Source organism: Pelobates fuscus, chromosome 12, assembly GCF_036172605.1.
Source record: "Pelobates fuscus isolate aPelFus1 chromosome 12, aPelFus1.pri, whole genome shotgun sequence".
Taxonomy (NCBI): domain Eukaryota; kingdom Metazoa; phylum Chordata; class Amphibia; order Anura; family Pelobatidae; genus Pelobates; species Pelobates fuscus.
The window spans coordinates 122325299-122613656 of record NC_086328.1 but is presented as its reverse complement, the minus strand read 5'-3'; the positions used below and the strand labels follow the sequence as shown (position 1 = coordinate 122613656).

Here is a 288358-nt window from a genome sequence, read left to right as displayed (position 1 = left end):
TTGCCATGCTAATCAATTTACCACGGATCACCGTTTTGTATGCAGCCTATAAGGTCATAGGGTAGCTCGTCGAGGGAGTGTTTATGTGGAAATAATCCAAGGTTTCTTTGGCTATGGCTTCTGTCACCTCGGGATCATGAAGTAGTAAAGGGTTTAGTCTCCATGACCAGGGTCGGATTATGTTGTGGGCCTTTAATGTTAAGGAGATGTTGGCATGCTCCGACCAAAAGATCGGGCCTATGTCAGTAGCGGCTACTTGGGAAAGCACATTAGGGGTGATTAGGAAGTGGTCAGTTTGGCAGTATGTTTTGTGAGGGTGCGAGTAGTACATGTAGTCTCTTGTAGAGGGGTGTTGTGCTCTCCATATGTGTAACTTGTGCGCCCGTGAGCTTTTCTCTTCTTGGCCAGCTTTGGCATAGGACCACAAATTTTGGCCACTCAACATTACTTAGACTAGCGGTTTACACATTAGTGTAATTAGTGTAGTGGAGGCACACAATGACGTTTCTTGGCTAATTTGCATGTGTAGAGGGTGCCCTGTCTGCAGTCACTGTTTCTGGCAGGCCTCGGATCCTGATATTGTTCCTCTTAGACCTGTTGTTTAAATCTTCCTTGGCGTCTTCCAGACCATGCAGTTGGTCTTGGAGGTCTCGGATGGCGACATCCTGATTGGAGGAAGTTGTGGTAAGATCCTCCATTTTGTCCTCTATTGAGGCCATGCACCTGGTGAGGTCTTCAAGGCCTGCTTTATGGGGGCTAAGTGTTTCGCCAGTCCAGTGGCCATGTTGGCATTAATGTCACTTAGTAGATCTTTCTTGTTTACTGGTGCAGTGTCTCTGCCATGACTCAGATCACTCATTTCTGAGTCGGAGTCTGATTCCGGCAGCTTGTCTGCACGTGAAGGGCCCCTCTCCGTGCAGCTGTGGAATATCGGGCTCCTGCCGAGTCCTGCTATGACTTCTTCTCTCCACTCATGGTTAGCTCTTGTAGGGGGTCTCCGGCAGCAGGTAAGGTAGGTACCGGGATTTTGCAGCGGCAATTGATGCTGAAAATATCTGTTAGAGTTACCTGACGGTGCAGAGCTCTAGTCATACACTTCCATCTGCACTCTTGTTAAAAGGTAACTATCACGAAAAATCACCATGCACAATATGAACATCTGTATTTCTTAGATGACTGAGATTTGTTCATGACATCAGGATTTGTTAACACGCATAGTAGCTATCTGCGTGGCCTTTGGTTGGATGAGCAGGGCTTCCGACCAAAGTGGACTTTATGATGGACACTCCCATGGATCAAGGGAAAGCCAAGATATGAACGTAAAAAAGGGATTCATGTCTTTTAAAGGAGGGTCAATAATGCTTGCTTATGGACGTGTTTTTAGTGATGTAATCAAGAGATGATTGCGAAGGGTATGAAAACCTTTTTATATTTTAGCTATTTTTAGGCTATGGCCCTTAAAGCTTTTTCAAAGTAACATAGGTAATTATATGCTACAATGCAGCAAAAGTATTTTTTTTCACGATTGATTCCCCTCTTAAATTCTCTAATCCAAAGTAGACTAATCCGCTGGTGGGTTATTTATCATTCGTACAATTGAATTTTTAATCATGGTTTAAGAAAACACACAAACTACAGCACAAGATCTATCAATTAAAATTGTAACAACAGTTACTGTGCTAAATAAATCTATATATTTGTATAAAAAAAAGTGCAGGGTGTTTGAACACATTGATAACACAACTGGCTGGCCAATGTCGTTGACCTACAATGAGTAACAACACAGGGGATAGGCCTATGCTGTCACTGCCATTAATATTAGGATAGTTTGGCATTTCAGTAGAAGGGCTCAGCATATGAGCAATGCTTTAACAATTTAATTGGGAAAGAATCAGGAAGTGTTTCCTATTAATCATTGGAAATAAGTGGACAATCTATAAAGCTAAATGAAATACCAAGTACCACTTGGAGCATGACTCGTGTGTCATGGAGTTTGAATTAAACTTTGTCATTTGTGACATTTTTCTTCAAGGGAACACTCAGGGAAGATATGAAAAATAAACAGTTTTGCTTATAAGCTAAAAAGGGGAACCATCACATTAAAAAAACACCATAACGTGTTTTTGTTAAAGATTCAGCAAATTACATCATAATCCAATTCAGTCTAGGCACATTAAGGTAACACATCACAAATGTGGACAAGCATTAGAAATATTATTTAATTTCTCCTCTTCTCCGTATGCTTTATCTATGCTGACTGACAGGTGCAAAGGAGCTAAGTCAGGGGGCATAAACAGTTTTTAATGAGAATAAATGTTTTTTGTGTGGAATTATCTTTATATATTGCCATTGTAGATTTGTTCTGGTGAACTTTTCGAGGAAATTACCGTTAAAATATGTTAATGCGGGGCGGGGCCTGACTAGCATGGCGACTGGATGTGAATTCTATGAGCTCCTGGTGAAACACGCAACAAAACCCTATCTACGCTAAGCTGTTCCACACAAACTCGCACTGAGTTCAATATAAAATTTGACCGATCTACTGAATGACCGTCTTGGGAGCGCACCCCGGGGTCACTTACCTCCTTCCAAACGCCGGTACCGAGTGAGGCCTAGTAGGCGCTGAGACGGGTTGAGGCGGACGCTCTCCCAGACCCGCGCAGGCAGGGCTCCAAGCATGATCCTGATGCCCCGCTACCCCCCCCTTTGGACCGGCGGGGGTGATCCCGGTCCCCATCCTGGTAACTCCCCAGATCCTATGAAGAGCTGTGGCAGGGTCGCAAACTGCAGCAAGGACACCGGAGGTACACTAAAGATGGCGGCTGCCACGAGTACTCCAGTGCCGGGAAGAGAAGCGAACACTATCCACCAACGATTAGATGCTCTCTTCGATGCGTTCTGGAGAAAGCTGGAGAGCAGGCTGATCTTACCTAAAGCAGAGGCTGTCCCTTCCACACGGTACCCGAACCGCATCCCGGCATGTAAGGCAGTTCCCGCCAGAGGCTCAAGGCGCATAAGACGGCGGAGGGTGCACTGTCGCAAAAAGAGTAAGGCAATTCACCGGCAGGCACTGAAGCTGCGTCCCTCCATGCCCACGAGGACAGAGAAGTGGAAAATAAGAGAGGAGGAAGGGAAGCAACTGCAGCCACAGAACCCATCAATTCCACCTTCAGCAGCGAGCCTGCAAAATCAAGCTATGTGGGACTGTGAAATACCTGTTAACGGGATAGGCTGATGGCAGTATATTTTAGTGCAGGAGGTGTATGCTGTTGACCCAGCTCCCCTTAGCTACCAATCTCTGTTTCTTTTGCTGAACTTAATAAGCCACCAGTGTTCCTCTCCTTAATAATCAACTGCCTACTAGATACAGCCTATTAATACTTAGTGTACCCGTGTTCCTTTTATTATCCGTGTGTAGCTTGTTATGCCAAGGATAGAATGAGCCAATACTCACAATGTCTATACTCCTTATCAGTCAGACTATTCTGCATTTGCCCATCTTTTAGACAGGATTGCTCACCCTGCTTACTATGTCACGGTTTTCTTTTTAATGTCTACTGCAAAGCATTGCTTAGGGTGCTGTCTACATTTAATCGTCTACTAATATAGAGCCTTTTATTTCAGACAGTGGAGCATACTATTGTCAAGCATATTTTTTCTTCTTATAGTTACTCATGTTATCGGGAGCCACATCACCATAGCTGTTTAAAGATAGTTACCTAGAGCAAGCCTTTTAACTCATGCCGTTGTCTTACATACCTTTTAAAAATTTGTGCAGATTATGTCGCACATTTGTTTTGTTTGTACACAACTGTGCTTATTGTTGCTGTTGTGGCACTATGAGCGTATATGTATTTGGATGCACAACAAAAATAAAGAATTAAAAAAATATATATATATATGTTAATGCTTTTAAGGCTATATTCCTACACTTAATATATAATGTTACCAAAAATATTTATTTGGGGAAAAAATGAACACATTTCAAGGCTGCCTTCGTTAAAATCCAGGATGAATAAGGCATTGCAAGTTTAGTAGATATGTAATATTTTGGATGGCCGTAAAATGTGGGGTAAAATGATTCCCAATGTTTTTGTTTTTTTTTGTTTTTTTTATAATTCTTTATTTTTGAGTGCAGAGTTGAGTATACATTTCGGAAATATTACATGGCGTTACAGAGAGATTGACAATGTTTTGTTTAGCATAGTCATGGTGTGCTGCACTTTTTTTTTTTTCATAACAAGAGTAATATTGAAAGATATACAACAGGCTTGTCAACATTTTTGTACGTTTGATAACAAGGGATAGATTTTTGTGAGTGCTTCCGAGAGGAGTTTTGAGTGTGTGGTGTCTCTAGGAGATGGGCTCTCAGGTGTGCCCTTGTGATGTGAGTGAGTGTCAGTTGAGGTTCTGCGTGGAGGGTTGCAGTGGCATCTCTTGTGTATGCCTGTGATGTTCTGTAGGAAATCCCCGGTGTATGGGGTGTCGTTTGCCCAGTGGCTGAGATGTTGGAGTGTGTGGCTGGGTGTCATTTGGTGCTCTGCCAGGACGTCTGGGGGGAGATTTGTGCCCTCCTTGTGATGTGTTGTGTTGCCCCTAACCAGCGGGGGAGCGGGGGGGGGGGGTTGATATGTCGGTGTGTCTCAGGATTCTCGTCTCTGTGGGTTATGGCGCTCTAATGGAGCGGTGGTCTGGAGTGTGTGTAAAAGAGAGCGAGAGAAAGAGAAATCAGGAAATAAACAAATATACATTTGCAACTTAAATAAAAACAGGTATAACGACTCGTTTTAGCCCATATGTGTTTGTTCAGGTGCCATGTCCATGGGTGTTGGCCCAGTCCCCATTAGTTGTCAGTTATCAGTTGCTTGTGAGCCTCCGGCTCTCGGGACGAAGGTGGCGATGCGGGCAGGGTCCCATGTGCTCCTGGGGGTGGTCGGCTGTGGGTCCTGATGACTGTCTGTTAGTCCCAGTGCTTGGAGGAAGGGCAGTGCCCCCTCTATTGACGTAAGTGTGTGAGTGGCTCCATTGCGGGTTACCACAAGGGTCCCTGGGGTTCCCTAGCGGTAGGGTATGGCTGCAGATCTTAGTTGAGAGGTAACTGTGTTCAGTGATTTCCGCCAGAGTAGGGTATTTTTGGTGAGTTCTTGATAAAATGTTAACGTGGAGCCTTCGAAGGTCAGAGGTGTTTTATTCCTCAGTGCCATCATGATCTGGTTCCTATCTTGTGAGGTTACGCAGCGGAGAATGACGTCTCGTGCCACTCCAGTTGGTGTTTTAGGTGTGCCCGTCACACGAAACACTCCGTCCACTACCATCTTTTTGGCTGATGTGTGGGGCAGTATGGATGCAATTAGTCTGCGTGCATAATGAGGGAGTTCCTCTGAGATTTGGTATGTCAATGTGACTTGGGTGTTTTGCAAGTGTTGTAATGTCTCTTTAAGGGCTGAGATGTCAATTTTGGCAGCTAATATGTCCTTTTCAGAGGTTTGCACTCTGTCATTTATGGCCTGTATGTCAGTTCTCAGTGCCCTAAGGTCGGCTGTCCAGACTTGCTGGATGTCATTAAGCAGGAGTTTTAAATCCTGCTTTGTTGTGGGAGCAGTCCCATCTGGGTTGTCAATTGGGTGCATGAGACTTGCCTGGGTGGGTGTTGTAGCTCCCAGTCCGTCTTGCGCCCGGTTTTCCTCATTCCGGTCCGCAGCAGGAGTCAACTTAGTCTGTGCTGGCTGTCTCAGCATGTTCCCTATGTCTCTGCTGTCAGCCACAGCATTAGGTTTTTGGGAGCGTCGCCCCATTGCGTTCCGGTGTTCCGGTTGCGGCAGGGGGGTTATTGGCTCCGGTCCCAGCGGGGGGAGTACGGTGCTGCCGCGGAGGAGTGCTTCCAGACCCAGGCTTAGGAGTGTGCTGTAGGCCGCAGTTTTTCGCCGCGGCTTGGAGTACTTCGGGTGTAGAAAAAAAGGCATCTATCTGGGGACCCAGTTATGTTAGTGAGGGGTTCGGATGGGTTATGGTTGAATGGATATTTGGGTAGATTCGATCTGGTGTGTGGGAGCTCATGGAAATGGCGTCCGCTCGTCAGGCTTGCAGGCTCCGCCCCCGATTCCCAATGTTTTTAAGTACAAAGAGAATGTGTTAAAAATAAAAAAATAAAATTGTAGAAACAAAAAATAAAAAGGCCTTCAAATTCCTCACTATGCATTATTTAGAGGGAAACAGCAAGAGCCTCTTATCCCATTAACCCTTACACATCATGGTTTGTAGCATAAGTGATTCATCACATAAGATTATGTGTATCAGCTCTGTAAAATGTTAACAGCCACACTATGGCTGGAATCAGTCTACCCATGGCACAGTCCACTTGTTAGTCAACTGGGCCATGTGCTGCGGTTGGTCCACAGCTCAGATCTCATACCTTGGTGTAGACTGAGCTTAGATAAAAAGTTATGTATGCAGCATGCAGATGTTGATCATAAAACTCACATTCAAATTTAACGCTGGTAACATGGAACTTTCTCTTTTTATCTGTTTAGATATATTTACAAATTGTTGCATTTCTAAGCCACATTACTATGACAGTCCATTGTGTTTATGATGCAGAGAGTCTGTGGACAACATCACACCACTTTCTTGTTATTTGCCAAAACTCAGGGTTACCTGTGACTTAAAGCTTGGCAGTTTGGCTAATGTGGAAGCCACATGGCTAGCAAATATGTGAATACTGATTTAACTGGTAGTTGGTAAGAAAGCTTGATGGGTAGTGCTCCAAACACATGATGCTGATTTGTTTGTTTTTATTGAACATGCATGTTTGATTCTAGGCAGATGGACACAAATGAGAACAATTCAAACATCCAAAAACATAACGATCCCACAATTTCTATATGCTAAATGCAAAGATCCAGGCACAGCTTGGTGAAATCATTTTCAGGCTCCCATGACCCCTTTAATAAAGATTAGTCAAGCACCTGCATCTGATGGGTTTCGTCCAAAACATAGGGACTTAATCATAGATACCATAATATACTGGGGAACTATCAAAACGTAATGCCCTCTACTTACCTAAGCTTTGCCAGTCCACTGTATAATGACAATTAGTTATGGAATTCTTCACACAGTGTGTTCCTGCGGACCCACACATACATTGTCAACGTGATTTCAGAAGCTATCACAATGTAAGTATACCATTGAACTAATATTTTTCTGATTTTCAGATCACTGCATTGATTACATTAAGTAAGCTCATTGAGCAGAGCCCTCAACCCCTTTGTTCCTGGGTGTCCAACTCGTCTGGTTACAATTACGTATTTGTTAGTCCACCCATTGTACAGCTCTACGGAATTTGTTGGCACTATAGAAATAATTACAGTTGATGTGGTTTTGTGTTATTTGAACTGTTTGCATATCTCGGCATGATAATATTGAATTGGTATATGAAAGGTGCTTTGGATTAAGACCTGTTGAAACTAGCTGAAAGTACCTACCGTGCATATTGTAGGAGCTCAAGACATTATGTCTCCGGCTGACCATGACAAAATCAATCTCATAGTAACAATAAAAAGCCACAGGATTGCCCTTCTGTTTGATAATGTTAGCTCTTTGAATAAACATTGTCTTTATGGTTTAACAGCCCACAATAAATAATACTATTAATTAACTCCGTCCAAGTTTGATCAAGAAGATCCACAATTATTCTTTGGGACATGTTGTACTTAAAGTTATTTAAGTTCACTTTGATATTTGGATATAAATATAAATGCCATGTTTTGCCCATGGCACCAAGTGTGTTCACCCATTTTTTGGGGGGGGGGTTGTAATTATCCAAATGGTACCCTTAAGACACTGCCCTTTTAATTTTTCCATCTGTGCGGCAGATGTCTTCTTAAAAATTGCTTTGTGGTTAATCTACGGATTTAGTGACTGATTGTTTATATCTATGAAGCATACTACTACTTTTTTTTCTTTACCTTTTCATCCTTGCAGCCTCACAACATGATTCTGTTTCCAATGTCATTTACTACAACATTCCCAAATGGAACTTTCTCAGACTCTCATTTTTTTCCATTGCCTCCCATTGCTAACTGTTACTTTTTCATCTCCTTATACAGGCTGCCCCAAACTCTGTTAGCCTATCTATTTCATTCATAGAATCATGGGAGTTGTAGTTCAGTAACATCTGGAGGGCCGGAATTTGGAGAAGCCTGTCCTTAGAGGTATCACTGTTGCCTTACCTTACCTTAAAATTACTTACTTACCTTAAAATTCTGAAACCAAGTAAAATAACTTCACCAGTCTACTTCCTTTGGCACTGTTACAGTCATTCTCTCACTAGCGATACAATTAATATGGCCGACAAACCTCAATGTCATTATTTACTTTTTCATTTACTGTTCTTCTCTTTTGTCCATCATATTCAGTATATTAGATCCTTCCCGCTCAAAGTGTAGTGCATGAACACATCTGTACTGCATGCAGGAAAAAAATATCTAATCTATATTCTTCAAGCCAATAGCTCTCACTGAGGACATTTTGTGTATAGGTTTTTAGGGTAAGTGTTTATTTTTATTCTGAATTTAGAAAAATATATACTGAAAGGTGAAGAGTGTCTGTGTGTCAGGCCCCATCGCCTGCCTTGTTCTCGCTTGGGACATCTCTCCCACTCCTTTGCGGGATGCCGCGCCAGCCCTATTAAGAGGTGTGGACAAAGATCTTCTCTGTGAATCTTCCTCAGCTACCTTGTGTGGCAGTCTTCCAAATGCCAGGAGCGAACACGCGGTGTGTATACAGACATCGCGGCTCTCAAACCAGCTGGAATGCAGCAGCCCTGTGACCTCCAATTCTCCTTGCGGTCTGTCATCCTGGGGGGCACGTACGCTGGAAATCCGTGTTTTTTAAGAGTGATGTGTTGGGGGAGTGGTGGTGGTGGTGACGTTGGATGGTGTGCCAGCTTTTCTCCCTATATAATTGCTAGTTGCCCAGTCCTCCCAGTTGTACTGTGCTCTGCTAAGTGCTTACCTGTGTTACTGCTAGTTCTCTTTGTTACCTGACCTGTGGCCTGAATTCTCGTTTATGAACCTGTGCTGCCTGGACCGAACTTTCTTCTATTCTGATCTTGTCTTTGCTTTGCCCTTATTGGTACTTTGTTTTGATTTAGCTAGTGATTGCCTCTTACTGCATTCTGAGCTCCTGCCGTTTCATATCGTGTAGACATGAAATTATTTAGATTGTAAGCTCACTTGCTATCTAACTAAGCACTTTGTATAAAAGAGCTTCAATGGCTAGATCTCAGCTCACAGGCAGAGCTCTTTTTACCTATTGCATTGATCTGTGTATATTGTACATTCTTCCCCAATTGTACAGCACTGCGGAATATGTTTAATAAATGTCAGTAATAAATACATAAATTACAGGGTTATTCCATGCACCTGGAATAGTATTTCTCAATGTAACTGCACATGCAGAGTTTAACCTGTCAGCTTCTGGAGAAACAAAAATTCTGGGCCAATTAATGTGAATTCTTGGCAAATTTGGCATCGAATACTAGCACGCACAGCATGATGACGCCAGACAACCAATGTGGCAAGCCTACTTCCATGCTGTTCATTTCCTCCCACCTGCCCACAATCCCTGACTTCCTTTTACTTCCGGTGAGGAGGAGTGATGTCATCTGAGGAGCAGTGCAATGGAGGTAAGTTTTAGCTGTGTATTTTTGGGGGGCACTAGGGTTACTGTGACCAAAAACAGTGTTAACTTAAAACACTGTTAATTTTTATTTGGTTGGAGTGACCTTTTAATGGCATAAGTGTGCTGTCATTTGTATGAATATATTTTTTTGTTTTTAGTCTGATATAACAATTTCGACAAATGTTTATTTGCATGGAATTTTTATTTTTGGTTGGTCTAGCTTTTATACAGACTGTATGAATCGAATAACTGTGAGTTCCACATATGTTTGAAGTTTTGCAGTAAATTATGGGGGAAAAAAGGATGAAAAAATCTATGTACAAACGTTACTTGAAACGGATACTAAATAGCTATGTATGCATTAAAATCACGCTTAAAATATATTGGTTTTTTTTTTATTATCCTTTTTTATTTCTTTAACAATATTGCCTGATGTTGTGTTGGCATTGTGTGTAATACCCAGACAAAATGCAGAAATCGAAATCAGACTGTCAAGAGAAAATTGTTATACTTGTTATATTTTAAAATGGAATTCACGTGTCTTGTCTGACATCTGGTGGAAAAGACAAGTATTTCACCGGTGATAGATGAGTCCAACCTCAAAAGGAAAGTATAATTAAAAAGTACCTCCTATTTCTTAACGCATTATATATTGTAATGCATTCTAAATAAGCTGAAAAAAACAAAAAACGCACTTCACAATCTGACCTAAGGATTCTGATTCAGGAATGGTTTATTGACAGTTTATCACTAAGCCACAGTTTATTTCTGTGTAGATTTGTGGGACTGCACTATAAACTGACAATGGTCTAACTGCTAAAATATTTTCATATTCTCAGATTATTCTATTTTCCTTTTGGCTAGGCTAATATATAATGGTGCACATTACTCTTCCAAATATTAAGTATTAAGTATAAATATTCACTATTTGATATATTCGATAACTTATACAGGAATTGCAGACTGACCAATGGACAAACTGGGCAAATTAACTTGCAGTATAAAAACACTTGTATGGAGATATTTCCCTAAGACCACACCATGCCCTACGCGTTTCGTCTACAGAGCTTCCTCAGTTGCTTCCAAATAGATAAAATCCAGGAACATAAAAAGCTATACACACGACCCAGTTTCCGACATCTTTAAGTCCCCCTCTCCCTCTTGTGAATGCAAACTGATGTGCATTGTTAGTGCAATATAAACACACTTCCCACTTATTTACCATAGTAGCATGTAACAGGCAGTGGATGCAGGATATACAAGCTGCTATCCCAGCGGGCCCCTAAACTGAAACATACCACAGGCAGTAGGTAGGAGACTGTGGGAGCAATACCAGACAGATTTGTTCAGCAGTGGGGTTTAGGGCAACAGTTTTAATATATTTTTTACATGGTTTTCATATTGCCTTTGCTAAAACTGATCTGTTGCATCAGAAAACTGACCTACAAAAAAAAAGAACTATGTTGGGGTTCCAGCAGCGGTTCCCAAACTGTGTGCACACACACGGGTGCCGCAGTAACATTACTGCTGAACAGGGGCCCGGTCATGTGCCACGGTCCTTTAAGACCACTACCGGACCCCTGTAATGTCGACCGGCTGGGAGGAAATGACAGTCTGTCACTTCCTCCCAGAATCCTGCAGGGAGACAGTGCGGGAGGAGGCAGCCACAGCGTGAGGGGAGAGGAGCACGAAGAGCTCCAGAAGCCTCACTCCCTCCAGCAGCAGGACTCCAAGCCACCCTCCTGGCACATAAGGTAAGCTGACAGGAGGGTGGCTGGAGATATTAAAAATAAATCACTTGTATGTGTGTCAGTGTGTGTATGAGTATGAGTGTGAGTATGAGTTTGTGTGTGTGTGTGTGTGTGTGTGTGTATGAGTTTGTGTGTGTATTAGTGTGTGAGTGAGTATGAGTGTGAGTATGAGTTTGTGTGTGTGTGTGTGTATGAGTTTGTGTGTGTGTATTAGTGTGTGAGTGAGTATGAGTGTGTGTGTGTGTGTCAGGGTGTTTGTGAGTGTGTGTGTGTATATATATATATATGTGTGTGTGCGTGTGTATATATATGTATATGTGTCAGTGGGCTTCTGCATCTGCGCACACATCTGTGTATGTGCGCCTGTGTGTCAGGGTGTGTGTTTTTATGTCAGTGTGTATCTTTGTCATGGTGTAGGCATGTATCAATGTTTGTGTGTGTCAGGGTGCATGTGTGTATACGTCGGTGTGTATCTACGTGTGTGTGTGTGTGTCTGTGTGTATCTATATGTGTCTGTGTCTATATGAATTTGTGTGTATGTGTCGGTGTATTTAAATGCATCTGTGTGTTAATGTGCATGAATATCTGTGTAAGTATCTATGTAAGAATGTATGTATGTGGTAGTGTATGTGCATACATCCAAGCAGTCAAACACTAGCATAACATACAAGCACACTCCTGCAATGTAACTCAAATATTACATACACACACTCCTGCATTCAAAAAAAAATACAAACACAACACTTCACTCAAACACAAATACTTCACACAAATGTACATCCACATTTAAAAGTGAACATTACATTCAGTCACACCCCTGCAATCAAACGCAAACATTACATGCAAACACACCACTGTATTAAAACACAATGACTATGGGGCGGAGCCTGCTACCAGACCCGAACGGACGCCATTTCGTTTAGCTCTCAACTTCCACAGCCTAATCCTGACAATATCACTTTTTCCAGCGCCCATCGAGCCTTGCCACTTACCGCACGGGCACAAGCACAGTTCGCTGCACCACCCGATGCCTTTTTTCCAGCCGCAACGGCTACAGAAAAGGAGACGCAAAAACGGGGCCTACCAAACGGCTGACTCGGGGACTCCGACTATCCGTGGGAACTACCCTCCATACTTGCGCACACACCAGCCATGGGGCGCCGTTCCCAAAAACCACAAGGTACGCCTGGGGACAGGGATATAGGGGCCATGTTACAACGGCCTACTACCTCTAAGCCAGCTGCCATACCAGACAGGCCGGACCTCGCCCGGGCACCCAATACAGCCCACCAGAGACCCAATCCATCAGGCTTGTCACAGAATAGACAGCCGGACAAGGCACCCAGCATGAGACAGCCTGATCCTGCCTCCCCTGAGCTCCTCCAGGCACCACCACCTGCAAGGCCGCAAATCCCGGAAAGCCTGGGCTCTGATTCTCAGGAACACCCCCAGTCCCTGCAGCAGATAAGTGCACACAGTATAATATTGCACAGACCTGATTCCCCAGGGCCTTCACAAGAGCCACAAGCACGTCCACTGGAGTCCACAGATGACTCAGCTCCAACCACCAAACGAGACCTCAAAATTCTCCTAGCAGAGATCCACAAACTCCTGGCAGCTGACTCAGCCATCCTCAAGACTGAATTACACACAGTCGCAGAAAGGGTGAGAGCCACAGAGGAAGAAGTAGTGACAGTTCGCACTCACATGAATCAAATGGAAGACACCATCAGACAAATCCAGCAACAACACACCTACCTGGCAATTAAAATGTCGACCTTGGAAGACCGACAACGCCGTTCCCATATTAAAATCAGGGGCATACCCATGGCGATTTCTGCCGACGAGCTGCCGCACTATGTCAGGCGCCTCTTGAATCATAATCGACGGAGTATACCGCTTACCTAGGGCCCCACACATAAAAACTCCACCGGCCAGAGATGTCATCCTCAAATGTGTCTCTGTACAAGACAAACTACACATAATGGCGGGGCTGAAAGGCAAGACACCACTGCTATTTGAGAATTCCTCATTGACATTCTTCCAGGACCTGTCAAAAGCTACCCTCTTGTGGCGCAAATCCTATGGACCGCTCACCACACAGCTACGTTCAGCGAATATAACCTACAGGTGGGGCGCTAACGGAACTTTGGAGATAACACATAATAGAACCACTCATGTTCTGACCTCAGTGGAAGGAGCAACACCCCTCCTGGATACCCTGGGACTGTCTAGCTCCACGAACGCTACACGGCACAGACCTCAGACGACGGCCGGGGACCCGGAGAACACCGTCCCGTTTGAGCCGGGACACAGCGGATCACAACACCCCGTCCCGTGACCGGTGTGAATTGACACTACCAGCCTTTCCAACTGAACAGTGGCATACCTTCCCTGTTCGGACATTAATGTTCATTTCGTTTGATATTGTTTTTTGTTTTTTATATTACACTTCCTACTAACGCTTTACGCTATATTTAGGCTTCACCACCACAGGTCCAAGGCTCACTAACCTTATACCAGAGGGCTACAAAACAGTTAGCACCACAAGATTCAGCACAACCTGTGCCCACACACTTGGCGTCCACACACCCAAACCTTCCCTCCCCCCGCTGCCCCCTTGGTTAGGGGTACTCAATCGATGCTAAAGCACCACCTGCGACTGACTCCCTCACTCAGCTCCACATAAAGAGCTAGACTTACAAACACGGTTTAAGCGCATACAGGCACACCATAACTACACTAACTCACCACCGCCCACACGGAGCGCCAACACCAACAGACCCACAATCCGCACGTGCTGTCACCAAACATTCAGCTTCACCCTACTCACAAGGGTATACAAAACATACGGACACACCTAGATAGCGCCTCATATACAGTTTCATATGTTGATGTTATTTCTGACTACGTTATTGCTTGACCCAAAATTTGGTGCAAAACTTAAACAATATTCTTTCAAAATATTTTTGGAGCACTCACGTGCACACCTGTCTGTGAAACTCAAATATCTTGCACCCAAAACGAAAAATAAAGAATTGGAAAAAAAAAAAACACAATAACTATATACAGCACCCCTTCAAACACCAACACTGTACATTACACTATAGCGCCAGTAAATGCCGCAGCGCTGTACAGATATACAGCCTAGAAATTTTGACGTGGGGTGCCTTGGAAAAATACTGAAATATTAATGGCACCTTGAACCTAAAAGGTTTGGGAACCGCTGGGTTACAGTGAGAAATACTTTATCCCCACTAGGTGGCACTATTAGCCTTTCAAGAGAAACAACTATGTACAGTTATTTTATTCCTTATTTAAGACATTCTTTAAAAACTAAAATTACTAAAACAATAAACTATTGGCATAAGTTAATAGGTGTAATGGATACATACATGAAATTAAAAAAAAACATACAGCTTTGATATGTACACTAATTATGGAGTACATAAGCATGACTGATGTGTGTGCATAAATTATTAATATTAATTGTGTTTCCTTTGTACTTCATATGCTACTGTACAAACTAATTGTAGGACATATGAATCTATTTGAATGTTAGACCTATGGAATTGTACTTCTCTGTTGGAGTTCATAGCATTATCAGCAGATGGCGCTTTATCACTGTGTTTATCCATATGCTAGCTATATATACACTTGGCAGGCTTACTTTGCTCCACATCATATTGCTGCTTAAACTTCATCCGTAGGACTGTTGGGTTCAGACAAATTATGTCTATGCAATTAATTATGGAAAACAATTGAGACAAACCAAAAAGGGCATGGGAATTATCCAATCAGTGTACTTCAAGGCATGTGTTCAAGCCATTTAGTGCACAGGTCAAGTGAGTAAAAGTAACCAATCAAAGAAAAAAGAGGAGGAGCAGTTAGAAAATGAAAAAATATATAATATATGAATAGACTTTTTTACAGTGTATGCAGTTGTAATTAAAATTATTCAACCCTCATTGAATATCAGGTTTATTGCCAACATTTACAAACTTTCAGCTGTTTGCAATAAACAAACCAAACAAAAGCAATTGAAAAAGCTCAACACAATGAACGCTTCAAGTGGTTTCCCCAAATTCAACTGAAAATGGAAACTTCTAATAACTTCCAATATCAAAATTTTTCAACCGCTTCATGGCAAGCATCTTTAGTACTTAGTAGAGCACCCTTTTGTTGTTATGACCTGCTGCAAATGAGATGCATAGCCAGACACCAGCTTTTAGCAACGTTCCTGAGGAATCTTGAGGAATGGCCTCCGGTTCAGTAATATTCTTGGCTTTGTGTGCTGCAAGCGCCTTCTTCAAATCCCAAAAGAGATTTTCTATGGAGTTCAAGTCAGGTGGCTGTGATGGCCACAGTAAAAGTTTCCATGACTTCAATCTGCAGCCAAGCGTTGGTATAATTTGAGGTATGCTTGGAATCATTGTCTTGTTGACAGTGTAATGATTAACCCAACACGCAGTGTGAAAACCCACTAGTAGAAACAGAGACAGAGAGAAAATCCCTAAACTGGTCCTTAAATGGCCGGAATATAGAGAAAACGATAATAAACATCAAAAACAGAGGGAAGCCAGAAATACACAATCACGAGGAACGAAGCCGAGTCAGGCAAACTACAGTAGTCGATTACAAACCAGGTCAAATACCAAAAATACCAAAAGGACAGAAGAATGCGCTATTGGGACACTAGAGACACTAGGAAGCACAACAGACCACTGTGCCTTGGGCCAACTGAGTTTTTATATGTTTGGGGGCATGGTTAGCATAACCATGCGCCCAAAAGGTGCGAGTGTGCTGAGCTCTATTGATTAGAGCTCCTGTGAAGGAATGATACCGGCCCGCGTGCGCCGCGTCATAAAAAAGGGGTGTGCACACAGCGTACGAGAGGCTGACTGGAGCCTCTGACAGCATGGGAGTGGCGGCAGATCGGCGGAATGCCAGGAGGAGTACCGAAGATCTTACAGAAAGGTCCAATGATGTCCAAGTTTCAGCTTTCTCACATACGGTATGACATTTTCTCCTAGGATTTCCTGATACTTCAGTGAATCCATTTTGCCTTCCACACGCTGCAGGTTTCCAGTGCCAGAGAATGCAAAGCAACCCATGAGGCATCACTGAGCCACCACCATGCTTAACTGTAGAGAGAGTGTTCTTTTCAGTGTATGCTTCATTCTTCTTCCTCCAGACATACCGCTGATCCATTGGGCCAAAAAGTTCCAGTTTTGTTTTATTGCTCCACAGAACAGAATCCCAAAACTCCTGTGGCATATTTATATTGTTTTGAGCATATTCGAGCTGACTTTTCTTGTGTTTTTTGGTCAGTAGTGGTGTACATCTTGCAGGCCTGGCATGGAAACCTTCTACGTGTACTACACGCCTTACTGTGCTCACTGAAACCTCAGTGCCTGCTGCCAAGGCTTGTTGCATGTCTTTTGCCATCATTTAAGGGTTTTTCACAACCTGCCTTCTCACACATCTGCTTGCAGCCATTGATAGCTTCCTTTTTCTGCTTAGTCCAGGTAGTGTAAAACACTGTTCTTTCAACTTTGAACATGCAAACTATGCTTTCAACGGTGCCCTAGGAACATTCAGTGCCTTTGCTATCTTTTTGCATCCTGTTCCTTGTTTGTGAAGGGCGATGATCTCTTCTCCAGTCTTTGTGGACAAATCTTTTGGCTATGTTGCCATGTTTCGCACATGCAGTCAAATGTGACACTCAACAAACCCCTAGCCAGTTCAGGTATTTCAAGTGTTCCAGCTCAAGCATGAAGCCCTTGATTAATTGCACAGTGTGCTTGATGCAACACCTGATTTGCATATTTGTGCTGTTGTGACAAATTCTATTCAGGGGGTTGAAAATTTTGAGACTGAAGAATTCATTATAAGTTGCATTTTCAGTTGAATTTGGGGAAACCGCTTGAAGCATTCGTTAAGCTATTTTAATTGCTTTTGTTTGATCTGCTCTTTGCAAACAACTGAAAGTCTGTAAATTTTGACAATAATCCTGATTTTCCATGGGGGTTGAATAACTTTGATTACAACTGTATATATTTATTTTACTGCCCCTCCTTTTTTCCATCTATTGGTCACTTCTCACCTGATATGTGAATAAAATCAACATTTAGTGATTGTCAACCAACCATCAATCGTCTTTTTTCCCATCAATCATCTCATTTTTTTGGGTATTACAGACAGAACTCCAAATCACAAACTAAATGAATGTACTTTGTCTGGTACATTTGTTTCTGATACGTCCAAATGGCACCTCGAAGCTACACAATTCATATGCCCTGCCCATCTCTCAAAATTCAGACAAATCCTAGTTTGTGTGAAATTGAATGCACAAGTCTACTGCTTAGACAACCATTGTGAATTAGCTGGACTTATTTAAATTATTGATATATTTTTATATACAACGTATGCAGCAAATGTTTTTAAGAAACATAATGTGACAATGACAAATGTAATCAAACAGTGACAAGATTTAAATGGATAGTGTAGGCACCAAAACAACTTTAGCTTAATAAAGTAGTCTTTGTGTATAGATCGTGCCCCTGAGTCTCACTGCTCAATGCTCTGCCATTTAGGAGTTAAATAATTTTTGTTTCTGTTTATGCAGCCCTAGCAACACCTCCCCCCTCTGTGACTGACACAGTCTGCATGAAAAAAAAGGTTTAATTTTCAGATGCTAACTTACTTTACAAGCTTTTATCTCCTGCTCTGTGAATTGGACTTTAATCACACACAATAGGGTCCTGCAGGGTCTAGTATGCTATTAACAGAGCAAGAGATAAGAAATTCTAAATTAAACAAACTGTGCAATAAAGGAGGATTAAACATTAGATCTCTCTTTACAGGAAGTGTTTAGGAAGACTGTGTGAGTTGTTTGGTGCCTATAGTATCCCTTTAAGGAATTTCCTGTCCAGAGGATGGGGGGTTTATTCACTAAACTCCATATTGTTTCAAATAAAAGTTGCAATATTTAGTCTAAAGTAGCAAAGCCATAGCTGAGATGGATTAGTTTTTTTCTAAATGAGATATTTTAACCTAAATTTTACAGTTTGGATTTCAGTTCACAAGAATACAAAGTTCCAGGCTGGCCAATAACAATTCTGTGCATAAAGGATGTCTGACGTCAGCATGCCCGCAACAGGTATCCAGTGGTACCGGGATTGATGTCTCCCTTCTGACAGTCCTCTCTCAAGATTCCTATTCCTCCCCCGACAGCTAGGAGAGTAATGTTAGCAGACGAAGATTGGGGTGAGAGAAAAATTTGGACGTGTCACTGGAGCAGAAAATTTTATTTTATTTTTAAGTTGTGGAACCAAGGTTAGGAAAGGTTACTTAATCATATAGAGATCCGGGGAATTTGGAGGCCAAAGCAACACCTTGAACTCTTTGTCATGTTCCTCAAACCTTTCCTGAACAATGTTTGCACTGTGCCAGGGAGCATTATCTTGCTGAAAAATGCCACTGCTGGCACAGAACCCCATTGCCATGAATGGGTGTACTTGGTCTGGAACAATCTCTAGGTAGGTGGTACGTGTCAAGGCAACATCCACATGCCAGAGCCCAAGGTTGCCTAGGAGAACATTGCTTAACACTACCTCAGCTGACATCCCTTTTCATCCCACAGTGCATCCCACTGCCATCTCTTCCCCAGGTAAACGATCACATACACTCAGCCATCCACTTGATCTAAAAGAAAGAGTGATACATCAGACCAGGCAACCTTTTTGCATTGTTCCATAGTACAGTTCTGATGCTCACATCCACATTGAATGTGCTTTCAGTGGTTCTCAGGGGTCATCGTTGGCACTGTGACCAGTCTGCGACGATGCAGCCCCATAAGCAGCAAAATGTGATGCACTGCATGTTCTGACACCTTTCTATCATTTGTGTGATCGAACCAGACAGGCTAGCCTTCGCTCCCTCTTAACAGTATTAAAGTCAAGAAGTTGACTTTAATTCTGAGAAATTATATATGGACCACCCTGCAAGAAATATCAGGTTACTGGAGATAATATACAGATAATATTCAATTTTGCTAGTGTTGCTTGATACTTGTAAGAACTCCTCACTAGGAATTATTATTTATTAATACCTGGAGGTTTTACCTACAGCTATTGTCACGCTGGTTGCACCTGCTTCCTGAATAAGCAAACTTTAAGCCTGCTTGACAAAGCACGAAATGCATAGCTGTCATGGTGGCCTTTGTGCTTAGAAATGGTTATTTCTGCTTGTGTTCCCAGCTAACTGTGTTTTCTCTCTCTAGTAGCGTTATCTGCTCTATTATTCTCACCGGTTTACATTTTTTTTATTGCTGCTGCTGTGACACTTGTTGATATCGCTGGGCTCTTTCTGCTTTGACGTTTGAAGTCTTCACTTGTAAAGTCCATTGAAGCTGCACTTAACACTAAGTGTAAGTCGTGCCTGTTGAGGGACCCTCATATAAAAAGGCTGAAGGAGAACGACCTGTACTGGGTGTCCACACTACTAGACCCCCGGTATAAGCAGAAAGTGCCTGAAATGTTACCGAATTGCCGCAAGTCGGAAAGGATGCAGCAGTTCCAAAATAAATTAAAAAGTATGCTTTACACAGCGTATAAGGGTGATGTCACAGCACAACAGGAATCTAACAGGGGAAGAGGTGAAAGTAATCCTCCTCCTCCCACGACCACGCCGGCAAGGACAGGACGCTTTACAGACGTGTTGTTGATGGAGGACATGCAGAGCTTTTTAAGTCCTACGCATCGCCACACCCCTCGGGGTCCACCCTCAGAGAACGACTTGACCGACAGGTAGCAGACTACCTCGCCTTAACTGCAGATATCGACACTCTGAGGAGCGATGAACCCCTTGACTACTGGGTGTGCAGGCTTGACCTGTGGCCTGAGCTATCCCAATTTGCGATAGAACTTCTGGCCTGCCCCGCTTCAAGTGTCCTGTCAGAAAGGACCTTCAGTGCAGCAGGAGGTATTGTCACTGAGAAGAGAAGTCGCCTAGGTCAAAAAAGTCTAGATTACCTCACCTTTATTAAGATGAATGAGGGATGGATCCCGAAGGGACTGACAGTGGGCGATACATTCGACTAAAAAAGGCCTGATGAGGGGGACGTAACAGGGATTAAACTGATAAGAATAGTACTACTTAACACACCACTCCTTTCTGGTGGCACATTAGATTGCACGCGCAGTGCCCCAAATTTGAAGTAGGAGGATCGACCAAGCATCTTTTTCCATCTCCCGGTTCCTAAAATCGATGCCATATACATGTCCCCTGATAGGGGACGTAATAGGGATTAAACTGATAAGAATAGTACTACTTAACACACCACTCCTATCTGGTGGCACATTAGATTGCACAAGCAGTGTCCCAAATTTGAAGTAGGAGGACCGACCAAGCATCTTTTTCCATCTCCCGGTTCCTAAAATCGATGCCATATACACGTCCCCTGATAGGGGACGTAACAGGGATTAAACTGATAGGAATAGTACTACTTAACACACCTTATAATAATGCAGAGAGAGGAGTCTGAAGAAGAGGAGTCAGAGGAGGAAGGTGGCTTTGAGGAGGTGGAAGACCAAATACAGCAGGCGTCCCAGGGGGCTTGTTGTCACCTTTCGGGGACCCTTGGTGTTGTACGTGGCTGGGTGGAGGAAGAGACCTTCAATGACATCAGTGAGGATAAGGAACGGGACATGGCTAGCTTGGTATCCAACCTTGTGCAAATGGGGAGTTTGCGGTTGTGCAAATGGACTGTTTGCGGTTGTTTGCGGTGCGTTAAACGGGGAGTTTGGTCTGTCACTGTGAAGCGGGCGTAACCCTTACACTACCTGATCGATACAACATCATACCTGGTGTTTTAAAGCACGTTAGTCCAAACAATTTAGGAATGTTAGTTGATTTATGCCCTTTATGGATTAAAACCAGACTCTGCATCAACTATGTAATTTTCCATGGGAGTTTTGCCATGGATCCCCCTCCGGCATGCCACAGTCCAGGTGTTAGTCCCCTTGAAACAACTTTTCCATCACTATTGTGGCCAGAAAGAGTCCCTGTGGGTTTTAAAATCCGCCTGCCTATTGAAGTCTATGGCGGTTCGCCCGTTCGCGAACATTTGTGGAAATTCACGTTCGCCATTCACGAACGGAAAATTTTATGTTCGCGACATCTCTACAGCTAAACACAAACACCACAAAAGTGTTAAAACAGCCCTGGTCCTTAACGTAAATCATGGCCAAAACAGCCCGGTCCTTAAGGGGTTAAAAATTATCTAAAATATATAGATGTAAATTTGCTGCAGACATCTCTATAATATGATAACAAACCCCTAGGCATACCATAAGGTGTGCACTATACCAGTAAAGTTGTGCTATGTCAAAACCGACAAAAGTGTGTGAGGGAGAAGTGGGTGTAGTTCCAATTCGGAGGCGGTTAGATAAAGGCCAGCAAAACCCTGCTTACAACTCCAGGCATGTATGTATATATATTATAATATATAACCCTGAGACATTGATGAAAACAAATGTGAGTGAAAAACAGTAAAAAGTATATTGGTATAATCAGTGAAAGTGCAGTTTCTGTGCAAATTTAAAAAAAAAATATATATATAAACACTAACTTTGCCAAATGTTTGAGACTAAGTGGCCACTAAAAATGCCAGGGCATCCCTGGGCTGTCTACTTATGCCATGATAGTGGTAATTTTCATTTCTGGGCTGCCATACAGCCTCAAAGGCAACACAGGCCCAGCAAACTCATCTGGCAAATTTCAATGTGAATAAACTGAAAAGGGGAAAGCCCTTTATTTAACTGTCCAAAACACCATAACACCTCTATATGGGGGTACTGTTGTACTCATGAGACATCACTGCAAAAAATGTGTATTTTATTGCTATAAAAGCTAACAGTATTATGACATTCACAGTTAAAATGCACGCAGAACTTACATTCTGATAAAAATTTTTTACTGTTACACACTTATTTTTAGACTTTATTCATTTTAAAATATGTTTCGTGTATACATTTTGAAACAAAATGATATATAACAAGTTTGGATATTCTTAATATGAAAGCGGTCAATTATGGTTAAACAGACATGTAGCTCAAATTCCAGGTTTTGTTTTGATCCAGAATTTGTACAATTTCTTCCGCCGTTAAGGGGTTAAAGGCATAAAACATATAGTAGAAGCTTAAACTGCAGTCCTAAAGAATAGGAGTTAGCAATGAACTTGAGATGTAGCTTATCATGCAGTTCTAAAAGTCAAAAGAACATCCAATTTAGTAGAGGTGTCACAGAGCTACTAAAAGTAACAATAATTAATTGTGAACTTAATCCCAACATGCTAAACCTTTTGAAACTGAAATACGTTCAACTATGAAGTCAAATAATAAACCAAATATGTTAGTCTGAGACATAAAATAGATGCAGTGTTGGAGCTGTAGATAGCGTAATGGTTAATATCTGTCAACTTAGTAACCTTAGATCATGGGTCGTCAACCTGGTCCCTACCGCCCACTAGTGGGCGTTTCAGGATTCCAGGTGGGCGGTAGGGATTTTCAATTTTTTTTTTATAAATTGGGCAGGCGGGCGGGCGCGAGCCGGCGGTACCACTGTGACTGGGTACCGCCATCACCACTTGCGGCCCCGGCGGCAAACCGCCGGGGCCGCATATGGAGGGGTCCATCGGGTGGCCCATGCTGTCAGGGCCACCCGATGGATGTGGATTGTGAGGGGGCCCGGTCAGCGCTGGGCGCTTTAACAGCGCGACCGGGCCCCCTGTGATGACATCAAATCTGCTGGGAGGAAGTGATTCCCCGGTCACTCCTCCCAGCATACAGAGAGCCGCGCGGGAGGAAGGAGGAGGAGGGAGTCAGAGTGGGAACTCTGACTCCCATGCACCTGAGCCACCACTGGACCCCAGGGAAAGTCACCCTCCTGCACCTTAAAGGTAGGAAACAGGAGGGTGACTTAAATATAATGTGTTTTTTTGTGTATGTGTCTTTGTATGTATGTCTTGTGTGTGTCTGTATGTATGTCTTGTGTGTGTCTTATGTAAGTGTCTTGTGTGTGTATGTCTGTATACATGTGTCTTGTCTTTGTATGTATGTCTTGTGTGTGTCTTATGTGTGTGTGTGTATGTCTGTATACATGTGTCTTGTGTTTGTATGTATGTCTTGTGTGTGTGTGTCTGTATGTGTGTCTTATGTATGTGTCTTGTGTGTATGTCTGTATACATGTGTCTTGTGTTTGTATGTATGTCTTGTGTGTGTGTCTGTATGTGTGTCTTATGTATGTGTCGTGTGTGTGTATGTCTGTATACATGTGTCTTGTCTTTGTATGTATGTCTTGTTTTTGTCTGTGTGTATGTCTGTATATATGTGTGTCTTGTCTTTGTATGTATGTCGTGTGGGTGTCTTTGTATGCATGTTTTGTGTGTGTGTGTTTGTATGTATGTTTTGTGTGTGTGTGTGTGTCTTTGTATGTATGTCTTGTGTGTGTGTGTCTTTGTATGTATGTCGTGTGTGTGTGTGTCTTTGTATGTATGTCTTGTGTGTGTGTGTGTGTCTTTGTATGTATGTCTTTGTATGTGTCGTGTGTGTGTGTCTGTCTGTATATCTATATATATGTGTGTGTATGTATGTCTTGTCTTTGTATGTATATGTTTCTTGTGTCTGTATATATGTGTGTATGTATGTGTGTCTTGTCTTTGTATGTATATGTTTCTTGTGTCTGTCTGTATGTGTGTGTGTCTTTGTATGTGTGCCTGTGTGTGTGTGTCTGTATGTATGTGTGCCTGTCTGTATGTTTGTTTGTGTGTCTGCATGTGTGCCTGTCTGTATGTGTGTCTTGTGTGTCTGTATGTATGTGTGCCAGCAGGGCCGCCATCAGCTCAAGGTCTGGGCCCCCCTTCAAGCCCGCCCACAGGGCAAGCCTCCAAATCCTGCCCACAGGAATACACACACACACACTAACAGATACAAATACTAAAACAGACATACACACATGCATACACACAATGGCATACACACAATGGCATACACACAATGGCATACACACAATGGCATACACACAATGGCATACACACAATGGCATACACACAATGGCATACACACACAGGCATACACACACAGGCATACATACGTAGGCATACACAAGCACACACATACACTGACATACACATACACACACATACACATACACACACATACACTGACATACACACATACACCTCATTTTCAGCCACCCTCCTCTCTTCCTTACCATTTCGTTGCAGGAGGGTGGCTGGGGATGATGTAAGTCGGCTGCCTCTCCTCGCGGCCTCTCTCTCCTCCTTCCCGCGCGGAGTAAACTGGGAGGAAGTGACGAGCTGCATTTTTTTTTTTTTAAGGGGCCCAGTCGCGCTATTACAGCGCTGACCGGGCCCCTGAAGATAATAGGGCCCATTGGGTGGCCCTAAATGCTTGGGCCACCTGATGGGCCCCATAAGCGTGTGGGCCCTGGTGCAGATGCACCGGTGGCAGTTCCGCTGATACACGTGGGGCCAGGGCCCCCCAGGGCCGCCGGGCCCGTGACAATTGTCACGGTTGTCATGTCCTGATGGCGGCCCTGTGTGCCAGTCTGTTATAGTGGGATACCTAGCTCAGCCTTCCTACTGGGCATTGCTATAAGGAAGGTTAAAAAAAAGGGAAAAAAAAAAAAGGTGGGGAGGGGAATTGAGGAGGGAGAAGAGGGGAGATGACGCACAGATGAGAAATCCTATTATGCGCAAACAGAGAAGTCGTCTGAATATCACCGAAAGAGGAGACCTTCGTTTGTTCCTTACGAAAATCGAACCAGATATCAAATATTTAGTCTTGCAGCATCAACCTCAAGGATCTCATTAATCACTAGTAAAGGTAATTTCAATTTACTTTGTTTTCGCATTAAACTTTATAAAGTTAAAAACATTATAAACATGCATTAATTGGAAATAAAAAGATAAATGAACGTACATTTATATTTTTTTAAAACACCCTCCTTTCGAAAAAAATATTCCGCACTTGCGCGAAAACTGGTGGGCGGTAAGGAAAATTTTTCAACCAAAAAGATGCATTAGTGGGCGGTAGTTAGAAAAAGGTTGACTACCACTGCCTTAGATGAAAGGTGCGTAGCAGATGATACATTATTTGGATATCATCAAATACTATTAGATGAGAGAGTTTTATGTTGATGTATCATGTAGTAAACCAAATTTGTAAATACAACCTCAGACAATGAACAGTAGGTAGATTCAGAAAAGCACAAGTAGGACATTTAGTATAAATTACACCTAGGGAAAAAAAAGGATAAAACTACCAGGAAACTAACCAATGATATAACAAGTAATATAGAAATGCCTAATGACAGGTAGTGTGGCCGACTGAGGCTTGAAATTATGTAATTGAAGGGTGGCCAAAAGGAGGCTGAATGTACTGAACCAAGGGAAAATTTAGTGTAGCCAAACGTAGGTTGGATGTACTGATCCAAATGTAAAATGTTTTGTGGCTAAACTTAGCCTGCATGTACAAGACCAAAGTGTATATGTAGCATGAACATAGGCCAAATGTACTGATTCAAAATGAAATGTAGCACAGTTGACTGTAGGCCTTGTGTAGTAAATCAAAATAAAAATGTTGGCTGGCCAAACGTAGGCCAAATGTAGTGAGCCAAATTGAAAATGTTGCGTTGACTTACGTAGGCTGAATGTACTGAACCAAAACGAAAATGTATGGCGTCCAAAAGCAGGCAGAATGTACTAAATCAGAGTTACTATGTAGCATGGCCAAATGTACTGAACCACACTGACTATGTTGCCGAATGTAGACCGAGTGCACTGAACCAATTTTAAAATGAAGCGCAGCCAAATGTAATGAACCCTGGTGAACGTAGGCCAAATATACAATGTGAAGGAAAATTTAATTGAGGGAGGTTGACTGTGTGTCAGGCTCCCTACTCACGAACGAATTCTCCTCCACCAATGCCAGACTGCTATCCTAAGATGGGAAAACAGCGAACCAGTCGTTGCGTGTGGTAACCTAGCAACCTGTATCCAAACGTCGGCAGAACGTCAGGAGGAACTGGGAGGGGATAGACATAGGCCATCAAAACCTCTCCCACAACTCCAGGCATACTGCCTTTACAGATATATATTCAGACAGCCTTTGCGGATGATTACATTTTGGATAAGCAAACGATACATCAAATTAAAGTTCAGTTTGATTTTCATGGCTTAATGGGACTGTAATTCAGTGTTGTGCTTTTAAGTTGCATCTTTGCAAGATACGTGTTTTCAATTTCCTTTTCAACTTTGAAAAATTCCGATACCCAGTTGGTTTCGATACACAAGTGTAACCTGTTCTCTGCTAATGCCAGAGCAACTAATCCCTGTGTATTTGGCAGAAAAGCATGGGAAATGTTTTAAACAAGGATATGACAGAGGTTCTGCAGGCAAACAATATGATTAAAATGGATCGGAAGACAAGAAGCAGGTATAATCCAGACCTGGGATAGTTCCTTTATTAATCATTTCCTAAATGAAGTTCGTGAAATGGTACTCCTTTCAGTTGACAAGAACTCATTTCCCCTGCTCAAATAAACACTAGTGGTTCCAGACTCTGCCGTGTCATGACAAATGACTTCCCATGTGTCAACTAAACGGAAGTTGTTCTTCATAACTAGTTAAATCTGCATCATATGACATATCCTGTAAATGCTTCTGCTGAACTGCTCTTCCCAGCCTTTAATTCACAAATTCTCATCGTGTCCTGTGGGACCAGGCTTTCTATTTGCATCACTGTTTTCTCAGAACACACAAGGTCACATATTGGAGTTGTTGATTTGGGACAATACATCCTGCTTGAATCCAGGCACAATACACATTCCATGGGTTGCAGCGGCCCCTCAGATGTTTTTTTTTTCGCTATAGATCGTGATGTCTCTTGTCTGTCTTGTGGGAAATGACATTACAAGTTCAGGATTAAATTAGAAAAAAAATTGTGAACATGGTGTAAAATTCACATCAACACGCCGACTTGATGGGGCTTTCTGTTTGTTTTTCATGTCCAGTTTTATGCTGTTTTGCAGTTGTAAGTCAATGTTTATCATGTAACAGATCCACTTAAAATGGTGGATTGTTGATAACTATTAGAGAATGGCACTTGTCTTGTCAGAGGTATTTAGAATTTACATCAGGGGTTTTATAATAGGAACTGGTAGAAATGTTTAAAAGTCCAAGATGCGACCACTTTGCTTTACTTGGCATCCAGCTCTATGAAGCTATTTGCTTCATAAGTTAAGGAATATATTTCATTTTAGGACAATGCTCACCTCCGCACGACGGTGAAATCAGTTTTCAGCTTTTATTAAAGACTGTGCATACTGCTTTGATCTTCACAGGAGATATTATAGAAAATTTTCTCCATACTTACCGTAATTTTCTTTTCCTGGCTATAATTCATGGCAGCATCACTAATGGGTTAGCTCCGCCCCTTACAGGAACAGGACAGGAAACAATCAATCAATTAATCAACCAGACTATAGGTATAAAAGGTCCCTCCTCCTTCCAACCCACAGTCTAGTATAAAGCTTTAAAAAAAAAAAAAAAATTAAAGGGAGGGTTGCTGATGCTGCCATGAATTATAGCCAGGAAAAGAAAATTACGGTAAGTATGGAGAAAATTTTCTATATTCCTGGCCATTCATGGCAGCATCACTAATGGGTAATACCCAAGCTCCGTAATCAAGGGAGGGTGAATAAAAACGAGACTCCAATATCATGCTGCAAAGGAGAATTTATTCACGAGAGATTCACTGAGGACAAAACCCCTCTACTGAAGGATGATGAAGAAGAGACCACGTCCAGTTTGTAATGTTTGATGAAGGTTATAGGTGACGACCAGGTGGCTGCCCTGCATATGTCATCAGAAGGAACCTCTGCCCAATTAGCCCAGGAGGTGTCCAATGCTCTCGTAGAGTGCGTCTTTATCTTTTCCGGAGGAGATATTTTCTTTAGTTTATATGCCATATTGATGGTATTAGAAACCCAACGCCTTAAAGTAGCCGTAGATGCCGCCTCCCCTTGTCTGTATCCTGACGGGATAATAAACAATTGCTCCGACTTTCTAAACTTGTTTGAGACCTCAATATATTTCATGACACACTCCCTCACATCCAACTGATGGAGCTTAACTTCTTCCGCAGAAGAGGGGTTCTGGTAAAAGGAAGGTAGAACCACTTGTTTTTTTGTCAATCTTTCTTTTATTAAGGCATGTGCAATAGGGTACAGAATAAAAAGAGGGGAAATGCAATAGTAATATACAGATAAGGGTTAATACAGCGTTAATTACATTTCCTGCTGAACAATGCCTAATTTTTCATTTTTGTGTTGGTTAACGAGAGTAGGTTCACGTTTGGTTTTAAATGCGGTTGAACAAACATGTTTAAAACAGAATTATAACATTACTCTAGCCCAATTACGTCGTGGCATAGGTGTTGGAGCAGGTAGCCCCAGCCTTGACTTGTCGTCTGATTGTCAGCCGGTCAGTGATGGCCTATGGGCTATACCGATGTACATGTTCATTAGAAGTCTAGGTTTGAACACCTTTAAACTTAAATGCAGGATGACAGCAAAAAACGTTACTACGGGTAACGAGGCATGCATTAAGCATTATGGCTGGCGGCACTTCTCTGACATGGATATGTCCATGACTATGCAAAAATGTAGACAGCCTAACGAAGCCTATGCAGTTGAGTTAGCAGTAACTAAATAGAATACATATAGAAGTTAAACCAAAAAGCTGTAGTAAGGAGCTCCAAACGGCAGTTATCAATGCTAGATGCAGCCTATGATGTGTAGTCATGTGCTATACTCTCTAAGCAGAGAGATGCCCTGCATAAAATCTAGGGTGGGACGCTTAGAGAAACTCGAATGGGTCATTAGGTATAACTTTTGAGAGCGGTCAGTAGAGTCCACACATTGTCAAATACAGTGCTTATATGCATGAGGGTACAATTGCATTGGGTAAATAACCGCTATGTGTTCTGTGGCTAACGAGCTAGTCGCCTGCGGTAAGTATATTGTATGGTTTGCTGCACTGCTGCTACATGGAACGAATAGTCTCTGCTGCGCAGAAACACTCATGAGTTCTGTAAGTTAGTTAGACAACAATCTGGATACTCATCAGTAAGACGAACAATTTGCAAGGAGACAACTATGTGAGACAAGCAAACCGTGGAGGCTGTACTCAAGTCTAACTATATATGGCTGTGTGAATTCACTAGGAGCCTACATGTACAATTCACTGAGCATACGAGAGGTGCATATATAGAGATTAAAATACAACATTTACGTAAAGTTATACCAGTGGGCATCACGGTGAGTATAGTTAAAAGCAAAAATGACAGGCTGTTCGCGGTGGTCAGGGTCTCACGCTGTAAGCCTGATTCAGGTATGCCCCGGTGTGCCCTGCTTGTGCTTTAACCACTGTCTCCTGGGTCCTAACTTGTATGGTTGTCCCTGGTACTCTTACTGTCGTTGTTGTCCCCATGAGGCAGCCGCCTGCACGGAATAAGTTCCGGAAAAGAAAAACATGAAATGCATAACACAATATAAACATCCAAACTAGTGGCTTTGCCTGAGTCTCTAAGTCGTGATCGCAGCGTATGTCTCCGGCGTGGAACTCAGGGGGATGAATGGGACACTCTTGTCCGGGTCCCATACATGGGTGCGGTTGGGAGAGCTGCGACTGTCCGTTGTAGCTGGGTCTGCCGAGGTCATCAACTCTTGCGGCAAGTCCAGGAGCTGGAGGAACGCCGGGGTGTCTTTGGCGTCCTGTATAGTGTGATATTCCGTTCCTCGTGCAACAGATAGTGTCCTGTGGGGTCGCCAGCGGTACTCCACCTTGTGGGCACGCAGTACCGTGGTAAGTGGCCTCATCGTTCTTCGCCAAGCTAGAGTGCTGTTCGAGAGATCCGGGTAGAGCGATATGTCCATATTCTCAAATCGGAAGGGGGATTTGGTTCGAAAAGCGGACAGAATCGCCGTCCTGTGCCCACTGCTGCGGAGGCTCAGAATAATATCCCGTGTGGCTGTAGCCGGTGCTGTCGTTGGCTTAGGGATTCTGAAAACCCTTTCTGGGGTGATCTTTGCCCGATTCCCTTGCGGAAAAATTGCGAGCAGCAGCCGATCAATTAAAGGAGGTAGATCTGCCTCGGCAATGTTCTCACTTACTCCCCTTACTTTTATGTTGGACGCCCGTTTAGCGTCCTCAAGCGCCGCGAGGCGCTGGTCGAGTTGCCGGTTCAGTGTATCCAGGCCTTGTAATGCGTGTTGTACCGTTGTTATGTCTTGAGTATGGGTCATGGACGAGCCCTCCAGTTTAGAGATGCGGCCTGTCAGGCCCTGCAGGTCTGCTCGGAGCGTCTTAATCTCTTCATGGAAGCTGACTTTTAAATCCGCCATGAGCGCTTTCATGACCGAAACCGTGACCGGCCCTTCATCCTCCGCGGTGCCCCTTTGTCGTGCCTTCTGAGGCGGGTCTGGGGTCATCAGATATCCCCCTTCGTTGTCGGAGATGTCGTCGGAAAAATCCGAACACCCGCCATGTTGGGCCGCCATGTTGGCCTCGGTTGCGCCTCGTGCCTGCAGCCACATCTCTCCGATTGTGAGACTCGGTGGGGGTTTGTGTGGCACCGATTTCTTCCCCTTTCTCCCCATGTTGTCTCGGGGTGTCTGCTGGCAGGTAAGGGTAGAAATGGGGTAAATTTGGGGAAGTTTGTCCCGCTTTTTCGCCGTTTTGAGAGCGGAGCTCCCTGTGTATGCGACTAGCCTCTTCAGCGTCCAGGCTCCGCCCCCCCAGAACCACTTGTTGAGCCAAATGAAAACTAGAAACCACCTTTGGTAGGAATTCCATTCTAGGTCTTAGGATAATTCTATCATGAAAGACCTGAACGTGGTCAGGATCACTGGAGAAGGCTTTAATCTCCGACATTCTTTAATGGGAGTCCCCGGAACTGGTAGTGACTTCCAAAAACACAAAACCTGAGGAACTTCCGATGCCCCATGTTGATTGGGATCTGGTGGTACGCATCTTTTAGGTCGATTGATGTCATCCAATCCCCCGCATTGATGTTTGGAATAATCGTTGAAATAGATTCCATCTTGAATGATTTTCTTTTTAGTGTTAAATTCAACTTCTTCAAGTCCAGGATAAGCCTCCACTTCTTTTGAGGTTTTGGGGCTAGAAAAACAGTGGACCCTTCTTCTTTTCTCTTTTTGGAACGCATTCTATTACTTGATCTTTCAGGAGTTTTGAGATGCAATCTTTCATGGCTTTCTCCTTTTCTCCTTTTGCTACCCGAGACTGGGTAAACACATTTTTTGTTGGCATGGTCTCGAACTCTAACCTGTATCCTTCTTCCAATATTGAAAGGACCCAGGCGTCCGTCACACTTCTGACCCAGACAGGATAGAAAAGATGTAGTCTCTCCCCTGTAATACCTGGCTGGGCCGGCACACGTTCAGAAATTTTTACCTTGTCTAAAATTTCCTCTGGAAGATTTTTGCTGGGTGTTTCTCCAGTTTGGTCTGGAATATTCTTTCCCCGGTTTATATGCTCTACTTTCTCGAAAGGCCCGGTCTTTATATCGCCTATCTTTCCATGTTGTAGAGCCGTATTTTCTGACTTGAGGAAGAAACGCTTTCTTCCCATCTGCAGCCTTATGTATCGCTTCATCCAACACCTTCCCAAACAGGAGATCCCCTTGAAAAGGAAGTGCGCACAGGGATGCTTTTGAAGCGTAGTCTGCCCCCCAAGAGTGTAGCCATAAAGCTCTTCTTGCTGCTATAGAGAGGCCCATGCTCTTCGCCACCATTCTGGTAACATCCAGAGATACTTCAGAGCAAAATTCAGTTGCCAGCTTCAGATCTCTCATTCCTTCCAGTAGATGTTCTCTGCGAACTCCTTTAGTGATATCTTCTTCTAAGTTGTCTAGCCATACCTTAAAAGCTCTTGTTAATGTTGTTAATGCTACTGCTGGATGTAGTGCTGATCCTAAAGCCAGGTACGACTTTATCAGGCTGGCATCTAGCCTTTTTTCCATAGGTTCTTTCAAATAAGCCATGGAGTCAATGGGAAGGGCTGTCTTTTTTGCCATATGAATGACTGCGGCATCAATCTTGGGAACAGAATTCCAGGTTTTGCAGTCTTCCTTAGCGTAAGGATACAATCTGAACACCTTACTTTTCAGTGTCGCTTTTCTTTCTGGTTTTTGCCATTCTTGAGAAATTATCTCTTTTATGGTAGCGTGTACTGGGAAAGTAGGCCTATTGGCTCTCAAATCCTCAAAATATCTATCAGATTCCTTCATTTCAGATTCTTCCTCTGGGAATCTCAGGGTCTCTCTGATTATGTTGATCAATTTGTCAACTGCTCTAGAATCCAGACTTTTTGAAACATTTTCAGCTTCACCCTCTTCGTCTGACATATCCTCCATCTCCATATTATCACTAGACTCCGAGGAGATTTCTTCTCTTCTCAGGCATTTAGATGAGGACATCTTGCTTGTGGTTTTGAACCCTTCTGCGATCGCCTCTGCAATCCATTTTTTTCAATTCTGTCTGTGGAGACTTTCTTCTCTCCCTTCCTTCAGCGGCTTCTGTCAGACAATCCAGACATAAGTTACGTCCACTAGGTGCAATTTGATTGCAGTTCACACACCTATTCGTTTTCTCTTTATGTTTTCTAGGTGAATCCTCTTGTGGATTGCTCGGGCTGTAAAAACAAGAGCCATATTTATAATCGTATATTTTTGGCCCATAGTGGCACTCTTTTAACCCCCTCCCATACGGGATAACTTATATATATGAGGCTCACCTATTTTTTCTAGACACAGATCTTGAGGCAGAGTGAGAAGCCATCTATTTAAACAAAAAAAATATTTTTTGTTATCCTAATACACTTGACAACTAAGCCACCAATGAAAAAACTTTTACATTTATCAAGAAGAATAATCTTTACCTTACTTCAGCAGAATTCAGTCTAGGGCAGCCTTAAACACACCATAACAGTTCCCAAACATCAGCCAGGGCATTGGGAACATTAAAAAAAAAAAACGCTTATTTATGGTTTCCCGGTTTTTTGAATTTTGGCGCGATATTGCTTTAAGAGCCCCGGCGGTTCGCGCATGCGCAATATTGATTTCCTGACGCAGGTGCTACTGCGCATGCGCCGCCTTCCGAACCCGGAAGTGGCTTCAGATGAGCGAACAGCCATAGAAGCGAACTCTCTACTCCAGGGGAACACGAGCCAACACCAGATTTTAATCCCAGACACCAGCCTGAGACAGGAGATGAAGTTAACAGACACAAAACACTACACTGAAAATCCCCAGTATTTAGGGTAAGATTAATTCAGTCACTTACCCAGCTTCTCTTCTGCCACAAATCTAAGGGGGGGGTTATTGATGCTTAAAGGGGAATTTTTAAGGATACACCGACCCCACATCATTTAATCTTTTATACAGCCCTTCCATTTAAAGAGGTACATATACTAAAATGTACCCTAACTCAGTTAGTCCTGCTCTTGCAGGCTGATTACTGAGTTCTTCAGATAAAGAGAGGCTGAACTTTATCTGGAAGGAACCCATGGTAAACATGGGAAGGTGGCCTCAAAAATAAAATTTAAAGGTATAATTCCTGTTTGTCCTGCTAAGGACAGAAAAAAAGACTGTGGGTTGGAAGGAGGAGGGACCTTTTATACCTATAGTATGGTTGATTGATTGATTGATTGTTTCCTGTCCTGTTCATGTTAGGGGCGGAGCTAACCCATTAGTAATGCTGCCATGAATGGCCAGGAAAAAATAATATGAAATACAAAAGTATATGTCAGTTTACAGGAGGAATAGTACAGTCACTTCGCATTAGTGTTACCACACTCACTTATGCTTTGAAAAATATATACTTCAGGGCTTTAAATAGTTACAAATATACAGTCGGCTATCATTGTACCCGCATTTTTCAATTTTAAAGCACAGTTTTTTTCAGCGATACTTTGTAAACCATTTAGTTTAGCAAATACGGTGTACAAGGCTTTTACAAATGTTGTTGAAGTCTAACATATACCTCATTAAATCGCTCTAGAGAGGGCAAATTTTAAAAACATTTGTGTTACAAGATAAGACTGTAGAGTTTCACAAATATGGATATACTGTTTTTAAAAGAGTCTATTAACAGGCAGTGCGGCTCCAATGGGTATAGCCTCCCCTGAAGTGACCCAGATTTTGTAATTTTTGATAAGAAAGACAGAAATCATTCAACAAGTAACAGATATCACATCACATCACACTTGTACATCCCCATCCAACATTATGCTGGTATGAAGGTAACAATACTTTCAGAATATGTATAAGAAGCCAAAAGATTAGGGAAGCTTACTTTTTATGCACTTTTACTCAACCCTCTGCGATCTCTACTGTAATGCAGAATTGCTTAAATGGCCAACTTTGCATGGGGTTGACACAGTTCTAATCTCTAAATCAACAGACAAATGCCAGATAGCATATTATCCCAATGATTAGAACTTTTTTTCCCATTAACAGTGCAGAAAAGTTCAAATCCCCCACACCCATACTGCAATTAATAGATTGCTCCAACCGGAAACCAATGGTTTCATAAAACTCTGGTTTTAGTCAGGGTTAGCCTCTCTGAAGTGGTTCACCGCCCCCTCCCAACTTAAATACGTAAACAAATAAATAAAATAAAAGCTAAAACAAACCTCTGTTCCATTGCTGAGTCCAAGTTATCCCATCAGCCTGACCTTCCTTGGTGGGGGAGGTCGGTCAAGGAGGTCACATTGAGGGGAGGACTAGGGGCTATCTGGCACCTGCAGTCAGTTGCCAATTCTGCACAGAACTGACATTAGCCAACCTTGAACTTTATTCTTGGCTGGCTAATGACTTTGCCAGGGGTGTAAGGGGTTAACCTCTGTATGTGCAGTGTTTTTAGAGTGAAACACTGCACATACAGACTCCAGGCACCATTACCACTTCAAATCACTGGAGTGGTCATGGTGCTTGGAGTCACCCTTTAACACTGCTTTTGTTGCCCCTTTAGTCTGAAGCTGTCATGCCATAAATGATGGATTTTTAGAATGATCTTTCTGGTTAAGTATATATATTATTTTATTTATTATCTGGCTGAGATTTGTACTATGAGTACCGAAGGAGTAGGAGTACCTATTTCGTAGCCACCCAGAGTACATCCAGCTAATTCATACTTCATTAATACTTTATGATCATAGCTGAGTCTTTCCAATAAACACTTTGCAAAATAGCAAATTACCCACAAGAAACTCAGTATGGTATGCTCATGTATGGTGTAATTCATTGCCATACAGATCTAGATCAGGGGTATCAGTGGTTTGAGTTTGGATTCCAATATTGTTGAATGGGTAAGGCAGTGGCTGAGTGACAGGCAACAGAGGGTTGTAGTCAATGGAGTATATTCGAAGCTTGGGCTTGTCACCAGTGGGGTACCTCAGGGATCTGTACTTGGACCCATTTTCTTTAATATTTTTATTAGTGATATTGCAGAAGGTCTTGATGGTAAGGTGTGTCTTTTTGCGGATGATACTAAGATATGTAACAGGGTTGATGTTCCAGGAGGGATAAGCCAAATGGAAAATGATTTAGGTAAACTAGAAAAATGGTCAGAGTTGTGGCAACTGACATTTAATGTGGATAAGTGCAAGATAATGCATCTTGGACGTAAAAACCCAAGGGCAGAGTACAGAATATTTGATAGAGTCCTAACCTCAACATCTGAGGAAAGGGATTTAGGGGTGATTATTTCTGATGACTTAAAGGTAGGCAGACAATGTAATAGAGCAGCAGGAAATGCTAGCAGAATGCTTGGTTGTATAGGGAGAGGTATTAGCAGTAGAAAGAGGGAAGTGCTCATGCCATTGTACAGAACACTGGTGAGACCTCACTTGGAGTACTGTACACAGTACTGGAGACCCTATCTTCAGAAGGATATTGATACCTTAGAGAGAGTTCAAAGAAGGGCTACTAAACTGGTTCATGGATTGCAGGATAAAACTTACCAGGAAAGGTTAAAGGATCTTAACATGTATAGCATGGAGGAAAGACGAGACAGGGGGGATATGATAGAAACATTTAAATACATAAAGGGAATCAACACAGTAAAGGAGGAGACTATATTTAAAAGAAGAAAAACTACCACAACAAGAGGACATAGTCTTAAATTAGAGGGACAAAGGTTTAAAAATAATATCAGGAAGTATTACTTTACTGAGAGGGTAGTGGATGCATGGAATAGCCTTCCAGCTGAAGTGGTAGAGGTTAACACAGTAAAGGAGTTTAAGCATGCGTGGGATAGGCATAAGGCTATCCTAACTATAAGATAAGGCCAGGGACTAATGAAAGTATTTAGAAAACTGGGCAGACTAGATGGGCCGAATGGTTCTTATCTGCCGTCACATTCTATGTTTCTATGTATCCAGCTTGGTTCTCCAGAAGTTACTAGAGCATATCTACCTCTCTCTGGAAACCACTAACTGGCAAGTTATCTCTATCTCACAGAATTCTCTGCCAGCTGGCAGTGCATCCTGGGAGGTGCAGTACAACAACAGGTGGAAGGTCAAAGTTGTGGTCCCCTGATATAGATCATCTTCCAGTGGCCTAATTGTACTGCCAAACCAGTGGGTCCCTTTACCCCACTGACTAATTGAAAAGCTCACTGTCTACTGTCTGGTAGTTTTGCAACATTTATGGGGGGTTCTGCAGACCCAAGGGATTGTTCCCAGGCTGAGCCAAAAAAAAACAAAAACCAACATCAATAAAAATAAACAAACATCTAAATATCGTGTTACCAATGAGTCACCTTGAAGTTCTGCTCTCTATTTTAAGTGACTGGTTGATTATAGAAAGCACAATACGACAAGGGAAAAGACAAAAATAGTAGTTATGACCCTTTAAATATATCCGATTGTGCTAAATCTGTTTAGTTCCCAGAACTAATAATAAATGTATATACGTATACAAAAATAAATAAATTAATGAAACAAGAAAGAACATCTGTCTCCTGTCTTTTACAATCTTTTCTTGAGGAGTTTAGACTGATCAAGCAGTTTTTCTAAACTGCAGACTAGTGTTCAAAAGAAAGGAAAACATGTATAGAAATGTGTGTGTATAGATCAGTAGATAAAAAAAATTTGGAAGGACTAAACTTCTCCTGCATGTTTATCAGGTTAACTTGTGATACCCATCGTCTTTCTCAGTGCTGTCATAGAAATATTTTTCAGTTTGAATAGTTACATTGTTAAACACAGAAATACTAATGATGGGAAGAGCCTGACAACATCTAGATCGCCCTTATAAGATCAACATTCTAGAGCTGTCATTTATAATCCTCTTGTTTGTAAATCTTTAAACAAGACTACAAAAATGTCAGTTGCACTAGCAGAACTTATCTGACTGTTTCACAGATTCCATTACTTTTACTCCACTACTTTGCTTCTGTGACCTGCTTGAGACATGCATATTTTTTAATGTATACTTCAACAATTTAATTAATAAAACATTCTCTTTAATGGACATTGTAAACATGAAAACCACTACAGCTCATTGCAGTTGTCTTGGTGCCTAGATGATATCCCGGCTGTCTGATAAACATCAGCATTGCCTTTTCAGGAAAACAGCTATGTTTACATTTGTCAGTCATTATGCCTCTAGTTCAGTGCATTATATTTGGTTTCATGACTGCAGAATGCTGTTAAATATCCTGGAGAACCATTATGTTTTTTATGACTAAAATTGTCACAGAGTGGCAATGCTGCGCATGTGTAGTAAGCAGGGCTGCAATCACATATTTATGGGCTCCTTACACAGCTCAAGGCCTGTGCCCATCCCAGAGTCTGTCCACGGGGATGGATTGTATGTGTGTGTGCGAGATGTAGTGTCCGTGTGTGTGTGTGTGCTGCAGCATGTGTGTGTAGTGGATGCAGTGTGTGTGTTTCAATGGTAGGTGTGTTGCGATGCCATGCAATCCGTTCTAATAATAACCTTCTGCATCCAAACTAAGTGATCTGACTTGTGTGGTATTCCTTTGTTAATTGCATTTGCCATCCAGTGTGTTTAGTTATAAGTTATGAACCAAGGAGGGAAAAGTTACAGTTGTTTAAATTATATAAAAAGGTTGCCTTAGAGGGGAAATATCACTATATAGTTATATACAGGAATCTGTTCATTAACAGAACTGCATGAAGGCCATCCATTCAGACTTGAAGAGAAGAAATTTTACCTACACTAATGGTATGTACAGTAAAAAGTAAAAAAAAAAGTGGTATGTACAGTAAAAAACAATTTAGAATTCATAGATTTTGGCAGTTGTGTTTGAAACTCAATACATGCCTTTAAATGGTTAAATACATTTTATCAAAGCAAAATAGCAAGTTAATAAATTTAAATATTACAAGCTTGTTAATAAATGCAGAAATAAAATCGGCATATTGTAATCAGCAAATATTCTTTTCAACAACATTTAATATCTCCAGTGTGTTTTTTTTATTCCTTTTCAGATAAAAGTAGCAAAATGTATGAAAGATTCAACTTAATAAATTTTAAAAACCCAATACATGAAAATGAACTGACTGCTCCGGTGTATATTGGTAAGTAGATTTTTAGTGCTATTTAATAAAAATACCATCACAACAATAATTAAACTATAGTGAAGACACTGTTTTGTTGTTTTTTTCCCTCTCAGTTTTTGGTATACCACGTGTCCAGTTTGAGGTATCTGGTAACCAGTATCTGCATTAACAGTCTTGATTAGTGGGCAGCAAAGGCAGACAAAGAAGCAGATACAAAGAATTCTCTATGTGGTTGACTGTAAATCCGGTTTAAAACCTTGTTCGAGGTGTGCAGCTAGAGTACGGATGTTGAGTCTGTTCCAAGATATACAGAGCAGCATCCCAACTCAGTTAAACCGAGCAGTGCTATATAGCTTATAATCTTCTTCTGTTTGTAAAAGAGGTGGAGAGACGATGAGATGAAATGAGCGTTTGGGGTGAATTGTCTGAACTAACCTTCATCCTAATTTGCCTGGATAAGAAGAGAAACTATACGTGGCATAAACAACACGGTTATACATCTTATGTTACCCAGTAATACAGGGTTGTGCCATCGGATCAGACGTAATCCCTACTGCAAATATCAAACATGAGCAAGGCTATTGTAATAGATATCTCAATCCATAAATACAGATAATAGGTTTTAACTTGGGCTGGCCTGCTCACAGCATACTCTGAATCTAGTCACCTGTGATTTATTAGCCGTGCTATCTATCTCCAACAGGGTTATTTACTACAGCAAGAACCCAACGAGAATTCAAGGTGAATTTCAAACTTCAGGCCACGTTAGTCAAACTAAAAGCATAGCTGGCTTAGCGATCTCCTTCCAGTTTGGCTATTTTGACTTTAAAAATGAAGTCCACTTTGAATTTTCACTTTATTGAATAACCCTGTAAATGTTCTTTTGATGGTGGCTATGTCGGCTCTGACGCACTATCTATCCCATTATGATGCATCAACCACTAGAAAGTCTGTTTAATTATGAATTGTTAAGAACTCGCAGGGGGACTGGAACATTTTACACCAAAATAGCTTAACTAGAAAAAAAATTCTATGTGTATAGCACATTCACACTGAGATTCCCATTCCCCAGCAAATTACCAACCATGCTTCATTGATTGAATTGTGCATGGCCAATTGGATCATATAGAAAAGGTATCGTACAGTATGTTTCTTGGAGGCAACAACAGTATTCTAAACTAACGTGTTTTCCTGGTTATTGTTCTACTTGTGTAATCTGACAGTTTTTGTCAATAAAGACGTTATTTATTTAAAGGAAACAAAAAATAAAAAGCAAACAAAAAATGAAAACCAATTTTTACAAAATAAATAAAAAAGATACTCACCTTTGAAGGATTTGATGCACATACTCAGGGTTGGCAATTTCTGAAAAAACAAACAAACCAAATATACTCAATATTTTCAATAAGACCTAAGCATATTGCAGACCCCTGCCCAGCAGAGGTTCGCATGGCATGTAGTAAAGCACTTGGCAGAAACTCAATACATCAGATACGTGGAAGGAGACTGTTGATTGCAGCAGTTATGTGACAGCAACCACTGCTGGCTTCTGTCAGCTCCAATCACATTTGTTGTCATAGGAGTTTTCATCGAGGCCCGTGTGTATTTGTTGCTCAACTTAGAGTTACTGTGTCTTTTCTTGTTTGTTAGTGTCTAACTGTATGTGTTTGTCTCTGGCTGTCAGTTTGACAGTGTATAAGTATCTATTGTGTGTGTGTGTGTGTGTTTGTGTGTGCGTATGTTTGGCTGTGTGTCTGTTTGACAATGGGTTTGTGTATCTATTGTGTGTGAGTGTGTATATCTGGCTGTGGGTCTGTCTGACAGTGTGTGCTCCTAACTATATGTGTGGGTGTGCATGTCTGTCTGGCAGGTGTCCATGAGTCTCTGGCTGTATGGATGCATCTGACAGTGTCTGGCTGTGCGTTTATTTGACAGCGTGGATATCAAACTATGTGTGTATGAGTTTGTATATCTGGATGGCTGTCTGTCAGTGTGTGCTTCTAACTATGTGTGTGAGTGAGCATGTCTGTTTGGCAAGTGTAATTGAGTAAGTGTATATGCGTGTGGAGGGAGATGCTTGCAGTCTGTTGTGTGTATGGGGAGGGAGCTGCTTGAGGACTTGCTGTGTGCGTTATGATTATAGTGGGATTGTGTTGGGCAGGGGATGATGTGACTCGGTGACTGTATATGTGTGTGGGGGGGTAGGGTTGATGTGACATGGTGACTGTGTGTCTTGGGAGGGGGTGATTTGACAGGATGAGTGTAGGTGTATTTGGGGGAGGGTTGATGTTACAGGGTGAGTGTGGGGGGCTGTAGAATGTATTGTAGTGAGGCTGTATATTCAGCTGTATATTCCTGTTCAGCCTCCTTACACAGGTCTGCTCATTTTTGTTTTTTTTTATTATCATTTCTTTTAAGGTTTGCCCCCCTACCTGCATACCTTTGTGCTCTGAATCTTACTCCTTGGTAAACCATGGAATAAGGTGGGGGGGGGGGAGGGAGGTATGCACAACAGGTGCTTGAAAGGTACACAGTCATTAAAAATGAAATGTGTTTGCAGTTAATGAATTTTATTTGCAATGGTTTCATTTGTGTATACACAATAGAGGGGTATGGGTGCAGACTCTAGCAATCGAGTGCCGCATTGAAGGGGTTAAGCACAAATAAAACTAGTACATGCAATTATTTTCATTAAACCCTGTTTATATTGATAAATATATCTGGAGTGGGTGCAGAATACTTAACCTTGTTTTATAAGAGTAGAACTGGAATGTCTTGGACGATTCCCACGAGAAAGTAGACCATTTCTTAAGATCGTTAGGATGGTGAGATGGACATTTCAATTTTTCTTTAACATTTTTGCTGTATTTAATGGTTCTTTTTAATTGTAAAAGGTGAAAAATATGTGCTCTATTCATATCTAAATGACCTACATATGGAATTATCCAGTAAACCTGAAATTGTAGAGAATGACAAAAGACATGCATATTTTAGGACTGTATCACAGAGGTGGAAAATAGTTGAAGTGTCTTTCCAGTTTGGCTTTTTTTGGGCCTAAACTTTGCAATATTTTGCCAATCGTCTACAATCTCTAATTTTTCCCGAATAACCCCATATAGTGATCTGTTATAATTTTGTCAAAACAACACTGTTAAACATCCTTCTCAACGACTCCACATATGGTGCTGTTATTTTAAGCTCTTACTGTTTAGACTAACATTGAGGTCTGGTTACTAAACAGGGAGTTTGGTAAGTTGACAACCAATTAGGAAAATTAAGGCCAATGTAGGTAGAAACTATCTCCAACTTGATAAAGACATTCTCAATCTCTGCAATTTTGCCTTAAATTGTACAAGTCTTATGTCAACTCACCATAACTTACATTATCTCAATATTAATGCCCTGCCCTTTTCTGAGTATTTATTATTTATTTTGCAAACCTCAGTGATCCCTTTGTATATATGGATTTTAAATGAATGAACACAGACAAATTCTAATATTTATGTAGAAGTTATATTTAAATATTTGTAATGCACATTGTGAGATTGTGGAGCTGTAGCACCGTCATTGATGCCAATGGTATAAGTCCCTGTATAAATGGCTGCAATGGAGTCTCCTATCTCCTATTATACATAGGTAAACCCTAACTTAACCCCCTGGAGCATCCTCACAATAAAAACAAAAGTGGTGATCAAGCTTAGTGCATAGTGAGTAAAGTGCTAAGTGAAAAAGTAATTAAATGTAGAAAGCAATACCTTTTTCTCCTGAAAATGGGCGCCCCTATCTTGACTTCCTGTCAATATTTGTTATATAGAGAAGGAATATTAGGGAAGATGATCAACCACCAACCTTAAGAGTGGAGCGTAAAGTTGTATATGAAAAAACACCTACCCTTGATATTATCAAGTGTAGAAACTAAAAGATTGGGAGAAAAAAAAGGAAAAAGAGTTATATAGTGTAAAACCACTTAACACTGAGGTGTGTAATGGGTGTTACTGGTTAAATGCTCGGAGGACAGGTTCAAGTCATATGCACAGTAGTGTACTCTGCTGACACAATCCACCTTGTGAATATTCTTCCAATGGTGTGAAAAAGGGAGAAAAAGGAGACACAAAATCCTAGTGTAATACTTCCAATGTGTACACTTCAATTATGATGACAGTGCATATGACTTGAGCCCGAGGCTCATGTCCATGTGAGTTTAACCAGTACCACCCATTATATACCTTAGTGTTAAGTGGTCTTATACTATATTGCTTATTTTCCCTTCTATTCTATTAGCTTCTACACCTGATAAAATCAATGGTAGGTGTTTTTTTTTTTTTCATATACACCATTACGTCCACTCTTTAGATTAGTGGTTGTCCATCTTCCTTAATATTCCTTTGTACATGTTTTGAGGTGGGGTGAGAGAGATACCCACCAGAGTGTAGTAGTGATATCTTATTACCTTTATTAAATTCACATTTATGTGTGTACTTAAACGCACAGAGCACTTTTTTCACATATAGAGAAGACAATTAATGAAAAATTGTCCTTGTCTATACTGGATTAAGATGTAATTTGTTAAACCATTCTTAAATTCTTAAATTTAAAGGAAAACAGAAAAACAGACATCGACACAAGTCATGGGTGACTTTCAATGTTTTTATTAAATTGTGTAGATTCCAGAAAAATGATTTTTCCCCTTTAGGTAATTTAGGTCTATGCCTAAATTTTAGTGATGTCTCTCTAAACACTTTCTGCAGGAGGAAGTGATTTTTTTTCCTCCTTTGCTCATTTCACCCCAATAAGCACTTTAATGGCACTTACTGGGAAAGGGAACAAGGATCTGTCAATTCCCGAGAAGTGACAATTCTGCTTTAAGCATAACGTTGACGTTTATATTTAGGCACCATTGAAGAATTGTGGGAATAGTTTTATGTAAGTGAAATGTTTGTTAAATTATTTGTAAATTAAAAGCTTCCTTTTTGGTAAATCCATGTTGACTATAGTACTATGTATTATAAACTACACTAGATGACACTACAATACATTCAATAAATTAATATACGAGGTATTTCAGAAATCTGTGCAATACAAAACATTATTTCTAATATGTAGAGAATATAAGACAATTATAAAAACAAAACGCAAGTGTATGCATGTTAGCAGGAAATTGTAGGGATTAACCACCTGAGAATATAGTATTAATACAGCATAGTTCCTATTCTCTATAAATGGGGAAATCAGTAACATCTAAAAGTGGCTATTATATGTACCTATAAAATGTAAAAAGCATGCAAGCAAATATATCTGAATATTAAAAGAGCACTCCAAGAACTATAACCACTTCAAACTATTCTCAGCAGCCAAACTCCACTCTTTCAGCTTGAGAAGTCATGATGGTTCTCTTTATCCATCCATATGGTTGTCCAGGGTAAGGGGCTGTACATACAGTGCACTGAAACAGTAATGCTCTGCGTAACCGATACTTCACCGTTACGCATCCCTAATCTCACATTAGTTATTTCTTAACCTGCCTGAAATTAGTGAGAGTTGCAGTCACTGGCAGGAATTTCTCCAGATCCCCTTGATGGCTCTAAGGAACACTATAGTGTTAGGAATGCAAACACATATTTTCCTAACACAATAGTTTTTAACTATCTGTTTTTGTGCCCCCCCCCCCCCCCCCACCCCTCCTGATGTGAGAGGGTTTGAAAAGTGTTTTATTCACCTTTCAGCCCTCTCCGAGCCATTCTCAGTCCTGCCACTCCTCCTCTTTGGCTGAGATAATCAGTGTGTAGCTTATCTCAGCCAATCCAATGTTTCCCCATAGTGAAAGATTAGGAGGCTAGTGTACATACGCAGCAAAACTCTGCACTGTGCCAAACAAAAGGTCTGATTGAATAGCTGAGTTAAACTATTGGGGCGGAAGCGTCTTTAGTGACCGTGGCCACATAGAAATAGAGGAAGGGTTACTGCAGTACCCAACTAATAGAGGTGTTGTAACCCTGTAAACATTATTTTTAGGCAATCCAATGTTTGCAGGTGCAGGGTTAAAACTACAGGCCCATGGCATCCAGGCACCTCTTGAGATAGTTTAGCTGCCTATAGAGTTCCTTTAACTTTGAAATAACATGCGATTCACTGTAAAATGTTCCTCTCTTACTCTCTCTGTAAACATGGGCACACCATTCATGGAAATTACAGTAAGAAGATAAAACAATATATATGATAAACTAGTTTGATTTGGATCTTTCGGAATTTTGATCACGGGATCTCCTATAGACCTAAATGCTGTAGTAGTGTCAGCTTCTGGCGCTAAATTCCCAGTACTTGGAGTATTAGCGCAAGAAAGATGGCGGTGAGTGCAATGCTGTGGTTTAGGTAAGTTCTCACCGTGAACACCGCACCAACAGCGGCAATGTCACCGTCGGAGGACATTGCGAATTCGGGAAAGTCCCCAGACGTGACACTGCCGCTTTAAAAGAGACGTGGGAACATTCTTGCTAAAAAAATTACACACCTCTATGATTTTCTTTGAATTAAAATGTATTATTTAAATACATATTATAGCACATCCAATCACAATGAATATACATTGTGAAATTTCACTCGAAAATGTTGTAATATTAATAAGGACATCTTAAAGGGTAATTGCTAAAGTATACTGAAAACTCCCTAAACAAACTTTATTTGTGTATAGTCTTCAAATATTGTATTAATAGGTGGCAATACATAAAACCAGTTTTGGTAATAAAACGGGGAGAGTAATAAAACAAAGGTGGGATCCGTGTGAATGGAGGCCTGTCACAACCGTTTCCCATACGTAACGGGACCCGCCAGGGATGTCCCCTGTCCCCCCTCCTGTTTGCCCTCTCCCTGGAGCCATTCCTGGAGGCGGTCAGACGGGATGGGGGCATAACGGGGGTTCGCATAGGTAAGGTGGAACACAGAGTGGCGGCATACGCTGATGATATGCTGTTCTTCCTTGAACAACCCTTGATCTCCGTTCCCAACCTTCTACAGGCATTCCGCAGGTTTGGACAGGTGTCCAATCTGAAGCTCAACCTGGATAAGTCGGAAGCGATGCCAATAATGCGGAATGAAGAAGACGTCCGCAGACTTAGTGCCCAATTCTCCTTCTCCTGGTGCGCGGTGAAACTGCGCTACCTAGGTACCTGGCTACCAAAAAACCTATCGCAGGTCTACCAGCTGAACTTCCTTCCCCTCCTAAAGTGCATAAAGCAGGACCTTCAGCGATGGACGACAAGCTACATCACTTGGTTTGGCCGTATTAACGCGGTCAAAATGAATGTGATGCCACGGCTGCTATACCTCTTCGCCACCCTGCCGATATCTATACCACATGCGTTCTTCAAGGAAGCGGACTCGACCATTCGCGGGTTTGTATGGAATCACAGAGCCTCACGCATCCGTAGGACAGTCATGGAACGTCCTAAGTTGGCTGGCGGCCTGGGACTACCGTCGGTTCAGTCTTATTACCAAGCCACACATCTACACAGAATAGTGGACTGGCATGTCAGTGACAGCCCAAAGCAATGGGTGGCCATGGAACTCCAGCAAACACAAGGCCAGTTTCCTTCTAAACTGTGGTTGGGACGAGCCACCTTCCCGGAGCTACGCACAGACAACCCCATGATTGACGCGACCCTTAAGACCTGGTGCAAAACCCGCCACACTCAGCAACTAACTACCTCACCGAACCCCCTGACCCCTATCACCCACAACCCGGAGTTGGCGGGAGGTTTACCCCCAGCAGCCTTCCAGGGCTTCCAGCAACCCGATTGGATTTACGTGGGTCGGTGGTGCACAGGGAGAACACTCAGACCACTACCCGACTTACTGGGAGATACACGACCCACACAGCTGGACGAATTCCGCTACCACCAGGTGCGGACATATGTTACTAGAATTGCAGGTCAGAACCACCTCCACAGACAACTCACTAGCTTCGAGCGGTTATGCACGAACCAAGCTCACATAGACCACGGGGTATCACTCCTATACAGGACTCTTCGAGGGACCATAGACAATAGCCCCATGGGCTACAGAGGCAAATGGGAACGGGAAACCAGTACGCAACTCACAGAACAAGAATGGGACAAGATTGTACTACTCACCCATAAATGCTCCATTAGTTCGAAGGTCCAGGAGACCGGCTATAAATTGTTATCCCATTGGTACCGCACGCCCGATATCCTGAGACACTTCGCCAACAACAACGCTGGTTCATGCTGGAGATGCAACTCGGCTATGGGAACGACCTTGCACATATGGTGGTCATGCCCCCGACTAGCGCCATACTGGCTGCAGATTAACTCGAAAATTAAGGAAATCACTGGAAGCGATCTTCCCCTACTACCCATGACGATGCTCCTACACCACACTTCAGTCCCCACCAGGGAATATAAGCACTCACTGACCATCCATATGCTGAACGCTGCGAAAGCGCTGATCCCCTTGCATTGGAATAGGGCATCGGTACCCACCTTCAGCCAATGGGTTGACAAAGTAGAATCAATTTATGAGATGGAAATACTGACTGCTTCCCTGCAGGGACGCTCGGACAAGTGCGCCCTACAATGGTACCCGTGGAGGCATTACATTTCTACGGGAAGAGCGTAAGGGCACAGGGGCATGCCGGGCTCCGGGAGCTGGACCCAGTACGAATAGACGTGTGGCCGCGACCGTACGCTGTCCGAACATGAGACCAGTGCACGCCCAGGGGGACCTCACCCGGGCGATACAACCACCTCACCCCGATACAACCACCTCCTACTGGACACCCCCCCCCCCCCCCCGACATACCAGACGAGAGACGGAACAACCCGACAGGTTGGATACCGCCCAGGGAGATGGACACGACCACAGCAAGGAACGCCTAGGCTACCACCTCCCACCGACAGGACTGACCCTGACATTTAATGTACCGTTAGGTTCGAAAGGCCACATGGGGGAGGGAGGTCGAGATATGGTCCTGATAGAGGTCAGGCTAACCCTCATAGACACCGGACACAGATAAGCCAAGAGACAGAATACCCAGACCGATATAGGAACTCGGGATAACTATCTCAGGCGGTTGTCCACATGTATGTACTAACCATAACCAGAGCTAAACCGAAAGCTGCCCTAGGAGAATCCTACCTTAAAGTTATGCCACAAGCACTCACTAGAACATCAGCATAGGACAGCATATACCTTTACGGTTTCTAATCTTTGAGCCCACACACAAAATCTGACGCATAGGGAGATGGGTTGAAACCAGGCCTGGAGGGTTGCTCTTCAAAATACCGTGTACTTGCTTGCCAGGGCTCGACCTACCTTCAGAAACGATTTACTAAGTGAACCTGTACGTCATTAAACCTACCCCACTAATGTGTACAGATTGTCAGCTTCAAGTTTAACTGTTTACCAATGTCACCACTGTACAGAACAAAAATTGTACCTACTGTGCCTCTCATTGTTACCTTTGAAAACTGAATAAAAACTGATTGACATAAAAAAACAAAAAAACAAAAACAAAGGTGCAGTGGAAATAAAGGTAAAGTGTAAATTCAGAAAGTTTTATAGGTTTTTTTCACTTAAGTGAGATGTGAATTCAGAGAGAGTTTCAAATTTAAGGTCGAAGTAGTCAAACTGGAAACATTCTCTCAGTCAGCTATGCTCTCAGTTTGGCTACTCTGGCCTTGAATTAAGCAGTCACTTTGAATTCTCATTTTAGTAAATGAAATTGTTAGCAGTGGCGTACCTACCACGGGGGCCCGTCACTCCAGGGGGCCCGGCTGCAGCTGCGATCTGTGCGACCATGGGCCAGTCGTATAGCCACTTCACTTGTAAAGGGCCCCATGAGCCCGAGCCCCTTACAAGCACACAGACCCGGTCAGGGAGGTCTTTTGATCTCCCTCGCGGGGCTTTGCAGAGTTTTGCGCAAAAGGAAGGGGAGAAGGGGATGACACACATGGGGGGCCTGGGGCAGAGGGTATGACACACATGGGGGGCCTGGGGCAGAGGGTATAACACACATGGGGGGGGGGGTCCGGGACTGAGGCAATAACACACATGGGGAAATGAGATGCATGGAGGGGCTGGGGGTGGATAAGACGCTTAGGAGTGGGGGGGGGGGGCAGGGCAATTTTTGCATTGGGGCCCAGTCATTTCTAGTTACGCCTGTGCTTGTTAGTGTCCTGTTTCACCATTGAAACACTTGTGCATACTGTGTAGACTTATAATAGGAGATATTAGTGTTTCATTCACTAACCTGTTAATTGAGGTAAATTGAAAATAAATATATTTTTGGATAAAAAAAAAAAAACGTTTTGTTGAAACTGGTTGGTAATTCGGTCTAAATTTAGAAATTCAATCTTTAATTCACCACAATTCCGTACATCGCCCTTAATCTGTTTGATTTCCTGGCATTTATCCATCTAAATGTCTAATAACTAAATACTGTCATTTTCATTCACCACAGTTCTCTTAAATTCATCTGTTAGAACGCCAGTTTGCTTCACTTTGTTTCAGCTGATCTGAAACTACACCGAGCCACTGTACTAACTATTTTAAATAAGACCCCACGGTAGCAGTGAGCTTGTTGCAAAATAGACCCATCAAACAACAGTAAATTGCTAAAAAATTAAATAAAACAGGAAAGAAAACTGATGCAGCTAAGATAAAAGAAGGATTGGGTTAGTTAAAGATGGGGTATTCATATTATTATTATTATTATTATTATTGCCATTTATATAGCGCCAACAGATTCCGTAGCGCTTTACAATATTATGAGAGGGGATTTAACTATGAATAGGACAATTACAAATAAACTTACAGGAACAATAGGTTGAAGAGGACCCTGCTCAATCAAGCTTACATTCTATAGGAGGTGGGGTGTAAAACACATTAGGACAGGAATTTGCAATCAAATAAGGTGGGCTGCCCTTTAGGCGAGGGCAAGAGACAGGTATGTGAGGTAGAGGTTAGTCTTGGAGGCCATAAGCTTTCCTAAAGAGATGGGTTTTAAGGCACTTCTTAAAAGATGCAAGACTAGGGGAGAGTCTGATGGCGGTAGGCAGGCTATTCCATAGGAAGGGAGCCGCCCGCGAGAAGTCCTGAAAGCGCGAGTTGGCCGTACGGGTGCAGACAACGGACAGGAGGTGGTCACGGGCAGAGCGGAGAGACCGAGAAGGGACATACCTATGGATCTGTGATGAGATATAAGAGGGGCTAGAGTTGTTCAGTGCTTTATAGGTGTGAGTTAGTACCTTGAATTGACTCCTATATCATACAGGAAGCCAATGGACTGGCAGAGGTGTGAGGTGTGAGAGAAACGACTAGAGAGGAAAATCAGTCTAGCAGCAGCGTTCATTACGGACTGTAGGGGTGCAGTACGGCTTTTGGGAAGACCACTTAGGAGAGGGTTACAATAATCCATGCGGGAAATTACTAGAGCATGGACAAGCTCCTTGGTAGTATCTGGTGCAAGAAAGGGGCGGATGCGGGCTATGTTTTTAAGATGGAATCTACAGGATTTGGCAACATGCTGGATGTGAGGCTCAAAGGTGAGACCAGAGTCAAGTATGACGCCAAGACAGCGCGCTTGCAAGGGTGGACTGATGTTAGTACCAGAAACTTGATGGGAGAGCAAAAGAGGAGGATCAGTATTAGGAGGAGGAAAGACAAGGAGCTCAGTTTTTGAGAGATTGAGTTTCAGAAAGCGGGAGGACATCCAGTCAGAGATGGAAGAAAGGCAAGCAGTGACACGTTGTAGGACGGCAGGGGAGAGGTCCGGGGAGGAGAGATATAGCTGGGTGTCATCAGCGTACAGGTGGTAGTGGAATCCAAAAGAGGTAATAAGTTTGCCAAGAGAGGCAGTATAAAGAGAAAATAGAAGGGGACCAAGGACAGAGCCTTGGGGGACTCCAACCGAGAGAGGACGAGGGGAGGAGGTATCATTAGAAAAAGAGACACTGAATGAGCGTTGGGAGAGATAAGAGGAAAACCACGAGAGGACAGAGTAACAGAGACCAAGCGATTGAAGAGTTTGAAGAAGGAGAGCATGATCAACGGTGTCAAAGGCCGCTTAGAGGTCAAGAAGAATTAGTATGGAGTAGTGGCCTTTGGATTTAGCTGCGATTAGGTCGTTAGTAACTTTGATAAGGGCAGTCTCTGTAGAGTGGAGAGGGCGGAAGCCAGGTTGAAGGGGGTCAAGGAGAGAGTTGGAATTGAGGAAATGAGACACACGGGTAAAGACAAGTCTTTCCAGAAGCTTTGAGGAAAAAAGGGAGCAGGGATATGGGACGGTAGTTAGAGGGGGTGGACCGATCGAGGGATGTTTTTTTTAGTATAGGTACTACAGTGGCATGTTTAAGGTCAGCAGGGACGATGCCAGAAGAGAGCGAGCAGTTGAAGATGTGTGTTAAAGAAGGCACGAGACAAGTGGAGAGAGATCTGATAAGGTGAGATGGGACAGGATCGAGTGGGCAAGTGGTGGGGCGAGAGGAGCAAAGAATAGCAGCCACCTCTTGGTCAGTAGCTGGGGAGAATGTCTGAAGGGTAGGAAAGGCATGATCTATGTGTGGTTGAGAAACAGAAAGGCAAGGAGGGGAGAATTCTTTCCTTAGCTGTTCAATCTTGTCAGTGAAGTAACATGCAAAGTTATCAGCAGTAAGGTCAGTTTGGGGGGTGGCCACAGCAGGGCGAAGAAGAGAATTAAAGGTGTGAAAGAGACGCCTGGGGTTGCGGGAACATGAACTAATGAGAGAGTAAAAATAGGACTGTTTGGCAAGGGCAAGGGCTGCACTGTATGAACACAATATGAATCTATAATGTTTCAGCTCTTATACAGTAAGGGTGACCGGTGGTTACATGGACGTAGGGTTTGGTATAAACAAATTACAGGAATTTGGTTGCAGCGCTGGCTGTTTGTGAATAAATTCGTTAATATTGTAAAATGCTGCGGAATTAGTTGGCGCTATATAAATACCAATAGTAATAATAATAATAATAATAATAACAAAAACACAAAGAGATTTGGTTGATTTTAGCATTTACCAAAATGGCAGACAAACAGTATTAATACGGCTGGAATAATTGGATTTGCATTTTTATGAATAGCCGAATAGCTTTCACATAGTTAACATTTGGGAAAACCAGTCAATGATTTTTTAGGATAATATTTCTAACTCATTTTATAAGTTTCTCTCCAAAGGATGTTTTTTTGGGGTGGTGGGGCTGGGGGGGATATTTGAGTTACAGTATATACAGAAAATGTATGTTTTATCCAAAATGTCCATATTTACTATTAATGCCTGGTTTCATCGCAGTATCAGATATACATTACTTGAATTTGTATTTTTCATTGAAGACATTGCTGTGAAAAGAAAGGAGTTATCGGGACCTATAACGTCTCTATAAAAACAAACATATCACAGATAGCCATTTAGCTGCTCTATTTTTATCATAAGAGGATTCTTTATCGAAAGCTGGGTTTGTGTTGCATGTAAGCATATTGCCCCTATATAATAAATACTGATGCCTCGCTGAGACATTAGAGCACTTCTCACATTTGCAAAAAATCCATGATGACCCCCCAAGCCTTTTGGGATAGAGTTCTATGGACAAATTATAAAAAAAAAAATTTTTTTTTTTTAAAGGAGCTGGACCTGTTATATTGACTTTAAAGCAAATGCGGAATTTCACATCACACTAAGAACAAAGATTTGTGGTGGTGTGTTCTCTATAAGAAAATTCTGTATCCTCACCATTTATATTTTGCACCTGTCCCCTACCATATGCATATATAATACATGTATAATAGCTTGTACTTTATATATCAGCTTATTGCAATTCCTGTCTTATTATAGAGCAGTGATGGCAAATATTATTGAATCTGACTGCCCAACGTCATGCTGAGTCACAGCTCAGAGCGTTCCCAGATACCCAATTTAATTAATTCCAGGCTGTTTACCATTTTTTATTGATCACTCTATTCATAACCCCCATAAAAAGCTCTCTTCACCCCTTACTCCTTCACATCGTTCCACCCTAGCTGTTTTAGCTCAATCCTCTGTCTCTCAGGTTTGGTTCCCCTTCTTTTGCTTCTCCAATCACCTTTACATCTTCCCATCTACATATATAATACTAGCTGTCCCTTAAATTTATTCATTCCCTCTACTCGGTTTCTACCACCTGTATTCTTGTTTTTCTATTCTACCTTTTACATAAGTACCCTTTTCCTACCAACCATCGTCTCCCATCCCATCTCTCATATAATTTCCCCAGACAGACATTGAGTATCACTACAGGCGTCTCGAACTGTCACTGGTTTGCCATCATTGTTATATAGAATAGCAGATATTGGTATCCACAAAGGGTTTAAAAAGCAGGAAACGGGATGCTTTTCCAAATCTTGAAGTATCACCAACCTAGACAGTTATAGGCCATACACGCTCTGAACAATTCTTCTGCTATGCTGGAGGTCACTGACACAAATGTGTTCAAATATATCAGCCACAATAAAAGACTCAAAAAATGTACCCATCACAGCTCAGAACATTTCACCCAGAGGGTCTGCTACATTTCCCACAAAAATGGCAGCTGAAACAAACAGACTAAACTGAATTTTATAAGACAGCCTATCCCTTTGAATTTTTTTTTTTTTGTTCTTTTCTTGGTAAGAAACATATTGTAAAATCACTTCCATTAACTTGTGTAGACAGCCAGGACTGCCTTTGTTCTTTGTCACACAAACATTATGTTCTGTGACAAGGTTCCATTAGGAGTTCTTCCAAACCAAGGTTATGAACTGTACCTCAAGCAAAACTTTTCAACTATTTGGCTGTACAAATCCATAGCACCCCAGCTCACTGCCAGGCTTTGTATGATTATGTAATAAATATATTAGTATAAAAGATTACAGAAGGATGAAAGCTGCAGATAGTTTGGGGAAATTGTATTTCGCCAAAAAAGGCAATTGAGCATTTAAGGTATTACATTGTTTATAATTGGAACAAGATTTATGGTGTTTCACATTGCAAAGGAAAACACATTTCAAAGCGTTATATTCAATTGCAAATTCTGCTGACTTTGAACGCTTTAATCATTCTTAAACAAATGTGTTAACATGATTTTATTTTACACTTTTTAGGATCATTTTCAAAAGTGGTGTTTATTTTACAATTGATCTACATAGGAAGGGGATGCTGGACAAGGAAGACAAGAAGAGAAATGTACTCCTAACAGGACGTTGTAGATGAAAAAACGTATAATCCCCAGCGTACGATCATCAAATCCTATTTACATCATCGAGCATTAGTGTGTTGATTAGGCATGACACACAGACGGTGTCCTCATGAATATGTCAGTGTGCCTTGTATCTTCTGAAGAGGATAGGTTTGCAATAATGTGAATATGTTATTAATTGATAATGCAGTTCTTCTATTAGTTTGAATAGTACCCTGGTACTCAAAGATGCACACAAGTTCAGCAAGGTACACGGTGGTATGAAAGACCGCTGCTTCTAAATAGACAACCCAAAGTAGAAAATCCACAGGTTCAACAGGATGGAAACGTCCAAATGGATTTTCTAGAAACAGAAATTAACAATTATAAATTGTTTCAGTGTCAAGTCTTGATACATGATTAATGATGCTGAAATGTTGTGTTCCTGTTTCTAATTAATCCAGTTTGAAGTTTCCATCCTGCTGAATCTGTGGATTTTCTACTTTGTCTTATTTTAAGTTGCATATTTGACATGGCCAAAATTAATGTTCTAACTGCATTGCGGTGAGCAGAATACCTTGAATCAGGGGTGCCTAAAAGGTAGATACCCCAGATTTTGTAGAACTACAACTTCCATGATGCTTTGCTTTAGACATTTGCAATTAGTTTCGGTCCAAATTAAAATGCAGACAAATTTCGGCAATTCGGACATTTGGATGCTTACGAATGTCCGAATTTCCGAAGTGCAAAATTTTGGAAGTGCAGAACCAAACCGAAGTACTGAATTTCGGAAGTGCCGAAGTGCTTCGGATATCTGAAAAGTGGCAAAACAAGAGAGGGAGGGAATGATGACAGGAATCTAACCCTAACCCCAACCCTAACCCTAGTAGGGTTGGGGTTAGGTCTAGGGTTAGGTTTGAGGTGATATTGAGTTGATCTTTTGGATCAACAGCAAAAACATATGTGAGGAAGGCTTAAATTGATGGACGCAAGTCTCTTTTCAGCTATGTAACAGATTTCGCAGCTGCTACCTGTTATACACAGCCTGGTTCTCTGTTTAGCTAACAGGACTGTGTTAAAGCTATAGGAAAAGCTGTGTAATGTGTATGCATAGTCCAGAGCTTGTCTCTTTCTCTCCCTGGGGTTAAGGGAAAAGGCCTTCTCTATTGTAAGTAAAAACTGCATGCACAATAAGAACATTTACACCGGGAGCCTGGAACTATGAACTCTGCTGCCTGATTGACAGCCATGCAATGAAGTGGCCCAGCACTAATCTAGAGTCTAGTTCTCCTTTATTAAGTTGTTTCACATAAGAATGACAATGTTTTGGCCATACAAGGCCTTTGCCTGGTTAGGCTGCCTTATAGTTTTTACAAATTGGTGCTACTATAATCCACTCTCAGGAATGAAAGTGGCCTCAGGGTGCTCTGAAAGTTCACCAAACCTCAAATTGTAGTGAATTGAAAACAGCAAACTTTTGTCAGAATTCCAACTCGGCTACAGTCACAGCTTGTATGTATTTTAGCCAAAATCTGTTTTTTTTTTTTACCTCAGTTTCATGTTTAGTGAATAAATCCCGCAGTGGTTAAATTTGAAACCCAGCCAATGACAGTGAGCAGATACCAATGTGACCTCTTACTTCATTTTATACACATGTTCTTGAAGTTGAAGGATGCCCTTGATCTCCAAGTTTAATTGCTCCATGAATTGAATGCTTTCCATTGGAATTGCAAGATTCACCGGCTGAAACAGGATACGTTGTATTGCTTAAGTGGAAAATAAAAGGGCACACAAAAGTATATTAATACCATGCCTGTGTATGAGAGTGAATTACTTGATTAAGCTCTCATGATATTTACTTGTATTTTGAAAGGTATACTTAATATTGAGTGAAGAGGTGCACAGAGTCATTTAAAAAGGTAATTATTTACTTTGAGGTACTCTACAGTGTTAGGAATGCAAACATGTATTCATAACACTATAGTTCTGGAATAAGTGTTTAGGTACCCACCCCCCAATTTCCTCTGAGTTAAAAGGTATTTTACAAAATGCCGCGCTGTGCCAATGAGAATTAAATCTGCACATCTCTATGGGGAGCACTGCACTAGGAAGCGTCTATAGTGGTCATCTGAGTGACTGCCACTAGAGGAATTACTAGGCAGCAATATGAACACTGCCTTTTCTTAGAAAAGGCAACGTTGGGGGCGGAGCCAGCGCCTGAACGAGCAAGTCGCAGGAAACTAGCTCCGATACCAAGACCCGCTAAAACCCATAATCCAGCGGTTACAGCAAACTCCGGGACCGAACCATCGAGCCCCCGGACCCACTACACCATGGGGAAAAAGGCTAAGAAAAGCCGAGCTGATCCTCATCCCGGATCCCAAGATATTGGTAATTTTCTGCGCCCGGCACAGCGGCAAGAACCCGCCAAGATGGCGCCGAGCGAGGCCTATGCCACGCACTCGTCTGATGAAGACAGCCCATCTGAATCCGTCTATACTCCCGACAGGGCACAACTGAAAGCCCCACGGCTGCAAGCGCTAGGGGACGCGGCACCCGCAACAAAGGCCGACATAAAGGCTCTGCTGCTGGACATTAAGTCGATGTTTGATGCAGACATGGCACAAGTACGGCGCGAGGTCTCCACGCTCTCCGGCCGCGTGGCCTCAGCCGAAGACTCCCTCAAGAGCACCAAGGTGGCGCAAACAGCCACGGATGCAATATTGGGATCCCTACAAAAGCAATGTGCAACACTGACAGCCCAATTAGCCGGCATGGAGGACAAGGCAAAGGCCAGAAACTTACGAATCAGGGGTGTGCCTGAATCGGTTACAGCCATGGAACTGCCACATTACTGCAGGAGGCTTATAGCGACGCTGTTGGTCCCAAAGCTAGCCAAGCAAGTAGGAATGGACTCCTGCTTCCGTCTTCCTAAAGCAACTAAGGCACCTCAGGAAGCATCACGGGACGTTTTGATCAAGTTTATTCGGGACTCAGATAGAGGGGCCCTGATGGGCGCTGCTAAGGGTTCACCCACGGTAGCCTTTGAGGGGGATACCCTAACGCTGTACAGAGATCTCTCCAGGCAGACCCTCATGTGGCGCAGATCCCTCCGCCAGGTTACCCTACAGCTCCGGGACAATTCCATCCCCTATAAATGGGGTCTTAACCGCCTTATGACGGAAAGAGCGGGTAAGCCACTGTACTTGTCCCATGTATCCGAGGCTACCACCTTCCTCCAGTCGCTGGGACTCTCGATGCCGACTGCACCTGCAGACACCCGCCCGTTGTGGAATGTGGAAGACATAACCCCGTTCGCACCCAGTATGCAGACACAGAAGGCGACTAGATCCCTGACCTGAGCTCGGCGCCCAGCGGACTTGTCACCCACAAGTGACCTGAAAGGGTCGTATGTACGGGACTTAAGCACTTGATATGCAACTGTTGTTTCTTAGCAGTTTTTATTTTGTCATTAGTTTAACTGTTACAAGTTTTAGTTTTTCTCTATTTAAAACTGTGATATCTGGCTCCGAGAGCAGACAGCATGGGTTTTGATCTAAGACGACTCCCCCTCCCCCCCCCCCCCCCCCCCACTCGGCTGTTTAAATGGCCTCTGGCCCTGTATTAAGGTTTTCCCAAACCCTACTTTGAGGGCCCTCGCAAGCCACCAGCACAAACATCCATAGCTAGGGACTACCCAGCTGACTACCGGCACCTTCACAACGCGCAGCATTGCTTATATGTGCTAGGCAAGAGGAGCAAAAGCTAAAACCTCCCTATTCATAAAAAAGGGTGAACTAGCATATGTGTGATAAAAAAACGATATGAGATGTATATCCCAATTGTACTATATTATATGAAGAATGTCGCACTCAATGTCAAGCAACCTTGTATTATGCATACCCACAAAAATAAAGAATAAAAAAAAAAAAAAAAAGAAAAGGCAACGTTTACTTTGAAAATCCTGCAGGGACTGACTATAGACACCAGAACCACTTCATTAAGCTGTAGTGGTTCTGTGTCCCTTTAAAGGGACACTCTTAAAAATAAATATATTTAGTTTTAATGTTTTAGTTTAAATTATTGCCTCACTATTTTTTTGTTTTATTTTATATTTTAAAAATAGACATAAATCTCAACTTTTTTTTCCCAGCACCAGATCATTCTTCAAGGAAGAGTAATGATGCCTTCCGTCCAATTCAATGATTCCCATGCTGGGCGTGATGGTGCTGAATGTGAATACCTTTACCTGACAGCCACTACAGGTGTGAGACAAATGTAAACATAACCATTTCTCCAAAACAGCAATTTAATGCTTTAGTTTTATTGTGTAAAAAAGGTACAGGGTCTCTGAACAAAACCACTTAATTAAGATAAAGTCGTTTTGATGCTTAGAATGTCCCCAGAACATAGTTAAACATAACAGGCAATTCTAATTTATGTATGAAGTAATGGCTTCTTAAAGGGACTCTCCAGTGCCAGGAAAACAATCCATTTTCCTGGCACTGCAGGTCCCCTCCCACCTCCCAATCCCCGGTTGCTGAAGGGGTGAAAACCCCTTCAGTCACTTACCTGAGACCCCCACCGATGTCCCTCAGCGGTGGTTTTGGGTCGCCGCCGCTCCTCCTCTTCATTACGTCAGCTGGTGGGCGAGACTGATCCTGCCCGCCGGCCGCGGAGACCTAATGCGCATGCATGGCAATGCCGCGCATGCGCATTAGAGCTCTCCATAGGAAAACATTAAAAATGCTTTTCAATGCTTTCCTATGGGGAATTGAGTGACGCTGGAGGTCCTCACACAGCGTGAGGACGTCCAGCGACGCTCTAGCACAGGTTTTCTGTGCTATGGACCAGGAAGTGCCCTCTAGTTTTTTATAAAAAACTGCAATAATTACACTTGCAGGGTTAAGGATAGTGTGAGTTGGCACACAGAGCACTCCAATGGGCAGAAGTGGTCTGGGTGCCTGGAGTGTCCCTTTAAGTCAAGGACTCAATAGCAAACAGATGGACACAGTCATGGGAGACTCCACACTAAAGTCTTGGTGCCTGGGTATTCCTTAGATAGAACATGGCATTTTGCACAAATCTAAGTAAAAGAATCCTGCATTTTGAGGTTCCAGCTTCATATATGGAACATTTAGAATATTTTGTGAACCCACAAGCGATGTACCTGACAAGTAACAAACTAACAGCAAAGTGACCATATGGGGATGTGGCTGCAAACATAATTTTTTGGGGATTGATGTAGCCTTCTGCCAAAAGCATGTGGCACTTAAAGCTGATAATCTCCATTCTGGATAGATACACCTCACCCTTTTCTCCATAGAGACACCTGGTGATAGAACAGAAACTGACGTTCTATAAATTTATATTCAATTTGTTTTAATTTATATTAAAAAAGACATTGTACATCATACACTGGGAAAAATAGTACAGTGGACATAAACATAACAAAATATATATATATAAAGAAAACCACAGTCTAAACAAGGAAAATGTTCCATAAAGCCATTCAGTAAAATCACGTAGATAAATAAAGCAACTCTTATATAACGAATGTCCGGTCATGAGTATGTTTAGCGTATGGTGATCATGTAAGCTGCTGTATTTTCATTTTATTCTATGAAGCAAGTGTCACCAGAGTGCCCTCTTGCCTGCACCCCAACATTGCCCGCACCTGTTATCCAGGTCCTCTATTTGGTAAGCCATTCGTCTAAGTTGGTCTGTATGACTTTGAATGGCATCCGTGTTCGCAGTCTGCCTCTAATTGAGAGACCCTGTGGTACACACCTTGAATGTCTTCCCTTAGGGCGTGCAGTTCCGTGCATTCGCCTCCATGAGGTCTGATTTGGTCGGCAGGTTGCAGAGTAAGGCCACCCAATTTGGGTGAGAGCCTGCTGGAGCGCCTGTACGGGAGTCCGCGCTGCTTTTTCCCCCCCGCCTGCGAGGGTGATGGTGGACGACTTGTGGCCTCAGAGTCTTGTGAGGCCTGGGTGGCAAGATCCGCCGGGGTTATCAGGAACTTCCGCAGGGACGAGGCAGGAGTACCTCTCTGAGCATCGGCGGTCTTGAGGGTCTGAGAAGCCCTATGTGTCTTGCCCATGTCGGAGCCTGACACTCTGTTTTTTGAGGAAATGTGCAGAGCTCACTCACTATGCAGCCATCTTGCTCGACCACCAAGCCATGCCCCCATCAGATTCTATCATATTATTGATATGATGAACAAATTGATATGCAAAATTAGATTCTCTATGGGATGTATTGTTGTGCAAGTCAAGCGCAACACCATCTGTGATGTTGACAGTAGATGACATACTTGTAAGTATTTATAAAAGTTGTGTTGAGACAAGTTATATCTAGTACATAGTTGTTCGAATGAGAGCAGAGATTGCACTTCATATAAATGTATTTCATGGGTTATGCCCGCTTTCTCCCACAGCATTAGGGGTAAATTTGGAGTCACTACAGTATTGCTTGGGCTAGCTTGTAACAAGTATTGCAAATTTGGATCACCAGTGTTTCATTTTCAAAGTTACTCTGGGTTTTCTATGTGCGTGATTAAATGTGTTCATTAGAGCCTGAATGTTCTTTAGATATGTGACTGGAATTTGCAGTGGGATGGTGTGAAACAGATAAAAAAAAATTTTTTAGGTAACAACAGCAGCACACCTAATCGACTATGACAATTCATACTACTTCTATCTATAAATGTATTTTTTCATTTGCATCCATAAATGGTCTTCATTTTAACGGGGTAGGTTTTTAAGGACTGTATACAGTTGTATTTGGAGATAATGAATTATCTTTTCATCATAAGCATAGGTGTTTTGCCTGTCCCAATCCCCGTTGACTAATTTATCGAATTGGGTCAGTATTGAATTTATTGTTGGCAAAGTGGATATCAGGTCTAAAATCAACTGTAACACATCATCAGGAAACACTTTTTTTTTTTTTGCTGTGACATGCCTGGTAAATATATATACTGTGACTCCTCTATGCTGCCGGAGTCTACATGCCAAAGGTTCCACCGATGAAACATAGAGGAGAGGCGACAGTGGACACCCCTGCATCGTTCTATTTGCCATGGTAAACCTCTCAGATAGGCAGCCTGCAGGGGATGAGTATAGTGCCATTATTGTTGTTATGAATCCTGTTGGGAAGTTATATTTTTGAAGCGTCTTTTCTTATAATAAGCGTTGGTATAGCCATCTCGGCCAGGAGATTTCCCCTGTGGCAGCGACATAATCACTATGCAGAAGGTTTGTCTGCTTGTTCTTGAGTAACTTGAGGCAATGAAGTATTCACCAGAATGTTTAAAATGATATAATGAACTATTTAAATGTGGGCATCAGTTTACCATAACTTGTGAATCATAGATTTTGTGCCCAATGTTATTATCAAATAAGGAATCATTGAGGCCACCGTTTGCTTCCATAATTTACTAGCCAACATGCGACTTACCTTGTCCCCCCTTGTTAAAATTGACACCTAAGTTTTCATAAAATGTATTTAGTTCATTCCAATTGAATTTAATTAATTTATTGTTTAGCTTGTTTAAATTATTTAAATGTATCCTTCTTTGGATTGCATGTGTGGAGTTGTTTCCATTTCTCTCACTTGATCTTTAAGTAAATTCATTTATTTTTCCTACTTTTGCATAAGGTGGTTGTGTAGTATGTTAAGTGTGCAATTCACAAGGTTTCTGACCTTATTGTTTCTTCAAAATACCTTTGCAGTTGAGAAGTCTGAAAGTTGTCTGCTTCAGCCGATTGTAAAAGAGAATTAGTCATACGCCATCTAACAAACCCTGGGGATGAGGAGACGAGTTCTACACTTAAAAATAGTGGTCCATGGTCTGACTAAGTGATTGACTTTTACTGTAGGGAGTTAATAAGAGGAAGCATGGCATATTTTCATATTTTGTGAGAAAGTAGTAGTAGAAATTCTACTGTATTTTTTATAAACATGGAAATAAAACAAATAATCTCTGACAGTTTGGCGCGTTCTATAATTTTAACACATTTTCTACTGCAAATTAAGCATAACCAATAAACATACATACACGTTTTATTAAAGCAATGTTCAGGAGTTGTCTGGTGTGTTCTGGGATCAATAACTTGCTGAAGGATGATGGATTGCCCAAATAGCTACAAACATGATAGAATGGCATTTGGAATTATACTAAAACAAATGTGGGATTCAGGCTTTTGTTCTTTGACAGAATGGCTTGCCTATGGACTGGCATATAATAACGTAATCATCTACCCTATCACCAGCCAAACAACACCAGAATGTGGCCAAGCATGTGTAATCAAACCATTTACTGGCGCAATATATGTTTATGTGTGTCTGTCTTGCTGTTTGTAGAAAGTCAGGAATCACTTGTGCCAAAGCGATGCCTTGCAATGGCTGGTCTCTTTTTTGCTGTTAATTTGTACATATTCAGCTTATCAGCTCAGATAAAGTAGCTGAAAATAGAATAAATAAAATTTCTGGAATTATTTTCTTTACTATGTCTGGAATGTCGTCGGATAAATATATTTTAGTGATGTCTAATTTTGGGGGAAGCACATAGTGTTTTTTTCTGGCACCAGACTTGTGCCACCACACTCTTTTGTAAACTGCTATATGGCTATGTTTGTTAATTTAAGAAAGAACGTTTGGAATCTAGTTTCTGCACGCGAGTTCAGGCAGAGTAGGTCTTTTTGGGGGAGATTTTTAATACTATGGACTTAGGTACAGGAACCTCAAGTAATACTATTAAACACTAAAATTAGAGCAAAATATGTGCTTGCAGAATATTTTAAACATTGTTCTCAAATGTTTTTATGAAGAATAAAATTAAAGGAAAACTCTTTAAAAAAAAATAAATATTGAAAATACAAGATTATTTGTATTATTGCCTCTGTGTATATTATTTGGTAATTCATACATATAAATAATAAGGAAAATTGTTTCATATTTACTGTAATTTTCTTTTCCTGGTCATTATTCATTATTCATTACTGGGGTGTAGCACGGTCTCTTGGACTCCACTAATTTAAATGTTCTTCCTTCTGCCCCTTTCATCCAGTACATTAATTTTGCTGGTCATTTTGGGCAGCGTTGATTGTAGTTGTTGAACAGTTTAGCTTAAAGCGTGAAGGCCTTGTTTCAGGTCTACGAGGTCTTCTTCTGTTACCTGAGTACGTGCGATCACGGCCTGTTCCTCAGTAGTCAGTACCGCTAGGTAAGCATCCCACATGTGTTTCAGGTTTTGTTGTAAGCCTGCTGGCATATTTTGTATGTCCCTTTTAGAGGCAGGGGTATGGTGTTCTGCACTCTGTGTGGTCTCTGGCGGTTGAGTAGTCGGAGGGAGGTTTTACCGAGGGTCCCCTTCGATTAAACCTCATAGAGGGTCTTGACCTGTGTCATAGTGGGTGCATGCAGCATTTGGCTTATATCCCTTTGCAGTTTTGGGTTTGTGGAGGTGGTTTTTGAGACCTGGGCCCTGTACAAGCCGGGTTGTTGGACCTCCGTTTCCGGGTAATTCCACGGTCCAATTCCTTGCAGCAGTCCATCCATGCGGTAGGCCTTAAAGCATCAGTTGTGCCTGGAGTCAGAAAGAATGGCATTTGCAGGTTCAGCAAGATGTTCTGTAGCGGAGGGTTTCCCGTGGTGCTGTCTATGTTGCGGGATATTTTAGGCAGATTGTGCAGAAAGTTCTTGGAGCTCTGAGAAATGGCATCTGCTCTGCTGCCGTGTTAAGCTTTGCCCCCTAAGAAAAGAACATTTGTGATTAACTTTTTTTTTTCATTTTTTGATACTTACTAGTATTAGATCGGCGGATTGCCTTATGTCGATGTTACTCTCCTAATTTTAAGCACAAATAATAAATGTTACGTTTTAAACTTTATAATTTATCCATCTCCATGTTCATTTTTGTTTCAATTCTTAAGGGCTCAATCTCCCCTGGTCTGGTGGTAGACATTTGGTTGAACACACAGTGTTATACAAGATCAATAGGCTCAGTGGGGCTAAACTCAAGAGGCAGCTATAGGTTTGAGAACCTGCCTTGCAAAGACTTCTCATTGAGCTGCATTGGGAACTCTGTCATTGGACAGCCACAGAAAGTCTGAATGGGAGGAAAATGGGAGGGCTTACAAAGACTGCAGAAAAGAGATCTGCAGCTCTTACACGCTGTTTTTAGATAAAACCCAATGAAAAAAATGCTTAATTAAATTCATGCATGTTTTAAATTGGATATATCTACTAAATAACGATTTATTATTTGCATTTAGGCTGTTGTTGAGTGGCCCTTCAACACCTAAGTCTACTATGCCAAAACAGCTCAATAAACACAAACAAGTCCCTATTATAAAGGAACTAAAAATATAACAAAACAAATGTTATTTACATAGTTTTAGAACAAGACTTACAAATATATAAATAGATTTAAAAAGCTTAAAAAACATCTTATCACAGGTGGTGGGATGGTATTTCCTGTGACAAGCTGTTTCTGAAGCTTTTTGTTAAAGTTATTTTTTATCAGTTCCTTTATATTAGGGACTTGTTTGTGTCTATTGTGCCATTTTGTCATAATAGACTTAGGTGTTAAGCATTTGAATTGCTGGGCTATTCCAATTTACAAGTATCTTAGCACTAACTATTTGTCCCTCTAGTGGAGACTTTTTATTTGGAATTTGAGAGTCCCTTTAACCTAACATTCTCTTTTAAACTTAAATTATATACATGCAGTACATATGCCCGCATGTTGTAGTATTTTAAGAATATAATAGTAAATGGAGCACAATATAAGCACTGCTTGATCAACCTGCAGACAAAATGTAACCAGATAACAGGATTCAATCTGTAATTGCACTAACCATAAACTGAAATTTAAGATGCTAAAAAATATTGTGTAAAATAACTGGTTGTGGACAACCGCTGTCATCAGAGAATCTTTCTGAAAAACGTTTCTACATTGTGCTGTCTTGACAACATATTCATATATTGATACAGACATTTAAACGATATATAGAATAGTCGTACATTAGTAATTGTGGGAGATTACTCTTCCTTTAAAGGTTTATTTAATTTTAAATGTGACCCCCTCCCCCCCCCCACCAAATATTATTGCATTCTTTACGAAAGGAAAGAGATGGAACAAACATGGTTTTCAGTGTGGGAGGCAGGTGGACTGTGACTTTCTGATTTTACGCTTTCAGTCTTCTAGTGACTTTTAGCTACGTCAAAAAGAGAGCAGAAACTATCCCTGCCAAACTCCCAGATTTAGAACTAAAACACAAACAGACCCAGTCTAAAATATTACAGATTGTAGATTGGTAGATAAAGTTGTGAAAGCTTGGAGAGACAGTCTCTGACTAGGAGACAGGTCTGACAGGATAACGGTCAATAAACTGTATAAGGTCAAGGGAAGAGCAGTTTCTCTGAACTCTTGCAGTTTATGATGCCCTTAATATGATTCTAAGCTCATTCCAAAAAAAAGATGTCTCTAGCTTTTCTTACCCGGACCACCCAACACTGTTCACAAAGTTTTCTCCATCATAAAAAAAAAATTTTTGAACCAATATCTGGATAATTCCTCTCTGTGAACTCAAAACAGTGATCACCTGCTACATTTGTTCTAGATATTGGCAAATTTTATATTTTAAGATTATTTAATTTTTAAAAGTTCCGCTAGCTTTCGCTAGTCATCAACTATACCTTGGGGTTTAGATTAGGGCTGTCTAAAAACAGCTATTGTAGATCTAGATGTACGTTTTGCTGTGCTAGCCTTAATTATCATTCCCCTTAGCAATGACAGGTTGGTATTCTCCTCAATGAAGATCATTCAAATGGCTGGGGGAAAACTATGTTTTTGTGTTAACTGTCAGGTCCTCAATCTCTACCATGTCTTTTTATCTCCAACACATGGAGGTATGTACATGACAACATATCTTTAAGACATAGAACAATAAATAGCAATGTACTATTACTTTTTAATTCTACTACTTCCGCCTCCGACAATCAGACCTATTTTGGACTTAACTCTTGCAGTTTCCTGTGATTGAGGACCTATGAGTCTGAAAAGCATTGTAGGCTTGTGTCTCCCCCATGCTGTGATAATTTCTAACTCGCAATGCCAAGAAGCATCATACTTCTGGAATACATTTAACTTGTAGGATATCTCAGTCAAGGCTGAACTCAGTGACTCTAAGCACATGGAGGGAAAAAAAATATGATTTGAGGGTTCTCTCTTCCTGGCATACTACCACATTTCTGTGTCCTTGGCCACTAACACAGCTTACCCCAAGAGCGTCCTAGAGGCTTAAAGTCTCCATGGAATCTAGTCTTAGGTTGGCCTGTTCCAGGCATGCTGTTAAAGTGCTCCTTACCATCTTCCTCAGCCACACACCAGATTACAGCTGGACTCCATACACAGTGCTATAGTTCTTATACAAAAATAATAAAATCCTGTTGTAATACATCAACTCATTAATGGTAAATTGCTTCACAACTATCACAATTACTAATTTGACAGGAAAGTTACCCTGTAATATATCTGGTGCACTCACCTCGCCCATTGCATCTTCTCTCAATAAACATCTTGACCTCTTGTCGTCTTATCTGTACCCAATTTCAGCACCGTTGTCCCTTGGCACTGGTTCGGTGAATACGTTGCTTCAGAAAGTGCTTTGTTTCCAGGACTCACAATGAAGGTTTGGGATCAGTCCCTTTTTTCAACAGGTTGAGGGACACAATACCGTCCAGAAACACCCTTTTCCACTCTAGTGACTGTCTCCCGTGCTTGTCCCTGTGCTGGTGGATGGATGAGGGTATTGCCAAGTTAAAACAACTACTCTTCCAGAAGGTAATCAGATTTTCCCAGCTATAGGAACACTATACATTTCCTCCGAGTTATATTTATCCATATTTTCAAATTAAAAGCATAGTGAGTACCACTTCGTACACTGGCACTGAAAAGGCTATTTCCCGCAAACCATGTTTTAGACTATTATTAGACAGATGCGAGAATCATCCTCAGAAACCCAAAACATTATCAGTGAGTTACAAAGCTATACAAGAGAATACCCTGACTAGGGTATCTGCCTTTATAGAAAGGTAAAACTCAGAATGTGGGCTGCGCCTATCTGACAGGGACTGGGTACAGGCCTTAAGTGCCCTATAAGGAGTGATAAAATGACACCACCATGTAGAGAAACACTGAAAGTTACTGTACGAATGGTATCTGACCCCCAGTTGATTTCACAAAATACACCTATCTGCTTCTCCCTACTGTTGGAGATGCGGTATGCAAATAGGAACCATGCTAAACATTTGGTTGGGGTGTCCAAGGATAAGCCCTTTTTGGAAAGAGGTAGCAGATCTCTTTCAGGCACTTAATATCACCTTAGTGCTCTTTAATCCATCCACTTACCTCCATCTGTTACTGCCAGACTCCCTGCCAGTCACACTGCTCCAAGTCTTGGTCTCTGTTAGGAAATTAATATTAATGATTTTTAGTATACCCTTAGGTATAAATAAACCATGATATTATAATGTGTAAAAGACACAAAACCTTGCATGTCTTCTAAGCAGCTTGTCACCTTATAGATTTGCAATATAAATAGCCCCCAGCCCTTCTTATGTTAGCTTGTTTACAGTTCTTAAACCCGGGACAAGGTTCAGTAGGAGATTGGAAGACTGGGCCGCCATCTTTATTAAATGCTGATAATAATTGGTAGAAACTAGCACAAGCAATTTAACACCTCGTATTATACTGGGAATTCACAAAGCTGGGATTAGGGTTTGCCGCAATATTAGATCTGTGTCACATGTGCCATTACATCTCATTATCTCGTTATTTTTCTTCGTATTATTTTCAATATTTATTCTTTTTGTGCTCTATGTCATCCTTTTGTGAGCTGCATTGCATGCTAACCCTGCAAGGATTATATCTCTTTTTTGACAATCTTTATTTGCTTTTATTTTTCCATTTTACTTTCAAGACAGAAATAGAGAAGGTCAAAGAAAAGGCCGTATCAAAGCCAATGGTACAAAAGGATTATATTTCTGTTTTGACATTCATAATAAAAACTCAATAAACGTACATATACAAAAAAGTTCCATGTTACCACTCAACTATCTTCACTGGGCTTAGTTATTCTGTGCACTTGACCTTTCTCAATTCACAATTGTTTACCAAAAAAAAAAAAAAATACAAAAAAACATTGCTACCCGTATCTTCTACCCATTGCCTCCATCTGCTTGTTTACAATTTTTTTCACTCCAACAGTAGCGTTTCTTGGACTTGTAGAAGTTGTATCCGTTTTAGCTTGTCTTCGTTTGCAACTGAACGAGGAAGACAAAGGTAGGTGTTATGGTGCAAGTGGATCTTATATATTTTGAAATGCAAAATATGCATCTAGCATCATCCAAAGATTAAGGGTTGGTTTTAGAGCAATCCTTTATCAGATACATTCTTGCACCTTAGGGGAATAAAACCGTATTTATACGTAATCTGTAAGGTAATTTGAACAATGCCTTCATTACATCCTGTTCACATCTACCTTAGTTATGTCTTAATTTATTTATTTATTATGTTTTATCGTCTGCTGTACAGCACTGTGGAATAGATTGAAACCTTATAAATAAACACAACTGGATAAATTGATCAGAAAGGTTGGTTGTTTCTAACAGGCAACAGAGATAAGTTCTAGAGTTCTAAATTCTGTCCTAAGTTCAAACACAAAAATGATAAAAAAGAGAAAACAGCCGTTTATGCAAACAGCCACTTTACAGAATACATCTAAATGTGAATAGGGTTATTTGAAATAGTTTAAAATAGATTCCCTTTAACCCATAATAAACAGCAACAGGAAGGGAGACGGAATGCAAGATTGATTGATATTGTTTTATATATATTTTCCTCTTTTTTTTTTTGTTCTCATGGGAGATGCAAGAAACTACAGCTGTCAAAGGAAAACAGCAATAGAAAACTAATGCTAGTTTATTATTTTAATATAAATAAATATTAACTGTAACATTTTGTCAACTGTGCAGGTCCTTTCCTAGTTATTTTTGTTGTCAGGGTTTTTATAAAGTTTCCATATTTTGTTCTGCCCTTCCACCCGCCGCTACTACCACAACCTTAAATGGATCTAATGTCAGGACTGACTTAGCCCTAGCTCACAAACCTAGGTAGAGACACGGCAGGAGTGTGTACCAGACTTTACAGTGACCAGACTAGCACAGAGTAACAGAACGTCTGCAAATTGTTAAGAGAATCGAAAGGCAAGCCAAGGTCAGGAAAACAGAGAACAAGAATAGTCAAACATGCCGAGGTCAATAAACAGGAATTCCAATACCCAGTAAAGACTTATTCTAGGCTAGCAAAAACACAACAGAGCAAAGAAACAGGTATAGTCAGGAAGTATACCTGGATACAGGGTAATACAATGTCATAAGTGTGTGCACACGTATATAAAAAGTTCAATATAGCTGTACTATAAAAAAAAGAAACAGGTGAAGCATTCCACATCACGAATGGCATCAGAACAACACACCACAACATCAGGATATGTGGGGAACATTACAAGTGCGACCAAAAAAGGAGCGATCACCTCAGGGATTGTGAATACAACTACAACTATGCCCAACTATGGTGTATGAAGCATCAAAGGGCATAGTTCAATTACTGATGAATATCCTCACCAATTAAAGACCAGAGAAGAACAACCCATCAAATGGCAACATCATGCAGAAAAGCCGATTCAAACATGAAATATTATTAGAGATCCAGTTCCCCGTTACACAATACAAGTGTTACTTTTAAAACTGAAAAGTGCCCTTTATATCTCTGTTTATATGTCTTCTATTTTGACCTGGAAACTGTGTATTTTATCTAACAGACAAAATATTAATTCCATTGTTCCTTTAATGTCACGTTCTCGTGCTACCCAATTTTAAGAGAAAACAGAGTTACTTATTTTCTGGCTGTAGATAGATACTGTATGAAAGAGGATGCAGGGAAGCAAAGTCTTCAGAGTGTCCTCAAATCCGTGTTGTGGTGAAACAAATATGGAAGATAAGAGGACAAAAATGGAATACAGTGTAGTACCTTAGAAAACTGGTGGATTAACAGGGAGGAATGACACCGCCTGTGGATATGATGATGGTCTCAGTCCTTTATAGGGAAATGTTCCAGACCAATAAGTCACCTTTAGTGCCAAGTGTTGTGGAGTGTTTTCTTTTAATGTGCAGTGTTATGGCAGTAGCAATTCACCAGTATACAGAATGAAAATAAAACAGAATATAGGGCTCTCTGTGTGGCTGAGATAAAAGTGATAAAAAGGAGGTATACTCACATAAGAAGAGCAAAAGAAGGTTTTGCTCAATCCCACACAGCGTAGGTGGTATCTTCCCCACCAAGGAAATAAAAATGTGAATCCTCCGGATACAATCTTCAGGGATAAAATCAGGTCCAAGGTCCAAGTGTTTAGTAAAAAAACAACTAGTTTTATTTAAGATAAAAATAATAAAACCAATATATAGCATAAAAAAACACAACGCATTTCGCCAGAATGGGCTTTCCCAATGTATTTTGAGGACACTCTGAAGGTGCTGCTTCCCTGCATCCTCTTTCATACATCACTCTTTTTGTCCAGGCAAGTCATGTTCTGCTCCAAATAATTGTATACTACATGCAAAACTGAGAACTGAAATAGTCACTGAGTACTGTATATGTCATTATTTCTTTTACATACAAAGAGTTTACACTTGTTATACTTGTTGAAAGCAAAGGTGCGGGGCATATTATGGAACCTGCATGAAGCACTTTATATATATATATATATATTTCTCTAACATATTGTATAATATTACAGTCACAACACAAGACACAAATGTGCAGAGTATATTATGATTCAATAAATACTAATTGCTACTGTACCGTCTGATATTTATGATTATTTTGTATTTGCAGTGCTGCCAGTTGAGTTACATTTTAAAAGTCTTTAATATATTGCAAGATCCTTTGTAATAATTGGCAATGTTTATATAGACACAGCACTGTGATTTTATTCATCTGATCTTTAAAGAAACATTCAGGTTATTACCGAGAATGTCTCTGAGTCACCGGAAGCCATAAACTCGGATTATTAAAGTCTCTTTTTGTATTTGAATCAGACTGGGGTTTAATTTTCTACCAGATGTGTCTGCCATTATGAAATAAATGCTTCACTTATTATCACCTTGTTCCCCAGTTTGTTACGAAGTCTCATTACCTTCAGTTATTTTTCCATAGTTTGCTGTAAATTCATGATCAAACCAGTTTGCTATCTTAAGGTTACACTCTGAAAGAAAATTTCAGTATAGCTTGGTAAACTAGCTAAAACCATAAAAATCAAAACTAAGTGTGACGGAACGCTGGCACTCCGACTGAGTACCTCCGCCAATCGATGCTCCTAGTGCTCGCTGAGCACTCCAAGCACTCCAACCGACACCATCAAACTCCAGACCCCACTTCCAGCGATGCAGCTCGTCCAGGGTCTCGTCCCACAACTCCTTACGAGTGGCCTCTCTCCAGTCCAGTATGCACTCCTCTGATACAGGCCCAACCTGCTGGGCCCAGTGTTGTTGCAATCTCCAGAGAAACTCCTCTTCAAATGGGGACGCGGCACGGTCGCTAGGTCGCTCCATTCTCTCGAGTTCCTCTATAGACAGGGGCACTGCACAAGTGCTAGCGTTGCCCTCAATTAAAAATCCATAACGCTACACGTTACCAGTGTCTCCGAGCTGCTGGTCCTCGCACTAGGATGCCATCCCGCCGCTGCCACCAAATGTGACGGAACGCTGGCACTCCGACGAAGTACCTCCGACAATCGATGCTCCTAGTGCTCGCTGAGGTCTCCAAGCACTCCAAACTACACCTTTAAACTCCAGACCCCACTTCCAGCGATGCAGCTGCGCCGGGGTCTCGCCTGACCCAAGGCCAGGATCCAGCTTCCAATGGGTGAACCTCTCTTTCCCCAGAGAGCAGGAACAAGCTCTTAGCAGAGCTTAGTGATCATACCCTGGGGAGTATAGTGATTATAGCAATCCCCAGAGTGTAGGTATCCCTTCTCCCAAACATGAGCCAAGGCTTCAAGAAAGATGATCTGATTTTAATGACCACACACTGGCTTTTATGCAAGTCCCCATGCAAGGGGACATCCCACAGGGTGGGACACAGTACAACCAATCACAGACAATACAAACAAAACACTCCCACAGTGACATCACAGTCCCTCCTCTCTATCCTGGAGATAATTGGGAAGTAATCAAATTATCTCCCAGGACAGAGGCAAGACTCCATTAACCACATGGTTACAAAAAGACATAAAATTACACAATGTTACAATTACTACATAAAACATATACATGCAACATATCCCCAGATAGCTTAGATCTGAGTGCACATTATTATTGAATGGCGCTCAGATCACATACATACAATTCAATTGCCATGGAGCCAAAGTCTTTTCCATAGTCTTTTGTTACACGAATAGGCTCCATGGCATAGCTATCTGGGGTAGCACTACTCACATACTGAAAGTCAGAAATATGCAGAAATACACAAATAAACCTTTCTGCAGGGGAAAATACAGCTATCAGCATAGGGGCCATAGTCGGAAGGCAGGAGGCTAGCCAGTAGTCCCCTCCAGGCACAAGTGGCGAAGGGCACTTCGTCACACTAAGATATACCTAAAATATAAAATTTGAGAAACAAATCATAGGATAATACAGTAATAACACTTAAAATCTCAAAATTTCAAGCTTTCACTCACAAAAATCGAACAATTTAGACTCATCAATGGGTATATGCTCCAGGAGTTCAGTGTTGTAAAATATTCGGAACACCCAAATAGAAAGAAAAATCGAGACAAATATAGTGCAACACTGTGATAAAAAATATCAAACACGCTTTATTATGTTACACTTAGTAGACAAAAGTGAATAAAAGGCCCATCAAATAAATTCCTATGGTCTCCAGTCCTGGTCCTTGCAGTCAGATAAGGTGGAAATATAGGGGTACTATCAGGTACCATATAAGAATGGGGCAAATAATATTTAAATAATAAAAAACAATAAGGAGAATATAAAAGTATAATAAGCCCTACGCGTTTCGTCTGATAACTCAGACTTCCTCAGGAACAATGAAGATGTATATATCCGATTTCCCCAATAATATAATTTGAATGCGTCCAAATGTCAATTTTATAAGTCTCTGTTCCGGGTAACGCTGACAACACTGAACTCTTGGCTCATATACCACACTGATTAGCCTAAATTGTCCGATTTTTGTATGTGCAACCTAGAAATTTTGAGTTTTTTTAGTGTTTTTACTGTATTATCCTATGCTTTGTTTCTCAATCTTTATATTTTAGGTATATCTTGGTTTTGTTTTTACTGTTTGAGGATTAAGAGGAATTCTTTGTTATACCTAACTTGAAAGGGTAAATACCATTTTATTTTTCTGATTGTGACTATACTGTACCTTGGTGGTTCTTAACTTTGTTTATAGCTAAACCTATAGTTCTTTGTTAGCAAAAATGTATTATTACTAGTGAATGCTGTGTAATCAATAACCAATCATATTGTTAGAATAGCACAACTTGCCCAATACGGAATATATAATTATATTTAGTCCTCACTAACGTTCCCATGTTATGAATATGTAAGTTTATACTGCTGTTAAGTATTTTGAGGTATATAATAACACTTTGTGTTCTAAAATAAATTAGAGTTAATTCTAACCTCACCTCTGTGTGCCTGAGTCTGAATCAGCTCTCAGAGCTTGTATGTGTGGTTGATGGATCAGAGGTCCTGGATATGGAAGCTGTAACCGTATATTGCATCACAGTTTTGGGGTCTCATCCAGGATCCACAATGAGGTAAGTAGGTTCTGTGACTACACCCTGCTACCCTTCTTAGGATTTAGTTCCCATAGTTGTGGCTAATTGTGGGAGGTCAGGCTTAGGTTTAGATGGGCGGTAACGTCCAGTTAGTAAGCCAGCTTAGATGGTTGTTCCCGTCTGGGGTGGGTGGTCCCGTCCAGGTTTAAGGTCATCACCCACAGCGGTAACATCTAAATAAGTTATTTCCTAGGACATTCTAACATCTCTACTTTGCATTCCTAAAACGTTTGCTTTCCTGCAGGTGTTTGCATTCACTTGAATTGTAGAATCTTTTATTTCATATAAATGCAGTGCGTAATTGAGACAATGAATGTGCGATCTGTGTTCTAGGTACTCGTTGTTTAAGCAAAATGAATGTAGATATGTCTGGGATTTATGTGAGTAAACATAGAGTGACTCCCGTTAATGTAATCTACGGATTTAGAAATAAATATTCACTTAAAAGTTCACTGTGTCAAGGAATTTTGAAACCCGGGTCTGTATAGTAAGCATTTGTCAAGTTTCGAATTTAGTTTTCATTGCTCTTGATTAATTGTACAGAAAAAAAACATGTAACATGTGAAGAGCAAAGGTGAAAGTGTTTGAGGTGTAAAGAATGGATTTTGTAAAGTTTTAAAGTTGCTAGAAGACAAACTATACGGATTGTTTGTGAAGGGGTAAAGAATGTGTTTAGATTATCTATGTGAAGAGATCTTATTGAGGTCTGTTTTGATAGCCCGAGAGAATCTGCATTGTTATTTTGTAAGGAGAATGTTTTAAAATGTTAGTTGTATGGAACTAGAATAATCAGAAGAACAGCAACCTTAAAGTTTGATACAAATTAAAAATGTTCTAATTAAAGGAACACTATAGGCACCCAGACCACTTCAGCTCATTGAAGTGGTCTGGGTGCAGCGTCCCTTTTGCCCTTAGTGCTGCAATGTTAAACATTGCAGTTCCAGAGAAACTGCAAAGTTTACATTGCAGCACTAGGTCTACCTCCAGTGACTGTCTACCAGACGTTTGGTCCGGTATCTGATGCTGGACAACCTCACGCTCTGCATGAGGACATCCAGCGTCAGATTTTTTTCCCCAGAGGAAAGCATTGATTCAGTGCTTTCTTATGGGGAGGTCTAATGCGTAATGTTTGGTTATAAATTAATATTAAAATATTTTGTTTATGCTTCCATATGAAGCTGGCTTGAATAGGTTAGAGATCTGTATCCCTGTGAATTATATTAATTTGTAGCCAAATCATAATTTCCAATGACAAATGATAATTGTCTTTTGCCTAAGATAGACAGCGGGTTTTGGGTCCAAAATAGGGGCTGTCCTTCCTAATAGGGACATTTTGGAGTTATGAGAGTGTAAGGTTTATTTAGATATCCTGTTTGTGCCTATAAAATAGAAAAATATTTCTATGGTGATTTTAGTGTTATGGTATTTCGGATTAAGTAATAGCACTTAATGTGGTCTAGCTGAAATTGTTAGCACTTAATGTGGTCTAGCTGAAGTTGTTAAATGATAATATATTAAGGTTTTGTGGTTTGTTTACATATAAGTAGATTTTTTTTTATTGCCTCTCCTATATATCCATCCAGTGCAACTACTACTTCTTTAATCTTATCTCCAGTAGGATAAAAGTATGAGTCATGTGAGAATGGAATATTCTATTATGCTGATTATTACGATTGATGAATACAATACACTTGAGATCCAAATGAATTGAATGGTGTGTTGCGTATTTCTGTGATTAAATTGTGTGCTATGTGATAATAAGAGAGTGTGCAATTCTTCTTCATGTGCATGTTTTCTAGATAATTGCCATTGTGCCCTGGTGTATAAATTTGCAATAATTCCTAACAAAAATGATGATTTTATTTTTTGGTGAAGAAGAAGATGATATGTATGCTTCTAATGAAAACCCTTTAGTTTTTTTCTGAACATAGGTCAAAAACATTGTACAGTCAAACATAGAAACATAGAATGTGACGGCAGATAAGAACCATTCGGCCCATGTAGTCTGCCCGATTTTCTAAATACTTTCATTAGTCCCTGGCCTTATCTTATAGTTAGGATAGCCTTATGCCTCTCTCACGCATGCTTAAACTCCTTTACTGTGTTAACCTCTACCACTTCAGCTTGACAACAAGCCTAGTACACGTCATCAATCCATTAATAAAGTGCTTGAGTAGCGCTGGAACCTTAATACAGCTATAAAAGTTACAGAACAAACATCATGGATCCACATGTGTAGCTTTGCAAATTGGTAGGCCAAACATATTTACTCTGTTTCTTTGAAAATAAGACATCCCCTAAAAATAAGCCCTAGTTTATTTTCGGGGGCTGCTCGTAATATAAGCCCTATCCCGTAAATAAGCCCTAGTCACTAGTTCTCTAATCTATGTTCAGGGAATTTTCTCCGAACATAGATTTGCTGAATTCCATGCGCGAGTAAGCTAATGTTCGGGTAAGTTGCCCCGAACATAGATTTGCTGGATTGCATTCACAAGTGAACTAATCTATGCTCGGGAAAGTTTCCCCGAAATAGATAAGCAGGATTCCATTCGCGAATAAGCTACTCTATGTTCGGGGATGTTTCCCTGATCATAGATTTGCAAGATTCCATTCGTGAGTGTCACGATTCCGGGAACCAAACACGATAACACACACACAGAAAAGGTGCAGTACCGGACCTTAGAGTGGCCGGGCTAAGCACACAAAGAATAGTCAGGAGACAAGCCGAGTAAGGGGAACCAGAAGACAGAAAAACGAGAAACAAGCCGAGGTCAAAGGGTAGGAGAAAGTCACAAAGTCAGATAAACAAGCCAGAGAGTACGTAACCAGAAACACAAGTTCAGTAGCAATACTAGTAAGCAAAGACCACAACAGGGCAGAGAGGAACAAGAAAGGTAAGTATTTAAATCCATAGGTTAATTCTGATTGGATAATTTCCAATCAGAATTAACAATCACACGTGGGAGATATCTAGACCTCCCACTGTGATTGAGGCACTGTGCCTTTAATGCCGGGTCAGGTGGCTGACCCCGGCGTTTGTGAAAATGGGCGGTCTCCCAGCGTGCAGCGTCATGCATGCTGCCGCTGGGGGACGTAGAGGAAGACGCGGGCGGCATCTGTGGCTGGGAGGATGCCGCCTGCCGAGCGCACACCAGGAAGGGGACCGCGGACGGCTGGAGGGTGAGTGCCGCGAGCGGACTGCAGCCTCCCCTCGCAGCCGCCCGCGGGATCCTGACAGTGAGTAAGCTAATCTAAGTTTGGGAAAGTTTCCCCGAACATAGATTTGCGGAATTCCATGCTCTAGTGAACTGGACTATGTTAGAAGGAATTCCCCCGAACGTAGACCTGCTTTCTACCACATGCTTGCTTGCATTTTTCCCCCAAATAAGCCCTAGTATGTATTTATATAAGACCCTGTCTTACTTTTGGGGAAAGACAGTACTACCAAGTGAGTGTTTCTTTATACAAACAGGAGCCTTTATCCCCTTTAAAGATATTAACTAGTAAAACCTGGAACCTTTAACCCCTTAAGGACCAAACTTCTGGAATAAAAGGGAATCATGACATGTCACACATGTCATGTGTCCTTCAGGGGTTCAATAAAGCCTGGAAATTAGCCTCAAGAATATTTTGCTAATGATTCAGTAAACAAGATTTTATGGGAAACCTTTTCTGCCGTACAAAACAATTTTTTTTATTTATTTAATTTTTATTATGGTTGCCTAAATGAGAATGTGTTTAGGTAACAAATAGCATAGAAAGGATTCCATTTGTTTGCTTGTGCCAGACAAGTAGCCTAGCTGGCTTTGACAATATCGGTAAGCCAGCACATTCATAGTTTCCTTAACATTTTGAAAATGGCCTATTTCTCAAAAATAATATTTTTTCTTAATGTTTGTTAAGACGACCTAACAAAAAGTCACACACGTTCAGGAAAAATAAAGTAAAAACATGGTGTTTGCATTATTAGTTAGCACAGCTGCTAAAAAATACTAGAATAGAAGAAAAGGTTATTATTGCATTGTTATTATAGCATACATTATACTACTATTCCTCCAAGCATCACAAGGTTTTGATTGGACCTTTGGCCTTACAGAATAGCTGTGAATGGATTATTGTCAGGTGGTACGCTTGCATTTTCCTCAGTGTTTTCTAGTGTTCTGTCTCAATTCGTTACTAAAGAAGCGGTGTGCTGAAGTGGACCCTGGTAGTATTCATGGGCGTCCGCAGGAATTTTTCCGGGGGGGGGGGGCATAATTGTAATCACATCCATGCTTGGCCCCTTTTTGACAGTGTCATGAAGGGGAGGAGCCTAGTCATTATCACATAAAGCCAGGGTGAATACCGTTTTAACAAATCTGGTGTCAGGAATACATGTTTTTATTCCTGACACTATAGTGTTCCTTTACGCAAATTAAAGGAACATTCTGGTCACCATAACAACTTCATCTAAATGAAAATGCTATGATGCCAGGAGGCCCCTGGGCACTCTCTTTCCTTTAAGGGGTTAAACTACTCTTAAATGATTTAACCCCAAAGGCTTCCTCCAGCTCCAGGTCGCTGAGTGGTATTCGGCTTCTGAAACAGAGTGTCAGGAAGTGCAGATTGACGTCAGGCATGGGTGCCGCTGATTGGCTAGAGTGGTCAGCTGACGCCCTAAGCCAATCGCTAGTTCCCGATTCATATATGTTTTAAAGTTTTTATGGATGGGGAGCTACTGATTGGCTTAGAGTGCCAGCTGACCGTTGTAGCCAATCAGCGGCACCCCTACCTAGAGGCCCGCTGTGATTCCTGACACTCAGTAAATAAAAGTGAACACATTAACATTGATATTTTTTTTACCTAGGGAGATGAGAAGGTCCAAAGTTTCCTGCCAGGCCCAGGTACCAAAGCCTTATGATGTGGTGTCCAGAATGAAGTGGAGGGATCACTTCACTTGTCCTTCCTGCTCCAATCTCCATTTCTTCTCCTTCATTTGACACAGTCTTCTTTTTCTTCTGACACTGTCTTCTCTCCTCCTTGGCTCCTTCTGCTCCTTTACTTTTCTGCTACTTTCTGCTTATTTTGCGCCCTTCTGCTCCTTTCTCTTTCTGATCCCTCCTGTCCCTTGCAGACCCTACTCTTTGTTGACCCCTCCTGCTCCTTGTTGACCCCTCCCGTTGACCCCTCCTGCTCCTTGTTGACCCCTCCTGCTCCTTGCTGACCCCTCCTGCTCCTTGCTGCCCCCTTTCTGCTCCTTGCTGACCCCTCCTGCTCCTTGTTGACCCCTCCTGCTCCTTGCTGATCCCTCCTGCTCCTTGCTGCCCCCTTTCTGCTCCTTGCTGACCCCTCCTGCTCCTTGCTGCCCCCTTTCTGCTCCTTGCAGACCCTTCCTACTCCTTGCTGACCCCTCCTGCTCCTTGCTGCCCCTTCCTACTCCTTGCTGACCCTCCTGCTCCTTGCTGACCCTTCCTGCTCCTTGCTGACCCCTCCTGCTCCTTGCTGCTCCTTCTTGCTTCTTGCTAACCCTTCCTGCTCCTTTCTGACCCCTCCTGCTCCTTGCTGACCCTTCCCGCTCATTTCTGCTCCTTCTACTTCACCCTCCTGCTCCTTGCAAACTCTTCCTAATCCTTGCTGATTCCCCCTGCCCCTTGCAGAACTTTTCTGCTCATTTCTACTCCTTCTACTTTACCTTCCTGTAGGCTGTCTCACCCCCATCCCTCACTTACCTGATCTGTAGGTTAGGGGATACCCTCAAACCCTAAAAATAGACAGCATAAAATACAAGAAAACAGGTTGCACCAAAAGGTGAAAATAATAAAATAATATAATAAAAAATATATATATTCACAGTCCAAATATCGCAATCCCAGCTGTTTCTGGATTCTTGGGGAATGTTGGTTCTTGGTTAAGGTGCTTGCAAATATATGTAGGGAGACACAAAGTGACAAATAATAGTGCATACTGCTTTGGCAGGAAAATAGGACACACAACAGTGGTATATGAGGTAGCACTCACGTTATGGAGCTTAAACTAGCTCTAAGTAAGTAAGCTCACTGTAAACATAAATATGTGATGCTGTACAAAAATATATTATACTCACATTTGATTGAGCGTTAAGTCACTCAAATATAATGCTTAAAAGAAATAAAACATAAATGTTACAATATTACACAGCCTGACCCCAACACACACACAAACTGACCCCCCTCCACCCATAAACACACAGACTGACCCATACACACAAACTGACCCCAACACACACACAGACTGACCCTCCCCCACACTTATACACACACAGCCTGATTCCCACACACACAGACTGCCCCTCTACACCCATACACACACAGACTGAGCCCCACACACACAGACTGCCCCCCCACATCCATACACACACACAGACTTATCCCCACACACACAGACTGACCCACACACACACAGAATGACCCCCCACACCGATACACACACAGACTGATCTCCACCCACACTGACTGAACCCCCCATACACACACAGACTGAGCACCCCAAACCCCACACACACAGACTGATCAACCCCACGCAGACTGACCCATACACACACAAATTGACCCACACACACACAGACTGATCCCCACACACACAGACTGACCCATACACACACAGACTGATCCACCCCACGCAGACTGACCAATACACACACAGACTGACCAATACACACACAGACTGAGCCCCCCACACGCAGACTGACACCCCCCACGCCCATACACAGGCTGACCCATACACGGACAGCCCTCCCTACACCCATACATGTACAGACGGATCCCCCCACACACACAGACGGACCCATACACAGACTGACCCCTCTCCCCCCACACACACAGAGAGAGACTGAATCATGCACACTGACACACTTACCAGCAGCATGTTTTTGTATAGAGTATGTGTGCGCATGTTGGGGGCTACTGTTACCACTGTAATGCATGTGTGCTTTTGTGTGTAGTGTTGGTGTTTGTATGTAATTGTAGTGGTTTAATACAGGGTGTGTGTGTGTTTGTATGTAATGTTTGCATTTGCATGCAGGGCTGTGTCTGAATATAGTGTTGTCTTTTAAATGTGGATGTACATTTGTGTGTAGTATTGGTATTTGAGTGAAGGGGTGTGTTTGTATTTCATGTGGGAGTTTGAATTCAGGGGTGTGTTTGTATGTGATGTTTGCATTTGCAGTGGTGTGTTTGCATGTTGTGTTTGATTGCTGGAATGCATGCACATGCATACTTACACATTTATACATACACATTAACACACCTATAAACACACTGACACATGTACACACCTTGATTAATACACACACCTTGACACACAGATACACACATGGGCACATCCACACACACATCCACACACACAGATACACACTATGACACACAGATACACACACTGGCACATCCACACACACTGACACACAGAGACACAAACTGGGACATACAAACACACATTACAAACTTTGTAATTTGTATATTTGCAGCCACCTTCATGTTAGCATAACTTTTGTCTGTAGGAGGGTGATTTGTCTGGGATGCTGCTGGCTGAGGCTGATGTGTGGGGCTCTGCAGCAGCTCACTACCTGCTGCTGCTTGTGCCTCCTTCTTCCTGCCGCATGGCTCTCCATTTAAACTGACCAACCAATACTACAGGGAATAATACTGATATGCGATACCCATCGGGAGGCCTTAAATGCATGGCCATCAGATGGGCCCCTTCAGTGCGCAGTGCACAGTCGGTAGTTCCGCTGCCTGCTGTAGTTGTTTTGGTTCCAAGTGTCCCTTTAAAAGTGACTGCTTCTACTTCAACAAAGGTAAATAAGAGAGGCACTGAAAAAAGTTTTTTACGTATATATATGCACATTACAATATAATACTAATAAATGTATTTTTTTCTGTAATAAAAACAGACAGTTGTTTTTAAAAAGCTTTCTTTAGTTAATTCTACAGTAATTAGGGGCACTCACGTTTTCCAGAGCTTAAAAAGCTCTAAAAACGTGAGTGCCCCTTTGGAATATTTTTTTATCACCATATTATTCATAACATACTGCACTATCATTGTACTTTTATTTCCTTTTTTTTTTAAGAGTAAGACACATAATTGCGAAATCTGCTGCTACCTGTGTATGTATGATTTTATTATAATAATTCTTAGCGCTGTCCACCTAATTACTAGCTTGTTTTGTTCTATTGTTCACAAGGTAAAAGGAACTCCTTGTTGGTGAATAGCTGCTTTATTGGATAGAGAGCACTTATCACTTTTTTTCACTACAGTAATTAGGCAAGTTCCAATCTGGAATGAATGCTTCTGATTACCCAGATTTGTGACCAATGTCTATACTCATGTATTTTATCCAATAACATTCAACACTTAAATTCAGTCTTCTGGGGATCTTTACTTTCTGCAGATAATTGAATTGCAATTTTAAGTCAAATCTGAGGATTTTCCCCAAATCGTGCTACTTGGAGTCATATTTGTACCTTAGTGAAAAAACCACAACATCACATAACTGATAGCCCAGCCTTGCCATGAAAAAAGCAACATAGTATTCAACCAGAAAAGGATATCTACAGGGAGTGCAGAATTATTAGGCAAATGAGTATTTTGACCACATCATCCTCTTTATGCATGTTGTCTTACTCCAAGCTGTATAGGCTCGAAAGCCTACTACCAATTAAGCATATTAGGTGATGTGCATCTCTGTAATGAGAAGGGGTGTGGTCTAATGACATCAACACCCTATATCAGGTGTGCATAATTATTAGGCAACTTCCTTTCCTTTGGCAAAATGGGTCAAAAGAAGGACTTGACAGGCTCAGAAAAGTCAAAAATAGTGAGATATCTTGCAGAGGGATGCAGCACTCTTAAAATTGCAAAGCTTCTGAAGCGTGATCATCGAACAATCAAGCGTTTCATTCAAAATAGTCAACAGGGTCGCAAGAAGCGTTTGGAGAAACCAAGGCGCAAAATAACTGCCCATGAACTGAGAAAAGTCAAGCGTGCAGCTGCCAAGATGCCACTTGCCACCAGTTTGGCCATATTTCAGAGCTGCAACATCACTGGAGTGCCCAAAAGCACAAGGTGTGCAATACTCAGAGACATGGCCAAGGGAAGAAAGGCTGAAAGACGACCACCACTGAACAAGACACACAAGCTGAAACGTCAAGACTGGGCCAAGAAATATCTCAAGACTGATTTTTCTAAGGTTTTATGGACTGATGAAATGAGAGTGAGTCTTGATGGGCCAGATGGATGGATTGGTAAAGGGCAGAGAGCTCCAGTCCAACTCAGACGCCAGCAAGGTGGAGGTGGAGTACTGGTTTGGGCTGGTATCATCAAAGATGAGCTTTTGGGGCCTTTTCGGGTTGAGGATGGAGTCAAGCTCAACTCCCAGTCCTACTGCCAGTTTCTGGAAGACACCTTCTTCAAGCAGTGGTACAGGAAGAAGTCTGCATCCTTCAAGAAAAACATGATTTTCATGCAGGACAATGCTCCATCACACGCGTCCAAGTACTCCACAGCGTGGCTGGCATGAAAGGGTATAAAAGAAGAAAATCTAATGACATGGCCTCCTTGTTCACCTGATCTGAACCCCATTGAGAACCTGTGGTCCATCATCAAATGTGAGATTTACAAGGAGGGAAAACAGTACACCTCTCTGAACAGTGTCTGGGAGGCTGTGGTTGCTGCTGCACGCAATGTTGATGGTGAACAGATCAAAACACTGACAGAATCCATGGATGGCAGGCTTTTGAGTGTCCTTGCAAAGAAAGGTGGCTATATTGGTCACTGATTTGTTTTTGTTATGTTTTTGAATGTCAGAAATGTATATTTGTGAATGTTGAGATGTTATATTGGTTTCACTGGTAAAAATAAATAATTGAAATGGGTATATATTTGTTTTTTGTTAAGTTGCCTAATAATTATGCACAGTAATAGTCACCTGCACACACAGATATCCCCCTAAAATAGCTATAACTAAAAACAAACTAAAAACTACTTCCAAAAATATTCAGCTTTGATATTAATGAGTTTTTTGGGTTCATTGAGAACATGGTTGTTGTTCAATAATAAAAATTAATCCTCAAAAATACAACTTGCCTAATAATTCTGCACTCCCTGTATAAAAGTATTCAAAATAATAATAATAATAATAATAATAACAAAAAAGTATTTAACCAGGAAAGGTACATTCAGATTACTCTGGTTTTCAAGTACCTCTCGGGGATAATAATAATAATACTAATAATAATATACTTAGCATATAAGTTTACAAATCAGTTACTGTGAAACAAGCTGCATATTGTTATTTTTTTTTAAATATTGTGCTAAAAACAAATTTGAGTCACTTTGATAGCAATTTGTCACAATGTTTTATTTAGTTCACAGCAGAAAGTAAGTTTGCATATATCCACTGTGATTTTACTAAGATCCATATATATATATATATATATATATATGAATATATAAGGCAGATGTCAATGAAGCAGAATATTTACCTTGACAAATATTTGGTGTGGAATTAGTAATAAATCATTGAGTACACAGAGATGGATTATAGACCGAACTCAAACCGGAAAGCCAATGCTTTGCCTTTTCAAGGGATGAGCTGATTTTCCCTAATGCTTTTCTAACTGAACCTGTTATGACACAACAGCATAGAAGAAGACATAAAGGTCCTATTTGTAGTGTAAAATGTCATGTTAGCGTCTGTATTGTGTCCTGAAGAGGGGGATCATATCCTAGAAACCTTTATTCATTAAATATATTTGTTTTTCCATTGAAGTGAGACGTCCATTAAAAAAACAAAACTAATTAGCACTGAGAGATGAATAAAAATTAGGTATCTGACTGTAAGTTACAAAACCATCCTACCTAAGTGATTAGGTACCGATAAACGTAAACTCTATCAGACCCCAGCTCATGTATGTCACCAACTCCTTTATATCTGTTCTAAAGCATGGATTTTATTTAGCATTATGTTCCTTTATCTGATAAATATTCTACTTACCATACAACATTTTTGTAACTCACATCAAACATAATAGGGTTCATGCATGGTTTATTCATTAAACAGTGAATTCAGTGAACTGGAATTCTAATGGTATATTGCAGGTAAAAGTAGCTGATAGGAAAACATTAATCATCTCAGCTGTAGTTACCAGAATCACAGTTTTAACTTTTACTAATACAATACTTTGGTGTCACTTAGCTTGTAAAGAGCCGTGGTGGACGGTTAATAGCAGATTCCCCAGGAGACATTCCTAGTAAGTCCCCTTTAGTACCAGAAACAACTAACATAAAAAGTAGGATAGGTGCAAGAAAAATCAACAAAGAATATAATCAACAAAGTGCTACGGAATCTGTTAACGCAATAGAAATGGCGATAATAATAATAATAACAACACAAGAACAGGCTGCAGACACTGATGAGGTGGTATGATTCCCACCAAGGATATAATGTAGAGTAAATTCTACAGAGGACGATCCTCACCAATGGTTTGCTGTAGAGTTGAGTGTATTCTTCAGAGGTAATAGGGTGCTCGGAACAGTAAATAGTTAAAAAAAATAACTAAAAAATAACTATATATATATATATATATATATATATATATATATATAAAAGCATATAATGTGTAATAAATTGTCTGACACTAAAATGCTAAAAACAGATATATAAAATAACACAACGCGTTTCACTAAATAAAAGGCCTTTTCAAGTGTAAATAGCATGGCAAGGGGTATATATAGGGGATTTAACAATTCAAAATTGACCAAACTGGTGATGTTTTGGTGACATTGTGATCAATTTTGAATTGTTAAACCCCCTATATGTCTTACACCCAGCACTAGAAAATCTGCCCTATTATCGGTTATTCCCTGTTTAATTGCGTTTACCAACTAATGCTATTATCTAAAGTCTGGACGGCTACCGGACAGGAACTTACCAAGAATTTGTGTGACTTTTTAGACGCAGTATTTGGTGCAACCTGTATTGTGTTTTCTATTATAAAGTGCCAAAAAACATAATAGAGATAGAGCTAGGGAATGATCTAGAATAAAATATACAAGCAATAGTGTGATATTGTAAAGCCAAAGATAAAATCAAAGACTGAATGCACTCACACTTTGCAGGTTAAAAACAAGCGCTCTGGGGTACTTCCGCAATGTTGTGGGGGCAGAGGGACCCACCCAGCCATTGGTCCACTTAACCAATTGTGTCCACAGTTATCAGGAACCTTCAGGATGATTTAAATGTGGTTTATTAGTATATAGATGTAACAACAAAAATACAAATGAACATTTTTTTTGGTCCAATGCATTTTTTTCAATATTGACATCTTCAGGGGCCATAGTGTAACATAAAAAAAGTACAATCATATAAAAACCATACTCCCTCATCCCCGCCTCTTATAACCTTAATGTTTGTTTTTTTAAAACTCCAACTTCCCTCCCTCCCTACATCCCCTTACATGCACTTTGATCCGGTCAAATGGTCTAATAAGATTCTTCTCTACAAGAAGCATTTGATTGGACCACAGAGAGGTAGTCAGTGGCACAGTGTGATGTTGGGACAGGGCGTTTGTTTGTTTTTTAAAGAAATAAAATTGCACACAAAAAAAAGCTGGAGTGACACTTTTAAGATGTTAAATCTTTTTCAGTTGGTTTAACACCAAACTTGCTCTCACAGTGATTTCATATTAAGGCTTGACCACCATACTGAGCACACAGGGGGGCAGTGAGAAACATTGGGCACCAGTGAGTGTCGTTACGGGAACAGAAAAACATGAACTTAAAAATGCCCATACAACAAATCTATTTTGACATTTTAAAAAAAAAAGTTTATCTGCAACACACTATTAATTGTGCAGACCTGTGTGAAAGGACTTTGGAAATTGCTGTCAGGCATTTGAACACTAACGTCATGCAATAGTTGGTAACAATTAAATCAGAAAAATATTGCAAATAGAATTGTTATAATTCTGAATAACTATATAAAAAGGTTTGTAATTTTACATATATGTATCGACTGCAGAAGATGTTTAACTTCCTCCTCTGAGATCAGCCACTAAAGAGGCAGGTTTATAGCTGCAGTGATTTTTTTTTTTTTATTATTATTAATTTTTTTATAAACTCAAATTGTAAACAGCTATGCACAGGGAGAGACAAGAACAGGAAACCTTTAGAAATACATTTTGTAAAAACATTGAGCTGAAATACCTACAGTTCTAAACATATGAAGTGCTGACATAGTATCTCTCTCTTTCTCTGTAGTCTTATATTCCAAATGATGCCAAATACTTAGTAAATTAATGATGGTTTTCCTAACGTTTGATGGACCCAACAAAGGCATAGTTTCCACTTAGTTCAGTAAAAGTTAACTAGAAAATGTGCACGTTTTAATAAAACTATGTGACCCCCAAATGTTATGTGGAAACAGTGCAGCACAGCACAAGTTAAAAGTAGTCACTAGTTACTTTGTGACTGTGATAAAAAAGAACGGTGTTCACATTCATGCATTTCTCTTTTAACCGTATCAGTGCTAGAATGATTCATTTTAAATGCCTGTAGAAATCAGGGCACATTGTACGGCTCTATGGAATGTGATGGCGCTATATAAATAATAAAACAATAGTAATAATAATATACGTTCCATGTATGTGCAAGAACTGAGCGGTTGTGCATTAGATAGAATGATAAACACGATATAGTGACCTTTAAATCTCAGATCTGGCTTTCAGCTCCTACTTCACAGCTGCCACTGTCCCTCACAGGTCACCACACCCCCCAAGGTCATCTCTTGGGAAAACATTTTAGTTAAAGGTAGAACCAAAGTCGGATAAGTGATGTTTATCTTTATTGCACGGCAGAGCCACTGATTGTATTGAATGGTATACACACAGGCGCCTCGTACTGTGCATTTATAAACTAGACAGGCTGCATGCTCTCCAAACAGCAGAAATAGATAGTTTTTGCCTGATTGACGTATATGAGAGATGGCGATACAACAATTACCCCCCACAATTTCTCTTCAACGGCTCCACTGTACAGAACGAATTACGCACAATTCCGCTAAACTGATACTTTAATGTGTTTACTCCTATTGTGGTATTCACGTAATCAGAGGTAACAAGATTATCACATTTCACATTGTACCTTTTGTTTTGCATTTGTTTTGTTTTGTTTGTTTTTTTGTGTTTTTTTTTTTTTTTGTGGTATCTACCTGCTTGTCAAAGAAAATCCTCATTATGTTTATGTATAATCAAAACATATTGAACCGATCATATTATTTGTTTGTGTTTGTTATGTATAGATCTTCAACTTCTAACGTCAGACGTACAGGAAAAAGGGGGTGACGAGCAATCAGCTCAGATGACCTTACAAACTGGAGGGGTCACTTATTGCCCAGATGTCCTGTTATTATAATGAAAAGGTAATGAGGGACAAGAGAACAGTGTATGCATTGGGAGGCCAGAGGTAGACCTACAGCTATTGGAGAACTGCAACTCCTATGATGCTTTGCTCGCTTGAGGATTTGGCCATCACTTATGTAGATAGTTCCAGCATCCAAATTAATTTGTGTCAAATGTTAAAATTAATAGATGATGAAAAAAAAAATTATACAACTATTAGGTATCGCTGCATATACTACACTGTAAACACAGCGCAAACCGATACTTAAATAGCAAGCGGAATAATTTTAAAAAAAATTTCAAAATATAGTTTGAGTTATTACTAGCACCCTTGTTATCCCCCAAGAGAATAAACACTCTCTGCCACCAGACAGCACGGCAGTGTTAGGGCAGACCTATGATCTTCTTTCCTTGCATAAAAGGCCAATGTTTAGAAAAGCTCCCCTCGCTGGGGACCTGTCTAAATATGTATGGTAGCAGTAGCAGTAAAGGCAGTCTGTCTCATTGCCACCAGCAAGCAAACGGAGTCTCCCGTCACCCCTCCCACTCACAGAGATACTTGCTGAGTATTTCAAAAAGTGGAGAGAAAAAAAAGTGTGTGAGTGAAAGCAGAGGGGAGAGAGAGGGATAATCTGACGTATAGTACTGGCTGGAAAGAATGGGAACGTGTTGCAAATAACAGCTTAAAGAAAGAACAGGAATTGGGAAAAGGCAACTGAAAAAATATTGGAAAAAATTAACTTGAACAAAAAAGGAAGATGGGGGAAATGTTCCTAAGAAATGAAGACAGGGAATAGGACAAATTACAGTGATTGACTCCGCTCATCTGATGTAGGATGAATCTGCTCCCCTGACTTTCTGGATGAGGTTGCACTCAGTAAATTCTTTTAGTCACAGCCCGGAGAGACAGCTGTCCACTTGACCAAGGTATTGTCACTTTGCTGTCATTAGGGGACACTGCTTTGTCAGTTCAAAGTGTCCCTTGCTGGAGGCTGCGCTGTCACTGATGCAAGTTGCTGCTTCACTACATGAGTGACTCCCTGTGTGGATACTAATCACACACACTCGCCCTAGTCTTGTCTCCCCCTCGCCGCCTTGCTGCCTGTGATTTGCTGAGGGAGGGTGGGGATTGTTCTTGGGATGAGACCACGTGAAAGGGTGACATTTGTTTACTTTTGACAAAAGCCCTAAAATAGAAAACTCGCTGATCCCTAGTGGTGAGTCAATCTTTTGTGAGGATGAGGATGGATGTGAAGTCTGCTGATCAGGAGGTCCCCCTCACTGCGGACATGAACTCTGCTGCAGGTCAGTGCCATGAGCCCTGTGTCATAGCTAGGATGGACAGGGACAGCAGACGGAGATAGAGGTGTCAGAAGTGAATTGTGAGTCACTGGAAATGTCTAACGAACAGCTGGAAAGGGAGTTTAGGTGATGAGTCAATGAATGATAGAGACAGAAACTTGCTGCAAATGATTCATTCGGAAACGTAAAGTGACAACAATGCTGTCTTTCATTAAAAGAGACATTGCTGCACTGCCAGAACTGGCCTTCTGCTAATATTATTATTTTTATTATTATAACCATTTATATAGCACCAACAGATTCCGTAGCGCTTTACAATATTATGAGAGGGGGGATGTAACTATAAATAGGACAATTACAAGAAAACTTACAGGAAGGGACCAATACAGTCTATAGGTGTAGTAACTTACCTGCAGCTCTCGGGCAGATGTTGAGGACTTCTGGAATTTGGTCAAAATTGTGTGATCTTATCAGAGTGAGATCAAACTGGATTTCAAGCATAACCCACCAAATATCCAAATAGGGAAAAATGCTCTCAGTTTGGCTATGTTGGCCTTAAATTTAAAACCCACTTGAATTTTCACCTTAGTAAATAACCCTATATGCATATCGTTTTGATGCAAGCGCGCGGGAGTGGAATAATGACAGACACAATATAAATATGTGCAAATTAATAAATTAAAGCTAACAGCAGAAAGTGCTGGGGAATGCGGAGCTATGATAACACTGCAGGGGCAGACAAGTGTTTGAAAAAAATCAGGAGCTAATTTGAATATTTTAGGAGCCAGAGAAGAGACACATTATTATTTATACAATAATACAATATAAATAAAACAATAATACAAATGTTAAAATGATCAGTCAATATACAACTCGGCAGTAACATTATTAGAAGCTCTGCAGTTTGTCATGCTGTATAATACCATTACCTCTGATAAATGATAAACCTATTAAAGTGGTATATTGTCATTTATTAATTAAAATGGGAAATGTGGAGAAATGACAAGGGGCTTCAATATTTTAGGCTGAAATTTCAAAATCGACTAAATTTGCAGCTCGGCTGTTTTAGCCTAAGATTTGCAATTCCCGTTTGTATACATTGCCAATTGCCAACAGTCCAGAGTGAGTTTTAAAAGTCATCAAAATACGTCTTTACAAAGGAACACGTAGACACAGTTTTTGGGGAAGCTGTTTGGGTTGGAAGCATTTTCACTGGTTTAACCCCTTAAGGACACTTGATATGTGTGACATGTCATGATTCCCTTTTATTCCAGAAGTTTGGTCCTTAAGGGGTTAAGGGGTTAAAGAACATTTATAAAAGATTAAGACTCACATTTAGTTCATATGAAGGCATTCGTTAGTTTCCTTTCTAAAGCATCAGAATTCTACAAACTGCAGGTCACCCTTTTTAATGTAATGGCCGGCAGCGTTCTATAACTGATATGTATCCAGAAAACATGGTTGATATGGCTACCTTAGTGACAGTCATGATATCACTGTGTCCCCTTAAGGGGTTAAAATGGCTTCTACCTTTCATCTGCAATAATGCTGAGATATTGTCACTGCTCTATGTGATCATGTCTAGGAAAGCCGGTGAATCGCAGGGCATATGTGATATCTAGTGGCAATCCCACATGCTTTGCATCTGAATTCTCAGTAGCTGAGCAAACACTGCTTTAATTATCACAGCTCAAATAAATCGACCCAGCTGGTCAGCTTCTCCCTAACCTCAGGAAATTGGAAACCTTCAAGATATGTACAGATTTTATGGACCTCACAAGCCTGGCTTGACATATATATACCTGTTTGCGTAGATCATTGAATCCTCACTTCAAAGAGTCATTTAATCCATTTAAAAAGTGGGAAGTTAAAGGTTACTTGTGAAAATGTGGACATTAACTGGTTATTGGAGAGACTGCGGGTTTTACTAGCACCACTGAGTGGTTAAAGAAGGTGATTTTTAGGTATCTATGAAACTGGTATTACTTATAAATGATTCACCCAATTAGATTTCAATTTGCAGGCTTCCCATTATGTGTACATAGTAACAGAACAATAATTATGCAGTTAATATGCTACCGTCAAGGACCAAGGAACTTGCTTTATTCACTTAATCTGTACTGATATCTTTCCAAATTCAGCTCAGCAAGAATTGGATGCTGCAGTTGGTAAATGGAAACATGTAAATATGTAGTGCTGTTACAGGTAGGGCTTGGACTGGTTGCTAATGCTTGTGCTGAGACGATGGATATGCTGGTGCGAAGGAGGACTTTATCAGATTTGACCACAACAAAGAATTAGCAGCTACTTAGCAAAACCAAGTCCTCTTTTCCCCAACAATTACAACCTTTCATGGCATTGCGTTAACATGCAAGGCATCATCACTGCATTAAAATATTTTTTTTCCTCGTTGTGACATCTCCAACATATTGGGTGAAATTACGGTGGACTTTGCAATGGTTAAACAAAAACTTGTTGGGCTTCACCCATAACCTTGTTCTACCATAATCACTACAAAAAGCTAAAGAGGTTATGGTGATCAAAACATCTGCTTAACGATTTACTGCTATTACCCCCAAAATAAACCACTGTGATTGTTTTTTATTTTTTTTTCATTTAACACTTTTATCAATGAATTATATACAGTGCAGGGCAGCACTTTTAAGTCTTTCTGATTGAATGCAAATTCAAAAACCTCCACCAAAACAATAGCAGTCTCTTTACTTTCATATGGACACATCATATGCTAGTTACTGTATCAGTGTACATAGTTACATAGCTGAAAAGAAACTTTTGTTTATCAAGTTCAATCTTCCTCACATATGTTTTTGCTGTTGATCCAAAAGAAGGCATATAACCCAGCCTGTGAAAGTACAGATACACCCACTGGTGGATAAGACACACTCTTAGTGGGTAATAGTTAGAAATCTAAACAATTACCCATGAACTATATGTATTGCAGATAAGGACTCCTCCAGGTCCTTAAAACGATATGAAAAAAGATAAATCTACAATACAATAATAACAGAAAAAAACATAGCGTAATACTGTTAAATTAAAAAAGGGGAGTGGAAATGTAGATAGTTATTCACACTCACAAACCAAAATTGATTGTAGGCATATCTTATAAAGTGATGGATATCTCAGGATAGGTGTAACATCATGGTATACATAGAAGAGAACAAAAAGGCACAATAGTGCAGAGTATCTTGATAAAAAAAACACTTTAATAATGAGGCACACTTACAATGTTGTAGTGGCAAGCAGGCATGTAAAATCAACCGGTCTCAGGATCGCAGAGTTAGTCACAGGATCAACAGAACCAGAAAATAAAAACCTTATTAACAAATAATAAAAAAAACTCTACACACTATATGTCAGCCCTACGCGTTTCGTTCAAACGTCCTTGAACTTCCTCAGGGGCATAAAAGTCCTTCTATGTGCAGGCATGACCGTCCATATAATTCCAGTGTCTTTTAAATCGGTTCGGTTTTGGCGCGCAGAAGCTGTCCTCCAATTAGCAGCTCACTTCCGGGTTCGCCCATCCGTAATGTTTTCCGGGTGCGTCCCTATGACGCGACCTGAAATGCGGCTCAAGCCTCTCTTTCAAATCAACATCTTTGCGTTCCACCTAGTATGCGTTTCACCGCTCGTTTACAAAGCGGAAAACGTCCATAAATATAAGAAAATTTAGACAACATATATATACAGTATCAGTTATGTTTATAATCATAATCTTAAACATAATAATATTATCTACAGGAATAAATCATTAATAAGTCTTCTCAAAAAACCCTAATCAATATATATACAGAGTGTGACATAAAATGTCACATTCCCAGAAATACTAATCACATATAATTAATTAAACAGCATTGTCAGAACAATTCCCACAAATGTTTATCATTAATGAAGCTATATCCAGAAACAAGTACAAAAAATGCATAAAGGAAAGTGTCAATCAAAGAAAACAAACTAAATCAAAATCAACGTTAAGACCCCTTGGTTGCATTGTTTGTAAAGTGTGTATCCAATAGCCTTCTCTTTTTCTCAGTAGTAGCATCAGATCTCCACCTCTTTCAACTAAGGCTACTTGGTCAATGATGGTACATTGGAGGGTATTAAAGCTAAAAGCTGGACATGTGTTACAATGCACTGGCACTGAATGTGTCAACATATGGTTTTTAATATTTTTCCTATGCTCCTGGAACCTAAGGCTCCTGGAAGAAAAGCAAAAGTTAGGTTCCAGGACCATAGGAATAATATTAAAAACCATATGTTGACACATTCAGTATATTTTAGTATACCCCACGTGCATTTTCTTTTTTGAGTATATTTTAAAAATTACCTTATCGTGATCACTATTTCCCAAATGCTCCCCTACTTGAATGTTGGTCAAAAGATCAACATTGTTTGTTATAACGAGATCCAGACAAGCATCCTTTCTAGTTGGTGCTTGTACCAGTTATGACATGAAGGTGTAATTTAACACATTCAAAAACCTGATTCCCCTTGCTGAAGTACTAGTCACTCTATCCCAATTTATATCCGGGTAATTACAATCTCCAATAATTAACGTGTTACCCCGATTTGCAGCTTTCCCAGCTGTTCTTCCTCAATAATTTTTACATTAGGTGGTTTATAACTTATCCCAACCAATAATTTATTTCCCTTCTATTGCCCCAAGCAGATATCGACCCATAAAGCTTCCACATTTTCCTTGTCACACTCCACATGCCTAAGATTTGACTATAACTCATGGTTGACATACAAACATACCCACCACCCTTCTTGCTTTCCCTATCCTTCCTAAATAACGTGTACCCATTTAACCCCTTAAGGACACACGACGTGTGTGACACGTCATGATTCCCTTTTATTCCAGAAGTTTGGTCCTTAAGGGGTTAAGTTAACTGCCCAGTCATGTGTCTCATCCCACCATGTTTCTGTTACACCTATTACGTCATATTGTTTAGTGTATGCTATTGCCTCTAGTCTCCCCATTTTGTTATATAGGCTCCTTGCATTAGTAAGCATACATTTAATATTATCATGAGTCATTTGTACTTTTTTGTGAATTTTTATCAATATTACATACCTCCTCTGTTCTGAGCTTGCCGCTCCCCCCATCTCCAGCCCCTTGTACTGAGCTAAAGCCCAAAAATCTGTTCCCAATAAAGTGGAACACATCTAGTTTATTATAATCTAATCTTGTTCCCAATAAAGAAGAACATATCTAATCTATTATAAAAACATATCTAATCTATTATAAAATCTATCCTTGTATAATGCAGTTCACGTATTTTCTGAGAAAACCTCTTCTCTTGACTCTACCTTTAATGGTTGAATGGAAGTATAATTTACTATTCTGAACTGACGACAGACCTGTGTAAAAAGGATTAAACAGTAAAATCTATTTTTCTTCTTATCATTAATGTGTCACAGTTAATACTTTTGCTATTGGATACTTGATTAGGCTCCAGTACAAAATATCAGTTAAAGTGAATTATCGGATTATTTAATCATTATGGACAGATAGTTATTTGAGACAGCAACCACATGCATACAAAAGCTGTCAGCAAGCAATTAGGGTCAATGATTCCTGTAATGTAATTTGTATATCCCAACAATCCCTATGTTCTAGTGACAGCTCCTTTCTGAGACACATATCCATTTGTCCCTCTCTCCCAGATCTTGGAATATTGATGGGACAGTTGTTTAGTGGTCTCCACTTCCTTTGGGGCACTGGTAAAGTTAGTCCTTCTGCAAAAAGGAGTTGAACTGGCTCAGTATGGACAGTCCAGTAACAGAATAAAAAAAAAAGAGCTAAACAATAAAGTGCAAGAGTTAAAATAAAAACAATCCAAAAAAATGTTAACACCTTGCCACAAAATCACTTGTGGGTACAGGCACTCTACAACCCATCAACGGAATAAACACAAAATAATAATTTAAAAAAGTCAGACAAAATTAAGCTGTTGTAGCATAATGAATCTAAAAGAGAGCATACAAATACAAAATCATAGCATAGTATGTTTGTGTATAAATATATAGAAGTGACAATACACAGTTATCAACTCTCATTCTTCTGAGTCAAAATATTGGGTTCGAATTGACGACAGTATTTTGTACAGCCTCATACTGGAGTATACACTGATCAGAAACAACATTAAAACCACTGATAGGTGAAGTGAATATCATTGGTTATATTGTAACAATTATACCTGTCAATGGGTGGGATAAATGTGGCAGCAAGTGCACAGTCAGTTCTTGAATTCCATGTGTAGGAAGCAGGAAAAATGGGTAGTACCTACCCAAAGTGGTGCAAGGAAGGACAACTGGTGAACTTAAGTAAGCTTCATGCGTTCCCAAGACTCATTGATGCATGTGGGGAGTGAGAATTAGCCCGTCTGGTCCGATCACACAGAAGAGCTACTGTAGCTCAAATTGCTGACAAATTTAACGCTGGCCATGATTGATCAGTGTCAGAACACACAGCACGTCAGAGTTTGGCGTGTATGGTACAGCGCAGACCGGTCAGAGTGCCCATGATGACCCCTGTTCACTGCCAAAAATGCCTTTAATAGGGATATGAGTGTCAGAACTGAACCATGAAGCAATGGTAGAAGGTTGCCTGGTGTGATAAATCACATTTTATTTTAGATCAAGTGTATGGACGGGTGGGTATGTGTTGTCAACCTGGAGTAGAGATGGCGGCAGGATGCACTATGGAAAGAAGGAAGGCTGGCAGTTTTATGCTCTGGGCAGTGTTCTGCTGGGAAACCTTGGGTCCTGGCATTCATGTGGATGTTACTTTGATACGTACCACCTACCTAGAGATTGTTGCAAACCATGTGCACCCCTTCATGGCAATGGTGCTCCCTGATGGCAGTAGCGTCTTTCAGCAGGATAATGCACCCTACCACACAAAAATTGTTCAAGGATGGTTTGAGGGACATGGCATAGAGTTCAAGGTGTTGCCTTGGCCTCTGAGTTCCCCAAGTCTCAATCAGATTGATCATCTGTGAGATGTGCTGGAAAAACAAATCCAATACATGGAGGCCCCAACTCGCAACTTGCAGGACTTAAAGGATTTGATACTAATGTCTTGGTGCCAGATATCACAGGGCACGCATCAGAGCTGTTTTGGCAGCACGAGGGGGACCTACACATTATTAGGCACGTGATTTTAATGTTGCGACTGATCAGTGTACCTTCCGTGCTGTTAATGTGAGCGTAATATTGTGGCTCAGAAGAATGTGAGTTGATTACCATGTGTGCTCACTTTTATATATTTATATACAGACATACTATGCTATTTTCGATGCTCTCTTATCGATCCATTGTGCTACAGGAGGGTAATGCTGTTTTAATTGTGCACTCTTTCATTTTGTGCTATTACTTTAGGTCAGTAAACGGTAAAGTAGCCCTGTCCGGGAGGCAGTAAGGGCTAGTAGCGCTGGGTGCACAGTATGTCACACCCAGAACCTCTCGGTTTCCAGGTATATACCTAATGTTTGACATGTATGTATTTTACAGAGCTCTGCTGCCATAAAACACCTTGGCTTTCTGTTGTAAAGTAATAGTGTAACACCCAAGCACACGGCATATTACCCCAGTGTTTTATAATACACTGAAATTCATAACAATTAATGTGGAGTTCTAGAACACACTCATGCACACTGCCATTACCATGACGTGTTATATTACAGTCACACACATTGCATATTACACCCCTCTACTAATATATCCAAACCAATCACCAAACACTCACAAGCATAAACAGACACTGCACTCACACACAAAGGCATGCACTTCAGGATTTGCAATATTACAAACATATTGTCACACGAAGACAGACACATTCACAGTCATATAGACATACAGTTATTATTTGGATTTATATAGTGCAAATCTATTCCGCAGTGCTTTACAATATTATAAAAGAGGGAAATTTGACAATAAATGAGACAATTAAAAAATGTTACAGAAACAATACGTTGATGAGAACCTTACTGAAACAAGTGTACAATCTAGAGACATACATACATATGTGGAATTTAGAACACAAACTCAAGTTGTATATCACCAGTGCCATTTGGGTTGCTGTTTCACTGCTGCTTTGTATCCCATCTCCCCATTGTTTTTTCAAATCAAGGCTCCTAAAATTGACCCCATCATGTTACATTTAAAAGGTACACTCCACATACCTGAAGTATTTATTTATTTAATTCTTTATTTTGGTGGTGCGTGGCAGGATCATGGTGTTACATCACAGTTTAGCCAGACATTGGCTGCAAGATTGTACAATTGTAAAGCAGTAACAATGCACCTTTTTTGTTTTTATAGATTAGTTAACAAGATAGGACAGTAGTTTTAGATGAAGAGTAGAGGGTTATAACAGGTAGTAGAGGCATGTATACAACATGAGCTATGATCACACTGAAGCTTGCTAAAGTAAGCAGTTAACTCTTACCAGGCTATATATTCATGTCTGAGTACTGAACAAGGCAGATGTAAGTAGGTAGGAAGAGATTAAGTATACATGGTGTTAGTGAAACGATGGCTAATATTAAGTTTTATACCCAGGTAGAGACCACTGAAATGCAACACATAGGTAAGCTAACCCTCATAAATTTAAATCATAAAGGTCAAAGCCGAGTATAACAGGGGAGAGTCTGCGAGATCTGCATGGGCTTAGTGATAAGGCAGCAGTTCATCACTTGATGTGGCAACGAAAGTCAACCGACACCCATAGTCGGTAAGGTCAGGGCACTTACAGGAGAGTCACGGAGGAAAGGTGCATCTCCGACCACAGGCCCCTCCGGAGCAGTTATCGCCCAGTCTTGGACTCGGGAGCGCTTTGGATCCAGGTCCCACTTCAACGGGGAACAGCGGGGGATTTTGACGGACCGTTGCTGCTTCCGAGTTGCTGACTTCTGCTTGCGTCGGGTTAAGCCCCGGGTGGCCTTCGGCCCAGGCGGGCCTCTGATGAGGGTGACATGTGGTGCTTTAGATGCCCTATTCGGTGAGGGCCCCTCTTGTTTTTCGCTCTTCTGAGTCTCACCCTGGTGTGTATTGGTGCTCGTGTGGGCACCCGGGGGACATCGCTTCGGTCCCCGCCATGCTGAGTTCCGGCGTTGCCCCCGGGACCCCTTGTTGGAGGTTAGTGGTGAGCCTCTGCCCATCTGCCTTCTGATTGCCGGTCTAATCCAGGCCACCGCTTCTCTCCTCGCTAGCTGGAAGGACTGTTCTTGGTTGCGGAGCTTCGTCCAGAGATAAGTACAGAGTTTATTAAAGAACTCTATTGTGTGCTTGGGAGGCTTATACCGTGTGTGATTTGTTGGTGGCCGTGTTTGTGCCGCCATCTTGTTTGAGCCTCGTGGGTCCCGTTTTGCTGTAGACTTTGTCGTTTCATCGGGCAGCGTTGCTGGGGTGGATGTCCCCAGCGTGGACCGGGATATCCCCCGCCGGTCCAGAGGGGGGGGTAGCAGGGTCTTGATTTTCTCATGCTTGAGAACAGGTACCGAGACGGGAGGTCGGCCGCCACTCCCTGGCTTCAGGTCCCGTTCCCATTCAGGCCGCATGGCCGGTACAGGCATATTCGTGGCGCTTCGGCTCCGAACCAGCATCATTGTGCTCTGTATACGGTGCCCTTTCATTTTCCGCACCTCGCGTGCTATAGGCTTTGCTGGATCGCCCAAAATTAGCGTTTCTGCATTATTTGGTGCCGGAGCTCTCAGAGCACACGTCTGGCCATCTTGGCTGTCAGGCCCCGCCCCCCCTACCTGAAGTATTTAACTTGCTGTGGCCAGGACTTTATGAGTAAAGAGTGTGTCATATTTTTTATTTTTACAAAAAAATGCAGATTTCAATAGAATTTGGCACATTTATAAATGACACGTGTTACCCTTCCCTGGCTGTCAATTATACAACTGGTCCTGTTACTTCCTGGTTCGGTTAGATTATTTGCACTCAACTCAAGAGGCAGCAATTACCCAGAGTACCTAGCTTGCAAAGACTTGTCATTGAGTTACACAGGTAAGTCTGTGATTGGACAGCCACAGAAAATCTGGGCGGGATTAAAAGAGTAGGGCTTGCAAAGGCAGCAGACAAGACATCTGCAGCTTTTGCAAGTGTTTTTTAGATATATTCTCAATGTAACACATGTATTATTAAATGCATGCATGTTTTCAAGGGGGATATATATTCTAAAATGTAAAAAAAAAAATATTGTAAAATAAATTTATGTTTGGAGCGTCTCTTTAGTTCGTTCAGTTTAGTGTGGATGCTGGGTGCCAAAAGGACTACGGAAGTGTTAGGGCGGTATCAAAATAATATAAATATATATATATATAAAGTAAAAATGTTTTCATTATTTTCCCGCCAGCATTTACCTGGTGCCAAATGTTGCCCTTGAATCCTTCCGAGATTATGTGGATGACATGTTCAAATTCCGGTATGCGTAGATACATTTATGCCAGAAAATGTATACATTTAAAGATATAAATACCATACCTGAAGATGGGTCCATCCATTACTAACGTGGTTCTCCGGACAGAATTTAGCGACTGCAGAAGCCTCCTTGCCTTGTTTCCTAGCATGCAGATGCATGCTGTGATTTGTTTGCAACCATGTCATTTAGAGGCTGGTGTCTGCTCTAGCAGCCACTGATGTAGTCTTTATTACTATGCTGACCGCATACCAGCAGAGCCCAGGTAGATCACATTACATTAAATACTAAGTAACGTTTATATACATTTGGTAGTATTTTGAGTAGGACAACGTATATATATATATAACATTTTATGCTCTATAAAGTAACACCAAGTACTGTTTAGCACTATATATGTACTTAAAACATAGTTTGTCGACATTGTTGTCCTACTCACATTGGAAGGAGAAATCTGTTTGAACATCCTTGGTTCTTTAGTATGTCTAGGGACCCCTACCCTCTTTTAGGGTTGGAGAGCACCACTTTGGGTCCTTCCTATTAACTATGAATTTCTGGATACTCCATGCACACTTTTTTAATGAAAGATAGGACCAATCTCAAGTTCCCTGACCATGTGCAGACGTTTTCATCAGTATGCAGTACTGTGTCATTCTCTATTTAATTTGTTTGTTGTAAGGTTACCTGTTACTGTTTGCAACGTTCACCAATCCATGCGTCATTCTGGCGCAGGATACTGTACTCCTTTTATCACATGATCACAAGATGTTAAAGCATCATTTTATGGATGCTGCTCTTCATTGCCCTGGTATGGTTTCTCTGTAGCAAGTGTATTTATTGTTTGATATTCTGGGTTTGGGGTCAATTCGTCCTTTCATTCCTGCTTTCTGTTATCCCTGACTTGACCTGGCTAATCATATCTGTGTATCTCTGTATTTATTTGAACTCAGATTGTTATCTGACTGCTCTCCCGGCCACTCTAAGAACCGATAATTTGATCATTTATCTTGTCTATTTCGGTACCCTAATTTCATGTTCTGCTTATTGGGTATATCCTACATTTTGATATTATTTAGCCAGGGCTAGATAGTTCACATATGTTTTTAAGCTTATTAAATTGTGTTTTTAGCATCCATTAGACTTGTTAAATAGTTATTATGGACAGCGATATTATTTTAAACATTATTTTGTATCTTAATTAACTTAATTGAGAAATGTAGTTTCTAAATTCAATGTAATGTTAAATAGAATTTGTCATAGCATTTTTAGGTATCATCAAGTATCATAATATGAAATCAACATATTTTTCAGGAAATACGATTTCCCATGAGATAACAGAAACAGGTGGGAGAATTACTGGGGGTTCTGTTGTAACGTGCATTGTAAGTCTGACTTTGTCTTGTGTACATGTCATACTATGGTAACAAGTGGCAAAAGATTATACATTAATGAGTTTTCCCTTGGAAGAGATATAGAGGATCCAAAAATAATGTGGCCGCTGGTAGCGTCATCTGCCAGGTTGTAAAGAGAGAAGGTGATACCACCAAGGAGGGAGTGTTTCGTGTAAAAATACCTTATCTGCCCTCTTCCTCCTCTGGGGCTACAATGCACCTGATGTGTGAACTGAAAATGTGAGTAAAATGCAAAGACCTTAGAAGTGACTGTGTCCCATTAGTAGAACTGGTGAAAACTTTGCAATGACTACATGGCTTTAGATCTAACACAACATGATTCGAGAACGATGAATTTTAAAATTAGTCTGTGATATAGAAGAAATATTTAAGAGGATGGGCATGGGCGTCCGCAGGACATAATTGTAATGACATCCATGCTTGGTCCCTTTTTGACAGTGTCATGAAGGAGAGGAGCATAGTCATTATCACATAAAGGCAGGGTGATTAGCATTTTCACAACTATGGTGTCATGAATACATGTTTGTATTCCTGACACTATAGTGTTCCTTTAAGCAATTTAAAGAAACATTCTGGTCACCAAAACAACTTCATTTAAATGAAAATACTATGATGCCAGAAAGCCCCTGAAGCCCCCACTCTCAAATGGTTTAACCTTAAAGGCTTCCTCCAGCTCCAGATTTCCAGGTCGCTCAGTGGTATTCGGCTTCTGAAACAGAGTGTCAGGAAGTGCAGATTGAGGTCAGGCATGGGTGCTACAGATTGGCTAGAGTGGTCAGTTGATGCTCTAAGCCAATCGCTAGTTCCCGGTTCATAAAAATGTTTTACTTTTTTATGAATGGGGAGCTACTGATTGGCTTAGAGTGCCAGCTGACCGCTCTAGCCAATTAGCGACACCCCTACCCAGCGGCCCTCTGTGCTTCCTGACACTCAGTAAATAAAAGTAAACACATTAACACTGATATTTTTTTACCTGGGGAGATGAGAAGGTCCAAAGTTTCCCTGCTAGGCCCAGGTACCAAAGCCTTATGATGTGGTGTCCAGAATAAAGTGGAGGGTTCACTTCACTTGTCCTTCCTGCTCCAATCTCCTTTTCTTCTCCTTCATTTGACAAAGTCTTATTTTTCTTCTGCTCCTTTACCTTTCTGCTACTTCCTGCTTATTGTGCTCCCCCTTCTGCTCCTGTCTCTCTCTGATCTTTCTGCTCCTTGCAGACCCTTTCTGCTCCATCTCCTACTTTACCTTTGTGCTCCTTGCTGTCCCTTTCTGCTCCTTGCTACCCTTTTCTGCTCCTTCTCCTACTTTACCTTTGTGCTCCTTCTGATTATTTTTGCTCCTTTACCTTTGTGCTCCTTCTGTCCCTTTCTGCTCTTTGCAGACCCTTCCTTCTCCTTGCAGACCCTTCCTACTGCTTGCTGCCCCTTGCAGACCCTTCCTGCTCATTTATGTTCCTTCACCTACTTCACCTTTCTGCTCCTTCTGTCCCTTCCTGCTCCTTGCATCTATTTTCAGCTCCTTGCTGACCCTTTCTGCTCCTTCTACTTTACCTTTGTGCTGCTTTACCTTCCATCTCCTTGCTTACCCTTCCTGCTCCTTGCAGACCCTTCCTTCTCCTTGCTGACCCTTCCTGCTCCTTGCAGACCCTTGTTGCCCCTTGCTGCTCATTTGTGTTCCTTTGTGCTCCTTCTCCTCCTTTACCTGTTTTGGCCTTGTCTGTCCCTTCCAGATCCTTGCTGCCCCTTTCTCCTCATTTCTATTCCTTCTCCTTTCTGCTCCTTCTCTTACTTTACCTCCCCTATCCCTCACTTACCTGATCTGTAGGCTCTCTCTGTCCCCCATATGCCTCACTTACCTGATCTGTAGGCTCTCTCTGCCCCCCATATGCCTCACTTACCTGATCTGTAGGCTCTCTCTGCCCCCCATATGCCTCACTTACCTGATCTGTAGGCTCTCTCTGCCCCCCATATGCCTCACTTACCTGATCTGTAGGCTCCCACTGCCCCCCATATGCCTCACTTACCTGATCTGTAGGCTCCCACTGCCCCCATATGCCTCACTTCACTGATCTCTAGGCTATCTCTGCCCCCCCCATATGCCTCACCTCACTGATCTGTAGGCTATCTCTGCCCTCCTCCCCCATATGCCTCACTTCACTGATCTGTAGGCTATCTCTGCCCCCCATATGCCTCACTTCACTGATCACTAGGCTATCTCTGCCCCCCCATATGCCTCACTACACTGATCTGTAGGCTCTCTGCCCCCCCCCATATGCCTCACTTCACTGATCTGTAGGCTGTCTCTGCCCCCCCATGTGCCTCACTTCACTGATCTCTAGGCTATCTCTGCCCCCCCCCATATGCCTCACTTCACTGATCTGTAGGCTATCTCTGCCTCCCCCCCCCATATGCCCCACTTCACTGATCTGTAGGCTATCTCTGCCTCCCCCCCATATGCCTCACTTCACTGATCTCTAGGCTATCTCTGCCCCCCCCCCCATATGCCTCACGTTACTGATCTCTAGGCTCTCTCTGCCCCCCCCCCATATGCCTCACTTCACTGATCTCTAGGCTATCTCTGCCCCCCCCCCCATATGGCTCACTTCACTGATCTCTAGGCTATCTCTGCCCCCCCCCATATGCCTCACTTCACTGATCTGTAGGCTATCTCTGCCTCCCCCCCCCATATGCCTCACTTCACTGATCTGTAGGCTATCTCTGCCCCCCCCCCATATGCCTCACTTCACTGATCTCTAGGCTATCTCTGCCCCCCATATGCCTCACTTCACTGATCTCTAGGCTATCTCTGCCCCCCCCATATGCCTCACTTCACTGATCTGTAGGCTATCTCCCCCCATCCCTCACTTGCCTGATCTGTAGGCTCTCTCTGGCTATCTCTGCCCCCTATACCTCACTTCCCTGATCTTTATGCTATCTCTGCTGGTTGCATGTGTTGCTCCCCTGAGGATTCAGTCAGAGAGAAGCAGGGATAGATGCAGCTTCCTGTCCCTGTCTCTCTCCATACACAGCCGGTATTGCAGTGTATTTTCAATTTCACACGAAAATCAGCAGAACAAGCTGAAAATTGCAGGGGGGGGGGGGGGGGGGGGGGGCACTGCCCCCCCCCCCTTGCCCCCTCCTGTGGACGCCCATGAGGATGGGGTTAGGGCACAAGGCAAGGGAACCACAAAACCAACCTAAATATTAAGATTTTTTGTTATCTCATCCTTGACAACTATCATCGCTGACAAACCTATGGGTTTAATTGACCCAACAGTAAATTGTGATGAATGAGAAAGTCAAATTAAGAAAGTTTTGGCCAAACTGGGAATATAAACTTCCTAGAAAATATCCCTTGCTTTTGGATTTAGTTTTTAAACTTTTTTAATTTTCTTAAATTCTCTGTTTAATGAATCGACCACTATGTATGTTGCTCCAGCGAACTTCCTGTGTACAGCGTTACTGGGAAAAAGATCACTGTTGGTCAGATACTGAAAAATCTTTTTTTATCTCCCATAAATAGCAGCTCATGAAGAGTATTGTGCTTTCTCTTGCGTGTTTATCTCCACTTTTCGTGGAAATAGTCAAGAAACCATTGTAAACTGTTGCTGTTATATCTGACACGTAGACACTTCCATTAAAAATGTAAAAATACTCTAGAGGATGAAATACTACAAGCAACTTCCAGTAACCATTTGTTTTTTGTTTTTCTCGATAAGTATCTATCCAGAAACCATAAGTAACATCTAAGCGAGCATGTATTTCTGGCAATTGTATCTGTTTTATATCCCATTCTCACCTTTCTGGGGGCAGCAATTTTGACCTGATTTGCATGTCTACCCCCTTTCCAATTGTATTTCCGTCCGTTTTGATAGAAGCTCTAGAAGATGATGTGACCAGGACTAGCCAAAGCAATACTACGCGGGATTTCTCAGAATCCATATACTGAAAAGATGAAATACCAGACATAGATCTTAAAAAAGTATTGCAAAACAGTTTATGTTCTTGCATGAATGTTTGATAAAAAAAATCTATCTTTCTCCAGATGTACAGCTTTATAACTTATTCTATTTTTGCTAAATGCTTTGTCAATTCCAAGCTCTGTAGGAGGTTGGACACCCAGTAACTCAGTGCGCCATGAAACATTGTGCCAAGGTGATTCTTGAAATGTTTTAGTAATATTGCCAGCTCTAACTGGGTGCTGTTATTGGACCAGTTATCCATTTCGCTCAGATAAAGTATGGACAGCTTGCGGCTCCATCCCATGAATCACATACAAGCTTTATAAATAGAAGAAATCTGTGTGTCATTCCCATGTTTTCCGGTTAAAAGCTGCTACTAAGAATAGACACGGGGAGCCCTTGAGTTGCTAATTTGCCATATAATTCCCACGGAGGCTGCAATGCCGAAGATCGGTTGTTTAAACAGCCACGCTATTATATTGGATTCCTGCCTGCTTCCAGAGCATTACAAAATACTCCGCAAAGCAGCCAGCATGTCTCATGGAGAGAAAAATATAACCTCTTAAGACTTCACCCAGACATAAAGCAGCTGGGCTTCGAATTAAAATATTGCTCCTTTACTGTGTATTTCTAGCACATAACACATCCATAATGTATAAACAGACCCAAAATAATATTAGCTGCACTGGACAAGACCCCTTAGGGCAAATTCCATATGGAGATAAATATCTTCAGGAGGAAGAAGTGCGAGCATTAAACCAACTGCCAGATCGGACAAGTGCGGAGATACTATCGGTTCTGCCCAGACCAATAAGCTGAGTAGGCAACTAAATATTTACATAGCATGTGTAACATGATGGAACATGGAACTTTTTGCATTCTGCACTCACAAAGAAAAGATACACAAAGGATGACAATGGAAAGCCAACAGAAGGTTGTATAGGAAAAGGTATAGGACTGGAGAGAAGTGTCAACACTACTGTACAATTCACTGATATCCCCTTACATAGGGGCAGATGAACTCAGAATGTATAATTTCAGAAAGCGGAAGGATAGAATTGGGATCTGACATCAAGAAGGGTAATGTTAGGAAGTACTTTTGTACTGAAAAGTTGGGAATGCATAAAATGGTGATCCGTCAGTTGTAATCAAAGCTATTACAGTCTATATACAGCTGGTCTAAGCCTTTTCTAATTTTAGACATGGATTTGTTTAATTTTGCAGATATGGAGCTAGGAGTATGGCATTTTGATAGGAAAAAGATTTAAAAATGCACACCAAAAATGAACCAAAAACACTGTAGTTGGTCCATGGGTGGTGCACATTCCATTGAGTTTTGGTCCACTTGTACCATTGCAGACGGAACCCACAGGAACCAGACTAATGTGCTAATAGTATTGGTTATTTTGGTATTGGTACAAGTGAGCTGTAATTTGCTGAAGACCTAGAATGAGAGTCGTATCTGTCATTGGTCACTGATGGGGTACATGTGAGGGTCAATTGACCTTTTGTGGAGAGCCTGCATGTAATAATGGGTCTGGTCTACCAATTTGGGTGGGACCAGTCCACTAAAAGTACCGGTCATCTGTCTAGTGGCACACATGAGCTTAACATGTTTTGATTTTGATCAGCATAGTAAATAGGAATACCAGATGTACCAGCTGTTTTTCCTCCCATTGAAATATGTGTTTCTGTAATGATTTATGATAACAGAACTTAAAACCACACAAGTATCATTTGTATGATAAGGTCAAATCATAGCTTGACATTCTGCAGTTCTGTGGAATACAGATGTAGAAATACTAGTATTGGGATACAGGTCTGTCGGCTTCTGTGAAATTATCAGAATAATACTATGGAAAACAGTCACCTCTTTTTTCTTGAAATCCCAAAATAAACTAAAAATCATTACAAGAAATCATTGCAATAATTACAATTTATCCTGACTATAATTTGCTAATACAATCAAGATGTTGCTTATTTTATTCATTAATGTTACATAATGGCAGAGGCTAAATTTATACAGAATTTGACATTTTTTTATCATATCATAGTTAATTAGCTGTGCCATTCTAAAAAGTCACATTAAGTTACAGAAATTAATACGTTATTAACGAGAGAAATTAAATTCTAGTGATATGCTAAACCCTTTTAGGGTTATTCACTAAAATGAGAATTCCAAGTAAATTTCAACTTTAAGAAACATTATAGATGGTACCTGAAGCGGTGCCCTAGTCCTAGCAGGGACTATCCTCCGCTGGTCTAATGTTCTGAAGTAAGTGGGCATGTAGCATCGTAGCCGAATACAATCCAAATGTACTAAACCAAGGGGACTATCAGTGTGTGAATGTCAACCGAATGTACTTGAATCAAGGTGACCGTTTATAGACCATATGTACTGAAACACAGTGCATATGTAATGTGGCCGAACAAAGTTTAACCCCTTAAGGACACATGATATGTGTGACATGTCATGATTCCCTTTTATTCCAGAAGTTTGGTCCTTAAGGGGTTAAAGGTATTGAAACGGACTGAATATGTAGCATTAGCGCCATCCTAAGCTAGGAAGTTGAGTGCAATAACCCAGCAAACAGGTTCCAAAACATCGACAGAACGGCAGGAAAAAACTGAAGGATGGGATATATAGGCCGGCAATAAACCCCTTCCACAACTCCAAAAATACTGCCTTTACATATATAGGTTGTTAAACAAGGCTATTTCTACAGTTTAATATTGAAAATGGTTGTTAAATTAATATTGATATTGGCCGTTAGATTCGGCTGTTGTTACAGTTTAACATTGGTATTGGTTGTTAAATTAATATTGATATTGATTGTTAAAGGGACATTATAGTCACCATAACAACTACAGCTTAATGTAATTGTTCTGGTGTGTATGGTATGCCCCTGCAGGCTTTTTAATGTAAACACTGCCTTTTTAGAGAAAAGGGCAATGTTTACATTACTGCCTAGGTTCACCTCTATCGGCAGTCACTCAGAAGGCCACTAGAGGTTCTTCCCGGTCAGTTCTGCATGACGTTCAGCTCTGCTCCACGCACTGCATGGAGGCACTGAACGTTCTTCATAGAGATGCTGATTGGTGCCACGCATGCGCAATAGCCTCTCAATGCTTTCTTATGGGAAAGCATTATATTGACTGAGATCATAAAGTTTGATTATCTCAGCCAAGAGGGTGGAGCATGGGCAGAGCCAGTCTCGACAGACCAGTGCAATGCTGGAAAAAAAGTGAGGGGACCGGTGACCTAAACTGTTTTTTTAGAACTATAGTGTTAGGAATACATGTTTGTATTCCTGCACTATAGTGTTCCTTTAAATTAGGCTGTTACAGTTTAGTCATAAACATTCCAAACATAAGTATTTCTGGTAGACAGCCACTAGATGTGGAGTTAACCTACAAAGGTAACTATTGCAGTTAATTAAAAACTGTAATAATTACTTTTGCAGATTTAAGTCACCTGGGACACTGCACCCAGACCACTTCAATGTGCTGAAGTTGTCTGGTTGCCTATAGTCTCCCTTTAATGTGATTCAGTCTCCCGTTTCTGGTTTATAATTTCCTTTTCAAAGAGACACAACATTCATTATTGATGTATACTTTTTTTTGTTAAAGAGTCTACTGAGTAACAAGGTTTACTGCGCCTTGAGGCCAAGAAATCCTTCAACGATCTCTTTTACTGGAATGACGTGATGACAGACAGATGTAAGAATTGTTGTCACAGTTTCCCACTTACAATAGGTCTTATCTCTGTTCTTCATGTCATGAATGGATGTAGACATTATTACAGACAGTAGATGTCACCTGTGCAGTAGAAACTGGTGTAGGTAGAGCTCTTTTTGCTCACAACTGTATTTTATACACCCGCAGGAATACTACTTCTGCTCCCACTTATGTCAAGTGACGAAATAAGTGGCACTCCAACCTATCTGAGTGTCCCTGTGACAAGGTAGACTGGGTTATCCCACAACACAAATAAGCCAGGATGCAATGTCTCCACTGAGAATTTGGAAGTGGTTTGGTTAATCACAATATTTTTTTCAGTCATATTTTTTCTTCAGATAATCTTCTGGTGCCTTTTATTCATTCAGACTGTAAATATTTTTTAAGAATCTAAACGAGTAAAACGAAGCTTTAAATAAACTAGAGGCTGCTGCTATACTCGGATTTATTGTCAAGCAAATATTTGGCACATTCTTGATATGAAAAGGGGTAAACGCAGCTTTTCATCTGGAATGGCTCCTTTGTGATTCTAACAATACCAAGTTCTGTACATATGGTACTAGATGTACCATGTCCCATATGCTATCTGTGTTATGGAGCTATAACTCGGTGTAGGTCAGTGGATCAAGCTTGCTAACTTCAGTATTTGTTGAGTTAATTGTAATTTTCACTTTTAGCTCAGTCTTATCATCTTTAACCTTAAAGCCTTGTCTTATTTTAAGTTTAACCTTGCAGTAATCCAGAAGCTAATTATTGGATAGGTAGGAGTTCTGTTGAATATGGTGGTTCCCATTGTCTCGCCCTCCAATAAGCTGGTCATAACCTAAACTTTGAGGGACTTTAGTTTAAGAGTCCAAGAGAAATTGGCTACTTTTGTTAATTTGCCTTAGATTTTTCTAATTAATCTGTAGAATTTTTTTTTATATATTTCTGTTCATCTTTAAAAATCTTAGCCAGCTTTCCCCATTTGGTTGATTCAGTTTCACTTGTCAGTGTCTTGTTTGTTTCTCACTGGTGTTCTGAACATTGTTTGAGTTAGGGGTATTCTTTTATTAACATGACCTAAGAAAGATGCAAGGTCAGTTTAGTTAAAGGGATTTTCCAGTGCCAGCAAAACATATTAGTTTTCCTGGCACTGCATGACTCTGTAGTGCCCCTCTCCTTCCTTCCCTCCCCCCCCCCCCCCCCTCTCCCCCCATCCCAAGTTACTGAAGGGGTTAAAACCCCCCCTGGACTTACCGGAGTACAGCGCCGATGTCCCTCCTCTTTGCCTACTCTCTCCTCCCTTGCCGACGTCAGCCGGCAGGGGAGACGTAATGCGATGGACGCGCACGCGCATTAGGCCTCCCCATAGGAAAGCATTATTCAATGTTTTCCTATTGGGATTTCGGCAACGCTGGAGGTCCTCATGCATAGCGTGAGGACGTCCAGCGTTGCTTAACCCCTTAAGGACCAAACTTCTGGAATAAAATGGAATAATGACGTGTCACACACGTCATGTGTCCTTAAGGGGTTAAAACACTTTTCGTGTTCTATGAACACGGAAGTCCCTCTAATGGCTGTCTGTTAGCATAGTAATCTCTGAATTTATCAGTTTGTTCACATTAAAATTGTTACGTCTAAATTCCTAATATCAGTTACTTTGGAGGTATAGACATATATTACTAGTTCTATAAAACTTAACTATTAGTTGTGCTATGTGCTCTTTTAATTGACTTACATTCAAATGCAATTGTTCTGGCATAGCTTGGCATCCTATGCAAATGTTGAATGACCCAGTTAATGCCATATGCAGAATATTTCAGGAGGCATTCCATTTGTTTGTTGTTATACTGTGAAAAATTATGCCCAAATGTACACACAGTAAATGAAAGAAAAATGGTGGCGCTGTTCTCTCAAAATTACTTAGAAGTAAGTATGTTTCTAGGTACCTCTGTTCCTCAGTTTACTCCAGTAAACAATTCACTAGTATTTGCCGAAGGACTGGCGAGGTTACAGTTCCTCTTTAAATTGCTTGTGTTTATAGTTCTTGAACTCTTTTCACCCAGCCAAGAAAACCTGTTCTATTTTATGCACCTGTGATACTGCCAAAAACAAAAAGCCTTGGTTTAGCAAGACACAACTCTATGATCATACAGTACGCTGGGATCCTATATGGGAAGCCTCTCCTGACCATTGACCTCTGTGGGAAAATTGCAAAGACTCTGCCATAAGATGATATCAAATTGTTTTCTGACTAAAGTAACAGACAAAGGTCACATGATTAGCAAGCGAGAGAGAGAGATAGAAAAAACAGTAATATAACGTAAACTAAAAACCTATCAAAAGTACTTCCTTAGATTAATAAACTGTTCTGTGTTACGCTAAATGTAAAAGGGTAAATAAAAAAAAAACGATGTGAAATTGTGCACAACAATCTTTATGCCATGTTATTACTTGTTGTTAAATGGTCTCTTGCAGCTATTGTGGCGTAACAGACCAAATGTTCTTTTATCGTACACAAACAAAAATAAAGAATTTAAAAAAACAAACAAAAAAAAACCGATGTGTTCCTTTTATAGTATAAAGACAATTTCTGATATAGCATTAGTTGGTTTGTTAAGTACTTTAAATGAAATTACGCAGGCACAGTGTTGGTTCCAGTACTGCATCATTAACCATGTACACGATTAAGCAGTCGTTTGTTCCTGCATTACTGGACAAAACAAAGGGGGCTTATTTACTAAGCAGTGCATTGTAGTGAAAAAAAAAAAAAAAAAAACTGAATTTAAAACAGTTCTTTTGTAAAAATTTGCCATCTCAGCTATAGTCACAGTTTGGATATTTTAGGCTAAATTTTACAATTCAGTTTTCATTTCACTACAATTTGTTGTTTGTTGAACAAGCCCCTTTGTATCCTGCATTGATTTCATATGGCAGGAACGAAATTGGAATTAACCAATAGCATGCCGTTTGAGAAGACTGCCTAATTCTGCTTGGCTGTTGTAGTCTGAATTGTGCAATTTGCAATTCACCACAATAAGCTGTTTAGCGAATAAAAACCAGCACTCTACTAGTGAGATTATATAAGAGAGCACTCCAATAATTAGCTCTTAGTTCCTCTGTTATCCTGGGTACACAGTTCTCTAGATAACTCCACACCATGACACTCTGCTTATGTAGTTCTGTATAAAACTAAACATCCTGACACTTTAACAATATTGTTCTTTATATACTCTCTCGTTATGTGGTTTTCTATATTATAACACCACATCCAGACACTCTCTTTATATCGTTCTTTATATTATAACACCATATCCAGACACTCTAATTTTGTGGTTCTTTGTATTATAACACCATATTCAGACACTCTAGTTATATGGTTTTCTAAAAAATACAGTGTTCCCTGTGTTTCTATGTATGTGGTTCTTTATACATACAGTAGTACTTTGTATAACTACATCAGCTTTCACTGTTTATGCAATTGTCTCTATTCTCTCACTGCAAGCTTGTAGGTCTCTCTATAACCCCACTGCATGCTCCTGGTTCTCTCTATAACCCCACTGCAGTCTCCTGGTTCTCTCTATAACACCACTGCATGCTCCTGGTTCTCTCTATAACCCCACTGCATGCTCCCGGTTCTCTCTATAACCCCACTGCATGCTCCTGGTTCTCTCTATAACACCACTGCATGCTCCTGGTTCTCTCTATAACCCCACTGCATGCTCCTGGTTCTCTCTATAACCCCCCTGCATGCTCCTGGTTCTCTCTATAACACCACTGCATGCTCCTGGTTCTCTCTATAACACCACTGCATGCTCCTGGTTCTCTCTATAACACCACTGCATGCTCCTGGTTCTCTCACGTAGCTCTCCATGTAGCTCAATTATTATTGTACCAATCCAATACTCTATAGATTTGTGTTAAACCTGCAGTATTTAATCAATAAACAGTGAATTGTAATCTACTGAAACCCAAACTGCAGCGTTTTTTTAATAAAACACCTGTCTTACTAACAGCCAGACCTTGCCTGTTTTATCCTGAATGTTGGCAGTCAGTTTTTCGTTCATCGCAATTCATTGCTTAGTGAATTGTTATTGCTTAATTGTATTGTTCATTATGTAGTGTTGGCGACAGAAATCTGTATTATGCCAGCAGTTAGAAGCCAACTGGCACATCTGCTTTGCCCAGTTCTGGTTTTCCAAGTTCTTATCGGAAAATGGATGCTTTATTCTTGAAATTGTTTCCTGCTCGGAACAGCAGTGTCCCTGTAACTAACGTTATCCTTCACACGTCTCTCTATTCTCTTCACTTTATTCTTCTGTACTACTTCTAGCGCTGCCATCAGAAAGTTTGGGGACCCTTACACAGCTCAAAGCCTAAGTCCCAGCCGGGGCCCACCAATAGTATATATATATATTTTGGTAAACACCTAGTCAACGCAAAACAACAATGGGGGTTTAATTACAGTAGATGATTTTATATATATATATTACATATACTACTTACAGGTGTACTGCAGGGCTTACCACCTCTGCTGGAAATCTGTTCTATGCTTTAACAACTTGCGTATCTTCTTATTCACTTCATCCTTTCCTTCATGTTAGGGCAGGGATAGGCAACCTTCGGCTCTCCAGATGTTGTGGACTACATCCCCCATAATGCTCTTACGCACATAATGCTGGCAAAGCATCATGGGAGGTGTAGTCCAAAACATCTGCAGAGCCGAAGGTTGCCTATCCCTGTGTTAGGGCTTTCAAACCATTACCATATGTATAGTCGCTATGCAAACTTTGAACCATTATAGTTACCCTCTGTTGAATTGATTTCTAGTGTATTTATGTATTTTTGAAGATAAGATCTTCAGAGTAAACATAATATTCTATATGAGGTTGTATATCTGATTTGTAAAGTGGCACCAGAACCTCCCTTCTCTTTTGCTAATCCCTCTTCCCATAAACACAGGGATCATGTTGGCTTTTCCCACTGTATTGTCACATTGTTTGCTTACTTCTAAATTAAGATTCCGACTCGCAAGTTCAATTCTTCTGTTGGCGTATGTAAAGTTCCATTTATAGTTTATATTCTTTGGGGTTTTTCCTCTGTAAATGCACTATTTTGCATTTCTTGATTGTAACATTTAAACTCCACATACGTCTCGGCTTTCTCGAATGTAAAACCATCTGCATTAAATTGAAAGGGTGAAAGATGCTCATAAGACCATATTGTACCATCTTCTATTGCACCAGGTTCGACATCTTTGTGCATTGCAGTTGTATCCATGCATTTTTCAAATGGCAGTTCTTCCATAAATCTCCACTTGTAAATATCTATATATACTTTTTTAGATGAGACTGGGTAACAGAGATGCTCTGAAAATTCTATATTAATTATGGACGATTAATATTTTCAGACCTGCCAAGTTTGTCCAATCTGTGATCAGTTAGGGGAGTTGGGGAAGGGGGTTCCAGTTTACATGTGACAAAATTAATATAGCTGGCAATGTACCTGCCCATAAAGGGGCTTATCTTCCTGGTAAGCATGCACTCCACGATTATATGCTAACTAGTAGGGCAGCCTATTAGGGTTGCCATACGGTGAGCACTGCTGAAGTGTTCAAGTTTGGGCCAAAACCCTGTTTCCAATTCCAAGTGTAGCAAACTAGACCAAACACTGCACTTTGAACCCTTTGCCTCCTGATATGGTGTGACAGAGTCACTTAGTAAGGTGATCAGGAGGGCTATCTGAAATTTGTGCATCACTCAGGAGGGCTATCTGAAATTTGTGCATCACTCAGGAGGGCTATCTGAAATTTGTGCATCACTCAGGAGGGCTATCTGAAATTTGTGCATCACTCAGGAGGGCTATCTGAAATTTGTGCATTACACGACAAAGTCTGTGAGCTTTGACTTGCCATAACAGAACCCTCTGTGCCAGCTCAGCTTGCCGATGTGCTGATATTTTTCAGGTCAATCTTTCTATATTAAGTCATTTTCAAGATTGTGTGCACGTAATTCAGATGCTGACTATTTCGCCTTATTTAAATTATCTTAGTTGTTTTAATTTGCCTTGAAAATCTGGCCAGGTCAGATCTGGATTGAGAAGGTAACTAATGGAATTGTAGCTCCAAGTTTATCAACTGAAATTATACTGTCTCTCGGAAAGACCAGTTTTGTCTTTATTTTCTTTTTGTATTACAGTTGTAACAATGTATCATTGATGATAACAATTTATCATTGATGACAAGCTGCTAATTGGTCAACTTAAAGGCAAACTATAGTCACCAAAACAACTTTAGCTTAATGTAGTAGTTTTAAGTATAGATCATGCGCCTGCAGTCTCACTGGTCAATTCACTGCGATACATCATTGTATTGTATTATTTTTTATTTATTTTTTACTTTACTCGATTTACTGATTACATAATACACTGTTCCTTATTGAATTTGCATATGGTTTGCCAATCACCTCCCCCCCATCATATTTGTATGTTTGAGTATTTTATAAAACGGGATATTGCCTTTATCTCTTTAGGTTTTGTGACACCATAGATAGATGTGTGATTGTTATCTAGTACTTCCCATTTTGTCCTTTTGGTAAATGTGTGGTTATTACGGTCTCCTGCTGCAGTTCCTTGTGAGCTCGCTGCAGCTATATCTGTTTGTATTACTGTACTGGACTTTATAAATTAATTAACAGACAACTTAAAAAAAAAAAAAAGCAACTGGTAGATTGTAAATTATAAGAAAAGCCAATGACGTTTAAACTTTACTGTCAAGCACCCACACAGCTCAGTCCATGGAAAACCTCCGTAGTCTCCAGAAACAGAAAATCCCTGGTCACCGCACAGCACATAATCCAGGCCTTAAAGGGTTCAATTGGGGAAACTGGACACATCGAAGCCACATTCTACAGAAATGTGATAAGCACAGACAAGCGACAATCACTTTCAACCTCTGGTCAGTGAAAGGGATTAGAGATTTTAGGCCAGGTCAGATCTGTATTGAGAAAGTAACTACGGTAATGGAATTGTAGCTCCACGTTTATCAACTGAAATTATACTGTCTCTCGGGAAGACCAGTTTTGTCTTTATTTTCTTTTTATAACAAGTTTCAGTTGTAACAATGTATCATTGATGATAATACGGTATTTTGTTCTTTATATTTTAAGGGAAATGGTCACTTAGCAGGATTTTTGATATTATGGTTAATTGTTCAACATTTTTAACAAATGTGTTTGTGAGGTCAGAAAATAAAATGAAATGCGGAATTCAACAAAGCTCTTTCGTAGAGCTACGCTTCTCGATCTTGACTCCCTGTCAGTCATTGTGCATCCTGTGCACCTGTCATTCAGCACAGAGATTGAAGTCAAAGTAGAACAATGATTCTCTTCTCATCCAAAGAAACATGTGCCCTGGCTGTGCCAGGAATGAATTGAATTGTAATGTAATTTTCCAAATGTTACATAAAAAATAGTAACACAAGTTATTAGTAATTTTTAATTGTTTATGCAATTGTCTAAATTCCTGAAATAATTATAGTTCTTCATTATGGCACATGTAATTTATAATCTAATAATGAGCATCTAACTGAGGTTGATGATGAACACTACATTGTGGCTGCAGAGAAGCCACAATTACTTTTAATACAATGATTAGATACCGGTTCAATGGGAAATGTCACAATTACATCAAAATGGACAATTAAAATATTTTATATTCTTTATTTTGTCGTGCATAGATAAAACATATTACATTTACACCAGCGAATGCCACAACAGCTTTCCGCCAGAGTTTACATGTTCAGACAGTTGTTTGGCATGGATAAACAGTGCACTTTTTTTTTATTTAAGGAGAAGCAAGCTTATAAAACAGGAGTAGGGGATCTGTCTAGGGCCGTGTTAGGTACTGTGGTGATGCATATCATATATAACGTTCAGGTTGTAAGAAAACACAGGCTAGGTGGATACGGGCGCTAGACATTGCTTATGGTAGGGAGGCCACCCGGTCTTTTAGTAGCTAGGTGCCAAGTACTAGTGGGGTCAGGTGGCTTAGGAGGCTTTGCGGTATAGGCAGAAAACAGATTATTAAATCACATGCTGTAACTATATATCCGTGTTGTGTGTGTGAGAGGGAACTGCAGGGTTTTTCTCTGACATGTTCAGTACCCCCTTGTACATGTCCCACTCAGCCTATGCCCTTAGCGGGCAAACAAGGTCCAGACCTATTTGCAGGGTAGCATTTTTGCACCAGCCTGCCTCCACGGCTCCTTGCGTCAGTGGGGACTGGCACCCAGCATCCGCTGGTTGTCCTCTCTGTGCGAGCTTGAGCATCGTAGGGCCGGTTCTGTGGGGTCCACTAGGACTGGAGCTGGTGTGGGTTGCGTGTGGTGCTCCGCTGGGTTCGTGTTTGAGGCGCGGTTGTCAGCCGCCGTCTGCACCCGAGTGTGGTCTCCTGCCACCGCGGGTGTCGGCGATGCCTTCTCTCACGGCCCTTCATTTTCTTGTGCCGAGGTTGCTTGTGCGGTTTGGTCTGCCGCCATGTTTAGGCCTGTCTGGTAGCCTTGACTTGCGTGATGTTCAAGATTGGAGGCAACTGCTTGACTTGTTGGCTGCTTGTCTTCTGCGTGGTTAGCGATTGTGCTCTGCCCTCCAGCTTACGCCAGAAATTGGCGAACAGTGCATCTAGTTTCTGCAGGATGTCGGGCTCAGGGTCAGTGCTGTCGGGGAGACACGTGGCGTCCGCCATGACGGCTGGTGCGCCCGGTAGCTGGCAGTGTGGTGATGCTGCACCCTGCATTCCCTTTAGTTTTGGATGGCCTCCTTGGGTTGGACCGCGATCACCCCCGACGGTCCAGGGGGGGGGGGGGGAGTATCGGGGTTGTTACTCTGCTGGAGTCTGCTTCCCACAGTGCCGGGCCTGGAGATCGGCCGCCTCTCCCGTCCGACACTTGCTAGGCCTTGTATTGCGGTGCTTGTCGCCTGTGTGCATCGGGGGCCTTATATGCCGGCGTGTTGCTTCCCAGCCCCTTCGTGGGTCATATAAGTTGAGTGCTGTCGCTTTGTTCAGGGCTATTTGGCTTGGTGGTGCCATTAATCGCTCTGCTTGTGTAGGAGCTCTGCTCAGGCACGTCTGTCCTCCATGCGAGACAGGCCCCGCCCCCCGACAATTAAAATATTGATTCACTTGAACCCTGACCACTTTCAAAAGAACACTATAATGTCTTAGAGTTGAGCGGACACCTGGATGTTCGGGTCCAGCGGTTTCAGCCGAACTTTGAAAAAAGTCCGGGTTCGGGCGCGAACTTGACCCCAAACCCGAACCCCATTGAAGTCAATGGGGACCCGAACTTTTGGGCACAAAAATGGCTCTAAAAAACTCCTGGAAAGGGCTAGAGGGCTGCAAAAGGAAGTAAAATGGGGGTAAGAGTAGGACAAGTGCCCTGCAAACAAATGTGATAGGGAAATCACTTAAAAGAACATAAAATAAGCAGCCGCTTAGTAGATAACTCCCTAATTCCCACGGTATTAGGGAGCTATCTACCAAAAGGCTGAAAGCCCTAAATTCGTCTTTCAGCCAAATTTACTAATACTAAGTTAAGATTACTTAGTATTAGTAAATTCAGCCCCTACTCGCTATACCGCGAGGGGGGAGGACAGTAGGTCCCCCCCTAGTACGTATTTATGGCCCCCACCCACCGCTCAGTGGTGGGGGCTGAGATGTAGGACATTAGGCCCCCCCCCCAATTTTTATTTATGGCCCCCACCCACTGCTCAGGAGTGGGGGCCGGGGGAAGACATTAGGTCGCCCCCCCGCAATTTTTATTTATGGCCCCCACCCACCGCTCATGGGTGGGGGCTGGGGGGAGGACATTAGGTCCCGTCCCCCCCGCAATTTTTATTTATGGCTCCCACCCACCACTCAGGGATGGGGGCCAGGGGGAGGACAGTAGTTTCCCCCCCCTTATTGTTATTTAGGGCCCCCTCCCACTGCGCAGGGGTGGGGGCCGGGGGGGAGGACAGTAGGTTCCCCCCCCTTATTGGTATTTAGGGCCCCCACCCACCACTCAGGGGTGGGGGCCGGGGGGGCAATAGGTCCCCCTCTAGTTTAAAACCCCCCACTTGCGTGTCGCGGGTGGGGGCGCAGGAGGGGAGGCTGCTCACTGTTTAATAGACATGCCCCTACTAGCTGGGTCAATCACAGCCATGCCATTAGTAGGCATGGCTGTGATGGCTTCTAAGGGCACACAAGTCAAACGCTTGTTGATTGGCTGCCCTGCAGCCTTTCAAAACGCGTCATTAAATTGCCGAACGCCGAACTCCAACCCGAACATACAGTGATATGTCCGTGTTCGTGTCCGGGGTCCAAAAAACGTAATGTTCGGTACGAACCAGAACTTTTCAGTTCGTGATCTCTCAACTCTACTACTAAGTAAAATAAAGTGTGTGCTGTTATTAAGTCATTACCAATGGCGGTCCTCAGTACACTTCAAGGCTCATTATTATAACCAGTGATGTAAATGGACTTTGTTGGGACAAGAGCCCCAGCCTGCCTCCATTAAAGAGACACTATAGTCACTTAGATCACTTCATCTCACTGAAGTGGTCTGTGAGCAGTGGCTCTGTCCTTTTAACCCTTCAATGTAAGATCCTTCAGGTTTTTAGAAACTGCAGCGTTTACTTTGCAGGGTTAAGTCCACCTCTAGTGGCTGTAAAACTCAGTCAGATGACGCAGAAGCTCATAGGAAGGCATTGAGTACAATACTTTCCTGTATGGAAGCTTGAATGTGCATGTGGCACCCTTCTATAAAGGGGGTTAGCAGCACCGAAGGACCCTCAGCACTGGAAATAGATAAGTAAAACTTTTATGGCAAATGTGGGGAGAGGGGCTAAATAGATCTAGTGACAGAGACACTATAGTATTCATCAAACGTCTAATTAATAATATGAGTATTTATCCTATTATATACCCCAGCCATTTTAGTGCAACAGGTGTCTAAACCCATACTGGGGATAGACAGGAATGTAGCAATGCAAAACGTGTATCTCGTATTGGGAATAGCCAGAGAAGTGTTAAAATGCTTCTTTCACAAGCCTTGTTTAAAACCATTCTTCTTCATTTTCTCGTATAAACAACAAGAAAAGATGCTATGTTTAGATTTTTTATTTTTATTTTTAAGTTTTTATTGAAGTATTGCAAGTGGTACGGAATAATTTTGCAAGATAATAGGTCCACGTGACCACAGTGATAAACGTTTGAACATGTACAGTTGTGTGTTGCATTCTGAACATTACACGAGTTAGCTAATATAACAGTGGAACCTTTCGTTTGAGTGTTTAAATATGGTTACTCGGAGGAGGTCTATTTGGTATTCTAGTCCGGTCTACGTAGACTTTCCCTTTAATCGGTTGTGTTGTTAATTTCCATTTATGGTTGTGTGACCTGTCTGGTGGTCTGTTATACCTTTGTATCCTCATATGGACTGTCTGTTGTGCTGATTTTTGGAGTATCCCTTTGTTTGGAGAAGATGGAGGGGTGGTGGGGTAGAGGGAGGATACGTTTTCGTTTAAGTGGGCTGGTTCTGCATATATTGGAGCCTGGGGTCCCATATGGATGTGTATTGATGATAGTGGTGTGTTAGAGAGTAGCATGTCTCTTCAAGGCTTATGGTTTCCACTTTTTGTATCCACTCTCTCATTGTGGGTGCGAGTGGTTGTTTCCAGAGGGCTGGGATGAGTTGATTTGCTGATCTATGTTTAGATTTGATTTTATCATTTCATTCCATTGTTTACGCTTATGATGCTATGCTTTTAGCTATTATTATTATTATTATTATTATTGCAATTTATATAGCGCCAACAGATTCCGTAACGCTTTACAATATTAAGAAGGGGATTTAACTATAAATAGGACAATTACAAATAAACTTACAGGAACAATAGGTTGAAGAGGACCCTGCTCGATCGAGCTTACATTCTATAAGAGGTGGGGTGTAAAACACATTAGGACAGAAATTTGCAATCAAATAAGGTGGACTGCCCTTTAGGAGAGGGCAAGAGACAGGTATGTGAGGTATTGGTTAGTCTTGGAGGCCATAAGCTTTCCTAAAGAGATGGGTTTTAAGGCACTTCTTAAAAGATGCAAGACAAGGGGAGAGTCTGATGGCGGTAGGCAGGCTATTCCATAGGAAGGGAGCCGCCCGCGAGAAGTCCTGCAAGCGCGAGTTGGCCGTACGAGTGCGGACAACGGACAGGAGGTGGTCACGGGCAGAGCGGAGAGACCGAGAAGGGACATACCTATGGATCTGTGAGGAGATATAAGAGGGGCTAGAGTTGTTCAGTGCTTTATAGGTGTGAGTAAGTACCTTGAATTGACTCCTATAGCATACAGGAAGCCAATGTAAGGACTGGCAGAGGGGTGAGGTGTGAGAGAAACGACTAGAGAGGAAAATCAGTCTAGCAGCAGCGTTCATTACGGACTGTAGGGGTGCAGTACGGCTTTTGGGAAGACCAATCAGGAGAGGGTTACAGTAATCCATGCGGGAACTTACTAGAGCATGGACAAGCTCCTTGGTAGTATCTGGTGCAAGAAAGGGGTGGATGCGGGCTATGTTTTTAAGATGAAATCTACAGGATTTGGCAACATGCTGGATGTGAGGCTCAAAGGTGAGACCAGGGTCAAGTATGACGCCAAGACAGCGCGCTTGCAAGGATGGACTGATGTTGGTACCACAAACTTGAAGGGAGAGCGAAAGAGGAGGATCAGTATTAGGAGGAGGAAAGACAAGGAGCTCAGTTTTTGAGAGATTGAGTTTCAGAAAGCGGGAGGACATCCAGTCAGAGATGGAAGAAAGGCAAGCAGTGACACGTTGCAGGACGGCAGGGGAGAGGTCCGGGGAGGAGAGATATAGCTGGGTGTACAGGTGGTAGTACAGGTGGTACAGGTCAGCGTACAGGTGGTAGTGGAATCCAAAAGAGGTAATAAGTTTGCCAAGAGAGGCAGTATAAAGAGAAAATAGAAGGGGACCAAGGACGGAGCCTTGGGGGACACCAACCGAGACAGGGCGGGGGGAGGAGGTATCATTAGAGAAGGAGACACTGAATGAGCGTTGGGAGAGATAAGAGGAAAACCACGAGAGGACAGAGTCACAGAGACCAAGCGATTGAAGAGTTTGAAGAAGGAGAGCATGATCAACGGTGTCAAAGGCCGCTGAGAGGTCAAGAAGAATTAGTATGGAGTAGTGGCCTTTGGATTTAGCTGTGATTAGGTCGTTAGTGACTTTGATAAGGGCAGTCTCTGTAGAGTGGAGAGGGCGGAAGCCAGATTGAAGGGGGTCAAGGAGAGAGTTGGAATTGAGGAAATGAGACACACGGGTAAAGACAAGTCTTTCCAGAAGCTTTGAGGAAAAAGGGAGCAGGGATATGGGACGGTAGTTAGAGAGGGTGGATGGGTCGAGGGATGGTTTTTTTAGTATAGGCACTACAGTGGCATGTTTAAGGTCAGCAGGGACAATGCCAGAAGAGAGCGAGCAGTTGAAGATGTGTGTTAGAGAAGGCACGAGACAAGTGGAGAGAGATCTGATAAGGTGAGATGGGACAGGATCGAGTGGGCAAGTGGTGGGGCGAGTGGAGCAAAGAAGAGCAGCCACCTCTTGGTCAGTAGCTGGGGAGAATGTCTGAAGGGTAGGAAAGGCATGATCTATGTGTGATTGAGAAACAGAAAGGCAAGGAGGGGAGAATTATTTCCTTAGCTGTTCAATCTTGTCAGTGAAGTAACATGCAAAGTTATCAGAAGTAAGGTTAGTTTTGGGGGTGGCCACAGCAGGGCGAAGAAGAGAATTAAAGGTGTCAAAGAGACGCCTGGGGTTGCGGGAACATGAACTAATGAGAGAGGAAAAATAGGACTGTTTGGCAAGGGCAAGGGCTGCACTGTATGAACACAACATGAATCTATAATGGAGAAAGTCTGATTGGGTACGAGACTTCCTCCAGGAGCGTTCAGCACAACGGGAGCATCTTTGCAGGTAGCGCGTTAATTTAGTATGCCATGGTGGGGGGCGGGTCCTCCTCGAGGTGCTTGTTTGTAGTGGCGCTGCAGTGTTCAAGGCAGATGTAAGAGTAGAGTTATATATGGAGATGGCCAGTGAAGGACAGGAGAGGGAAGGGATGGACAGCAGTTGTGAATCAATGTCAGCTGACAACTGTTGGAGATCAAGAGAATTAAGGTCCCTCCTGAGTTGAGGGGGGTTAGGCTGAGGTTGTTGGATGAGGGGGTACGCAAGAGCAAATGATAAGAGGTGGTGATCAGAGAGTGGATATGGAGTGTTGCAGATATTAGTTACTGTACATGCATAAGTGAAGATTAGGTCAAGGGTATTGCCAGCTACATGGGTGGGAGAATTTGCCCACTGCGATAGCCCGAGGGAGGAAGTCATTGAAAGTAGTTTAGTGGCTGCAGAGGTCAAAGGTGGGTTTATAGGAATATTGAAGTCCCCGAGAATTAGGGATGGAATGTTAGAAGAGAGGAAATAGGGTAGCCAGGCAGCAAAGTGGTCAAGGAAGAGAAGAGGGGAACCAGGGGGACGGTAAATAACAGCAATGTTAGCAGAGAAGGGTTTGAAAAGGCGAATTGAATGTATTTCAAATGACGGGAAAGAGAGGGAAGGGGGGGTGGGAAGAGGTTTAAAAGAGCAGTGAGGGGAGAGGAGAAACCCAACACCACCACCTTTACATTCAGAGTTTCTTGGGTTGTGGGTAAGTTGGAGACCACCGAAGGACAAAGATGCAGGGGTGGCAGTGTCAGAGGGGGAGAGCCAGGTTTCTGTTAAGGCTAGTAAATCTATTGAACGAGAGATAAAGAAGTCATGGACAGCAGTGGATTTAGTTATATTGCAAACAGAGCGTGCGTTCCAGAGGGCCGTATTGAAGGAGGATCTAGAGGAACATGAGATGGGTATGAGATTAGTGTGGGTCCTTGGGTTAGTATGTGCTGTGTTTGTTGAGAGGGGACCGGGGTTTGGAGAAACATCACCAGCTGCTAGGAGCAGAAGGATAGAAAGAAAGTGAAGGTGGGAGTAGGATTTGAAAGTTTTGTAGGAGGGTATGTATGTAGAGGGTTTGGGAGGAGTTGGTGGAGATAGGCTGGAAAGGTATGTGTAGAGTGCATGGGATGAATAGAGAGGGGAGGGGAGTAAGGTGGAAGTAATGATGATTGTGTTGCCAGGGACAGGTGAGTGAAAGGATAGGGATATTTTAGTGATCAGAGAAGTTAGTGTTAAAGTGAAAAATAGAAGGGAGAACATTAGAGAAAATGTGTATTATATAGATAGGTAGATCATATATACAAACACACACAAATATCAATGAGTGTTTAAACCAATGTAAGGATGCAGTGGGTTAAATGAATTCAGGTGAGGAGAGGTTTAGTGACTTGATTGGTGTGTTAAGGAAACCAGCTGATGTGCACTATCTATAAGTAAGCTGTTGACCGTGGGGTGGGGTGGCAATCTTCCAGAGATGATACCTCTGCTCAGAAGATTCTGCAGGACTTGGTTGCTTGGGAGTGCTGGGTGTTAATGCTGTTTTAAGGGGCCCAGTCTGAAATATAAGGTCTGAGGTTAGAGAGAAAAAAAAAGAAATAAAACACTATTATGGGTGGGGAGACATGGGGCTATTGAGGTAATTAATTAGAGATGAAAATCTAAAGGAGAGAACATTTGGGATAAATAGATAGGAAGGATCAGATAGGTGAAAGTCATAAACCATGAACATAAATTTACTAGATTATCAGTGAGAGTAGTAACACTAGCTAAACAAACAATTAACAAAGTCTTAGAGAATGAACATAAAATAACATGATCATACCAGCTTTAAGAAAAACAAAAACAGAAAATCAGGATGGGAGATATAGTTATCAATTAAGTAGTGATAGTATAGAAAGGGAGATGGAATAGAACACAATTTTAAAATAAGAGTTTAAAGGAAACAGTAGTACAGGTATTCTTGAGTAGATCTTCCAGAGATGATACCTCTGCTCAGAAGATTCTGCAGGACTTGGTTGCTTGGGAGTGCTGGGTGTTAATGCTGTTTTAAGGGGCCCAGTCTCTGCTCAGAAGATTCTGCAGGACTTGGTTGCTTGGGAGTGCTGGGTGTTAATGCTGTTTTAAGGGGCCCAGTCTCTGCTCAGAAGATTCTGCAGGACTTGGTTGATTATGTTGGCTGGAAAAGTCTGAAATATAATAGAATAAATAAATTGAAATTAAAAAAATCATGCTTTTGGCAGGCATGTTTCACTAGACTGGCTGCGTGTAATTGCTGTTTGTAATGTTTCCTTAATGCTAACGTTTTGGCTTTTCAATAAGATAAATAGTATGTTTAACCAGCGTCAACACCCATATCCTGTATCAGCTAAGCAATTAGAAATGTACTAAGTATTGTAGTATTGATTTGAATGTGTGCTGAACAAACATGTGCATGTGATGGACATTCTTATAATTTAATCCAAACAGAGAATTTACCTACCAGCCAACACAAAGGCCCACTCCTGCTCCCATTACATAAACCCTGAGAGGGACCAGACCTCAGCAGGATCTATGAGCTGCGCCACAGGTTTTTACCCAGGCAGGGCCACCCTTTCAATGTGCAGGGCTTTGAATGAGATCATTTGGCAGTATTAGAGCACATACACACATGCTAACTAGACATTCAAATATATCCATACCATGCAACACACATCAGTCGAATACCCAAGATGAAACTGCTTCCGTTTGCAGTTCAGTGAATAAAGAACTAACGTGTAGAAACTAAACTTTCTCAAGTTCCAAGTGTACTTGTGTTACCTGCGTATGTGATACGCAAACCTAATATAGAGATATTTTAAACCCTTAAGGACCGCTGCGAGCGGCGGGAGCGATCAAAGACGGTTCAGGACCGTCATTGGAAACATACCCTTGAGGACCAGTGACAGTCCTGAACCGTCATAACGGAAAATGAGCAGCCGCCGATATCCCACGGTTACTATATGCCAGGCAGATAGTAACAGCCAATTACGCCGTGTGAGCGACACGCTATCGCTCACAATTGGCTGCTGTCAAAGTGGGTGTTACAAACACTCACTTTGACAGTGATCTCTGCCCCTCTCTCCTCTGTAGCGTTTTGTGAGGGAGAGAGACAGAGATCGTGATAGTTTGTTGTCCACAGTGTTGCCAGAAGTGTTCCAGAGACTTTAAAAAGTATCAAAACTTAATTAAAAATTCCCTTTTAACCCCTTTCCTGCCAAATCTGTTACAGCAGTGCGTTTGTACTGTCTGTATATTTTATTTTATTTTTGCAGGAGTTAGTTTAGGGATTGCTGATTTTGTCTGTTTTAATCTGTTTTTTTATCTATTTTAGTAAAGAAAAAAATATGTAAAAAACAATTGTGTGTTAGTGATGTGTTAGTCTGTTGGTCAAACATGTACAGCTTGTCGGAGAAATATGCCTTCTTGGCGTCAGACTCTGACGCCACTGACACTGCGCCCAATTTTGACCCAGGTCAGTTTTTTGACACGTCTAGTGACATGTCATCTGTGTGTGAGCCGGCTGCAAAAAGAAGCTGTGCTTTCCCAATGTGGAGGAGGACTGGGTACCTCCACAGTTAGCTGAGCCCAACATCCCCCCTTTTAGTGCCAATGCAGGCATTAATGTCAATGTGGATAACTTCTCCCCTATGCAATATATGGAGCTATTTTTAGGGGATAGCATCTGTGAGTAGACTGCTTCACAGACCAATTTATATGATACCCAATGTATTGATACCAATCCAGGGAGCATGCTTGGCATCCCACATATGTTGCTGAACTTAAAAAAATCTGGGCTCTTATAATGCTTGTGGGGATTATAAAGAAGTCATGAATATGCTCTTACTGGAGCACAAACCCCATCTGTTCTAGTCAAATGTACTCCCAAACCATGTCTAGAGCAAGATATGAGTTGTTGCTGAGATATTTAGATTTTAATGACAATACCCTCTGTCACCCCAGAGATCACCCCCAATATGATTGGCTTCATAAAATACGCTTACTGGTAGACCATCTTCAGCACAAATCTTCTGAAGTTTATACCCAATACAATGTATCCATTGAGGAATCCTTAATGAAATATAAAGGGATATTAGGGTTCAAACAATATATCCCCTCAAAGTGCTCTAGGTATGGTGTAAAATTCTAGAAACTGTGTGAGAGCGAAATTGGCTATATGTTTGCCTTTCGCGTATATGAGGGGAAAGATGATCAACTGGACCCTCCTGGCTGTCCTGACTCTCTGAAGACAAGTGCGAAAATAGTTTGGCACCTACTGATCCCCTTGTTCAATAAAGGTTACCACCTTTATGTGGACAATTTTTATAGCAGTGTCCGTTTGTTTCAAACTCTTTATGGTTTGCAGACACTGGCCTTCGGCACTGTGAGAAAAAATGCCAAAGATTTTCCCAGACCTCTCATAGAGGCCAAATTTAAAAAAGGTGAATGTAAAGCTCTGCGCAAAGCTGAAGTGCTTGCAATAAAATTTAAGGACAGGAAGGATGTTAATATACTAACCACCGACTGGATCCTGGAACCGCTGGATAGGGAACCCAGACCCCAGAGGCCACCCCGGCAACCGCGGAGGGATTCCAGGGAGAACCGCCCAGGCGGTCTGCCCGCCCACCCGACTAATCCAGAAGAATAAATATCTGCGACCGGGCAGAAGCCCACCTGTGACCTGCCGGCTCAGTAGGCCTACACAACATGGAATTCCAGTGAAAGGTTGCCCATAAGCTTCGCCTTAGCCGTGGCTGGCTGGCCGACCGGCGCGGGTGGGCACCTGGCCCGCCACCTGAAAATGGTTTTCTCCTTCTTTTATTGTTTATTCTCTTTTGTCTCTTTGGGTGGGGGATGGGAATAGGTCTCCAGCTATTGCCGCCATGGACCGGACGGAGGGTCCCCTCATCCCACTGCGGAGGCCGGGTTACGAGCCTAACACCGCCATATGCCTCCCCTAATGCAACTTAGCCTTCAATTGCCCCCATGTTGTTTTTTTTGTTCCTTTTCTTCTCCCTCCTGGAACTGGCCGGGCTGTTTTGGGAGGGGAAACTGGGTCGGGCATCACTGACTTGGAGGGGTCCTGCCATCCGCAGTGGTTGGCTGAATCCGACACAAGACCTGGGACGTCTACCTTTAGCGCTACACCCGAGCCCCCCAAGCTATCGGATACACCTGGCCTGCTCGCATCTGGTTGAAAGCTGGAATGCAGGACGCTCCGCTACAGGTCTCTGTGGGTGTGGGGGGAGTGGGGGGAGGGGGCATTGTGAGACTTGACATGCAAGGGAGTGGGGGAGGGGGAAGACATACAGGAATTACTATGCTCTAATATAGTTTTGCAGGGGAGGGGAGGGGGGTGAGAGGGGAAGGAAGGGGGGAAGGAAAGGAATGATAAAAAGAGGGGGGGAAGGGGGGGAGAAAAAGAGAAAAAGCAAAAAAAAATAAAATAAACGAAAGGGGGGAGGGGGGAACAAGGGAAATGTCTCAATTCTAGGATTACATGCTACGGGGGGATTTATTGTGTTTTATGCATTTAACCATGTTCATGTATATCGGCATTTCTATACCCGGCTGTCTCATGTTTAGGCATCAATGTGATAAATGATATGTCTTATCTGTTATACCTTTTTCCCATGTGATACACCTGGGCCTCCCCCATCCCGAGTACGCAGCTGATGTTAGTCCAGCCAGCTCCCCAGACCACTAACACCCCTTGTCACACAGGTGACGCTACACGAGCCACAGCTGTTGGTGGTGACTTAGCCTCCTCCCGGCGCCCCCCAAGCTACACTGGACCTTATGTTGGGCGTGCTCAACTTGACCGGCCGACACCCCTGTTCCTGGACATTAGTCCCCCAGCCCGCAATTATGCTGTACTTTCACCCCATCCCACGCCCCAGCGATACCCGACGACCTACTCTGACTTGCCCCCGCCAGGACCCCGCTGTACTTCCCAAGAAGGCGATTTAAGACCCTCTTCACCCAGGTTCCCTTGTGCCACTGACACAACTTGCTAACTAAACTATCCCATGTAAGTGACTGACATATGACTAATGACGAGGAGGAATCTTGACTGCCATGGGGAAAGGCAAAAAGGGGAACAATTAACAGATAACAGGGGTGTGGGGGGGGGGTTGGCGGGAGTGGGGGGACAACCCTGGTAACTATGCAATACCTGGAGGCTATTATTTAACCTATTGTCTCAACTCTCGGCCTGCATGCTGCGGGGGGGGGGGGGGGGGGGAGGGGGGGAATGTATTGTGTTTTCTGCATTTAACCATGTACATGTATATCTGCATTTCAATACCCGGACGTCCCATGTTTAGGCATCAATGTGAAAAATGACATGTCTCATCTGCTATGCCTTTTTCCCACGTGATACACTTGCGCCTTCCCCATCCCGGGTGCGCATCTGATGTTAGTTCAGCCAGTCTTCTAGTCCACTAACACCCCCTGTCACACAGGTGACGCTGCACGAGCTACCGCTGGTAGTGGTGGCCTGGCCCCTTCCCGACACCCCCCAGGCTATGCTGGACCTACTGATGGACGTTGAGCAAGCTCAACTAGACCGGCCGATACCCCTGTTCCTGGACATTAGCCCCCCAGCCCGCAAACATGCTGTACTCCCACCCCATCCCACACCCCAGCGATACCCGACGATCTACTCTGACTCCTACCGCCCTCACAGAAGACGGTGATATAGGTGAGGCTCGCCCCCTGCCTGGTCCCCACTTTACTCCCCCACCCCAAACAAAAAACGACGTAAGACCCCCTTCACCCAGGCCCCCTGGGACCGCTGACACAACTTGCTAACTGCACTATTCCATATAAGTGACATATGACTACTGACGAGGTGGCGGAGCGCCCGTAGGCTGCCCACGACCCTAATCTACCTCTTCATACGAGAGAGGTATCACCCCAGGTGGTGATGCTTGCCGGACACACCCACTAACCCCGAACATATTCGTGTGAACAAACCCTTCCCGCGGGGAATCGGTAGTTGGACGCTGCTGGACTTGCTCTGGCAGACCCGACTGTCGCTTGCCGCCGTGGTCACACGAAAACACCCTCCTAAGAGGGTTCCTCTGCACCTACATCTAGGTGTAGTTGCCGTCTCTCATCTGAGGCGTACACTCTAACCCCCGTTTACTACTCTCAACTCTAACTGAGGTAACGTCACCTGGGAGGGGAAAGGGAGCTAAGGTGTGACTGACGCCCCCACCATTCTCTCACGCTCTTCCCTACCTCCTTCTTATCATTTCCCCCCCCCCCATAAGTTTATTCATTTATTTTTCTCTTCTCCCCACCCCTTACCCTCTCCCCGCTCCCCCCCCCTGCCCGTGCGGACCACGATGCCGCGGGGAACGGCCGCGGCCTCTCGCCCCCTTGCGACCTACGAGCCCGACCCATACCGAGTTTTATCTTTGAACTGCCACGGTCTCAACATCCCGGAACGTCGGACGCAGCTCCTACGGGACCTCTACGCTAGGCGTATATCTGTAGCCTTCTTACAGGAGACGCACTTCAAGGAGGGTGCAGCCCCAATGCTAAAAAGCAAGCACTACCCCAACGCCGCCTGTAGTAACCACCCCACGGCCCGCAGGGCTGGGGTGGCTGTCCTCCTGGAGGCGAAGCTTCAATTCCGCGAAGCAGACCGTCTATCGGATGCAAATGGCAGATACCTCTTCCTTAAGGGAGATATTCACGATAGACGATACACTTTCGCTACAATCTACGTCCCGAACAACAATCAAGCTCAATACATACGCAAAACCCTCCTTAAGCTCTCTTCCTTCACGGAAGGAACCCTGATTCTAGGCGGCGACTTCAACGTACCGCTATACCCCCTTGCTGACTCGTCTACAGGACACAGCTGCATCACCCAAGGTGCCCTGCGCAACATACTGAAATCCTTACGGAACCTTCGGCTTGTGGATTGCTGGCGTGCACTGCATCCCGATGACAGGGAATACACACACTATTCTACGATCCACAAACGCTACTCGAGAATAGACTATATATTCATGCAACAAGAACGATTGTCGACAATTCAAACGGCGGAGATAGGGGCTGCACAGTGGTCAGACCATGGCCCCGTCACTATGACGATAGATTCCCCAAGGATGCGCCCGACCTCATGGACATGGAGGCTCCAAGATTCGCTACTACTAGACCCGACAATCAGGGAACAGGTGTCCGAGGAACTCAATACATATTTTACGCTCAACACAACGGAGGACCAACTCGCGACCACGATCTGGGAGGCGCATAAAAGCGTTATCCGAGGCACACTAATGCACATCGCTTCCAAAAAGAGGAGGGAATCACAGCGACACATGACCGACCTTCTGGACCGCATATCCACACTCGAGGCACAACATAAGAGATCACAACTCGAGTCGACATACGCGGAATTACTAGAAGCCCGGAGACAACTACAGACGCACATGACGACCTGTCATTATCGTTCATTGCAACGCTCGAAGGCCTTCTTTTACCAGCATGCTAACAAAGGAGGGAGGCTACTGGCCAGGATGCTTAAAGGTCCACAGGGACTAGCCCAGGTCAACAGAATACGGCAAGCTGATGGTACTACTACACAATTCCCGGATAAGATCGCCTCGGAATTTCGGACGTTCTACTCCTCACTGTATAACATTCCGCAACCGACGCAGCCACAGGAGATAGCGGATAGAAACGAAAAAATGCGGAACTATATCGAGACCTATGTGGGGCCGAGATTGCAACGAGGGGAATCGGAGGACTTGGAGATACCGATCACAGAGGCGGAGGTAGCAGGAGCGATCAAAGCAGCCAAAACAGGGCGCGCTCCAGGTCCGGACGGCTTCACCTTAGACTATTATAAGAAATTCCAGCACATCTTAATCCCAAAACTCGCTAATGCATTCAACGCTCTCATCGGAGACGCTCGATTCCACCAGGAATCACTGGCTGCTACCATCACGGTTCTCCCGAAGCCGGGGAAGGATCCCGAACTCTGCAGCAGCTATAGACCTATCTCCCTACTCAATGTAGATATAAAACTGCTGACCAAGATACTGTCCATCAGGATCGGAGGCCTTCTGCCGACATTGGTCCACCCAGACCAGACAGGCTTCATACCCGGGCGTGAGGCCAGAGATAGCACTCTCAGAGTCCAATCCATCCAACATCTGGCGAGACGGTCAAATGATAACCTTCTATTGCTCTCCACGGATGCTGAGAAAGCATTCGACCGGGTAAACTGGTCATTCCTTACGGCTACGCTGCGGGAGATGGGCTTTGGGGAGAACATAATGAAGTGGATAGGTGCGCTGTATCATTGCCCAAGCGCCAAAGTAAAAGTAAACGGTGCACTCACCGAACCCTTTCAGATCCGGAACGGAACGCGGCAGGGATGCCCGCTCTCCCCCATGCTCTTCGCCCTCACCCTTGAACCGTTCCTGGAAGCTGTGCGCAGATCGGATGAGATCCTCGGATTTCCCAACAAGGACGTCACCCACAAAGTGGCGGCGTATGCGGACGATCTTTTATTCATCATCAATAAGCCCGAGACCACCCTGCCTCACTTGATGTCGGCATTTGAGTCCTACGGGGAGATATCGGGATTTAAACTGAATATACCTAAATGTGAGGTGCTTAACATTTCGGCCTCTCCGGCGCAGGTCGACGCATTGAAGCGCCAATTCCCGTTCAGATGGTGCCCGAACCACATGCAATACCTGGGCATCGCCCTTAATAGGGATCTAGGAGACATGTACCGGACAAACTTCCTACCCTTGCTGCAAAGAATAAGCCGGGATTTACAGGCGTGGTCGTACCCATATATTTCATGGTTCGGCCGCATAGCCATCCTGAAAATGAATATATTGCCCCGGATCCTATACCTCTTCCAAACGATACCTCTAGCCCTACCGACGGCGTACTTTCAATCGCTCCGGACCGCTATGATACGATTTGTGTGGAGCGGAAGACAGGCGAGACTCAGACAGGAGATCCTATGCCTGCCACGAGCGTGGGGTGGAACTGCACTCCCGGACCTTCGCAAATACCATCATGCTACAGTGCTACAACGGATCTTGGAATGGCATACTCATCCAGCACACAAACAATGGATTGAACTAGATAAGAGCCACATGGGGTCGTCTCTTCTCACTACGGTATGGAACTCGAAGAGACCTCCGATGTCGCCCCATGACTGCCCCTCCACAGTGGCACAAACACTAAAAACATGGGACACCATCAGAAAACTACCGCAACTGTCTCCAACGCCGAGCCCGCTGATACAGCTGTCACATAACCCACACATAGGAGGTGGACTACCACCAGCATCCTGGAGTATCCTAGGAGGGGAAGAATCCCTCTCCATCCATAGATTGCTGAATAACACAGGCGTAATACCATTACGGGAATTGATAGACAACGACCAACCGTCCGCAATGCAAATCTTCCGCTACACACAAATTACACATTTTTACCAAACCCTACCACACAGAGAATCTCTACATAGAGACCTGACGTGGTTTGAGACACTCTGTGACCGACGGACCAACCTAGCCAAACCCACGTCCCTCATTTACCAGCATCTCCTTACAGGCCATCTGGAGAACGCGGACACCTTTCGCCGACGCTGGGAACGCATCCTGGGTATATCATTCACCGCGACTCAATGGGAAAAAATCCTGGTCCTGCACCACAAATGCTCCTCTAGCTCCGGCTATCAGGAAACTAATTATAAGCTCCTGTCGTTCTGGTACAGAACGCCCGACAGCCTACACAGGATCTTTCCGGCGGTACCTGACACTTGCTGGAGATGTGGGGAGGGACGTGGAACGATCCTGCATATCTGGTGGGAATGCCCACGCATCACGCCATTCTGGGACGAGATCAAACGGCGAACGGAGGAAATACTGGGGTCGGACGGTGGATTCGATAGAGAGGTGGCTCTACTACACTCTACACCAGACACCATCGGGGTGTATAGAAGATCTATACTCCGACACCTGTTGAACGCCGCCAAGGCTCTGATCCCATTACACTGGAAGCAAGATGTAACCCCGACGATAGGTCTCTGGATGGAAAGGGTGGAGGAGATATATAGGGCAGAATCGATCCACGCTTCATTGATAGGTATGGAGGAGAAGCATACCGAGAGGTGGCGGCCGTGGCTGTCTTACGTGGCGGGGCGGGGTGGGGGGGATGGGCGGGGGCGTGGCCCGTGAAGGGTGCCCCTTTATGCCCCCCCCCCTCATCCACCTGCGCCCCTGGACGAGTGGCACCTCATTACGCGGAACACCTCGGTCCCACATCCCCTCCCCCCACTCCCACCCCCCCTCCCCCTTTTTTTTTTTTTTTTTCTTTTTCCTCTTCCTCTCCTTATTCTCTCTCTCTCTTCCCTCCTCTCTCTCTTCCATATCACCTTCTGTTACTGTGCTCTCTTTTCTACACCACTGGCTCTCTTTCCCTGACCCCACGCAATAATTTGTCCCCATTGCCCGTGCACACTAGTTTCACCAACAGTCTACTAGTAGGGTAAGATGGGCTGGGGCCTCAGGTGCCATGCGGATGCTCCGCTAAATCATTGCTGCCCTCCACTATAGACTGAACCTACAGATTTCACCGCCCGCACGACAAAATAGGGCCCGCGCGAGGCAATGGGACCCAATAGCAACCCATCATCCCTCAATTTATAGGACGACGAGTCTCCTCTCTGACTTATCTCTTCAGGTCAACCTTACCACAGATGTTATAATAGCCCCTATCCGCTTCAAAGATACTCCTCGGCTGTACACGGCCATTATGATGACTGGCGTATCTTGTCCATACACTACACAGTCACTATCTGGCTCACACAGAATTGATAAACCTACCCTTTTGCAACCGATTATAGGATACAGATGTTTGCATATTTACTACATGTACTGTAACGAAGCTAACAATGTTGCTACTGTACTACCTTTTACTTGCTAATATTGTTTTGGTGTTCATCACTTTATATTTATATGGCTGCTCCCACTGTTGCGAGACCTGCGTGTCTCCTATTTTACTATCTTATCGCATTGTTATACGTATCCGATGACACGAAAATAAAAGCTAAAATGTCTTAATATGTAAATAATAAAATTTCTGCTCCAGAAATATACTAACCACCATCCATGACGAAAGCATGTCCGAGGCAGAGCACAGACCAAACCTGTTTGCATCAGGGCTTATAACAGGCACATGGGGAGTGTTGACTTGGCTGATCAGCTGATGCAGCCATATCTTATCTTAAAGACAAAACCCTGATACAAAAAGGTGGCTATCTACCTGATGCAAGTAGCAACCCACAGTTCATTTTTACTTTTTTTTTTAAAATGAATGCTGGACAAACCACCTTTCTCCAATTTCAGCTCAGGCTGATTTCCACAATAATTTATGGAGGTGGTCAAGTTCCAACAACGGTGCCAGACATTTTATTTTTAAGATACCGCCAACTGCAAAAAAAACAAATCCCCTAAACGTTACCGAGTCTGTTATAAAAAAAGGGAAAAGGACAGACACCCCTTTTCACCGTCCCGATTGCCCTTCAAAACCTGGACTGTGTATTGGAACATGTTATAAGCTCTACCACAGCGTATTTTTGTAATACTTGTTCCTGAATTTTTTTTTTGTTTCTTTTGAAAGCGGCAAATTCTAGTTAGTCAGTTTCCTTCCCCCAAATCTCCAGTTAGAGTCTTTTTGCAGGAGTTAGTTTAGAGATTGCTGCTAAAGGTGCATATGATAACTGCACATTTGGTTAAAAAGGTTTTCTTGCAGTAACATATAACCGGCTGGCCAAAACCAGATGACGTGTGTGCATAAAAAACAGAATTAAAAAATTACTACCACACACTTTCTCTGAATTTTTTGGGCAAAATGGTTGGGAGAAAGAAGTCAAAACACTCCATCTTCTATAACCTTGGATGTCTACTTTATACAAATATATAATTTCAAACCATAAATTCAACTCGGGGTATGTAAAAATGCACCACACTCAACATGTGCCTAGCAAAGCAAGCTAAATAAAAAAGCAGAATTCAATAATTACCACCAAGCACATTCTCTAAAAATTATTTTAGCACAAGGGTTTGGGGAAGGATGTTAAAACACCCCGTATACAATACCCTGGCATATCTACTTTATAAAAAATAGGCCAAACATACCTATATATCAAGTTGAAAAATTGACATTCGCAAGTCTCGATCGTGGCCTTTTAGCCCCCTAACAATCTGACAAGCCTATGCATGGGTAGTATCACTGTACTCAGGAGATGTTGCTGAACACATATTTGGGGTGTTGTTTGGCAGTGACACATAACAGGATCTGTTAATTCAAGAAATACCCTGGGTTGTCTACTTTTAAAAATATATGGTTTGATGGGGGTAAAATACATTGGCCGACTTCAAAAATGTCCCAAATAGGACATGAGCGCGGGTTGACTAATTGTGAAAATTCCAAGTTGGAAACGGATATGCTCACCTGCCAAATGTGGCCTTTTAACCTCCTAAACAACCCGACAAGCCTATGCATGGGTGGTATCACTGTATTCAGGAGATGTTGCTGAACACATATTGGGGTGTTGTTTGGCTGTGACACATAACAGGATTTGTTATTCATGCCTAAGATACAATGTGTGTGAAAACAAACACAAAAACAATTACTACCCAAAGGTTTGACAAAGGCTGGTGGCAAATTCAGTGCGTGAAAAGTGTTAAAATACCACCATTTCAAATACCCTGGGTTATTTACTTTTCAAAAATATATGGTTTGATGGAGGTAAAAAATACATTGGCCGACTTCAAAAATTTCCCAAATAGGACATGGGTGCAAGTTGACTCCATGTCAAAATTCCAAGTTGGAATACAGATATGCGCACCTGCCAAATGTGGCCTTTTAGCCCCTAACAACCCAACAAGCCTATGCATGGATGGTATCACTGTACTCAGGAGATGTTGCTGAAGACATATTAGTGTGTTTTTTTGGTAGCAACACATAACAGAATCTGTGAAATTATACCTGAATTGCAATGTATGTGGAAAAAGAAACTACCTATGCAAAGTTTGGTGGTAAAATGGCTGCATAGAAAGTGTCAAAATATCCTTAGATGAATACCCTTGATTGTCTACTTTAAACAAAATATGTTCATGTGGGGTGTTTTTCAGAGATTTATGACAGTTAACAGTGTTACAATGTCACTATTGATAAATCTTAAAAATTTATATTTTGAAACAGTAATGTCCTACTTGTACTTATAGCCCTATAACTTGCAAAAAAAAAAGCATGTAAACACTGGCTGTTTTTAAACTCGGGACAAAATTTTGAATCTATGTAGCAGTTTTTTCATTAGTTTTTGTAGATGAGTAAAATATTTTTCAAGTAAAAGTAAAAAAAAAAGTTTTTAAAAAAAAATTATTTCACCATATTTTAATTTATTTTTTCATTAAATTCTATGACATGATACAAATAATTATATGTAAAGAAAGTCCTTTTTGTCCTGAAAAAAACTATATAATTTGTGTGGGGACAGTAAATGAGAGAGAGGAAAATTACAGCTAAACACAAACACAACAAAAGTGTTAAAACAGCTCTGGTCCTTAATGTACAACATGGCCAAAACAGCCCAGTCCTGAAGGGGTTAAAGTTAATGCTTGTTTTTCAGTATGACAATTGCTCTGTGGGGGTCTGCTCTTCCGGGAAATGAATTTCACAGCAGTACTGAGCACAAAACGTTGTGTTTGCTGAATTTCTGTAGGGATTTTTTTACTAAAGATGAATCAGAAAAATTATTGTTGAAAATGCCATTGCCGTATTTCGGAATTTTTTCATTCAAACATAATCATAGTTTGCCTATTTTCACCTATATGTTGCAATTTAGTTTAAAGGTTAACATCATCTGTCTAGTGAATAGACACCCTTTGTCTTTGCATATTGCATTGACATCACGTGGAAGGAACATAAGTAGGCTTAATTCACAGTGCGCCAGCTAATTCTGTCTCTACTTTTTATCAAGTACATGTCAATAATTTTCCAACTTGTTATTCAACTCAATTTAGAGAATAAAGCACTGGGATACATTTTTGAAGGTCAAAACCTACAAATCAGTTATCTGTTTCCTTAAACTCTAAGGCAGGCTTCCCCAAACTCCGGCCCTCCGTGTGTTGCTGAACTACAACTCCCATGATTCTCAACCTATCTATTTCATTCATAGAATCATGGGAGTTGTAGTTCAGCAACTTCTGGAAGGCCAGAGTTTGGGGAACCCTGCTCTAAGGGTTAACAGAGCTCACATGGAGTTGGAAATGTACATCCATCCATAATGGACTGATTGGATTACATTTGGTTTTTGTAAATGCTATATTTATATTCCAGGCTTAGTGCGCAAAGATAACCAAACGGCAGAGAGAAAAAAAAAAACATCTAAGAGAATAGACAGATTTAGAAATGCTGGATTTTATAAATAAAGTTCTGCGTGTGTTGCCAGAGATACGTTTTGTTTTTAGAGTTTGACGCCTGCAGACGGAAATAGCACTTTTGTTATTCTTATGTATAATTCACTGTTATCAATAGTTGTCAGAACACGATAGTCAGACTATTTTGTTTTATAGCCCTTAAAATATTTTTTTTATAAATAAATAATTATTTAATACATATAACCGGATGTCAAAAATTACCTTACACCGTATCACCTGTATATCTCAAGCTGAATAGTTGGAAAGTCCACAAACGGGGCAGTAATTCCAAGATTGATGTTTACTGCAGTTTTTGAAGATTCCCCAGCTTGCCATATAAATAAACACAGACAGGCAATGTGTGTCGGGCTCTGTCCTCTATTTCTGCAGGCACACTTGGTAACGGGACAATGTTTTAAACACAGATTTTGAAACCAAACCTTGGATTTTGATACAAAATGATCAAATACCGTTTTTACTCTTTGGTAAGGGATGCTCACTGCTATTTAAACTCGAATGTAATGTGAACGTCAGTTTCTTACAAAGTAAAACGGGTCTGGCCAACAAAATACATTTTACTATAACATAGCTAAGCATTTTAAAATATCTCCAAAGACAAAGTACACTCCTGTTACAAATGAATGTACATCTTTTTGCAGCTCTCTATGACAACCAAAGGTAAAGACAGGATCTTCTGGGATTTTTCAGTAGCCTTTTTAGACTATTAGCGTGAAGTGCCTGAAAGATAGGCTGGAACAGGTGTTGGAGCTGGGTAAATAGGTGTGAAGTTGTTATGTTCATATCCCTTGGGAAAATTAATCATTAAATGATTAAATGCAGAATCTAGCCCCCCCCCCCCTCCCCTGGAAACGTCAATCTAGAACAAGAGTGAATCTTCAGCTAGTACAAGGAGGATACATGAGGGAGTCCATAGACAGGGCTGGTTAACAGATAGGCGTATGCGCAGGGCTCAATAAGGGAGCAAGGGAGCGAGGCAAATACAAAAAAAAAAAAAAAAAAAAAAAAATGAAAAGCTAGGCCTTGTGAAGTTATAAAAAAGTGTAACTATGTACCCTTGCATGTTGTAACGTATTATGTAAAACTGGAAGACATGTAAACCAAGATCTGAGATGTTTCCTCCCCCCCCCCCTTTTCTTCCTTCTGTATCCCAAGTTTGCTTTGAAAGTGAAAAATAAAAATTGTCAAATTGAAAAAAAAAAAAATGCAGAATCTAGTGTCTTAATTACGGCCGTGTTGTTGTAAGAATACCTTCTAAAGGTAATCGGCATTAACTCTTTTAGTAAAGGAGGTTGAACACTTTGCAGGAAATGGTATCGAGTGATTTAGTTACAAAGTTGTACATTGCTTTAGATAAATAACATTGTGCCAAAGAAGGATGGAGGGATTAGAGTTAAAGATTATTTGGACTGCTCCTAGTGTTAACACATTTTTACTAAGATCTCAATTTACTGAAGTCTGAATGGCCTCATACTGAATGGGGCAAAACCATGGCTCTGTATGGGACCATTCAGACTGCAAAATTCAGACATCATCATCCACAGTGTTTGACAATGTACAGTATTTGCAGAGCAGGCTCTGAAAGAGGCTAAAGTTAGTCCAGATTTCAAATGGATGAAATCTGGTCCAGGGTGGTTAAAATCCCGGCCTTGATGCTTAAAATCAGAGTTTGAATTTTAAAAATTCTAACTATTTGGCTGCTCACTACAACGATTAAAAAAAATCTTGATGGGCCTATAGGTGTCAATATAGTCTCATATTAGTATAAGGGAGATTTTAAACGTTCCATTTGCCCCCACCACTATGCTGTGGATGTGGACATGTCTACTAAGCTTTGGCTAGCGGCTGCTCACTGTAACTAAAAACTGGCAACTGGGCAGCTAATGCCCCATTTCATAGCAACAAGGCCTGCAAAAAAACTGAAGGTCCCTCCTATGCCCCAACTAAGACAGGTCACCTCCTACCACCAATTATCCATATCTCCCTCACCCTAATAATAGTGATCTAATACCTGTAAAACAAAATTCACACTTACATTAAGAAGTCTTTTTTCTTTGTAAGTCTTATTTTCCTCAGCCCCAAACAAGGCCAGAATGTGTGTTTTTTTTTTTTTTATCCCGACTCTACTTTGAATACAAAAAATACCTAAATTGCAAAAAGAAAAAAAAGAAAAACTATGCTGATAAGAAAATCCAAGTGAGTCCTGCAGGGGCTCTGCAGGGGCTCTGCAGGGGCTCTGCGCACACAGCTTTCAAACCTTTCCATGCTTTAAAATTTTGTTTATTTAATCAAACCTACCAGAGTACTTTGATAATGCAAGTCTTACCTTGACACTTGGCTAGGGATATTCACACAGATACTGTCAAGAGGGGGTTACTCAACAACAGAGAATAGGAAAACAGTTAGTAACTAGGATGTAAAAGAAAGAGAAGAATTACGTATACCGAACCTTACAGTGGCCAGGCATAACGTCCGCCAAAGATAGGCGAAAATATCAGAATGTAAGCCAAGGTCAAGGATTCCATAAGTACTTATAAGCAATATAACAAGCTGGGGTCAGGGATACCAGAAAAGCAGAATAGTCAAAACAAAGCCAAGTCAACAACAAGAACCCTCACGGGTCAGAACACACTCTTGGGTTATAGAAACCACGACAGAGCAATTACTCCAAGGAAGAGGGAAGTATATAGGGGTATGATCTAAGAAGGGAGCCTGATGGTTTCCACAATTATGACCTACAACAAATTATCTATAAAAAGACACAGCATTGCAGGGTCCTGTAACTTTAAGGCCTCCGAGATGGAAGGAGTAGAGTGCACCTTGTACAACTGGACAAGAGCGGCACGGGATCCCGAATTTCGAGGCTGCAACTCTGCTCCCACTGGAGGTATGTGACGGGTCCCGTCACCCCATGTCGTATCCTATATACTCTGGGAGAGAAAGTCAGCAGTTTCTCTCTGTTAATGTAGTTCACTTATTTATATTTGTTTTGTCACCCTCATCTCATTTAATGTAATAAATTCATACGTTTATTAATCATTCCGGTTAGCTAGAAGCTTCTTCATGGGCATTGATGCTTTGGATCTGGCTAAGTCTTATTGCCTTGTCTGTGTATGCAATCATAGAAATCATTGGAACAGTGAGTCAGTGGCATCATTGAAGGAAAGGATACCATAACATTCTGAATGCATTTCCTTACATCATTTCCGGCTGTAAACTCCCTTCTTTAAGTGCCCTGGTTAAAAAGCCAAATTAGACAGTTGTTTTAAAACAAATGGAAAAGGAGGAGCCAATTCAAGTTCCTTTCAAGTTAACTGTGGATAATATTTTGCAAGTGCACTTTGTAACTCTTAGTAATGGATTTGGAGATTGCATCCTTCTATGTTCAACTACTTGTAATATCTCCCGGTGAACTTTGGCAGGATTCCCCAGTGTTGAGGGTCCAGCTCAACTGTCACATCGAATGCAACAGCATCCTTCAGTCTTCTCTTACAGTGATACTAAAAATATCAATGACCCTGCTCATGTCACTAGACAAAATTTCCCTGGGGGTTTTTTCTGGGTAATATCTTCTTGTTTCACCCAAGAGCCAGGGCCAACTGTCACATTTGTTTAACCAAGGCTGGTAAGAGCAGTGGTAATTTCACTGTCTAGGACAGGCAACGGCAACCTTCGGCACTCCAGAAAGCCAACCTTCGGCACTCCCATGATGCTTTGGGGGATGTAGTCCACAACATCTGGAGTTCCGAAGGTTGCCTATCCCTGGTCTAGGAACTTGGGAATCCAGGTTCAAATTCTGTTCAAGAGCACCTTACCACTAATTGTCCTTAGGTCAAGACACCTAATAATATAATCATCCTACTTCAAATCCTCATAGATTGTAAATTTGTTTGGGTAGGACCTTTAAATATCCCCATTCCATATAATATGCTGCAGAATTTGTTGGCACTATATAAAATGCTGATACTAAAAATAGTTTCATATGACAAAATAACTATATGCCTATTACCAGGTGGACCTATGCTGGTAGTGAAGCATCCATGTCTTGTACTTGATTTATACTTCATATTCCCCTGCTGGCAGGCCCTTACGTTGGGCGTGCCCGCGGCACCTCTCCTCCCTGCCTCCCACGCTCCCCAGCTATGTCCCGCGGCATTCAGCTGCTTATCCATGGCTCGCAAGCAGCCTCTGTACTACTCATGGCATGGCTGCGGACCTCTGCAATTCACGCCAGGTAGGCCACACTTGATTTCGCGGCCGCAGCGACCATTTTCCTGGAGCCACGGTGGCCATTTTTTCTGAGCTGCGCAGCCCATTTGCGCTTTGGGCAGTCCGGTCCTCCCCACCTCACTACCCTACTGCAGCTGGCTATGTTGCCTGCCTCCACTCACCCTGTTCTCACCTTCCAGGTCAAATGTACTTTAGAAATAATGTAAGTATATATAATTTCCAATGTGTTTACATACTTTATGATCCAATTCAAACTATATAAATTTCAAGCTAAGAATTGAACTGTTGGACATTTGTTTCCCTAGGTAAATGATAAGAGTGGGTTGTCTGTTTTAACAGCCTCCTCATCATGTCTTGTCACGTTAAATGCATTAATGATACATCCCACTTTTATGTCTTTATTATATCTTATTTAAATGTAAGTATGTCTTGGTCTTTCAGGCTCCTCAGTGGAGCAAGGCCTCTAACCTAGTCATATATGAGGTGACTTACATGCTATTGGTACGCTGTATCCACTATACTGGCCTAGACATATCTGGGGTGACCCCCTTTATACTTCCATACTACTGGTACTCTGTATCCACTATACTGCTGGGTCTCACTAAGGTGCCTGTGGCACTTTCTGGGTTGGGTGACCCCCTCCCTCTGACTGTACGGTTGGGTCCTATGATACTGAGGGTGACCCCCTCCTTTATATGGCCTGTTTTGCATGATATGCTTGTGCTTGCTGGGTGACCCCCTCTTGCATGCTGGGTGACCCCCAGCTGGCCTTGCTCAGGTGCCACATTGACCGCACCTTACTTTGGTTTCGGTGTCATCAGTCATGGCTGCCGAAGCTGGCTTCTATGCACCTGAGGGCCTACAAGCCTGGCTATGTGCTGCACTGATGAACGCAGTACCTGTAGCCCTTGCTGCCATGCATGGGGATGCCCCTCCTGCCCCTGCGAGCCCTACACCTGGCACCTCTAGGGCTCAGGTACTCGACTCAGATGGCTCCCTCCTCTCTGCGGACTTGGGCTCTGCGCGCAAGACCTTGGTGCTGTCACTGGCAAGGCCCACTAAAGTGGAAGTGAGCTGGAATGTCGAATGTATTTCAATTGAAAGGTCCAAGTAGGTCCTTGAACGTCCCTCACACTATGTGAAGGAGACTATCCTGGGCTCCCCTCTGACTGATGCGCTGAGAGCTCCTTTGGCTACCATTGACACCCCAGGAGACATCTTGGACCCCTCAGGTCACCCGCTCTTCGATCCACATCTCCTCATACATCCTTGCTCTGCAAAATGGGCTCCATATCGGGGAATTTCTCCATTATTGGCTTCACTGCCCTTTGGATGAGAAGGTCTGGGCATTGCTGACATTGCCGGGTAAGGTGGCCCTTACCCCTGATTTTGACCCAGTGTTTGCCACCTTCATGACGAGATCTGGGAAGGATCCTCACAAAGGCCTGGAACACAGCCTGCGCTCAGCCTGGGATAATCTGTTTTTCGATGACTCCTTCGTGAAGGAATTAAAACGTCATGTTTCCATTTCTACATCTCGCTTTTTTCCTCAGTGGAATGCCATCACTGGAGATCTGTGGGTTCTACAGCCCGTGTCTGAATTCCGGATCGATTTCATTGAACCTCTGATACGGGCCTCCGATCCACGGACACTACATATGGACACTTTCTTGGTTTTCTTAGACAATGTTTTCCTAGTAAGGAAGAAATCAGGAGACTTCCCTGTGATCAAACTCCGTGCCCTCAACACATATGTCTCCTACTGACATGTGAAGATGGAGGACATCCATCTCCTCAGGGACCTGCTTTGTGGGGCAGACTAAATCTCCTGACTGGATCTGAGGACACTTATCTCATGGTACCGATCCACCACAAGGACAGGTGTTTTCTTCCAGTTTTCCCTGGCAGGGATGCATCTGGCAGTTCATGTGCCTTCCGGCACGTCCGGCTCAGCTCGGCACTTTGGTATTTCACCTAGCTGTTGGAGCCAGTAAGAGTGACTCTGAGGGCCAGAGGGATCAGATCGATTGTCTATCTGGACAATATTCTATCGATGGCGCAAGATCCGTCCGTCCTGCGTCGGCAGGCGTCGTTCATGATCCACTTGCTACAGGTCCTGGGGTTCGTCTTCAGTGGAGAAATCGGACCTGAGTCCCTCTAACCAGACTGTCCAGTTTCTGGTTTTTCGTGGTGTATTCGGTTCAGGCGGTGCTCCGCCTTCCAATGTCCAAAGTATCTGCTATCAGGAAGAATATCAGATGCCTGCTTCGCAACCCACAGGCCACGTTGAGGGATCTGGCTCGAACAATAGGACTGTGGTCATCCTCCATTCAGGTCATATTCCCGGTGTCCCTTACACTATCGGGCTCTCCAATGCCTGAAGGCGCACTATCTCAGGTCATCGGCCCTATACAACCGATTTGTGTGTCTTTTGGACGAGGCCCGACCGGGACTCCATTGGTGGCTTCAACACATGGAGGCCTGGAATGGCAAGGCGATATTCGGATCCCATCCGGAATTCTTCATGAAATCGGACGATACTTGTCTGGGCTAGGGCGCAGCTTGTGATGGCGTGGCGAGAGAAAGACTCTGGACTCCGGAGGAGAAGACACTTAACATCACCTGTCTGGAACTGTTTGCAGGGTCGTTTGCCAATCGGGGTTTCACCAAAGGGATGAGTCATTGCTTGCTGTTTCTACACATGGACAATGTCTCTGCTGTCTGCTACGTAAACCGGTTGGGGGTTTCTGTTCCAAACTCCTGTCGGATCTGACAAGGGATCTCTACCAGTATTGGCTGGACAAGGACTTATCGCTTGTGACGGAATACCTTTTGGGCCGGGACAAACTGATTGGGGACTGTTTTTTTTCTCGACACTGGAGAGACGCCAGCATTTGGCAACTACATCCTCCTGTGTTTCAAACCATCAAGGTCTCCTCCACCTGGATCTGTCCGCATCCAGGGCGCATCACCAGACGGATTTATTCTTCAGTTGGCTCCCAGATCCCCTCAGCGAAGCAGAGGACGCATTCCTCCAGGAATGGTATACATTTCACCCCTTCTCCATGATTCTCCAGACATTGCACCAGATCAAGCTTCTGAAGGTGTCGCTTCTCCTGATCACGCAGCTTTGGGGGATTCAGTAGAGGGTGGTTCCCTCTACTGCTGGAATTATCGTATGAAGACCTGCTACATCTCCCTGTCTCCGAGTTTCTCCTGCGGGATCCAGCGGGGAATCCACATCCGTTGGTAGTAGAGGGTTGTCTGTCAGACCATTTCCGGGGTTCCTGGGATGTGTCAGGCCTATCGACAATGGCTAGATAATGGGACTCTTGGGCATCTGGCACAAGTAGGTATCCTACTTACAATTTCCAGAGCAATGACATAAGCATATACTACCAGAGCTAGTCATTGCTCTGAAAATTGTAAGTAGGATACCTACCTGTTTTTATATCTTATATTACTTATATATCCTAAGACAGGGATTGTACTGTCCACGCGCTAAACAGCAGAGCTCTTAGTAGCTCTAAAAAGTGTGAGTTAGTCTTTTATTGGGTTTTAACAGATGTTTTAAAACTTGTTTACGCATATTGCACTATTATCTTTTCCTATCTCATTTTTGTCTTGAGGTCATCATTGGACTTCATATAGTGTATGTATATGTACTAATTTTTTCTTATACACCTTACTTCTTTGGCACGGTTTACCAAACCTTTTTCTTTCATATACATAGCTGTGTTTATTGTGGATGAACCTGGGGCTAATCTGAATAGCTAATCTTGAAGCAATAACAGTAATATTGCATTGCTTGTTTGTTTGTACCAAATGTCTGGTAGCATACTTGATCCCCACAAGTGGCAACGTAAACAAGATACCCCCCAAAAAAACTTTTACTTAACCCCTTAAGGACACATGACATGTGTGACATGTCATGATTCCCTTTTATTCCAGAAGTTTGGTCCTTAAGGGGTTAAACTAATTGGAGATTTTATTATAGCTTGGCTAGTTTGAACACATTTTCATTTTCACCCCATCACTATTCTCGGGGTGGTCAATACATTCTTCAGAAAAATGTGTTTCTAAAGAGACAGATTTGGAGTTATCAGCTGAAAGAACATGCTACTGGTTTCTATTCAATGTTTCTAGTGATAGCTCCAATCCATCCAAGCCCCTTTGCACGAGAACAGCTTGTGTCTTCAAATTGCTAAATATGGCCATTTGTGACCACAGATTTGTAATTTAATTTGAATATTACTCCTTGCCAAATGTAATGATCATTCTGACTCTTCAGTAAACAAAGCACTGGTTACTTTTGAACTAGTGAGCATTATCAGAAAATATGTGGTGTGTGGGAGCATGAGAAGGGAGAAAATTAATGCTTAATGCCAAAAGTAACAAAGTGTAACAAAAGCATCTCCCTCAGTGATTTATTTTTCTATGTCCTTTCAACAGCGCAATTTACTAGGAGCTCAGAATGTAACGAGCTTCTGAGAAAATGTATCTCCTGTGGCCATTGTCAATGGAATGTTAAAGACTGGAGGTGGCTTTGAGTCCAGGCAGAAACTCTGGTCATAGGTAGTTCCTCACTACACCTTTATATTCAGCAATTCTTCATTACTACTGAACAACCCCTTTGAAAAACCTGTTCCTGAGCTATTCTGTAGCTCTCTACAATGAATACCGGGGAGAGAAAATAGACCCTATTGTCATTATTTAGGTCTTTAAAGCGTTGCTATAAGCATAGTAATCACTACCATAACATACACATAGTTACTCACTGGCACACAAAGATCAAGGGTTCTATGCTAGTGAGTTTGCAATCGAAACGCAACTTTCCTTTACAAATGGAAAATTCTGCTTATTAAGCTTAATAAGGCTCAAGTTTTCAATTGTTACATCAAAGGTGATTAAATGATTTCTTTAAGGAAGTATTTATCTGTAACATAAATTATGTGACACCTTGTTTTTTTTTAACTTTGGAGAAAATTATACATTGTAATGGCTAACAAAAAGTTAGAATTATTCATTTGCTTTTAATGTATAATGTTTATAAAGAGATTGCAAGAAAAGATACATCACAGTTAATTAAGTTAATAATGCCATCGCGGGATTCTGGGATTATCATCCTAACCCGTAAGACAAAAGGCAGTTGATTGAGTCCGGGAACAAGTTGAATTAAAATGACACAAGAATTTGTATCCCACTAAATTCAGTCACAGGTTATGTCTCGATAAAGGTTTCCTTAATGCACAAGGGTGAACAAACGCTACATTATTTTCATTCAGGACATGGCCATCTGACTGGTAGCTAATACATTTGAAAAAAATGGGAAATGTGGTGAGAAAGATGCCCAGTGCACGTGCAGGGGAGGTGGTGGTACGGTTATCTGAAAGTGCATTATATTGATAAATACCTGTTCTGTACATTTCGGCACATTAAGTACTCCAATAATGTTTACTGTGTTGAGAGACAGAACTGACACTAACGGAAAAGTGAAAATTCCTCTTTAATGTGATCTGTTAATGTTATAATCATAACATTCAAAACCTAAATCCAATACCCACAGAAAGAACATGGAGCCATGAACTGTTTGACCTTATTACAGTGTAATATTCCATTCTATATATCTCTTATTGCCTCCGGTGATTATTTTCGTGCCATCTCCTTTTTGATATTTGGCATTGTGAGTACTGATTCTGTATTCATGTTGTGCAATGTATACTGTATATATGAAGATGTAACCTTGGCCAGCCCGAACACATTATAATGTTTTATAGTGTGTTTTGTGGCATCCTAGCTTCACAGATTCCTTGGAGCAATCGTGACCCTTTAACCACTGTACAAACAATGAATTTGCAGCATCCTACCTGCAAAAAATTAAGAACATTTAAAAAAAAAATAAACAACAATCTAACTATTTCAAATTTTATTTTTTGTTGTTGTTGTTGTTGTTGTTTTCAAATTGGCTACATAGATCTGAATGTCCTGTTAGCTTTCAATGTAAAAGATGTCTGCTTGGTGGATAATTGATAAAGAATCGTGGAAACAATTTTGAAGTTTGGTTACAGAATAAAATACCCTAATCAACAGTCTAGGGGTATTTAGGGTATTTTATTCTGTAACCAAACTTCAAAATTGTTTCCATGATTGTTGGAATTGGGGCATTATATTGGTCAAGCTCCAATAAACTGTTTACTGGAACACAATTGACTTCACAGGTGCAAAACTAACCCGAACGAACTCTGGGAACAGTCTAATGGAGGTGCTATTCTGAAATGATTGCATATAATAACAAGAAATCTGAAAAATGGGTCCCCATGCATTATTTGGATCACTGTTAAAAAAAAGATAAAGGAGTTAGATGAAGAGAAACCAAATGGTACAAATCTAGAAGAAGAGTCGGGGGGCTGACATGTGATCAGAGATGGACAAAAAGGGGGTAACATGGTCTCATAGGTATCGGAGGTTTGTTCTATTAATATTATTGGAAATTCCAAACACACACGTAGTGCATACTAATGCTTGTTGCATGCGTTGTAGTGCAATAAGTCTTTTTGCATCTTGTTGCTTAGCCCAACAAGCACCTTAACAAATGTGAATTTTGAATACCTGCAAGATTTTTTTTTGCAAAATATGTCAGAATACGCAGATCACCTGATACACCAGACCTCCTGAGACTCACAATGGGAGATCCAAGGAGAAATTCCGCAATACGCATCGCATTCCCAGACCCCGAAAGACACAATCCCTAGAGGGATTCAGAGAAAATAGGCAAAGCTAGTTAACCCACAAGGGTCAAGGGGAGAACCAAATAAATACTGTACTGTTCAATGTAAATGCTATATGTGGATTATACAATGTAACAATGCATCATGTGAATCTGTTATCTTATACCTTACCCGTACCCGCTCGTCTCGACGAACCCCCTCCCTCCTTTCTTTCTGTACCCCAATTCCTTTGATATAAACCAATAAAACTGGAATTAAACAAAAAAAAAATATGTCAGAATGATATGATGGAAACACCATAAATATGTGCAGACGTTACTGTGTGTCTCTCCAGGGTCAGAAAGTACAGTAAATAAACTGAAATGTCCCCTTAAGGACACATCTTCAGAAGCCTGTCTTGCACTTAAGGACACAAGCAATTATTGCATTTTTTTTGCGGTTTGTGTTAAAAATGCAGTTTGCATTTTTCTCATTTAAAGGACAAACCGGCTTTGGTCGGATGTGACTTAAACATATATAAATTCTCATTTATTATAAAAAAAAACGAAAAGAAAAACAAAACACATTTTGTTGCACTGTTTTGTCAATAATAATGTGTGCATCATAAGTGCATCTTTAAAAAAAGTAATTTTAAATAAATTAATTTATTTGTCCTGATTGATAGAGTACATAATATGTGTATGATTCCAGTTTATTCTGATAGTTAGGGTCCCAAAATACAAGGAGTAAAATAAAATTTCAATGTGGAACAATTTTCGAAGTTGGTATGTTTGCCTAGTAAACTTAGTAGTTATCACAGAAAACAAAATTGTCACACCAAAGTATATATTTATATAAAGTAGACATCATAGGCTATTCACCTAAGGGTATTTTTACACGTTTTACGTAGTAATTTCACCGAAAATCTCTGCTAAATAATGTAGTAAAATAGTTCTTTTGTGTTTTCTGACATACGAATAACAATTTTAAAAAAATCTTTTTAAAATTGTTTTATTTTTGTTGTGCATGTTAAGAATAGAAATTGCTCAATATACACTGAGTAGTTAGTAAAGAATTGGTTTGTGAGTAGTGATGTCGCGAACATAAAATTTTCCGTACGCGAACGGGCAAACCGGGCGAACCGCCATAGACTTCAATAGGCAGGCGAATTTTAAAACCCACAGGGACTCTTTCTGGCCACAATAGTGATGGAAAAGTTGTTTCAAGGGGACTAACACCTGGACTGTGGCATGCCGGAGGGGGATCCATGGCAAAACTCCCATGGAAAATTACATAGTTGATGCAGAGTCTGGTTTTAATCCATAAAGGGCATAAATCACCTAACATTCCTAAATTGTTTGGAATAACGTGCTTTAAAACATCAGGTATGATGTTGTATCAATGTTGTTGTGTAAGGGTTATACCCGCTTCACAGTGACAGACCAAATTCCCCGTTTAACGCACCGCAAACAACCGCAAACAGTCCATTTGCACAACCGCAAACTCCCCATTTGCACAAGGTTGGATACCAAGCTAGCCATGTCCCGTTCCTTGTCCTCACTGATGTCATTGAAGGTCAATTCCTCCACCCAGCCACGTACAACACCAAGGGTCCCCGAAAGGTGACAACAAGCCCCCTGTATTTTTTTTTTAAATGTACACTACTGTTACATCAGATATGAGTTGCACTGGTGTGACACTGTGCCCTGGCAGGCCCTGAAACACACACGTGTGAAGAAAACTGACTGCTATTATTTCACAGTCAAATTTCTAGTTTTTTTTTTTTATGTACACTACTGTTACACCAGATATGAGTTGCACTGGTGTGACACTGTGCCCTGGCAGGCCCTGAAACGCACACATGTGAAGGAAACTGACTGCTATTATATTACAGTCAAAAAAGTTTTTGTTTTTTTTAAATGCAAGCTATTGTGACACCAGATATGAGTGGTGGCACTGGGACCACCTTAAAAATATTGGATATCGCTAAAAATCATGATCACTATATACTTTCTCTACAAACCTCTAAAACGAACCAAACTACTCATCCATCCGCTATGGAGGGATAATGTGTAATAAACACAGGTTATTGGCTATGGGAGGATAATGTATAATAAACACAGGTTACTGGCTATGGGGGGATAATGTATAATAAACAGAGGTTACTGGCTATGGGGGGATAATGTATAGTAAACACAGGTTACTGGCTATGGAGGATAATGTATAATAAACGCAAACACAAAAAAAATGAATGCAGCTTCAGAATGAATCTAAAATGGATGCTGTCTAGGAGGTGGGAGGGTCTGCTGCTGATTGGCTGGAATGTGTCTGCTGACTGTGAGGTACAGGGTCAAAGTTTACTCAATGATGACGAATAGGGGGCGGACCGAACATCGCATATGTTCGCTGTTCGTGGCGAACGCGAACAAGCTATGTTCGCCAGGAACTATTCGCCAGCGAACCGTTCGGGACATCACTATTTGTGAGATATAATAAGTGTACATAGAAATCAGCACATTTTTATAATGAACGACAAGAAAAGCATAGTGCAGAATTTAAGTAGTCGTTGCAATAAAATTAATACAGGGCAGTTGCATATGAGTAGCAGGGATGTCACTGAGAGGTATAATATGGAGCTAATGGGCCTAATTTTCCGCATTAACTGGGCCAATTTAACCTCTGCCTAATTCTCTCAATTTATTCCACACTTGGGCCACAGCAGAGCGTTCATGTCTAAGCTATGTTGTGGAGTTTGAGCCCTGGGTAGTTGCCAGGGAAATGACTCTCAGTGCCAGGGTCTCCCACAGCCTCAAGCCCAGGCCTTCACTGGATCCAGTGCTTTGGGTTCAGCATTCTCTTTACCATTGGGATACGTCAGTCGACTGAATGTCTGGTCTCTCCTGGCACATGGGGAGCTGCGGCTCGGCTGCCATCTTTAACGCCACACAGTGTGGGTTTGGTGGCAGTTGTTGTTGCTGGAGAAGAGAGGTAAATGTGTTAGTGGGTACCGGGATAACCCCTGCCGGTCCAGAGGCTGTAAACAAGTTGCTTCAGGCCACATGGCTATAGCTGGGAGATCCGCCACCTCCCCCAGCCGTCAGCCCGCAGGTCTCAGTAGGCCGATGGACCGAAGAGCAAATCATGCCCACAGGCTGCTGCCAAACTGGACCAAGAGTGTCTTATCCGCAAGGAGTACCCCTACCAAGAACTTTGGGTCATGTCTACAGGCAAAAGTAGTTTTCTAAAGTGGGTAATTGCTCAAAGGTGCAGGAGCTACACAAATGTGCATCCAGCCGATTTTTGTGTATTTCGTAAAGCTGATATGTGGTATTCTTCTTCTTCAAAACCGCATATTGTGTTCAGCTACATCTGCTGAGTACAGGGATAACCCCATTATATGCCTTTGCCACTACTCTGTGAAGATACAATGCCATATAAGTGACCAGACTATTTCAGTTTATGCGGTTAGAATTTTCAAAGATGGATTTGATTGGATTATGTCTCATTTGGGGCATTTTTGCAATTCCACTGTTCAAATATCCCTACAAAGGCCTAGTATTTGAGAAAGCAGACACTCCAGAGTATCTTATATGATATAGATTGTGACTTAACATGATGTCATTTTTTTCAGCAATTTATGTCAGTTTGTGATGAAAAAAAAGATGAAATTTTTGCTGGTTATTTTGTACATTTGATATATGCCAACTTGCTCGGTTATATCAAATTATGCTCCCTTACATCAGAACAATATGCCCAATGTATGACCTAGAAACTATTTTGTGAAGTTATAATCCTTTAAAAGAGAGACATGACAATTTCAGATTTTCAAGTGTGAATTTTCATAGATGGTGTTGATGGGTTCATGTCCTATTGGGTGCATTTTATCAGGTTCAACCTACCCCACAAACTCCTGCCATTTCTTAAAAGAAGACACCCCAGGGTATTTCAAAAGGCATATTTTGAACCTTAGCGTTGGATCATTTTTTAATTATTTTGTACAAAGTAATAATCATTATTGGTGGGGTTCTAGCTCCCTTTTTTGGTGATTATTGATTTTGTGCCAGGTACTACTGGTTGTTAATGTTTGTCTGGGTGACAACCTACCCTAATATATCATGCCTCAAGAGTAGTTGCATAAAATCAGCATCAGCATTGTGCCTGACATTTTTGGATTTCTTCACCTCAGCTTTGCACTTTATTTGTGGTACAAATCAGAGTAGTGACCAAAGAATTTTATGAGCCAAGTTACCTGTCTGGCAAGCTTTCCTTGCCATGTCCTATTTTCCTGGAGAAATTAAGCAGTCGTGGTATTGGCATCTCAGATACTTAGATTCATTTTTACCTCAACTCTGATCACTGCTACTTTTTGAACAACACCTTTTGTAAGGACTCGGTGGATAATGTTTTGTAAAGACTTTTCCACCTGTTAGGTTGCCAACTACTTATTTCTACCAACGGATGTCTTGGATCTTGCCACTAGTGTGAAGAAAGTTTCTACTGTAGATTGTGTTCAACTCCTGAAATTAACCATTGACTTAACCATTGAGATGTCGCCATGTGTGAGTACTGGTCTACTGACCTGGTACATAAGCCTTGTTGCAGTTGCTCAACTGGAAGTAATCTATTTTTGGACTGGGTTAGATACTAGTGATTCACTGTGTGCTTGCGTGTGCATGGGGGTAACCTTCCTTCTTTGGGATATACTGTGTCCTCTAACGGCTCTGGTTATCCATTTCACTTTTAGATTTGTATCTGCAGTATTGGCAGAGCTCCAGCCAGCTCCAACGCATCCCTTTATTAAAAATACACATGTAGGTAGGTGTACAGCCCTTTAGATATCTTGTCAGTAGGGTGAAGGCGGCAAAATATTCAGAAAACTGAGTTTTGTTCACTTGAGTATGTAGTATGTTTTACACAGTGCCTCAGTTTTCCTACCCTCCTACTTCAGTGGTCAGTTTCACCGATTCCATGACACTCAAAACATAAAATAAAATACAGCATTTTAATACGGCTTTTTTATAGTTCCATAGAAGGATTGTTCCATGTTTCTCATGTTGGTCCTTAATTCCCTCCATAAGTTTCTAACTGTCCAGAACTTAAGTTTGTTCTTTCCTCTATCAGGGAGGAACACTTCCTGACCACCGTAGACTTGAAGAATTCCTATCTCCAAATTCCAATTCACTGGATCACTATCAGTGTAGGCATATATAGAAACTACTTCTCTTCCCAGATTAGATGTAAGATGAATGCCTTCGGTGATGGACTGGGTGCCTTACATATACAACATGCAGCCTTGTTGTGTAGGGACCAAAAATAAATAGCAGTTCTCTTGGACTTATTTATTCAAATCTTTGAGCTGAAAATGTTTTTTGTTAAAAGTGATAAAAATTCAAAATTAAAAGACATAAAACTTTTTTAATTGGAAGCAAAAAGAAGGTTGCTATGCAATAACCACAGTTAGTATATGTCAGTAATTTCTTTAGCATAGATGCAATTTTCATTGAAATAACAATGTGTCTTATATTTTACTATAATAAAGCTTATTGGGAGCTAATGAGTGGTGGCTTCATCAACACAGCAGTTACTAAGTTCTAAGCTCTCGCAAAATGTAAAAAAAAATAAAAAAAATAAAGATATACTAGTTAACTCTTTCATGCATGTGTGCATAAGAACTACTCTGTCGACAACAAATATAATTATGTATTATACAGCTGATTTGGTGCAGTTGCACATCTGGTTTTATTTGCCACTATTTATTTAACAATAAGCCTTTACCATCCTTGCGTAAGTCATAGACCAATCAGAAGTTCATGTGCAGATTGAACTGTAAACAAATGTGAAGACTTATAATATGTTTTCTTGACACTGTTTGTTCAGACTTAATACCGAGCCATGGAGGTCGTAACTTTGTCTTTCTGGTTTTTATTGACATCATGGTCACATTTGAATTAATATAAGCACAAAAGAATATACATTTTTAATTAATGATATAATAATCGTCTGGTCTGCCTAGTTCAAATGTTCACATATTTTTGTTGCTAAAGTTGATTTAAAAAAAAAAGACCAAAATAAATTCATTTAAATATTTATATTAATAATAATAGTTTATAGATTCAAATAGTGGTATCTGATTGATATGTTTGAGTTAAGTAAAATCTTTTTTCATTGGCCCCAAGGACAACACGCTAACACATTTTTTATCCCAGAAACTCCCTCCAACAAATGTCAGTGGCACTTTCCCCGTGAATTTGGGGTGCATCAGTGACACTCCCCCTATCGTGGCCACATCCCCTCTGTTAGGTATGATTTTATAATCAGCTACCCCTAATTACTAGGGTGGTGAAAATAGTATTTTTGCATCCAAGAACACTATGTTACTGTAGTTACATACGTCAGTCCTTTCTGATGCATTGACAAAAGACTCTACTTGAAGTTACTAGTCTTAGTGTCACTCTCATTTTCTTATGGTCAGTGCACAACATACACAAACACTAAGGCAACTGTTGCTGTTTTTGATGGTGCCTATTGTCTTTTACTGGTAGGTAATTCCCATGTTTAGATAATATGACCATTTATGTGGTTAGGTATATTATGCATGTCTGGTCATAACATGATGGTGTGTCTGTTTTTTTATACACAACATAGTAGATGCACATTACAGGAACACTATAGTCACCTAAATTACTTTAGCTAAATAAAGCAGTTTTAGTGTATAGATCATTCCCCCTCAATTTCACTGCTCAATTCACTGTCATTTAGGAGTTAAATCACTTTGTTTCTGTTTATGCAGCCCTAGCCACACCTCCCCTGGCTATGATTGACAGAGCCTGCATGAAAATAAAAACTGGTTTCACTTTCAAACAGATGTAATTTACCTTAAATAATTGTATCTCAATCTCTAAATTGAACTTTAATCACATACAGGAGGCTCTTGCAGGGTCTAGCAATCTATTAACACAGCAGGGGATAAGAAAATCTTAATTAAACAGAACTTGCAATAAAGAAAGCCTAAATAGGGCTTTCTTTACAGGAAGTGTTTATGGAAGGCTGTGCAAGTCACATGCAGGAAGGTGTGACTAGGGTTCATAAACAAAGGGATTTAACTCCTAAATGGCAGAGGATTGAGCAGTGAGGCTGCAGGGGCATGTTCTATACACCCAAACTGCTTCATTAAGTTAAAGTTGTTCAGGTGACTATAGTGTCCCTTTAAGCAAAAATATTTACAACAAGTGCTACATGAGCAATAAGTGTAATTCATCGTAAAATTCTGCTGTATGTAATAAATGGCCAAAACAGAGGATAGTGCATATACATTATGCAAAATGCCCATAACAGGATAGTTTAGGTGCATTAAGTGATCATAACATGGTAGAACATTATGTATAAATGGCCATAACGAGGAAGTGTGTTGTGTACAAATGACCGTAACAAGGCAGTGAATTATTTATACTTGTCCATAACAAGGTAATGCATTTAGTAAAAATGACCATAGAAAGGTAGTAAATTATGCATAAATGGCCATAGCAGGCTATTATCATGTTTCAATCAGTTTAAACAGGCTTTGATTTATACCTACATTAAAGGTGAGATCATATGTCCAGGGACATATAATCTCATGTTGTGAACATCACTGTGCTATCCTTTTAAACAATTCTTGGCTAGGGGTCAGCACTGTCACCCATCAATCTACTTGGCTGACTATGGATTGTATCCAGACCTGTATCACTCGTCTAAATAATTGTAGATTGCTCTCATTTAGAGATCATTAGAGAATTCTTTACAAATGGTACTATGTCACAACGAGTCTGGCACATGTGTTTCCCACATCCAGTAATACTTGCTGTAATTGCAGGTCTGAGGTGGGTACCAGGCTCCATATCTGCTGGACATGTCCCACTGTTGCTCCTTTTTGGAAAGTGGTGGCCCATCTGTGTGGGTTCTCAGCTGTGTGGTTTAGTTAGAGGCTTGTATAGAGGGGGAAATTCCTTGGTGAGGACACTGCAGGGTCTGGTTAATTCTAGGATCTGCTATGTAAATGAATTAACCAATCCCTGATCTCACAGCAAAGTTAATGAGAAGGTATCAGCACCCCTGATACCTTTTAAATCCCATAGAATAACCAATTTATTATCAGCTACATGATTATCTTACTGGCGATTTGTCTTTCTCCTGAATTTCTTCAGCTATTTCCTTCCCTATTCCCTCAATTTTTGTTGTTGTTGCCCGCACCTTGTTAAAGGTTGTTCTACTGCTGTTCCACTCCTTACATCAACTCGCATGTACCAATGTATAAATATTGCCAATTGTGTAATGATTGACTGTACTTTTGTATTATCTGAAAAATCAGAATAACCTGGGCAAATGGAAAATAAATTAACTAATAAATGTGGATTGTGGATTGTTTAAACTTTTGCCTGATACATTCTTGACTGAGGTCAGTACTTTGCCATCCAAATGTGTATAGACTGCAGCTACCTACCTAAATGAATTTGTATTGTGATCAACACTACGTACCCATCTGTACTGCCGCCTGCACCTCACTACTCGCATAAATGGGCCTAGATTGTGGCTAATACTTTACTTCCCACAATATAAATTGAATAGCACTGTGCGACATAACTGATCAAATATACTGTGCCCAGCTCTGTTCCACACACCTACACTTGCTACGTGTCCCTATACAGGAGGGACAGTCCATATTTTGGGCATCCGTACCTCCTTTCTATTCTAGTGTCCTTCTTTTCAAGGAGTGTCTTTACACTCCAATGAATGTATTTAGAAATCAGTCTGTGTAAATATGATACATTGTTCTTGAGCTAAATTGGTTTTTAATTGCCTGAATTTTAAACTATACTTTGACGGCAAATTTTGTGCTGTGGATAGATTTTACATTAACTACCCAGTATCAAACAAGCGAGTAACGTAAGTCAATACTTTGACTTACTACGTTTGCAAAAATAATGATAAACCCCAGGAGCCAGAGAGACATGAAACCATGGTTTCTTCGAAATATTACTGCTGGCACAAAACTTAAAGTATTTCATATAAAGCACCCCTTAAAAACTGAATATATATTCTGGGGAGCTGATTAAAACTTTATTTAAAAAGACACTTCAGACCCCTGAAACACTTTCGCTTGCTGAAATGCTTAATGTGTGAAGAGTGTGTCCTCTTCTTTCATTTTACAAAAAGTGCAGATTTCAGTAGAAATTGGTACTTTTATAAATGAGCCTTTTTACAACCCCTTAACAGGTCTTGTTACTTTCTGGTTGTTTAGCTCAGTGAAGCTAAACTTGAGAGGCAGCAATTGCCCGGAGCAAAGATTTCTCATTGAGCTGCATTGGGGAGTCTGTGATTGGACAGCCACAGAAAGTCTGAGCGGGGTTAGATGAGGAGGGCTTGCAAAGGCTGCGGACAATTGATCTGCAGCTTTTACTAGCTGTTTTTAGATATACCCCCAATGGAAAATAATGTACAGTTAAATGCATGTATGTTCTGTATGTTTGTTCATTGGATGTATATATACTAAACAGTGATTTTATTTTGCGTTTTTGTTATTTTGGCAATGGAGTTTCCCTTTAAAGATATTAGACCAGTGACCTCTGCCACTCACAGCTCACACACACACACACACACACACACACACACAACTGACTCATATTAAATTGTCCATGATGCCCAGCCAGCCAAAAGGCCAGGCATAACATCACATAGAATGAACACTGCAACTGGATGGGTAACAGCTGGAGCGATAACATAGATAATAAAAGCTATATTCACAAACGTAATCATTCTACTGGCTACAATTCCTGGGACAAGTTAGGTGACACTGACATGTACAGTATTTTGCAGAATACATGTAGCAATTGCTTATCAGCTTCATCTATGAGGTCAGAATATATAAAAGCCTCGTATTGCTTAAGCCTGACCACAAAACTAACCACATCCATTCGTACGAAATTGTCCTGTTTGAAGAATGTAGTTCTGGAAATTACGGCAAATAGGAATAAATGTATGTGTTTTCGTGATCGCTTGCACATCTTGAGCGCGATTTGGAATTTCGCATGTTGAGTCAGCTCTATGAAAGATTCAGTTATTTTTACCCATTGGTTATTTGTAGCACCCAAACATTGGCTGATGTGTGTAGCCTCTGATTGCACAACAGGAAGTGTCCACGTGCAGGCAAGCCCAATCTTTCAATCTGCTGCTATTTATACCGTTATCTTCTATGGGAAAATGACTATGAATCAAATCCATAAATCAATGATGGACAGAGGTCCTTTTGGGGCCTCTTTGTGGGCAGACTGGAATGTTCAAGTCCTTAAAATTGTAACCAAAGATCATAGTCAGTTTGGAGTGGTCTCTGCGTTGACTCACAAACCACTAGCACCATAGGAAATAAACATGGTACAGTAAAGCTCCATGATATACTAGGGACACCATTAAAGTAGTTCATGGTTATTCTAAGGATAGCACCAGATAGCTGTTACGATGATATGATGACGTTTTATGGTTTAGGGGGAAAAAAATTATCATTTAGAAAATCTGCTGCACCGATTGCATGCAAATAGACTTTAGAAACCTGTACTGAATCCTATCTCAGAGAAAACAATGGAACATGGGTCCCTACAGTTTTATGGAGAGACACTTGTTGGAAATATAACCAAAATGAAACATGAACACAGATACTTAGCGTGGTTTATTTTATATGCAGTACTTGGAGATTCTCATAGTTTTTTTTTTTTCTGGTTTAAATAGGAGTATTAAGGATCCCCGTCATTTTTTTGTTGTTGTTTATTTTTTATATTTATTTTGTTGTGTATTATTCGAGCAGGTCACATACTATATAATGCATGATCTAAAGTGGTTATATCAAAGTTTAGATTCTCCATAGAGACTATGTTCCCTTTGAAGTGCAGCCAACAACAGATATAGCTCAAATGTTAAGATCCCTACTATTCCAAGGCAAACACTATCTATTACTCTTTTTTGTGAATATCTGTTTATTAAGGAAATTGCTCAGCTATTCAACCGCCTTGTCTTGAGAACAGTACAAACAGCATAACAGTGTAAGACATGCAGGTCCTGATTGCAGAAATGCATATGGTATGTAGACATGCAGGTCAAAACTGCCCTGTAATCACTGAACAATCGATTTCCATACCAGTTTTCACATTTTATCTTTACATAAGATATGTCCTTTTGGTGTACACCAACCCATGTGGTATTAGGCACCCACAGGGAGTACACGAAGGTCTCGTTGCAAACTGGTCAAATATTTGAGTCAGTAGACTTGGCGCCGATGGGTTTGTGTGTTGGGAGTGCTGCGCCCCCGATGCCGATGAGGGAGGGATGCCCACGAGCAATCATTCGAAAAGGTCATAGAAAAAAAGGGCGGAGGGAACTGAGAGTGAAGGGAAGGGTGGGAAGTTGGCGTGGGGGAGATTGCTGTGAGTTTCCCTATTGGATATCTCTCTCAGCTCCCAGAGATGCCTAAATGGACAACTATTGTGTGTTGAATGTATTGTGGGGTGGAGTGTTTCTTAACAGTAACCCTCTCCAGTCTTCTATGGCTCTCTATACCCCCATGAGAGCCATGAATTCAGCAGAGTTTGTTGTTAAGATCCAGTGAATCCAGGTCTTCTGCGTGTGAGGTGGGCTCTTCTAAAGAGCAGAGCTCTTCCATGCATTGAAACCAAAGGACCATAGGAGGAGCCACCTCCTGTCTCCAGAAATTGAGAATCAACCATCTATTACTCTAGATGGGCTAATCCAGTAAACTGGTCACAAATTGTTGATAATTGGCATGGAAACTGCAATTTTTAGGGCAAAATAGCTGAGCTGGAGGTTGAAGAATTGTTTCAGTTCATAAATTCTACCTCTTCTTGGTTTCCAGTTTAGTCAGGTCAGGGTGTTGAGTATTGAATGATGATTTGATCCCTGACATAGCACCTGCCTGCAGTGTAGATGGTTCCTGTAGATAACGAAAATAGAGCGTCAACACAGGAATGAGACTTCTGACCCCTATCAATCACAGTCTAGGCCAGGGGGTGATACAGAAACATCCAGAGCACACATGTAAACAAGTGCACATAAACCAGGTCAAGCACACATACACCATGAATCAAACTGTTCAAGCTGATCTGGAAAAATTCTCAAACTCAGTTCTGAATATCACAATTCCGTTTTCAATTCACCACAATTCCCTGGTTAGTATATAAACCCTAATCAATGTCTCCCAGTGTTCCGATTGCCAAGCTCTTGAAATTTGGGTAAAAACACTTTTTTTTTTCTCAATCCAGTGTATACTAAGCAGTGTCCTTGCAGTAACTGCTTCTACAGCCATAGCATCATTGTTCCTAACATAGAGCATGCCAGGCGTGTAGTCTTTCCAGCCCATGTTCCCTGCAATGCATGTTTCCTTAACGTTTGGCCTTTGAGAGTGCTTCTGTTTGGGAAAGGGCTGGCTGGTCCTCTCCTGGCACACTCCAGAGCTTACTGAACTCCTAAAATAAGAGAGGTTTTGACTGACACCATGACTCATGACTTTGATCTAGAAGGAATAAGTATGCATGTGCAAAGGACACCACATTCTTGTATTACCGGAAATGTCAGATGGTTAAAATGTCTGAAGTTGCAGAAGTTCTTAAATCCAGTCTCTGGATGGTAAGGAATACAGTCTTAAAAATACTCAGCAGTGATCCTACAAAGGATTCGTTGCACAGTGACACTAGGCTGCTATTACTGTATCACACTACGCTCTCCCCAGAGCTCACACACATGCATACTTCCCAAGTGTCCCTATTTAAGTAGGGCAGTCCCTTAACGGGATCCAACTACAACTGCTTATATTGTACAGTGTGTGTACTGTAAACACGGACATCAAGGGCATAGCTTTCTTATTTCTGATTTTTCTAGACTACATAATAACACAGTTTCCTAACATTTAAAAAAAATCAAAGCACATGTTGTGGCTAGTACACATAGATTTGCACTGACACACAGAGAATACCTGATCACTTAAACACACAGAGAAACGCACAAAGACACACTGACACGCATACACACTAAGAAATAAATAATACACACACAGAAATCACATATTTTTAGAAATCTTCCTGTGAGCCTTGGAGTGGCTACATTGCAAGTATCATCAGAACTATTGCTCTTGGAACACGGGACAGGTCCCAGGATTCTGGGATTTTCAGGATTTTTGCTAGGAAAGGAGGCCATAACATGGGACTATCCCTTTAAGTTTGGGACTGTTGGCAACTATGTCAAGGATATGATATAGTTACATAGTTACATAGCTGAAAAGAGACTTGCGTCCATCAAGTTCAGCCTTCCTCACGTATGTTTTTGCTGTTGATCCAAAAGAAGGCAAAAAACCCAGTCTGAAGCACTTCCAATTTTGCAACAAACTAGAAAAAAAATTCCTTCTTGACCTCAAAATAGCAGTCCGATGTCTCCTTGGATCAAGCAGCTATTACCCCACTAATTAGAAATGATATCCCTGTATGTTATGTTTTTGTAAGTATTTATATCCAATTGCTGTTTAAACATCTGTATAGACTCTGACAAAACCACCTCTTGAGGCAAAGAATTCCATATCCTTATTGCTCTTACTGTAAAAAAAACTTTTCTTTGCCTTAGATGAAATCTCCTTTCTTCCAGCCTAAATGTGTGACCTCGTGTCCTATGTATAGCCCTGTTTATGAATAGATTTCCAGATAATGGTTTGTACTGGCCCCGAATATATTTGTATAATGTTATCATATCCCCTTTCAGGCGCCGTTTTTCCAAGCTAAAGAGATTTAATTTTTTTAACCTTTCTTCATAACTAACATGCTCCATGCCGTTAATCGATTTTGTAGCTCGTCTCTGCACTTTTTCTATGTCACTGATATACAGCCATTGACAAGGTATGAGTTTAATAGATTTGGTTTTTATTGTACTAGCCCCCTTCAGACAAGCCATTGTAAAGAAATTAACTTTTCATGTAATGTCTATTTCACAAACCTTTTTCTTGCTCTCTCTTAAAGGGCCAAACCTCACTCTCACCAAAGTTCTGCTACTTTTCCACCTTGTCGTTTGGTTGCTATCCCCATGGGCATATGAACCGGGGGGCATGGGGGGATGCATCCCCCCAGCAAATCATGCGGGGGGGACAGGTTATGGTGAAATCCCCCCCAGCTCCGCCGGCCCCCCTCATGCTGCAGCCGCCTGGGCGCAGCATGAGGAGAGGTGCTGACTGTAGCGTGGCCGAGCCCTGTATGGTCCGCGGGTACAGGGAGCATCTGTCTCTTGTACCCGACCAGACTAAAAGGAAGTGCACACTGAGTGTGCACTTCCTTTTAGTCTGGCCGGGTACAGGAAACAAAATCTCCCTGTACCCACGGATCATACAGGGCTCGGCCACGCTACAATAGAGGTAGGGGAGGGGGGAGGAAGAAAATGACAAAGGAGGGAGGGGGAGAAAAAAGAGAGTGACAAGGGAGGGAGGGGGAGAAAAAAGAGAGTGACAAGGGAGGGAGGGAGGGGGAGAAAAAAGAGAGTGACAAGGGAGGGAGGGAGGGGGAGAAAAAAGAGAGTGACAAGGGAGGGAGGGAGGGGGAGAAAAGAGAGTGACAAGGGAGGGAGGGAGGGGGGGAGGGGGAGAAAAAGAGTGACAAGGGAGGGAGGGGGAGAAAGAGAGTGACAAGGGAGAGAGGGAGGGGGAGAAAGAGAGTGACAAGGGAGGGAGGGAGGGGGAGAAAGAGAGTGACAAGGGAGGGAGGGAGGGGGAGAAAGAGAGTGACAAGGGAGGGAGGGGGAGAAAAAAGAGAGTGACAAGGGAGGGAGGGGGAGAAAAAAGAGAGTGACAAGGGAGGGAGGGAGGGAGGGGGAGAAAGAGTGACAAGGGAGGGAGGGAGAGAAAGAGAGTGACAAGGGAGGGAGGGAGAGAAAGAGAGTGACAAGGGAGGGAGGGAGAGAAAGAGAGTGACAAGGGAGGGAGGGAGAGAAAGAGAGTGACAAAGGAGGGAGGGGGAGAAAGAGAGTGACAAGGGGGGGATGGAGGGGGAGAAAGAGAGTGGCAAAGGATCGAAGGAGGGGGAGAAAGAAAGTGACGAGGGAGGGAGGGGGAGAAAGAAAGTGACGAGGGAGGGAGGGCGAGAAAGAAAGTGACAAGGGAGGGAGGGGGAGAAAGAGTGACAATGGAGGGGGAGAAAGAGTGACAAGGGAGGGAGGAGGAGAAAGAGAGTGACAACGGAGGGAGGGGGAGAAAGAGAGTGACAACGGAGGGAGGGAGGGGGAGAAAGAGAGTGACAAGGGAGGGAGAGAGATTGATATCCATCACACACACACACACACACAATCACACAATCATGCAACCCTTACACATACAGAAACACACAATGCATTCCTTACACACACTCAATGCACCCCGTACACACACACACACACAATCATGCAACCCTTTCACACACAGAAACACACAATGCATTCCTTACACACACTCAATGCACCCCGTACAGACGCACACACTGCATCCCGTACATACACAGAAACACACCTTGCAGCCCTTACACATACAAACACAGATTCACACAATGCATTCCTTACACACATATCAGGACATCCCCTACACACTCCACCCCCTGTGAACAAACTCATTGGTGGAACATGAAGGTGGACATTGATTTTTGTGACCACAGTTACAAACAGCCTCCAGAGAGCCTGTTCTACACCAGACCAGTGGAGCCAGACTGCAGCTAGAGCCCATCATCATCCTCATCTTGTTGTAAGTAGGCAATCTAGCATATTATTCGTGGCACTAATCTCTAATTTACCTCACATTAAAGATATATAACACTATAGTCCCCAGAACCACTGCAGCTTAATGTAGTGGTTCTGGTGTCTATAGCCTGTCCCTGCAGACCTTTTAATGTAAACACGGCGGCACTCCAGCACTGGCGTTAGTTAACATGGCAGAAAAATAATTGGAAAGGGTTAGGGGGGCTACTAATAAGGATAGGGGGAGAGGGGTAGGTAGAAAAATAATTGGAAGGGTTTAGTGGGGGCTACTAATATGGATGGGAGGAGGTAGAAAAATTATTGGAAGGGGAGTACTAATATGAATGGAAGGGGTAGGGTGGGTTCTAATATGCATGGAAGGGGTTAGGGGGTACTAATATGAATGGAAGGGGTTAGGGGGTACTAATATGCATGGAAGGGGTAGGGGTTAATATACGTTGAAGGGGTAGGTGGGGTTCTTTTGTGCATGGAAGGGGTAGGGGTGGTTCTAATATTCATGGGAGGGGTAGGGGGGACACATAGCCACCGGTATGGGGGACTTACCTGGGAGCCCAGGGAGTCCCCCTCTGTCCTCTTCGGCCCCCCAGGGCCATGTGATCGTGAGGTCCTTGCGAGGACCTCGCGATCACATGGACGGCATAGCCGTCCATGTCAATGCCAGCAGGGGGAGTGCCTGTAATGACAGGTACTCCCCCTGCTGTCTGAAAAATAAAAATAAAATGTTAAAACAGTGTAAAAATAAGATTCTATATACTTAGATCATATATATATTTATTATATATATGATCTAAGTATATATATACACATATACAAATAAATATACATACACTGTCTACGTGTATTTTAATATTAATATATACATAATTATATATATATATATATATATATATTAATATCAAAATACACGTACAATGATATTGATTAAATATATAAATCATTTTCATTATATATATTTATATATAATAAAAAATAAATAAATATATAAATACGTAAAAAAATCAAATAAAAAAAATAATAAAAAATTAATAGATAAAAAATATATAAACATGCGTAATATCGTTCTAACTGTATTTTAAAATTAATATATATATATTGATATCAAAATACATGTAGAACGAAATAATATATATATCTATATACATAAGTATATACGTATATATCACTATATATATATACCTATATATAAATAAAAATAATAAAAAAAATTATATATATATATATATATATATATACACACATATATATATATATACACATATATATATAATAATTCTACGTATATATTTATGTAATAATTTTACATAATTAGGTCATTTTATTAATTACAATTTGCAGGACCTGCCTGACAACCCATGCCGAAAGTTCAGGGAATTACATTTTCTAGCACTATATTTAACCCTGTAACTTTCCAAGACACCATAAAACCTGTACATGGGGGTACCGTTTTACTCGGAAGACTTCGCTGAACACAAATATTAGTGTTTCAAAACAGTAAAATATATTACAACGACGATATCGTCAGTGACAGTGACATTTTTTGCATTTTTCACACACAAATGGCACTTACACTGACGATATAATTGTTGAGATACATTTTACTGTTTTGAAACACTAATATTTGTGTTCAGCGAAGTCTCCTGAGTATAACAGTACCTTTCATGTACAAGTTTTATGGTGTTTTCAAAAGTGACAGAGTCAAATATAAGGTTTGCATTTCATTTTTTTCACATTAAAATTCGCCAGGTTGCCTTTGAGACCGTATGGTAGCCCAGGAATGAAAATTATCCCCATGATGGCATACCATTTGCAATAGTAGACAACCCAGGGTATTGCAAATGGGGTATGCTTTTTTTTAGTAGGCACTTAGTCACAAACACTGGGCAAAATTTGCGTTCAAATTAGTTTTTTGCATTTTCAAATATTAACACTAACTTTGGCCAGTGTTTGTGACCAAGTGGCTACTAAAAAAGACTGGACATACTCCATTTGCAATACCTTGGGTTGTCTACTTTTGCAAATGGTATGCCATCATGGGGGTAATTCTTATTCCTGGGCTACCATATGGTCTCAAAGGCAACGTAACCAATCTGGCGAATTTCAATGTGAAAAAACTGAAATATGTAACACGCTATATTTGACCCTGTAAAAACACCATAAAACCTGTACATAGGGGGTACTGTTTTACACGTGAGACATCGCTGAATACAAATATGTGTATTGTATTGCAGTACAAGCAAAGAGTATTTTGACATTCACAGTTAAAATGTCACGTAGAACTAAAACAATTTAAAAAAATCTTATTTTCTCTCATTTTTTTAATATTTTTTTCATATTAAATTATGTTCCATACCTAAATATTTGATGTTAAACCAAAGCCCTGTCTCCCCTGAATAAAATGATATATAATAAGTGTGGGTGCATTTAATATGAAAGAGGTGAATTACGGTTGGACAGACATATAGCGCAAATGCCAGGTTTTGTTTACGTTTTTTGGATCACAACTTGTACATTTGGCTGCGGTCTTAAGGGGTTAAACACCAAAATTATATATAAACAAACCCCTACATTCAAAAACCAGCACTACACTTAAATGTACACTTGCATTCAAACTCTAATATTACATACAAACACATTCACACAAACATACTCCATACAAAAAAATGTTTACACACAAACACAGTGCTAAATACAACCCTGCAAGCATGGGAAATTGGTAGAGCCCCAGCTGTCAATGCATTGTTGGAGTTGCAGGACAGATAGGGTTCTACCTTCTTTCCAACCTTGCAATTGGGGGTCCAAATGAAATTCTTGCACCAGGACTCTTTCTACTTTAGTTCGCCCACTGCGTTGGGGTGGAGGCATGATTGCATGCCAGGGAGTGGGTCCAGGGGGCCCAAGCAAATGCTTGCCCAGGGCCCAATCAATATTAAAGACGGCCCTGTTTATAGTATAGTAAAGCACTGCAGAATAAATTGGCGCTATATAAATGGCAATAATAATATGTTAGCATCAATTATGTTAGTTTACAAAGCTTTAAAAACCATAGCCCTTAAGGCATTGATCTACCTTTTGAGTCAGTCAATGTGTTCCCTGAGTATATCTTAGACAGGTACCTCTGAGAGGGGTTAAAGGGATGGGCCTTTGATGCAATTGCATAGCTTGCTCTGCCCAAAGGTGGCGTACCTGCCTGGAAAGGGGAGGCCATGCCAGTCTTCCTGCCTACCAATCACGTAAGGTTAGCCCACAGAGGTCAAACCCTGCAGGACATAGCACAAAGTTGCCTAACGATTGACTCGCTCTATGCTATTTGGGGACAGTTCCCAAAGTATTCCCAAAGGCGGGACACCAAGAAACTAAGGTGAGACAGGAACCAAAAATCAGGACTGTCCAACTGGGTGGTTATGAGCCCTGCAGACAGCATCTGGCAAACCAATAACCTGTCAGAAATGCATTCTTCCTTATCATTGGTCAATAACCTGCCAATCAAAATAACTGTCAAATTCAAACATTGTTGCCAGTTACTGTGTGTTGTTGAAGGACGGCATTCCAACTGTAAGTTCACACAGGTTTAATAAAAGTATCCACGTTCAGCTAAAGTTTACCGGCATCATTGCACGCCTCGTAGGAGAACACAGTTGTTGTACCTGATATGCACTGCTAGAGGATGGGGCACTGACCTGCCTTGTGCAATCATTTAGTTCAATGATGACATCAAAATGGCTGACGCAGGTAACAAACAATTTATAAATGAAACACCCAAAATGCCAGTGGAAACAGTGTGTATAGGGGTTTAAATAGTATTTGCCTTTATATGACACCTATTCAATAGATATATAAGACTCCTCTTTGTCTTCAAACTTTCCCAAAAATACTTAAGTCACCGATATATATCTGGTGCACACCCAGTTTTGCCCTATGTTTGTGTTTGCTTTATATTTGTTGATATGCTAGTTTTTTTATGTGGAATTAAAAACCCTACATTTTTATGACCATTACAAATTAGCAAAGTCTTTAGGGCTATTCCAAAACTGATATCTTACACTTAACGTATCGTACACTAGAAACCTGTTAATGTGTAGGTATGCCTTTAAATACTGTATAGAGACAGTGCTGCTGTTTCCTATTTTGGGACGGGGGATTTTGTCTCCTGATCTAGGTTTAAGTTACCTGAATTTGCGTCACACACGCCCACGTTTGACACTTTTTAAAGGGTTACATTCTTCTTACATTCAATATTTTTTGGAAAGGCAATCCATAATTCAGACCCAAATCCTCTGCTTTCCTTAACCCCTTCACTACCGAGAGCTTTTTGATAAAAAAAAATAAAATGTCATACACAGCAATTAAGCAGATAAATTGCTTTGCAGACATAAGTAAAAATTTAAATGATGGGGGTTGGAACTGGCGGAGCCATTAGCGATATTACCCCAATTAATCTTGCTATAACTGCCGATTCTACTGTGTCCTGATGCCAGTGGGTACCAGAGCTCATCAGGACTCTGACTCTGCAATTGGGCACCTACCTGCTTTGAGCCCTACAGTGTACTTCAGCCGCCAGGCGTTAAGGCTTAGTCAGCCAGTCTGGTGGGAGAACCTGCCAATCTACTGCCTGCTATGGCCGCTGCTCGTGGCTCAAAAAGGAGTCTATTTTTCTGTTTCCGCCCTCCTTTTTACTGGTGGGGATTATCCTGGTCCCCTATGCTGTGGAAATCCAGTTAGTCCTGGAGACCCAGAAGTCCATGAGGTCTATACAGCCAGTCAGCACTGGTCACCTAAGATGGCGGTCAGCCAACATTACCTCTGTAAATACTTGTGAATTTACCACTGCACAGCAAAAATCATTTGAAAAAAAAAAAAGAAATAAAATTAAAATGATCTAAAATTACACAATTGTTATTTTTCAATTATTCGTTCATCCTTTATAAAAATTTTAAATTATTTTTTGTTGACAAGCTAGTGATCGCTGCAAGAAGTACACGAACATAATGTATCCAAATAGTAGCATGAAGTGTCGAACGATGGCATGTATGTTGGAATACAGATTATATGGTGGGAAATTCCAACACACCTCTTCTACATGCTACCTAGAGAAAGAGTTGCATAACAATCTCTCATCCCCAAGATTTATTTAAACGTATATAACCCTGCATAGTGAAATTGATCTTAACATCATGATATTTAAAAAAAAACAAAATTACTTTTTTATTGAGTGGGTTATGCATCAATCAGATCTTGCATGTTTTACATAGCGATCAAACCTTCAGAAATACATATTAGCACTGCTGGTTACATGGGATTAAGCATACCGAAATAAATTGGATTTGCTCACTGAACCACTATTTTTTTTTCTTTTTTATCACTTGCTTAATTATTATTATTTTTTTAATTTGTATTTTATTGTAGTTTGCACGCATAAATTACAACTGTTCGCAGTATGAGAAAAATAAGATGATAAAGCATTGGTCATGGATGAGGCAATACATACACTATGTTAATTAAGATTGTGTATGAAGACATGCATTACATGAGAGACCTGCGTTATGAGCAATTTGTTCTGCTCCTAACTATTACTATATCCCTCCACTTGTTGTAATTATATGGAGATATAGAAAGAAACTGAGGAACATAAAGCAAAACAAAGAGGGAGCAAAAGCACGTAGAAGAGTTCCTAAGCAAAGGTTCTTACAAACTTGTGTGGTCTGTGGGTCATTAAGTGGATGACAAAACCTCTTGGGGCATCTTTAGTGTAGGTTTCCCTGGGATATCCAGGAACAATGGCTACATGAGGTGTATTGGGGGTCAGCGCTTTGCGCCGGTCCTGGCCATATGGGCCCCGTTTGGGTCGGTGGATGGCAAGTGTAGACGCTTGAGAAAGGTCGTCTGGTCTCCAGAAGAGGGTAATGTGAGTGTGTCATCTCCCTTCTGAACCACTAATGAACCATCTATCCCCCACTTATATTTAATTGCAGCTTCCCGCAGCTGTCTTGCAACAGGTGCTAGCTGCCTCCTCGCTGCCAGCACGGTGAATGAGAGGTCTCCCTAGATAGCTCCCTAGATACCAAACTCTCTAGAGCTGGACATTATGGCGGACTGAGCCGCGATATCTTTAGTCACTGCAATAATGTCTCTAGGTGCATTCGCGGGGGCAGATGCGGCTTTGCGGCCGAAGTGACAATCTCAGGGTCTGCACCTTTCTTAGCACCCATGGAGGTCAGTAGTCACTGGATGAAGAGTAGTAGGGCATCTCCAGCAATTCGCTCCGGCACCACCTTAAGGCAGATATTCTTTCTCCTGCGCTGTCACAGTCCTGGTTAGTCTCTGGACTTGTTGAGCAAGGTCCTGGATCTCATCTTGGGTAGTCTGCAGTTGTTGTTCCCTCGCTTCGTCCCTGGACTCCACCTCGGTGGGCCTTTGACACAGGGTTCACAGCTCAGTTTGCGTTGCGCGCAGTTCTGCTTTCCACACCTGTCTCATTTCCAGCAGGAGATCTTTGATATGCTGTTTTGTCGCTCGCGACGAGTCTTCATCCGAGTCAGACTCATTGTAGGGGCTACATAGATATTTTCCTCCCTATAGAACAATGGCAGAGATTCAGTCCAGCGGTATGTAGTATCCACATCTAGTAACTTTTTTGTGATGGGCTGCATAGATTTCTGACTTAGCAGTGTGGAGCAGTGTATATCTTGCAAGAAAGTGAAATCATGCAATTCAAAGTCAAGAGGTGCCTTCTCCAGGAGAACTTTCATTCACCTTTTTATCTGCCTAGGATTGACATCTAAGTATGTCTCTTTGGAATGCTGCTGGTGCTCGAGGAGACCTAGCAATTTGGTAGGCCCCATCTAGTGTTATCAGTTTTGCTTGTTTGGTAGGCATCACTGAGGCAAGTAACCGTGCAAGAGTTTTTCTGTGGTAACCGCATCTGATATCGCTCTAATTTTAATATTTTTTTCTCTGACTCCTGTCGTCTAGAGTATACGCTTTTAGAATAAGGTTGGAGTGTGAAGCTTCTAACTGTTGTACAGTTTTCTCCAGAGCTGATAGACCCTGCTTAAGATCCAACACGACTTCCTCACTTGCTTGATAATTGACACATTAGTTCAGCTTTCATGATGGCAGTCCTGTTAGAGTTAAGATTCCTAAGCTATTATAGTAAAATTGACATTAACCATCAGATGCTCAGGGTGTTTTGGCTTCCCATGGGGCCCTCCTGGATTTATATTGTCACATGAAGCAGAATCTACATCTTCTGATCTGAAGGAGCTATTCTGTATATACACATTCCAAGATACTTGCCCCAGCCTGGTTTGTAGAATCAGGAAGTCATGGATGGCATCTACAAGGAGGCACAAATACCAAAGTTGCTTTGTGTCATCAACCGCACTCATGAGGCTCCAAGAAGACCATTTCAGACTATGGAAGATTATAAAAATGGAAACGTTATTCTTCCTGAACATACAAGTGTTGTTTGATGCCCAAATAGGTTCTCCTGTATCCAGAATTCTGCAGTTTTCATACCTCCCTCACCAGTTTGAGAAGGACAAATACCTGAGAGATGACCCCTGGATAAGAACCAGTGCAGTCGCCCAGTACCTTTTCTACATGTACGTAAATGTTACTTTATAACAAATTATGTCCGGTTTCTTAGACTGCAGCAAAATATAGGTATGACAATGCCCACGGTGCTGTCTGGTTTTCTATAGCACACATTGTAGTCTTTAAAGCCTGGACAAGTCTGGTAGGTATTGGTTGTTTCTGTCATTGAAGGCTGCAGATATCATCACTGCCAGTTATGTACTGTGTTTTGTTAGGAATACAAATCTACCATCCTCTCTTTGTCCATAGCTAGTTCCCCCCCCCCAATCCAATGTGCAGTTTAAAAAATATATATATATATATATTATTTAACTTAGCTTTTCGATAGTGCCAAGCATCCCTAGGTGCACCTGCTCCACTAGGTGCACCTGCTCCACGCTTGACGTCATCCTAGAACCATGGCTCCAGGATGACGGTCTATTCTTGTCCTCCTCATAGAGGAGCATAAAGGACAGAAGGCAGGACGATTCTGGGCGGGTGCATGGGGTGCATAGTGCCCAGGCCCTCTGTAGCTAGAGGCGCATCACTGTATTAGACCCAGCCCCCTTGAGTTAGGGTCCACCCCTTCTCAAACGGCTCTGTCCTCCTAAATTTGGCTCCTCTTAGCTCATGTAGCACCTAGCCACCTACTGCAGCCACTAACTCCTCAATTACAGCCTCTATCACCCCACTACAGCCCACTGCAGCGCCCCTCCTGAGATTAGGTTTTTGATCTGCCTCTGGCACTGATAAGTTATTTGGGCCCAGAGCTGGCACTGCTTAGTTATTTTGGGAAACAGATGGCACTGGGTAGTTGTATGGGAACAGAGATGGCACTGGAAAGCTTGACACAAAGATGACGCTGACAAGCTTTTCGGGGGCATAGCTAGCATTGCAAGAGGTGGGTGATATGCTACCTGGTGAAGTTAGGGGGCCCAAAGAGTTGTAGTGGAAATTAATGTGATTAAAAGTGTTAAGTTTGTGAAGGGGAGGAGTTAGAAATACAGTCATGCCCACCGGGGGAGGCACCAAAAATATTATTGCACGCAGGTGTCGGTGAACCGAGGATTATCCATAAACGAAGGCACATAAGCGGCGCTCTCTGCGATCCACCAATGATTCTCTTGTCATAGAGAATAATTAAATGCAATGATTGTCTATAATAAGCTGTGACAGCAGTGCACTTGCGCACGTGAAATCACAGTATGTCTGGATTTGAGACCCAGAAGTAACAGTCCCGGCACTCTAAAGGGCTTGGAGGTGTGGCTTTACTTCCAAGCCTTTTAATTATTAAAGTATTGCAATCTAGAAGCTAGGCTATGGGGGGACTACTGTAGGCACTATAACAACTTAAACTAGATGAAGTTGTTATGGTGAGTACAGAGTTCCTTTAAGAACATTACTGGCAAAACGCCCTATTAATATTGTTACCCTTATTTGTATATCACTGACATTTGTCAGTTAGTGCAGAAAAAAACGAAACATCTCTATGACCATATCATGCGTGTTTCTCTCCTCTTAATGGAGAAAAATACATTTTTAGTAAGCACACGTACTTACACCCTTTTCTGATGTCTCATGTATTGCTGTCTTGTTAATTAGTACATAATTAGGTTTTATTGCAGAAAAAGATGAATTTCTGGAATACAACCTCAGGACGGGTAAACTCTTACGTCAGTAATAGGTGAGTAAATGAATGCTATTACCAGTTATTAAATACTTGTAGACAAAGAAACAACACGTGTGTGGCAAAGGCTGATGGGAGTTTTAATGGATTAGTATTGGAGTACTGCGGAGATTGCAAATCACGTCTTCTTCTCTTGGGAGAGAGCTACATTTAAAGCTTTTTTTTAGGTGGGACAGAATTCTGTACGATATTATAAACTGCTAGAAAAAAAAGTTTAAGTTTCACGTGATAATCCGTAACAAATCAAAGAATCATCTCGACGCAGCACTCTTTGATTGTTTATTAACATGACACGAACTCTCTTTTGTGCTGCTATTGGAGAACAGAGAGAGAGGAAAAAATATCTTAAAGGGACACTATAGTCACCAGAACAACTCCAGCTTATTGAATTTGTTCTGGTGAGTAGAATCATTACCTTCAGGCTTTTTGCTGTAAACACTGTCTTTTCAGAGAAAATGCAGTGTTTACATTACAGCCTAGTGATAACTTCACTGGCCACTCCTCAGATAGCTGTTAGAGATCCTTCCTGGGCCATGGCTGCCTACAATGCATCCAAACATTCATTATCTCCTCCCTCTGCATGCAAACACTGAACTTTCCTCATAGAGAGTCATTGATTCAATTCATCTCTATGAGGAGATGCTGATTGGTCAGGGCTGTGTTTGAATCATACTGGCTCTGCCCCTGATCTGCCTCTTTGTCAGTCTCAGCCAATCCTGTGGGGAAGCATTGTGATTGGATCAGGCCACCACTTCTGATGATGTCAGATGAAGTTCACAGGCAGAGGCAGCAGCTTCAGATTTGAATACAAGTAAGATTGTACTATCTTTAGGGAGGCCAAGGGGGCTAGATAGTGGTTTTAACACTATAGGGTCAAGAATACATGTTTGTGTTCCTGACACTATAGTGCTCATTTAAAGAAATACTCTGGGCATCATAACAACATAATCAAAATAAAGTTGTTATGGTGCCAGGAGATTTCTGTCACTGGCTCACCTTAAGTGGTTAAACAATTCTCAAACGGTTTAACCACAAAGTTGATCTGGTATGCCTACTGCAACACACAGGAATGAGGGAGTCTGACTTATAGTGAATAGCTCAAACTGGATACAGGCAGAGATTTCACCAAAAATCTGTCTAAAGTAATAAAATAGTTTGGTGGACACCTGGAGTCAAGTGCAATGGGTCCAGGAGCTAATTCACTAGAAAAAGGCTTTGTGTATATTCAGATATTCCAAGATGTACTGCAGCGTTTACATATATGGGGTGTACGTCTTTAAATCTGCTAGAGGCAGAGTCAATTTACTACACACCAAATACTATACTTTGTGCAGAAAGATTTAGACCATGTAAATGATATAGAAAGACAGTATAGGGAACTGTTTCCTATAATATATTGTAATAGATGTTATCACAATTATATATGGTGTATACGTCTTTAAATCTGTTAGAGACAGAGAAAAGTGAGGTATATACCAGATGTACTTTGTAACAAAGATACGAACGAGCTTCATGTAATAGAAATACAGTATATGGAACTGTATTCTATGATGCACTAAATTCCAATATGACTTTAAAATAATTAAGATAATTGAAGAGATTGAGAATAATAGATGAAATTAATACAAAGTTTATTAAGCGTAATATTTATATCGAATAAAAAACTAAAAATATAAAAAATATCAAAAATATAAGCCAGGAACGGATTGCAGGTATATTACCAGCAGTTATGCAGTTCTTAATCCAAGTTAACCGCAGGGACCGGCTAGGATGGATGTGGATACAATGTTGCTGGAACAGAGATCTCTAGCTGTCGGCTGTGAGGTTGGCATGCGTCCCAGACCTCACTCTGAGTGAGGCACGCTGCTGGCCGATCGGTCCCCAGATCTTCGGATGTTTCACTCTCGGTGGATAGAGAAATCCTTTACTGCCGGTTTCACAGTCTGCGTCCGTATCCTGCTTAGTCTGGTGCTGTCTAACGCGTTTCGTGGGTGTCAGCCCCACTTTATCAGAGACGGAATAAAGATTCAGTGTTCTACAATGGTTTAAATATACATCTGGCTGATTGCAATTAAGTTACAGCATAAGGATCGTTTATGGGGATTGTGTACTGAATCGTTAGTTCTTGATGCATGAATGAAAATACATTTTCATACAGATATGTCAATAAGATTCCAAACACAGATTTTGGAGATTTTAAAACATACAAAGTGTTTATAAATAGAACGTATCTATTAAAATATGTGATGTTAAAATATGTGTACATAATTAAAGATACATATGTATAAAAAATTTATATAATAAAGAATAAAGAATAAAAATAGAAATAAAAATAGAGAATAAAAATAAATATAAAGGTGGAAATAACAATAGCAAGAGAATATAAAAAAGGGTAAAATTATTCCAATAACAGATATCTGAAAATTATAACTATGCTATACACTGATAGTGAATAGGTTCAATTCATATGTGCACTAATTGAATGGCACAGAGAGTTTTGTATACAGCAGACGTTGGACTTCGATATGAGTGATACAGAAATAGTTACATCTGGGAGGCAGTGCATTTACACTTGAAATTAGTGTCCTACTATGGAGAGATTAGTTGTCCAAGGAAATGTTTTTGTTTAATAAAAATGATAGAACGAAAAAATGGTCAACCAAGATGTAGGAAAGCAGAGAGTGGCTGGCGAGAGAGAGACAAAAGAGGGACAAAAAAGAGACAAAAATGGGACAAAATTATAATCATAACATGTAATTAAAAACTTCGTTATGGATGTATTACTCGATCTAGAGATGGAACAATATGCATTCAGGACTTATGCAGATTGATGTATAGGATATAACACATTGTTATGAATGTGTCAATTGATCTAAAGATAAAATAAATGGATAGATAAATTAAATTAATAAATAAATGGATAGATTAATTAATTAATTAATTAATTCCGAAATAAATTAAAAACATATGCAAATTAATTAGTGGGATAAAGCACAGTAAATGATGAAAGAATGAAATATAATATAATGTAATAAATATGTAAAACATGTGTGACATACCGTAGTGTATTTTAACAGGGGATTGTGTCTCGGATGATTTATGAATTCTTAAAAACGAGATAAGAAGGGACTAAAGTGCAATATATTAAATCGACTGGTGATAGTGCTCTTATAAATTCATGTGTGTATATATGGATACGCCTATAAAGAGTGTAAATTTACATCAAAAACTCTAATAAATTGGTATAGTGTAATGAATAGTAGAAAAAAAAAAAGGATGTTCGATAAAAAGGCATTCAGTTCAAAGTCTTTGAACTGAATGCCTTTTTATAGAACATCATTTTTTTTTTTTTCTACTATTCATTACACTATACCAATTTATTAGAATTTTTGATGTTTGGGGTCACTGTTTTACACGTGAGACATCGCTGAATACAAATATGTGTATTGTATTGTAGTAAAAGCAAACAGTATTTTGACATTCACAGTTAAAATGTCACGTAGAACTAAAATTTGTTTTAAAAATTCTTATTTACTCCCATTTTTTTAATATTTTTTTCATATTAAATGATGTTCCATACCTAAATATTTGATGTTAAATGAAAGCCCTGTTTCCCCTGAATAAAATGATATATAATAAGGGGGGGTGCATTTAATATGAAAGAGGTGAATTACGGTTGGACAGACATATAGCGCAAATACCAGGTTTTGTTTACGTTTTGTTTGGATCACAACTTGTACATTTGGCTGCGGTCTTACGGGGTTAAACCAGAATGCTTTTGCAGATTCAGGCAGCAGCACTGAGAGCATTGTTGAGCTGACACCCTCAGCCAATCAGTGACTTCCCATTCATAAAACAAAACTACATGGTGTTATGGTACCCAAACTGGTCCTTTAAGATACTTTCTACTCAAATGCCAATTTAATGCATTTCTAATCCCTCATCTTTTGTTTTCTAAAAGTATTTTCCCTTTCAAAAGTTTGATATTAAATGAAAAGAGATTGGCTCCATTATAGCTCTCCTGACGGGTTTAATACAGCGCTGTGTACAGCTGTAACTCCGACCTTTCTAATATACGATGGAGATGCTGCCAACGATAACTCCCATCACCCTTAGTGAAGCTTTACCTGGCTGATAGTAAAGAGAGAAGCTCTCCCTAGCCTTGGGTTCCCCATAACCCAGGGGCCACATTTATAAATGGATTTGTAATACTCTCACTCTAATGAATCTAGCACCTTTTTCAGTGTTACTTCAGCTCTACACACCTGTTTAAACTTGACCTTTTGACAGTGACGTTTTAGATGACTACCATAATAATGACAATTTAGATGACATAAAGACTTTTTAAAATCTTTTTGTTTAGTAAACTCGGTGTTCTGCTGCAGGAATTCCATGTTCCACTTGGTGGAATCTGTGAATGTAATGCAGTCTGGTTGGGATTTTTTTCCCATAACAGTTCGACTAATTGACCTTTTGTGCTCCGGATACTGTCAGAAAATTCTGACTTTATTTTGTTCTTACACCGTTCTATCTTGTTAACACTGGAATCAATCAAAAGACCAAAGAGCATGAATAAAATGTTGGGATGCTGCTTGGATGTTTTTGCCATCAGCTTGGATCCGCTGCCAAATTCTATAACTCCCTACTCTTCTTCATCCTGAAAAACTAGATGGACTTTCATAACAGTAACAGGAAAGCCCACCTCCCAATAACATGAGTTATGGATTTGGGATGGCAGGGTGCATCTATCAGGAGATAACCAACTTAATACAGTGGTAGACCTGTCTGACAAGTAAGAAGATTCGTGCATGCAAGACTACAAACAAAATATAAAAGAGAGAACCTTTCTCAGCATTCATTCATGTGTGGCAGGGAATTTTGCCAGCATGGCGTTCAAAGACTATTTGGCAAGTTTGATGCCCCCACTTGATGGTGCACTAGATAGACAGTCTGCCTTTCAAACATAATACTGAAAATTAAGCTGGCACCAATGAAGGAAATGTCCACCACTGCCCGGTCGATGAAATAAAGTGCTATCTCTGTTGCAACATTCTGTAAAATTGCCAATATACAGTGGTTAAAGATATGCCTCGGAACCACAGTGATCATGCATGGCTGACCGCCACTCTGGTCAGCCCATGTTCTGAGCTGTGGCTTAATGACACGAGTACAGGGAACCAGGAAACAAACTGGGGAAAGTGGGACAGGAGACAACAGTTGGGACAAAGTGCTGGGTCTGGGAAAGCTTGGACCTATGGTAAAGAAAATGCATGTTCATCAAATTAATGTTTTTTGTTTTTTTTTAAATAGTTTTTTGTACATTACATTAAAATATTTTGACTGCCATTTGGCTTATGTTTTTTTTGTTGTTGTTTTTTTAACCAGAAACAATATCTCCATTAAAAATGTAATTGTTATAAATAAGTTACTTGATGATTAGCCAAGTGCAATAACAATTCAAAAATAATGCATGCTTACCAGTGCTTCTCATTAAAATATTTAAGTTTCAGTTGTTCAACCACTATGGATATATCAGGCATGCAGCTCCGTGCATGATCTTGCAATACTGGCTTCTGTAAGCTGGATTGTTTCATACTGGCCTCTAAAATATTTTGTTAATGGGACACTACAGGCACCAAAACTACTTTAGCTTAATGAAGCATTTTGCCCTTGCAGTCTCACTGCTCCATTCTCTTCCATTTAAGAGTTAAATAACTTTGTTTATGCAGCTCTAGTCACACCTTCCTGCACGTGATACAGCCTGCCAAACACTTCCTGTAACAAGTCATCTAATGTTTACACTTCCTTTATTGCAAATTCTGTTTAATTTACTATTTCATATCTCCTGCTCTGTTGATAGTTTGCTAGACCTTGCAGAAACATCTTATATGTAATTAAAGTTCAATCAGAGCAGGAGATAAAAAAAATTTAAGTAAGTAACATCTGATTAAAAATAAAGCCATTTTGTTTTCATGCAGGGGAGGTGTGGCTAGGGCAGCATAAACAGAAACAAAAGTGATTTAACTCCTAAATGGCAGATAATTGAGCAGCTAGACTTCAGGGGCATGTTCTATACACCAAAACTGCTTCATTAAGCGAAAGTTGTTTTGCTGACTATAGTGTCCCTTTAACTTCTTTGGAATTTTACCCTCTGAATGGTTTTTTGCATACTATAATTTTGGTACATAGTAAATATTTTTGTTCATGATCATACATTAATCCTAGCAACATTTGTATCAGTGAATAAGGTGAATGAAAACCATTTAAACAAGGACATTTATGGCCACTTTATTTAACCTGAGCAGACTCAAACTCATTTATTTTTTAGTGAATGAAATGCCGTTTGCAGCAGAATTTCATGTCTGCACTTCCTGTCATTGATCTATACTAAAAAGGCATTGAAGGGGTTTTCATGTTAGCTTGTATAACTGCCTGTCTCTTTCGGACGACAGACGGGTTGATGCAAGAGGGTTTTAAATTGTTTGCAGAACTCATGTATCTAGTTCTATTTGTCTCACTCCTCGTTAAAATCACTATGGAGACAAGGAAGTCTGTTGCTGCTAATTGCTTCAAGGATTTTGATTACTATTACAAAATCTAACTGTATTTAATTAAATTTATGGACAAATTACCTGTTATGGCTTTCCACAGAACACCTACCTTTAATAAAGTATAGGAAGCCTGATTTTCTTACATCAGGTTACTGGGTGCACTATGTGGGGGATGCCCCCACCTCCTCACTTTTTTCTTCCTCCTATTCCTGGTTTTCTCTTTGAAAAACTTCTTGAACTTCAAACAAGATATATACAGACGTATGTAAATAAAGAATTGTAAAACAATCATAAACATCATTATAGCATCACCGAAGTTGCTGTTCATAAGTACTAGCATTGTGTCCCGAAAGCTATATTCTTAAAGGGACACTCTAGGCACTGTATCTGCTTTCTCTCATTAAACTGGTTATAGTGTCTGGAGTCTCCTGGTACCGTCATCCCCTTCAGCATGAAACAGTTTTTAATATTTTAATGCTAAATTAGAGTCTTCAGCAGCTGCTTTTGCTATTGAGGAAGTATTAGCCTGTGCAGCAATGGGCAGCTGTGATTGGCTGAGAGTGTCAGCTGACTGATTTTAACCTATCAGAGCTCCAACTGATGGCATGAAGGCTATGGCTACAAGGAAGTGTGTAATCTGTTCCTCAGCCACACATCGAAAAGGGGCCGGACTGTGGGTGCTCAGGGACACTTATTTAGTGTTAAATTGCTCAAAATTGGTTTAACACTGAAAGGCGGGACAGTGCCAGGTGACTCTAGGCACTATAACCAATTCAAAGAAATTAAATGTTTATAGTGACTACAGTTTCCCTTGAAGAATGTGATTTTTAATGCGGAGCAGAGGCAGAAGAAAGTTGAGTAAACTCACCTTTTACTTAGCTGGCAGGGGGACCTGGGAACCTAAATGGCGCATTTAGACATATAGTGTTAGGAATACATGTTTGTATTTCTGACACTATAGTGTTCCTTTAACCCCTTAAGGACCAAACTTCTGGAATAAAAGGGAATCATGACATGTCACACACGTCATGTGTCCTTAAGGGGTTAAGCTAAAGTTGTTTTGATGACTATAGTGTCCCTTTAACCTGGTTGACATTCTGCTGCTACAACTATGTGGATACATGACATATCTTGTTATGTATTGGGAATATACTTTATATTTTACCTGCTTTCAGCAGCAATGAAAAAGATCACTAAAAAACCAGCAGATAAGATTTCTTTCTCAATCACAGATCCTTATACACATCATTCATCCCATCAAAACAGTTACTGTGCTCTAAGCATCCGGAATTCACAGAGATATTTGGAAAAGCGTTTCTTGCATGCAAGTGGGGAATTAAAATAAATACACAGAGGGTTATTTGCTAACTCCAAATTATAGCAAATTAAAATCAAATGGAAAACTGGTTAAAATAGCCAAGCTCTAACTTGAGCCCAGTTTGAGACTTTTTTTCCAGATCACCTATTTTAGACGACATCAGTTCGGTATATCAGTTGAAGCCAAGCGCTGGCACTTGGCCATGTTTTATTGACAGCTGTTGGGATATACATGAATATTGCTGGCTGCAAATCCTCAAATCATTGGAAATCATTTAGCACAACGGGGCTCATTCAGTAAACTCTGAATCGAAGCAGATTTAAATCTCAAGTGCCAAATTAAACCCAATCTGTGACCTTAGTCAAGTTAGAGAAATGTTTGCTGAAATTTTGAAATTCGGATGTTACAATTCAGTGTTTAGTAAATATACCCCTCTAATTTCTATGGCTTCACAACTATGGTAATTTTTATGTATGTAGGCAGCTCTACACACTGGGTGGCAGCACTTTTCATGTATCTCCCGACAGCAAGTTCAACTTTTAGCTACCTGGGGGGGGGGGGGGGGGGGGGACATGGCTGGGCACTATAGATGCCTTAAGATTCAGGTTAAACTGTTTATATACAACTCTGTCGATCTGATGTGTACTAAAACAAGTTTATTAAGAAACAACAGGATTTTACCTTCCATAAGGTTCCACTTTAAAGAAAGTGCAACAAAATTGCCATTTGCATTTGGGAGGTGAAGAAATGGGGACAATTCTATAATCAGATATATTTACCTCTGCTAATTTTACTATTGAAATTCATGGAAAAAAATCATTTCATTTTATTTAACTTGTTATAGTGCCTACTGTCCTGCCCTCCCTCTCCTGCTTGCCAAAAACCCTTTAGTTCACTAATTAGAGGGTTTGGAAGTGTGTCTTAAGCTTTGTCTCCAAGCTCTCTGGGCATGAGAGATGGGAATCGTACTTGCCAGCTGTTATACCATAAGATACTGTGACGTTATGCGCACATGCGCAGTGCCATCATGATTGGCCAATTATTATTACTATTTTACTATTTATATAGCGCCAACAAATTCCGTAGCGCTGTACAATGGGTCATTCTATCCAAAGATTCTTTATGGCAGAACCTTAGGAGGAGGTCGTGGCAGCGCTGAGGAAGACTCTGTGCTGGAGAAAAGTTGAGATACTCTTTTATTTAATTATTTAATTAATTGATAAGGGGCATCAGGGCTGTAAGGTTAGTAATACAGATATGTATTCCCAATGCTGTAGTGTTCGTTCAAGTTACCGGAGTTATTTCTAGACACAGTATCCACTTAAGATAATAGTGAGTATACATTAAAGGGAAACTCCAGTGCCAGGAAAACGATCCGTTTTCCTAGCACTGGAGGGTCCCTCTCCCTCCCACCCAATCCCCGGTTACTGAAGGGGTGAAAACCCCTTCAGTGACTTACCTGAGGCAGCGGCGATGTCCCTAGCCACTGTCTCCTCCTCCGCGACGCTCCTCCTTGTGATTGCGTCAGCCGGTGGGCAAGACTGATCTCGCCCACCGGCCGAGGAGACCTAATGCGCATGCGCGGAAAGGCCGCGCATGCGCATTACGTCTCCCCATAGGAAAGCATTGAAAAATCATTTCAATGCTTTCCTATGAGGTTTTGAGCGACGCTGGAGGTCCTCACACAGCGTGAGGACGTCCAGCGACGCTCTAGCACAGGTTTCCTGTGCTAGAAACCAGGAAGTGACCTCTAGTGGCTGTCTACTAGACAGCCACTAGAGGTGGAGTTAACCCTGCAAGGTAATTATTGCAGTTTATGAAAAACTGCAATAATTATACTTGCAGGGTTAAGGGTAGTGGGAGTTGGCACCCAGACCACTCCAATGAGCAGAAGTGGTCTGGGTGCCTGGAGTGTCCCTTTAACCCTTGAAACCAAGATGCAGAACTACAGGTGACATGATGCACCATCATAGCTGGCAAAGCAACATGTGAGCAGGGGAGCTCCCGTTTACCACCCACGCTTTAAATAATCCTGATTCTCATCCTAGAATCCTGTTAAAAATGTAGGATAGATTTCAGTCTAATAAGTGTACTTACTGGAAAAAATTTAATTCTTGGGGGGGAAAAAGCAGATTAATCTTTTGATTATATTTTTTTCTGTGTGTACCAGATCACATCAGGTGCGGTCTTATGATGGAAGCATTATTCCCCCAGTCACAGCTTATTGGGATTTTACTAATAAAGTTCAGAGAATATATGCACAGCATATATTGGTACATGGAGTAATAATATCTGAAAAAATCTGCATCGTTTAGTAAGAAGATCAAGGAATATACAGAGCATTATTTATTTATAAAATATTTTACCAGGAAAGATACATTGAGATTTCTCTCGTTTTCAAGTATGTCCTGGGTAGCATAGCATAATGATTGTAGTCACAGGCGTTTTATCAATGTGGGAAAATACTTTGAGGTTCTCATTGACACTCATTTCTACAACTCTCATCATGCTCAACCAAGCTTTGTTTAGTAAACACATTTTTTGGACCAAGAATGCTTAAGAAGTAGCTTCCGCAAGTTGTTGAACTGACTGTAAACTCATTGTAAGCTCAACCTATTGCTTCTGTAACATCGTGGAATTGTCTCATTTATTGTTAAATGGCCTCTTTTTATAATATTGTGAATTGCTGCGGAATAAGTTAGCGCTATGTAAATACCCAAGATAATAATAATAATAATAATAATAATAATAATAATATTGTATTCTAAATACTTGCAAAAACATAACATACAGGGATATCATTTCTGATTAGTGGGGTAATAGCTGCTTGATCCAAAGAGACATCTGACTGCTATTTTGGGGTCAAGATAGAATTTTTTCCTAGTTTGTTGCAAAATTGGAAGCGCTTCAGACTGGGTTTTTTGCCTTCTTTTGGATCAACAGCAAAACCATATGTGAGAAAGGCTGAACTTGATGGACGCAAGTCTCTTTTCAGCTATGTAACTGTGTAACTATGTGACTGCAGTTATATGGCCCTCAGCCATGGCAGCCTGGTAGCGCATCCTAGGAGTTACCATTTCTCCTTTTTGTCGCTTAATGCTTGCAATCCCCTTGGCAATTCTCTGCAATTTCCAGTTTCCTGAATACACCCCCTTGTTCTTAAAGTGGTCTGACTAAGCATTGTGGTAGTTATACTGCACAACCGCCAGACTGGCAGAGGCTGCCTCTCTGTAAGCATTACAAGGTGTGGTACACCAGTACGGCTTTCCTGAAATGCTAACAATGTGTGTCATCTATTTAAGGGGCCTGAGACATACCTTTCTTTCTTAGACCAATAGGGTTGCAAACACCCTCAAGTGCACAAAGTAGGGATTAAATGAGTTCTTTGCTCTTTAATGCACTTTGACAAACAATTCCCAAGGCACTTTTTATATTTGCCACAGGCTGCCGGGGAGCATAAGGAAGGAGTGAGAAGAGGCTGAGCTTGGGACTGCAGGTTTTAGAGGCGTGGGAGAGACAGCTTAAGCTCACTGCCTCAGCTGGATGTGTGCTTGTGTTTTGCAGAAGAGAAAACTGCACGCGGAGACGTCAAGGCTTCTTCTGTGCCCGGAGAAACTTTCAATGAAACGATGAGGGAGAATGAAAAGTATAATGCAACAGCAGAGGAGGACAAAGGGATACACATTATCAACATCAAGGCGATCGAAGATATTGGCTACATCCAGCCCGAGACAGTTGTGAGTACAGAAACTTCTTCTGAATCCTTTTTAACATATGTTACTGTCTACGCCAGTGATGGTTATCCTTGGCACTCCAGCTGTTTCTGGACATCTGGCTGAGCGTTGTGGGAAACGCAAACACCTGGGATGCCATGGCTAGCCAGCATTGGGTCAGGAGAACCAACAGAACAATTTTCTGACATTTCACAAAAATCACACAGAAATGTTCAACCCCACACAGGGTGTCACCTGTGAAGTTTACCTGTCGGTGCGTCCTGAGCCCATCAGGACACTAACATTTTTGAAATATATAATTCTGCCAATTAGAAGAAACTGATTTTATTAGATTTTTTTCTTATTTTCATTTAGTATATATTAAATGTTATAATTTTACTGGAGTCTATATCATTCATAATAGTAACAGTGCATGCAATTTTTAAACAGTAGGAGCTTGCAATCTAATTCTAATTCATCTTTAGTTATTTGGGAACATGGAAAATACTTAGAGACATGGCTTTGGAAGGGTTAACCTTTATATTACTAATCAGCATATCCTGTTTGTCCTTCTCAAGAATTCCCTTCTGTGTTACAACTTGATAACCCTTGATAAGGATTTTTTGATGCCCTGAGTGTACTTGTAACATATCTAGAATAATCTGATTAACAAATACCTGTTCTGTAGGAAGAATAACAACGCTTTTCAATGTGAACTGAACTATACCATTAGCAATATTTCTGACTTACCCTTGTCCAGACACAGGACCTCATGACAGTCTCTTAACCCCTTAAGGACACATGACATGTGTGACATGTCATGATTCCCTTTTATTCAAGAAGCTTGGTCCTTAAGGCGTTAAAAGGGAATTTAACCCCTTATTTGTTAATATTATATTTATTTATCCTCTATATATAACAAATCTGCATTTGTGAAGTATGAAAAATAAAATTAAATGCACAAAATCAACTTCTTTATCCTGCAACTGGGCGCCTCCATCTTGGCTCCCTGTCAATCATTGTAACAAAGTCTATTCTTTGCACCTGGCACTCAGCATACAGACCAGGAGAGATGAAGCAATGTTTCCATTTATCCGCTTCCATATAAAGTGTGCCCTGGATGTGCCTGGACTTAACTGGACTGTGATGTCAGTTGATAAATCTTTAATTTTAATTTAAAAGAATTGTTTAACACCAGGTATAGGTGATTTTAAATGGTATCTTAAATTCAATGCAGTAATGTTTCCAATTAAACAAAACTCAGTGCTACCCTTTTATCTTTCTTCTGGACCAGTCGCCCTGACCTTCCAACAAGTTGGCCAAGACTGAGACTTAGAGTTCTTTCTGCTAAAGCATCACCTGTAGAATATACTTCAGTTGTCGTTTCAATGTGTTTGCTTTGTTTGTTTCTACGTTTTAATTCCTAGAAATTGATGCCTCCCCTCAACCCCCAGTGGTGTTCTAATAACATCCACAAAGGAAAAGAAAAATGTATTTTGTGTTTATGTAACTGCGGCCACTGAGCTGCATACTTCTCTCACAATGTGAATGTACATTGACATATGTGTCATTTTTGCAGTGCTTATTTTCATAGTTAATTTATGTAATGTATGTCAAACTATCTATCTATCTAGAAATCTAGATGGATAAATACAATGGAAAAAATACCATCGACTTTTCTCGTTAGCAAACCAAACTATGACACTGCTCTATTTTGTTCAAATTAAAATAGTAATCGATTGTATTGATTCTGAAAAGGATATTTGAGTAATTCTACAAACTGCACACCGCCGTATGTACTATAGATTCTTAACCCCTTAAGGACCAAACTTCTGGAATAAAATGGAATCATGACATGTCACACATGTCATGTGTCCTTAAGGGGTTAAACAATGTCTTTCATTATACATTTATTATTATTATTTTATTATTTATAGAGCGCCATCAGATTCCGTAGCGCTGTACAAACTTGAGTAAAGATTGCGAGGCAAAGGATATTGTCTAATTGATTATAATATATACCTTACCAAAAAAAAAAAACACTTAATTTAAAATATAAAAAGATTGACTGTGTACAGTAATGTATACAACATTTTAATTTAGATTTGCCTTTATTTCTTAAATCGGCTTTGTTTAGTGTGTTGACTTACCCACATCTCCTTCCATGGCCTTAAAATATCATGGGTCATAGCACACACACATATATATATATATATTGTGTGTAATGTAGTTAAGTTATTTGAATCGGCAGTGAAGGGGTTAATTGGTTAATTGTCTTTTGGCCAAGTTAAACAAGCTTTCCTTTTCATAAATATACACTTGGTGCCAAACTTATTATGGAAGACAAGCACAGTCTTATTGTTTGTATTGTGTTCTCAAATTGTGAACAGAGTGTGCTGCTCCGATTATCACAAAACTTAATGAAATCATTTCAAGAATCGAAAGAAAAAAAATTGTATAGTAGTGCAAAATGCATAAAACACCCGAAAAATTTTGCTCACAATATTGGATCAGCATTACAATATAACGGAACGGTTTTGTTGATTCAATAGGGGGCGCAGACACCAATAAATGTAAACGGCAGGGAAACAGAATTATCTGCACAGACCCATAAACAACATGTTTACATAATGAGCACACATGTTGCATTGATCCACGATTTCAGCATGTGTACTAGATTAACATTTTCAATATATGTAGTCGCTCATTGGTCCATACTCTTAGTATACATACCCATTGCATTAATCCATGCTTGTACTATTGTTCCCTCCACATTAATACTAGACTTGTGCAAAAAAATTTCAAATAAAATTCCTGTTAATTTTGAAAATTCCATTTTACCTGTACATGTAAAAACACAGGTAAGCGATTAGGAATTAATTGATATGACGATTATCGGGAATTTGATTCGGACCAACCAGCTCAAACTAATTTTTGAACAAGTCTAATTGATACACACTATCAACATTTGAATTTACTCCGTTGATCTACATTCAATATATGTATTTATTGCATTGATCAATACTTTCAATATTTATTCTCAAAGATACACAGAATTGGCATTAAGTAAAGTGGAATCTTAAAGCAGCTTTTTTGTATGATTGACACGTGTCAAGTGGATTGAAAGTTCTCCACTACACAATGTTAAAAAATCCTGTGAGCATAAATAGTAAACCATAGATCCGTGCTGGTCACTGAGCAATGCGCTCAATGACATTGTGCTGATTGTTCTGGTTAGCTTGTGTCCTGACGGTTCTGTGATCACCCTGCTCAATGTAAAGTATTAACCACAGAAAGGTGCAGAAGGTTCTAAAGAACATATTTAATAAAATAAAGCCTTGTACATTGAGAGCTTAGCACACTGTCATGGCTATGCCCCAATATCCATATGGTATAGAATTAAAATCTAAATGGCAAATCTGATGCAAAAACATTCACGCTGTGACTATAGTTGGGGATTGTCTCGATGCTGCTAGAACGCTTAGATGAAGATCATAATTCTAACTGTGTATTCAGAGAGACAAAAAAATAATAATAATAAAGCACCATATTCAATCAACTACCTAAAATAGGTATAGTGCTCTCTCTAAAGAAGTGTATGTTGTCTCCTTCTTCATAGGGGGTTCACTAAGAATAGTTGGCCATTTAACACCAAACCCTACAGAATGGTAGTATTGTTTGTATACTCTGGCCAGGGTGGAGGGAGTGTATCAGCTAGCTGAGAGGGCAAAACTATGACTGCGACTGTCAGTGTGCTTGGACGTATCACTGGTAATCTGGGTGAGATAAGTGCCCAATCTGCACTGGGTTTTGCAATTCATAGCCATGGACACTAGCATTGTGTAGAAACAGACATGGAAGGACCCTCTCTAGGCTTTACAGCACGTTCCACTCACAAACTTGCTTACTATGCGGAGCACAGGTTAGCCCTCACCCCAGGACATAAACTGAGAGGCCAACTTGTAAATCATCTCAAGCTCAATATTCCTCGGGCAGTAACACAAAAGCAATACATTTTGGCCATTACAAAACAAGGATGAAAGCATTTAGCTCTTATCGCCAACATTTAGCCAAGACCATAAGGCTAATTATCTCCCTATTTGGGTGGTATGCAGTGAAAGAGAGAAAGGGGATATCAAATATGCTAGAGCAATAAGCCTTCATTTAGAAGGGGCACATGCCACCTGAGATAACAAGTTGAAACATGTAACCCAAGTCCATCAGTATGGGCCCAGAGACACACTTGTTGGTAGTACAGATATGCTTCAGCCATACCATTGCACAGGGAATATGGATACTCATTGTGCTGGCTTCAACCAAAGACATGGTGGGGAGCCATCAAGGGTCAGTCCTTGTAGATAAGTGGGAAAAGGAGAAAGTCTATGAAGTCCCTTCATGGCTCATTTAGCCTGCTGGGAAAATGACTGCATGCAGCAGCCATACATTCTCATGAAAGGGTGATGGTATTTCAAGCCACACGTGGCTTGCTTATTTTAATCCAGGAAGGATCAATCTGCCGTGAGTGTTCAGAGGTGATTTGTAGAGCTGTACTATGTTTCCTGTAGTGGAAGCCATGGATTCCAAGCCAATGTAGGACGGAGTAAAACATTAGAGAGTGTAAAACATTAGAGAAGTCCTGAATAGATGCATAGAGATCTTTTTTGCGAACATTATTCTGCCATATCGGGGGGGCCTCGTACAAGCCTGTCCCTGACATAAAAAGTTTGTCCTCCAGGGGATCTGAGCAATATTTTTATGACACACCCATGGCTATTGTGTGCTCATGGACACCAAGCTTAGGCATCAGCAAATCTTGTGAGGGCTATGCAGTCATAGTTGCCCTGGATCTGTTCCAGTGGCTTCCTGTTCTGCAATAGACCTATATAATAATTTGATGGATGAGCATGCTGCCTGGCTGGGTGGGAGGACAGCCTGGTTAGAATCACCTCTGTCCTCGTACTTTGTAGGCTTCATTGCAGCAGAAGTGTGGATCTCAGGCTCATATGAACCCCAGAGCGGCTCTCCTCACTTGTGTAATAATCTGGGAAATAATCTGGGATAGTAGGGTCTGTATGCTGGCATTCTATAAAATTAGCATGAGGAGCTATTGTCTCGCTATGTCTGTCAACTCTGCACCCATATCATCTATCATAATTTCCCTGGTGCAGAAAAAATAAACACACCCTAGGTCAGGTATCAGCTTAACTAAATAACTATTTGTGCTAGTTTTTTTGAGAATCACCCAAGAGGAGCCAGTGCACTCTAAACAGTGATTTGTAAATGTGTTAAACACAGGCCAAAATAATTGAGTTGGATAAAGTCCCCATCTTGATTCTGGTGGCAGTTCGTCTATTTTAGATTGGACCCACAATTCCTGGTTTCCATGTATTTTAATATATTGTTTAGTAAATACACCCAAGTGTCTCACATTGCACTGTGACAAATGAAGGACAAAACTATCTCTATAATCCGAATAACATACCACTACTTTCACAAATGTTTAATTGTTTAAAGTATAACATTACGTACGTGATATAACATACCTGCCTTCAAGAAATCACTGAATAATGTACAAACTGAAATTAAAGTGCAGGTAGTGCGCTTATTCAGATAGAAATATGGTTTGGAGTCTAAAGGAATTTTGTTTTGTCTTGCTTTCTGTAAATAGTGTCATTGGTGTATGTCTTTTTTTTTCTTCTAGTGTAGCAGTTCTAAATGTCTGCAAACACACATGATAAATGTGTCATTTGTAAGTCTAGTTAACCATTTCCTCACCATAAAACACCAGAATACAGGATTCATGTTGTCAATTATATTTACTATTTATTTGAGACTCCAGATGCATTACAAGCAGATATAAGAAGAAGAAAACTGAAATTAGGAACCTATACAATTAAAGGAACACTGTACAGTCAGGAACACAAACATGTATTCCTGACACTATAGTGTTAAACCCACTATTTAGGGTCCCAGCCACACTGTCAAAGCAGTGAAAAGGTGTGTAAAAACTGATTAGTTTTTTTCTCCCACACTATGCCAGTTTTGCAGCGGCTGACTGCCCATGGCTCCACCTCCTTGGCGGACATCATCAAACTTGATTATCTCAGCCAATTGAAAGGCTATTTCACATGTGTGACAAAACACCGCACTGCGCCAATCAGCATCTCCTCATAGAGATGCATTGAATAAATGCTTTTCTATGGGGAATGTTTAGTGCCTCCATGGAGGGCGTGGAGACGCTGAGCGTCAGTGTTGCACATTGGGCAGCACTGACCCAGGAAGCATCTCTAGTAGCTGTCTGAGGAGTGGCCAGTGGAACTGTCCCTAGGCTGTAATGTAATACTGTCTTTTCTCTGAAATAAGCCTGCTGGGACATGCTATAGTAAGCTGTCGTTGCCTGCGGGGATATGCTAGAGAAGCTATAGTTGTTCTTGTGACTATAGTGATCCTTTAAAATTAGGTACATTTATGTGTTTTAACTCCTTCGTTTAGGTAAGTAAAGTATTTATCCACTAAACAGTGAATTGTGGTGAATTAAGAACCTAATGACAACATTCTGATTAAAATAGCCAAACAGTGACTGTATCTTATTTGAAAAAAAATATTTACGTCACCTGAATCCACTGCTTAGTGAAAAGACCCTAAAATGTAGCATAACACAATTAGAGCGAATGATCAATGTACCGATTTTTTTTTTTGTATTTGCGATTATATGGTATCCTTCGTCTTGTACTACTTCCAAAATAGTAAGATAAATTAGCATATGGGCAAATATAAATGTTATTACCTAAAGTAAAAGTTTAAATTTATAATTTTCATATTTTGTTATCAGGACTATTTCTAAAGAATTTAATATTATATCTGGGAATGTAGATTTCCAAAAATACCAGCAGAATGTAAACATTATTTTATAACTGTATGTGGGCATCATAACCAAATACAGTCAATATATTTGTTTCACTAAAACTCTATTACAAATGGCATTAAAGTCTGCTGTGCAGTCTGCATTTATGCTCTAACGTTCCTAGACCCCTCACTAGTTCATCTTTGACCTCTGGTTGCAATTTTATAACAGGACAGGAGGCTTCATATTTGCTTAAGTCTCTATTTACTAGATCTCCACAGCAGCTCATTAACACAGAGAAAAAACAACCAATAAGAAAAGAGTTAGCTACAATAAAACTCCCTTCCTCACAAGCTACCGTACTTCATCTTTCTTTGCTGCTCCACCTCCAGCACAGGTCAGAGTACCACTGCCTCCTGCTCTTGAGGGTGGCTGTGCGATTTTATATAATATTTTTCTTAAACTATATTTCTTATTATATTCTCTTATTTTATGTTTGATAGGGTATTATTTTATATTATATTTTATATTATTACATATTTCTTATTACTGTGGATTGTCTTTGGGGGTATTGTTCTTTCATTTACCTGGTTTCTGTTCAGTTTTTCATCTCCTTTTGCCTCCCTGTCTATTCCCCATTCTCTCTCCGACTGTCCACTAATTCTGTTTTATTTTAATTTTTGCCTGGTTTGTTTTAGCTCTGGAGTTTCGGGAGGCTGACTGTTGGGCTGCCTTCTCCAATCCCCCCGAGCTCTGGGACAGCAGAGTACGTCTCCAGCTGTCCCACATTTTGCTCACACCCTCTTGGGGCCTCGTGATCCCAGGAACGTTATTCACTGCCGCCCCACCACGACATCACCGTGCCGTGGCCCACTTGTGTCCAGACGGGTGGAGGAGGGCGCGGATACTTGCGGCCCCTCTTCCAGTTATAGAACCTCTCCGTGGGAGGTATAGGTCCCAAGGGATTTCCTTCTGGTGCCAGGGGCGCATAGTGGGGCAAGGACCCAGTAGGCCAGTAGGGCCTAGATACAATTTTGGTAGGCCCTACCATTCTAGGGCCTAGTTTGTGCCTGCTAGATACTGTGAATTTTATTGTTTACACAGACCTGACTTTATGCTCTGTATCAACTATATAAGACAAGCAAGAAGATACTAGTGTACTGTTAATTCCTGCTTAGATCTAAGATCTGTTCTTTTAGCTACAATTAGCTACAATTGAATACACTCCAATGTAGGAGATATATTTACTATTGGGGTGAAAGCCCTATATGCACCTGGTGGATTTCTACTCTGTATTGAGGTAATACCCCACACATATTGGTGCTCCGCTCTGCTGTCTTAATACAGCATCCGTGGCCGTGATTGGCCAGTAGGTTCAATGGGCACCGGACGGTGGAGATTTCTTCAGTTCCATATTTGTGGTCAAGAAGAAGACAGGAGATTTCCGACTGGTGATGAACCTGAGAAATCTGAATGCCTTTGTTGTATACCGATACTTCAAAATGGAAACCATCCATCTTCTGCGAGACCTGCTCGGCCCCGGGGAATGGTTCAGGCGCCTAGACCTGAAGGATGCCTATCTGTGTGTCCCAGTGACCCCACGTGCCAACTTTTTTTTCCATTTTGTATGGAAGGGCATACCTTGCCAATTTTCCTGTTTACCCTTCGGTCTCAGTTTGGCCCTGTGGTGTTTCACCAAACTGCTGAAACCGGTGACATCGCAACTGCGCTCCACAGGCATTCGATGCCTCGTCTACCTGGACGATCTACTGATATTCTACAAGGATTCCTCCACACTGACATCTCAAACACTCTCTGCGATGATCCCAGCCAATCCAATGCTTTTCCCAATCAGCATCTCCTCATAGAGATGCACTGAATCAATTCATCTCTGCGGGGAACATTCAGCGCCTCCATGCAGAGCACACTGTGCAGCACTGGACTAGGAAGCACCTCTAGTGGGCGTCTGAGTGATTGCCACTAGAGGTGTTACTAGGCACCATTGTAAACACTGCGTTTTCTCTGACAAGGTAGCGTTTACATAGAATAGTCTGCTGTAGTTTATCTGTTGACTATAGTGTTATAGTTAGGCTGATCAGAATGCAGTAAAGTGTATGTAAAGGATTCTTACTTTACAGGTTTTGTTACCTCATTCAGTGCCCTTAGGTGCCCTAAACATGATTCAGCGATGAAGGAAGCCATAAAAATTAAGTGGCAGGTTAAAAGACAGTGTAAGCATCAAAAACACTAAAACATTAAGTGATTGTGGGGAACAGGAGCTGGAAATGACACTGTTTACATTTTGCAGACCCCACATCAGACTATTATTATGAGCATCATTATTATTATTAGCATTATTAAAGCGCCCCCATATTTCACAGCACTTTACAATAATAGAAAGGGGGTAATTTGAGGTGTAGGAGGCCGTTATCAAACAAACTTACAATCTATGAGGGTTTGAGGTGGGTGGAGATATATCGAAAAGTGACATTGCCTCTGCTCTAACCAGCCAGTCATTAAATCTATTTTACCACCGGCGTTGGCACTGTATGTCAGCCATGTTTCTTTATGAGAAACATTTGGTTAGAGTAGACTAAAGTGATGATTTCAAATCAGGACTGAGCTGTCCTGGTGCTGGAATAAAGATAGAACTAATGGTATATTTATGTGGGGTTTTTTTTGCAATAAATGATAAAGGTCCCGATAAATCTAGACACTTAAATTCACATAGCAGACGTAACAAAATATTGTTTTATTAGACTTTTATTAGTGTTCCTTTAATTAGTTCCTTACTAAGAGTAACTTCTGACTCACCCCAGACTGACCTGTCATCAGTGAATTTTAAACTCCAAGGAAACCCAACTAACAATTACTCACTGTATCAGGAAGAGAAGCCCTTAAAATAGTAAAAGTAAAATAGTTTCTACATTTGCATAACGATAACTGAACATTTTATAGAGAAAAGAAAAACGATCAGGAAAATATTTACATTATCAGAACCATAAGAAATCCGCTTTGAAATGAATGAGAGATGAAATATACCTTTCCAATCGCCAATCCTATCTTTACTCGACAAAATAAGCTTTTTCCTCCCACAAACCATATGATCATTTTTTTTTTTTTATCTCATAAGACATGGCAAACATTTTTACAGTTCATAAGAGAAACTAGATAAATCGAGAGAGAGCAAGAAACCAGGTCAACAGTGGTAGTATAAATGTACAGGTGGAAATGGCTGGTAATACTGAAAGAATAGACTGATACAATGTACTTCATACATAGACATATCAACATGTAACGTTGCCAACCAAACGTGACTCTGATAACTATTTCCCAACTCAAACAAGCTGTATATAAGACAAGCAAGATAGAGTGGGAATGGCTTATAATAAGAAACAAGACAGAATTCATAGTCCTGTTAATATGTTACTGGTGTGACTACGGTACCATAGTGATAGGATGACCACAGTATGCCAAACCTACCCTTGGATTAACGACCTTAAAATGAACACTATAGTCACCTAAATTACTTTAGCTAAATAAAGCAGTTTTAGTGTATAGATCATTCCCCTGCAATTTCGCTGCTCAATTCTCTGCCATTTAGGAGTTAAATCACTTTGTTTCTGTTTATGCAGCCCTAGCCACACCTCCCCTGGCTGTGATTGACAGAGCCTGCATGAAAAAAAAAACTGGTTTCACTTTCAAACAGATGTAATTTACCTTAAATAATTGTATCTCAATCTCTAAATTGAACTTTAATCAGATACAGGAGGCTCTTGCAGGGTCTAGCAAGCTATTAACATAGCAGGGGATAAGAAAATCTTAATTAAACAGAACTTGCAATAAAGAAAGCCTAAATAGGGCTCTCTTTACAGGAAGTGTTTATGGAAGGCTGTGCAAGTCACATGCAGGGAGGTGTGACTAGGGTTCATAAACAAAGGGATTTAACTCCTAAATGGCAGAGGATTGAGCAGTGAGGCTGCAGGGGCATGTTCTATACACCAAAACTGCTTCATTAAGCTAAAGTTGTTCAGGTGACTATAGTGTCCCTGCATATCTGTGGGTACATGAAAAATAACAGGTCTACAGGGGCGTATGTGTTATTGGATTGTGATAACTTTGGGAGATTCTGGAGACATTCTGAACCACAAGGTCAAAGACAGAATATTTTGTATTGATCTCCAGAACCTCTCAATGAATGGCATGTTCCTTTTACCCATTTCACTGTCATGTAACTTTTCTATTACATTTATTTTTTCATGACTTTTAAAAAAAAATATATAATGTGTTTGCACAATAGTCGTAGTGACAGTAAATGTCTGTTTCATGCTGCTGTGGAATGACACTCACAGATGGAGCTGCCATCCTTATGGGGTGAAAAGGAGGTACGCCAGTGACACAAAGCGCGCCACTCGCTCTGCCCATAGGGCCGGATCCATTCTTTAAGGATGAGCGCACTGAGCCTACTGTGAACACGTCAAATGATATACTACACTTTCAGCAGTAGTTGTGGCTAGTATGAGGTTTCCTGCTGAGGTATAGTTCCTGCCTAGCTATTTTGGCCTCAAATGTTTCCATTTGGATTTTAATGCACCACAATTCGGGGATTTGTGGCTAACCTAGAGTGATTCAAAGTTACACCACGTCAGATTTGTTTCAAGTGAAATTCGTTTCCAAGATTCTTATTACAGGAGGCATCCACCTTGACCAGATTTGCATGCTTATTAATATATATCCGTTTTGTTTTTTATTCCTATTAATGGAATTTGCATTGCCATGGCAGCTTCAGCAAAAGGAAGAGGGTAAATACAGGACAAGTCAGTGAATCATTATAGGACACAAGAAGGATGGTAACTCGGATCAAAACCCCAATCTGTAGCTTATTAAAGCCAAATCGCAGAATTAAAGGCACCCTATGGTCCCACAAATACCAATCGTTGAGACAATAGGTTCTCTTAGAGTGAAGTGACCACTTGATCCTGTGGCTCGGCTACATCAGTCCAGATGTTGCCATTAGGATTTCATTTTGCTACATTTCATACTTAGTGAATAACCTCCAGCTGATTTTTCACCCAAGGTAAATTGTGCCAAAGGTTTCGATCTTTGCCGGCACCTCCATGAACGGAGATGAGAGCTGTTTCTCCTTGCAGAATGTTTTAGAAAATTAACCTCAAATACCAAAACAATTACATCACTGCTTTACTGCCATCAGAGGTACCACCCTGCATACGTTCCAAAAGTTACATAGCCCGAAAGACAGGCGTTGGCTAAGGCTGCGCCTATACTTACACTTTCTATTTAAAATCATATGAAGATAAGTCATGTGACATGCTTTCGATTTGAACAAGGAAGGATCTCCCAAAAACTTGCTGTTCAAAAATTATTTCACGTTTTTATCACTGGACTAATATAGCCAATATTCCCAAATTATCATTTGTGTAGTAATTAGTGTCATAAAGAAAGTCACCCGGCACTGACTATTTTTGGCCAAATTATTTTTATGGCCATTTTCTGCCATTTAAACACTCTATATAAGTGTTGTTTTAAAATAATATACGGTACTAAGATCTCCTACAAGGAGAGATGTAAGGAGTTTTATTTCACAGCAAAAAAGTATTCAGTGATTTTCCAACACACTTACACCATGAGTTAATTGACTGGGAATGGGAGTGGGATGAGAACAGATTTGCATAAACAAGCCCCGTGTCACATTATAATATTGTTACCCACTGATGGGACAAAAGTGGCGTTCACCCACCACAACTCAAACCTGTAACCTTTGCACTGCATGGAGGAGCATTAAAGGATCACTATAGGGGCAGGAACATAAACATGTATTCCTGACCCTATAGTCTTAACACCACCATCTAGCCCCCCCTGGGGCCCTCATGCCTCCATAAATATAGTAAAAATCTTACTGTATTCAAGCCTGAAGCTGTAAATCTGCATGCTTTTAGACTCAGAAAAACAAGCAGTCTGCTGACATGTGGTAGCCTGATCCAATCACAGTGCTTCCCCATAGGATTGGCTGAGACTGACAAAGAGGCAGGTCAGGGGCAGAGCCAGCATGATTCAAACACAGCCCTGGCCAATCAGCATCTCCTCATAGAGATGAATTGAATCAATGAATCTCTATAAGGAAAGTTCAGTGTCTGCATGCAGAGGGAGGAGATACTGAATCACAGGATGCTGTGCACAGTGCTTCCCTGTGCTCTGCTGACAGCAGATCTGAGTGGATGGAGGCATATTATGCCTCCATCAACTCCAAAGTCCCTCTGGTTCACTCTGAGTGACTGCAACAGGAGGTGTTCCTAGCTTTCAATGTAAACACTGTATTTTCTCAGAAAATACAGTGTTTACCTGAGAAAGGCTGCAGGGAGCTATAGTTCTCACCTGAACAACCTCATTATGCTGAAGTTGTTCAGGTGACTATAGTGTCCCTTTAACCCCTTAAGGACACATGACATGTGTGACATGTCATGATTCCCTTTTATTCCAGAAGTTTGGTCCTTAAGGGGTTAAGCCACTGTCACCCGGTTTATGGAAGGCTGAGGGAAACAGCTGCACATGTGCCTTATCTGTGCTCGCACTGCACTTTTATATTGCTTTAGGGCACTTAATCCATACAGAAGCAGGTCCATAGAACTCGGAGTATAGGCTGATTGTCTGCTCTGTTAGGCAGCCTGTCGTCCTGAGGCGCATGTGTGCCAGGATGGTACCTCATCTTTATGGTCAAGCATATTGCCCAAGATGCTAATTGAATAAATTAAGCACCCCTCAAACTCTCTCAGTCTACCTGTGTCACACCTGCCAACATTGGCCAGTCTTCTGAATAAACTCTGTCACTGACAACACTAGTGGCCACACAAAACAATACCTGCATGCACATGCACCCTCCTTGGCACTCTGCACAACCACACTACTAATTAGCAGACTGGCACGTGTGTGCCAGTTCTGTGCGCATGCATGTCCTTTTTATCATTCATGCCCCTGACACTTTTGGGCTCTAACTCAACGTTCCAGTATTGCAGCAGGGAAAATTAAAAAGGTTCACCCACCTCTCCACCCCAGAGGTACAGCATCCCACTTTAGGTGGTTAAGAATAGTTAGGGATATTCTATGTATATGTTTAAATACCATTTGGTACGTAGTACAATATACATCATATTTGTGAAGTGTTCTTGTGTTTTTATACTGTTCTTTTGGATTTATAATAAAGGTGGCTGCGTATCTGTTTGAGTGCGGAGAAAATAATTTTATTTTACATTCTCCTGTTTGCCTAGCTCCCACATTTCAGAGTTCATTATGGTCTAGTTTAAGCAACTCATTCATCTCAGCATTCCACACTCACTGTTTTGTGAATAAACCCCCAAGGCTGGATAAACAGACTGATCTTGGTCCAGAAACAAGGCTGCCCCTCTAAAACAGGGATATTGAGCTCTGACCCCCAGATGTCAAGTGACTACAACTCCCAGAATTCTCTGAATCTGAGTCATGTGAGCAACACGGAGGGGTCAGAGATTAAGATACCTTCTCTAAAACTATATGAGAGCTACATGGCCATGCAGTTCCGGGCTGTCAGTCTAAGGTAGTGTTTGCCAACCCATTCCTCAAGGCAAATCAATAGTCCAGGAGTTATACCTTTACCAATTTTTCACCCATGTGGATACTGACAAACTCTGGACCATGGGTGTGTCTTGAGAAAAGAGTGGAAAGCACTGGAGTAAGGAAAATGTGGACAAACTGATTGCAGGCTGAATGACTCTCATTATGGCTAATGATATCCGGCCCAGATTTCCACACCTTCTAGGTACAGACTCATTACTTGCACATGGATGGGACTGATTGCACAGTACAGTTTCAGCAATCCAAAATCAAGTGATGTTTTGTTCCTTTCTGTTGTTAGCCCGTGCCATATGTAGTGAGTCTATGGTTTGATGTTTGGAACCCCTATATTTCAGACAGTTGAATAAGGTTCCGTGTTCTCCAGGTTATTCTGTGATTCCCTCTGGGAGCGGGATAAAGGCAGCAATGACTTCTATTGAAGTTGATCTAAGAGTGCTGGAGTCTCCACTGTCCCTGAAAGTCACACGTACAAATATACCCAAGAAGAAGATTGGGCTGGAAAATGTAAGTGATTCAGAGAACTCATGTTTCTGTTGTGCTTTCTGTGTAATTAAAGGACCACTATAGGCACCCAGACCACTTAAGCTCAATGAAGTGGTCTGGGTGCCAGGTCCATCTAGGATTAAACCTTTTCTGCTGTAAACATAGCAGTTTCAGAGAAACTGCTATGTTTACATTGGGGTTAATCCAGCCTCTAGTGGCTGTCTCATTGACAGGCGCTTCCGCGCTTCTCACTGTGATTTTCATTGAGAATGCTTTCCTATGGACTGGCTGAATGTGCGCTCTTGCTGCGCATGCGCATTCAGCCAATGACGGCAGAAGAAGGAGGAGATTCCCCAGCGCCGAGGGAGCCCGGTGCTGGAGAAAGGTAAGGGATTAACCCCTTCCTCATCCTAGAGCCCGGCAGGAGGGGGACCCAGAGGGTGAGGCACTATAGTGGTCCTTTAAAGTTGGACAGGCTACAGATTTATGCTTTTTGGCTACGTTTGGATGAACCTAGGGTTGCGACATTCACCATGTTCTCCTAGACACATTTGTCATGTTGATGGGCATCACATGAATAATGCTGCCATGCAATGAATTCTCATGCAGCAGGATCCTTAATGATTTTAATTTTATTTTTTTTAAATTTTTTTTGTGGTTTATTTTCCATACTGCAGAGGTTCTATCAGCATGTAGAAGTGATGTTATTAACATAGTGTTAATTTATAACATAGAAACCCCCTTCATATTAGGGGTTTATATGATTCTTCAAATTGTCTGTAGTGTCTATATTGTGTTAACCCTTCAAGAAACAGTGATGGAATAATTCCATCATAACAAGCCATCCTTTAAAAATCCAATATGATAATGCAATGTTCCTCTGATTTTAAAGGTGACGGGCCTGTATGGAGCTTGTACAGTTAAAGGGACACTCCAGGCACCATAACAACTTCATTGGTCCTGGAAGCTGGCGATCAGGCACTGCTAATAATCAGAGAGCAATTTGCTGAGGCCTGTCAATAGCCACCAGAGGCATAATTAACCCTTTCAGCATAACAGCAATATTTTACCTTAACCCCTTAAAGACCGCAGACGTGCTAGGTACGTCCGAAAAAAAACGGTCCTAGTATGTCCGTGGCAAATATGAGCGCTTGAAGCGTTTTTATTTATTTTTTATTAATCTATACATATATTAATATAAAATTACACTTATAATTAAATTGTGTGTGTAAATAAAAAAATGTAAACATTTTAAAACATTTAAAAATTATTTATATATATGTAATTTTATTCTAACTGTATTTTGATATTAATATATTTATATCAAAATACACTTAGAATGGAATTTTTTATATCTAAATTATAGATTTTTTTTTTCTCACCCCTCCTGGGTGGTATGTTTATTCCTCATTCTCGGGCCCTCTTCCAGAGGCCTGGGAGTTTGAGGGTTCTGCGCAGTATCTTAGCTGTTCCTAGCACTACACTCTTCTGGACAGCGATCTCAGATGTCCCACCTGGAATCTGTTGAAGCCACTCCCCCAACTTGGGAGTCACAGCCCGAGTGCTCCTATCACAACTGGGACTACTACTGCCTTCACTTTCCACATCCTTTCTAGTTCTTTTTTCAGTCCTTGGTATTTGTCCACCTTCTTATGTTCCTTCTTCCTGATGTTATAGTCACTGGGTATTGCCACATCCACCACGATGTCTGGTTGGTCAGCCAGCACTTGCTTGTCTGTCTGGATCTTGAAGTCCCATAAGATCTTAGCCCTGTCATTCCCAACTACCCTTTGTGGTATCTCCCATCTGGACTTAGGCAGGTCCAATCCATTTGCTGTGCAGATGTTTCGGTACACAATCCCAGCAACTTGGTTGTGTCTCTCTGTGTATGCTGTTGCTGCTAACATCTTGCATCCGGCTACTAGGTGCTGGACTGTCTCAGAGGCCTCTTTGCACAGTCTGCACCTTGGGTCTTGCCTGGTGTGGTAGACTACAGATTCTATTGATCTGGTGCTGAGTGCCTGCTCCTGTGCTGCTAGGATTAGTGCCTCTGTGCGGTCTTTCAGTCCTGCCTTTTCCAACCACAGGTAGGATTTTGTCATGTGAGCCAGGATGTTGCTATCCTCCTTGCCTCTTCCTCGTGGTTGCCATGCGAGTTTGTGGTACCCCCAGGTACTTGTAGCTGTTCTGTACATCTTCTATTTGGTCTTCTGGAACTTCAACTCCTTCTGCCTGCATTTCTCTAGTCCGAACGACATTCCGATGTCCTTGCTGCATATCCTAGTTAGGTGGATCAGGGAGTCAATGTCTCGCTCATTCTTGGCATACAGATCAATGTCGTCCATGTAGAGTAGGTGGTAAGTTGTATCCATATCCACTGTTCTTGATGATCTGGCTATACATAATTGCATAAATAATTTCATAAATATACACGTAGACTTCAACTATTTATGTCCTATTTTTACCTAATTAAGTAATTTTATTGATTGCAATTTCCAGGACCTGCCTGATAACCCAGGCCGAAAGTCCAGAGAATATAATTTGCTAGCACTGTATTTAACCCTGTAACTTTCCATGACACCCTAAAACCTGTACATGGGGGGGGGGGGGCGGTTTTACTCGGGAGACTTTGCTGAACACAAATATTAGTGTTTCAAAACAGTAAAACCTTTCACAACGATGATATTGTCAGTAAAGTGAAGGTTTTTGCATTTTTCACACACAAACGGCACTTTCACTGATGATATCATTGTTGTGATACGTTTTACTGTTTTGAAACATGAATATTTGTGTTCAGTGAAGTCTCCCGAGTATAACAGTACCCTCCATGTACAGGTTTTATATTGTTTTTGAAAGTTACAGGGTCAAATATAAGGCTTGATACTTGGAGTGGTTTTCCAGAATCGCCCACCACCCCATCCTATTTTGTCAATTTGTTTTTACATACTAGTGATTCATGATGTGTGGTGGCAATGTACATAATGTTTTCCAGCCCTGTTTCAGGGAACTAAATGTAAAATGATAGCATTTAAAGAGGTCAACAAATAGATCTCAGGTTTATGTAGAACCACAACTATCATGAAGCATTGGTAGGCTGGCCAAGCATCGTGAGAGTTGTGGTTCCACACCATCTGGGGTTCTGCCCTTTTTTGCCCATCCCTTGTATAGCAAACAGGCATGCCTGGTAGGTGAATACAGCAGATGGCAGTGCCTGACCACTGGCTGAGGAGTGTTCTTATGGGTGTGGAGCAAGTTTTGAAATTCAGAAGGTGGGTGGTTTTATAGGGTTGATGCCTGCCATTCAAGTAACTCCAGAGTCTTGCGTGCCTGTGCTGTGTGAGCACTTTGTGTTATATAGAGATACTTTATTCTTTTTCATTTTTTTTTTTTTTGCGTGGCGTGTCCCCAATACATGTAAACGATTTGGGTTTATGAGAGGTGTTGGTTGACATTGAAGCCCACCTCTGGCTCCCCTTGCTGTGGTTAGGTTTCCAGATTCATCATCAGCTGCTGGACTCGTATATCTGACAGTTCTGGTTCCAGCAGCAGTAAAGTTTCTTTCAGACGTAAAACGAGGACAGTCCCTGGATCCTAATGGTTTCAGTCGCTGTGAGTACTTGGGGATTTCTGTGTCAGACTTGCTGCTTTATTCTAATGTCTACAAACAACTTTGTCTGAATTCTGGTCCGTGTTCCTCTAACTTTTATTTAAAAAAATATCTATGCGTTAAAAATAAAATAAAAAAAATGTGAAAGTATTAACCCATTCATCCCCTTAATTCTAAGTGTGTGCCTGCGGTACCATCTTTTCATACTTGAGGCACTTTTCTTTAAGTCCTATATCAAGTGCTGTGTTTAAATATATTCTACATGATAGTTATTGGATTTCTCCTTGAATGTGCTAAATGTTTTTTGGCTAGGGATTGTATACTAAACGGCATTTAGTGTCAGTGGTTTGTTTCTCTGACATCCTACTCCTATGGCTTTTTAATAATTTTCATAATTTGTGTAAGGTATTATTCTCAATATCGTTGTTCTTTTAAAACTATATATTAAGTTATGTTTTAATGTTAAATATATTCTAATTTATATTAATTTCAAGGAAATCCATCTATGTGTTGCGCAGCCTCCCCAAGAGGTTGATGGGTTTTCCTTTCTCAATTTCAGCTGTTAAGCGCATCATGCAGGCTTAGACGAACTTGCAATGTAACATCTGCCGTGTCTGATTATATGTGACACTGTACCACAACCCAGCCACGCATGGTCTCCTCGTAATACCCTACCAAGTCCCAGCAACCAGGGACAGAGCATCTTTGACAACTTTTCATTCATCTGTATGCGATGCAGCTCTTGTACAGCAGAACACATTTAATAATGGAAGGGGGGTATAGAGAGTGGCAGCTTGTAATTGCATGATTTGGTCGCTGTGAACTCACGTTGACTACTAGCAACAAATAGTTCACAACGCAGAGATGTATATTCACAGCTCTGTCTTCCGTGAGCTTGTACAGAACTAGTCATTTTCCTGTCCAATCGTGCTTATCAGAATAATAAAACTGAGCCCAAGGAAGGAACTTGGCTGTGGCTAGGCTTGTCTTTGTATAGCCTAGTAATGTATGCACATAGATACTGCTGCTGCAGATAAGAGCTGCATAATGTATAAATTAACAAACGGAAAAAAATAAAAAATATTATATATATATATATTTTCTTAATAATAATACAACTATTAGATTGATATTCACCATTTCTCGGACTACTACTTTTTTGAATCTGCCAGTACTACTCCTCACATTGCTTATACTAAAGTTGGCACCAATCTTTAGTTTATATTCTTCTCACTGCTCGATTGTTGGGTTTTTTTTTTATTTGTTTTTTTTTTATATAATTTGTGTATTATATGATAATCAGGTCCGACGGGAATTCCTTTATCATATGTGGGTATTTTCCTGTATAACCTTTTTTTTTCTTTTCCCACTATGATGAGACCTTATTAAATTTTAAGAGTTAATATGTTCCAACATAACTATTCCCAAATCGTATATTTTGGTATCTAATCAAAATCAATGCATGGCGGAGGTATTTGACCGTAGAAGGGAGCTCGGTTCCAACCAGACCTAAAGGTTATGCAAGTTAATTTTGTCTACTTTCATCATATCCTGACTGTTTAACATATTTGTATAAACTACCATGGACTTTTGTCTTCTCTATATGAAATAGTCGCATTTGGATTCTCTGAATGTTTATAACTTTGCGCTTTGTTTAACATCAATCGCTGGGAAATGGACGGGTTTATTCATATTGTCATAATTAAGAGTTCGAGGATCTATGACCTTTTAACTCTGCTTAATACATGTCATGTGTGATATAGCAGACACCTTGTACAGTGTGGAGCGAGATTTGTCTTTGGCATTGCTTGTCTCGTGAATTGGAGATCGCAGTGATGCTTTGCAAACTTTCAAATTCTATAAGATTTTAGTTACGGTAATTACTTCAAATTATCTGGCCAGGTCTGAGCATCCATGCATAGCCAGCTCTGGAAAAATAACTCGAGATTTGCTTTTTGCTTAAGAAAACAAAACAGTTTTGTGAAGAATTTTTTTTTTTTTTTTTTTAGTTTTTAAGAAACAAATATTTGAAACTTGTCCGCTAACAATCACTGAATTCTAACAGTAGATACAGGCTTCTTCCCCCCCCCCCCCCCCCCCTTTTCTCAACATCATGTTAAAGCGGCACTGTCATGCCGAATCCAGTTGTTGTTTTTTTTTAACCCCCTAAGCCCCCCAGATTACCTCTTTTTTAATCTTTATCTTCTGCCCCGATCTATATTCAGGGCGCCGCCATCTTTGTGTGGGTAGGTGAAGTCCCTGTGGGAGACGTCATCTGCCCACACTAGATAGCGCTGAGATTCCTGCACATGCCCAGTGAAACACCTGGACATGCGAACGGGAATTTAATCTATTCATTCATTCATCAGACAGACGAATGAATGAATGAATGAATAGGAAAAAATCATAAGAACAAACTAACACTGAGTATCACTGTTCATTTGTTCGTTCAGTTTATTACAAGGAGGGAGCTACCGGCACGCAGCTCCCTCCTTGTAATATGTACAGATAGAAGCGGCAGGGAGCACTTCATAAGCCCCCCAGGTCCCCCCTCCTCACTCTATGGGGGTCAATATGACCCCCATAATAGTATAAAGGAGAATAAAATTAGCCTGTGGCTGCTCACTGTAGAAAAAAATTACATAAATTACAATAAGGGGGGACCAATTGTCCTCCCCCCTCCCCCGCCCTGAGCGGCGGGTGGGGGCCATGAAGATAATGAGAGGGGGGGGACCTACTGTCCTCCCCCACCCCCATGAGCGGCGGGTGGGGGCCATGAAGATAATGAGGTAGGGACCTACTGTCCTCCCCCCACCAGGCCACCACCCCTGGGCGGTGGGTGGGGGCCATAATGATAATGAGGGGGGGGGGACCTACTGTCCTCCCCCCGGCCCCCACCCCTGAGCGGTGGGTGGGGGCCCTAAAAAAACAATAAGGCGGGACCTACTGTCCACCCCCCCCCCCGGCCCCCACCCCTGAGCAGCGGGTGGGGGCCCTAAAAAAACAATAAGGGGGGACCTACTGTCCTCCCCCCCCACCCTTTGCCCCCACCCCTGAGCGGTGGGTGGGGGCCCTAAATAAAGAGGGAGGGGGGGACCTACTGTCCTCCCCCAGGCCCCCACCCCTGAGCGGTGGGTGGGGGCCCTAAATGAAAATCCCACCCCCCCAATCAAGGCGACTAGGGGTCCCAAGCCCCTAGTCACCCCTCCCCCCACCCATATCAAACTATCCCCTACCTACCTCCCTCACCCTAAAAATAGTGAGGGGGGAATAAAATAACTAACCTGTAAAAAAAATAATTAAACTTACCATTTGACGTCTTCTTTTTTCTAAAATCTTCATTTTTCAGCCCCAAAAAAGGCCAAATAAAAAGCCATCATACCCGTCGAACTAAAAATAAAATAAAAAAACGTAGGTCCCCCCTCCTTATTGTTTTTTTTTAGGGCCCCCACCCACCGCTCAGGGGTGGGGGCCAGGGGGGGAGGACAGTAGGCCCCCCCTTATTGTTTTTTTAGGGCCCCCACCCACCGCTCCGGGGTGGTGGCCGGGGGGGAGGACGACAGTAGGTCCCCCCCCTATCTTTATTTAGGGCCCCCACCCACCGCTCAGGGGTGGGGGCCAGGGGGGGAGGACAGTAGGTGTCCCCCCCCTTATTGTTATTTAGGGGGCCCCTCTACCAGCCGTGCAATGGGGGGGGGGGGGTTATTAGGTTTTTTGTTTTTACAGTGAGCAGCCACAGGCTGCTTACTAGACATGCCCCTACTCGCGGTATAGCTAGTAGGGGCATATTATTTACTAATACCAAGTAATTTTTACTTAGTATTAGTAAATTTGGCTGAAAGACCAGTTTAGGTCTTTCAGCCATTTAATAGATAGCTCCCTAATACCGTGGGAATTAGGGAGTTATCTACTAAGCGGCTGCAAGATGCAGCCACAGCAATGAATAGGATCGGAGTTTCATTCATTTTTTTTTTTTTTTTAAATTCTTTATTTTTAGTTGTGCATGACATAACAACGGGCTTACGTAGCCACGACAGCTGACGTAGGCGGCAAACATCAAAACAATATATACATGGCATAGAAAAACATATTGCACAATTTTATATTTTAAGAAAAGAAAAAACATAGACAGCGGGTGTGTATGACCCTCTGTAGTTGAGCTTTCCTGGCCGACCAGCCCCTTTATTTATTTATGCGTTCAGTGATTCTTGTCGGCAGGCCAAGGGCGACTCCCCTAGCATACACAGGTAGCCTTAACCTAACTGCATCTGTAAACATGAGCTATACAGGTGGTCAATGACAACCCACTCTCGTATCAGAGGCTGTCGTAGTGATCCCCCGAGATCTGGATGGTTATGCCAGCAGCCATTTGTCACTTCGCAGAGATAATCAGTACGCTACATGTAGTCTGGGGCATATCATGCAGCTTTAGTGCATACGGGCCTAAGAGCAGCAGTAACGCGTGCCCTCCCCTAGCAAGGAGGCCCCTGTGGTGAGTGAGGCTCCCGATAGGGCCTAGCCCATGCACAGCAGTAGTGGCTACGTCTCCCGGGTAGATCCCACCCAGCAGCCTCTGGCAAATATATGCTAACCATAAAAATAAAAGCAAAGAAAAGGGGGAAAGAGAGAGGTCAAAGATAGAAGGGTAGAAGGGTAGGGCGTGGGGCGGGGTGGGGCGGGAGCCATTAGGGGCCCACTGTCGTCAGTCTAAGTGCTCGCAGTTGTCGATACCTCTGCCGGTCCTAGCACCAGGGGCTATTTTCCCAGGGCGCCCAAATTTTTTGGAATTGTGTCTGCGTTCCTCTAACCCGTGCCGTCAGGTCATCCATCACGTACACCTCTCTCATTCTGTTAAGTACCCCCGCTATGGCCGGCGTGGTCTGTTTAAGCCAATCAGCCGCCACTGCTCTCCTAGCTGCCAGTGTAAATTTATGAATGAGTTTTTGTTCACGTCTCGTCCACCCTTCTACCGTTCGACTGAGCAGGTATAGCCACGGGTCCCAGGGAGGGGGTCTGGAAAATACCTGGGCCATCATATCTCTAACCTGTTGCCAAAAGCGTACCATCAGGGGGCATTCCCACCACATGTGGATATAGGTCCCTTTCATCCCGCAACCCCTCCAGCAGAAGTCTGTAGGACACTTCCTCATGTGGCATAGCTTAACCGGGGTTGTATACCAACGAAACAGCGTCTTAACTGCTTGCTCCTGCATCGTTACGCACACAGAAGATCTATGATTGGCTTCCCAGATCTCTTGCCATTCCACCCCCTCTAGGTGCTCCCCTAAGTCCCTCTCCCACTGGTCGATATAGGCCATGTCGCCCTCTATAGTGGACACAGAGCAGAGGTGAGCGTACAACTGGGTTATCAGACCCGTAGGCATATGGTCTCGAAGGCAGATTCTTTCAAAAAAAGTCATGGGTGTTTGGGCCGCAGCTCGGACCCATGGGAGTCTTACGAAATCCCTTACTTGAAGGTATCTGAAGAAATCTGCAGGTGTGAGGTGACCCCTTTGTTGTAGGTCGCTAAATGATATCACTTCTGAGCCCTGCACTAATTGGTGAATGCGCTGCAGGCCTATGCGTTCTAGATTCCTAAAGTTCCTTGCCGACATACCCGGGGGGAATGCCCTATTTCGCAAATAAGGCATCAACGGAGACGGGGCAGACGCTAGGCCATACCTCAGCTGGGTCCTATCCCATATGTGCATAGAATTCAATATAGCTGGGCATGTGGCCCTAACAATTGGTCTTTTATCTTTGGGAACCCAAATTAGTAGCTGCGGTATATCTGCCCCCACCATCAGCGACTCCAGGTCTACCCATTTCCTTTCTCCAGGCGGAGAGTGCCATAAAACTATCTGCGACAATTGTGTCGCCAAGTAGTATCCATATAGGTTAGGTAGACCCAGGCCTCCTCTATTCTTTGGCCTATATAGGGTGAGTCTCGAGATTCTGTGACGTTTATTTTGCCACACGAAATTCCCTATCGCCTGCTGCAGGGGCGCAAGGTGCGACTTGGAGAGATGTATGGGCAGAGATTGAAAAAGGAATAGAATCCTAGGTAGTATATTCATTTTGACTGCATGTATTCTCCCTATCCAAGATATAGGCTTTTCATTCCATGCCTCCAGTTCCCTAATGAGTTGTTTTATGAGTGGTGTGTAGTTTTGTTGCAGTAGATGGTCCGGGTCTGCTGTCAATTTAATGCCTAGATATTTAATCGTCTGTCGCTCTATGTGTATGTGGTGTTCCCTCTGAAGAGCAGCCAATTCTACTTCTGAGATCGCAATAGGAAGGGCGCTAGACTTGGACATGTTGGCTTTGTAGCCTGACACAGCTCCGAAGTCCTTTAGGACCCCTTGCAAGGCCCGCAGCGAGTGGATGGGGTCAGTGAGCGTCAAGAGCACATCATCCGCATATGCCGATACTATGAATTCCCTGCCCCCCACTCGAACCCCCTGAATGTCCGGGTGTTTCCTGAGGGCCTGGAGCAACGGCTCCAAGGAGAGTACAAATAGGAGCGGGGACAAGGGGCAGCCCTGTCTGGTGCCATTATACAGCCTGAAAGGGGTCAGCGGGGCTCCAGAGATTTTTACTTGCGCTCGCGCATTGCTATACATGGCTTTGATCAGGGTCATCGCATGATCAGGGAAACCAATATGAGATAGTAGTGTGAATAGGTACGTCCATGTGACCCTGTCAAACGCTTTTTCAGCGTCCAAAGATACTAGCATAGTCTTAGTGCGTGTAACTTTCTGCTTCCAAATGATGTCAATGTTCCTGCGGGTGTTCTCGAACAATTGTCTGTTTTGCACAAATCCCACTTGATCCGCGTCCACCAAAGTGGTCAAATAGGGGTTTAGTCTCGTCGCTTGAATTTTTGCTAAAATCTTCATGTCGTGGTTAATAAGGGAAATCGGCCTATAGCTACTCGGGAGGCCCGGGTCCTTGTCCGGCTTCGGTATTAGGACAATGGTCGCTAGTGACATATCTAAATCTGGATCGCCTCCCGATCTAAATTCGTTGAAAAGAGCCGTTAAGCGAGGGGTCAGCTCCTCACGGAATTCCTTATAGTAGCTTCCGTCGAACCCGTCAGGTCCCGGAGCTTTCTTCCCCTTTAGGGCGGCTATAGCTTGCGCTACCTCCTCATTTGTGATTTCTGCCGCTAGTACGTCTGCCCCTGCCTGATCTAGTTTGGGCAGTCCTAAGTCTGCCAGGAATCGCCGCGTCCGAGCCTCGTCCCCAGCCTCCCGCATCTCGGAACCCGGGGAGTGATTGTACAGAGATTTATAATAGTCCGTGAAGACCTCTGCGATATCCCGTGGACCAGTTTTAGTCGAGCCATCTTTGTGTTTTATGGACGTAATGTGTCCCCCGCGGTGCCTAGGTTTCAGGACCCTGGCTAATAGGGTATCCATTTTGTTCGCATGTTCGTAGAAGTTCCTCCTGGACCACGTAAGGGATCTAGCCGTGTCGTCAAGGAGCAGCTGGCGTATTGCCAACCTTACCTCTCGCAAGCGCTCTGCGGTGCGCTCCGTCGGGTTACCCTGGTTTTGTTGTTCCGCCCTCTTAAGGTCTATCAGGAGGCCCTCCAGCTTCTGAAATTTCAATTTCTTTCTAGCTGTCGCTACTTTGATGAGTGTGCCTCTTATCACCGTTTTATGGGCCGCCCACACGGTGGCTAGTGTCACATCTGGGGTTGTGTTGGTCTCGAAAAATTGTTCGAGCTCTGCCCTAATCTGGCTTGCTATATCCGGGTCTTTCAGCAAAGAAGTGTTAAGACGCCACGTCCACGGGGTCGCTTCGCATAGCCTCCCCAGGGTTAGTGAGATGTCGGCATGATCCGACCAGGAGATAGTCCCAATGTCCGTGCCGAGTATCCTCGGTAGGCACCCGGTATTGACCAGGAACATATCGATCCTGGAATAGGATCCATGCGGGGCCGAAAAGAAGGTGTAATCTTTTGTGCTTGGATGATGCGCTCTCCACGCGTCTACCAACCCCGAGCCCGCAATGAAAGTTTGTAGCAGTTTGTCCTGGCTCCCCCTGCCCTGTGACCTATGCATGCCACCGTCTGTCTTCCTGTCCACTGCTGGACAAGGTGTCGCGTTCATGTCCCCCCCTACAATGATCATCCCACGAGGTAGTGTCTGTAATTTGGACTGTATTGACTCCCAGAAGGCTGCCTCTGGGCGGTTTGGGGCGTATACATTAACTAAATGGACCTGATGGGAAAGCAAGGTGCCTGAGACTATCACATACCGACCCTCCGTGTCGGATTCAGTGGCTACTACCTTGAGGGGGCAGCTATTCCTTATCAGGATCGCCACTCCATTGCGTTTGCATAAAGCCCTGGCTTCATGGGTCGAGCTATATGTGTGGTCTTTAAGTTTAAATTTAGCCTGTCGGGGGAGATGCGTTTCTTGAATAAAAGCTATGTCTGTCCTCATTCTCTTAATTTCTCTAAATAATAGTCTCCGTTTGGTTGGGGAGTTAAGCCCCTTAACGTTCAGGGAAGTTATTTTAACTGCCATAGTCCGTTCCACTCGGTCTGCTGCAGTGCACGCCCACCTCTGTCCCCCCCACGCCCCCGCCCCCCACCCCCTCCACGACGCCCCTGCCCCCAGGATAAAACAGGGAAAAAGAGAGAAACTGGAATTCAGGAAAAGGAAGAAAGGAAAGAGAGAATAAGAGGGAAACAAAAAAAAAAGAAATTGAATCAAATAAAAGAGAGTGGTGCGCATCTCGCGCTCCACCAATAGTGCCTGGTCTTACTCTCCGCCAGGCGTCAGTGGGGTCAAGACCCCGCATTCCAACCGCGTCCAGCGCTCGGAGGAATATGCGGGATCGCGAGCCCATCCCCCTCAGCACAATGGAGTTTACTGAAATTGTACATAGACATTGTGACATACACAGCATGGCAACGAAATTGCCCTCCAATAGGGGCATCTGGGGCGCCGTACAGAGTGCTCGCCCGCCCTAAGGCTCCGCTACCGGTAAAGCAATGTGTGTAAGCATGCAACCACTTGACAACATAACATTTCAACAAATACATCAAAAAATACTTCAAAGGAAGGGGGGTTAGAAACAGCAGTATGGCCGTGCGACTTGGGACTCCCTATCCCTAAAACGGGCAGTAGCCCTCACTCCTCCAATCCGTGTCCCTTTCTACTCTCAACCTCCCCCCTCGACCCCCCAGGATCCTAGTGCCGCTATGCGGCCCCCAGCGGCTATCCACATGGGATAGGCACTGCAACCATGCCCCTACGGCCCTCGGGGTGTCCGGGGTCTCCGTTGACGTCCCAGGCAGGGTCACACACTAAGTTCTCGCCTCTAGGTCGTACTTATACAGTAATGGCGGCTTCCAGTCAACCTGCCCTTTGTGATCTTATCTGTTTGACAATTCACTTATTTACTTTAGTTCCTGCGTTATTAATCAGAAAACTATATTTTGTAAACAGTTTACATTTTTCGTTTGTACTCCTTTATCCCCCCATGAGATACACATTACCTGTAACTAGTCTACATACATGGTGCAAAGAGAACTTTTAATGTAATGGTGGTTTCACCCTTTTTTTGTTTTTGTTTTTTGCGTTTTAATTCTACCGTCTCCCCCTTTTTTCGTCTTTATTATTTTTATTTTTTATTTTTTTTTTTTTTTTTTTTTTTTATTTTAAGTACATTTATGTGTTAACGTGTAAAATACTGTGAAGACTTATGGTCGTCGTCGGGAGGTGACTACGGTTATGAGCTATGTCTTGTAACCTAGTCCCATTATCTCCGTCGGTACGATTGTACCCCGGCCACCATTAATCCTTCCTAAGACATACCCCCCTCTTTTGATTAAAAAACTGGAGAAGAAAAATAACAGCAACTTCTGCACGGGTTTGCTTAGAGGCCATGGTTCCCGGCAGTACACCGGGCCCGGTCAACCTGTCGTGCAGATTACCCAGAGCGCCGGCCCCCCTAAAGCGGTAGGAAACTCACGTACCCCTGCCTTCATGCATAAAACAAGTAAGAGTGAAACTATAAACAGGGTACATCAGGCTAGGGGGCCGCTTGGGCGATAAATCTATCAAAGAACCCATAGTGTTTGTGTCAGTCCTGCAACTGTAAGCCTCCCCGGGGCCTGTATGGAAGAGTCCGAGGCTCCCTGCTGCGAAGCTTCGCTCCCATTCTCACACACACTGGGAGGCCAGTCGATCGTGCATGGGAGACAGTCCCCAGCCCCCTCATCAGTTGCCTGGATGGCCGGAACAAATCCCCCAGGGCCCCCTCCCCAGTACCGCAGTAGCCCCCCGCTCACCAATCCAGCACCGAGAGCCCAGGGAGGTCCAGGGTTCCGCATGCCCAAAAAACCCACCCAAGCACAGTCCCGTTCCCCCCCCACAGGGCCTCTGCTTCGAGGAGATTTATCCCAGGGCCAACATACCATACCGGCCTCCGAGGTCATCGCCGACGAGCTCCCACCTCCTGCCATTCAATCGGGAGAGGGTCCAGCACCTGTTGCGTAGGCCTCATATCTGGTAGGTCCCCTCGAGCAGCTACTCCCAGGGCATCCATGAAGCCTCTCGGGTCTCCGTTAGGGGTCAGGGTAAAGGTCTTCCCCCCTCTAAAAGCCATCAGGCGAAATGGGAACCCCCAAGCATACTGGATGTTCGCCCCTCGCAGGGCTTCCGTAACGGGCCTCCACTCTCGCCTCCTCTGCAGCGTGCTGGGGGCTAAATCTTGGTATACCTGTAGTTCCTTGCCGTCATGCATTAACTTGGCCTCTCTGGTTTTGCGCATTAGTGCTTCCTTCGTCTGGTAGAACAGAAAGCGGACAATTACATCCCGAGGGGAGTTGATTTCAGCCCTTCTCGTTCGGAGGGCACGATGAGCCCTTTCCATGTGCCATCGATCTTCGGAGAGATCCGGCAGAAGGGGTCTAAACAGCGCCATAAGGATGGTCGGCAGCATGCCCTCCGTTTCGCCCTCCGGTAGGCCACGAACACGGAGATTATTTCTCCTCGATCTATTGGACATATCTTCGATAGCCAGCTCTGCGTCAGTCATCCGGGCCGCCAGGCCGTTAAGGTGGGTCACCGCCGCATTATGGGCCTTGGCTGTGGCCTCCATCCGCTCCTCGAGTTGGGCAGTGCGTGTACCCAAGGCCGCAATCTCACCTCGGAGGACCGCTGTGGAGTTCACGATTTCGCCTGCCAGGTAAGCCTGGACTTCAGCGAGGCGGTCCAAGATTTGCGAAGTTTCGCCCTTGTTTCTTCTTTCACCCAGTGCCTCGTGTGGTGAGCATGGTCGGTGTGAGGGGCTCCGTCCGGCGCCATCTTGGGGATCCGGAGACCCGGCTTTATGGGCCGTCATCAGGTCCAGGACCGACGTACCCCCCTCGGTTCCCCTCCTGGGCTGTTTCTTGAGGTTCCGCTTCTCCATGCTTGGCAATAGTTATCGATTCGTGTCTAAAATACTGCTAAAGTAAGCTTTAGATTGTGCGTTGGGGCCAGAGCTCTACACAGCCACGTCCAGTTCGATCCCTGGTCAGGCCACGCCCCCGAGTTTCATTCATTAGAATGAAATTGCGATCCGAACAAAGTGCCGAATTGCGTTCTAAAAGAAACTAACATACTGTTCTCATTCAGTTAGAACGCAATTCGGCAGTCTCGTCTAAAATGACAGGAAGCATCGTGGGAACACAGAGGAAAGGTAAGAATTACGAATTACACCCCCAAAACGTTTAATATAGACGCCATTCAAGATTGATCTTACGTCGACATCTAGCAATTGTCGTAGGATCCCTAGCATAACGCCAATGAAGACACTGTACCATTTCTGACCAAATAATAATCACCCCCAGGGCCAACTCCCTAATCGTATCCACATCCCTCTGGGGCACCAACCCCAGATCATTCCCCCTTGGCATGAATCAAAATGAAATCCGGAGCCTGTCCCTGACCTAACCTTCGAAAACGCTCAGAACAGACATCATTCCACCCAAAGCCACGAAAACCAAACCAATGCAGACAAACCAGATCCTGTGAAAAGCCTTGGTGACGAACTGCGGCTCTAAGTGAAGACCAATAGATGGAGTGATCAGCCAGACGACCCATCCTGTAGGAAGAAAGGAAAAAAACTTAACACCACGTAACATATAACAAACCCCATGAATCACACCAAACGATCGGGACGCACATAGAACTGGAACCTAACTGATTCTCATCTTCTTCACCAACTCATCACAAATCCTCAACCGTCCTGCCTCCGTCGCCATCTCGATACGAAAGGAATGCGTACCAAATTTCGACACATTCAAACCCAACTAACCCACACCTAGATAAAAAAAAAAAAACCCGAACAAACTGAAATTTTGATAAGTAAGAACCATCCTCATGTAAGAAGAAATATCCCCCAACGTTGGAACCGACTGCTATGTACTCCGAGGCACACCCCACCGGAAAGACAAGTGCCCCTGGTAAGGAAAAGAAAGTAATTAAGCATCCCTTTCCGAAGACATCAGTTTTCGAACACCAAAGACTAATCGAAACCCTATCACCCCAAACTTCCATGTCCGACATCTGGAGACCACCTCCCCAAAGCTGGCTACCATTTACCAGTTCACCTACGCGATATGCCCCAAAAAAGGCCCAAACAAAAGCAACTGAAAACAGTAAAACCTCATTACGTGAAAAAACAATAACCGGTAATACCCCCCACAAGCTGGTGAAGCAACGCAAAAGACACTGGCCTCTGAGAGTCCGGAGATTTCTTCCCTTTCCCTAAACTTTTAAGGGCTTGATGAACCAAGAAGTATTTCATCAGGTCCTCCCAGCCATTTAGTTTAATGAGGAAAGCAAATGCTGCCAAATTCCGATTGACCACTGACAGAGCAGCCCCAGAAGCCAACAACTGACAAAGAAACCACAAGGGCTTTGAGACGAACTTACCCTAAATGATGTTCCTTCCCATGCATCCCAAACCTTACTGTAGGCAGCCCACGTGCTCAGAGCCAACAAATCCCTGATCAGGCCTCCAAGCAGGAAGTCCCTAGCTGCCACACTTCGTCCAGACAAGCCAAACCTCACACCTGCGCTCCCGGAGCTTCTGCCTGAAACTCGCCCACTGTAAACGAGAAAGCGAATCAGCAATTACGTTTAGGAAACCAGGCACATGACGTGCACAAAAACATTAAATCACATGCAACTCAAAAAAAACCACAGAAGCAGTCGTATAACCGGGACCGAAGAAGCCGATAAGTTATTCACCACATCCACGACTGCCATGTTGTTGGTAAAGAAAACTACCTTCCTGTCAAAGAATCCATCAGAAAGACAGACAAAAAAACGAAAATCCACACCAGCCTGCCAGAAACACGTGGGTGAAAATGTTCAATTAAAATGGCTTATCACCTAAAATGTCCGCTATATATATCGCCCCTAAGCCCCGCCCCCTTAGACTAACTGACAACATTCAAATTTACCCATGCCGGCCTCCTAGCGATGTCAGGGCCCATTCCACCGAGCTTTGCTGGTCTATGGGCATCGTTATGCGGTTTATAAAAGTATCTCTCTTCCTATCTCTATGGGATGTGCCCTGTCTCCCTGTCTCCATGTTAGACACAGGGCAGATGGCCTTATGAGTTATTATCCTATAGTTCTCATGTGGCCAGACGGGCTGGTGTTTACTTCTAGGGTTTAGATCTGTATTGCTAACTTAACCGTTTCAGTTTTCTGGGCACAATGTCTGCCTGTAAAACATTTGAATGAATGGGCTGTTATAATTCTTATCTCTATAAATAAGGTTTGGGCTTTTGTTTTGATTTTTCTCAACCTTTAAGTTGTCTGGAAAGGCAAAAAGCCGGTGGAGTGGGGGGCAAGGGTCCTGTGGCAAGGTGCAGATTAATTAGGAATCATGGGTTTTGTATTATTGAATGTCCCTTGTGATTCCCTTATTTTGAAGTATTGGTCCTGGTAGTGCTGAGAGTTGCAGTTGGGTTCAGTAAGCTTTGCAAGCTTACATGCGGTCTGTTCCGAACAGCCAGCCTCCAAAACAATTTAGAGATTCCTCAACTGCCTTTTCCAAACAGTATACAGTCTGAAGACTGTTTAGACTGCGCTACAAGCCCCCTGCTTGTTTTTAACTAAATACTGTGTGTTAACCTTTCAAGTGCTGCCAGGAATTCAAAACAAAGTTTTTACAGCTAGGCAATAAGAGAGATTTAGTATTCAAGTTAAGTTGGTAACGGATAATGCATTCATTCAAGGGAACTTGGCAAGAAAATGTATAACTGCAACACATGTATTTGTTTTAACCACTTAAGGACACATGACATGTGTGACATGTCATGATTCCCTTTTATTCCAGAAGCTTGGTCCTTAAGGGGTTAAAGGGATACTCCTAAAACACCTATTAAAGCAGTTTTTGGTTGTAGTAACTTTTCAGCAACATCTGGAGGGTCGGAGTTTGCAGAAGCCTGCTTTATAGTAACACTGTAGGCACTGTAACCGTTTTATCTCATTGAAGTATTTTTAATGGTTTAATGAAAACCAAAAGTTCCCAGTACTAGAATGCCTTCACCACTGAGACGGTGCTAAGCAACTTCTGGATTTCATGTGATTGTGAATGGTTCTCCATGTTGCCACAGGAGGACCCAATACCGAGAGATAGTGAGACTCCAATTCGGGTACATATGCAATAGGGCATACGTGAGTGAGTGCACAGAAGTTCCCTTGCACCTGCACCATAAAACGGGGGGACACCAGGAATAAATGTTATAGTAGGGAAAACTGGGACTCAACCAGAAAATATGACGTGAAAGACAATCTTGGGTGCAGCCAGGAATAGCACAGCAAAGTGGTCAATCCTCTTTTTTTGGTCTGAAATTCCTAGATTTTACTAGTAACATGACGTAAAGTCATGATTTTATTAAAGACACGGAGGCGAGTATTATGCATATCTCTTTCTTTATTTCCTCAGCAGCAAAGATAGAGGAATATAAATATTATCAAAATGAAAGAAAAAACTGTACAGGCATAACGAGTAGCCAATCACATAACAGAGGAAGTAGCTATATAAGTCCTGTGTCTCCCACAATCCCCCTCTTTCTTGCGCAACCGAAGACCAGGTAAGATAAACGATGTCCCACTTGATCCAAACAGGAAACGGGAAACAAAACGAGAACTTCAAGCTAAAAAAGATAGAAAAATATGGTAATTTCCAAACTCCAACTGTAGACTTACCAAACATAAACGTGAGGGATCTACATGAAACATGATTCTGAAATAGAATATATACATGATTAAAAATCAATATAAAACTGTCAAATCATCTAAGCATGATAAAAACTGCACAGTACAAAAAACATGAACTCAATACAGACCCAATTGCCCACGTACTTGTATTGCATCGAAGCATCTCCAATCCCAAATCCACACCGGGAGGGTGGGAGGGAATAATACTCGCCTCCGTGTCTTTAATAAAATCATGACTTTACGTCATGTTACTAGTAAAATCTAGGAATTTTATTAAAGACACGGAGGCTCCTATTATGCAAGTTTAAAGCTGTGCTATCACCTGAGATGCGACGTGTTCAATTGGTCTGAAATAGAAGTCTCTGAAGGTCGACTCTCGGGACCAGTCCGCTGCGCGCATGATGTCCTCTAGGCGGCAACCAACTGTGGATGCCTTCGAGGCCATAGCACCCCTTACAGAATGAGGCGTAAAGACAGATGTGTCTATACCCGCTAGGGATAAAAGCCAACGAATCCAACGCGCCAGCGTCGGAGTCGATACTGGGCGATGAGGAGCCTTAAACGAAATGAATAGGGGATGGCGTTCAGATGAGCGCACCGCACGTGTAGCCTCTAGATAGGCCTTCAAACAATCCACCGGGCAGAGCGCCGGACACAACGGGAATCTAGGATATACGAAGGATTTGGACGCCGACTTAGTTCTCCTAGATATGGTAAAAGTAACGCCATCCGGCGTAAACACAAAGGCACCCCAGTCAAGAGCCCTAACATCGGAGACTCTCTTACAAGAGACCAGGCAAAACAGCATAACCATCTTGGAGGATAGTTGTTTAAGAGTCAAGTCCTGGTTAGGGTACCAATCCGACAGAAAACGCAACACAATGTTGACGTCCCAAAATGTCGAAAACCGCGACCTAGGCGGACGGACGAAGCGAATACCCTTGAGAAGACGGCATACAAAAGGATGTTTGCCGATGGGTACACCTTCCAAACCACCATGGCCGGCCGATATGGCCGATCGAAAAACATTGATAGTCCTGTACGCCTTGCCTGAGTCGAACAGGGCTGTAAGAAACCCCAGTATCAAATGGAGAGGGGCAGATATGGGATCCACTGCCCGTTCCATGCACCAATCAGACCAAGACTTCCATGCAGCTCGGTAAGCTGATCGTGTGCCCGGAGCCCAGGCGTTATCGAGGAGCAAGAGAGTCGACTGTGGAACGTCAGGGACAAGCCAGCGTCCCCTGAAAGGAACCATGCTACCAGGGGCAACTGGTGCTGGAGCACCAATTCGTGCGAGTTCCCATCCGGATCCAGAAGGAGGTCCTGGAAGTTCGGCAACAGACGAGGGAAGTCTATGGACAACTCCATCAGACGAGGGAACCACGGCCGTGATCTCCACAGAGGGGTGATCAGGGTCAGACAACAGTCGTGACGAACCAGCTTCGAGATCGTACGAGCGATCATGTTGAATGGGGGAAAGGCATACAGGTGGCCTGGAGGCCATTCTTGAAGAAAGGCATCCGTCGCCACTGCCGCCGGGTCCGGTCTCCAACTGAAGAACCTCGGTAACTGAGTGTTCAGTCGAGATGCGAACAGGTCCATCTCGAACCGACCCCACAGCCTGTTTAAGCTTTGGAAGACCGAGGCGTGCAAATGCCAGTCTCCCGAGTCTCTCAAATGTCTGGAGTTCCAATCCGCACCTGAATTGTCCAGACCCGGAATGTGTTCCGCCGTCACCGAGACGTTGTTTAGGAGGCAGAACTGCCAAAAGTCCTTCGCCAGCAGAGCCAACATTTTGGACTTGGTTCCGCCCAAGTGATTTATGTATCGGACTGCCGATACGTTGTCCAATTTGAGGAGAACACAGCAGTTCGCCTTTCCAGGGGTAAGGCTGCGAATCGCAAAGGCCCCCGCCAGGAGTTCCAGGCAGTTGATGTGTAACGACTTCTCTGCGTCGGACCATCTGCCCCCCGTGGAGATGTCGCCACAACGAGCCCCCCAGCCGTGCAAGCTGGCATCTGATTCTATGACCACGTCCGGAACGGAACCGAAAATTGCTTTTCCGTTCCAGGCTTCCATGTGTGCTAACCACCATACCAGCTCGTCTCTGGACTCCTCGTCCAGACAAAGTCGGGATTCGTACGATCGACCCGAACGTAGGTGTGACCCCTTGAGCCGTTGGAGAGCCCGGTAATGTAAGGGGCCTGGGAATATCGCCTGAATGGAGGAGGCCAGTAGGCCGATGATCCTCGCCAACTGCCGGACTGACAAGTCCGAAGCGCGAAGAGCTCGACGGAGCTCCTTCTGGATGGCTTTTATCTTGGATTCTGGTAAGTACAGGAACTGCCGTACGGAATCCACCTGGAACCCCAGGAACTCCATAGACTGGGCGGGTGTCAGGACCGACTTGTCCCAGTTTACCAGAAAACCTAGGTTCTGTAAGAGGTTGATCGTCCAGTCTAAATGCAACTTCAGGCATTCCAACGACTGTGACATGATCAGGATGTCGTCCAGGTAAATAATTAGTCGAACCCCTCGGGTACGGAGGAACGACACCACCGGCTTCATAACCTTGGTGAAACACCAAGGAGCCGAGGAGAGGCCGAACGGAAGGCATGTAAAACGCCAACGCCGTCCGTGCCAGGTGAAGTGCAAGTAGTCCCTGGATTCTATCGCTATTGGAACCGTGAAGTACGCATCCTTCGGGTCCAATTTGGCCATCCAATCCGACTGTCTCAGAAGGTCTCTGAGACAATGGATGCCTTCCATCTGGAAATGTTGGTAGCGTAGGAAGGCGTTGAGAGGGCGAAGGTTTATCACTGGGCGGACACCGCCCCCTTTCTTGGGTACAAGGAAGAGATTGCTCGTAAAGCCTGGAGTGGCGAACGGCAATTCTTCGATGGCGCCCTTTGAGAACATCTCCGCGACTTCCGCGGAGATCATCGCGTCCTGTTCCCGTGGGAGGGACAATTCCCTGGGGGTAAACGTTTGGACCGGCAGGGAAACAAAATCTAGTTGGTAACCCTTTACGCATTGCAGAACCCAAGCATCTGAGGTAATAACTGCCCACCTTGGGTAAAATAAGGCTAGCCTCCCCGCCACCCGAAACTGATCGAGAAGGGAAGAAGGGGTACTCACCATAAGGGCGTCTGCCCGACGACCCACCACGGGGGTATCTAGAGCCCCACGATCTCCCTCTAGCCGGGAAGAAAGGAGGCGATTTCGGGTCCTGGAGCCCTCGAGAGGGGAAAAAGGAACCTCTGTTGGCCCTGAATGAGCCTCGGAAACCACGGCCGGGAGGACGGTTCCTGCTACGCCCGGCCCCACCGAAAACCTTGGGCGCGAAGACGCGCTTCATATTAGCTTGCGCCTTGTCAATAGCCGTAAAGGTTTTTACATAGGACCCCATGTCCTTCACAAAGGATGTGCCGAACAACATCCCCTCATCGGCTGAGTCAGGTTCAGCTACGGTCATAGCAGCCAGTTTAGGGTCTATTTTCAAGAGAATAGCCTTGCGTCTCTCGGAAGACATAGCCGTGTTGGCATTCCCCACAAGGCATATAGCTCGCTGGACCCACCCAATGGCCACATCCATATCTAGAATTGATTCGCCATTACGGGCTGCCTCAAGGAGCTCGTACAGCTTAGACAGGGGGCCCAGCGTATCCAGAATTTTATCCTGGCACCCTTTTAGGGAGTGATCAAGACCCTTTTTAGGCTTCCACCCAGACTTATTAAGAAATTGGGCAATCTGAGGGTCCACTTCAGGGGTCTTACAGGCAGCGCCAGGGAGGGAAGGTCGTGGGCATTCGGCACGCAATTTATTGCGGCCTTCCTTTGACAGAGGTGTGCGAATCCTCTTAGCCACGTACTGGGCGATATGGTCCGGAGGGACCCATTCGGCAGACCGCGGGTGACGCAGGTCGTCCGGGTCAAACAGGGGGTTCCCCTGTGGGTCTAAAAGCCCTTTTTCATTATCCCCAGCGGGGTCTGGCACTTTTCTACGGGGAACGGCAGAGGACCCAGAAGGGGTGACACCCGTAAGGGGTTGATCCTCGCCAGACTCGTCCTCCCCATAGGAGTCATATTCCATAACATCGGAATCATTGTCCACACTCCGGTCGGTATCCGACCCATCATCCAGGGCTCTAGCCCGTTTCCACAATCTAGCCTTTTTTGCCCGGCCAGGGGCTCTTGTGCGCGTGGGATGCGCGCTATCTGCGACCGCCAGAGGCGTGTCAATCATGACAGGCAAAGCCTGCATCGAGGAGTGGGACCCGACATGTCTAGCTTTTGCCTTTGCCTTACGGGCACCCGGCACAGTTAGGGCAGGGGAGGGGGACCCCACACTCAGAGGGTTAGGGGCAGTCATAGAAGGCAAGAGCACAGACTGAAGGGACTGGGCAAAAGAGGATGAGACAGTCCCCATAGCGGAGGCAATAGCCTTTTCAAGGGAGGAAGCCATAGTAGCTTCTAACAGGGCCTGGAGCTCCTGAGAGGCCATAGCGCCCTCAGGATTATCTACTGGAAAATCCCCAGAGGGGACGGTAGGCCCATCCTTGCTATCCTGCATAATGAGGTATGAGAGAAGCAAACTGAATACTAGAAATGGGTTGATTAACCCAGCAGAACAGAGAAAAAGCTAAACCTGATCGTTGGTGTAGTAAGGGGGCCCGTAGTAAAGGGACCGACCGCACGGCACAGCAGGGTGAAACGAATGGTCGCCCAAAATGGCCGCCGCACGTGTCAGGGTGTGCCCGTGGACCGGCTCCAGGCGGGGGAAGGGGCGCGTGCACCTACCCGCGTGGGCAGCCCGCGAGAGGGGAAAACGAGCACACTCAGTCGCGTCCACAGAGAAAAAGGGGGCACGCGGCTGAGATAGCGCCGAGAAGCGGCAACAGGGGCGGTATGAGGGAAAACAGCCCGCGGCGGCGGGTAAAGCCCCTAGGGGAAACCCCCAATACACCAACGATGTAGGTACTAGATAGTAATCAACAATAAATAAAAACGACAATACTGAAACAAGCATAAGCAAAACATGAATCACAAGTAAACAAAATGCAATGAGTAGGAGAGCTCAAGTAAAATACTTAGCTGTCTGAGGAAGCAGCAAAGAAAGAGGGGGATTGTGGGAGACACAGGACTTATATAGCTACTTCCTCTGTTATGTGATTGGCTACTCGTTATGCCTGTACAGTTTTTTCTTTCATTTTGATAATATTTATATTCCTCTATCTTTGCTGCTGAGGAAATAAAGAAAGAGATATGCATAATAGGAGCCTCCGTGTCTTTAATAAAATTAGAATTCACTTTGAAATCCTGACAATGCAGAATTGTGTTCATAACCCAGATAAAGGGATTCCGGCGTGCCAGTTCCATGTAGTGATGCTACTTTTATCCAAACACAGTTCCAACCAAACCTCTAGAAAATATATTGATATTAAGTGGTATTTTCCATGTGCCTACTTCTATGCAACAGGAAATTTATAGATGAATAATATATATATAGTAACAACCCCTGGATGTTGGGCTAAGGTAACATCCCCAGGACGTACTTGGAAACCAGAGTAATCTGAATGTACCTTTCCTGGTTAAATACTTTGTTGTTATTATTATTATTATATGACCTAAATATGTACTGGCAATCTATTTAAACTATGCCATGGCTGAAATACATGATGGGACACGTCCTATTTTGGTTACCCATGGCCAGTATAGCAATCTGGTATTCTTTTGTGATGCGTATATGTATGTGTAATTGTGTATGTTTGCATACATGGCAAATAAGGAACAAGCAAAAGTGTGGGTGACTTTATTTTAAGTCTATAAAGGGAAATAAGTGACTAGGAAGAGTTATGGATTTAAATTAAAGGGACACTATAGTCACCAACTATAGTCACCAGAACAACTACAGCTTAATGTAGTTATTCTGGTGAGCATAATCATTGCCTTCAGGCATTTTCATGCAAACACTGCCTTCTCAGAGAAAAGGCAGTGTTTATATTGCCCCTAGGGACACCTCCAAGTGGCCACTCCTTAGATGGCCACTGGAGGTGCTTCCTGGCTCAGTGCTGCACAATAGGCAGCTCTGCTGTTCAGTGTCCCTACGCTCTGCGTGCAGAAGCTGAATTTTCCTCATAGAGGTGCATTGATTCAATGCATCTCTGAGGAGGTGCTGATTGGCCAAAATGGCGTTTGGCCTAACCCCCTTGCCGATTTTAGCCAATCCAATGCTTTCCCCATGGGTGGGGCGCTGGAAATGAGGTGAGTTTTTATTGTTAAAGGGGTAAGGGAGGGGCAAGCCACTTAAATGGTGGGTTTAACACTATAGGGTCAGGAATACATGGTTGTGTTCCCGACTCTATAGTGTTCCTTTAATGTGCTGAATGCTCATTAATATCTCCTGAAATATGCCCTGCTCCAAACCTTGGTTTAGCTTGATGAAGGCTCTGTGGAGTTGAAAAGTTGCTGTGAAGGTGATATGAATAAAGTTATGTGAACTTAACCCTTGAATTGTCACAACAGAGAAAATAATTAATTGTAGTGTAATCCTGCACCCATGTCTATCACTATGATGTGTCCATTATTATAGCATGCACTGAAACAAACCACTCTCACAAAAATACATTGCATACATATCACCATTGGGCAAGGTTGAACTTGAAAAGTTTATTTTTACTAATGACTGCCTATTTAAGAGCTTTTTATATTCAAAAAGTTAACAACTTGTTTCCCCCCCCCCACTCTCTCTTCAGTTGTTGAACTCCTTGAACACAGATCAAGATTCTGCCGGCAAACATGGATTGTGCTTTCAAGATGGTGAAAGGAAAGTTGATTATATCCTGGCCTACACTTTCAAGAAATCCTCGGGCAACAGGACACCAAACAAAAAGTCCCACTATAACAACTCTGTTTCCAGCCAACGCAGTGGGAAGGAAGGTCAGCCACTTCCTGGTGGAGTCCATGACTTGGAGACCGCTGAAGCAGAACCCAGAGTGGACTATCATGAAGATGACAAAAGATTCCGCAGGGAAGAATACGAAGGCAACTTGATCGAGACTGGCCTGGAACTGGAGAAGGATGAAGAGGTAATGGTTTCTGATCTCTGAACATTGACACTTTTTTTGTTTCTCCAACTTGCTCAGATTAACCATCAAACTTGGCCACATTGTTGAAAATAACCAGGAAGTAAGAATTGCTTCAATATTTGTTGAGTAGGTTACTGTGGAATTTGTCATTAGAATTTTAGAAGGTTAAATCTAAATATTTCCACCCACATATAAGATAAGCACCACTCCCAGTTTCCGAAATGTATCCAGGTGAGCGAGATATAAGCATGATTTGAAGAGGTGTGTCACAGTATAATGATATGGAACTCTGCCTAGGTAATCAATTGGATAGATTGGTGAACTCCTAATCCAGGCATCCATCTGGGATGATTTAATAATCACATATCTGGCTATAAAAGCAAGATGTAACTGGATAGACGTTTTACTATCCCCCTCCACTATTTCGTTGCTGTGAGTAATTTGTATAGATGGTATTTAATGTTCCACCTTTAGATATTGGCATAGCAACATTTTCCATGCGCAAGGCAGTAAGGTACATAATGCGTGTGTGGATGCTGCACTTTCCCTGCTAAAAAGTCACATTGTAGTGTCAATCCACTTATCGTTTTTTGTTTTGTTTTTTTTCCTGGTGAAAGTCCTGTTTTTAAACTCTTCAAAAACATCTCTTTCCAAACCTGATAAGGAACTGCACCTGCAATGTCTGAAACTCAGCCGTGGAGTTCTCGACAATTCTGTCCCATCTTCTGTTTCTTGTTACTAAATTCCTCCCTCAACTCTGATCATGATTTGTGCCTTGACTACTCCCATTACCATCTCATATACAATCTTGGATTGCATCCACATCCTACTGAACAACTTATATCAGCATGTCAGTCTCCAGTGCGTCAAACTCCCACCTTCTCAGAGAAGCCTATTAACTTTACAAACCTTGTGGTCTTTAGTGAATTTCTTGAGCCATTAGTCTGTTCAGTTTACAGGCCTTAACCCCTTAAGGACCAAACTTCTGGAATAAAGGGGAATCATGACATGTCACACATGTCATGTGTCCTTAAGGGGTTAAAGGAATTATGTTGGTACAGTATACACAACATGCTTAAATATACATTGAATACAAAGCACACTACATGATCAAAGTATGTGGTCAACTGCTCATCAAATCCATCATTTAAAAGTTTATGCATTAGTATTACACTGACACCCAACTACCCACAAAATATATTGCTGGTCTCTACCTTGCTACTATAACAGCCTCTCCTCGTGGAGGAAGGAGAGATCTACCATTGGAGCATTGCTAGAGGGGTTTGTTTATGTGCAATCACAATAGCATTGGTGAGATAATGTATTGATGTCGAGGCCCAGTTCGTTTGTCTCAATTCTTCTCAAAGATTTTTGATGAAGAGGAGATCGAGGCTCTGTGCAGCTCAGTTCTTCCAAACCTCTCGTGCAACAGTACTATGCTAAAATTGGGGAAACTTGATTATTTTGTTGAAACGTGAAATAATCCAGAATGTTCTAGTATTCTGTAGGGTCAAGTTGTCACAACACTTCACTAGGGCCCTAGACTGAACTATGAAAAAATACAACTTTCTTCCTCTTTGGTCAATCTTGACAGTTAGTCCATGCAGTCAGGTAGGAAGCATTCTCCTGACATCTTCTAAATCCATACTTCTCCATCAGACCCAGGCCCATCTTTAATATTGATTGGACCCTGACCAAGCATTTGCTTTGGCCCCCTGACAGGTTCTTACTTCCTCTCAGCCAGCCTACAGCCAGGTACTACAAGGGGCCCAGTCATGCTCTTAAAGGGCTGCAGCACATGACCAGACCACTGTTCAGCTATACTCCTTGGGTTGCCCTAAATGCATGGGCCACTTGATCAGCCCCTCCAAATTGTTATAAAATAATAATAATAATTTGGGCCGGCCCCAGGAGTAACTGGGCCCGGGGCAGCTGCCCTGTTTTCCCCACATTAAAGACTGTCCTGATCAGATCCCTAAATGCTGACGTGCAGTGCATTACACCGGAGAATGCATTGTTAAACACTGCACTAGGTGATTGTTTAAGAACATTACACCTGTGCAGTGCTCTTGGTGCTGAGCGAGGTAACCCTGGTGAGCAAGAGTGGATTCTGTTGTTGCAAGACAAGTTTTGTAATAATGACCCAAGCCGATTTTTTTTTTTAATGTCTATTTTAGTGCAACTCGTTTTGTTTATTTTTAACTGAGAATCCTTAAGCTGGACTATAGGAAATCCCAGGTCTGATTCTAACAGTACTTAATGCAAGGATAGTAAGAATATTTCTAAGCCACTAGTTTCAGCCACTCTTTAGGCTGGCTGAGTATTGGGCAGCTGGAGTTTAAACACATATTTGTGGCAGTTTTAGCCACCACTGCCTTAATATCTAATCCTGGGTAAAAATATATAGTTTGTATGTACGCAGCAAAGTTCAACACCATTCACCGTCTCAAAGGGGGCAATCACCATAGAAACCAGTTGGACCAACTCGCATATTCCGTTGGGGATTTCCTTTTTTATATTTTTGCACCACTTTTTTAGAACAGATAACTCTTCCTGCACAAAATTAAATTCTAGAATATTAGTCGGTGCTAGTCTTTTGTATGGCAAAGCCACAGATTGCAGTGGATGTTTTATCTGTGTTACAGATAGAGGCTCACTTGTATGCAGTGATAGCTCGGAATTGTGTGTCCGACAGCCTGGGGAGGCGTTTGCGAAGTTCTAAACATTTCTAAGTCATGAACTCTTTTTAACAGTCTGCTAACTTTAGACGTAATATATACGGCCGGGTATAACTTGACTTGATAGTTAAAGTGTCTTTTTCTAGCAAGGATCTTCTGAATTTGCATTACACCTACCGGTACTTTTCTCTGTCCTGGATGAGTCAGGAACGAACCTGCAAGCCTATCTGATTCTGTAATATTACACCAGAATGCTGATTGAGATATATTCTGATAAAGAGTAGAATTGGTGAACATTAAACGGACAATTTAGGATGTTGCTAGCGTTTATTATAAATAAATAAAAATAAAAAAATGAAAATCCCTTTTGTGAAGTTCTTGCTTTGCTGCATATGGGAAATAAAGTTCAGCACAGACAGCAGTTTAATTCATGTAAAAACATTAATAAAAACTGCACCGCCAGCTAACCGAAATGGTGGCCAGTCGTCCAATTCATGCGTTTGCATGTTTTTTTGTTTAGGTTGCGGTTTGTTTTTTTGTTTTTCCCCTCTTTCATGAATGGACCTATAGTTGCGGCCTTGCACATTTACTGACCTTCGTAGAGCTATATGAACTTTCTATACCTGCATGTACATGTATAGCAATAGGGGAGCACTGTTTGTGTGCGTTTTGTGTGATTACAAGTATTGTAGTAAAGACATTCAGTGTTTTTTTTATATTTATTTATTTTTACTTTGTTAATTGAATTTTTAATATATCGTGTGTGAGGTAGTGTAATCAGAGTATTTGTATGGCTGCATTCACAATGCCACCAGTATAGTGCGTCCTGTATCGCCTGTATGCTGATATGAATACAGTGACGCCGGGTCTCTCATTGAGGAATGAATCTCCCTCCAGCGTAATGACTGTCGCTTCTGTTAACCATGTCTGATACTTCTTGACTTTATATTACCACTGTACATTCAATATATTGCCAGCTGCAAAGGAGTCTGTCAGTATCCTGCTGCTTTAACCCTGTGCACACTGTGTGTAATAAGGAGTCTGTCAGTATCTTGCTGCTTTAACCCTGTGCACACTGTGTGTAATAAGGAGTCTGTCAGTACCCGGCTGCTTTAACCCTGTGTACACTGTGTGTAATAAGGAGTCTGTCAGTATCCGGCTGCTTTAACCCTGTGTACACTGTGTGTAACAAGGAGTCTGTCAGTATCCGGCTGCTTTAACCCTGTGTACACTGTGTGTAACAAGGAGTCTGTCAGTATCCGGCTGCTTTAACCCTGTGCACACTGTGTGTAATAAGGAGTCTGTCAGTATCCGGCTGCTTTAACCCTGTGCACACTGTGTGTAATAAGGAGTCTGTCAGTATCCGGGCTGCTTTAACCCTGTGTACACTGTGTGTAATAAGGAGTCTGTCAGTAAAAGGTTGTTTTAACTGTGTGTAATAAGGCGTCTGTCAGATTCCGGGCTGCTTTAACCCTGTGTACACTGTGTGTAATAAGGCGTATGTCAGATTCCGGGCTGCTTTAACCCTGTGCACACTGTGTGTAATAAGGAGTCTGTCCGTATCCGGCTGCTTTAACCCTGTGTAATAAGGTGTCTGTCAGTAACCGGGCTGCTTTAACCCTGTGCACACTGTGTGTAATAAGGAGTCTGTCAGTATCCTGCTGCTTTAACCCTGTGTACACTGTGTGTAATAAGGAGTCTGTCAGTAACCGGGATGCTTTAACCCTGTGTACACTGTGTGTAATAAGGAGTCTGTCAGTATCCGGCTGCTTAACCCTGCGCACACTGTGTGTAATCAGAAGTCTGTCAGTATCCGGCTGCTTAACCCTGCGCACACTGTGTGTAATCAGAAGTCTGTCAGTATCCGGCTGCTTTAACCCTGTGTACAGTGTGTGTAATAAGGAGTCTGTCAGTATCCTGCTGCTTTAACCCTGTGTACACTGTGTGTAATAAGGAGTCTGTCAGTATCCGGCTGCTTTAACCCTGTGTACAGTGTGTGTAATAAGGAGTCTGTGAGTATCCAGTTTTTTTGTTTTTTTTAATTCTTTATTTTATTTGTGCATAGATAAATCACATCTGGCTTACAATGCCACAATAGCTAGGGTAAGCATTTTTTGACATAGCTTGACAATAGTTAGGCATTAGTGGATACTGCACAGTTTTATATATAATAACATTGCTTATCTAAGTGTTGTTCTATGTTGCTGCATATAGAAGGTAAATTACAAGATTAAACATAGCAGAGTAATATATGTCTAGTGCTGTAGCGTAAGGTGTTCCAAGTGCAGATTTTGCTAGTGAAAGGTGTACTGGTATTTACTTATGAGTGTCTACATGTTTATCATTAAGCTATTTCTAGCGATTATTCAATGTATGTTGCTTGCTAGGAAGATGGCTAGCTCAGGTGCAGGCATCATTTAAGTGTACACTTCGTGGTGAGCCTAATGTGTAGCGTTCTTATTAGGGGATGCCAAGTCCAGGTCGGGCGGTTTAACCGATCCCCATCAGCTTAAGGCATGGTGCCCGAAGTAGTGGTCGGTAGGGATCCTCCCAGTCGATGTTTTTCAAGTTCCCAGCCGGGATGTGGTCCGAGGGTAAGGTGGCAAAAGTCTCCTGATCTGTGGTGAGCCTGCTTTGGGCTTGTTGCCTCTGGCTGGGGTTGTGGAGCTGGTGGTGGCTGGGGTCTGCGGTCGGGGCGATTTGGTAAGGTCCCCCCTTGCTTCCCATCTCTATCAAGCAGAGGTGTTGGGTTGAGTCGTGTCTGGGAGTCTCGGGGTGTCTTCGCCTAGGAGGGTTGATGGTCCCCATGAGGGAGAGGGGGGTTCATGCGTGCAGAACCGGAGCTCGCTGCTTGTCAGGTGGGTGACTCACCGCTGGCAGTCTGTTGCTGACCTGCCATGGCTTGTGTCGAGTCTCCCGCCTTCTCCTCCCAGCCTTCCATGCTGTAGTTGCGCCCTCTCCTGGAGCTGCGGATCGTGGCCCGACGGTTCGTGAGATTGTTGCAGGTGGTGCCGCTGTTGTGGTACTCCCGTGGCCCAAGAGCTTTGCCCAAAAGTCGGCCAGCAGATGGTCCAGCCGCTCCGAGAGTGGCGGCAATGAGGCTCTGTGTTCTGGCTGGCACGTGGCGTCCGCCATGTTGGGTAGTGCTGGACCTGCAGAGTAAGTAGTCTGGAGTGTTGTCGTGCACCTGAGGCGTGAGCTGTGTGCCGGGCGGGGGGAGTGGTGGGGGGGGAGAGAGAGTTTGTCGGGGAGACCTGCAAGTAGTTTGGCAACGGTTAGCAGAGGGATCGGCCGTCTCCCCCGTGCCGTCCGTGTAGGCCGCTTATGGACCTCAGGTCAATCCCCGGTATGTCGTTTGTCCGCTGCGGGCTCGCTGGAGCGCTTCCTCTCTGGTAAGCCCTCTTCCTGTGGGCTGAAGGGTAGGCTATTTTAGGGTTTATTGTCGGTTTTTGAGCTTAATTCCGTTTTTGTGAGGAGCTCCTCCGATGTGCGGCCGTTCGGCTTGGCTGCTAGGCTCCGCCCCCAGTATCCAGATTTTTAAATGCATACGAACATAAACTTCCCTAAAATGTCACCATGTGATGTGGAAAATTGCAACCTCCTGTTTACATTCAAACATTGCATAGCCATTTAGGGGGGCAGTCTTCTTTACTAAAAGATAATACTTTATGACGATTATAATGGCACTGTCTGAACTTTGCAGAATGTGCCATTGGGGGTCCGGTGGCTGGTGGGATATATACCGGTGAGTTTACTTACCTGAACCTGTCACTCTCGGACACCACCATCTTGATCCGGTAGACGCCCCATGTGCGGGAGTACAGTATTGAGGTCTATGGAGAAACCCGCTAGACCCTCCATAGACACAGCCAGTTCCCTGCAGCTGTCACTGGTAATAGCTGTCGGTATCAACTCTTGGCCCTGAGTCTAAGAAAGCCAGGTGGAAGAAAAATACAGAGACAAAGTAATTGCTACTATTACATAGTTACATAGTTATCCTGTGAGTAGGTTGGAATTGTAGTGAAATTCTAACAGTCAAAATTAATAAAAAAGGTTCTATCTTTTTGAAAAACTAATTTTGAGGCGGGTGGGGGTGGGGAATGACAGAGCCTCTTTAAATGCTCTGCCATGCCCTTAAATACAAACTGTAAAATTATTCATTAATTATTCTGCTCAAACTACCATTTAAATTTTAGCTACATAAATGGTTATTGACAGATCATAAATTGACCTAAAATGTCCTGGAATGCCCTTGTCACACCTCCCCCTAAAATCAATGTGTGCGTTTATTTGGAATGTTGGGAGGTCCGAGATTGACCGTTTACTCCTGGCATGTACTTGGACACTTCATAGCAATTCATTTGAAATCCCTTGACACTGAATGCTAAATTCTCCATCACACTTAAGTTATTGATGTAAGGATCTAACCTAGCATTACAGACCTCATTCAAGCTACTTAGCACCCGAGCCTTCCTAGAATGTTTGTTGTTTTTTTTTTTTTTTTAATATTAATTTTTTGATACTGTGTAACCAGATATCTGCATCATTATCCAAGAATTGAAATATGTTTCAGACTTGCAGCCTGTGTTGTTAGAATAGTATTCATTGACGTATAATATGCTGTGTTAAGTTAGAAGATATGACTCTCCATTTAATTGATGCAGAACCAGCAGTCCGTCTAATTGTTATGATTTTCTTGTGGCATTAAACTTTTTTTTTTTAGTGACCTGGGAGAATTAAATATCTCGAATCCAATTAGTTTAATTGGATAATCAGGTCAGTGATTCTCTGTGAGTGAATTGATGTTCTAAGCATATTGCTATAAGCTTTATGACCGCTTCAATTGCTTATTCGTAATCCGCTTTCTATAAACCCTTTGGCTCCACGCTTTAACATCGAAAGGCTTAAAGATCAATAACCATTGCATGTAAATAAGGAACATTTGTGTACTCAAAAAAATTATTAAGAATGCCCTGTATTTGCACAGATAAATAGAGAGTTGCCTGGTTTACCTCTGCACAATGACTAATCTTTACGGAGTCTAGTGTTACGTTGTATTTCAATAAAAGCCTTCAATTAGCTGGATTTGCTATGTTTGCTCAATGTCTTCAATTACGCTGCCAGCAGTAGTTGTGGTCACTTTCCAAAAACACAGATGAGGTTTATTCACTGAAATGGAAACTGCAGAGAATTGACAAGGAAATTGCAGAATTTCAGCCTGAATATCCCAGCTAAAAATGTCCCTTTTAATCCACCACAATTCTTTCCCGTGATTTTATTGAATAACCATGACGTCCTACTTTTTATTTATTTATTTCTACTCCCTTAACTATGATTTACTTTGCCAGAAGAAATTTGAGATAGTAAATAGTAATGGTTCACCAAATGTCAGAGTGAAAAAGTCATGACCCTCTGTGGTCGGTCAAATATCACCATCTTGCCTTGCCTATTCTGAGAAATTTAAAGGGACACTATAGTCTCCAGACCAACTACAGCTTATTGCATTTGTTCTGGTGAGTAGAATCATTCCATTCAGGCTTTTTGCAGTAAACACTTTTTTCAAAGAAAATGCAGTATTTACATTACAGCCTATGGATACCTCCACTGCCCACTTCTCAGATGGCTACTAGAGGTGCTTCCTGGGGCAGTGCTACACAATGTGACTGACATTTAGTGTCTCCACCCTCTGCATGGAGAACACTGAACTTTCCTCATAGAGATGCACTGATTCAATGCTTCTCTATGAAGAGATGCTGATTGGCTAGGGCTGTGTTTGATTTGTGCTTGATTTGCCCCTGACCTGCCTCCTGACAGTTTCAGCCAATCCAGCGCTTTCCTATGTGGAAGCATTGTGATTGTCTCAGAGCATCACTTCTGATGATGTCAGCCAAGCAGGCAGATCAGGGGCAGAGCCAGCAGCTGCAGACTTGAATACATTTTAGATGTTACTATATTTAGGGGCACTAGGTGGTGATTTTAACACTATAGAGTCAGGAATACATATTTGTGTTCCTGACCCTATAATGTTCCTTTAACTAGACAAGATAGAGGCAGTGAGTAGTGCTGGCCCCCTGTTTGCTGGATACCCAATACAGTAGTTTACTGCAATGGTTAATTGTGCCCTATCGTCACCATCACCGCATGGTGCAAATATTCACACTGAAGATTAGGCAGGCTGACGGTAATGCCTAAATGAATAGGTGAGTCACATATTCCAATCAAACACGCCTTAATTCTGTTTTACAGTGTTTTGCTCCAGCAAGTATTAAACAACGCCTTCCTATTCACAATGGATTTATATTCACTAATTCAGAGATTTTATATTGCTAAATATTCATCTTTGCTTCCTGGAGCACTTTGCATGAAATCTATATGCAAAGTTGTGGGATTTAGTTTTGGGTTTGCTACTTTTATTTCTGCCGCAGTCTCATCGTGCATATTAAGATAATTATCATGTAGCAGAATCAAAAAAGGTTATCTAAAAAGTCACGCTGGGCACTTTTTGCAGACAGTCACCTGCTGTCACCTTTTAGGTAGCTGCCTAAAGGCAGACCCAGCCCTGGGCATGAGCTCGGAAGCACATTGTTCAAATGTAAAACGAAGTCATGTGGCTGGTAAAATATGAACCAATAAATGATGACACTTCGTGTTCCTTACTCAGTATGCATGCCCTTCTCTGCATTGGAGATACAATGTGCATGTATTTATTAGTATATACAGAATAGGCTGTTCTTGGTTGAAGTTTTTCCTTCCTAAATATCAGGTCCAGGTTTAATTTCTCTCTCTTTCTTGTGGTTTAGTGCAGTGTATTAAACCCCTCGGTCTGGACACAAGATCAGAGTGCCGGTACACTGCTACACCAAATGTTCTGCCTTCTGCTTTAACAGAGCTTTAAAGGGACACTGCCCAAATTTAAAAAAACACAACAAAAACAATGCAATTTAGTAGATGCATCCCCAAGAAAACCTGCACTTTTCTTAAAATTTAAAAAGATGACACACTCTTTGCAAATTGTAGCAAACTGGAATGCATTAGGTGTTTGGAGCCTTCCCCTATTGATGTTATGCAATAACATTTCACAGTAGACATTCAGATAATACTGCGATGATACATTTCATTTAGAAGTTGCCATGTCAGAAGTCTATCACCCTGCTTACGAGCCAAGCAATCACAGATCTGTGATATTAAAGCAAAGCAGGGGGGTCTCTGTTTTGTACCCTCCTCCTGCTGGTTGCCCGGTCACATTATTAGATTTCCCCTTGCTGTAGCATTAGATTGGATAATCACAATTCCTTGATGAGTTCTCGGGATCGTTAACATCCAGATATATTCCCCCCCCCTCTCCCCCCACACTATGTAATAACGTGATCAGGAAATAGGATTCAGTGGTTCCCTCTCCACACCCCTTGTATTGTCAGCCAGGTTTAGGATTCGTCATTCAGTTCCCTCTCCTTCTGTCTCACTGGTTCTAGGATTTTGTGCCAGAAATGCCCTTTCCCGTGCTGGAGGATATATAATTATGATTCATGGAAAGCAATGTGCTGCACAACCCCCTAACACTCATCTCTGTGTTCTGAGGATTAATATACTTTTTGTTTTTACTTTACTGTGTAAATAGCAACCAGACATACACGTTTCAACACAATCGTCCGTCAAAACAGTCAATCTGGGTGCAGCTCTTTATTTAAAATGTAATGATACCAGGAGCGCACCTTCTTTCCCAGCATTATACATAACATGCTAGAGTGTTACTTTAAAGGGTGTCTAAGCACCATGACCACCTTATATTAATGACGTGATTTTGGTGGCAAGGGCAACCCCTGCAGTTACTCTTCTAATTTTCCTCTAACTGTGGCAGAAATTGAAGATCATACACCTCATGCAGAATAGTCTTGCTTATCTTTTCAAATCATGTGACCGTGTGTTGTGACGGGAGTCCTTTACATTTGTGGGCTGCTCTTCTACCCAAACTGTGACCTGGGCCCAGACAGGAATTTGGGCTGAAAAGAGGCAACCGTCCGTCAAGTTCAGCCTTTATCACATCTATTTTTGCTGTTGATGTAAGAATGCAAAACAAAAAAACGTTTTAATTTTGCAACAAACTAGGGGGGGGGGAAATGATTGACTCCAAAATGGCAGTCGGATCTCTCTTTGGATCAAGAAGCGGTTACTCCACATATTAAGTCCGATGTAAAGTCCTGTTTATGATTAGATTTCCAGACAATGGTTTGTATTGGCCCTAAAATATATTTGTATAACGTTATCGTATCCCCACTGAGGCACGATTTCTAAACTAAACAGATTTAAATGTGCTAACCTTTCCTTATAACTAAAATCTTCCATTCTTCTTATTAATTTTGTAGCCCGCCTCTGCACTTTTTCTAGTGTCATAATATCCTTCTTTAGAACAAAATGACACCGCATATACAAGATCTTACCATTAATTTCTAAAGAAAATTATATTTTCATCCCAAGAATGAATGCTTTTTCTATGCACGACAATACTGGACTTGGCAACTGCTGATTGACATTGCAATCTGTTTGACATTTTTCTAAAGTACAGATGTGAGGATGAGAATACAAATAGATTTGGAGATTGCAATATAGATATTATGCTGGGCATTTTTTTTTTTTTTTTTAAATGGTACATTTTAAACATGATACAGAAACCTCTGTGGACCCTACGTTCACAAACTCTTCGTTTACATCCTCTATTTAACAGCAGCTTCATGCCTTTCCTGTGTGCAGTCTATAGACAGCAAATCACACAAGGTATTTTAATATACACTGGGCCAACACCATGTCAAACTAATTCACAGATGGCACGGCTCCAGGGACAATGGATAATCTATGGGTTCAAATCTTCAGCTCGTTCATGGGAAGTTTAATCTCATTTAAACAGGATTTCATTTCTTTTGATCCCTACAATTTTCTATGAAACCCGGTCCTGTATTGTGAGGAAGTAGATCTGGCACAGCTAATGCCTGGCTCGGCATCATTGGGAATGCAGGTATTTAACGTCTGCAGTGCCAGTATTATCCGTCATTGCTGTAAGCTCTGGTTTTCTTTTCACCAAAATGTTTATTAATACGAGAACTGTGAGGAACTGAAAAGCAAACTGAGCCTTGTCTGTAGCTGCTCACTACATTTCACTGCTCCTATGGTTTGTAGTCCCTCTGTAAGGAGCCAAGATTGTGTTTCTTTGCCATTGTATTAAACCCTTACTGGTTTGAACAGACAATCTTCTTATTAGTCAGGTCAGCTGTGCAATTAGGTTGTTCACGGAGGCATCATTGGTTCACCAAAGAGACCCTTTTCACCATGAGAAGAGTTTAATGTAGGGGTTATGTATAAATAATTTTAATGAGTATTCTATGAAAAATGGGTCACAAATCTTATCTGCAACATTTTGGTTTCCTGTCAAAAGGAGATGACCCACTAGTTTAGCAAATCCCAATGTATCAAAAAAAAATAAAAAAAATAATATATATATATATATATATATATATATTTTTATCTTTATTCCAGGTCAGAGGTCAAGTTCTCCCTGCAGCCTGTATTCTCCTTGGCTGACGTTAATCTACCTCCCCAGAGGGGGAGAGATGTCAGGGGGGGACAGGCTAAGGGTTGGACATGAAGGGACGGGGTTTGCCACCATTGGCTGCCAGATACCAGAACGTTGCACAGAATTCACATTCACTGTTCTAAACTTGTTCCATGCTGGCCAATGACAATCCAATGATGCTGGGGGCACAAAAGACACACATACATACATCCACACAAGACAGACACACATGTTGATACACTGTCAAATGCAGTGGCATACACACAATCCATGGGGCCCCGGTGCGAAACTGATCCATGGCCCTCCCCCTCTCCCGCTTTCCCCTCCCCCGAAAGACACTTGCATACATACACGCGTGGGCTCTGTGCGATTGCTAGGAGGTGTGACGGGGACAGTTACTTCCTCCCAGCGTGTGATGTCCTCACAGGGGGCCCAGTCGCGCTGTTAAAGCTGTAACCGGGCCCCCTGAAAATCTATCTCCACCGGGTGGTCCTAACAGCATGGGCCACCTGGTGGACCCCTTGAACAGCGGTCATGGCGGTTTGCCGTGCGATCCGGGGCCGCAAAACATGACAGCGGGCACCCGGTCGCAAGGGTCCACATGGCAGCCGGGCCCCCTGGAGTGACATGCCCGGTCGCAGCTGCGACACCTATATGTACGCCACTAGTCAAAGGCTTTCACGGGAAAAATGTATTGGGAACCCCTGGTTTAGAGCGTCTTATAAGTAGATGTACCTGTAATACTGCAACGTGTGATACACCGCTGTACTGAGTTACTCCAGAATTCCTGGACATTCTTAACGTGCCGCAGTGATGCCACCTTATTGCTAATGTTGCATAATTGTGGTGTTTTAATGCATGGGGGCAATTTTACGTTTTTATTTTAACTTTTTTTTAAAAGTGACTCCTCAATAATCCGTGAGGGCAGACTTTTGCCACACAAATCCTTCCCTTCCTTCACCCTTGACATAGGTAGAATATAGTGTGCCAAGGTATCTCAGTTTGTTGACCTCCAAGAAATATGTTCCAGAGTTACCTGCTGGCTTCTCCTGCTCTATAAACCAGCATGTCGATCCCAAACCTTCTACCATCTGAGCGTCTTTCTCTGCCCGGACTTCAAATGTAGCAGAGGAGACCAGTTTGGGGAATCCGAATCAAACCAGAGAATGTGTATCCAAAACACGTTATCACATAGCATGAGCTGAAGGCCCATCTTCTGCTGCTAGGACCTATTGAAATCCTAAGTAGAGATCAGCTGAACAGACTTAAAACCTTCTACAAATTCCTCCATGTGAACTCTGCAGTCCTCAGTAGATTTAACCCTGGACCTGAGCTGTGGTTTATTTTATTGCAAAAAAATTCCCTTTTAATAAACCTCCGCCTAGGTTTTGCCATTTGGATTCCATATTGCAGTTTTACTGGGTAAACCTATTAATAGGGTTTATATACATTCCCAATACAAAGTGAGTGGGCAAAGTATATATTGGAAATCTACATTTTTGATGACCCAATCGTAGTACAAAATATATGGGAACTTTTAAATTCTGATAAAATGTTCTTTGTCCTTATTTGTTTATCTTCCAGATTACATCACTCAATCACTCTAGTTACACTCAGAACCGCATCAAAGGCCGCTTTGTAAATAGCACACTCCTTCTGAATAAACAAATGTATAAATGTGGGGATTTGTGAACCTGCAGGCTGCAGCTACATGCTCTGCTGTCATAGAAAGCTGAAGCTGCAGTTAGCTGACTAGACTTGAGATGTGAGATTTCTAGTAGCTTGTTAAGCCTTTCGTGAAAGATGGCGTGCAAGGACTGTCGAGAATATAATCTGGCTAACATTGTGTCATGAAGTGGTTCAATACTTCCATCACAGGCAGACAATGGCTCGCTACATTAATCCATTGGCAGCAAAGGCTTAAACAATCCCTGTTATTTCAACTCTGGCAAGTCATCGGTTGTGCAGAGTAGAGACAGTCGACCGGCTCCACCATCCCAATAGTCTGGTCCATAGAGATCGGAGTCTGGCTTGGAATTTTCAAACCAATTAACGTTAGCAGGGCTCAGTGGAAATGGTGATTGGTAAATAAACCGGGTATCCCAGGATGGCAGAATCTTTAATGACAAAATTTGCAATGATGATATACAATCCCATTAGTCTATAAAATATTTAAGTCTGCATTTTTGCAGCCTGTGGTAGACCAACCCACCAGGGTATTGTCCACCGGGCCATGTGATCAGGAACCAGCCTAATTCTAATCTAATAATATTGAATTCAAAACCATTGCTATTAGTAGCACTTGTTGTTGGGAATGCTTTAAAATTAGGAGTAATTGGTTGAAACAATCCGATGAAGGCGGTTCTCCACTGGGAGAAGGTTGCTAAACACTGCCTTGCATAATCTCTCGGATCTCGCATGTCGGTGCCAATGTAGGCAACACTAAAATCAGACTTAATTTTAGATACAGGGCATCCCTGTTCTATAGAGATTTGTATCGAATCCCCTGGCACCAGTACTCTGCCAGATTTAACTGCTTGATGTTCACTGTTTTGATCAGAGTTAGAATCTAAGATTTAAAGACTCTTTGAATTGAAAAAGCAGTAAATAATAGAGGGGTGCAAACCTCTATTATTAAAAAAATAAAAAAAAGCTGATATGCACATTATGTCCTTGCTTGGATGGCGAGAGCCCATGAGTTATTACATGTGATAACACAATGCTTCGGCACATTCTCCAGCCCTTCATTTAGATCATCCGTTCTGTTTTTGGAGGTGGATTCATTGAAGCTCAGACTGAGGTTAGATATTTATTTTATTTGTATTTTTTTTACATTCTTTATTTTAATAGTGCATAGCATGACAAAGAGGAAGATACATTTTCTTCTAAGTGAATGAGCAACGAGAGTAGAAGCATGTCAGGAAGGAAATAACAGGAGACATGTCTTACTGGCATGATGGTTAACCTGTAATGCCACTGGTTACAGAATAACACATGAAAACAGATTAACATGAGGCTACTAAGAATGCAAAACAAAGAGAAGAGGCATAGCTCTCTATGTTGCCTCCAGACAAATGGTACTCTGTGTGTCTAAATGCCTCCGGTGCAGGTCACCCTATGCCGCATACAAGCCCAACTTAGGGGCTCATGTCTTCACAAGATCGTAGGCCTCCCCTCCATTATCAAATGAGATGGTCCACCTTGACAAACCTACCCATAGCTGCTGCTCGGGGCCTTGAAGCGTGCTAGTGCCCTATGTCCATAGATCTGCCTTCACTAGGAGGCAAGATCTTGTGCCCACAGGGTTCCCTGAACGTGGTCACCTCCACTGGTGTATGAACGGCTGCCCGGCTGTCTCAGGAGGCGGGCCCCTGGCCCAGAAGAGGAACAGGTAGCTGCATGGGACTTTAGAGTGGCAGGAAGGGTGAGTACCTGGGATCGGGTGCTGAGTTGTCATATAGCATGGAATCTGGTATTAAATGATTGTCTGCAATCCTGGGCCATGAGGCCTACTCGGTTGGGCTGATGCTCTGGCAAGGTGGTTATTTCCTCATGCACAACTTGAGGACGTCCAGCATCAGTTTGGGCGACTTTTGGTTGCCTAACCACCCAGTAGGAGGTAACCCCTCAAGGTACCGTATATACTCGAGTATAAGCCGTCCCGAATATAAGCCGAGGCCCCTAATTTTACCCCAAAAAACTGGGAAAACGTATTGACTCGAGTATAAGACTAGGGTAGGAAATGCAGCAGCTACTGGTAAATTTCTAAATAAAATTAGATCCTAAAAATATTATATTAATTTAATATTTATTTACAGTGAGTGTGTGTATGAATGCAGTGTGAGTGTGTGTATGAATGCAGTGTGAGTGTGTGTATGAATGCAGTGTGTGTTTATGTATGTGTTGGTGGGGGGGGGGTGCATTTTGATTATTGTTATTTTAATAATATTTTAATCATTTTTTTTGTTCTATTATTTATTTTATTATTATTTAATTTTTTTGTTATATTATTATTATTTTTTAATTATTATTATTTTTAATATTTTATTATTATATTTATTTTTTTCATCCCCCCCTCCCTGCTTGATACATGGCAGGGAGGGAGGCTCTCCTTCCCTGGTGGTCCAGTGGCATTGGCAGTTCAGTGGGGGCAGGGGAGGCTGGCAGAGAGCACTTACCTCTCCTGCAGCTCCTGTCAGCTCCCTTCTCCTCCGCGCCGGTCCGTGCAGCTCTTCTGTCAGCTCATACTGTAAGTCTCGCGAGAGCCGCACTATGACCCCGCGGCTCTCGCGAGACTTACACTGGGAGCTGACCGAGGTGCTGAACGGACCGCCGCGGAGGAGGAGAGAGCTGACAGGAGCTGCAGGAGAGGTAAGTAAACGCTCTGCAGCCCCCACAGCCCCCAGTCTGTATTATGGCAATTTAAATTGCCATAATACAGACATTAACTCGAGTATAAGCTGAGTTGGGGTTTTTCAGCACAAAAAATGTGCTGAAAAACTCGGCGTATATACGGTAATTATTTTAGTTTTTGAGAAACTGCAATAATTAAAGTGGTCTGGGTGCCTATAGAGTCCCTATAAGCACACACTCTGACAGTCTCACACACACTCAATGACAAACACTGACACACACTCATTGACAGAGACACACAGATGGCCACAGACTCACTGATTTGACAGACACTTGCAAACGCACACACACATACTCACTAATTATTAATATTATTAAAATACTTTGAACATTTCCACCCAGCCTTCCCACTTGGAGAGCTGGCGTGGATCTGTTCCTGGGTTCCAGTGGGGCTGCTGGGAGGCATGCGGCTGTATTGGAATCCAAGGCTGCGAGGGAGCTCTGATCTCCCTGCTCTGCTTTCCCTGCTCTGCTCTCCCTGCTCTGCTCCCTCGTGGGCCTTTTACTGATGCCAGGAGCCGGGATATGGCGAGGGAGCAGAGCAGGGAGATCAGAGCTCCCTCACCGCCTTGAATTCCAATACAGCTGCACGTCCATATGGTCTTGGACCCACCCATGACAGGTGGGAGCAAAGGGGATGGCATTTTTTGTCACCCCCTGGTTAGTGTCACCTAAGGCAAATGCCTGGTTTGCCTTGGGCTAAATTCACCACTGCCATAACCTCTCTAGTCTGCTGCAATGGTTATGGTATCAGGAGTGCTCTGACACCCTTCCATTGTAACTTTTAGAACATTTGACAATTTTAATGGGTCTCTCAGGCACCTTCGCCGTACCCGGTCTTCTCCTGCAGAAAAAGCTAGATGTCTCCTGTGTGAATTCCTGAGTGCACACCCTAATGAACTTCTGGGTGCACACCCTAATGAAATATGCCTTACACGCCTATGATGTTGGCAGCTCCATGCAGCCTTATTGGCCCTTAAAGGATTAAACAGCTGGTACTAAAATGTTTCGAACACCACCAAATTCTCATATGCAGGTGACTAATAGGTGTCCAGATTTCAGATTGACTAAATTCTCAAATCAATCTAATTTCATATAATTAGCCATCAGAGCTCTCTATACCTCCGGCACGCTGAATTAAAAAGCCTAAACTATAAAAGGTATACTCTGTGAAGAACTATTAACTGTAATCTCTCTCTTTCTTTTTTTTGTTTCTGTGCTTCAGACTAAATTGCACGGGGTGGGTTTTGTGAAGATCCATGCTCCCTGGAACGTACTCTGCAGAGAAGCTGAGTTTATGAAACTCAAGATGCCCACCAAGAAGGTATGTGAGCACATCGTAGACACTGACTCGTAAATAACACTGGACACGTTTATATATAGTGACTGATTCCTCTAGCAGCTTCTTCCACTTCTCCATTTTGATGGGATTTTCTAGACCAGCTTATCTGATTTACAGGAAAATTGTAAAAATGAAAATAGCAAAATATTGCAAGTATTCCTAATCTTTACTAAGCGAGACATTAGTGGAATTTGTTTCTCGCTACATGCTTATTACATTGACGGATTTATGGGTGCATGAGATCTAGTGTAATACATTCTTTCTATGGGGGAGTTTTTACAAACCCTTAAAATATATTTCCCTTTAAAGTTCTTCTTTCTTCTAATACATAGACAAGCAGCAGACAGCGGCCCAGACCAGAAAGCAAATCCACCAATTAGGAGCTTCTCATCCTGCCCTGTGGGGTCTGATCTTATTCCATACATTCCTGTCTGTAGTCCGTATACCAAGTTGGACAGCAAAGGAAGAAGTCAAAGTTCTTATTTTGACATCATTCGCTGAAGGGGCAGTCCTATATTTGCAGCATTTCTTTTTTCAATGACTGCATGTATAAGTGTCTGTCTAGAGGACATCCTTGTACCATAACTACTTACTTTGAGCACAGACTGTTATGGTGCTTGGCATGGCCCTTGTTCAGACTGGTCAGCAGCCCCTGTCTTTTTCAGCAGGCTGTGGATAAAAGACATTATGAACATTAACTAGATAGTTGAAGGCAGAGAAGCATTAAGGTCCCACAGGGCTGGTTACCAGGTTGGAACACTGCTTTATTCTTTATATGGAGGTAGTAAATGAGGGCAAGCACATTCATGGTTCCAAGACTGTTTAACCCCATGGCCGTAGGCAGCCGCCTAATGTTACCTTATTAGAGTTAATCTTCCTCTAACTGGAGACAGGTATGCATTGTGTGTAATAAGTTGTTTCTTGTGTTTCCATTCAAGGTTTATCACATAAACCAGGCCCAGGGACTTGTGAACAAGATCAACTCTGTCCTTAATAAGATCAGTGAACCCATTCAGCCCAAGGTTGCCGATCACAGGCCGCAGACGGTTAAACATCTCTCCTATCCATTTTCCAGGGAGAAGCAGCACTTGTGAGTAGTCTGACCATATTGATCGTCCCAAGCTCCCCATGTCTACTCCACCACGTCTACTTTATGTGATCTTGTCACTGCGCCTTTGTTATGAGTTTGTTTATGCCTTCTGTCTACTTTACTAATCAGACTGGCTCTCTCCACTTATCCGTAAAGGATTATGACCATCGTGTTTTATTGATTTATTTTGTTTTAATGAATGTTGAAATTCATTATGTGTGTCTTTTTGTGTATACCCATTGTCTGCTAGTGTTTTATTTATTTGTTTATTTTTTTCTGTAACTTTTATTTTATTGAAAGGTTTTGATAGTATAGCAAAAAGGGGGTGGATAAAAAAAAACAGATAATACAAAAGAAAACAAACAATACATGTTAAAATACCGGCTGCAAAGCGTACATCCACCATCTCCCCCCCTTACAGCCTCCTGTGGTATGTACTGTCTGCGTGCGTAGCTTGCCGACATTCGTATTCCCTTTCTCTTTGACACATTCAATGCTTAGATAAAGATAGTGGGTGTGGGTCTTTTGTTATTTTTATTGCATACAGGGTACAAAAGGTAGAATGGGATTTGGATACCCTTCTCCATCTCATCCACGGTAGGCATATGCTAGTCAGTACAAGAGAGAGAACTCCTCACTGTATAGACCATTTCCATTTGGACCTGGTCCTGACAGCCCTGCGTGTCCTTCACCCCTCCACTCCAGCTGTCTTCTAATCTTCCCTTCTCTTATGAATGAGCTTGATTTATGCGAACCCTTTGTCAAGTATTGTTTTCTTTTGGTCCCTATGTTTTTATTTTGTATGATTTATTCTGCACTAAATCTCACCAGGACACCCACTGACCCTTATCAGGTTTGTTATATTTGGTTTACACAATACCTTTCTTTCATATTTGGCAAATACAAGTGATTCCAACTAACCATAGACGTTCTTGACGTGGATAAGTTGCATTTTGTTTTATGTAGACCAGTTTTTCAGTCTATATTTTTTATATATACATCTTACCCCAAACACAAGAAAAAGTGTATGTTACTGATAATGAACTGGAGCAGATTGGCATGACGAACCCCACTCCCCCCAATAAGCATAATGATCCAATAGGTCACTAACCACTTTACTGTTACATTGACCAACAGGTTCGATATGTCCGACAAAGACTCGTTTTTCGACAGCAAAACAAGAAGTTCAATTGTAAGTGTAAATGTTCCTACACGTCCTTTGCTAATTAAGTGTTAATTGCTCCCCAGTTAGTTGTCAGCACTTATTGGCTGTTGTGATCCTACTTCCCATTAGATGTGACCGAAACTGTACATGTCGCTTTATCTTCTGATGCATGTTGCTCTTGGGAAATGGTGTTAGAAAAGAATCCCATGTTTGTGTTTTATTACAATGTTGCTGGTGTTTGCCAAAATTCTATCCCACCCTTCAAAACGTGGGGAAGAGACATTGCAGAGCTGTTCAGTGGCAGATGCGGCTGTTCAGCTATTCAGTGACATCCTAATTCTGTGTAAATACCAAGTCAGAGGACTGCTGTGTCATTTTAAATACCAGGCAAATTATCATTGAAACCTCCATTTCAATATTCCCTTATTGAAAGGTCTACTTTGGAGATGTCCAGACCATAAAAATTTCTCCTAAACTGCATAGCAGGGGCGCCCTAAAGGTAGATCCCTAGATTTTGTGGAACTACAACTCATTTGCTCTCCTATTAGCACCCGTGCTGCTCAGTATTGGCTGGCAATTTATATTTTCCTAAACTATCTCCAGCAACCCACTGATGTATTGCATCTCTAACTCACAGCCTAATCTGAAGCTTTTTTGCCTTGCCAACCATGCCTAGTATTGTGATATTTTGGCATTACGAGTTTTTAGCTTAGGATGCAATATAAATGAGGCAGAACAGAAAAGCGTAGGCAGGCATGTCCTTTGGTACTGTGAAGGTGTGTATGTGTGTGTTACGCACCCACGCCAGAAGCCTCATTCTTAATATACAGCAGAAAGAGGGGTTTTATTTGTAGCCATTGTGTATCTGCTTACTGTCTAATCGATCAATTTGTGTTTTTGTTAGAATACTGCACCCATATTAGTCATCACAGCTCTGCTCAATTGTTTTGGTCTGTTTAAGGTTTTACTTCCTTGTACAATGAGCCCTTAGTACGTACAGTGACCATTCCGTGATCTCACTATTAAAATAGCACCTTATTCACAGCTTTAGTGGTCCGTTGGCTCTGTCAGCAATTTCTTTCATTACACCTCTGCTTTGTATAAAGTATTACAAATATGACTCCGAGTTCCACCTCATTTTTATACGTCAAACATCCACCCACTATTTAGCCTAGGAAATATTTTGAAGGAAAGCAACGTGGGTGTTTTTTCAATTGAATTTTTTTTTTTTTATACCACATTCCTATTCATACTCATACAATGTGTCCAGGGTGCGGGGCTAAATGCTATAGGCTGACTACTTGGGCTCTTTGGTTCTGTCACTCTCACACTTTGCAAAAGAATCCCATGTTTGTCTTTTATTACAATGTTGATGGTGTTTGCTACAATTCTTTCTACCCTTCAACAAGTGAAGGGAAGAGACGTTGCGGAACTGTTAAGTGTCAGGTGTGGCTGGGGTGGCATGAGCTATTCTTTGTAAATATCAAGTCAGGGGACTGCTGTGCCATGTCAAATACCAGGCAAATTGTGATTGAAGCCTCCAGTTCTCTTTCAGTAAACCCTTATTGGAAGCTCTATTTTGGAGATGTGCAGACCATAACATTTTCTCCTAAACTGTACAGCAGGGGCGCCCAAAAGGTAGATCCCTAGATTTTGTTGAACTACAACTCCCATGATGCTTTGCTGTCCTACTAGGCACCCATGCTGCACAGTATTGTCTGGCAATTTAGATTTCCCTACGCTGTCTCCAGCCCTACCACTGATTTATTGCATCGCTAACCCAAAGCCCGAACTGAAGGTTTTTTTTGTTTTTTTAGTGAACCATGCTTAGTACTGTGATATTTTGGCATTACCTGTTTAGTTTAGGATGCAAAATAAATGTGAGTCAGAACAGAAAAATGCTGCAATTAGTGTGTAAACCATGAAATTAACGGAACATTCCATTCGGTTTTATGGTGCTTGCTATACTTTTAGAAATTCAGTAATCTTCTGGTCGTCATCCTTTTCTAATTCACCTAAAAGTAGTAATATATTTACTGGAAATAGTTTAATGCTCTCATGAACTAAAAATATGAACAAAAAAGTTCCAGAGGGTATGTAAATTCCCCACGGGGCTTTAGAGTGTGCAAACAAAACTCAATAGAAACGCACACTCCACAAAGACTGACGCATTTTACTAAAGTTTAATAGATTTGGCCTTGCATGCCTTGCTATGAGGGCTCTGTTGTAAGGAAGTCTTCTTTGATAATATTGCGAGTAATTGCATCAATCCAGGGATCACCTCACAATAACCCTTCTGTTCATATGCCCCACATCGGTAGCGGGTACCCTAGAAGTTACCTTTTTTTGTTACCAACAGGTTTATGAACTTTTGAAACGAACAACCTGCACCAAGGCCAAATACAGCATGGGTAAGATTATGACAAATTAGTCAACTGTTGTAAAATAGTTTGTGCCATAAGTGGGGATGAGTAGCTTGAGATCCAATCATACAAGCAAGCTTGACATGTATTTACTTACCATACTTTTAATCTTTTCTTTGGGTTGATGATACTCTCTGACCTGGTGTTGAACAAACTGAGAAAACTGGCAGAAAGTTTTCCCCTAACTCCTCCAGCCACTGGACCCTCTCTGTATTACCTACGGAACAATCAGAATAATATAAACTTGCATTAGACGATCAAGAGAAAATAACAAATCAACCACACATTGTTCTCAACCACACATTGTTCTCAACCACACATTGTTTCTTGTAAACCAAAAGGTGATTGGGCACCATTACCTTATGGCGATGGCTCTTTCATCATAGACACAATGTTTCTGCTTCTCTGACTTGTTCGAGTTCTCCTTAAACTGGGGCAGCCAACTGCTACCTCTATGGCAGTTACTGGGCTACAATAACTATGATTCTCTACAAGGTATTGGCATCTCACATCCTGGTTGAGAATTATAGGGGTTATAATTCTGCTGCTGTTTTAAATCCAGCTTGTTATCTAGTAATCCATGTTCTCCCCAGCCACCTGTCATCCTGGTCTAATGGTTAATGTCACGGATCCCACTTTGCTTTACATTGTTCGTAGAATACACAAACACATTGTAACCTATCAACAAGCAGACAATTTGGAAAGTTTGTTGGAGCTTAAACTCCTAACAAATCTTTAATCCTGATCCACTGTTTTTCCAAGATTAATCCTTACTGCAAGTACATTGTTCACTGACCCACTTTGTTTTGGCCTGGCCCACTGGTACTCAACAGATTTCCACATGTGGCCCCCGACACCAGAGTGTGTGACAAGGCCTGCACCTCCGTAACATTAACTCTTGTAGCCAGAAATCTAATATCGTATTCCTCCAGGTTCGTTCAAACATTCTGACCTCAAAAGAAATATCTGCACACTTCAGATCTATTGTAGTAGCAAATTTACAATAACTCTGTGCGTGTTTCCTACACGTTCATGTTTTTCCCACATATCTCCTGCCTACAGACCAGCTTTGGTACTGTGAAGGTGTGTATGTGTGTGTTACGCACCCACGCCTGAAGCCTCATTCTTAATAGACAGCAGAAAGAGGGGTTTTATTTGTAGCCATTGTGTATCTGCTTACGGTCTAATCCATCAATTTGTGTTTTTGTTAGAATACTGCACCCATATCAGTCATCACAGCTTTGCTCAATAATCTCCCTTTGTGACCGAGAACATGAGGGATTAAACATGAATATCAATTTGTTTTGCGCTTTCTAAGAATTGGTTTGGTCTGTTTAAGGTTTCACTTCTTTGTACAATGAGCCCTTAGTGTGTACAGTAACCATTCCGTTATCGCACTCTTAAAATAACACCTTATTCACAGCTTTAGTGGTCCGCTGGCTCTGTCAGCAATTTCTTTCATTACACCTCTGCTTTGTATAAAGTATTACAAATATGACTCCGAGTTCCACCTCCTTTTTAGATGTCAAACATTCACCCACATTACCACATTCCTATTCATACTCCTACAATATGTCCAGGACTCGGGGTGAATTCTATATGCTGTATTCGTCAATCACGGTCTCCTTGATGCACTATCCCTAATGCTGTTCTGCATAGGCCTCAAACCCCTTAGCTAGATCATCAAGAAGATTGGATACGGATACAGGTTCAAGACTGGAGTTACCAGCAGCCACCTACTCTACGTGGATGACATCAAGCTGTATCCCAAGAATCCACCTAACTAGGATATGCATCAAGGACATCGGAATGTTGTTCAGACTAGATAAGTGTGCGCGGGTGATGGCAAAAAGGGGGACGATTATCAGGACAGAAGGAGTTCAATTCAGAAGGCCAAATAGGAGTCCAATAACTATTTAATCATTTGGAAAACCTATCCAACAGTATTAAATTGAGGACTTTTATTGAAAAGAAAAACGGCTTTTAAGCAAACTTCACAAATTGCTTTTTATAACCCTTTCACCTCTGCCAGACACTGTAGTCCATAATTCTTCCACCGGTGATTATTCAGTAACAATGATGTAAAGGATCCTGCTATCTGTGCAGCGCTGATCCTTGTAGCGATTCCCAAAATCCAAGCTGAATAGAGTGAAGTAGTGATTATAGCTCCCAATCCCCCAAACATGAGTCGAGACTTCATGAAGGGGTAAAACGATGTGTTTATTGATGGCCAAACTCAGCCCTTTTATGATGGTCTTCCAGCAAGGGAACTCCCACATGGGACCTTGTGGAAGACTGTGACAAAATATACAGAACCAATTAATGTACAGTACACTTATTATACACACCCACAGGAAGAGTGTAACCCCTCCTCTCTATCCTGGAGATAATTAACTGAAGTGGTTGAAGAGAACCTAATTATCTCCAGACAGAGAGAAACATATTCTTTTAATTTTTTTAACCAAACAGTATTAAAATACATAACTTATATTTAACTGAACGTAGTCCCCATATTCCACATACCCCCAGATAGCTTGGATCTGAGCGCATGTTATAGGCGAATAGCGCTCAGATCCCACAAACACAGTTCTCAATAACATCGAGTAAAGTTTAAGTTCACCAGTTGTTCGTGCAATTCAATCCGAAGAGAGTTCCAGAGGATTGTTGTCTTTCCAACGCTGGGCGTTCGACGGTTTTAAAATGGCGACTGCCACGTGTTTGTCAAACGAACGAGGACCACCATGCCTTTCGTCAGTTACCTTGCGGTTAACCGCAGGGTCTGGGAGGTAAATGAGGGGCACACAACCTCAGTGGGAGGTCGGGTGCTTCGGTAGTTTTGTTCGGTTCTTTAGCACTACACGAATTAGGCGTATATACGCATGGTTAAACAAAATGCTGTTTCTCTAAGGTCTGTTAAACAGGGATTTCGTTACAAATGGAATATGACAAATTCATTAAAGGGAATTGCACATTTTAGGCCAAAATGAAGTTAATTGGGAAAATATGCAAATTGGAGACTTTTTTTCCAGTTTGATTTTTATTTTATTTTTCTTGTCTTTTTAAAGTAAAAAATCTCAAAAACAAGAGCACAGCAGTTTGCCAATCACCTGTGTATTTAAATCTAGCTAGTATGTCTAATACTATACAAGCCTCTCATCACAAATGATGTCTTGAGACAAACCGGGTTATTCATCAGTGCGCGAATTCTAACGGAGTTAAAAGTAAATTTCAAATTTCACCTTAAAATCATTGACCAGAATCTTTCCAGTTTTGCTAAGCTTTCAGTTAATCTATTCTTGCCTTAAATTAGACTTTGGTGAATAACTCTGAATGATTTCCCCCAAACCTTCAACATCAGTGGATTAAAAATAATGAAATTTTAAAAATTCTATATATTTTTTTTATAATTCTATATTATACATACTACACAAAAACAAACATAAACCGGGGGCGGGGCCTGACTGCAGAGCTGGAAGGAAGCAAGCCTCAGCAGCTCCAGCTATCTGAGACAGAAAAAGTCGAATTTCACAACTAAAACGGTGATTACTCGACGCAAACAGGCCACTAGAGGAGAGGTGACATCTAGGGGCACAGAATGATGCCACACAAGCGACAGCCAAAGCAGCAAACACCTGGACCCATGGTGAGGCCTACCACCAGTATAGGCGCAGGAGGGACGGCCGCCCTCACACTGCTGCAACTCGCCAAAAATCAGCACGAGAGCCCCTGTCCCCCCTCCTTTGGATCAGTGGGGGTTATCACGGTCTACCCCCATAAGTCCTCCCTGTACAGCTATGATCAAGCAACAACACAGCAAAACTCCAAACAAACTCTCCATGTGGCTCACAAAATGGCCGACGGCTGCCCCACCGATGACACAAGCAAGGCAGAGCATGAGACGGAGCTCCGGCTTAACAAAATATTCCAAGCCATCTGGCAGAAACTAGAGGCCCGCATGAACCCCTCTCCGCTAGAGACTTTGCACACAAACCTACCACACTGCTTGCGGCGGGACACCATGACCCACCTTAATAACACCATTACGGCAGACAAGCACCCACAAGGGGCCACCTCTGGAGCATGCTCCCGGAATCGGCCTAACAAAAAGCGCCGCAGACCTCCTCATCCTCGAGCCTGGAGCAGCAGGAGCCCCGGCGGGGCGAGGCTGACCCGAGTCGGCCTGAGGGGCGGACAAGCGCAAGGCCCAAACGTACGGCAGGCCTTCCCAGAGTTCGGGCAGACCGCAACAGTGCCACGAGGCGCGCCAGGCAAAAGAACCCGCAGGAAGGATCTCCAGCTTCTCCCTGAGCGCACTCCCGCCCGGCACAGTAACACGAGCAGCATCGAGGCATCCAACGAGCCGACACGCCGACACACTCTGGGTTCAGTGGTCCCTGGGAATAGCCTCACAGAAACCACCAAACCAGCAGTGCTCACCCCGCTTGCCTGGCTGTCTTCGGACAACAAGTCTCTCAAAGCTGGACTCAGAAGCACCCCAGCGGGGAATTGGCTGACCAGGGGGCAGAGTGTTGCAAATTTCCTTGACTGGCATCATACCACTACCCCTACCGTTACTTGATTAGTATATTTCTGATGTTCTCTGTGGTTATATTCTCCCTTTAAGGGAACATTTATGACATACCCGGGGGCCCATTGGGGGGCTTTATCACAATGTGTGACGCTCACTGTACCAACGACTTTCTATTTACAGCCTGTTGATAACTCAATGTAGTTTATGCAAATAGTATAAAATCGTTTAGACATGACTGCTCAGTTTTCTATGTTGTAGACAACCCAATGTAGTCAATACATAACTGTTTAGACAAAGCTGACTAGCTTACTACACTGTCGATAACCCATTGCAGTTAATGTAAATAGTTTATAATTGATTAGACACATGTGCCTAGCTTACTATGCTTCTTTTAAAACAAAAACTGTGCAAACCCTTCATGCCACTGTTTAGCCTATGTCTAAATATAAAAGCATGCTGTTGTAGCGTATGTTTATGCTTTGTAATCACCTGCACGTCAATAAAAGAATAAATAAATAAAAACAAACAGAAACCAAGGCTTTATTGTTGCAGAAGAATAAGTCTCAGTGTGAATGTGATGCTTGTACCCAGATCAGAATGTATGGCGAGCTTTTCGATTGTCTGTCTGTGTAGTGCAGACTAATCTCTCGGAATATTTCTGCCCTGTGTTCTCGAGTAAGCTGACCTTGGTCTTGTTGCCAGTCCGCACACAGTTCTCCCAGCTAATGTCTCTCGAATAGATGGAAGAATTAAATGAGCGCAGCTAAACATAGGATAATTATATATCTTGTGCGAACAACAAGCCGGTGATGGAGAGAATGTGGCTGCCAGCGGAAAAGTGAGCAGCCACTCTATCATTATTCTAATGTAGCTTTAATTATAAACCAGACTCCTCCTCCTTCCTTAAGGATAACAACATGTGGTGCTGCAATCTCTGCATGTGTTTGGGAATCCTCTGAGAACTGTGTCCCGCAGAGCTTACAATCTAATTGTAACTAATTGTGTCTTGGCCAGATTGCCTGGAAGTGTTATCCCTGACCCATAGTGATTTCTGAGCACAGATTTTCTGTACACCTCTCCGTATATTCATATAACTATCTCTATTTTACAGGAATAACAAGCCTGCTTGCTAATGGTGTATACAGTGCTGCGTACCCTCTGCATGATGTGAGTACCCTTTAACACTGTGAAATGGAAAAACTGATTTAATCCCACTTCCTATCACATCATTTATTGATCCGTATCAAACTCACTGACCCAAAACCCTTTATAACGTCTTGCTTCGCAAGCCACTTTGTAGCTTTTGGGGAGGATTATAGTCTTGTAAGGCCGCCAGCAGGCCCAGCTAGCCATGCACTCATACAATTAAGCCTTTAGTATGTAACTAATGTTTTTTTTTATTCCGGCAGGGTGACTACGAAAGTATCTCAGAACCAAATGACCGAAAGGTGAGTTGCTGTAGAAGCTCAGGCTTCTTGTATTACGGCACTTTGTCTGGTTTACCCTCTCAATTTAATTCATGCCTAGTTAGCAACACGAGTTGGGAAAACATCCTAGTTGGCAACACTTAATAAAGTTTGACATCAAACAAACGTGATTCCTGCGTTCAAACCTAAAAGCCTAACTTCAAAGAGGAGATTCAGGGAAGATGTCAGGAGGATGTTTGAAAAGCATGTGAAGTGTAGCCCACAATGCCAGCCATCTTCCCTTGGTACCTACCTTTTATTGTGGCCCACACTGCAAGCTGGGGAAGTAGGGGTTAATATAGAAAAAAAAATCAGCATGAGGAAATAAGCTATCATTTGTTTGCTTTACTACCGACTGTGTGTAGGCGTTATGAGACGGATGGGTAAATTAAATACTGATTCTTTTGTGTTCATTAAATGGGTGTTTCTAAGGTTATAGTTGCAGTGAAGACTCGTTTTGCAGATGGGGCTCATACACAATGGCTCAAATTTGTGCAGCTGTTGTCCCCAACTGTGCCCAGTTATCACAATGTCACAAATCCAGCCCTAAAGTGAAATGTCACAAGTGTGTTGATTATAGCACTGCTTCCTATCTTTGAAGGATTCCCTGCTTGTATATTGTAAACCAGATGCAATATATCCAGAAAATGCCAGGAGATCTCTAGATAACAATTTTCACCATCTTGATGTAGATTAACACCCAATGTTTTGTTTCACACAGAGGGAGTCTCTGTTGTCACTGCTGTCAAATTCAAATTGTTTCTCAGAACCTCATTCTGTGTATTTCAGCTCCTGTGTGACGAATGGGCCAGTTATGGAGTTTTTTACAAATATCAACCCATCGACCTCGTCCGGTAAGTGCTCTAATGGCTACTTTGATTGGGATAGTATGTAAAGCGTTTTTTTCCATTATTTAATGGAATGGACTTCATGTTATAGTGTGTAGCTAGTTGATATGATGGCAGTTCTAAGATGCCATTTCTTTTTTCCCTTTAGGAAATACTTTGGGGAGAAGATTGCCTTGTACTTTGCCTGGCTTGGAGTTTACACCCAAATGCTTATTCCAGCATCCGTTGTGGGGATCATTGTGTTCCTGTATGGGTGTGCTACCTTAGATGACGATATACCAAGGTAGAGTCCTTTGTGTCTCTGTGAACAAAAGTTCTAAAAGAGGGGCAATCAGTGGCAACATTCCATTGGATTCCAAGGCGACTGATCCACTGTGCAACAGATACTTTTTTTCTTTATTTTAAAACTGCTATTTTTAAAAAGTTTATTATTTGCATTTTAAATACCGTTTTAGAATGTACTGTAACATTAATGGATGTATTTCTATAAAGTTTGGATCTTTAACACATCCTTCTCACAATGATCTGTTCATTATCTGCAGACAAATATAGAGCTCTCCCTCATTTCCACGTTCTTTTATTCCCCCGTAGTCCTCAAATTTTGGGCATTTATTTTCTCATGATATTCACTTTCTTTCAACAGTTTGGAAACACTATCTCTCTATTATTTGAGTTTGTTATTCAGGGGCACCCCTTCCTCTTAGCGGTACAGTTACTAACCGCTTTAAAAAGTCTTCAGCACAGTTTATGCTTACCGCACGCCTTAAAATATTCCTCTTGTAGCTCCTTGATCATTGTGTTTTATATCATTGGAGTTCCAACATTACAACAACGCGTTCAGTAATCATTTTTTTCCTTGACACAGAGCCGTCAATGCAAAATAGTCCCTTGTCTGTTAAAAATATAATTCTGAAGATGTCTATATATTTCCTCATCAATTCATTTATTTCTCCAAGAACATCTAATTACATTGAAAATCCAAGAACACATTATTTGTTATTTACATTTTACTATATATTGTAATTTATTTATTTTTTGTTGTTGTTGCGTTTGTGATTATCAACAAGTGTGTATTTTACAAAATCACAATATTTCTTTGTAATCAGAGTTGGGTGCCATAATATTACTCGCCAAACCAATTTTTAAAAAGTGTGAAATGAATCGGCAAGTTTCTGTGCCAGGCTGGGAGCAGGGTTATGCTTACCAATCCCTAGTGCCAGGTGAGGGGTACAGTGCTGTTTAACTCCACTCCCTAAACTCCTAAATCACTTTACCAGGACAACCCACATTTTGTCTATACTCTGTTACTACTGTAACACACTGGAAAAACAAAACTGTTGTTGATGCTGTTAACAATGCACAATTTGAATCAGGTTCCCAAAGAATCAACGTCTTGGGAGCTTAAATCAATGCTTCCTGGGCACTACTACCCCTGAATGAGGCAACACTGCACAATATGCCAAAAATGAGTGCTCACCACAACTTTCCCATCACATATTTTGTTATTTAAATCCAGCATTTACATCATTTTACCTTATTGTAACCCTGCCAAGCTGCACCTTGGGCCTTTTCGCACAAATCCTGCACAATGCACTCACCTGTCTGGTGTTTTGTCCTGGCCTCCCTTTAAATAACCGTGTATACGTCTGTGTGTAAACCACCTGTAAAATAATTGTTACTTCTCCACTGTCCCCCAGCATGGAAATGTGTGACGAGCAATACAATTTTACCATGTGCCCTCTATGTGACAAGACCTGCAATTACTGGAAGATAAGTTCTGCCTGTGCCACAGCCCGTGCCAGCCATCTCTTCGACAACCCTGCCACGGTGTTCTTTTCAGTGTTTATGGCTTTATGGGGTAAGAAGGATGTTCTATTGGAAAACATTCCACTTCTGCATAATGTTACTACTGACTTTTCTGTGTTCCTGTCCACTGTCTCTTCCCAATGTAACACAGGAACTGCACTCAATCTTCCAACCTTAGAGCCAGGGTGCAACCAGATCTGGGTTCAGCACCAAATCCCAAATGTAATACTTCAAAATAAAGGATAAGGGCACTCCAAAGGTTCAATTTCAGGCAATTTATTGTCACCAGAATGTGCAAAACAACGTTTCGAACAAGTGTGGTCTTTATCAAACTTGATAAAGACCACACTGGTCGAAATGTTGTTTTGCACATTCTGGTGACAAATTGCCTGAAATTGAACCTTTGGAGTGCCCTTATCGCTGCCTCTTCCCAAACAATTGTGCATTCTAAAGCTGCCATCACCAGGATTTAGGTCACTTGTCCTGCCAGGTAACGGTACAGAGATCCACCAAAGTAATGTCACAAGGGCTGTATGTTCTATTCAACTACGACCAATGTTTTGTGTAGAATATGCTTAATCTTGGTCTTAAAACATGTTTAGTATACCTCCAGCATGCAAAGCTTAATATAATAAGAATGTGTTATGAAATATTCCCTATTTGGTATTCCCTGACAAGATGTGCAAATTTCGGTTAGCATACTTCCCCCATGCACACCCCCTCTCTGTAATAAGAGGCTTATATAATTTAGGCATTTTGCCATTTTTTAAATAAGTTGGAAAAATGATGCTTTTTGGGCTGTGAAAATATCTCCGCTGTCCTGAGAGTTCTGATTCATGTGTGTTTCTCGTGTCACTAGAACTGCATTTCCTTTCTATACGATGCGGAGAGGATCCGCTGAACACTCGTCCTCCATTTAAGTTTCTCACTCCTTTTTTATTTATTTTTTCTGTTCTCCTGTCTTTGACATTTTATTTACAGGATGGGGATAGAATAGGCACATCTGTTACAATTTAGTTCTCCCCGGATCCCTTGAGAACTTTCTCCCTCTAAGGAATTGCTTCTATAACAATTACCATGCTCAGCATATGTTGGCGTTGTTCTCATATTTTAGCAATGTTTCCTCTGAGAACTTCCTGACTATGGCAGAAGACTATTATTTATTGGGGCCTTGCCACCTCTGAAGGTAAACGCAGCCTGATCCACGACCTCCGCTGGCGCAGTCTGAAAGCTCTTATCCACGCCGAGCTGTCTTTATCACATTATTAACAGAAATAATAAATGACCCTCCACTCTCCAGGATATTTTGACATCCATAAATGCCGGGCATGTGTCAGAGAATTTCTTTCAGCTTTCAGTCACATTCCACTCTGAATTTAGGGAAACATTTTGCAATCATAGACTATGAAATAATGCTTGCATTTTTTTTCCCATCATCATTTATAATGTTTTGAAATTAAAGTTCTTACCACCTCTGAATGTAATCTAGACCCAAGTCATCACAAGCTTCCTAAAAATAGAGAAAGCGTGCAACATGCTCCGTACTAAGTACTTGGATTTCACAGGAGAGAAAGTATGGGGGGCAGTAATACCCTACTGGGTGCCTGGGGGGGAAGAAAAGGGGGGGGGAGACACATCGGATGATTTTGTGCACGTGTTTGAGAGAGAGGACTTAAACCTACTGTATTTGTGTATTTTTTTTGGTAAAGGGGCCAGAGAGTCTTTATATTTTTAGTTCTGTTTTTCTTTTCTTCAGAATATAAATAATTTTCATATTTTTTTCTTTTTTCTGCATGGATAAAATTAGCAAATGCTGCTTCCATGCTAACCTGTTGAATTATTAAATACCTGCATTATATACATCTGGTCAATCTTTTTTTTTTTTTATGCTCTGTTTATTACCGTTTTTATTTATAGTTACTAGAATTATTTTTATATATATATAGCGCCAACATATTCCGTCGCACTGTACAATAGGTTCAAGTGCAGTTTGTCCGGTTGTATTTTTGATCTGATGTCATATTTTTTGCAAATTTTGCTCTTTGTTTAGGGTTTACTAATAATGAAACCAGAACCGTAGTAAATCCTCCATAATTTGGTATCCGTAGCCATTTCCACCCTCCCTTATTGCTGCATTCTGTACAGCTGTGATCCCAACACATCTTTTTATTGGAGCAATTTGTCTCCCTGGATCTCGCTTTGTGCACAGGAGCACGGTCATGGTGGAAGAGAAAAGATCTCGCTTACATTTAAAGCAGGGAATCTTCTCAAGTCTTCATGTTGTAGCACTGAAGTCCTTGGGCCCACACGTACAGCCCATTGCCTAGAAACACAGTCAGGCAAATTTAAATATATTACAGGTTACTTTTTTTTAATTTTACATTAGAACATTCTATCTAAAATGATACGTGTGCGCGAGCGTTGACCTTGGGCCTTGGCATAATAATCACCATTGGAAACGGTTTGTGGATTTATTACAGAGTACTCTGTTTTGAATACTTTCCTGTAGACTCTGTCCGGCTACCCTAAAATGTGATAAAGTGGCACATCCAGCTCTATTGAGACATGTGGCCTGATTTGCAATACTGCGTCTGGGAAGCTGTGCAGGGCTGTCCGTAGTCCGTGAGATCTGTATCTTCTAACACAACAGGTTCGGCTCTCAAAGTACTCCTGACAACTTCACATCTGTGTGTCGGCCTGGGTGTGGAATGCCTGCTTTGCAGGGTAACTGGTTTAATCGCTGCTTAAATGCTCCTCATTTCACGGATTATTACGACTGACTCCATATTGGGGTTCCTGTTTGCTGCAGATCCCTTTACAGAAAATACCTTTCTAGAGGTTTATTTTGCTTTGACGAGTCATTAAAAGATGCAGTTACTGACTAAGCACCCTGCGGTGATATCTTTCGCTTGTGTGTTGAGGCTCAGTGTGCGTGTTACTGAAATCCCCTGTGTTCTTTCTTACATTGTCACCTAGAGGTGCCTTCACCTAATCTGTGAGTCTCCTGTGGGAGGTATCTGATGTAATCTTAGCACAGTGTTTGTGTTCGGTGTAGAATGTTCTGGTTCCTGTCTGCCTGTCTATACTAGTCAATGTTATAAAGAGCTGCTGGCTCATTTGATTACAATATCCCACTTTGTTTGTAACTTGTTCCTCATCGGTCTCCCCAGTACCTGCATTGCCCCACTTCAAGCTGTTATGAATTCTGTTTCCGGACTCACTGCTATACTCCCATCTCACCTCCCTGCCGGTACTGACATTGCCTTCCCATAACCCGCAGATTCTAAATCAAACTAATCACAATTCCTCAACAGCTCTGCTGCACATTGCATCTGCTCTTTAACAACTGTCGTTACCTCTTACACTTCAAATTCTCATCTACAAGATTTTCAAGTGCTGATCCAATCCTACAGAATGCCCTAACTTGTACCCTTAGATTTCCCCCTAGCCTTCAATCCTTTAAGAAATACAAACTTAACCAGACATTGGCATCATGACTGTTACTCTCTCCTCCCTTGTTCACTGCCTGTCTGTCAACACTTTTGTTTGTCAATTCTTGTATTTCAATGACCCTGTTGTATAACTTTTAAAGTTATTTATTACATGCAAACAATGGTGACGTTTGTGTAAAAAAAACGGATGGAGTTGCTGTACTGCTCAATGTCTGCATGTCTATATAATGACTGTTATCTATGCTGATAGGTCTATGTCGGAGTTACTGCAGTTGGGTAGCACACATCTGATGCCTCAAACCTAATAATGGAGGCAAAATTAATGGAGCACCTCTAGTGGCCATCTGAGTCACTGTTACTAGGCAGCAATGTAAACAAAGCCTTTTCTATGAAAAGGCAGTGTCTACATTAAAAAGCCTGCAGAGACCGACTATAGACACCAGAACAACTACAATAAGCTGAATTGGATCTGGTGACTAAAGTGTCCCTTTAATGCAGCTCTGTCATGGGATATTCCTATTTTTGTTCTTTTGTTTTTACTATTGTGGGGATATTTATGGGATGATAATAGTAAACAGTTGAGAATTGCCCACTATTTCAATTCTCAGATCCCAAAGATCGTTATCGTGTAAGTGAAATGTATTCAATATAAATAAAATCACAATTTGTTATAAAAATAGATACAATTTATTGTGACAAATTAAATAACAATATGTAACATGCGTGATAATCAATGAATATTCTGTATAACATAGTATGCAATACAATATGGTAATGTAAAAACATCTCCCAATGGCTGACAATGATTTATGATGGGGTTCACAGAGAAACTAAAGTGAAACTTCTCCCACCCCTTCCCTGTTGTGCCTCCTATCTCTGTGTTGCGTGGCCAGGAGCGGCGCGGAGCAGGAGCTTCTGTTTCCTGTCCCCGGCCAGACTGACAGGAAGTGCTCACTGAGAGCGCACTTCCTTTCGGTCTGGCCGGGTACTGTAAGCTCCACGCTACACAGAGTGACCTGGTGGGAGGGATCGCTGTCGAATCACTTGAAACTTGCACCCCCCCCCAGGTCAGTGCGCCCTAGCGACTGCCTAAGTCGCCTATAGGACGCTCCGGCCCTGCTGACTGCACATGTTGCTAAATGCATGGGTGCTGCATATTATTTAAAGTTTCTGTATATATAAAGTGCCAACACATTCGGCAGTGCTGTACATGAGTACAATTGGTACAAGTAAAAATACAAACGTACAATACACAATTTAACAAACAAATACAGGAGGAGTTGAGGGCCCTATTACCATGGGAACTTACAATTTAGATGCATACAATGTTATAAATAAGTGACAAAATATTACTTCCTGTGTTCATTTATTTTCAGCTGCCACGTTCATGGAGCATTGGAAACGTCGCCAAATGCGTCTGAACTATAGATGGGACTTGACTGGCTTTGAAGAAGAGGAGGTGGGTATACAGCATCTTTTACTTGAGCTGGGGCTGAAACAGTCTATGAAGTGGAAGGCATATCCTCCCAGTTAAACCCAGGTGATGGTACAGGGCACAATAAGGTCAAATAATTGTTGTGTCTATGCTTAGGATATGGGATGGAAAATGGGATTATTCTGGGTTTATAAATATTACTATATATTTATTCTGATTGCTCAGTGTCGTTCATCTGAGCGGAGTGTAGTATTTATTTTTTTATAGATAGAGATGAATGCCCTTGTAGTTTGTCTGTCTTCCCTAACCTGCTCTTTGTTTTGCCTCACTGGAAACTGCCACTTCACTGGGCCAAAATGAGAATTTGAGCTGGGAATGATGTAGCTATACAGAGGGTAACGGCGTCATGAGTAGTTACCCACCCAAGTGACCACACCTGGTATCACAGTCTGCCATACTGCTCCCTGTGGTCATGCCTGAATGAGTAGTTACCTACCCAACTGACCATACCTGGTTTTACAGTCTGCCATACTGCTCTCTGGGGCCATGTCTGAATGAGTAGTTACCCCCCCAAGTGACCACACCTGGTATCACAGTCTGCCATACTGCTCCCTGTGGTCATGCCTGAATGAGTAGTTACCTACCCAACTGACCACTTATGGTATCACAGTCCACCATAGTGCTCTCTAGGATCATGTCTGAATGAGTAATTACCCATCCAGCTGACCATACCTGGTATTACAGTCTGCCATACTGCTCTCTGGGGCCATGTCTAAATGAGTAGTTACCCATCCAGTTGACCACATCTGACATCAAAGTCTGCATACTGCTCCCTGTGGTCATCTCAGAATGAGTAATTACCCACCCAGCTGACCACTCCTGGTATCACAGTCTGCCATACTGATTTTTGGGGTCATGTGTGAATGTGCATTGCCCAGCTCTCGTTTTAATGATCCTTTTGTTCCCTGCTCTAATTCACACACAGAGATACATTTTAAATAGGAATACAATGTTGTGCAGACTGCCCTGTTTCTTGGCTTCTGTACGCTTAGATGATGCATAGCATTAGTATGTGGCATATCCTGCATTATGTACACAGCTTTCATAGGGCTGCAAGAGAACACATCTTGAGAGCAGCAATAGCATGAAAATACCTGTTGCTCCTATTGCTGACCCAGACCTCTTTGTAGCTCACAAAACCTTTCTAAAATCATTAAGGAAGATTTTCTAACAGATTTATCGTGGAACCTCCGATCCTGCATCCCAAGTAGTTCACATAGTTGCCTAATGAATGAGCCTTGAATTACAGTCTGGCTCCATAGGTCTTCATATTCCTTATATTATCCTGCAATGAAGCCTTGATTCTTCTCATCTCATGTTGTATATATACACGACCGTATCCCATGTAGGTTATGTGAATTTGTTTTTATTCTGTACTAAGCAGCCCCGCCTTTCCATTTATCGTGATTGTTCCATAACATTTCCCCAAGTAACCCTTTTTTTTTTTGTTGTTTTTTTTGTTTGTGTGTGTGTGTTCTGAAGGGAGCCCTCAAGGTTTGAAAACTTATTTATAAATACTATTTGTTTTTCTGTCTCACCGTTTCAGTCTCTGATCACCATCTTGCTTCGCTCCTGGTGCTTGATTTTATGTCCGTGAATAACCAAAATATCTTTACAAAAAATATGATTTTTTTTTCACTAATTTCATATACACTCCTTTTTTTATTTTATTTTTTTGCCGCTTTCACCAAGCAAATCTGAAATTGTTCTTTCCACCCCAGCTCTTTGCTGGTATCTCGTTTTCATCTTATCCTTGAACACCTCAAAACAGGATGTATGGGAATCACTGAGCTTTGTTTGTCTGAAAAAAATCAGACGGTATCACTCCACCTAATGATTAGCCGCTCTCTTATTTTACTGAAGATGCTCTGCTTCCTACCTGTGTAAGAAAACTGTAATTTATTTCCTCTGTCATCTACAGGACCATCCCAGAGCAGAGTATGAGGCTAAAGTCCTTCAGAAATCTCTCAGGAAGGAGTTCAAATTTAAAAAGGTATAGTCCATTATGATATTTACCATTCTGTCCTAGAATGTCTCCAGTACTAAATGGTCAAACAAGGGGGAGATGACGATGCATGAGGTCAACTTTGACGAGTCTAATAAAACTTTGCAGGCGATAAGTTGGTGAACACATTCACATTCACATTCAGGCCAGGTTCATCGTAAAACCGTTAACATTTTAACTTTTATACACCTCATTACAATAATGTTACAGCTCTACATACCAATAATTAGATATTCATTATTACGGTTTTCACCAAGAATCTTTATTATGCAGTTACTTTATCCGTGTGTCTGACTCTTTTTGCTACCCAACAGCCTGATGAGCACAGGTTTTGCCTCAATGATGACATTTAATGCACAGAGTCTGCCCAAATAATTCGGGTTATGTCTTAATTGTGCTTCTTTGATTACGGTGTTGAATGTTTTATACATGATATAACATAGAGCCGTTGCTTTTAATCCCTTGTCCATCCAAAGCTGCCATATTGCTTTGTCCGTGACACAGAATAAGCATGTGTATCTTCTCCGTGTACGTCAGTGCCTGATAATACTGCTATTATACGCTCTATGGAAGATAATCTGGCACATACTCCTGCTTGCCCAGTTCCCTTCCTGCTGCTTTATTCCTTAGCTCCTTATTGATGACCCAATATTGTGGGTTCCCAGTTTTCATTCAAGTCTATAAATTACGGAGTACTCTAGGGTATTTACCCGCATCTCATATAATGCCTGGGCCTACAAAACCTTTTCTATATCTGCCCTCTTAGAAAGTGTATTTCTAAATGCGTTTAATGCACATTCCAGTACCGTGAGCATACATGCATCACTGACTGAGAAAGTTCAGGAACCTGTTCGTTAATTAATATGATGGATTCTCGGAACTCTACTGGCAAGCACATAATGTATATTGTTCCCAGAAAAATAAATAATTTTGGCTGCCCCACTAACATTAAGCTGTCAACAGTATCTTTCTTTCTAGTCCCCAAGCCTACTATATATTTACACTCCTTCAGGGACTATATGACCATACTAGCCAATGGGCGACATTAAACGTTTTGGCTTTGACCGTATTGGAAGGGTGCATAAGGATGGCAGTGTCCCCAATGTGGCAGAAAGTGAGGGACCAAACCACATCCAATCTATAGCTAGGTAAAGATTAACTTTTCATTTAAATCCTCCACTATAGTGGATTGTCCTATATGAAGTTCTATGTGTTAGAAGGGACTTTATAACCTCTACTACAGCAGGCTGCAGCCTATCTGCACTGGATACACATCTAGAATAGTTTTAATGGAAGCGGCCCACGGCTGTGCATATTGATTAATGGAAATGCAAATTGTTACTCATTCTCTGGGCCCAGATGAAACTATTTATAATGCTGTTGCATGGTCCTCTTTTTGTGTTTTCTTTTGCCTGCAATCAGAAGCATCAACATGTACCTGAGGACAACTCAAACAAGTGGCGGCAGACAGTTAAGACCGCCATGGCTGGGGTGAAATTGGTACATTTTCCACCCACTTTAGAGAGTTAAAAAGTGTTTTATGGAACAGAACTAATTCACGTCATGGTTTTTTTTATTTTATTTTATTTATTTTTTTATTCATCTTACCTGAGGGGATTAGGGCCTGCCTTTTTATCAGTCACACCTGAAAAATTTAAACAATATGGTGATACGTTTTGTAACTTTCTAAAGATTAAATCTGTGAGGTATTGCTAAAGAGCTGCAGACTTCAGATAATCCCCTTGGGCAGTTGAATCACTTCATATTTTTTCTTTTCATCTTTTTTATTTATGCCGTCACTTTAATGTTCTGTTTCGCGTCTCACCAAACACCTGGCACTGCATGGCTAATCTCCATTTGTAGACAGACTGGTTTGCTGCACGTCATCTGAAATAATGTCACCCCATGTTCCACATCCGTGCATGCTGCACTCTGTGTGATTTGTGCAATGTGTCTTGTGAAGTGTTGTGCATATTTTAGTCATTGTTGTTTATATCGGGTGTATTTATTGTGCCCCCATTCTACCTATTCTGTGGTGTCCCTAGTCATATCTGGCTGTAGGAGCTTAGTGGACAATTGGTTTACAACCATGTAATGTAAATTCACAACTATTGTACAATTTAAACTTAAGGCAGGCAAAGCATCATGGGAGATGCAGTTCCACAACTGGGCAACCTTTTGCATCCAAAATATTTTGGAACTACACTTCCCATGATGCTCAAAGATATAATTGTATTTCTTGGATTGTATCAGAATGTTTACATATAAATCAGCCCCCTTTTTATAGACTTTGCTAAGTGTGGTTAGATGCAAAATAATAGTTTTGGGTTTGTATTTTTTAAATCAATTTTATATATATATATTTTATTTATTTTTTCACGGTCATTCACACCAGAGACAATAAATTAAGTATTTATTTTGGCTCTAAAGAGCTGGTAGGAGGATCTCTGGATACGACTGTCATGGCTCCATTATATAGTCCGTTGAATGCTTCTCTACAGTCATCGTTCCAAAAAAGCACACTGTCCACTTTATAGAAAGAAATGACCACCAAAAGTTAAATTCCACGATCGGACAATGTTTTTTTTCCTTTTTTTTTTTCTGTATGTTTAGTTCACGTGTTGTGTGTATTTTGTTGTGTTGTCTCCCATTCTTTTCTATTCCATTTTACTCAGAAGATATTTAATGGCCCTGCTTATGTTTTAGACTGAAAAGGAGAAGCTCACCTGGAGAGACAGGTTTCCAGCATATCTTACAAATATTGTTGGCATTCTTTTTATGGTAAGTGTCTTCCAAATGTTATATTTGTGCCTGGTGCCATTTCTAGGAATGCAACTGACTAAAAATCCCACCAAAATGTAAAAAAAAAGTGTGTGTGTGTGTGTGATACAGTAGGTACTTGCTTTTCAAACCCCGAGCATTGGTACAATAGAGGGTGTTTCAGACTGTAAAGTATTGTGTGCTCTGAATCCTTCATTCTCTCCCAACACACACTTTGGAGGGAAGGGGTTTTGATTTAGTTCATTGTACATTACCAAATCAGTCCTTTTAGTGACACATTTTTGTGACAAGCACACCTATATTGTATGTTCTCCAGTTGAGGATTGTTTTTAGTCTAATGCACTTCCTTCATCCACTGTTCATATCATCTCTGTAGGTTGTGTCTGAAATTGTCTATTTGCCCCATTTACTCTATATAAAATGATGCTTCTGAGATTTTTCTTCAGTGCGTTAACCTGGGAACTTTCTACAGAATATTCCTATTCCCTTACTTGAACTGTCCGTTACCTTGATTTTTAGAAGATATGTAGTAAGGCTATTGACTATGTAAGATCGGGTTGATTCAATATAAAATCTGAAAATGTACCTGTTTCCTAGTATTTAATACCATTAAAAAACATTTCAATTGGGGTGGTGGCTGGCAACAAGAACCACACCTTGTGTTAGAAACTACCAAAACTATTTCACCATATCTATTAACTTTCTCCATCTTAACTAGATCGGTATGACCTTTGCTATTGTGTTTGGCGTGATTGTTTATCGAATCTCAACTGCTGCAGCTCTAGCGATGAGCAACGATGCCGCCACCAGAGCCAACGTGAGGGTGACTGTAACCGCAACGGCCGTCATCATCAACTTGGTGGTTATTCTGATTCTGGATGAGGTGTATGGCTGCATAGCAAGATGGCTGACCCAAATTGGTAAGTGAATCCCAATTAATTACACTTTCTAACCTACAATAGAATTCAAACTCTTAAAACAGATCAATTAGAAGCACTAAATAATGCATGGGGACAGATTTAAATTTCACAACCCAAATCCTATCACTAAATGTGCCCTAGTGTACAGGAAGCAATTAAAGGAACACTATCTCAATGAAATGGTCCTGCAGGATTTAGTCATTGCCATTTTTTGTCGCTACGGCAATGTTTACATTGCAGGGCTAAACACACCTCTAGTGGTTGTCATTTTTTTTTTCATTTATGTTTTTAAACCTTGCCAAAGAGAGCATTAGATTGAACAAGTGTGGGCTTCGCTGCACATGTGCTTCTCATTCACAATGCTTCTCTACAAGAAACATTGGATTGGACAAGAAGACAGATGATGTAGTTAGCGGTTCCTTATTTCCTCTTTAGTTCACCTATATATAGGAGGAATCCAGTGGGAGGCACAGACCGCTTCCCTGCTCTCTTTAGCTTTTATAGATAGGGATCTTCAGAAGTTGACATCACATCCGGGCCCCCACTAGAAGAAGAGGGCAGTGCTGCCTGGGGTACAATGCTCCTGATTCCATGTCAAACACAGGAGGAGTTGGAAGGGGATGCAATGTTTGCAATAATCCATGATTTTCCCTACTACAACCAAAGTTGCTGTTTTTATTTATTTTTTTGCAAGTGTTAATATGTTCCACTGCACTGTATAATTAGAGTATGCGGAATAAACAAATACCATATAATACTACTTGTTTAATACTCAGTGCTGTAATGATGGTGGATGTAGCACCATCTGAGAATAATGGCATTACACTCCATAGAATCTTCAAGTCAGGAACCCCCTAAATCCTAACTACCCCCCCCCCCCCCAACATCCACTTTACTATTAAAGGCCCAGCTTAGCTGTAACCAGTACTGATGATCTCCTGTCCAATAGAAAGCTTCTCATAGAGAAGGAACGGGAGACCACGCATGCGTGGAAATAGTGAGCTGCATGTGCAGTGCTTCTCATGATGAAACATTGAATCCAGTGATTCTGCACTGCATCGAACTTTGTGCTGGGTAACAAAGTAATCATTAACAGCAAACTCCCGACTGTCAGCTTGTAGGGTATAGCTAGGCACCTCTTATACAAATACCAATTTCACAAGTGTGAAAGAGAAGACACTGTTGCCCACTAAAACTCTTCAGCAAGCTGTAGCACTTTAGGGGTTTATTTTCCTTGAATATTTAAGAATTTAGTGACCTAAACAAAACATTTTTTTAAGCGGAGACATGTATTTTTGTCATTGAAAGCAAATTCCCTTTTATAATCCATAGGTGATTGTTTCACAGATACGACCAGATGTTGGGAAAAGAGGATAAACGGAGCAGTGATTTCTTGCTTTAGATCCAGGACAGACACAGACTAATCTTGGGGGGGGGGGGGGAGGAAGGGGGGGGGGGAGATGTTAAACATCTGCTCATTACATTGTACTTCAAGAACATTGTACTACAAGTGAATGATCTACAGACAGAAAAATATACTATCGTGAGATACGGGTTTCTGGAAACACTCTTGCTCTTTAACAATGCATTCTTAGATCAGTGACATCAATTATGTGAAGCTTTGTATAGTTCGTAATAAATTACACAGTAACTGATTGGCCCACAAAATATTTTTTAAACGTGGATTTCAGAAGATCACTGTAAAGTAGTCAGTCCAAATATACACATTCCTCTTCAGAATAATGAAAAGCCATAAGAATCTTCAAAACGTATATCATGGTAGATTCCATTCTTAATAAGCAATGTAGTACTGGTGGATACAATACAGCTAGAACTCATGGATGTATCTTATTGCTGGTGCCCCTAGTGGCCTGGAGGATCAAAATGTAACAGGTTTGTGCAATGCCAATTGCTCAAATAGCAGCGTACCTCTGATGTGACTTAAGGAAGATAATACCGTTCGGAACATCAGATCAAGTTTATTGAAACTGCAATAACCTTAATTCAAGAATCACAGCATTTCCCCTTTGTTTTATACAGAGGTTCCAAAAACAGATAAAACGTTTGAAGAGCGGCTGATTTTTAAGGCCTTCCTGCTGAAGTTTGTAAATGCTTATACTCCTATATTTTACGTGGCTTTCTTCAAAGGCCGGTGAGTAAAATCCAAGAACTAACATGCTTATTCTGAAGAACAAGTAAGATCACTTATTAGGTGTAATAGGAACATACAAGTAATTCTCCTTTTAATCCGGTTAGGTTTACTGGACGACCTGGAGACTATGTCTACATTTTTCAGTCCTTTAGAATGGAGGAGGTATAGTTTTGTTTTTTGTGACAATTTAAAAGATAATTATTGTATTTGTTTTGTTTGTTTACGAAATCAAGTGACAAATGGTGTTTTTATCTTCCTTTATGTAAAAATAAAATAAATAATTTCACAACTTTGTGGCCGTTCTAAAGGAATACGGTTGCTCCCATTGGTGGTTATGGAAATGAATTTTTTTTTCTTTCTTTATTTAACATTTTGACTATCCATGTGTCATGTAAGTTATGTCAGACTATACGTACATGATGATTTTCTATAAGCATTGTACCAATATCTGTATTTCCTGCAGTGCGCCCCAGGTGGGTGTCTCATGGAACTGTGCATCCAACTGAGCATCATTATGTTGGGGAAGCAGCTGATCCAGAATAATCTCTTTGAGATTGGAATCCCGTAAGTTCTTAATTTGCCAGTGCAGTTCCTTTTTTTTGTTTCTTCTGTTAGAATGAAGTTCAGCTCTAATTAACCTTTAATACCCTTTTCCCAGGAAGATGAAGAAGCTGATCAGATACATAAAGTCAAGAAGAGAAACCGGTACGGACCATGAGGAGCATTTGAAAAAGAAGCAGCGTTACGAGATGGATTACAATCTGGAGCCTTTTGCTGGCCTGACTCCGGAGTATATGGAAATGAGTAAGTACGCCTAATGGTTCAATAAGTTATGGCCCAAGAATTGTAGCCTCTTCCTTAAACTGTAGCATGTACAAATGTGGATACCTACCTACAAGAGTCATACAGATTTGATCGGAAACACCCTATCACTCACTGTTGTCATGTCAGAAAAGTACACTCCAGGTTATTCACAAAAAATGTTTATTGTTAGGAATTCAAAGTGAATTACAAATTGTAGCTTCAAGTAGCCGAACTAAGAGCATAATGGATGTGCCCGTTCTAAGCCAGAAGGCTAAGCACTATACATTGTACGTTGCAGGGCAATCTCTTGCCTTTTAATAATGGCTTGTCATTTGGGTGAGGTGCTTGCGTTTAGGGTGAGGCATTGGCACTTTTGAACAAATCCTGATGAATGATTTCTGCTTTTTTCTATGTCTACAATTCTCTACAGTCATCCAGTTTGGATTTGTCACCTTGTTTGTCGCCTCATTTCCACTGGCACCTCTGTTTGCTTTGTTAAACAATATCATTGAAATCCGTCTGGACGCAAAGAAATTTATCTCTGAACTCCGAAGGCCAGTAGCAGTCAGGGCAAAAGATATCGGTAAGCGTCAGCCAATGATTTTGAAGCTGCAAGGTGTTAAATGCTTAATCATAATGTGTTCTATGTAGGAGTCTGTTCTCTTTAAATTACAGGCAGATAACTTTCAATTGCTCCCTTACCTTGTAGTGTATTATACTACTTTTAAAATACATTGGTGTAAAACACACACCCAAGTTACAAATGTTTAAAACACGTAATAAATATGGTATAGGTTACACTCCAGGAAATTAAGTCTATCAAAATATGCTTAAACATGAACAGCCACGAATGCCCTATGCAGGCATAACCAATAACAAAAATATTATATATTTATTATAAATGTTTAAATCAGCTGTGTTATTAAATGAAGCCAGTAATACTGTATTTATGTAACTACTCATATGTAAACGTGTTGCGTAATAGATACATGGTGTGGGATTTTTCAAATGTATTTTTACTTTAGCTACAAAGTTGTTGTTTTTTTTTGTTTTTGTTTTTAGCTAAGTTAACCCCTTCAGGACAGAGTCAATTGTACACGTTTTAATGTAAACAAAAATGGAATTTGCGCTATATGTCTGTTCAACCGTAATTCCCCTCTTTCATATTAAATGCACCCACACTTATTATATATCATTTTGTTGTATATATCATTTTATTCAGGGGAAACTGCTCTGATGGAACACATTTAGGCTGAAAGCACTTCAGCTGCCTACTGCACGTGTAGTTCATGTATGGCCACTAAGGGCAAGTAGAATATATTTTGCACAGGCTAGTGCATGTATTAGTAGTTTAATTGGGTAACTTGTATGTACTTAAATATATACAGTTTTACTAAACAGAGACTTGTGAGGAAGTGCTTTGCAAATTCTAGGCCAAATAGCCAAGCTACAAACACTCTTAGACTTGACCTAAATGTGCAATATCCTTAACTCCACAATTTTTAGTTAAATGTAGTTATACTGTAATGTGTTGGAATCTCCGTGTTTTCTGGTTGAAGACTTGATATGTTAAATATGGGTCTAAATGGTCAACATTCAATAAATCCAGTTTGTTTCAAAGGTTTTTTTAACCAAACACCCAGACAGATTATATAATAGTCTTGTTCCCAACAATATTCTCAAGGAACAGCAAAGAATCCAAGATTTAGGCATTTTTCTATTCTGTTCCAAAGGGAATCCTGCAACACCATGACCATTGCTTTGATAACTGGATTTGGGGATCTAGATTATATGCTACTGCTTAGGAGTGGAATGAGCGGCTCTTGCAAATGCTTCCAACAAGCCGTATGGGAACACGGCTGCTGGCTGCCTCCTCAATATAATTTAAACTGAGTTTGTAAGGAGTGGGGTTCCTGTTTAGGGCGCTATGAAGTCTCATTCCAACTCTTCAAATGCTACTTATATGGCTTTCCAGTAAAGCAATACATTCCAGCTAAATGGCATCATCTTATCCATGCCAGTATTTAGGGACCCAACAGGACGCCGATCTCGGATATATTTTCTAGCCATAGCATGTTTTCTAACGCCTCTGATTTTTGGAGGCTTCCTGCTGTCTGTTTTAGTTTAAGCTGTAAGTCTGATTTGCCTTGATTCCCAGTGTGTACAGAACGGTCCAGCTGGATATTGTAAAGAGAGGTTTGTTGGGGAAATGTTCTCACTCACTCACGGCCTTGGCTGTGGCTGTGACATGGAGTAAACTACACACGGCTCTTTGCATAACTCCTTCCCCGGCTATTAATAAACTGTAACTTTATCAGGGAGGATCTCATTATGCAAGTTAAACATCGTTTCACGAAGACCTGTTCTGTTTAGACAAACATGCATTACAAATTACATGGGTTTCATTCCATGGTCTCATTGTATCCTTTGCTGAACACATTTCTAACAATAGCATCCTGTGATACACCAAAACCACTTCCTCACTTGTACTTCACCAAGCATTCTGTTTACACTGTAATATGGGAGGTTATTAAACACGAGGGATTGTTTCCTATATCCACAATTATGGAGAAATTACAAGGAAACTACACATTTCAAGCCAAAAAAAAACAACTGAGCTGGAAAGCTTAACAAACGACTATTTTTAAGCTCAACTGCCTAAAACGTGCAATTCTTCACAATTCCAGTTTCATAAATAAATGCCTACGTCACTAATCTAGTCATGTGGTTTTGATAGCTACAGCCATTTTTGTAAATTCCCTGTTCAGTGTAACCTCCGTGCAATGTATACCTTTACAGGCTGTGAGATGTTATCCCAGCCAATGTCATGCAAGACACTGGCTGGTAATTGGAGAATATGCAGTCAGCATCCCCTGGGGAGAATCCCAGCGTTAAAGAGAGCAGTCAGGATATTCCTTTTAAATCTCTGCACCGTCTGACTAGAGTGTTGCCATTTAACCCCTTAAGGACACATGACATGTGTGACATGTCATGATTCCCTTTTATTCCAGAAGTTTGGTCCTTAAGGGGTTAAATCAGAATGAATTATGACAACTTAATTGACACACTTTTAACTGCCTCTGCAGCCTGTTTTACTTTTAGGAATGGTTAGTGAGCGGGCAGTGTGGTGTTCTGTATAGACATTGAAATGGTTAGTGAGCGCGCAGTGTGGTGTTCTGTATAGACATTGAAATGGTTAGTGAGCGCGCAGTGTGGTGTTCTGTATAGACATTGAAATGGTTAGTGAGCGCGCAGTGTGGTGTTCTGTATAGACATTGAAATGGTTAGTGAGCACGCAGTGTGGTGTTCTGTATAGACATTGAAATGGTTAGTGAGCGCGCAGTGTGGTGTTCTGTATAGACATTGAAATGGTTAGTGAGCGCGCAGTGTGGTTTTCTGTATAGACATTGAAATGGTTAGTGAGCGGGCAGTGTGGTGTTCTGTATAGACATTGAAATGGTTAGTGAGCGCGCAGTGTGGTGTTCTGTATAGACATTGAAATGGTTAGTGAGCGCGCAGTGTGGTGTTCTGTATAGACATTGAAATGGTTAGTGAGCGCGCAGTGTGGTATTCTGTATAGACATTGAAATGGTTAGTGAGCGCGCGGTGTGGTGTTCTGTATAGACATTGAAATGGTTAGTGAGCGCGCAGTGTGGTATTCTGTATAGACATTGGAATGGTTAGTGAGCGCGCAGTGTGGTGTTCTGTATAGACATTGAAATGGTTAGTGAGCGGGCAGTGTGGTATTCTGTATAGACATTGAAATGGTTAGTGAGCGCGCAGTGTGGTGTTCTGTATAGACATTGAAATGGTTAGTGAGCGCGCAGTGTGGTGTTCTGTATAGACATTGAAATGGTTAGTGAGCGCGTAGTGTGGTATTCTGTATAGACATTGAAATGGTTAGTGAGCGCGTAGTGTGGTATTCTGTATAGACATTGAAATGGTTAGTGAGCGCGCAGTGTGGTGTTCTGTATAGACATTGAAATGGTTAGTGAGCGCGTAGTATGGTATTCTGTATAGACATTGAAATGGTTAGTGAGCGCGTAGTGTGGTATTCTGTATAGACATTGAAATGGTTAGTGAGCGCGCAGTGTGGTATTCTGTATAGACATTGAAATGGTTAGTGAGCGCGCAGTGTGGTGTTCTGTATAGACATTGGAATGGTTAGTGAGCGGGCAGTGTGGTATTCTGTATAGACATTGGAATGGTTAGTGAGCGCGCAGTGTGGTGTTCTGTATAGACATTGGAATGGTTTGTACGAGCGTAGTGTGGTATTCTGTATAGACACTGGAAGAATTGGTGAGTGTGCATGATGTATTCTATGTGCATATTAAGCTGCATAGTGACTGCCTGGCAGTTGTGGATGGGTGTCAGGGGGGAGTGTTTGTATTTACATTGGGCTGATTATCCTGCACACTGTGAATCATGCTTGTATATGAAAGGGTAAAGTTTTTAAAGTTAAGAAGAAATGCACACACTATTACTTGGGGAAGACTTTACAAAGGCTGAATTGGTGCTGAAATGTGTTTTTTTTATTTTTTTCTGTATCCTAAATAAGACTGCCGATTTAAGAAACCATTGGATGTGACCATATTTATATTTGCGAGTATATGAAAGGGTGTGTGCTTGTTTAAAGGACCACTATAGGCACCCAGACCACTTCAGCTCAATGAAGTGGTCTGGATGCCAGGTCACCCTAACTGCTATGTTTACACTGCAGGGTTAATTCAGCCACTATAGGCCACTTCCACGATTTACATGGATTAAATCGCACTTATTTGACGCTGGACGTTCTCACGGAGTCCAGTGTCAAAAAAGATCCCCAAAGGAAAGCATTGAGTAATGCTTTCCTATGGGTGGGTTTGAATGCGTGCACACCTCTGGCCGTGCATGTGCATTTGGCTCCACTCGGAAGCTGACGTCGATGGAGGAGGAGAGGTCACCAGTGCCGAGGGAGCCCGGCGCTGGATTAAGGTAATCAAATAAGTGCTTAACCATTTATTCGCCGCGGAACAGGACCCGAGTCGCTCTATAGCATTAGGAATACATATTTGTATTCATAACGCTATAGTTTTCCTTTAAGTGCTAGGACAGTCGTTTATCATACATTAAATAGGTTTCATCATAAAATGCCACCGGTTTCATTTTAGTTGTATTGTACTGCTGGTGTTTACTGTGTTTCTCGTGTGGCATTTTCATTTTTATGTTTTTTTACAGGTATCTGGTATAACATCCTACGTGGCATTGGCAAGCTTGCTGTCATAATAAATGTGAGTTGTTTCTGTTTAAAACTGTCTTTTCTTCATCCATGTTGGGTGTCAGTCCATTCTCCAGTCAATTGTCTTATGTTCAGTTTTCAGGTGGTGGGAACCATCTGTGTTCTTTACACAAAGCCATGTAGTTAAATGGTACTCCTTACCACCATTGATTGCTTCCTCTGGGGGGGGGGGGGGGAGAAACTGGCCTATTGCCTGCATTGATGCAAAACATCTGTGTCATCCTGGGTCATGAGTCCCATCAAGCCAATATTTATACCTCCTAACAGAGTATGCAACCAGCATTCTGAACAAATCGACATGTTCAAATACTGCCGTTTCTCATTTAGCACTAAAGTCAAGTCCCATTTGAAATATTTTGAATATGCCCAATACAGGTCAGTCTTCTGTCTATGCATGCCTGCTGGTCAGATGATGATGAGGGGAGCTCTCCGCTTTCTCTAGATGTTCCTAAATAGCACAATGTCTCTTTCATGTGTTTCCATAGAACAGATAGACCTTCCGTCAAAAGACCATCTGTCCTGTTAGATCCCTTCCCATGATATACTGGTTACATGTGCTGTATAATATCTGCATAATATGTATTCCCCATAAAAGGATGAACAATGAATGTGTACACTCTGAGGTGGGTTAGTTAAAGATGTAGGTGGCTAATACCACACTGCAGTCCCGTCCCCCCAGTCAGTTGCTGTTAAAATGAGGAGGTTTTTGATGATTGCACCGTGACTATGATCTGTTTGTTGATTAGCACATAATGTTCATAATGTTTACTGTTACTGCTCAGGCGTTTGTGATTTCATTCACCTCTGACTTCATTCCGCGCCTCGTCTACCTGTACATGTACAGCGCAGATGGCACCATGCATGGCTTTGTCAACAACACGCTCTCCTATTTCAATGTGAGTGATTTCAAGCCTGGAACCGGACCCAACATGGACCACGGCCTGGGGTACCCAGTGGAAGTGTGCAGGTAGATTTGTGCTCTGGAAAGCAGCTGACATTTCATACCATCTACAGCCTAGACTAGACTGGCTAACCTTTGACCTTTTAGACCGGCTGAGACTCATGGAAAACATTGTCCAGAACAGTTGGAGGTCCAAAAGTTAACCATGATTGATCTAGAGCATTCGTGTTTACTGAGCACCCATATTCAAATTCTCTTAATTTATTTTCAGGTACAAAGATTACAGGGAGCCGCCCTGGTCTGAAAATAAATATGACATTACCAAGGAGTTCTGGGCTGTACTGGCAGCAAGACTAGCATTTGTGATCGTTTTTCAGGTAAGAATCAATCTCCACTTCCACAGTGCTGTGTGACATGAGTGCGTTCCCTTCCTCCCCCATATATCACTATTTGGTTTTATAGAGTTAATTAAATAGTTAATAGTTGTAATAATAAAAATGGCAGCAAACTCCAGTACAATAGTTAACACTACCTAAATTAGGGCATCCACTTGGCTAAAGACAGCTTTTCACCATAATGTGTATAGATTGCTAGCAGATATCTGCATTATACGCAGTCATCTTTGGGTACACACTTTTTGCCATAATGAATATTGGATTGTTAATATCTCTTAATATTTTTTTAACTGTTCTTTTAACTAGAACTAGAAGAGTTAACTTACTGTTTGACAATAGCTTTGTTGATCTAACAGTCTGTCATTAAATAATGTGTTAATTCACACTGATATGAAATACTTATACATTATATTCTGTAATTTTTGTTTTCATTGTCGAAGGGGCTAATCTATGCACATAAATATTAGGAACCCATGCTCTACATGGTGTGTCATGCTTAAAGGAACACTCCAAGTATGTAATGGTTATGGAGCAAGGAGTGGCCTGATGCCATCCCTCCTCCCCCTGTAAGTAATCAAACAATTTAAGAACAGTTTGATATATTACTGGGGTATGTCAGTATTCTCCTCCTCTCAAATAGCTTAATGCAGGAGCTTCCAGTGGCAGAGGGTGTGGAAGTGGGGACCTGGCAAACCCAAAGTAAGTTGTCAAACTATTCTTAGATGGGCACTCCTGGCACTATGACAGTTACAGCAAGGTGTAGTGGTTGTGGTGCTTGGAGTGTTTTTTTTTAATATCAGTTACAATGTTCACAATGTCCATTTTAATGTTCCTCTCGCCCTTATTGCAGAACTTGGTCATGTTCATGAGTGAGTTTGTAGACTGGATAATTCCAGACATTCCCAAAGACATAAGTGAACAGATCCACAGGGAGAAGGTTCTTATGGTCGAGGTGTTTCTCAAGGAAGAACAGGGTAAACTCCAAATGCTGGAAACCTGGAAAGATCGTGACAAGAAGAGAGGTGAGAACCTTAACAGCCACAGTCCCAAACTCTCCCGCAGCCAACGAGGAAGCTCCGCATCTGCTTATTCATATCGAGTGGATGTGTAGGGCCAGCAACATCTAGGACACAATGTTTGGGCATTCATTCCACTGAGCATAACATCAATAAGGACTTGACTCACAAGGAGTTTGAAAGTTCTTGTCTTTACAGCCACTTGGCTTGCACCTCTACCAGGAACAGATAACCAGGTTTTAAGAAATGAATGGCACAGAAGCCCCAATCTCCTGTGCCGTGACTTGGACAACACTGCTGATGTGTGCATGTTCAATAGTAGAATGTAACAAACTTCTATATTAGATATCTTCTTGTGCCTTCTGAGATACCTGCAAACTGTTGCTTTAATGCTAAATTTTACCCAGTCACTACTGGAGAGTTCTGCAGTCCATTCTGAAAAGCTGCACAGAGGTCTTTTTGAAGGCTAAACATGGACTAAGCCTTACGTTTTTGTGGATCCCTTAAAAGTGCTTACTGTGTCTGTGCTGACATTCCAAGATGGACAATATATGTACTGGGAGCATCAACATATTGAAGACTAGTTATCTCCACTTCTTGCCCAACTCAGCCTTGTTTGCTAGGCCCTTTGGTAGAGTCCTTGGCATTTGACACAGCTATTGTTCCATGCAACCATGACGCGTATACCCACATTAACTGTCAGTACTGAAATGGTTAGCTCTCTCCCCCCTTCCTGCCTCTTGGCTGAAACTATCATTGTTTGTTTAGTCCAGCATTCAATGGGTTAAGCCTTCGAAGAAAAAATATTTTTTTAGAAAACTACCTATGCAATGTAAAGACACCCTTTCTTTATACAAATCTTTTATACCTATTTATTGTAGCAAAAGTATATTTTGAAACCAATCAATTCCTGTGTTCGTCCAGGGCAAGCCTCTGATTTTTAATCTTTCTTGGGAGTGGCGGCAGGGTGTGTTCTTGCTCGATTCACCCAAGGAGGTAATATGTTAAATTAAAAATTGATTTTTGGGTGTATAATTCTTGGGTGGTGAATTCTGAGAAGGGCTGGCTTTCAGCACAAAGCATTACACTTCTCAGACATTCACAAAACGTGGATGTAAAAAAAACAGTCTGCAATTACTGTTTCATTTTATTGTGTATTTTTTTTTGTAATTTATAATAAAAGTAAATAAAATAATTTTATGTCTTTCTGGCTGTATGATGATTTTGCTGGATTCAAGGTCAGGCATTAGCCACAAAATGACAAGAAGTAACGGTGCTTCTCTGTAGTTTAAGTACAAGATCTATTATTGAACATGTTTTTATTAATTATAAGGAGGTGCAGAAAACTATACAGCGCATTGCCAAGTATGCCTGGGAGAGTTCAATGAATAACTAAAAATGTAAATTGCGGAAAATATTTGGGTTTCTATTCTTCCAACCAGATAAGGGTTAATTGATTCTTCTAACATAGAAAAGGCAAGCTGTCGCATATTTTGTGTGCTTAACCAAACCAAAACAATTCTTGTGCAGATGGGCACCGTAGACTGCTTGCCATACAAAACTAAACAGCATTACATGAAGCTTGTTCTAGTACAATCATTCTCTAAATGAGATGTCAAACCAGAACCACTGGTTCCTTTGAGTTGTATTAATTTAATATGTGTAATTATTATATTTTGAAATTATAAAAATCAGTTTTAGCAATGTATTCACTTAACATTGGACTGTAGTGAATTGATATTTAAATTGCAAAGATGTGAATACTGCCAAGTTGAATATTTTTTATTTTGCAATTATTGCCTACATTTTGCCATTCAGTGCAATTCAGTCTTTAGTGAACTACCCACCTTTTTATTAAGGGAATCTCCACCAATGTGTGCAGCAAATTAATATTCATGAATGTACATAGTGGGCATTGGATAAGATAAGCATCCCCATGACCAACCCATAAATCCACAATAAAGACAGACACCCATGTTGGATAAAACAGGCCACAGCATTTATTTAAAAACTTATAAAATACTGTATAACACCTCCATCTTTAAAGGAACACTATAGTCACCTAAATTACTTTAGCTAAATAAAGCAGTTTTAGTGTATAGATCATTCCCCTGCAATTTCACTGCCATTTAGGAATTAACCCTTTAAGACCGGAGGGCGTACAATTACGTCCTTTTTTAAGCGGCTCTAAACGCCGCCGGGTGTAATTGTACGCCCTCCGTTTTTTTTTTTTACTTACCCAGTCGCTGGCGATCGCGGTTGGGGGGACTCTCAGGGAGCCCTCCAGCAGCCCCCCCGGCCATGTGAGAGTGAGGTCCTTGCGAGGACCTCACAATCACATGGCCGGGATAGCTGGCTGCTGCATTGCCACCAGCAGGGGGACTAACTGTAATGACAGTTAGTCCCCCTGCTGGCTGAAATCAAAGAAAAAAAAAAAAGTTAAATCAGTGTAAAAAAAAATATTATATACTTAGATCGTGTGTGTATATATATATATATATATATATATATATATATATATATATATATATATATATATATATGATCTAAGACAGTGTATGTGTGTGTATTTATATGTGTATATATACTAGGTGTATTTTACTATTAATATATATATAAATTTTCAAATTACACGTAGACTAATACTGATTAAATATATATATAATTATTGTTATATATATATATTTATATATAATATAAAAAATATATGTAAATACGTAAATGTAGCGGAGGGCAATATTAAAATCCCCGATATCCGCTGGTTCCACAGGTACATCCACAGTCAGCGCTGAAAAGTAAGGCAAGTTCCCCAATCCTCCCAATAACCGGACGAAACACAGTCTGGGAGTCAACTAACTGGCTTTATTCACAGCTGGCATATTTATACAGTTCCCCATGCAAGGGGTTTCCAGACAGTAAATCCAGGGGATTTCTCCCATCATGCAATATAAGTTTCCCAACAGGCTGTGCTGCACGAGAAGGATACTCCCACTAAAATGGACGATTAAGTGGATTATCCCCTCGTGCAGCAGAACTGACAATTTATATTAAAATACGGTTTTCACATTCCATTCGGTAGATTGGTATGACCGAACGTTCGGCAGATAGCTGGGACCTGAGCGCATCTTTTGGGAGAATACTGCTCAGCTCCCAGCTGAACTGACCAAACGCCGCATAAAATACATTTAACCATCGAGTTCGGTTTAAAACTACCGAACACCGATGGGGAACACAATGTGCTAAGAGCGAAATTCCCGAACGCTCGGGAAGTCCAGCGGTGTTCGTCTCATCGAGTAGCCGTTTTTAGTACCAGGCGCTCGACGACCGAACACCGCTGGAGAGACAAAGGATCCAAGATGGCCGACCGCCATATGGTCGGTAGTCGAACGACGGCCACCTAGGAGAGCCTTTAATTACCGATTGCAACAATGTTGCAATCGGTTAACGAGCGCCACACGACTCCTAAGTGTGTGGTCCACCTGGGGAGCCCGTGTTCGGTTGGCGAACGGCCCGGATGGCCGCAATTCGTCAAACGAAGAGTTTGCATGCTGGTAGCTTAGGGCTGCCAGCATGCGAACGGTGCTATACAATACGCATATAATACAGAAGATACAGTCCCCCCCCTGCATCCTATGGACAACCTTTATATATCATAGTCCAGAAGTGGCTAGGTTTGCCACAGTAAAAAAAATAAATACAAAATAATTAAAAATAAATAACTAAAAAATATATAGATGTTATTTCGTTCTAACTGTATTGTGATATTTATATCAAAATACACGTAGAATGAAATTATATATCTATATATCTATATATATATATATATCTATATACATAAATATATACATATAAATATACATCACTATATATACATCACTATATATAAATAAAAATATTTGAAAAAAATTATATATATATATATATATATATATATATTAATTCTACACATATATTTATGTAATATTTTTACATAATTAGGTATCCTAATTAATTACAATTAGCGGGACCTGCCTGACATCCCATGCCGAAAGTATAGGGAATTCTAATTTGCTAGCACTATATTTAACCCTATAACTTTCCAAGACACCATAAAACCTGTACATGGGGGGTACTGTTTTACTCGGGAGACTTCGCTGAACACATATTAGTGTTTCAAAACCGTAAATGTATTACAACGATGATATCGCCAGTAAAAGTGAAGTTTTTTGCATTTTTCACGCACAAACGGCACTTACACGGACGATATTATTGCTGCAATACTTTTTACTGTTTTGAAACACAAATATTTGTGTTCAGCGAAGTCTCCCGAGTACAACAGTACCCCTCATGTACAGGTTTTATGGTGTTTTCAAAAGTTACAGTGTCAAATATAAGGCTTGTGTTTCATTTTTTTCACATTAAAATTCGCCAGATTGCTTACGTTGCCTTTGTGACCCTATGGTAGCCCAAGAATGAAAATTACCCCTATGATGGCATACCATTTGCAATAGTAGACAACCCAAGGTATTGCAAATGGGGGTATGTCCAGTCTTTTTTAGTAGCCACTTAGTCACAAACACTGGCCAAAATTGGCGTTTTTTGCATTTTTCACACACAAACAAATACTAACGCTAACTTTGGCCAGTGTTTGTGACCAAATGGCTACTAAAAAAGACTGGACATTCCCCATTTGCAATACCTTGGGTTGTCTACTATTGCAAATGGTATGCCATTATGGGTGTAAATTTAATTCCTGGGCTACTATACAGTCTCAAAGGCAACTTAACCAATCTGGCGAATTTCAATTTCAAATGTAACGTGCTATATTTGACCCTGTAACTTCCCAAAACACCATAAAACCTGTACATATGGGGTACTGTTTTACACGTTAGACTTTGCTGAATACAAATGTGTATTTTATTGCAGTAAAAGCAAACAGTATTATGACATTGACAGTTAAAATGTCATGTAGAACTAAAAAAATAACTTCTTATTTTCTCCCATTTTTTTCATATTAAATTTATGTTTCATAGCTAAATATTTGATATTAAATGAAAGCCCGGTTTCCCCTGAATAAAATGACCTATAATAAGGGGGGGTGCATTTAATATGAAAGAGGTGAATTATGGTTGGACAGACATATAGCGCAAATGCCAGGTTTTGTTTACGTTTTGTTTTGATCACAACTTGTACATTTGGCTGCGGTCTTAAGGGGTTAAATCACTTTGTTTCTGTTTATGCAGCCTTAGCCACACCTCCCCCTGGCTATGATTGACAGAGCCTGCATGAAAAAAAAAATGGTTTCACTTTCAAACAGATGTAATTTACCTTAAGTAATTGTATCTCAATTTTTTAAATTGAACTTTAATCACATACAGGAGGCTCTTGGAGGGTCTAGCAAGCTATTAACATAGCAGGGGATAAGAAAATCTTAATTAAACAGAACTTGCAATAAAGAAAGCCTAAATAGCGCTCTCTTTACAGGAAGTGTTTATGGAAGGCTGTGCAAGTCACATGCAGGGAGGTGGGACTAGGGTTCATAAACAAAGGGATTTAACTCCTAAATGGCAGAGGATTGAGCAGTGAGGCTGCAGGGGCATGTTCTATACACCAAAACTGCTTCATTAAGCTAAAGTTGTTCAGGTGACTATAGTGTCCCTTTAATTATAAATATATTAACATATAAATAACATAACACATGTCATACAGTATATTATACTTTAATCAAACTAACTCACAGCCCCAAAGGCTCTCACCTCCCCCTCAGCATAACAACATTCCATTTTACCTTTAATGTTCACCACCCGCCAGCTTTTTGGCTCAGTGGGGCACGACCATAATGCTCCCCACCAGCCGGCATTTTAGCTCAGTGGGGACACGTCCAAGTTGGTACCCTTGCAGTTTACCATAAGAGACAGTGGCGGTTTAGACACAGCCATTATCCACCTTATTAGTCTACCTGTAAAACAGTCTCCCAACCTGATTGGCAAGGACACGCACCCCGCCAGCTGTGACAACAAACCAGGACCTAAAAAGAAGGGAGGGTGGTCCGTAAACTGTTGCTGGCCCAGATCCCAAATGGCACTGAGGTGTAGGCTTAATTAGTCACCAACCATTCCTAATATACAACACTCCCACATAAACATAACAACCAATCAGAGCTCATCCAGCCCCACACTCATACATGTGCCCTTGTCCGCTAAGCTGCGCTCTCTCCCCTGGGCCTTCTCAAACTTCAATGACAGGAAATGCTTTATTTTGCAGATGTTAAATAGCAGCATTTATTCCATTATTACAGTGTTAAACTTGCTGTTTAGGCCACCCTCTCTGTAGAGTTAAAAAATTACTTTACTCAATTTTTCACGCTGCAGCTGGCTCTGCCCCCATTGCTGATGTCATCAATCTTTATGATCTCAGCCAATCCAATGCTTTTCCATAGAAAATTATTTGGAGACTATTGCGTATGCACTGCACTAATCAGCACGCAGAGCATGGTGACGCTGAATGCCAGTGCTGCACTGCGATAGGAAGCACCTCTAGTGGCCGTCTGAGTGACTGTCACTAGAGGTGTTACTAGGCAGCAATGTAAACACTGCCTTTTTCATGGCAGCATTTACAGAGCTGAGCCAGCACCAAAAGAACAACCACGTTGAGTTGTAGTTCTGGTGACTATAGTGTCCCTTTGATGTGCACAGAGTGCAGCTGGGAATAAACTAGTCTGAATTCCTTAGTACATACCGAGCACCATAACCATTATGCTAGGCTACATATGACATCCTCCAATTCTATGTCAAACCGAGGTTTCCCAAGGTGTCTGTGTCCCCAGTCCCTTGTACACTGTATCCAACTGGAGAAATTGCATACCTTAGCAATGTCAAATTTGTGCAAATTTTTCAGCATTGTTTGAATGAGCACATTGGTTGTCGGTCAAACGGATAACCCAAAAATGGTGTCAAAGATAGAGAAATATAGAGATATAGTGACACTCCAGGATGATGTGATGTTTTGCATTCAATAATCCATTACAATATGCAAAAAAAAACATAATACAATAATAAAGTAATAGAGTCAAGCAGCATAACTTAAACCCAATGTACAGATTTCACCTACCATGTCAGTGCCTGGATTCTCCTTGTAAGGAGTGAGGGTCACTATCACTCACTGCTTAGTGTGTATTTCGTAACTGGGGTTCAAGTCATTAACTAGTCAATCTGGAGAATGGCTATTTTGCCTAATAAGGCTATATTGCCTAATACTGTGTTTCATCTTTAATTTATAGTGAATTAACCCCTTTGTGGGGTTTTTTTGTGTACACATTTAACATTACTGTGAACCACAACAAATGGACTTCATGTGGGATTGGGTAAAGGTCATATAATCTAATCAGACAGGAGGGTCTCTAACTCCCTACTGATTGTTCAATCTCAGTAACTGAGCTTTACTAAAAAAACTCTTAGGGACGGGTTAATACCGGATTACGAAATTCTAAACCTCCAAGCAATCTTATATGGACATCAAATGTGTACTTCTATACAGCCGCCTGGATTGTGCGAGAATCCACATCCCTATGTCTGCAATTGTCTTGCTTAGTAAATCCCTTGCTTGTAAATAAAGTTTAAAACGAAATTCTTACACTATTAATCTTAGGTCAATACACTGTAAACCATCATTAATGGACACTGGAAGCACCCTACCCAGCACGGCACCGTGTATGGGCAACATACAGCTGTTATTTGTCTAGTCATGTGACAAAGTGCCGGAAGGGCACCCATAGACTTAAAAAAAAAAAAAATGTAAGCACTATAAATATTACAGTTCAGAGCAGTGGTTATAGTGCAAATTGCCCGTTTGCACTCTCCGACCTACAGTGGAATTTACAGCTATTTGGTATAGAGGTAATCATCTTGGAATTATGTCATTTTGTATATGAATTGAAGTGGTTATGGTGCCCTGACAAAATGTTTCTGTTCAGTGTCTAACCATTTTTGAAAGGTCCCTGAAGCTCCTCTCTGAACAATGGGACTCTGGGCACTATCACCACATCAGTGGGCAAAATATTTTACCTAATTCTAAGTTCATTCTCTCCATTCCAAATAGCTGTCACTTCCACTGCTGAAAGAGCCTATAGACACCCTACTGTTTGTTTCAATGAGATTAAGTGGTTATGGTGCCTGGTGGTGGAAGAGCAGGAAAGCAGTCACCTGTCTATCAAACTCCATGTTCCTCTTTAATAGGTAATGGGTGGCAGCATATCTTGGTGTCCCTTTAATAATAAATCACAGGAAATGAAGTGAAATCTTGG

At 41.8% G+C, this 288358-nt stretch overlaps 1 protein-coding gene across 4 annotated transcripts; it reads left to right on the top strand.

Moving 5' to 3' along the window:
* The first annotated feature begins 89500 nt into the window (after positions 1–89500).
* On the top strand, positions 89501–281283 carry ANO1 (anoctamin 1). 4 transcript variants are annotated; one of them, XM_063437872.1, is made up of 26 exons: positions 89501–90004; positions 186507–186679; positions 227219–227551; positions 245433–245531; positions 246488–246639; positions 247777–247831; positions 250164–250215; positions 255870–255925; positions 256168–256206; positions 257014–257078; positions 257221–257355; positions 258770–258930; positions 263707–263789; positions 265747–265818; positions 267253–267330; positions 268537–268611; positions 269330–269531; positions 271572–271683; positions 271788–271845; positions 272147–272247; positions 272342–272487; positions 272918–273070; positions 277705–277757; positions 278548–278732; positions 278938–279043; positions 279912–281283. In XM_063437872.1, the coding sequence occupies exons 1-26, from the start codon at positions 89938–89940 to the stop codon at positions 280170–280172; spliced, it is 3072 nt and encodes a 1023-aa protein (XP_063293942.1). In that variant the 5' UTR covers positions 89501–89937; the 3' UTR covers positions 280173–281283. The 4 variants fall into 4 exon arrangements, with proteins under 4 accessions (XP_063293942.1, XP_063293943.1, XP_063293944.1 ...); XM_063437874.1 differs by lacking the exon at positions 89501–90004 and adding an exon at positions 186394–186409; XM_063437873.1 differs by lacking the exon at positions 267253–267330.
* Positions 281284–288358: the final 7075 nt, after the last annotated feature.

Excerpts from the sequence above, each read along its gene's own strand:
- ANO1 (XM_063437872.1), top strand. The coding sequence starts at position 89,938 with ATGAGGATGGATGTGAAGTCTGCTGATCAGGAGGTCCCCCTCACTGCG. Across the intron at positions 257,079-257,220 it reads CAACCCATCGACCTCGTCCG|GAAATACTTTGGGGAGAAGA; the intron begins GTAAGTGCTCTA and ends TTTTCCCTTTAG. Across the intron at positions 267,331-268,536 it reads CCATGGCTGGGGTGAAATTG|ACTGAAAAGGAGAAGCTCAC; the intron begins GTACATTTTCCA and ends CTTATGTTTTAG.